We start from the raw sequence: 288,358 nt of genomic DNA on the forward strand, positions 1-288,358 counted from the left end.
AATTACAGCTATATGTAGTGAGGCATCTAAGATCAGCTCTGCACACACTGAATACAAAGACAAAAAAGCTGTTTAGTGCTACGAGTCAAAGAAAAAGTTTTTCCATGGCAAGCAGGCAGACATAGAAAACATTGCCTGAAATCTTCTGACTCTATTCCTCCCACAGCATGAGCCTTAAGCGAGGTAAGCGCAGGCAGAGGAAGGGTTACTGCTTTCCCAGCTGTTCACACAAAAGGACACTTTGCACCTGTTCCCAGTGAATGAAAGTTCGCTTTGTGTAAAAGCAGTTCATCACCCCGGCGTTGGCGTCGGGGAGGTGGAGCAGGCAGAGCCCAGGCTCATTCTGGCTGGAACCAGTGCGCTACCGAGGAAGAGGGAGGCTGAAGGGCAGGTCCATTGCAATCAAGCTTCATTAGCTTTAACGTGTAAACATGCCCCCACCTGAAGGTTGATGTCACAGCAAATGCAAACAGCAGGGATGGTCAGCTAAGCGTAAGCAAGACCATGTGTATTTTTCACTTTAATCCCAGCTCTATTCAGTTTACCGTATTTGCTTAAGGCTGGCATACTTTTCATAGCTACCAGTAAGCTGTTATTCAGAAAAATCTGCATTGCATTGCCCCTGTATAATTATAAAACAACGTACTCCATGCTTCCTTTGATGTTCTCTTAGATCTACATCTACTAAATTGTGATTTATCTCAGACATTGCCATTAGGTTTGTGCCAGGCCCTCAGCTGGGGTAAATGCGTGTAGGTCTGTGGGATCTCAGGGGAGCCACAGAAGTTCATGCCAGTGGAGAGCGTCTGGGCTGACTTGGAAAAGTCAGTTCTCAGATTACTCAGTCATGGCAAAAGGCATGGACTATCATCAGGGTTGAGAAAACACCAGGAGCCAGGCAAGCATTTCTATATCCAAAGAGAAAAAGAGAATTAAAAACAAAATCTCATAACTAAAATAGCAGCTTTTCCTTTCCCCATGTCAACTGGTGACCAACCAGTTTAAATGCTTCTCCTCATCATCACAGAGGTCACAAAGAGGGCACACGGGCCATCCGTCTGGGCCAGCGCAGCAGCAGCAGGATAGACCAAGATTTCCTCTACATCTTCACCCCTCTGACCTTCAGAATATATCACCCCCCACCCCCACTTTAATCCTGGGTCTTTACTTTGGAGCTTATAATAAATCAATAGACAGTAAAAGAAAATCCCTGTGGGAGCAGCAATTGTGGCCCTGTTATAAAAGCTTAAATTCCCCACCTGCCACTTGACCAGCAAAAAGCTTGGATTCCCCACTGCAGTCCAGATTATGTAAAACTATTCAAATCCTGAGTGACAGTATTTATGAAGACAGCTGTTGGGCTCTCCAAGTGGGGGAGGCAGGGGCAAATGCTGTGGCATCCAGCAAGAGCTGTCCTGCTATTCACCCTCCCAGAGATCCTTACAATGCCTTTTTTTTTTTTTTTTAGTCCAGGTGGAGGAAAATAAATAATTAGCCAGAGAAATGAAAAATTCCCAAACTAAAAGTTCTCAGAAATGCCCTTTAAAAACAGAGACTGATTCAGAGACTGTTCTCCTCACACTCACTTCTCCCTCCCACTTTGTCTCCCCACTATTTTTGGGTTGCGTTATTTGTCACAGAAAGTGGCAGAAGGTGGTGGGGTGAGATGCCTTGTTGAACTGGTCATTTGTCAACACCATGCAACCTGAGACATTTCTGGGAAGAAGATTACACTAGAAAGATGCTATCATGTTTTCAGTCAATTAAATGTTTAACCACTTTCCTTCATCTCACTGAAGCTCTGCCATTGCCAAGTATTTCCATTCTTGGTGGTATTTCAAACTACTGTTTACCAGTAGGGGGTTGAAATTCAGTAAAACAAAGCAGTTTCCCATGGCAGTGGTTACCGTGCATTGGGGAAGGCTAGAGCAAGAATCCCAACCACTCACCATTATAGCCAATTGTGAAACCCCTGTTGACTTCCCTGTGTTCACTGGGTTCTGGATGCCCATGCCATAATTACAGGAGTAATTGTAGAAACCTGTCTGTTTACATCTCTTTTTTTCAAAGATGGGGTTTGCTTACACAAAAGTGAATAAGGAATGTTTTTTTACTGGGAGGTGGACCAGGCCAATGAAGTTTTACTGAATGTGCAATGTTCATTTGACCTACATCACAGCTGAGATCGACTCTAACAATATGATGTATCAGCATTTGATAAAACCTCCAAGATGCATAACAAAAACATACACGTAACACGCCTACCGCACTATGACCATAATCTTTTCAGCCTTGTCTTTAGTTCTGATCAGGAGCTTATTTCTTATCTTTATCGCATTGGTACTGTAACATTTTTCATGTACAGACCCTGGCCTTTAATTTGTTTGGTTTGGCAACACAGAGATGCCATAAAACTGCACCAAGATGTTCCCTTGCACAGAGGCTGTCCTGTTGTAGTCAGGTCAAACTCAGGCCCTCTCCTCCTGGCACCTTCCAGGCTGACGGGCAGTGCAGGGCATGGACGTAGCCCTTGCACTCCCACTGCTCCTAAACTGGGATCAGGTTTGTTTCATGTAACATCAGTCATCAAAAAGGTAGGTGCCTAACCCCCTCCACACCTGGATTTCTGAGGGAGCTTGGATGAATCACCCGCTGGGGCTGCCCTATCTACATAGACTACAGAAGGCTAGCAGAGCCCAAATAACTTTTATATGGCTAGGAGTAGGTAAAGCCAGTCTAGACCTAAGGGCTCATTATACCCCCAAAGTTCATGCTAGGATTTCAATCTGCCACAGAACTGAAAAAATTGATAACTAGTTTTCTTTAGTGTCTTTTATTCTGTTGGCGTCCAAAATAGAAACTAGTGCATTCACAGTTGCAAATCTCCCTATCAAAAAGTTATGTTTCTGAATGAAACTTTCACAGATGAAAAGGCAAAAAAATAAAAGCAATGGCAAACATGAGTTCTGATGTAAACAGAATTCTTGTGCAAAGTCTTTCATTTAATGAAATAAAGTTATGTGATTAATTTTAAACACCAGAATTCATATCACTGTATTACCATTGACTTAATAATGAATACTTCTTTCTGACTGGTTATTGGCTATGAATTTTGAGGCAGTGGATGGGCAAGCAGAACATGTATACCACCTAAAATTAACTGAACACTCCTGATCCAGAGAGACTGTCAACTTCCTTTGCAGGAGTGAGGAGCATTCAGCGCAAGTTAAGTTGAAATGAGAATGGAAGGCACCCATACCTTCACAGAAAAAGTTCTTATCTATGCTGCTATATTTCATTTATAGGTAATTATTTGACCATGTGAACAGCTCATAGATACAGGTTTCAATTATAAATATTTAAGCATATGGTGAAAAAAAGCAGTTAGAAAATGTTTATCCTTCCCTGATTTGCCTTGTCAAAACATGCACATTCATTTCTTTGTTTGCCTTTTTTTCCTGAGAAACATCATTGTAATGTATTAAAAAGCTTCACAGCAGAATGGGAGTGGGAGGCACCATCAGGTCCCAGCTCTGCACCACTATTCACCACCAAAGAATGTACTCTAACCAGGCTGGGACAAGGAGAGAGAAAAGCTCAAGTCTAACTTGAGAAAGGGATCTTTGAAAGTGTAATTTCCTTACTGTAGTTCCAAGTACCCGGGTTTTTCTCTGCCTCGGAGAGACTCAGCAGCAGTTTCCCAGTGGTGCTGCCAATGGGCACGTTCTAGACAAACACTGCAGTTGTTCTTCCCACACACATTCGGGACACGGAGGCCCCCTCCGCCCACTGACGTCAAGAGACTGTCCCAGGCACCTGGCACATCCTGGGATTGTGCTCAAACCACTTGTTAACCCAGCAGATATGTTAAATGGAGTGAACTTGGCAGTTTAAGGTCAGTCCCCAGAGATAACATTATCAGAAGAGCCATTTGTCTCCAGTGGGAGCAAACACAGGCATCTATCAGGCTACTTCTTTCCACAGCTCTTGCCAGAACATGATGATAGGAAAAAAAAAATACCAGAACTTCAGGAATCAGGGTTCTTGTTACCCTTATTTATTGACAGTGTTTTGTTTGATTTTATGATATGTTTGGCTATCTGGCCTGTAGCACCAGCAAGGTAGCAGCAGCTTTAACCAGAGGAGCCTTAGGAAAAACCCAAGTCATATATGTAATGTTTCCCTCTCATGCTGCAAGAGGATTCAGATCTGGCTGTGCCAGCACGGCAACGCAGGCACTATTACCCAGAACATGAAGCTATACAGTTTTTGTCTTTATCAATTCCTTCATTCTTTCCTTTTGAACTATTCCAGACTTCAACACACACCGAGTTCAAAGAGAGTTCAAACTCGCTGCTTACACCGGGAGGGCGGAAATCTTTGGTTTCCATTTCACAGGCATCGTTGCAGGTTCACGGAGCGGGTAAAAGGCGACACCTAAGATTTGTGCCAGCCTGGCACTCACTCCGTACCGCTCAGCCTCCTAGCTCTGCTCCTCACAGAGCTGGGATGGAAACCCATTTGCAGCTAGAAAGGCTTGGCACATCAAAGGGATGCTGTCAAAGTGGTAGGCCTAAAATGTTATCTGTCCTCTCTTGTCTACATTTGTTTTTAAAATTCACATTATCTTCCCAATATAGAAGTGGTTTATTTCCAGGCACAGCTTGGAGTGAATACTTTTCTAGGTCAGTATCAATGTCAGAATCAGTAACAGTCCTAGTCTGGTGACTACGCAAGGGAAAAACAAAACAAAAAACCCACACACAAAAAAGGGGAAGAGAGTGAAGACATCTTAGGAAACGAACAACTTTGGACTTGCAGAACGTTATCAGAAATGACCATGAGGAAAAAGAGATTTTTGAAAGTTAGGGAAATTATATGCCATGCACCTTCTCAAATACAGGCTTCAGGTCTCGTATTTAAAAGAAGGCATAATAAATGGTTTTAGTTTATTGACTTATTTGTGGTCTGTGATAATGCATCATATAACAGACATCATTCACTACACTACAGTGCATATTAAGGGGGGGTGGGGGGAAGAAGGAAATACTGCATTCCTAGAAATGGAAATGTTTGCGATAAATGGAAGATGAGAGAATTATCACTGAACAGTGTGTTCCCAATATTAATGAAAGTGCAACACTTCTTTTAATCTTCTTTTGAGTCCTACTGAGACACTTGCTTCAAAAAGAAACCGATGGTAGCGAAAGTAACAGAGTCCTGCTGCTGAACTAACACACTCTTTCATTTGCCGCTTTAAAAAATGTAGTGCCATTCAATGTTACCCCTTCGGTTGTAACAGACTGGGTGGCTGATCCTTATCACACCGGTGTAAGCAGGAGCATGTCCCTTTCTGTTTGCTCAGAGAGCAGGTTCCAGTACGGGGCACGCAGGCCATGGCAGAAGGCCTGTTTGTGGGAGGGCTGGGGTGACTTTCACCCTACGGAGGGTACAGCAACGTACTTCTGGACTTGCAGGAGCTCCCAGCCTGACAGCGTGAAGGTTTGCCCTTTGCCGGGTACAGACAGTGCTGCAGGTAAGCAGCCAGCAGTTTGCCTAGACCTTTTGCTCGCTCTCGTTGGCTCTGGCCAGCGCAACATGGTCACTTGCTCCTCGTCATGCTACAAATAGCAAACCAAATCCTCCTTGACATTCCTTCATCCCGTCCCTTCCCTCCAAATCAAATGGTACTTGGGAGTGCGTTTGGGGGGCAGGTTTGCAAAATTGTAGGCTCCCTAAGGGAGAACCAGTGTTATCTGATTTGCCTGCACAGGACCCAGCAGAATGAGGCCCTAAACCTAATTTGCAGCCTCTAGGCACTACAGTAAGATCAGTAATTTAATACAAATGACAAGGAGAGGAAGGGACATGCTATTCACAATATTGACTTCTTCCCATCTACAGATGCTTGGCAGGACTTCAGATCTGCATTTAGGGAGCGTGTAGGCTTTGCTGAAACGGCCATTCTTTGTACAAATATGCCCCCAAGCAGCAATAAAAAGAAACAGATGCAGATTAACACTAACAAATCACATACCCACTGCACTATACGTGTAACCTAATGCATGTGAATAGTCCTACTGGCCTTACCTCTGTTACAGAAGCACAGCCTTGTGGAAGGCATTGTCCTCTCTCAGAGCATCAGCTCTCCCCAAAGGCGAGGAGTTTGAAGACACAGGGAACAGCACCCACACAGAAACTGGGGGACACCAGAGAAGGGCAAAGTGGCCTAGAGCCACCTTCACTTTGCCTAACAAGCTCTCAGGATTTGAGACATCTTGTGAAAACTTGCTATCTCAGCTCCCTCTGCTCCCCATGGGGAGATAGAGGGGGTGGGTTGATTCATCCATCCCAAGACCTAAGGGGCCTGTTATGAATCAAAGTGGTTGGAGCAGAGGGGGAGCCTGGATGATCTGCTTACACTGATCTCCCAATTTTTAGATGACTAATGTTGGGTGAAATAAATCTCACTTTGATGGCTGAGTTATCCTGCCTACCGCAGTGTCAAAAGTGAAGTGAGAGATGAGTAAGTACATCCCCTGCTGTCTGGGGCAGCCAGAGCTCAGTCACAGTGGAAAAGGTAGTTGTGACCTGTAGGCCAGCAGACCACCTCAGTAGGTGCCTAACTTTGGTATCATGTCTCCTTCCCTCCACTGACTGCACAGAGACAGAGCCTGGCAGGCCCAGCTAGGACAAGGCTCAAAGCACTTATTGTTCCCTTGATCTTAGACACTATCATAGGTGTGACAACAAAATCATTCACTCAGGTGAGATGACCCAGAATCTCCAACAGTTCCCATAAGAGTTATGGATTATGATGACACTATGCATTTTGGAGAAGGGGTTCAAAAGTGCAGAGAGGGCCAACCAAAGGGACTGACAAAATAGAGTCCATAAATCTATTTTAGCCCCAAATGGATCAAATTTTATTGCAAAATTCTGTAAATAAAACCTTTCTTAAAAAAAAAAGAAAAAAGAAAAATGTGGTAGGTGGAGTGTGTGTTTGTTTGCCTGTGTACCTATGGCTTTCTGCAGGAAGTCCCAGAGCCTTACTGCTTCTTCCTGTTTTCGAGCTGCCCTCTGGTGTCTTGTGATCAGGTGTTTTTGCCTTGTATGAATTCACACCACCATTCGTCTGCATCCTCTTGGCATGTACAGAGACTGAGAGTCAATGACCTTCCACACTACCTCCACTGCTCCTCTCAAAGGATCTATTATGTGCCTCACTGGAAGAGCACAAGCCTGGTTCTGTTTGAGTCAGCATGACTCTTACAGTATAAACACTGAAAAAAAAACCTCTCCACGTAGCTAGCCTCATTTTGCATTAGTCAGGAAAGGTCAAGGCAAAATTGGAGTCAGGATAAAATTGGTCAGTGTTTGGAATCAGTCCCACTTGAGCTTGATTTCCTATTTCTGAAAAAAAAAAAAAAAAAGGCAAAACCACACTGCCTTCCATTATGTGAATACGAAGTTCAGTGAATGTTGCTATACATGCCACACAAACACATTTTACGCACAGTAATTCCTTGAGTGCCTAAAGAAACTATCAGCATGAGTAAGGAGGCTCCACAGCTACCAAGAACCAGGAGAAATGTGAAGGCTGGAGTTTGTATTCTTTCCATCTCTATTTATATTATAGGGTTGGTTTATTCGGAGAATTGCCTCTAAAATTAGTGGCAATCTCTTCTAGAAATACAACCAGGCCAATAGAAGAAACCAAACAGCAGCTTCCCACTTAGTATCCAGACCCACTGTTGTGGATTCAAGAGTAATCGAAACAGCTTGAATTTCAAACCAGGAAAAGGCAGACAAAGTTGGCTTGATGTTTTGTTATTTTGCTAATCGGGCTAGAAATATGAAAGTACAATGTACCTACTTTATTTGAACTAAAATAATTAAAATACTAGTCTGTAGAGAGAGTAATTATATGTATTATTGATTAAATAGCAGAAGAAAATGACAGTTTGTTAGCTGTCTGTTTTAATGGGATATCTGTCAAAGTTAGAAATTCAATCTCCCCATTCCTTTCAGCCCCATCCTTCTATCTGGCAGCAAATCCTCATGGAAGAACCAAAAAACAGCATGAGACAGACAATGAAGTAACCTCCAAGCTTTATGGATTTGAGGGTTCAGGAGGCACGAGAAACCACTTTGCATTAGTGTTCCAGCATTGTAGATCCCCATAGATACCCAGTAGTATCCCAGAGAAGATATGGTCTTCAGTAGCATTAACAGGCAGTGATTTTTCTGCTCTGTGTTATTCCAGCCTCAGTACTTTCCATTAGCTCTCTGCACCCCCATCTTGACTACCAAAAGTATATTTTTTTCTGAAAGATTAGAGACAGGAGGATTTAGGGTTTCAGGTTTTTGTTTTGGTTGTTTGGAGATTTTTTTCATTCCCACAGCAACTCGCTGTCTTCTTTCTGCTGGACTGTTTCTGGAGTGGAAAGAATAATCTCTGCTCACCATACATAGAGATGACCTTCGCAACTTCTGAATATAAATTCTTCAGTACACATTAAAATGGAGATTTCTGCAACACTAATCTGCTTTTCTCTGGCTGAAGTGAAGGGCCATCATGGCTCGCATCTTTCCAGTGACGGTGAAGGTGTGAAATCTTTCAGAAATACAATGCATTATAGGTTCCATGAGTCAACCATGGACCTCTTTACCAATGCTTCCTAAGAAGCACTGTGTTCTTCTTCACAGTGACACAGATGATGCAGGCAGCAAGAAGACTTAAAACTAAGTCGTTGACACTCCCTGATTCACAGCCGTGTAACCTTTCATCTTCAACTTCCTCAACTCCCCACAGCTATCCTTTGATTTTGTATCTCCAGATACCCAAATGATGACTCCGGTTCTATTTCCCCCAACAACTCTGAATGTATGTCAGTACAACCAGTGTCTTCTCCCGCTCTGTACCATACACTTTCTATTGCTTGCTGCTAGCCACCTAAAGCTGTTCATCCTGCTTTCTCATGAGTGTTTACCCTGGCACAGCTCTGTCACTGCACAGAGCCCTGCGGTACCCAGCAGGGCAGACACAATTTGTGCAGTAACATGTTCCTGCACATGAGTATGTCAGTGTCACTGCCTGTGAATGAGCTGTTACTCTAGAGCAACTGGGAAAATATAACTTGGAGGAGAGAGAGCTAAAAGGTCCAGAAGCCAAGGTCCCTGTCCCAGGAGGAAAAATTTTGCCTGTCCAAACTGATCCCATCCCAGGTCTTCCATCCCAGCCTGAGATGTTCTGCCCGTCCATGACTGGCCATGGCCCCCTCACAGCCAGGATCAGCCCCAAGAATTGTAGAATCATATAATCATAGAATGGTTTGGGTTGGAAGGGACCTCCAAAGATCATCTAGTCCACACTCCTCTGCAATGAGCAGGAACATCTTCAACTAGATCAGATTGCTCAGAGCCCCATCCAAACAGACCTTGAATGTTTCCAGGGATGGGGCATCTACAACATCTCTGGGCAACCTGTTCCAGTGTCTCACCATCCTCATCACAAAAAAAATGTTTCTTATATCTACCCTCTTTTTATTTAAAACCATTAACCCTTGTCCTATCACAACAGGCCCTATTAAAAAGTCTATCCCCATCAACAAGAGGGGAATGACAGTCAGCACAACAATGGCCATGAGAGACAGAGGGGGAAACACGTCTGAAGAGTCTCCCTGCTGCCTTGCTCAACCTTAATCTCCAGTGCACTGAGTCATAGATTAGAGAGAACAAGCTCTGGGACTTCCTGGTAGAACTGCTTCCTCAGCTCCTGTATCACACCCACTCACAACATCGAGCACAGACTGATTGCACTTATCAAAGGATAAGGAGATGATGCAAAGGAAGAGCAGCAAGCAGAGTGAGGCCAGCAAAAGTCTTACAACTGATTTATTTGCTCTGGGCGTTGTATATACAATAACACAGGTTATGTTGCTCTTACATGAAGTAATAGGGATGTGAATGACACTAGCTAGAAAACTAACAGTGATGATCCGCTCCTCCTCACTACTGGCAATACTTCCCAGCTCTGTGTCGAGATCTCAGGGAAAGCTGAGCTGATCTGTGTGTTGACTGCCCTGGGATGTGCGAACAAGGAAGCAAAGGATGTTCATCGTAACCTTTTACTATTGACCTGGAATCAGTTCGCCAGCCATTAATTATAAGCCAGTGAGGTTACACAAACAGAGTAATATATAGGCAGATGCCTCTCATTACCCACCTGCTGGAAGACCTGTCTCATTGTTGGCAGATGTGACACAACACTAGGAAATGACATGGCCAAGCCAAGCAACAGGCAATGCACACCACACCAGGGAAGTCTGAGAAGTTGCTCCAGAGCTTGCAAATAACACTTCAGAACAGCACTGTTGCTTGAACATGTATGTCTTTAGTTTAAAAATAAAAGAGACTGAACTAAATAAATAGACTCCACAGTGGATGCAGCAGAAGGTGTAGGAATGTACGCATTTGCCCTTCAGATGAGGGCATGTTTGCCTTCACACAAACTTTGTCTGAAGTTTCAGACACAAGTGTGATTTCTTCTAAGCCCAGGCATAACAGGACTGTTATTTGCATCATCACCGTGAAATAGCAAGGGGACTCAGGAAGGACACAGCCAAGAGCAGAAAGAGAAAGGGAGATGACATGTAATGATACCATGATTCAAAATCTGTGCAGAGGCTAGCAGCCAGAGCTTGAAATGAATCATAAAACAAAGATAAGACTTTGAAGTGGTGAATGTGATATGAGAAGGTAGTGGATTGTTAAGACACAGTAGTATTATGTGGATAGAGTGAATGTCAAAGGACAGCTTGGCACCATGTATAGCATGAAACACAGCTCATGCCTCTGTTTTCTTGGTCTGCTTCTTCACAAATAAACTCCAGAAACTTAGGCTAAGGCAAATAGCTCCAGGTCCAGAAGAATAATTTCCTGACTTCTGTACAAGAGTTCATTACTCAATAGGTGCGAAAAATGTGAAAAAACCCAACCACAAAACCCTCTCAGCAAGAAAATGCTACTTATAAGAAGAGCTATACCATTTTTAGAAATTAGGAATAACTAGGACAAAACAAACCTTTCTGCATATTTTTAAGAGATTTTTGAAAATGTATCTTAGAGCACTCTAACAAAAAGTCCTATACACGTGCCAACATAATGGCTTTTAATAATGAAAAGAAAAGCTAATTCAACTAATTTCTTACAGTGCAAAATAGAAAACTTCCTAACAATTTATTATCAGGAGCTTTACTTCTATTCCTTCTTTTAGTGTAAGTTAACTGAGCTACTTAAACCATCTACCTCACAATCTTTAAGGAGTTTACTTCACAAACTCACATACAATCGTCCTACTAATTTAACATCTGATTGACTTCAGAACATGACATAAAATCATTGACACTTCACGTCCCCTTTTTATTCTGTCTTTTTCTAATGCAATATATACATACAGGCAGTTCCGTGTGCAGCTGCCTAACAACCACATTTAACAACTTTCATCATGGTGTTCGTCTCAGAGTATTATCATTACTTTGGAAGTATGCGTGGTTTGACAACAGAAGATACCTAGTATTCCCAATACACACATATATTAAAGCAATTCAATTGGCCAGGAGAATTTTTTTTAAAATGTAAATTCTTTCTCAGTACAGAGGATGAAACATGATGAAAAGAACTTAGCAGACAGAATTTGGAACAGGGAATCCAGATTTACTCCTCCACTGTCTTCCTATGTATAGCAGAGTCTAGTGGACAAATAAGACTGTCAAATAATATCTTCTTTTAAAGGCTACTGTAAAGCATAAATCTGCATGCTTTAAAACACACGTGATCTTATAGCATATTTAAAAGATATTTTAAGAGATTCTCTGTCTTGTCCCTTAAATTTGTGGTGCAGAAATACATACACACAATTCTGCTTTCAAATACCTCTGAGAAATGCCATACAAAGAAATTTTACAAGCTTAAATAGAATAAACTAAAGCCAAGGTACTGTACCTAAGTTTGTTTTAAGGAGGGTAGATAAACCGTGTCTTTGGCATTCAGTTAGGTTCAAGGATGGCAAACCTCTTGTTTATGATGCAAAGTACTAGGATGATTTGTCCAGCACAAATAAAAACTGCAAGTTCAGCAAAGTTCTTCTTCAGCAAAGAGGAAGGAACATAATAAATGAAGAAAGCACCCCAGCCATACATAAGGGAGTCTGCGCTCAAGCCCCTGACATTCTCTTGTGCACAGGCAGTATTTGCAATTTCAGCTATATTCAATAGTAAACTCCACCTATTCTTTATGTCTATGACACAAGGCAGCTGAGAACTTGGCTTAACTAATGGGTCTGGTCTCCATCAAAATGGATTATTTCAAATGTAATGAGATAGGGCTCTGAAAGTACAGTCTGACATTTAGACCCCAATATTTAAGTCTGCAGATGTCTGCTAATCCTCTAAGCAACGGAGCATCATAATAGCCAAGGCAGGTGCTCATTTCTGTTGCTCACACATGTCCTAGGACATCCAAGTCATCCACAAAGGCTGGCAGATGTAGCACAGAGCCTGTATTAGATCCACCTCTTTCTGAAGCCCCAGCAGGTTATCCCAGGGCACCTCCAATCTACCAGATACTTGTGTGTGCAGGCAACTTGATCAAGTCTGTAGACAATAGAGCCAGTAAAGCTAAAGATCTACTCAGGCCACAAGCCAGAGGAGCTCATTTCAGCTGTGTGAGACTCGCATATTTCTAGGTGGGCAGCTGAAGGCTGGGTGAGATTCCCTACTACATCTCCAAAAACTCCAAAACTATGGTTAGGCATCCAAATCGAGCCTTAAGTCTATCTTAGGCTGGGAAGAATCACTTTCTGGGCTCTGCTGGCTGCCAATTTCCATTGGCTGTAAAGAGAGCCTATACACTTGCCATGTATGCAGACACTTTCCTGTAGACAGCAAATTTGGATGTGGTCCTGAGCTGAATCCCATCCTTTAAAACTGGCAAGGAATAGACACAACAATCAAACTTTCCCATTGTCAGCAACTCACTGTTGTTAATACCTGAGAAAACAGAGGTAATTAATAGATTGTCCAGAGATTTAATTTGAGAGAGAAAGCAAATTTTAGTGTGAGGTATGAAGCTGGAACAAATGCATCTCAGGGTTTTGGATTAGGTATAAATCTGGGGCAGAGTTACATAGTTGAGGAGCATAACAGTTCCCCATACCCAGGCAAAACACTTATATTACATTCTCTCCTCTGCTGGAGAGGATTTGAACCTATATTTTTTACTGCTGGAATATTGTCCTAAGAATCAAGCCATCACGTGTGCCATTCCTCCTCTTTCCTCCCAGAGTCACTGCTCTTTGTATGGATGTTTACTGATCCTAAGAGTAAGAGAAGGATTACATTTAACAGTGCTTGGGGCACTCAGTTAGCAAATGAAAGACCTCTGCTCCGGTTCCTGTGCTGTATCAAGCAGAAAACAGCTTTGAACTTAACTTACTAGACAGAGAGCAGAAACTTTTGGTTTGGGTTGATTTTTTTTTTTTTTAAAAGGATATCAGATTTATAGATAACACAAATCAGTTTGATTGAAACTGCAGACAACACATTATGAATGTGACCTATTCATCCTCACCTTGACCTGCCCTTTTTCAAATGCATTTGGTTTAGCTCAGTTACCATGAAAAAGCAGTTGAAGCAAAATTAGGAGAAAACTCAAATAAAATTCTCTACTGGCTGCTGACAGCTGCATAGTCAACAGGGAGTACTATATGTTAGTGAGATCTCCCATATAAAGGCTCAATTCACACATGGAGGGAAGTATAAAACATATTTTTAAAAGTTCCTTTTAAGCCAGCAAGAAGGTAGTCTCATTGGTCTGGGATAAAATATTTCTGGAAAAACCACTAAGAAAAGAGTAGAAGCATCGACTTTCCAGGATATCCACAAGATTTATTGATGATTGATCTGGCAACTGTGTATCTTTCAAAGATAAAATCCTACTCATATTAATGGGAATATTTATCTGCTCAATATATCATACCTAGAAAATGTAGTAAGTTCTTTTTCTGTACATGTACAGTGTGGCAAAACCATGGTAAGTAATTTGTAAAGCAAATTAAAACAGGCCTGGCTTCTGTGTGCAAAATCAGTATCAATTTAAGACATCACACGCTAAATGATATGTTGCCCACAAACATGAATGTTTCTCACACCAGTGAGACCCTTCCATGAGAAAACTGTCCTTACAATGTCTATATTCAGCAGATGCCAGGAGTAGTACATTTGTCCTTCAGAAGGAACTGTTGAAAACCATTGAGAAGGTATTGAAAAGTTTCAGAAGAAACTATTGGAAAGCACTGTAAAAGGGATGTTTTCAATGTCACCAAAAACTTAGTTCTTGTCTCTTTGTTCTCCTGGTTGGATAATGAATATTCAGCAATGTGTAGAGAAGGAGAGTAGAGATGCAGATCAAGTGCTAAGTGGAAATCCCAGGAACAGATCTCAAATGGATAGCGGTTGAAGTTATAGTAATATTGACAAAGATGCACTCTAGTATAAATATAATAAACATTTGCATCATTTACTTTGTCAGATACTGAAAGGAAATGAAAAAGCAAATACTGTGCAGCATGCGGACTATTTGACAGCAGATAGGATTTTTGTATTTTTAGTTTGATGATGGGTGGATCTTTTGAAAAAAGTATGACTGGTCATGTTTCCCAAAAATCAACAAGAAATATTTGCTAAAATACAGGGCTATGTGCTAGAAAACTCCTGGACTCTATCACTGATTCCCTTTAGGAGTTAGGAGTAATTTTCCTGGACACTATTGGATTGTTCTTGGACTTTATTAGTTCCTGATGAACATTTACATATTGATGTATGATGCATTGAAGACATTGTGTCATCACATAGCATTCTTGCAAATGAGATTGCTCATTACCCTGTGTGCTTGATGAAGGCTTGCAGCACAGTTTGAAAGGGCTTTGTTCCCAGTTTTTTCCTACTACATTACAAGTGGTTTCTCTAATTGGAATCTTCTTTCTTTAATTGAACTTAATTGTGATGGCAGTTGCTGCGATGATCTACAGAGTTGTGCAAAGTTTAGGATACTGATTGCACTTTTGGCTTTTTAGCAAAGAGTCAGGATGAAGTTGTTTTTACTGTGGAAAAGGAAGAAAAATAAAGAAATCCAGCCTTTGAAATAAGAAAGAAACATTCAACATTTCAAGGTCAAGTGCATATGTGGGAAACCAGCGAAGGTTCTGCTTTTCATGCCCGTTGGCCCCTTTTATGAAATTACTGCTTTGCATTTGCCCTCTCCTTTTGATGTCTTCCCCTCAATGTTTTGGCTGAAAGCAGGAAGTAGAGCAGTGGGTAAAAGCTCATGCAGACAGGGGAAAAAAAAGTTAAAACATTTTCCGTGGTCCAAGGGGGTTGGGGTTTGCACAGAGGACAGAGAAATGTTTAATTTAAAATGTGGTGAATCCAAAACCATTTGTGCCCACCTCTAGGCATAACCAAAACAGAGCAGGCACATTAAGTTCAGTTCCACTGAAAACGCAGACCAAGCACAAAATGGAAAAGGGCAACAGAGGATGGTGAAGGTTTCAAGTGATGCGGAGAGAAAATTCCACAGGAAAATATTAGTGTGAACATAAGCCAGCTGTGTTATTTAATGATGGGAGGCAGTTCTTCTGTGTGCTCAACTTTTTATATGTTTTCTTGTAACAGCCAAGCATTCCATTCAGGCAATATTCACAGTGCAGAGCCACTCATAAGGCTGCAGATTTTCAGTGAAAAGCCATTAAAGCAATGCAGTTCTCGCTTTCAATAAGCATGGCTGTTCTTTGTTTCTTGTTTGCTTGCACTGTATGTCTCTGTTGCAGTTTCATATTCTTTTAATTTCGATAGATTCTGAATAACCACGAAACTTAAGAAATATGGCTGGAACTGAGATTCAACTCGTTTTGATACCTCAAATCCCCTTGACACTCAGCAGGCCTGCAGAAACTCCTACAAGTCATCTTCTGAGTAAAAATACTGCCCCGTGGCCCACAGATACTGTCCAGACTCCATCCTCCTCTCTCTTCCATCTACCACACTTAGTGTGTACAAAGACCAGAAACCAGACACATTCCCCATCTAGGATCGCCTCCTCCAAAGAGAAATCGCTGGCTCTGATGGCATTGCCTTCACTTTCCCTACCATCTTCCCTCTGCTGCCCAATAAAGAGAAAGGTTCAGCTGTAGGCTGATAAACACGTGAGAACATAGAGAAATATCGTAGTTTGGGGATGTCGGGCCTTCAGCTGCGGTGAATTAGAGCACATGCTTGCTTCAGTCATCATCTCCCAACAGCCATGAGCCTGGGGTGCTACGACTCACTTTGTGATGTTTAAGCAGACAGAAAAGGTATGACCTGTCCTACTTTAAGCTAACCTATGAACGCGGCACTGTATGTTTCCACACCAGGTGGATACCATGGTAATCATAGCCTGAGCAGGAAAAAAAAAAACCACTGTGCGGCTGCAAACCTGCTTTCTGTTACAACCTCTTGTTTTCAGGCACTTCTATCTATGACAAACAGCTGCCCGTGGGGTTGGGTTTTCCAGACAAAGTCGTTGTTCAAAAGGTAAGCAGTTATTTTCAAAACTAGGTGCAAAAGTGTTGCAGAATTATTGTCTGCGAGGTGAGAGGAGTTGTAAACACCCCTTTCTCACAATAAAAAATTGTCTGGTCTCCCTTTGACTAATTCTATAGCTGAGCTGGCTGACGTTTGGCACTCAGTATATTTAGCTTATACATACCTAACCCCCTAAGCTGTACCTCAGGAAAGCTGAGGTACACTTTTAAAAGAAATATTTATGGACTGTATACTGGCAATGGTAAGAACATAAATACCAAGAGAAGAGCTCTGATAAAGCAGCAGGCATGGTACTCTGATAAGTATGCTCCTGGTGTAGCGACCCAGTCCATACTGGGACACAAACCAGTGACCATCAGTGAGCATTTGGCAGCGCATGACAGCACCAAAGTCCAAGTCTGTGCATGTATTCGATTGGGACTGCAGCAAAACTGGTAGAAATGAATGTGCATATGGAGCTGCGATGCTGGTCACAGCCTACAAAATGCTTTTAATTTCTTATATATATGTGCTACTACGTGTGCTATGATCCGTATATGAGTCCTCAGGCACAAGCGGACATGCTGTAAGCCTCACACAGCTGGTTTATAGTTAGAAGGTCTGTCTGTGAACTGCAGAGGTTAAGGGAGAGGCACCCCTTGGCTGGAGCACACCCCGCCACAGAGATGGTAACCCCCAGCAAAAGAGCAGGCAGGCACTCCCGAGGCTGGAAACTCACTCAAGCACTCCAGCAGGATTTGCACCGGTTGTTTTAAGGTATACCCACAAGTACGGTACACAATATTTCTCCTGTTATTTTTAAACAAAATGTCAAAATACCTTTGACAACACAGTGGTGGGGATAAAAAAAGCAATAGAAAATAAATATGGGCCCCGAAGAGCTCTCAGTAGCTGGGAGGCACATGGAAGGCAGTTCATTCAGCTCCCAAGTTTGAGAGGAATCATTTAACCAGCGCTCAGGAACAATTGTGAGTGTGTGCGTGTGCGCGCGCGTGCGCATGTGGCATTATAACCTGACATATGAAACCTGCACTTTTCTCTTTAATATCACGTAATCAACTTTCCACTCTAAAAGTTACAGTATGTTGCGTGTGCATGCCAGTGAAGAAGTTTAGCTATTCACGCGTGCAGGCTGGAGTGCATGCATGCTGGAAACACTAAAGACTTGCTGAGGATCTGGCAAGTTTAGGGAACTTTAACTGACCTAATTAGGTACCCTTCCCTGCTCCTTTTTTATTTCTTTCCCAAGGAGACATCACCTCAGGGAAAGTTCTCTGATTAATAAGTTCTCCCAACTTCAGAGATACAGAGATTGTATTTCCAGCTGAAAGCCTGAGTTACTAGGGAGGCTGGAACTGAAACTTGTTTCAGCCTGTAAATCACAGGACTATGTGCCATGGGCCAAGCTCTGTTTTGATTTGGTACAGAGTAAAGAGATTCCTATCAGAGTGCCCCATATAAACATCCAAAAAAGATCACGTTTCTAACCCCACAGCAAGGAGCAGATGTAATTTTCCATGATTCATTTACGGGTTAAAAAAAGTCAATAGAAGTGTTACAAAATGTTCAGTTCAGTTCAAAAATAACTACTAGCTATACATTAAGCAACCCTCCAAATACATGATAACTTCTGGGAATGTCAACCAAAAAGTGTACAGACTGGTTGGTAAATTGCCTCTGTGTCAAAAATAACAAGTGTGTTTGTTGAGCAAGGTCATTACAGTAGTTCCAAACTTGTGGTTGGCAGCAGCATGGTGGATGTTGCTGAGTCTGCAATTTTGTGGCAATACAAATATCAACAGACTGGCCAAGTAGCGCCAAGTCAGTTTTTGTAACTGAGCTCTGCAGGATATGTTCAAGACTCTGATTTATTAGAAACTTCATCAACAGTTGAGTTAGGATTTCCCCACTATAGCCTTTTGAAGTGCAAATGTGAACAAAATTACACCATATTGCAAAACCAATATGTTTTATCCAAAGCTTCGCATATGATTTTGATTTAAAAATGTACAAGTCTGAACACATTCTTTGGAATGTTTGTTTGTTTTTTCCAGCTGGAGATGCACTCAGATCCAAGTACATCAAAAGATAAAGTAGCTTTGCTAAAGTTTCTCCAGGGAAAAGACCTAGTAATTCCAACTATTGAGAGAAACTGGTAATTAACATGAGATGAGGTGTATTTGGCAGCAACAAAGTACATTTCTGGCCCTCTATCACATCTGTATATCTCAAAGTCATTGCTGAACTTTATTATTACAACAATCATATGAAGAATGGCCTTGTTTTTCTAGCACAGTGTGTTTTTTATAAGTATAGGAACTGATAAAAAGATCTCAAAAATGAGTTTTGGGGGTGGTGAAGGAAATCAGCATCTTCTCATGGTTAATTCCATGAGCAGAAAATAACAGAATGTGGTCAATTACTTATTGTGAACTATTTACCCAGCTGCAACTAAAGAGCAGTAGAAATATCAAAAGTGTTACATCTAGCCAGGAATCATCACAGGAGCATCTCTCTAACATCTCCACCCTTTGCTTCCTTGGTCCTGTGGAAAAATCCAGAAGATTTTTTCAATAAGATGTAGAATTAAACAGTGTTTTCTCTATAATCTAGCTATAACTGTAAAGTTATTTCAAATGAAACAGTATACTTGAGGTAAACTTAATTTGTATTGTAATCTTTTGAAGTTTCTGTAGAATCCTATGAGTTTCCATTTTATTTTGATTTTTCCACAGAAGCATACCCAGCCCCAAATACCAAACACCCCTATTTCCATAAAATGTATGTTCCTGACATTCATAACCACAACATCACTGTCTCGCCCAAGCAGCAGTCAAGTGACTAGTATCCTTTCCTTTCAGTTCCTCACTCCACTGGCTGCCTGTTCCCGATTTCTTAATCACCTAAGTTTATTTTATGAGGTTCTTGAATGAACAGGTACCCTGATAAACGTTTTGTGCAAGTGAAAAATCTAAGTGCGGTATGCCTTGCCATGTGCTCTTAAACGTGAGCTTTTGAAGGCTCGAGGGGCGGCAGGGAAAGGATGAAGGGCAGGTGAGAGGCAGGAGGGGGTCTCCGCGTGCTGGTGATAGAGCTGGTGGTAGGGATGTCAGTCCTGCTCATGGGACCCACGGTCACAGCAACAATGTGCCATTGTCTACTCAGCTTGGATCATTTAGCTTACTAAGTAAAACTGCCAGGCAAGATTTGTTGGGTTTTTTTCTGCCAGCATGTAGAGGATAGCTCCGTCCTCACAGAACCACAAATAGTACCACCCAAGGACGATGGGAGGAAACATGATATATAGGAAGAAAAAAACAGAATGCTTCAAGGATTTTAATTTGGGGCTGAGACAAGTTTCAGGAGTATGAATTACCACTTAGTTAAGAAGGGAGCAGGAAACAAAAAGAGAGCAATGGTTGAAACAAAAATGTCATTCTAACATTGCTATTAGTCTATGGGTTTGAGGTGGTTTGGTTTTTTTCCTTTTTAAAAGCTAAACATTAAAGTTCTTCAAACAGTCAGCCATCTGGCCCTTGCTGGATTTTAATGCAGCTCCTGAAATCTGATCTGAATTCATATAGGCAGTAGTGTCCTTTGAAGTTAGCAAGCACATAAACACAAAAGCTTTATCAGTAGGGCCATTCATACAGCAGTAAGTGATTGCAGGGTAAATTCATCCAGCCACAGCCTGTCCCAGCACAAAAACCATTCCCAACAAAGCATCTAATTTTGAGGATGGGATCCCACTCCCTGAGCACACACAGTCTCCAGTTATTCATGTGATGTGTCAGGCACTAAATAGGAACAGGAGTGGGATTGACACCGTGACCTCCAGGACAAGCTGCAGGGCTGTTAGACAGGAGTCTGTGGCCTGAGTCACTCACTGATTATATAGCAACAACAGCGCTGAAGCTTTAAAAAGATCTAAAAACAAGGTTCTTGTTGTGCCGTTCAATAGCCACGCAGTGCCAAAGAACCTGGCAGGATCTGCTTCGCAGGATGGCGCAGGTCAGACTGATCTGTAGTCTGTAATTCTAGCCCTCTGCCCAGCAAAACGTAGCAAAAGCCTCTTCTAGCTGGCTCATCTGAGAGACCTCCGACCCACAACTTCCTTCCTACAGCCCGAAATAACAGTTTCTATCAACGTTAACATACTTCAGAATGTCTACATAATAATACAGAGGAAAACAGAAAAAATATAGAATGTCAAGAAGTGTCCGATTAATCTCTGGGGCATCCTACACCATCAGGAAAACCTGCAGGTTTCCCCGAAGTCATCAGGACTTTGTTTAGGCAGCAGGATGTCCCTTAGCTCCGCTTGTCTCCCAGCTCCCATTTAGCCTGTCAGGATTGTCACCTGCCTGAAACATTCTCGGATGATGCAATTAGCTCAGCATCCTTATTTTCATCACCATTTCCATTTTCTCCAGTTATAACTCCACCTCTGGAGATGTCACCATGTAAAGAATAGAGTCACAACTTCATTAAATGGCAAAGCCAATTATGTACCTGCTGTCTGAGAACAATATTTCCTATTATAGCCGAGCATGGCACAATTTACATGAAATTGTGGCATCTCCAGGATCACATCATGTTGGGTTTTCATACAACTTTGTTTGTCTTTCTATATAATTGCAATTCCCCAGCAATTTCAAGAGAAGTTTCTAACATGGCAAGTGTTCTTATCTTTAGGTTTCTCCTGAAAAATTGTCAGCAGATGATAACTCATGATTCATTAGTGCTGTTCTGCAGTTTCACTGTTCCCATCTCAAATCACAGTCTGATTCAGCAATCTTCTTCTATGAGGCACTTTATTATTTTGATAATATTTTCCAACTGCTTGATGGGAAATAATAGGAATGAGTGGTTACTCATCTAAAGCTGTGTTTCCTTCCAAATTACCTAAACTCAATCTCATGTCAGACATGAACTTTTCCTGAAAACTCTGTCTAGCTACCTAAAATTGGATATGCATAGCAATACTTCCTCTTAATAGCTTCTCAGGAAACTGGGAACGATTTAGGACAACTGAAATATTCATTTTATCTCTAGCTAACAAACAAATTGGTATTATTTTTTTCAATAGATCAATAGTTCCTTTGCCAACAAAAAGGCCCCTTTGCTTTATTTGGACTATATTTCTGTCATAGACAGCATATAAATAGTTTCCAGGCTCTCACTGTAATTTTGAAACCAATATAAAATATATCCAGCCCTGCACATGGCTTTTTGCTATTATTAAATGATTTTCATATGACATGTTAACATATTTTTCTGTCACACATCGGGAATTACAAGACACACAAAAAAAAAATGTCATGTCTAGGATTAACATGCAAGTGATCAAAAGATCTGGGAATACACCAACCTGAGTGGGTTTTTTTCAAGAAGAACTTTGTCTCAATGGCATCTCACATAATCATTTGTCTGAGACTTGAAGGGGAATTTATAAACTTGACATGGTCAAAATACAACTCAGGATTTTCCCCAAAGCACTTCAATACATTTATCTGCTGAAACCAAGTCTCTCTCAAGTTTGTATTCAGTTCATAGTTGAAAAAAACCTAACCTCTGTATCCATGGAAGAGGTTTACCAGACCCTTTTGGCAAAAACAAAAGAGGCTTGTAGATATTTTTAGCTAAAGTAGACCTCTTACCAAAGCAAGTAAACAAAAAGTGACATTTTCACATCTGTGGATTTAGGCCCCAAGCAAAAAACTTGCCTTTTTTTCGTCAGGGATTTGGTGGGTAGGGGTTTTTTTGGCAATAACTCTTTCAGAGCAATGCACTAATATTCTCCTTTGAGTTGTCCAGGGACAAGCTCTTCTTTATATTATCATCCCTTATTGTCCCCTTTCTGTAGTCTTGAACACACTCCTTCAGTTTCTCAAAACCCACCCACTGAAGAACTATGCCCCGCATTGATTAGACGCCTTTGCACAATGGTGCTTCCAGGTCACTCATTTGGGCAACTGGATTAGGCACAAATGTTCCCGTATTCTGCTCCAAAAACTGTTGTGTCTCTTCCTGCCTGCAGGAGCCTGTATGAGATGCTAGCTTCAGCTTCACAGTGATCTGCTTGTACTCTGTGGTATGTTAATTTTTCTTCTAGGTACCTTATTTTTGCTACAGAGAATGTACATTTTTGTTTGTCTAGGTTTAATTCAGCTGATCTGGTTTTTTCCAGAGCTTCTCAGAGCCTCTTGTCGTGCTCTTCCAGTATTTTTTCATTGATCAAAATCTCTCTTTAGATCATCAAGACTACTTGCATTTTCCACTGAAACAACTGAGGTGCCTCAGCCAACCCAAACAGGAGCTTGAGGAACCTGTGCCTCCCCAAAGGGGTGCGGAATGGGAAAACCCTCTGCTCTGTTTCCCTCATGGCACCTGCCAGCACCCTCCTGGTGCATCAAGCATATTAAAATATTTAGCAGTAGCTATTTTGAAAACATCTTTTCCTTTGTTGGTAGAGGCAAAATGTCCTCTTTCTTATGTATTTGTTTAAGTACTTGATCCTATAAATAAGCAGCTGTTTCCATCTTTCCTTCCCCCAGTTACCTCTTCATTGCAGATACACCCAGAAATTTCAGACACTGGTGAAGTACATACCACATGGATAAATGTTTCTCCTTCTACTCTCTATTCCATTACACATACCTAACTGTACAAAGTACTGCCTTTAATGACTGGAGCTTATGGAGCCTAATGACCCACCTCTTACGTCCCAGGTGTTTTTCAGTAGCTGATACTCTTACAACATTGGTGTCTCCCCACACTACTTTGCAAATTTGCTTCCTTGCCAATGCCAACCCTCACACATGCTCCTCACAAGATCTTGACCTTGCCATTGATCATCATTAAATAAAGTCTACTCTGTTTGGAAGGAGTAATGTCAAGTATTACAGTTATCTTCTCCTCCCCCCAAGGACTGGTTTGAGTGAGAGAAAGAGGTGAAGTTCAGACTGACGGACCCACAGATGCTTCTGAGATATTGGCTGCAGCCAAGTATCAACTTTGTTCTAGGTGAAGTCCAAATGTGCACCCGGCTGTCCCCTCCCCCCAGCATTGCCAGCACTCTGGTTTCACGGGAAGGCAGCCTGGACACATGTGCTGAGCCAGTGTATCTGTGTGGTATTGCCTTAGGGGAGACAGGCGCTCTTGAATTAGGGCTGCGAGAGCACTGAGATATCAGCCACACAGGTCTCCTTCTCCCAAAGGACGTGTCTTCCCGCAGCAAGGTGGCTCCACAGCACCCGCATGAGGTCCTGCACTTGTGGGTCACAGCTGGCCTGGAGGTGCACCAAGGGAGGCAGGAGGGTGAGCTGTCTGCCAGCCCCACAGCTCGCGGACTGGTGGCAGCAGCCTTTTGCCCACCTTTTCCACAAAAAAAACGGGACATGAGATACTTCTGCTTAGGTTGTGGGTCCTGGCTCTTTTTTTATGTTCACTGACATTATAGGGAGCCAGAGCCCAAGCTGTGGATTTGAACAAAGTGAGCCAGAGACTTCTATGTGGGGATGCAAGATAGTTTATAGTATTCCTGGATTTTGACAGAAGGCTCAGCTGTTATACAAATGCAGCCAATATTTCTCAGATGTTGGCCCTCCGGGCCGTGGAACATATCCTGACCTGTGTTCATGGGGAGTTCAGCATGAGAAGGGTCTCTGTGTGAGCCAAGGCTTCAGGACAGTACCATAACAAACACAGAAACAGAGAGTGATCACGAAGCGTTAAGGCAATTTCCTCACCGCTGCAAGAAATGGTGATGGTAAAAATCAATTGTTACAAGATTAGAAACAGGAGAGTTGCCCGTGGAGCTGGCTGAGCCGTCATCGTGCAAGGGGTGTGGAGAAAGGAGCAGTCGCCGCTGCTTTTTCCAGTTAGGCAGAGGACTTTGCATTCAGCGTGCCTCCCTGATCATTTATAAAAGCTTTGTATAAACAGATTTTCTGATGACCTCCACCGAATATTATTTCTCCCTTTTCTGCATTAGTTGTAGGAGATATGCACTCCCCTGAGCAATTCATGTTACCAAGAAATAAAAGCAGTTTAATGTGTATGTAAAACTTTCCAAAGAAGAAATACTCATGAAGTCCAGCCACAGTCCTGGCCACTGGTATATGACAAATTCTTGTCTTCCGCCTTGAAAGCCCTTTATATTTCTGTGAATTTCCAAAGGCAGGCCATAAACAATGTTAGACAGTGAAGTCAGGTACAGAGTTTTCTTCTTGGAGATAATTCAGAGTGGGTCTTATCGTTGCAAGTGTATTTTTGCTGATTACTGGGTTTCAGTCTATAGGCAAGGGCATGGCCAAAGCTCCGTCACTCCAGTAGCTCCCCAGAGAACACCATGAACAAAACACTTGCTGGACACGGCCCATAACGTTGGCAGAACAAGCCAAAACAAAAGCAGACAACTACCACTATTTGATCTGCTTTGTCTTTCCCTCCGATGAGTGCTTGTGGGGTGTGTGCGCGTACATTCACGTTGCTGTGTGTGGGCATTTAGAGGACCCCGTGAGCAGGGGGACACAGCCAGCTGCTTTTGCATGGGCGGCCGGGGTGTGCACACCAGGAGCAGCTCCCCTGAGCAGGAGGGCAGGAGAAGTCAGCGAGCCCCCGACTTGGGCACTCCCTGGGGCTGCAGCCTGCCCATGAACAGGGCCAGACTCATGAGGAGGTTTCCTATTCCTGCCTAGCAAGGAGACCGTCTCAGTATTGTGCTTGGGAGTTACTAATTTACGGGGCAAAGGCAGGAACAGCGGCCCTTGCTCTGGCACCGGACTCGCACAGACCACCCAGGCCACGCAGGAGAGTTTGAGGGTAGCAGTGTAACACAGCAGAACGTAGCACTTGTTTCTCTCCTAGCAGAGATCGACATTAGACCCACGCCAAAACAGCTGGTTGTCTAGTTGGATCACGGTCCTCTTGTAAGCACTCTTCTCTCTAGAGGAGGGATACTTGCTCACTCATATGACAACAGAGTCCTGTCATCATCTTTTCCTGAATAAGTGATCGGAAGATATTTGTCACAATCTCTTTCACCAAGATTCAGAGGTGAGGGCTAGGGAAAAGCAAAGACAGTCGTACTGTAAACCAATGTAAATCTATTAGCTGGTAGAGAGGAGGAAAATTTGGCAAGAGCAACCAGACCTTCCAAACTGAATAGTTAAAATACAAACACATACACTGGTATTAAAATGAAAATGCCTCAGAATCTTGTGTAAGGGCTTTTATAGCTGCTACAAATATAAGGACATAAGACTTTGATTGATATATTTAGGGACTGATCATTAGATACCTTGTAAACAACCTGCAATAGTGCCTTAAAATTCAGAGTGAAGTCTGCAGGCTCATGAAGTCATTTACATATTTTAAATGGCCTGAAAAATCAGCGCTGATGAATACTGTGATCCTTGTGACTGAAACAAAACCAAGGCTTTTCAAATATTTTTGGAACTCCCTAATGTTGCAAGTATGCCATGTAACTTCATTTTTGAGATAATATTGATCTTTCGGTCTACACCTATGGTGCTAGAAATGTAACTTTTATACAATGGAAAGGCTTTGCTGTTGACTTCCCCTATGACTAAAAATCTAGTCAACATGTATTTCAGGAAAATCCTGAATAAATGACAGAGAGAGTCTGCTGTGCTTGATACATATTGCCACTATTAATCAAGGCTGTGTATTCTTCTAGATAAGCAGTGCAAATGGTATGAGAAGCATACCTGGCAATGAAGATGTAGCTGTAAAAAACCATGTCTGAACGCAAAAGCACTCTGTGTTCGTGTAACAGAGTAACACCTCCCAGATTTTGGCCAGCTTTGGATTCCAGTAACTGGGTATAATACATTCATTTTGATCCTCTGATTGCACATTTTCCCCAGTGGCTGTGTTAACCTACGATAGCTTTATTTTCCTGTTTATAAGGATATGTTTTCAGACTCCATTTTGAATTCATCAGTAGGAGTTGCTCACTTCAACACTGCTTAAGGTGAACGGCTTTCCATTCTCATGTCCTTTCAACACAGTTGTACATTTTTCCAAATGAGGCACAGCTATGACCCAACTTATAGCCCTAGGCAGTTTTTGTGGTATTATGGCGCTCTTCCAAGAACACGCGGGCTCATAAGTTTATATGGTATGTGCTTCCTAACATTAGCATGCAACCGTGTTGTTAGAATAACATCATTTCTGCACTTATTTTTTGTGCTCTTATGTTTACATTGGAGATGGTTCAAATTTCTCCTGCAAGGTGCTCTTGAGTGTTCCTTTCCAATCCTTCACTAAATGTACAGAACTGTGAATGGTGCATTTCCTGTTGCATAGCCTATTGTTGGGTTTTTTAAAGTAGTTGCATTGTTACAAGAAAGCTTCTGTCTGTGATTTCAGTCCAACAATGGCTGTGATGTATCTGGGTTGTGGATGCCTTATGTTTGAGTGTGTTTAACAGGTCATCACTTTTGTTGATGTCTGGTAAGTTGGACGTGTACAATAAGCACATACAGGTGCTTACATTAGCTACTCTAAGGCATTTAAATTGGGTCAACATCTTTGATTCAGCCTGGTGCCCAGTTCCTTGCATGCGCTGATGTTTCTCACTCTCTATCCCAAGTAAACTGTATTACAACAGTCATACCTACTCCGCCTTACATAAAGCTATTTAGTGAACATGCAGTTCTAGAATGCAGTTTGGCTTGTTGTGGGGTTTTTTTACAATTTTTTTCATGATTGATCTTTTATTTAATAATGGCAGAGGGCAGAGAGCACTGATCTCCTCTAAACAACCAAAACGTGGCTTGAACATAATGTAGCCCACAGAACCAACAACTTAAAAACATATTCCCTCAAATGGCTATGTAAATCTTCATTCCTCTGTATCTTTTCCCATTTTTCTACCAAAAAAAAAGGGGGGGGGGGGCAATAAAATAATAATCAGGTATCGTCACTCTGCACTACTTGTATTAGCTGAAAGAAACCACAGTACATTGGATGCCTTCAGAGACCTGGTCTGAAAGAAGCTTAACAGATGAATTGATGCTTCCTATTAAGCATATAGAAAGTTTAATTGTTGTCTTGCCATGTCCTTATACTAACTAATCACTAAACTGTAATTTACCTGTTTTGTTATTATCTTCAATTTGCCAGATTAGAATTTGATTTTGTCAGACAGTCTAAAATGTTCTCTAACCCAAGGATCTATGTTAAGATGAAAAGATGCAGAGTAGGGATTGTTACAGCTTCTCTTCACATTCTTCATCTCCAGTTCATCACAAGCTGCCAAAAAGATGAGACTTGTTTTTATTTCAGACAACCAGCAAACTAATTGCCAGATATTTATGATCTATATGGATACAAATCTTTATGAAATATAGTCTGAGTTTGGTAGGTTCTCTATTCATGGTTGATTTACAGTGCATAGTTAATGCCTAATTATTTCATTGTGCCTTTTGCCAGGGTATGAATAATTCATAAACCTTCTTTCACAAAACCAAGAACAGGTTGATTCATGATCTTGATCCACAGCCAGAATTATGAAAAGCACATGGATATTAGAACAGTTCAGGATTTGGAAAGAAAGGAGGAAGACCAGGCTTCATGTTCTGTCTGGATTGTCCACATCAGCATCCAGAGGTCATACGGTAGGAACTATGCTGGGTAAGAGGTGGAAAGAATATGCAACTTATTACTTGCAAAATACTGCTGAAACTTGACCATTTAGGCATTTCATCAGCCTTGTGACCTGGCCATGGTCTATCTTCATGGTACTGTTGCTCAGGCATTGACTGTGGAATCATTTTAGTTGATAAGTCAGAAAGGTGACCATGATCCAAGGAGACAATGTCTAGAAGATAAATTTATTGCTCACATTGCACCCTCTACTGTCTAACTCCTGTAACAACTCTGGGCAATGTCTTCTGACTCCTTGTTCTGTGTTAGGGTGGACAGAGAAGTAATCCAAGCAAAAAATGCCAAAGTAAAGGAAAAGACCACATAGGTAACAGGCAAATCTGCGTGAGAAGATGAGGAATGAGGGAATACATCTTCATCAAATGGCTGATTGACGAATTGTTAAACCCAAACCTTTAATCCTGACTGCATTACAACTGAGTTCAATGGGAGATCCTCTTTAATGAAGTCACCAGGACACTGCCTGTAAAATGTAGGCCACAGGATTAGGAAGCCATCTGCCTTCCTAGACCATTAGATATATTTGAGGTTCGGAGACTAAAAGTCCATCAAAGTGTCCAAGCAGCTCTTTGGAGTACAAGGACCTTAGCTGTCCTTAATTAGACATGGCATCTCACTGACTATCACAGGCAAAAACCATCAAGCTGCCAGGTTAGTAAGATGGTATAACCACTGGAATGGTCTGGAGAGTGGCCAACTTGTTACCTTATGCTATGTCCCAGCCAGGAGCACCCTGGGATACAGTATATCATTGCCCCACACTGTCCTGTTAGTCATCCTGTCAACATGTCAACCAGCCGCTATCAGGCTTTCCTATGTTCCACCACTGCGTGTTACTGAATACAGCCCCCATCCTAAAAAAGCTCAGCCTGCTTCTAAAGTCCTACCCAAAATGAGTTACTGATGACCCAAGAGACAGAGGACTTCCCACTTATCCAGAACTAGCTTACCTGGTGGACCCCAAAGAGGAATCTAGAGGGTGATACTAAAATTTGGACCCTGATCTCAAGCATCTGGAGATATGCTACATAATACAGAGAGAAATTCATCCTGAGAGAGGTGAGTCTGCTCACCAAGATGTGTAAGACAGATGGGATGACCCATCCTTACTGGTATCTGTTGTTCTTTACTGACTATTGAGGAAAACTAGATAATAAGTTTAGACTAGATGTTTAACTTTTAGGTGGTTCAACTGGGGAAGAATTAATCCTACCCATAACGCCCTACCCTGCAAGACTTACAATCCAAAGGGAGATGCTAGCACAAGCATGCCACAGGGAGAAAAGGCACCAGAAAAAGAATGGAAGAAAGACGAGTTCTGTATACAATTATGTTACTTACAGATGTAGCTAATTGATAGGAAATAAAACCAGATAAAATATGAGAGAGATTAAGTCCATGGTGATAACAGTAATTACTCAGCATCATGAGAGAAAGAGGCATTTCAATCTTTAATTAAAAGAAGAAGAAAAAAAAAAGAACATTACCAAAAGTTCTTCTGATCCCACTTTAGTTAGTATAAATATGGCACTATTCTATACATGTCAATAGAGAGAAGCAGATGTTTACTGAGTGGGAGAACATGGCTTGCAATTTCAATCTCTGGGCAGATTGCAGAGGACTCCGCACTCCCAGCACTTCCAGGGCAGTGCTGAGGAGGTTATCAGAAGACAGTGGGTGGCAGCCTACATAATATCCTGTTTGCGATGGTACCCTCAGAGTCAGCTTTCCACAAGAAAGGGCTTAAAACAGGAGCTGATTCAGGCTTTCTTTTATTGCAGCCAGACATAGTAAATAAAACCAAAAGTTTGGCACTCTCAGGAACTGAGCAAATGGGCAGATCTGTCACAGTTATTTCAGAAGTGTATCTCAGGAGAGCCGTTAGTTTTGCATCATGCTCTGCTGTTGCTCAGGGATACTGTGGTCATAGGGACCAGCAAAGGAACAATTTCCTTCAGCTGCACTCTGAGGGAGGAGACATGAAATTCTGTTAAATATCAGGTCTTCATTAAAGCTTGAGACACAAGTGTCCATTACACTGTAAGGAGCAGTTTATCCCATTTTCTTTTTTAAACCCTCAGTATGATCTGCTTTCCTTTTAAGCATTTACTGGGAGGTGGGGAGGTGGAAGGATTCTAACAGCTAAGCAAGGACTCATAGTTTAGGATAGTTGTCAGCTGAGACTTTTTAAAGAGAAGACTTGTCTCTCAAGAGACATAGCAAGAGCGAGAGGCTTTAAAAAGCAGTCTGCACAAAGCACCAGACAGCATGGAGCAGGAGATGACTCCACTGTGCTTGGACTTGACAAGCAACCTTTTCCCTCCTTGACTTCTGTTATTTTAGGACAGTAATCTGCTACTCTCAGACCGCTGTCCTTGGCAGATACTGAAGCACAGTGCACACATGGATATCCTTGCTAATAATTGAAACACAGGGTAGGAATGAAAACTCCAGAGCCTAGATTAGGTGGAGCTCACTGCAAAAAATATCGTCTCCTCTCATATTGTCCTCTCTGCTTCAGAGCATTTGGCATCAACTTCAGTCTTTCTTGACTATCTGTGAGTGCTGAATGTGTTAAAGATAAGGGAGAGCTCACAGTCAATTAACGGTACCTGAAGCGTTTCCCTTTCCCATTGGAAAAAGGTTAAACTTTGACTTAGAAACAGCTATGCAGAGTTCCTGTCTTGGTAAGAGCATCTAAAGGTGGCTACAAATTACTCTTCTTTAGCATGGTTCATGCCACTTGAAATGTCATGCAAATAGACATTTGACAGGAAAGTCACGGATTGCAAACATCAGGTAAATAAAACACAAGTGTGCATGTAATCTGTTCAATTAGGTACCACCATGTCTAACGGAAACTGACATTAAAAAAAAAAAAACCACCAGCAATCTGAAAGGGAACGCAATTTACACATATGGAGAGGATGTCTTCTAACAAGCAGGTAGTTCATGCCTTCCCCAGGAAAGCATTCACCCCACATGTACTGTATCTTTTACAAGTTGCTTCAAGATAGGCATGAAATCAAATTTGCCATCTGTCCTGACAGGAATGGACTTGAGACAAGGCATTGGCTGCCTGCATGTATTGCAATGGCATCTCCTGTCCGAGCTTGTGCAGATTATATTGTCCAGGAGCCCCACTAACACCCACTATAGGATCAGAAGGGATGTGTACATAGTCTGAATCTATGAGGAAATGGGGATGTTTGGGGCTGGTCTCAGGAATGCAGCAGCCCCAGGTGCCACAGGTAAATCCAGAGAAGTCCACAGCAAAATTCAGAGCTTAAAACCTGGCCGTCTCACTGCATGAAAAGGACACATATCTGCGCTGATTTAACCAAGGCTAGGGATATACATCCTGCGTTAGGAAGGGCTCTATATCAGGAAATCAACCTGCTCTTTTGTGTAGTGAAAATTCAACAAGTTAAATAAGTACTGTCATCACAAAGCATAAAAATAAATTATTCTCCTCAAACTGCATCACTTAGTAAATCAGTACAGCAGAGCCCAGAAACACAAAACGAGTGTTGTTTCAGTAAAGCAAAGTGACAGGGCCAACAGCAGATGCATTTCTTGGCACTGAGCACTGCAAATTTTGTAAGCAGCAGGGACGAACCTGTTTCACCAAAGATTAAGTCTACACAAAAGCATCGCATTCAGCAGTGGGAAAGAGGCTCATCTATTGTCTTGGCAAGCAGCACCAAAGATACAGTACCCTGGAGACAAAATATGAGGCTAGTTGGAAACACACTTGCCAACCTGAAAAGAAAGAGAGGCAGCACAATGGTAACCAGTGAAGAAACAGCTGGGCATAGTGGCACCAGGCTGCGTCTTTCAACCCGTGTTATCAACACTTGTTCATATAGCCAGCGTGTTATGAAGAAGCACTTGTCGCTTTCCATTTGGTCACAGAGAGATGAATAGGGCCCAGTGTCAAAGGAGGCAGGTTAGGGGCTTTGATTTGTTTTCTTTTAATACTCAACAATATTGGAAAGGTAGGGCCAGCCATGTGCAAATTTATATCACAGTAGTAACTTATTGCTGACATTTGATAAATGCCAAGAAGACTCAAGGAGATTTTGGGAAAATACAGGCCATCATGAGTGCGACTGGTAAGAAACACACTTCTAACACTTCACACTTATGCCAAATTCAAGGGCAGGAAAGCGTGGCTGTTGGCCAGTTCCAACATACAGCATCCATAACATGGGTAGTGGTCAATCCAATCCAGTTCAAAATTTCACCCTATGGAAGAGCTGGTGCCTAGCATCAATTCCTTCACCCATTTTAATCTTTTCAGTATTTATGGCAGAAGCTCACTTCTGCAGCTGTATTGAGAAAAACAAATCAGCTACAAAATGTTCCATTGTATGAGTTACGTGCAAGTTTCGAGCTAATGGAAAAATGTGAATACTTTTGTGAAAAATTTGGATGCCTTTCCTCCACGTTATCTGAGAAAAAATGCTCATAATCTTTCTTTCCTCTGTTTGGATTACCCTCAAAAAGAATCTAAGAAAGTCCTCTTAATGGCAGAGGATGAAAAGCCATTATAATGGCCAATGACTTTTAAAAAAATAATAATTTTTTGGTTTAAAAAGTGCTCCTAAGGCACATACTATTTTAATGATCACAGCAAATTCTGACCTTTCAAATACACTTCCTCAGACTTTTTCCTAGGAGGAAATCAGGAGTTGTAAATGATCCAAGGATAATAACTCATTACAGCAGAGGCTGGCTGCTGGGGAATGAGTAGCTGGACTGTCAAGAGTTTGCTCATATTCCAGAAGACCTGTGCTGAATTGAAGTTATGTCCACAGACCGTATCAGCACTGTGGGATCAGTATTCTCAAATAGCAAACACGTGAGGTAGAATTTCTGACTCGTTCTGATTTTGACTTGTCGTTTCAGATGCGGTGAATTCGAGAGCCGCCCAAGCTTTCATCCCCTAGAACAGTACCTTCTCCATCCTGCATCCCAGGGAAGCTGCTTCGCTGCTCTGCTGCCCAATTCTTGAGCCACATCGCACAGCAAATAATATAATCAGAGTAAAGCGGGGTTTGTGCCAGCAGCTTGTGAGCAGGCAAGAATTTGGTCTACTCATACAAAGAGCTGACATGGCCAGACTTCAGTACAAGGGCCTTTTCTCCACTCCAGAGGTTAACAGAGACTATGAAGGTAGAGAAATGTCTTGCACACAGAAGACCGGTTGCTTTTTGTTAGGACTCAGTAGTTTTAGGGTTTCCTTACTACTGTGAATCAAAATAGCTGATTTCAGGGCATGCTGCAAGGTTCAGTCCTTCTCCTATATGCCCAAAAATTTTAAAATTAACAAAAATTATTACAGAAATGAGGTAACTCTAGCGTTTAGTTTGCCTGTCTTGAAGCCACTGGAGAACACTGCCACACATTTTCTGTTTTCTTATTTCAGAATGTATCTGTTTCATCATGACCCACAAAAACTATTGCGAGACACATATCTCCTTTCTCACCCCTTTGATGTGGAAATATGCATTACTGAAATGTTCTGAGGTTAGAAATAAATTACTCTAGTTTACAAGGCTGAAGTAGCTTCATCCAAATTTACATCTCAGAAAAAAATAGCAAGCCCACTTCCAAAAAAAATTCCTGGTCATCCTGAAGATGTATCTATACATAAATTTCAGATAATTACCCCACCTTCCCCGCTCCCCCCACCCCATAATGCCCTAAGAAGACTAGCTGACTTCTTTTTTTCATTTAAGCTTTTAACTGTAATACAATGAGTATTTTTCCAGTGTCTACATACAGACTTTGGGTATTTTTGTCTGGTCTAAAAGGGAATTTTTTTCAGTGCCTCTTCAGGGAAGTAGCAGCAACTAGTTCTGTTAAACCGAAGGTCAGCTAATGTTTTCAGTATGGTCATTTTCCAGTGGTTTCAAGTCAACCCTCATATATATATATAAATGCCTTTAAAACTGCTTTCTTGTACAATAGGACTGTAAGGTCACTGCTAGAAAGAGAGAACAAAGTTCATTCTAACATACCATAAAAAGAAAATAAAACTGAGAGAAGCTCTTAATGATGAGCTTTTTAATGAAAACTTTGAGTAAAAGAAAAGTGTCTTATAACATTTCTTCTGAATATAATGAAACCTAGTCAATAGTTTTGGAAAGAGGATGCTACATATACACTTTCTTTTTTAACATCAAAAATATCCATGACAGGTAAAGAGGGATACCCTATGACCCATGTATCACAGCAAACTGCTTAAGTTTCCTAACTGTCCAAGTTGACTACAAGAAGTTTGAGGGGTATAAGAGCCACAGCCCCTTCCACCCCACTTTCTCTTGAATCAGGATCCAGCCTAGACCCTGATTTCTGAGTGCCAATCCCTGACCCATGCCTTCAGCTAGGGCCCATCCCTGGTTGATATTGTGAGAAAGGTGCTGGGAGCTGAGCTGATGGCGAGGCACGTGCAGGACTGCTGTGAGCTGCTGGCTTCTACGAGAGTGAGCGGCTCATGCATCTGGTCACACCTGAAGGAGCAGACCCTGGATCTCATGCCTGCTCACTTTATTTCTTCTATACAGTGCAGACAGAGTTGAGCTGTTTTCTACATAACCAACAACTATGTTAAAATCATTGTGGTTGAGAGACGAAGTATGCATCTCATAAGTGAGCTGCACCTCAACTCACAGTGGTCCGTGAGATGTCAGCACCAAGGCCGATTCAGCACTCTGGAGCCTAATGGGCACACTGCAGCCAGGCACAGCTCCAGACCTACTGCCACACTACAGGATCAGCTTTTCCTGCCCACCCTTTGTTCCAAGCTTTTTCAGAAGGTTTAATTAGTCTAAATAATTAATCAATAGGTCACTCAGTATTGCATCCATAGCTTCGTGTTACCTATGTGTTATCAATATGTATTTGTCACTGATGGTCTAAAAGCTTCCCCATCACCCAACCCAATGCTTGTTACAGAAACCCGCTCGTGGAAAATGCAATCCAAGTGCTCACTCATTTAGGGCAGGTCCACTGTGCTAAATACAGCAGAGTCGGGTAAAGAGCTGTACTTGCTTCAGCATCTCTGTGTCTGCATCACAGACCGGAGAGTAGGCCAAGTACAAGTGAAGGATCCAGTCCATTCCCAAATGCGTTGAGGTGCAAGCCTCATCACAGAGAAACTCTCAAAGTCCTGGTGATGGATTATCTATAGGCTTTAAGAGTATGAAAGCACCTCAAGACATTTATCCTATCTGGCATTGTATGGAAAAATGCAAGGATTATTGTCTTGTTAGTTTATAATATCTCATCCTTTTATGTTAGGCTTGATTTCTAAGGACACGTGGTGCTGTTTTGAGACAAAGAGTGGACATTAGACGCCTAAGAATAACTTCTCCCACTCTCACTCTCAGAGGTTTTTAATTAGTTTCAGGGAGCCCTTCAGCACAGCACCTACATCCACCCCCTCCCAGGGTGTCATAGGTCACACCTTTACCTTTCACTTCACTGACAGATATTAATCAAACAGACTTCAAAGCTGACATTTGAGCAAAGAGAGGGGATTTTTAGCTGGCAATAAAGATTTCAACTTGGGTACTGCAATGTATCGAGACAGAAATCTTTCAACCTAACTCACCAGCCAAAATCTTCCTGTATAAAAGACTCTGTAAGATGATCCTGCTATAGGTGAAATATGCCTGTGTATCAGGAAGCGCACAGAGACTGAAGAGGGAGTAGGAATAGAGATTTTTCTTTTGAGGTTTATTTACAAAATTGGTTTCATTCTTTTCTCTCCAATGTTTTTTTCCAAGAATAACTTTCAGTGACATATTTATTTGAGATGACTAATAGGTACACCTAATTGGAAATTCTTCTCACAGTCATTACAGTAAAGTTTCTATTTTCTCTTGAAGTATTGCTTATTTAATTTTCTAAGATTATTTCACACTGACAAATAGCAGGAAAAACCATCAGGAAAAGGTAGAGATATCTTACTTAAGGCAAATAAGATGAATTGCAAGATTTTACTTGGTGTTAAAAATATGGCAGCCACGCTTAATTAAACAGTATATAAAGTTTCATCAAACAGAAAGATTATCATACATCTACTTAATATTTAGTTTTTCTTGTTGAGGTTAGCAAATATGCATAAATAACCACTTGCTGCTAATCAGCCCTTTTCCCCTCACTGATCCACATCCGATATTAAAAATGCTATGCATTTTTCAGGCAAAATGCTCAAAGCATTTCATAAAAGCATTAGAAATCATTATCCTTATTTTACAGACAGTGCCACAGAGGCAATGCGATGTTTGCAAAATTACTCCATAAATCTGTTGCAGAGTCAAGAGCAGAACCCACACCTCTTTGATCCCATCTTCCTGTCCCAGTCATTTTTTTTACCATGAAAGAGGAAGACAGTGATGATGTACGAAGCTGCACCAAATAAATCAAAGATCGCCTCACCCACACTCTGTGCCTAACAGATCTTCTACAAACCCCAAGAATGGCAAAGCAAAGGTGAGTTAGCTTTGTTAAAGGCGGAAAAAATGTGCCTCTGAGCATCATGGTGCCAAGGTTTGTGTACAGTTGCACGTGCAAAGGCTGATCTCAGAGGTGGCAGCCCAAGGCTAATTAGAATTGGAGGCATTTATAATTATAGCATTCTCTAATTATAGAAAGGATAGCACTTCCACTTATGCACAAATGCGTGGCTAATTGTTCAGTGAGGATGGGAAGGAAAAGAAAGAAAAGTACTATGACTATTTAATGAGGTTTCTGAAAACGTATTACATTATTTAAAGTGTATTTAAGTGCAACTAAGTCTTGTTAAATTGCCACTCTTCCCTGCGTTTTTCATACTGGAGAAGCGTGTGGCCTTGGGCTGAGCGCTGGCCATGCTGGAGGCTGGGTGGTGGCCTAAGCTCTGCCCAGATGGAGGCAGGTGATGAGAAGCTGTGGATTGATGTCTTTGTGAAAGGCTCAGTACTTATGGTAGGCACCATGCTATCTAAGGCATGGTGCGAGTCCCAGCAGAATTTTGTTTCTCCTGATGGAAAAGTTGTTCTCCTTTGAGAAGATGACCAGCAAGAACCGCCCACTGCCTCGGGGACATGCAACAGCCACCCTGCAAGAGCTGCTATGCCTTCCAGCAAATGTAGGAGCACTGCGGTTCAGGACCCTTGGTCTTTTCAGCAGGGAAACTCCACTCATCAGAGATACACAACCTCACACACTGCCTCCGTGCTCTTGCACCAGCCGGCATGTCAGTGGGGTCGTTGCTTGTTTCGTAACCAGATGTTAACTAAGGGCTCAGCTGTCTACCTGGACACATAGGCTGGCATCAAAGCTCTTGATGGCCATAAGTCTGTTGCCATTCAGAGAAGCTGAGCATTAGTCTCCAAGTATTTTTATTTACCAAAATTAATTGCCTGTGCCTGTAGCCACTGCCAAAAGCACACTTTGTAACCACCAGCAACTCTGACAGGGACAGAGACCAGGAGTGGGGACAGAGACCGGGAGTGGGGACAGAGACATCAAGATCTGAGACTGACAGACAGGGAGAGCTAGAAAGGAGCCAGCTACCAAGAGCTTAAGCAGCACAGCTCCCGAGGGACAATCGCGTCAGAAAGGAGCAGAGCTCTGCCGAATCAGTTTTAGCTGCTGAGCCTGGGACCCAGCTGTGCTGTTAACAGCTAGCTCTGCTAAAGCAGACCTCAGCAGCCTCAGCACAGCCCTCTCCATCACTCCTTTGCACTTCAGAAACGCAGAATGTGCTGAAAGCTTATTTCCCTGAGACTTTTCCTCTGGCAGGATATCAGTGAACTGGCATCTCATCTAGACATTAACACCCCGAGTGGGCAGTGATGAGGAAAGAGAGCGCCAAGATGTTGCTGTTAAGGAACAATTTTTTCATGTAATACATGTAGACCAGGAAGTTTCCATGACAGTGAATATTATCAGAAGTGATGCTTAATCATCCTTCAGTGTAAAATTCTTTCTAGCTATATCTGAGTGGTCTTGTGTTAACAGAGAGATGAGACACCAGGTCCAACCTTCATTTGCTATAAAATGCAAGCAAGGAGAGGAACAGCTAGCAACACCTTACAATGCAAAATACAGAAATATAACACAAATTTGTTTACATTTTTCCAGACTGGTTTAATGGAAAAAGTTATCACTTCACTATTTACATTTGTCAAGATAAATTTACACAGGTTTTATTTAGGCTATAAGATCCAGCTGGGACATATTTGCTCATTTCAGAAACAGTCATTCCATTTGCAAGACAAAGGAAAAGGCTAAGGTTTGAAATGACACACACACACCCCTTTCTCCACAAGGAAAGCAATAAAAAAAAAACCCAAAAAACCACCAAAACCCCACAACCGCATTAAGCTCCTGTGTAGAAAAGATTCGTATGTTAGCATTAGGCTTAGTGCTCTTGAGGGGTTTTTCAAAGTAGCCTTGAACATATGGTTCTATATGCTTTATTTAAAAGAATTTTCTTTAAAAAATCCTGCCAGATACTAATTCCTTTTGGCATCTGAAATACAGCTCATGAGGACTACTTGGCTGCTTGTGGAACAAACACTTGTTTAGAGGCAAATCCGAGGTCTGACTCTTTTGAAAGGAGACCATTAAGATACCTTGCACAGGATATGCTACAAGGCATTTTTAAAAGGAGTGGCTGGTTCCTTCCAACTTGGGCAGGAGGCAGACAGAATTTCCTTTGTTTTTAATAGATTTTAAACTAACCCTATTGTTTAGGGAAAGACTGGGAGCTACCAAATGCCTGAGCAATATTTTGTCTTGTCTGTGCTACACCATCTGCCTTTGCAAAGCTCCTGCAATATTAGAAGTTTTCCTGTATGGCATTTCATGTTTTATGTATGCTATGATATCTTTTCATGGTATTAACTTAAATATTTCAATACTGCCTCCAGGCTTAAAGAAAAATTCTCCCCTCTCCCCCCACTTCCCATCAACAGACATTATTGTGTTCACTGGAATCCAGTAATTCTAGCAGGAGGTAAGGGCTTCATATAGTCCACTTGTAGGGCTTTTTCCTGATAGTGTATATAGAATATAGCTTTACATTTCAGACAGAGCAATGGACATAACTAAATTTCCGGCAGTGCTTTGCTGGCTGACAGATGGCAGGACAGACATTCTCTCTCATCAGGCGTCTCCCATGTGTCTCATGGGGTGAGGGAAAAATGGGCAGAAATAAAAGATTTGTCATGGAAATGCAAATAATAGTTGTAAATCAACAGAAAGAGCAGAGATATGAAGTCACATAAATCTCTAAGAGAGTGACAAAGTTAGATTATCTAGGCAGACTACAGAAAATCTTCCAGTTCACTGGATTTTACTGAATAAAGAGTATAGGGACTGGAATTCTGAATATATCCATAGTTAACTTAAAATCAGTAGTCATCATGAAATATGGTACTAGGTACAGCCTGCCTCTACCAAACCCCAGACTGCGCATCTAGGACAACAGAAATATGCTCTAAGCGCAGGGGAAAAAAATCACTTTCTTTCCTCATTCTGACAGGGATAAGACAGAAACTCAGCAGTTTTAAACTTCAGTTGAACGAATGGAGACTTAAATGAAGCTTAGCTATGGCTCAAGAAAAATTACAACCTATTCACAGATAGCTGTAACTTGCATAAGCACTTGACAACACATAAAGCAAGTCTGAGGTTGATCTCCATACATATTTGAACACCTGAGAGCCACCAGAAGGTGCCTCAGGACAAGCTAGTGGTTTGATTTTTGAATTAAACTGGCCTTCTTGAATAGTTCCTCTATGCGGCCATCAAGAGAATCCTAAAAAATGCTATAAGAGTGAAGAGGAACCTTGACTACGAGACTGCCCGCATCAACATACGTCATCCAAATAACTTGGAATCAGACCACAGTTTCTCCTTTAGAGTGTTCCTCTAGATGTGCAGAAGCCCTGGAAACGTCAGGGTTAGCACTAAACTCTTTCTTATTCTTACTATCGAGGACTGCATCAGCCAAGCTTCTGAAACACCTTCCTCAGGAGAACAAAAAGCCAAATTCCTTGTCTTTGACTTAATTTTCCACCCTATATATTACAGGTGACAGACAGGCTTGGCAAGAGGGATGCTTTTAGGGGCTGATGGACACAGAATGACAGACCTAAGAAACCACAAAAGATAAACAAGCCAATGTCATTTCAATATGCCATCTAACATCATCTCTAACATATAGTAAAAAGTAGACTCCACAGACATTTGTGGGACTTTCTAGAGCTATTAACTAACTTTCTGACACAGATCATATTTTTCATTTTTTATTACTTGGCATAATCATTTCTAATGAATTAATTTGCCTGGCTTGGTGAAGGTAGAATGTAAGTCACTGACTTCAGTAATTGTTATAATACTTACGCCAGTACTGAGATCAACACGAAAATTATTTTGAACAAATGATAATAGAAGTGTATATTTTTAGAGCTTTGCAATTCAACATTTTTATACCACTTGTCTTGTTCTTAATGTTAGCCTGGCATTTCAGAGGCAGCTACGGGGTGGGTTTTTTTTTTTCATTTCTCAAGGCAGTAATCCAGTTCCACAGGAGATGTAATTATCTACACCAAAGGGATGTAGATTATTACACATGAGAAATCAGTGTGAAGGGATGGCTAGTCCAGCAGGATTTTTTTTTTAATTGAGAAGTTATAAAGGTCATAGGCACTGCAATTGATGGAGACCAGCTTTCTTTTGTACATTTGCCTTCGCATTTGCCTTTTGAACATGAAATAGAATATTTTTTCCATGGAGAGGAAAGGTAGCTATTCTGCACACTCTTCCATTAATGAGGAGCTGCTCTGTATGAACAATTAAACCAAAAATAAATAAAGCCTATTTCTATCTGGGAGCACAATCAAGTCAAACACCAAACACACAGTCAAAACAATGGTCTTTGAAGGCTGGCATATCTCCAGAAAAAATTACAAAGCAAAGGATGTTCAGTTTTGAAATGTGCTGAACAAAGTAGAAAATAAAAAACTCTTGAATTCACATAACAGATTTGTTTGTTTTGATCTGAACTTTTTCAACCTCAACTCAAAAGTAAAGAGTTTTTGGAAATAGAGTGATACCACAAGGGAGTTACAAAGAAGCAACTGAGAGGTGTCACTGACATTGTTCAGAAAAATCTTTCCAGCTATCAGGAATGAACAGAGTGGAAAAAAAATAAATACGATCATCTGAAATCACTCAAGCTTCCATGTTTACCATTCATGATAAAACTTAGAGAACATATGATGTATACAGAGGAGCTCATTTCTCTGTTACTGCATAATAACCAAAAAAAACCCCCAAACCCTAGACACTAAGAAAGGAAGAGGAAAAGGGGGGGGGGGGAACCCTTTTTTAACAAAAGAAGCATGTAAGAACAGTTAATCATTCCTTTAAACCCAAGAATCCCAAAGTTCAGGAAGGAAGGGCTCCTGGATATCTAAAAAGCAGTTTCAGAGTTTGTCATACTCTGCTTATTAAATTCCTCTCCCAGTAGATCTTCCAAGAGTTCATGTGAATGTTATAAAGGTCTCTGTTGAGATATCATACACAATATAGTGTTACAGCTAACATGCAACCATTGGCTGACACACAACTGATGTGCAAAGTCATAACAGTTTTTATTCACATTAGCAGCACTGCTAAATTTTATTTGAATTCTGATGAAGTTTGAGAAACACTGTCACTCTGGAATATTATCATCTGCTAAGGGACATGCAATATATTGCAAGAAGTAAGTTCTTGATTGCCAATTTTATTGTTGTCCTAGCAGACACTGGAAAGGCCATGACTGAAATGTATTACAAACAAATAATTACATATGCAAATTGCTGGGATATTTGAAAATATTTTTTACCTCTTTTTGAGGTCATGTGTGACTGCAAACCTGAAAACTGATACTTGTATTGGAGTATATAGAAGATAAACCCAAATATTAAGGTGACAGACTGAAAAGCTGTAATAATTTTGCAAACAGACTTGTATATTAGATTTAGATTTCTGAGCATGCATCTATTCATGGCCTAATCTAAGCATCCCCTAACCAACTTATCTTTCCTCCAGTTTATCAATATCACCATATTTTCCCAGGGCCAGCTTCCTTGGGAACTTCTTAAGCAGCATGGCATGAACACATAAATAGGAATAAAGTGGACTCTGAATATTTAATGGCTACAAATTTACATCAGGAGAGCTACCCTGCAGAGCTGGCACTGTGCTTGGCCACTGCCCACCTCCCACTGCACGGTAAGTCACACTTCTGCCCACAAGCTCAGTTGCTTCTTCTGAAAGTTTTATGAGTTTGCTGAGGATTTGAAGTAAATCTCTTATCAGCTAAAGATTACCTTTTAAGGAAAAAAATAATGAGAAAAGCTTCTCTAGTAAGAGCCGCCAGATTTCTCAGGAACTTCATGCCTAAATTCTGTAAAAAGCCAGAAGTCTTTGTAGTGCCATAGTTTAATGGTCTGTTATGACATTATTTTGTTAATTAAAAATACACCCATTGCTATCACTCACCATAAATGAAACCTTGTGTCGTAATCTACCTGCTGATAAAATTACATACATTGCCAGCTTGCATCCTTCACTGTGGTGGCCAAGTGCCTTTGCAATGCAGTTAGCAGAAGTACTCTATACTACTTCTTCTTGTAGCTCCACACAGCAAGGCTCTGAGACTGAGCAAGTATAGGATGTGGGAAACAGGTTTGCCTGTGAAGAAGCATTTCAACTGTGTTGCAAAAGGACATCAACAATGGAAGTAGTGTTTTGAGCCGTGTCAGGATTTGTGGGAATCTGTATTCCCTCAACCTCATATCACACGTTGCTTTGTAGAACTGCAAAGATAGATCATTCTGTCCTGGTAGTGTGAGCAAGGGGAAAAGCTAGCACCCCAGCTAGACAACATGTTAAACAGCACTGGGTGATGAACAACAGTGGGCTTGTATTTACATTGAGGAGCAGAAGATGCATACTAGAGATGGCTTGATTTTACATTTCCTTGGGGCCAAGTGCAAAACTCAAGGCAAACTTCTAGAGTGGGTCCCCAGAAACTATACTTTATCCTTGAACTCAGTGTTACTAGAAGCAAATAGACACATTTCTTTGCTTAGTGTAGATCTATATCCATGCCACTCCTGTCCTGCAGCAAATGCCCAGAGGAAGATGAGGTTCTTTCATGATTTTAGAGAAGAGAGCCTGGGGTCTGCATAAAATAATATTCCTGATTGATCCAAGCTTATATTAAGTTTTTAAGCATCTGGGAGTACTACATGTGCATGTAAACAGAAGATGCTCTGCACATGTGCAGTGCTTCAGGCTCTCCTCTGCATGTGATATCAAATCTCTGGTATACACACAAGCACACAGTTGTGAGACACATCTGCAGTAGATCTGACACTTCTGGCAACCAGCTCTTGAGGCTTTTCTTATACAATGGACTCAGGGAATGGGTCTATGGATCCTCTCCTGTGGCAGCATTTGGACATTTCATCACTGCTCCTAGCACAGCTCTCCTATGCTACCAGAGGCCCCTCCATTGCTTGAAATGCACTATGAAAATAAAGGCAGGACTACTGGGAAAGCACTCTGCCTGACTGCTTAGGCTGCTGGGTTGGCTGGCTATTTACAGCTCTCACCACAAACAAGCACTCTTAGGGCTTTAATTTTAGATCCTAATTTTTAAATTGTACAGTTTGTAGGTCTTTAGGCAAAACACACCTGAGGAGCCTACTTGAGTTCGACAGCTCCTTGTCTACCCCACAGTTTACCAGCCTAGCTAGCCTGCTCAGAAAATCCATGCTGCTCCTGGGTGCTTCCAGCCCAGGGAAACCCGGGCATGGGGCAGTGATTTCAGCAGCCTGTGCCTGCTCGGTTTACATCATTCAGGAAGGCAAGAAAGACAAGCAGAGGTCTTTCCATCAGCATGCAGTCACCTGCACTGAGAAACTACCAACCGCCTCACATGTCCCAGACTTACAGTGTTGATCAGGGCTCATTTCACCTGTCTTAACTTCTGCACAATCTCCCATTCTCTGCTTGTTTAGACTGTAAACTACTCTGAGCAGGGAATTTCTCCTACTGAAAATATAATAGGGTGTAAGATGAGGACTTTGGTTTCAACCAAAAGGTCTCGGCTTTAAAGTTATAAGGGCTATGTAAGTTACAGAGTTACAGGCTACATGAACACACACATGTGTATAAGTGTGTGCATATATAGATATTTATAAATGCATAGATACAGATTTGTACATACATAATACATATTTTTTGACATGACATATGTACGCAATAAGAAATTTTACTTAGATTTAGATGTCTAAATCTGGACTTATCACACCTGACTCCCTTCATGAGCAAAGAGGAGAAATAAGAAATGCTCCAGCACTAAAGCCCATCTAGCAGCACTACGCTGTGGACTGTAGTATGCTAATACCGTATTTCAAAAACTGAGGCAGTCTGCAGAGAGGAAAGGTAGACTGCAATGAATCATATTCAATTTGTAACAAAAACTGAAACAGCCCCAAGACTTTTCAGCATGATATTGCACCTTTACTGAATCTGCTTGATTTCAAAATTCATCACAGCAGACCGTCACTAACACTATACAGGGCTATTGGTTCAGTATTCCCATAAGAGGTAATAATTTCCCACATGCTGGAGATATTAATGTAAAAATACTTTCTACATAAAAAAAACTTCAAAGAGTAAAAACAGTCAGAAAATCAAGTTTTGTCTTAGTTTCTATATCAGTGTGCATGTATCATTAATGGAGACTGGCTTAGCTGCATTACCAACAAAGGATGTTTCTAAGAAGCCTTGAACTAGAGGTTTCTGCTGGGAGGAGTTCAGGGCTCTGAGAAGTGCTCTCAGATGCAAAGAAGCTCTGAGGAAATCTGATTTACAAATGTGCATGGGGAAGAGGATGGGAGGGAGGAAAGAGAGAAAAATAACTTTGGGGATCAGGGAAAAGATTCTTTTAGCTGATATTTCTGCCAAAAGGGACTACTCCTGTTCCACTTGTTAACGCTCCTTTTAGTGAAAGACTCCACCACTTTTTCTTAAAATCTAAAGCAAGAAAGGTTCCCCCAGAAATATTTGCATGTACAGGAAAGGTAAATTTCTTTCCCTGATACAAGTCACAGTATGGACCTTCCTTTTGCTGTATTACAGAGCTTTCTTTGGTTATTAATTCCTTCCAAGCTGACATAAACTGCCCCAAAGAACATAAAATGCTCGTATGGGTTAGTGACCCTGAAGCAGCTAAGTGCAGTGGTTTACCCTGTTGGCTGTCCCCAGCTCTCTGCTCTGCCTCTCTGCTTGAGGTAAATGCACCGTAGGAAAGACAAAAAGCAGGGCCCGGTTTGCACTAGTTCACAGTACAGCGCAGGAGCTTTCGTGGCCAAATATTAAGATGTCAGCTCATGAAAGGGAAGAGGGGGCCAAGGCTGGAAAAGGGATGGCAACATCCTAAAGGACCGCACTGGCCGCTCGGTGAACAGGGGCAAGAGCTTGTAACACGTACATGGCAGCACCATACGAGCGTGTCTGTCTGGTTCTGCTTCCCACCTTATCGCATGTCCTGGATGCGTTGCTGGGCTGGCAGGCTCTCAGACATCCCCCCCTGCTTGTAACCAAGTCTGAGTTCACCCAGGGAATTATGTCTTATGGCCACCTAGGAAAGAGATCTGCTGGTACCTGTAAGAGGAGGAATAGCCTTCAGTCAGAGGAAAACCTCCATGTGCTGTTGGGTTAGCTTCATGGTGCAGCTCTCCTAACTCTTCCTTGAAAGCAGAGATTACAGCACAAAGGTGCAAGAAACAGCAAGGAGTAGTAATTGGGATAATCAGAAGAAATGCTGTAGAGCAAGATGATCTGCATAGAAATGTTTGCAAATATGTTGCAAACTGTGTAACCCCTTTTGGGTCCTTGGGGCTATTAGCGAAGTAAATTGTTCATGACCTTGCTATAGCAAATGACCCAAAGCAGATCAGACCTGCCAGACACAGCAGCTTTGAAACTCAGAACAATCTGAATTCCAGACTGTTAATTCCACTTGGAAAGCCTTACCATCTAAGACTAAGGATTAGGGTGGAAAAGGGTGGTTTAGCGGCTTCCATCTATCTGGACAGAATGAAGAGGCAATGACCACCTGGAGCCCAGCCCCAACGGGCAGGTTCCAGTCTTGCTGGGAGCGGGCCAGCGAGTGCTGCAGAGGGCTGAGGTGGGGCGAGATACGTAGCCTAATCACTGCTGAGAACAACTGTGGCCATGTTATAGAGCAGCCGGGGTCTGTGGGCAGGACAAAGTCTTAATTCAGAAGGTTATTAGGAGGGCATAAATTCAACAAATGCATACTCAGAAATAAGACCAAAGGCAAAGGGAGCAAAGTGAAAGGCAGAGAGAGTTACCGACATCCAGGAACCTAGCTCTGAGAAGACTGTTCAGCCCTGGGGATCATGTTTCATCATCAACCCAAATGTCAAGTATTTCAGTCAGAAAAACATACTCATGCCAAGTTACCTAATATTTCCTTTGGGAAAGCAAATTCTAAATGAGTTTTGAATAATCTCATGACAACCAGAACTTTTTTTGGAAAACTAACAGAGAAATTTAGCACTCTAATCCCTTCTAAATTCCTTTACCATGCATCCCTACTTTAAATGAAATTTAGCATTGATACAGCTGGTTACTGCTTTACAAGTATCTCATTACAGCTTTGGCAGATGGACCTGCAACAGCTAATACAAATTTCAGTTCATTCCTTGTCTTTCCCTTTCCTCTTCTCCCCCCACCCCCCAAATCAGTAAACAGGATTTTCCAACCTGGTTTATAAAATATACCCTGCAAACACTGAGATATTTTATATCCAGCTGTTCTACGTCAGTGAAGATTTGTTTCTTAGCATCGGGCAATGCTATTATAAAATAACACCTAACCCAATGATTAATGTTGAAGAAACTGCTGTCAAGAGTGTGGGTGTTTCCTGAATCAATAAACCCTTCCACAGATCCTGGTAAATCTTAGTTAACAGTTTTCTAGTACAGGTGAGAAAGCAAACTTCCCATTTGCTTTTATCGTGAGTGAAGCTGGAGGTAGCAGTGGGGGTGTGGGCAGGTTGGTTTCTGAGAGCTGAATTCCCGCTCAAATTCAGGGCTCACTTTCTGGTTCATATGCTGGGAAGGTAAGGAAGGCAGCAGGGGAAATTAAAGTCCTCCCTCTTCCTCCCTCCTTCTTCCCTTCTTCAGGACAGGTAAGCATTAGAGCAGAGTAAAAGGTATTTAGGGGTGTTCGTTGTAGCTGAGGCTGTGAAAAGGTCCTGGCAGGGGACTCCTCTTGGATGCTCTTGTAATGATCAGTGAGCCTGGGCTGAGCCCCAGAGCAGGAGCGCAGGGATTATTCAGGCAGCCCTGAGGTCCAGCCAGCCCCTAGGAAGCACTGCTGTATCTAGAGAGACTTCTACAGCTGCCCTCACGCACACGGAAACCTGTCTGAGAGGGCATCATGGTGGTTTGACTCCCGCTGTACGACTCTCCCACAGACGTGCAGTTTTCCCCTGTGTTTCTTATTCTATGCTACGCCTTTAACAGAGGCAATAGGGAAGGACAAAAGGACGAAATGACTGGGAGGAAAGGAAAATGCAACTGGAATGTCAGTCCAATACATATATGATATCTACCAGACACTCAGTTTTGCTGGTCTCAGTTACAGTATATAATGACATAGGTTCCACATTTGTCAAAAAAGAGAGAGAGAAAAGTAGCCTGTTTTTCTAGATAGAATTAGCCTTGAGTTTAAATTACATAATAGAAGAGTTTGAAACTTAGGCTGTAGTTGTGAAGCAAAAAATAGATCTGCTGGAAAGGTTTGCAAAACCTCACACCACCAGGTTCACCCATCTCTAATTGAAACCTTTCCCCTAGCTCCTCGGGGAAACATTACGTGTCCTAGAAGTGCCTTCCCTCCCACTGCTTGGTAAGTGGATTGCCTTCCTGCTGCAGGCAAGCTTTTGGTTTATATCCACTGTCAAACAAAGAAGCTCGCCTGGCACTAGAGCTTGACCGCTTGTATTCTGCAAGTGGTCTAAAGGTTTTCTCATCTGGAGTTTTTCTGTTCTGTTCTGTAACATCTGAAGATTTTTTTTTCCTTCACTCTGTACCATATGTCACACTGGAATCAAGATGCCAATGGAAGACAGACGTTTTGACCAATGTTACAAAAATGCCAATACAGGAAATTTCTAGTTTAACGGCATCAGTCAGGGCGTGATTCACAGATGGAGGGATCGATTTCACTGGAACTTAATGGACTAAGTCAGGAACAAAATCCTCTCCCTGCATGGTAAGGATAGGAGGTTCCTTCTTTTAAAAAAATTAATTGTACCTCCTTAAACAGTTCCAGGCTTAGACAAAAATATCTTTAAATTAACCAAAATTGTTCCTGCACTAGAAAAAGAAAGCATTAGCTTTGAAAAATAAACTAACTGAAAGGTTCTCTCAGGGAAAGAAAACATCCTATTTTGTCTATTGTTAAAAGACCAGCTATATTTATTTTAAATGTTTAATTAAATACACTCATTGAATACATTCAATATGGTTTAATTTTCCTGTTCCTATCTATTCAAGGCTGAGTACAACCTATACACGCTCTTAACTATTTCTGTAAGCATTACCGCAAGAGAATTAATGCCACAAATAAAACTACAAATTTAGTTTTTAGTTTGTAGCCTCCCTTTCAGATGAAACAAACTTCATACGTGAAAATGAACCAAGATAGGAAGCAAGCATGAAATTATGGGGGAAGACAAATGGAAAAGATTCAGCATGCTTCTTAGAGTAGGATCCTGCAGCTGTGGCAATAGGGAGGGATGGAGGAACTGAAGTTTGAAGGAGAGAAGACTTGTAAAAAGCCTCAAAGTAGCATGTTTGGGTGTTCACGTGAGATATATTTCCCAACTTTGGGAGCATTTCTGTAAATAGCTGCCTAAGAGAAAGCCAGGTTATAGTTTATGAACAGTATCCATCCTTGTTATTGCCTGGCACATAGTCCATAAAAGAGCAGTTTGGTCATTTTACATTATTTTGTTCTTTTCTTGTTTCTAAGACTTCATCCGTTGCTGCTTTTAGCTTTTCTGAGCCTAATTCTGCTACCTCTACCTTGCCATGCATGCTTTCAGTCCCATCAGCTTTAAATGGACTATGTGCCACTACATGCAATGCACAGACAGAAATCGAGCCCACCCCACCATGTGAGACACCAGGAGATGCTGGGTCAGCCCTATATCAGCCAGAGACCCTGCAAGAGCTGGGTCTGGTCTTGCTCTACGGCTGCCACTTGCCAGCATGGATAGCAACAGATGAGTGCTGGTGATTTACACCTGCCTCAGCCTCCTGATCTGCAATGAAGACGTCGATCTTCATCTTTGCGATGCTTGCCCAAGAGGGCCCAGATCCCCATGCGGGACCTCTGGGTGTTACTGCACACAGGTAGCTGGGCATGCATCCTGCATCCTTCCCCTGGCCACAACCCAAAAAGGAGGAATCCGGCTTCAGGGTGGAGTCAGGCTCCTGGGAGAGCGCTGGAGGCAGACTTCCCAGAGCAACAAGGTGCTCCAGACACTTTTCCTTCAGCCAGCCAGGCAGAGCAGCAAGAACTGTCTTGCCTCGCCCATGGCATAAGACAAATGAGAACGTCATCCAGGCATCGTGTCCCCGTGGGGAGAGAGCTGGACACCAATGCGCACTGCCACAATACCTGCTTTCTGTTCGGCAAGCAGTGGAAAAACACCGCAAAGGCTTGCTGGTGAGAAAGATGTAATAGCTGGACAACAGTGAGGTAAATGCAGTTTTGCTGCTAATGGATCAGCAGGGGAGCTGCAGTGAGGTGTTTTCATCTCTGCTTTGCCTTTGATGAAATCACGGCTGGGAAAACAATGTTCTCACTGATTCATAAGCTGCAGATACTGTAGAAATATAGATTTACTCCCATCACTCAAGTATTTATTAAGTTAATAAGTTTCTGAAGAAGGCAATATAATAGCAATGAGAGTTTACCTTCCTGAGCTACCTCTCTTCCTTTTAACTTCTAACAAAGGAGTGGCATTTCTGTTTACCTTCATTCCAGCTTCAAGCACTCACTCTAGTGAAAAAGAAGCATTTCCTTACTAAACTTGCAGGAACCCAAGAAGGAGCACACATGTATTTGTAACGAACTGTATTATTTTGGATATATTTAAGTTGGGTACTAACAGTATAAGCTAACATTCAGCCCAAACTCAAATGATGCTAGAAGACTCTGGACAGCTGAAAAGGACATGAGGAAGGAACAAGGCCATCGTTTGTTTTCTGTTCCTTTCTGAAAAAGGTGACCTTCAAGTTTCTCTTTTGTTTATCCAGAGCAGAGCTTTATGTACAGTTAAAATATAAATTCAGTGATTTCACTTAGATACATTAGATTTACAATGCATACAGAGTTAGTGTTATAAGCTTTTCCTGATTTTTGGCAAGTTTGGTTTGTTTCGTTTCATTTGGTCCTGAATTTGGATGAGAATTTGTCTCAGTGCTGAACGGAGGATCTGCTTTTTAGGAGGTATGAGCTCCCAACGGTTGAATGGAGACCAACATTTCCTCCACACTTCTGAAAATCAGGCTTCCAGGTTTAAAGAAATCATTTATTCCTTAAATATTAGCCCCATTTCCAATTCATGGTTCATATGATTTTTCTCTTTTTTTTGTTTCCTGCTACGGTGTTGTACAACCCATAATCCAATTTAAAGTTTTCATTTCCCGTGAATATGGTGGTTTTGAAACTGCTGTTTCAATACATCACTCAATCACTATAATGCATTTCTATCTCTGTCCCATTTTATCTTCTCATTTCACCAGTAGAATAATTATTAATTTATAATGGAGCCCATATTCAAATTCCATTAATAATAATCAAGTGTTATCTGGCTGGTACATATGTATTCGTCACAGCAGGAAGAGTAAAAATAGGTTCTCCAAATATACTGGGGGAGGGGGAGGGAATGAAAAGTGCCATCATGATCACGAAAAGACGATGTGAACATCATTTATAACTGCAGTTGCCTATGTAAATATTTACCCACATACTACCTGTAAGCCAAACTACGTATGGTGCGGGACTCAGAAATAAAGATTCAGCAGGAGTTTCCTATCGACTCCTTGTGAATAAAAGCAGTTTAATCACTTGTCTTTTCTGGTTGTCTTACACTCACCTCAGTGCTGTTTACACTGAGATTTAAGGCAGTAAGATAGCTTATCACAGAACCAGGTAGAGAAAGCCAGGGACGTCTGTGCAGCTCAGATCAGAGGAGAGGGTAATATTTTCGTGCCCCTGGTAGGCACGCTGTCAGCAGCAGCACCAGGGCTCAGTGCTGGGGCTCAGCCTCCTCGCCAAGCCTGCCTGGGCTCTCCAGCCCTCTCACGCAGCCGCTGGCACGGGCCAAGGACAGACATTCACCCTGAGGTGCTGTGGGGCACGGGGAGGAACACAAACAGCCCCATCTCAACTCTGCTGCAGCTCTACCCCAGCAGCTCACAGCCCAAATCCCCTTCAGCAGCTCCTTAGCCATGTGAGCAACAAAATATATCCTGACAAGTGGCTCACCACAAGATAAGGGAGGAAAAAGGATGCTACATGATCTTGCCATAGTTAAATGCCCTGAAACTAATCAAAAGACAGCAGAGCTGAGAAGTATAAATGTGAGTTGGGTGGATAAACTTGAAAAGAAAATAGGATATGATACGGTTTGGTGCTATTCATAGGTCAAGGTCTGTGTTGGGATCTGTGTTTCTGTAATATACCTAGATGTCTCACACTATTATTGTTACTAACGGTAATAATAGAGAGGTCCAATGGAATGAAAGAAGTGTATTTAAAGATAAAACATCGAAATAATACAGTTAACGGGAAGATTTCAGGACATTTCTTGCCTTGAAAGCTGATCCTTAACAAGGCTGCACAAGGCTCTGGAAATCCCACTGTAGACAGCATCAGGGGTGGTGGACTTTTCTCTACGTTCCGTCTGCTTCTGTGACAATACTGTATGGATTTATGCAAGGAATGGGAGATAGTCACTGCCCTATCACTATGTTTATGGACGTCTCCAAATGGTCAGGGATTTGTGAGTGACCACTGGTCAACATGGCAAGTCCGTTCTGCTTTCAAATCATAAGGTCATAAACCATAGTTCAAGAGCACTGCGATGACTTCTGCTTTATTGATCCATTTTTTAGATCTGTTTTATTAGTGCTATTTATTAGATTTATGAGTGCTATTTGATTACAGCCTCTGGACCCTGCCATGCAGAGCTTTATTTTATCAAGCAGAGAGACTATAAGGTGCACCAAGGAAATCAGGTGATAGATAGAAAACAATTTCTCATTAATATTGTTGTTTCCCATTTGCAAGAGTTTTCCTTGTTTTGGCAGGGATAAACAGAGAGGGAATTTTCATTACTTTGGGGTACATGAAAGCATTATAAAATTTGAGCTGTTTTTCTCAAATTTTCTGAAAGTGTGACACCTCCCACCATCACTCCACCTTTCAGTGCTGCGTTTTCTGTCTCAGATGCCTTCCTGTGAGCCTCCTTTTGTCCCTGTGCTCCCCTTGAGTTGGCAGAAGCTCAGCTCCTTCAGGTCGGGAAAGGAAGAACAGTCTGTCATTACTGGATGCAAGCATAAGCATTCATTTCCTCACCCAGCAAAGTACCAAGCTGCTGCCAACTCTACATCTTCCAGTATTTTGCGGTGTCCTCTGAATCTTTTCATGACCTCCTCTGAATCTTTTCATGACCTTTTCTGAAACTTTTCATGACTCCCTACCAGTTGTGACAGTAGTTGGCAAAAGGTTGATGCAGAGTAAAAGTGAGAAGCAAAGGTACAGATATAAGCGTGAAGGATGCTTATGAACTGGCAGAAGAGAGCAAGTTCAAAGGCACAGGTGGCAGCACAAGTGAAAGGGTTCACATAGGTGCCAAGAACTCCCCATGAAGAGCATCCGGGCACACAGGGCACTGCCAGGCAATGCCACAGCCTGATTCGCAGAAGAACTCCAAGAAATAGTGTGACTAATTGCAGAGGAAAGGTTATATTTTTACAGAGAAATAAGGAGATCTGGAGAAAGTTTATAAAGAGATGAGATTTATCAAGCTACTAACACCTGGAAAAGTGCATTTAAACAGCTCCTCAGTACACTGGAAAGCTGGACATATCATTTACTCATCAGCCTTATTCTGAGGAGTTTCATTCTTTGATCTTCTATCTCTAACATGATACTGACCTAAGGATCTCATTAACAATAACCGAAAATAAAATATTAAACTTATATTGCCTTTTTCATGTGGTAAGACTTCTACAAGGTCATAATAACTTATTATTGACATGTAGTTGTCACAAGACCTATTAAAACGTATCAGTCTGTGAGCTAAAGCAAGCTATTTAGTTAAGGTTTTCTATTTGCAATGAGTGCCTTTTCACCTCTTCAGGTGTTTCTGACCCTGGTTTAGAGTTTTATAGAGAACAGCATGGGCTCAATGGCAAATAAAACAATGATTGCTTCGGTACACTCCCATGTAAATAGTTCTTTTGTCAGGAAGCAACTACTAAAACTCAACAAACTTTATCATATAAAAGTAGGCATATGGAAACAAAGAAAAACATATAGGCCAAGGAAAGGTAACCTCTTGCACCCAATGTTTTTCCTAACTCACTCACACATTTTTATTAGAGAAAAAGTAGGTAGGGACAGTCTCAAACAACTTGAAGTGGCTTTTGAATGGATGTGTTTCATAAACTGAAAGAAATGGTGCAACATTTTTCCTGGTGTTGGACTAAGGACACTGATCCAACAAGCACAGGGCTCTTTCCATTCAGCAGGTAGGGAGGGAGTGCTTGGCATCTTTTTACCATGAAAAAATATGCATTCTGAATTATTAGGTAAGAGGGAACTTTATGTCTCTTTGAAGAAGCATACCTGAAGTTTCAGAATAATTGCTAAGACACTATCTAATGTGTGGCCCTGAATCTGAAGGCATAGCAAAGAAATTCTCCTAAGTTGGCATGCTTTCTGCTTGTTTTCCCTGCTTTGTAGGTGATGTACTGTTCTCTTACTGGTGGCACTTGTGCTATCACCTCCTCTGCTTCTGGCATGTTCTTGCATCTTGAACCTAGTCTGAGTATTTGGTCCTTGGTGGGTTTTTTTGTGGTGGTGGTGGTTGTTTTAATGCTGTGGGGACTGTTAAAGGAAAAACAAACTCTTTAATTAGGACATTTCCCAGCTGGAGAAAGCGAAGTTCCAAAACTATATATTAAAAGAAGGGAGAACTTCCCCAAATGTCAGTGACTGCAATAATAAGTCACGCGTTGTACAAGCGTTGTACTTTAAGCTTTAAATGGAGCCGTTGTTAGAAATTAAAGCTTTTAATGCTGACTGCACTGTAATGTGCAGAATGCTTTGTAACCCTTGAGAGTAAAAGCAATACAATGTCATTTTAAGTATTTTTCATCCTTAAATCATCAACTTACTTACACAGGGGCTAAGGGTTATTATCTCGGTTTATCATGTGATGAACTGTGATGAAGACAGGCAAGGTGCCTCACTGAAGGGTGCAGAGCAGTCAGTGCATATATGTGAAGTATATTTGTTGCCACTGACCAACTTTTGTTCTTCACCAGAGATTCTGTATTTGCGTAGGCACTCTGCAGAGAAAAAAATTGGCAACATGAAACATTGCTTGCTTGTCTGTGTATGTTGAATAAAAATACACATATGTATGATATGGACAAGTAGAGATATGTTGATATATAGATTAAAATGAATAGTGTAATTTCAAATTTATTTTCTATTTGCTTGTTGAAGTATTGGTTGAGCCTCTTTGTCGTGGTTTTACCCCAGCTGGCAGCTGAGCACCACGCAGCCGCTCGCTCACTCCACTGCATCGGGATGAGGGAGAGAATTGGAAAAGTTAAAGTGAGAAAACTCGTGGGTTGAGATAAAGACAGTTTAATAGGTAAAGCAAAAGCCGCGTGCACAAGCAAAGCAAAGCAAGGAATTCATTCACCACTTCCCACGGGCAGGCAGGTGTTCAGCCATCTCCAGGAAAGTGGTTACTTGGGAAGACAAACGCCATCACTCTGAATGCTGCTGCCCCCCCTCCCCCCCAGTCCCTCCTCTTCCCCAAGCCTCTTATAAAGTGAGCATGATGTCAAATGGTATGGAATATCCCTTTGGTCAGTTTGGCTCACCTGTCCTGTCTGTGTCCCCTCCCAACTCCTTGTGCACCCCCAGCCATCCCGCTGGTAGGGCAGTGTGAGAAGCAGAAAAGGCCTTGGCTCTGTGTAAGCACTGCTCAACAACAACAGGTCCATAGAACAAAAACATCTCTATATTATCAACGCTGTTTCCAGCACAAATCCAAAACATAGCCCCATACTAGCTACTGTGAAGAAAATTAACCCTCTCAGCTGAAATCAGGACACTCTTCTATGAAATCAATGTAGAGTACCATAGCTGAAGTCATTATTTACTTCTTATTTATTCTGAATTCTTACCAATGGCCTAGAATGGGGGACCTTCAGCCTTGAACTTTCAGCTTCTGTGAGTTGACTGCCAGATAACTGCAACCTTTGTGCCAAAACAGGTAAGCCAGCAGCACACTAGCAGAAGTCAAAGTGGTGACGCTTTTAATGGCAAAGTGTTCCTCTGGGGAGGAGACAGGGCACATCTGTGATTATTCTGTGGCCATGACAAAGGACACTGCACAAACACGAGGAATCTGGGTGCTGAGTTTCTCACGAACACGAATACTCAAACCCACATCCATCAGGAGCAAGAGGTCTTTAGCAATTAGGAGATCTATACTGGTGCAGCATCACTAAGGTGAGGAAAGATTATTCAGGCAAGTGTAGGTCACAGCGGAGAAATATCTTCAAGTTACTGGAAAAACAATGTCCCTGCTAAAACCATCTGCCATTTTTCATAAGCTCCTGTGCAGCTGAAGGTAGCACCCTCAGCTGAAGGCACCACATTTCTGCGTTGGCATGTATGGGCCATAGGAACTGGCAGGGAGGAAAAGGTAAAGGAACATGACTGGTGACAGGGCAGGGGGCAAAAGGCAAATCAAGATGTGAGAGAATGTGGTACAATGAGGAAGGAAGCAACCTGGTAAGAGATGAAGCAGAGAGTCAAAAATGTAAGAAGAAATGTGCCAGCTTAACAGCTTGCTGCTGCCAATGGAGTGGTTCTCCTTCCCAGACCTCCACTTCAGGTAGCACTTCCTCCTTTCCACCCGCTCTGGCACTTAGCACTGTCTCAGTGAGGCAGTTCAGCTCACTAAACCATAGGAAAAACAGCCTTTCTTCTTTCTCAGGTTTTTTTTTTTCTTACTCTCTTCCTCTCCCCTTCTTCCCCCAGCTAAGTCTGGGCTGAGGTCTCTGGCTGGACCACCAGCCTCAGACAAGGCAAGATGACTTTACAGGAGCCGGAATTCAGGGCAGCGGATGCAGGGCTGCTGTCTGCCTGAGCTCAACCCCTTCAGATTGATTCAGTCCCCTCCTGAAGCTTCATCCTGAGCACAGCCATCCCATCCTCACGCAGTCGCAGGCACGTTTGCCTGCACGTTGGATCTATACTGAATTCTCATCAAAACTGAGGGAGGAAAGGTAGATGGTTGCTGGCCTGAAGTCTAGGAGAAGCTCTTAGGGAGGCAGTATTGCATTTAATAGATCTTTCTTTATTAAATCTCATGATTCAGAGGGTCTGAATCAATCTGTTTGTTTGATGCTGCCATTGCTGTGACTTCGGGTGTGTAAAAAAAATTCAATCACAGACCCTGAGATTTTATTTAATCCTTTCAATCAGATCATGTTTGAGCATAAAGTTATTTAACAAAACAAAGTTGTTTAGTAAAAAGTGCTATTATTACATTATATGTGGATACATCCCTCATGCTGTTATTACCATATTCTCTTCAGGTTCTGACCTCATAAGCATTTTAATCTCATCCTTTGAGCATTAACCAGCTTTTGCAAATACAGGCCAATGCTTCTATGCCAGACTGGAGACACAGAGGCATATGCCAGCTGCTATTAGGTTACAACTTCTAATGTTGTGAGGATTCACACATCTAAATCACAAATAGAAAATCTGAATTAAATGTGTCCTTAACTCCTCTGTCCTTCAGATACTGTTAAGATGCTGAATTCAGAAGAAGACTACAAAAAAGGCTTGATCTCAAGAAAAATCTGTCTTACAGAGAGATTAGTAGACAAAATAGATTGAAATCCTTTAAAGAAAATGTCAGAGGAGATCTTCCCATGATACATGGGTAACTGTATGGGAAAGAGATTTCTGATAGACTGTCCTTTGTGTCTGCAGTGGCAGAGGAAGATTCAGTGGCTGGAAGCTAAAGCTAGAGAACAGCCATCACTCCCTCCCCCTGGCACAGCATCCCATAGACATCAGTGTAGGGAGTGTGTTTGCAGGAGTCCCCACTGTACCATACCCAGAGTAACACAGAGTGGCTGAAGAGAAGGGGAGAAGGGGAACCTCAGGAGCATTTGATTCATACGGGGCTACCAGTGACCCCTACAGCGTTGGGTGGTCCCAGCCATGGAGTGCCACTTCTAGAGTTCTCAAGGCCCCAACACACATCCCTGAGGAACCATGGCATGATGTCCTCACACATTTTCTTGCCATACTTGACAAAAATTAGGCAGTCCTGTACTTCACAATACATGATTGTTCCTGTCACCCTGATCCCTCGGTCTCCTAACTCTGTCACTCTCATCCCTCCCCTTGTCTTTCCCCTTAACTCACCTATAGCATTACCTTCCCCTGATCCATGCCTCTGCAAGAGAGGTCTCTGTGCATACTTGTTTATGAGGCTGGTAGCATTTCACAGGAGGTGGAAAAGGAATTGCAGCAGTAAAACACAAGTCTTCCCTCCATTGATGAGAGGAAGCCAGGATAAGAGTTTGCTTGTTTTCATGTAAAGGGCTCCTTACAGCATCGTGAGTCAGGGATATCTGTCGTAGGCTGACTATCTGCTAGTGCCTGTAATGGCAAGAAAGGGAAGAGACTCTACCTGAAGTCAGGAAGATGAGGGCTTAAAGGGGAGAGAAGGAAGTTATGTGAAAGAGAGGAAAACAAGAAAGGTGAGGGATGAGAGAATACCTGAGAATTTCAAGGGAAGGCAGAGGCTGCTGAAAGCTGTGACATCTGCTGGAGATTCTCTCATATGGCTTGGTAGATGAAGGGAGAGCAGTGGATATTGTCTACCCTGTAGTTCAGTAAGGCTTTCAACACTGTCTCCCATAAGATCCTCATAGAGAAACTGAGGAAGCATGGGCTGGATGAGCAGACAGTGAGGTGGACTGAAAACCGGGCGAATGGCCAGGCCCAGGGGGTGGTGATCGGTGGCACAAAGCCTAGTTGGAGATCAGCAACTAGCAATGTACCCCAGGGGCCAATGCTGGGTCCAATCATCTCTTCATTTACAAGGCACTTTTTACCTCAGGGACATGAATCCTAATTCACTACAATACACCACAACACCCAGATTTACTACAGATTACCTTGTTAATATGTAATATGAATAGATTACAAAAAATATTTTGTAAACACTGCTAAAAGTCTCCCACAGTATTCCAAGGAAGGTAGGAAATTTGACAAGTTTTCATAAAAACATGCATCAAACTGATCTACCTGTATCATATTCCATTAATAAAATCCATCATAAAGTGCTTTCCTACTCAGCTCAACAATGTTATCATTGGGGTTTAACGCATTTATACAGCAGCAAGATAGACATTTGCATTTTATTTCCATTTTAACATGAAAGCCTGAATCAAGGACTGTACTGCTTCCACTGTTTCTTTGGGATTGCATATTGCTCACTAGTCTTATCAGAAAACAGGAGACACTTGAGCTGATATTGTGAAGTGCCTCATATAAGAGAGAGCATTTTAAAAAACTCTCTTTCATGTGGTTCTCAGCAGCACTTCATATGCAAAGAGCTTGAGCTGACCCTTGACATTTTTATTGCAGGAAGGAAAAGATGTTCTCACTCTCAGAGGCTTTAAGATCTCCCTGCAGATGGGATCATCTCTGCCTGGTACATTTGTACATCATCTAGCATAACAGAAGCACATTTTGAGACAAACAACTTCAGTAGTGATATAATCATATTTTGGAACAAGAGAGGCAGTCCTGCCAGAGTAACATTCATTTGCACATTAGTTTTTACCCCTGTGAGTCTACGGAGAGTTGGAGCTATAAGAGTTTCTGCTGATTACAAACATGTTTTAGTTTCTTCTCAAGACAAAAAATAAGTGAATCATCCCACCAGTAGAACGTCCATTTTGTAAATCCAGCCATGAGAGATTCAGGATGCTGGATTCAGAGAAGTAACCTGATTAATGCAAAGTATAAGACTGCAAGTTTCTTCCAAGGTCTGTTTCTGAGTTAGATACAGAAAATGTTTCTGTAACTGGCACTTCTCAGCTAAGGCATTTGTATTTTTCCTCTTTCCTCTTTCAAGAGTTGGTACCAGCTCAATGCAGTGGAGACACAGTGGCCATTACCCCAGGACTTGCAGATTGCCAGCACCAGCTTGGCTAGCAGCTGGACCAGAAGGGCTGACCAGGTTGTTTGGCACCCATGGAGCTGAACAAAAACCCCTTTACTTATCCTGTCAATTTGGATGTACAAGCTAGACACTACAATAGCTACTTTTTAGACAATGGGGCCCCACTGCCGATCTGGAACCCACAGTTTGCTGTTCATTTCCCCAATATAAGGTATGGGGAGCATCATAGATTAGAGATCCAGAAGGCCCCCTTTCTGTGTACTGAAAGATGTAGAGCTAGGCAACTGGAAATGGTAGGTCCGGGTGTCCCTCTGAAATCACATCCCTTGTTACTTTGAAACTTGCACTTTAAAGCTGGCATAGATACATTTTCTCTGTTTGTTTTTAATGTATCAAATGTGATAAATCAGTATTTTTAGCTCATTGCCTAGTGGTATCATTTCCCCAGGGAAGGCTTTTAACATTCCTTCTAGCCAAGAAAAAAAGTGAACTTTTGAACCAGGGCTTCAAACTATTCAGAGTACTGAAAACAAAACTACACATTCATAGACCTTGGTGAAGCCTACTACAGGCAAGTTTTGTTGCAGTGACCCATCTAGAGTAATCACACGGACTCACGTGGTGTTTCTGTGGTCTTTCTAGAGCCAATAATAACTGTAAAATTCTGTGTGCTACCACCACTGAAGTCTCAATAATATAAAAAATCTTTGAAGCTTTAGAAAACTTAAAGCTTCTGCTTTGGCCAGCTTTTTAATGGTGGGGGGAGGGTGGTGTTAACATGAGCTAGAATTAAAGGTAGACTTCTGGGACACCGCTGCCAGGGGAGACAAGAGCTCTATGCTGCTTTGTTCTCTATTGTGGATGTGACATCCATGTGTACCTAAAAAATTAACAAGTTGAGTGAGTGGGGTTTTATAGGAGGCCTTAATTCTTTCTCTCTGTTTTCTTGCTTTATTTAAAACCACGACTGTCAACTTGTGGACATGGCCTTTACATAAAGCCAACAAAAACTCTTTCACAATAGTGTGATGCAAAAGAGCAAACTTCATGATTTCTGCCCACTAAAAAAATACAACTGAAAAATTGTATGGAGTCACATGGACAGAAAACAAATTAATGGTAGTCGTTAATTTCTGGGAAGAACCAAATATGGAAAAAACTTACCTGAACACATAATGAGCTGCTTAATGAACTAGATCATAGACTGATTTGTTCTGTAGAACAGAAATTTTAGTCCCAGATTTGGGTATCTCATATAAAATATCAGGCTCCATATGAAATATTGATGGCAACCTCAGTCAAATCTAGTATTAATTCTCCTCCCCTGCCACAAATAAACTTTGCTCCTCATATACCTGATCATCTACAAAAGAGCCAAAGGCAGGAAAAGCTGAGAAAATATCATCTCTTTAGCCTGGTCCCAAAGCAAATCCCAAATTTCTTCTGCCCTCTGTGTCAAGCTACTTTTTAATTTTGATCATTATGTGAAATCAAATGCAATGCTTCACATTCTTGGCCTCAGGCAAACAAATGTATCAAACCTTTTTCCTCAGAACTCAGTAACACTTTCTTACTTTTCAAAAAAAAAAAAAAATTAAAAAAAAAGAGAGATACTGAAAGATGAAACATGCCTATGATCCAGACCAAAACCAGAAATTCCCTTGGCATCTGAGAAAATGCCTCAGTCATCTGTCTGGAGTCATTCACATTTTCTCTTCTCTCCCCCTTTCTGCTGTAAGAAATCTCACTCTTCAGAACCCTATAACAGAGAAGTGACAAGGTTAGGTGCCCATGGCCCCAGGGCAGCTTTGGAATCTGGTTCTTCCCTCACAGAGGCATCGATCTGGCCTTGCAGGTGGGCATCTAAATCCGTTAGCAAGACAAGTGGAAGTGTCACTGTTGCACAAGCCACGCTTGTGAATCTCTGAGAACCTGTTCTGTGGTTCTGAACTGAGTATGTGCTGGATGGTGCTAGGAACACACTTATACAACAATGTTTATGTAGTTAGGAATATAACTAAACATTTCATAGGATAAGATACATGGTCTAACCTTAAAATAGTTTATTCTTGAAAACAAAGAAACAGAAATCTAATTCTCTTGCTTTGTGGCCAGAGTCAAGATGACTATCGATGACAAGATAGAAATGGCACTCAGTGCCAATCTAAGATTTTTCTGCTATGAAAGGAGAAAGAATATATTTCATGTACTTGGCTATTCTCAAAATACATGGGATGAATACTGCAGAAAAAAAAAGAAAAAAGAAAAGAAAAGAAAAGAAAAGAAAAGAAAAGAAAAGAAAAGAAAAGAAAAGAAAAGAAAAGAAAAGAAAAGAAAAGAAAAGAAAAGAAAAGAAAAGAAAAGAAAAGAAAAGAAAAGAAAAGAAAAGAAAAGAAAAGAAAAGAGAAGAAAAGAGAAGAAAAGAGAAGAAAAGAGAAGAAAAGAGAAGAAAAGAAAAGAAAAGAAAAGAAAAGAAAAGAAAAGAAAAGAAAAGAAAAGAAAAGAAAAGAAAAGAAAAGAAAAGAAAAGAAAAGAAAAGAAAAGAAAAGAAAAGAAAAGAAAAGAAAAGAAAAGAAAAGAAAAGAAAAGAAAGAAGAAAAGAGAAGAAAAGAAAAGAGAAGAGAAGAGAAGAGAAGAGAAGAGAAGAGAAGAGAAGAAAAAAGAGAAAAAAGAGAAAAAAGAAAAGAAAAGAAAAGAAAAGAAAAGAAAAGAAAAGAAAAGAAAAGAAAAGAAAAGAAAAGAAAAGAAAAGAAAAGAAAAGAAAAGAAAAGAAAAGAAAAGAAAAGAAAAGAAAAGAAAAGAAAAGAAAAGAAAAGAAAAGAAAAAAGAAAAGAAAAAAGAAAAGAAAAGAAAAGAAAAGAAAAGAAAAGAAAAGAAAAGAAAAGAAAAGAAAAGAAAAGAAAAGAAAAGAAAAGAAAAGAAAAGAAAAGAAAAGAAAAGAGAAAAAAGAAAAAGAAAAGAAAAGAGTTCAGCCTTCAAGGATGAGAAATGAGCTTATGAACAAGTGATGATGTAAGAGGAGCATGCGGTTCATAGTATGCTAAGTTTTTACAACTCACTTGCAAAGTCCCTTTTGGTATCCTGGGATGACAAATCCCAAGATCTGCATTGCTCCAAAGTCTGTGTCTTTTTCTGCTTGTTTGGGCTTTATTTGTCTTCATGACCTACCGTAAAAAGAGAAACTCATCACAATCTCTCCAACTTCCATTTAAGACATACTTAAAATTTTAATGTTTTTCTATGCATGAAGGCATGGAGAACTCATGAGTAAAGCTTGAATCTGTAACACTTGGGTCCTTTTTGTTTTCCATAATTATAAAACAGAGTAGTGACTATTTGCCAAAAAGTGCAGTCCTCCCACTATTCAGCTTCTTGTTGTCCACAATCCTGACTTCTGAAAGAAAAGTCCTGCCTCAATGTACAAGAGATGAATGTCACAGTACATGTAACAGGCATACTCTAGTCCAGACTTTGTGCCATACAGTAAGTTACATAATTGGATACTCAAAAAAGAAAGAGGTATACTTTTTATGTGGTCCCAGAAATTGCTAGTATTTAAGACAGAAATCCTTTCAAACTGGTTTGCCTTAAACTGCACAGCAACTCTTAACACCAGATGCTTGAATCTGAACTCAGCTGTAACTAGTGGTTGCAGTACTGGCTTTAACAGGGGTGGGAAAAGACTTGGAAATCATGTTCATATGAAAAAGACGTGACCAAGTGTATTAATTAGAAGCAGAAAGCCAGAGATACTTCAGAATGAACAAAATGGCTTTGTTTATGTAGACAACTTAACTTGCTTTCAAATTCCTCAAAGTATCTTTAACCTGAGGTTATCCTGCTTCTCAGCGGAGGTCACATTGTTTCTCATGTGCATACAACTCATGGTTCATGCCAGAGAACTGTCCACTGTGTGGAGAAGCTTAAAGAACGAGAACCTGTCTGCCGCATATGTGAACACAGCAAGTAAGCCTACGAGCAGCACGGCAAGTCCATTCAGATAGAGCCTGTCCTGGCATCTCATCTATGCTTCCTTGAACAAAAAGCCTTCAAGAAAAGGAACACTTCTGAGTGCTGTCCACACCCACAAACAGATGTAGAAGTGGAAAGCTAATACAGGAACTGGCCATGATAAACTCTCAAGAGAGATTTTGTAACCCACAATTGGCCAGGATAATCCCAGCTACATAGTTTGACTCCCATGAAAACTGTTTGACCTTAGATTTCTTTCTTGGACTGTGCGGCTGGTTTGTTTTTTTTCCATGTCCTTCCCTTGGGCATTCAGTGGAACAGCTCTGTTTACTAGTGTTTCAGCCATTCCAAGTATAATATGAGGGTGTCAAAAGTGTAATGTTATTTCAGGTTTACAAACTTAATTTAATGACATGGTCAGTGGCATGTGATTAAATTAAAGATAATGTAAAAACTTCAAAGGAAAGTTACCATATAATAAAACTCTCTTAGAAAGGGAGACCTCACAATTTGTTGGAGATTTTCAGAGAAGGTTCTTTTATAGAAGAGTCTCTATTTTACATTTAGTATAGTTACATTTTGAACAGTCTCAGATTTGTTGGAGTTCCAGACAACTGCAGGTACGTACCAAAGCAGAAGCACTGATTCTCTGTGGATAAATATCGCACAGTAGCAAAGTAACATAGCATTTGTTATCTTTAGTCCTATAGAAAGAAGTCACCCAACTTGTTAGTTCAGGACCTCACCCTTTTCTGGTTTTATGGTGCACTCAAAATCATGATACTGACACAAAACATTTAGCAGAGTTCTTAGGCAATAGCTGAATCCTAAGAAGATTCCCAGAAGAATCCTTCTGACCCTCAATTGTATTATTATCTCAAGGAATCATACACAGTCAGTCAAGATGATAAGTTTTACCGTATGTCATTTTCTTACTCCAAACCCTATGTTCATACACAAATCACACATTGAGAATAGTGCAAATATCAATTTAAAGGTGCTCTGTAGGGGGTATTCTTCATGGAAAAAGCCATTAGTATAAAATCAAGATCATAGAGTTGGGAATTTTCTTTCGGAATACTTTATTATTTTGCATAGTCCCAAAGCCCATAATTCATCTCCAGGTTGCAAGTATTCAAGAGCAAAACTATAAGGGGTAAGCAAGGGAAGAAGTAGGTCTACGTTGTTAACAGTATTTTGACATCAGAAAGCTGATACTAAGAGGTGCTTATTCCAAGTTGTGTGTATGATTCATATGCACAGGAGTTCACAGCATCAACAGTGGTATTGGATCTTAGAAGCTATAAGTAAATCCTTCTGATGGAAAACAAAATAACATGGTCTCTGCCAACCAGTTCTTGGAAAATAAACCACATGTGTATAACTTGTGAAACAAGGAGGCAGAGTTTCCGTTAAATCAGCTTGTCTGAAACATCTATAATTTTTGTTCGGTACTCAACAAGTATGTTAGTGTGTAGAGAGGCTACGGACAAACCAAGTGGCCACTGGGAGGTTAAGGTCATCCTGCAGAAACTCCGTTTCAGGTGAACAGCTAGCCAAAAACATGATGCATAAATGCTTCATAGTATTCTTGGATGCTGAGTGTAAGACGGACCTAAAACACCATAAATTCTCCCACAAGGATGCATTTTAATCATATTGGAATGTTCAGTAGCCCAGTCATGCTTTGAATCTGCTTTGGGCCTGCTGGAATATGAATATGAGTAATAAAAGCAACAGCAGCTACATTTGCAACTTGCTGGTCTGCACTCAGGATTGTTACCATATGATCTACATCTGCCCACAACAAGAAAGAAACCCCTCTCTTAACATTGCCAGTGGAATACTCTGGCACATCTCTCATCATTCCTCCCTCCAGCTGCATTTGAAAAGGAGTTTATCGCTGTAGCTACTATTCAATGCAGTGACACGGAAGTGTTTTCTAGACAACAAAGAACTGAGGTAGAAAGATTTGTCTTTTCCAAAATGCAGAATCTCAACAAATATTTGGTATATTGCTCAATTAAAACTTGAAAGCACAGTAAATTTCCACCTTTACAGTGAGCAGCCTTTATTTAATGTGCAAATCCCAAGGAAACAATAACACAAGGAAAAAAGAGAGAGCACTTTGTGATACTGTCCACAGTATTATACAACATGGCTTACTATAATGCAACAAATCATTTGGGATCTTATCTGGATTATATTCTGTATCTGTGTGTCTTTCTAACTGTTCTTATTACAAACTCTTTTTCTTTCAGAGCCCATTCATCAGAGGGCCTTTGTTATCTGAAGGCTAAGTAAACAGGAGGGAAAACAAGCAGCCCAAGCTATTGTATGTCACCAGGCAATGTCTTACTGCCACCTTGTGTTGAGCAAAAAATATGAATAGCTCGTATTTCAGACACGTAAACAACAACAACAGAAAAAAGCTGCTCAGAAAATAAACGAGGAAAACTTGCAGAAAGGTATGTATGAATATGGGAATACATATATAACATTACGAAAATAGTTTAAGAGTTCATAAAAAGAGGAAAATTTTCATTTCAATTTTGTCTTCACAAGCAAGTGGCAAATGTCTACTAATGGTTAACAGCCTTTTGGCTGTTAAATGCTGAAAAAAGGGCAAATTTTTTTCCTGGGGAAAATAATGGACATTTATGATTTATTCCCTGTGTAGATTTTTTTTTTTTTTACAGTTACATCATGAATAATGGGATTTCTTGTGAAGCTAGAGAGATTTTTATCCTACTCTTGGGCTATTTTTCAAACATTGCAAACAACACTTTTCACACATCGGTACATCCAAGTAATGAAAAATTCCTACAGTGCTGTAGCTTCTTACAGTTCGGAATAAATCCGCATGCTGCAGACAACTTTCCAACCCACCAGATAAATCATATACAATGACAGGATTGGTCCTTGCACTTTAACAACTTACCAAATCTTAGCTTAAAGAAAATCTGTCCTCTAGTAGCTCCACAGAGATTAGTTTTCCTTGCGAAGCAATCACTGCACAGCAACACATACACACATACACACACGCGCGCGCGCACACAAGCACACACAGACCAAGCCAAGGGATGGCAAACTCCTCTGCAGCAAACATTTGACCTTGCAGAATGATGATAAAAGAGCATAGTTAATCAAGTATGTATTCAAGATGCTACCATTGCTATGGGTTTGCTCTCTATCCATCGTTACTAGATAATGCTCTCCTTACCATGATGGCTTACTAAACACTATCCTTTATGCTTTAAATCAGTTGTTTTCAACCTGTAGTTTGCAGACCCCTCAAAGTCCTGTGGACTGTTTCTAAGGTGCCTGCAAAATCAGATTTTTTAAAATAGCACATTTTTAAAGGAGCGCATATCTTTTGTAATTAACTATATATGCAAAGTTTTCAAAAAGCTTTACTTCTTCATTGGCCAAAATTTAAAGATCCATAAACAGAAGGAGGTAAGAAATTACTGAATTAAAGCTCAGACTGGATCTCAAAACTTTTGGGGTCACTCACAACCACAACATTTTCTTTAGGACACCACATACTTTTATCTTCAAAACTGTTGGAACCAGTAAAATGTTACTATCAGCTTAACTGCTTAGTAGGATGCCAAGCACCAGTTATAAACTGCTTGAGGCTTTTCAAGGTTGTCATGCTACCATGGCCCTGGATTTCTTTAGTACAGTAGGTAACGTGAGTATTAGACAAGCCTTCAGTAAATCAGAAAGTATCTTGGGGTGGTAATATTGATTAGTGAGAAGTGGTTCCACTAATTCCATCATCATCAAACGGTTCACATGAGCGCTACGAAATGGTAATGCAAGTTTCACTTCCCAGAAAGTCAGTGCCTGTGATGCTATTAGTCCCAGCACAAAAGAAGAGAAGTTCTATGGCTTCATGCAGCATGATAAATGGATGAACTAGTTACTTAATTTTGTGTGGATGATAAAGACTCTTTTCAGACATTTATGACCGCTGCTAACCCCAAGTCATAAAAATGAGCTTGTTTAATATACTTGATGGAGGCACAATGCTGTGTCTCGAGGGTTTGCTGACTTCAGTCACTGCAGTCTGTCCTCAAGGCATTATTTGCAGGGTTAGTGAAAGTGCTTCTACAGCAATAAAAAAATTAAAATGAAACAATAATAATTAACTATGTATAATATGAATTACCACTTAGGTTTTGATGTCTGTGACTAGAATAAGTCTTCCCACTCCCATATTAACTCCTTGCTCATTATAAGAAACTTTTATCTGCTACTATTATTTCTTTCTAGGAAAAATCTGTGCTTTAGGCAGTCATGGTAGCATATTAACAAGGTCTAGATGTAGTGAATTGCAGAAGATGTTATGGCACAGCTTGAGAGGCCCAGAACAGGGGATTGCTTCACATCCAGGTGAACAACCCAAGTCACACAGTCACACTACCTGTGAGTGCTCAACAGACAAGACAAAAAAAAAAAAAAAAGCTCAAAGACAGGAACAGAGATAAGACAATCAGAAAAGGGGTAGAAAACACATTATTTGTGCCCCAAATCCTCCTTCCTGTTAAGAACTTTTCTAAAAGAGAGGAATTTTCAAATCCTAAGACTCATAGCCTTGAGTGATCTCTTATAGTACCCATGTTGGGTTCCCACTAGGTTCCACAGCTTCTACTATTTGGAGCTTCTACTGTCCCAAATTCCTTTTTACCTAACTGTCTCTGTTTCCTCAGGAGTCCTTCAAACTTTGGCAACAGAATCATATCATCCTGTCTCAGTTCTGCTGGTCAAGGAGAGGTTAGAAGGCAGCTCTCTTACTACTGCTATGTTTGTTACTGGATTTATGGTCTTTTTCCTTTCCTTTCCTTTCCTTTCCTTTCCTTTCCTTTCCTTTCCTTTCCTTTCCTTTCCTTTCCTTTCCTCTCCTTTCCTCTCCTCTCCTCTCCTCTCCTTTCCTTTCCTTTCCTTTCCTTTCCTTTCCTTTCCTTTCCTTTCCTTTCCTTTCCTTTCCTTTCCTTTCCTTTCCTTTCCTTTCCTTTCCTTTCCTTTCCTTTCCTTTCCTCTTTCTCCTCTGCTCTTTACCTTCCCCTTTTGTTACAAAAAGCAGCAAGACATACCTCTTTTCCAGTCCCAAAAGTGCTCAAGGACACCTAAGTCACAGACCCCTCCTGGCTATAAGCAAAAAGATGACAGTAACAGGGAGTTTCTCAGACTTTGTTACCTAAGACAGCTTCCATTCTGTCACTCTTTAAGTCTCAGTCGATGGCAGGGCTCCTAAATACATAATGTGGTAACATGTTTCTGTGAGTCTCTCCCAGTCTGCATAACCTACTCCATGTATACATTCACAGAAATGCCTCGTGGTCTCATTCCAGATCCTGCAAAAAACACACTTGTGGTTAGTCTGCCTGCCTGTAAACACAAAGATCTGTGAGGCCAAATACCAGGAAGTAATGATAGATTCGTGCATTTAAATCTCTTTATGAGCAAAGGAGAAGTAACTGAGCCCGTCTCTTCTGTTGCAGCGTTGTCAAATTACCAGTGCTCATCCAGGTGCCATTCTTCCCTCTGGCAGGATGTGGGTGTAAGTAAAACCTACTAAAAATGGTTGCTTAAGACTGAAGATGTCTCTTTCTTCCACATTGTGGGGAGAAAACTCACTCATATCCACAGGTGAAATACCCGTCAATATCAAGGCTGCACAGTATGGATTAGGATTATAAATCCATAGGAAATTTAACTCCTGGTGTCTGATCCCAGCAAACCCTTGACTGTGTCACAGCCTTGAAGGCATTTAGTTAGAAAAGCCTGTCGGGAAGCCCCAGTATGTGAACTATGCCTTTAGGGGTCTTTGAATCAGACTTGTGTGATGGCAGCCATTGGTGACTTTTAGCAGACTAGTATTTTCTCCTACTTCTGTCTGTAAAACCAGAAGGTTAGAAGGCATTCATTTCATTATGAGCATGAGGTTCAGCTGCTTTTTCTTACAAGAGTTTGAAGGTTTTCTTTGGTAAATTCTTAGTTCCTTGCTCAGGGTTTTGACTGAAATAGCTCTATATTGTTTTAACTTGCCCATGATAAAGAAAACACAAGAGAAAATGTATGCTCACACAGCAGCCCATTGTGCTGTGTAGATTTACCCACACCATCATGGACAATGGCTGCTCAGCTGCCAGTATTTAACAATAAACAAACATCAACAACTAAAAATGTTTGATAATAAATTTAATTACTGTTGTGGGGGCGGAGAGTTGTTTTTTGCCTTACATAAGCTTTGGCTTGGGCATAAGGCTTTGGGCAACATGGTCTAGTGGAGGGTGTCCTTGCCCGCAGCAGGGGGGTTGGAACTAGATGATCTGTGAGGTCCCTTCCAACCCAAACCATTCTGTGATTCTATAACACCAAGGAAGAACTCGCTCAGGAAGGACAGTCAGTATTTCAAGTAGAGGAGCTATGCAAGTAAATCATCGAGTGAAAGAGACCCCCGCATCTGGTACAGAGGATAAAAGGGAGCTAAGCAACCAGCAGGATGCAAAATGACAGCTGTTTAAACCACATTTCTAACTGCTGTGGCCAATGGTTTTATATCTCTGAGGAACAAGCAGGCGGCTGGCGGGGGGCTGGGGGGGAGACATAGAAAAACAGAAAAGATCAGCATATTATTATTATTTCTATTGTGACCAGACTGACTGTTCCTGTCCAACTTCTATAATAGCTAATTAGCAACTGCCAGAGTTTACCCCATCCAAACATCTGGTTATCCCGGGCTTGCTTTCCTCTCTAAAGCTTTAATGAATTTTAACATGTTTGAAAGAGCATTTCCCTCTGGCTTACTGAGATAAAACAAGATATAAACAGTCCCCTTGGGCCTGGTACATCCTCTGCTCAGTAGCATTCCCAAAATGGCTTATTCCCCTGTCCTCCCAGGCAATTTGCCCCCAGATCTTCTAGCTCCTGACTCACTGAAAAAAGCATCTGGTGAAGTACACAAAAGCCCTATGCCTTATGAGAGGGACCATTCCCCCACTCTATCCAGGAGCAAGAAAAAAAGGCTGCTGAAGAGGGTACTTCTGACCACCAAATACTGTGATGAGGCTTTGCAGCAATGGAGAATGGTACCTCCTGGCTCTGATACTCCCTCTGAGGGGTGCCTCCATCCATGACGGAGCACACCTCTTATCTGCAGCAGTCTGTCTGTGAATGCTTCCAGCCCTTGGCTATATTTTTATACTGCTTGCATTAAGCAGACCTCCACAATTGCCTCTACTGAGAGACTTACTAAGCATGACCCATCCTTTCTAAAACACATGGATTTCATGTTAAATCTGTCTGCCTGACAGGAGGAGGTTGGGAATACAACTGGCAATCCAAGTAACTGCGACCAAAACCAACCTTCTAGGAAAGCATATAGTCAATATATAGTCCTACATGGCAGTGTGAAAGGATGAAATGAAGGGAGATGGGAAAACTGCCCCAACACTCCAGTAATTCCTAGAATTACTCCAAACATGCTTCACAAAGTTTCCCATTGAACCAAACACCAGTTTACCTTCACATGATATATCGCTTATTTGCTCATCCAACTTCTTATTCTGAGCACCCAGAATACCTCACAGGCAGGCAAACTGTGTTTAATTCAGGATCTTTGTACTGTCAGCAGCTGGAAGCCAGAAAGAATTGTGCCAGTGAAAGTTTCCATCCAAATTTCATTAAGGTACTTCTACACTGCTTTGGGAGGTCTTATTCAGCTGTTCATTCACGTTAGCTTACACTGAAACCAGTTACATGAATGAAAAATCTGGCTGTTGTACCATATACATACATATGAAGGTAAACGATATTTTGTTTGACAAGATGTCTGGTGAGAATTCACGGGGTACTGGATGAAGCTATGCAGTTTTTTGCTGTTTGCACAGAACTACCACATCAGAGGAAGAGAAAGGTGAATCTCACACATGGTCTCAGCTGGAGGCCACCTCTGAAACCTCAACTACTGCTCTCTGTTTGAGGCAGGATCTCATAGTTGCATGTCATGTTAATTTCTGACTTCAGTTTTCTAGGAAAAGCAATGCATTAACTTGCAGTCTCCAGAGATATTTTATTATATTCCTTCACAGGAATATCCAGGTTATATTCCAGATTTCACCTGGGGTTCCCCTTACAGAGGTCTTTGTGCCACTTGAGAGGAGGGAGCTTTGACTTTTGTTTTACCGGAGTTTGAGTTCTCTATCCACCTCATATCCACAGATTTGTCACTGGCTGCTGACACATCTTTGAGGAATACTGAACACGTGCATAGGTTTATATCTTGTGGGGCCATTATATCTGATAGATTCTGTCTGAGGGACTTCAGACATCCGTGTAATCAGCCTGTGAGATAATGTGCATGAAACAGCAGCAGCACAATTACACAGCCAGACTGAACTGTGGCATTTCCTGATGTTTAGTGGTTAACTGTGTAAATGTACTCTTGACTTAATGTCCACTTTTGCATTTGATTACCCTTGGATTTGTTGTTTGTTTGCAATTTTCCTTTGAGGATAACATTTCAAAAGGCTAATCCCTACTGCTTTGAAGCTATGCTGCTTAGACAATAATTACGCAGCAACCATGCAAACATTGCTGGTGTTTGACTCGACGCTACTCTAATCCTATCATTTTATTCTACTTCCCTGTAACCAAACTACCTTTGAAGTAATATATTAAAAGTGAATTGTGAATACCGTCTTTCATTACTCCCCAGACTCACATGATTGATTGATTGATTGATTGATTAAATTATGTCCTATCTAGTTTGTAATTGATTTGGAGTTCAGGGAGTTTGGTTTATACTATGCAAGCACTGACTACTTCTTTCAAAATAGCAATATTTTTTTCTAGTGATGTGCTTTCCAAATGCTCATATTTTAATCAGTTAAAACCTGATTTTAAAATCCTCATCCACTGTAGTCAAACCTACCAGTTTCAATAGAGTGGATTTCACTATACCTTTTTTTTAAAAGAAGGTTTCAAACAGTATGTCTACGTATTATTCCATAGCTGCTTCTATTTTAAAGTGCAGTTATTGTGATTGTGTGTTTTAGCCACTCCTTTCTCACAAAAGGAGTTGCCTCCCTCTGTTTTCTCCATTAAAAAAGAAGGAATTGTTCTTACTTTTGCTTTCTCTTCCCCCAGTGCTCCCCACACACTTTCTACCATTGTGTGGCTATTCAGTAAAGTTTTTTTCATTAACATATATCTTTCTCCTATGCTCACCAATGCATGCACAGTCTCTGCACAGACACTTCGAGGGGGTCATGATCTTTACCAGGTATAATGGAAAGAGTTGAATTGTCCATATCTCAAGGCAGAATGAGCATGGCATATATATTACTCCTTGATCTAAGTCAATATTGGTTTATTTTAGAATTTAGTGAGGGTTTGGACCAGATGACTTCCAAGTGTGTCTTTCAACCTCAATTATTCTTCAATTCTAGAAGTTTAAGGTGTTCCAGGACAAATTTTTCCATCATTCTTCGTATAGAATAACAGCTTGTTGTACAAGAAAATCCATCCTTTTATACAATAAGCTACTCTGTTAGTGATAGCTTCTTGCAAACTCCTCAGAGCAGGGTGGGTGGGATTTTATTTTATTTAAATGGAAAAAGTACAATACAGCACAAAGGAAGAGAGGACTGATGTCTGTTTTATAGAGATGTACAGATCAAGTGGCTCATGCAGATCACAAAGAAAGTTCAGCTCTGACTCAAGCAAACTCTGACCAATCAAGTTCCAAGCCAAACCATTGTCTACACCACATCTTGCAAGTTCTACAACTGCTCTGAGAAATGCTCTGAACTGGAAGAGAGAAGAACTGACTTGTCAGATGTTCCGGTGCTGTTTCCACATAGACACTATGTCCCACAACAACCATAACCTAAATATCCATGTCTGAGTGCAACAAACCAGTAAAAGCATTGACCATCCTGAGACCCAGCTATACTTCAGGTGCCACTATGGAACAGTGGGATACCTGGAAGTGTGATGTTTTCTCCTGTTTGTGAACTGCTTTCATATGTGATCTTTCCTGAATATGAGCCTCTCTTTGCTCTTTGTGGTATGAGGTATGTGTCTTCTGGTTCGCTACACCTGCAAAGGGCCAGAAGGCTGGTTGTGGTCCTCTGCATTTAATCCTAAATAAATGGAACTTAATATTATGCCCCTGTTTAGGCTAAAAGTAGCTTTTCCTTTAATTTGGTGAATATCAAGGATTCCATCCAACTTTCAAGCACAATGCCATTTCACCAGGTTTAAATAAATGCAATGGTTTTAATGCAGCAGATGGTCTACGCAGGGTAGTGTAATATGTATGATGTACACTAGTAGGTGTACTTTAAGTGTAATATGTATGTACTAGTAGGTGTATTTTAAGAATAAGCCATATTATTTATTATCTTTTCCATTATGAGATTAACTGATTATTTTGGCAGTTTAAATAGACTTGTTTTTCTTTTACAGTGAAGAAAATGGTGCCGGCACGCTGCAGATGGCATCATTTGACGACTGGAAAATTTATTCATGAGATGAGCTAGAACTGAGCAGTGTCTCAAACAACTTTCAGACACTGTTAGATAATTATTGAGTCTATTTTATGGAGATAATTTCAAGTACCAGTTAGGCAATATTTAAAGAAAGCAAAAAGGCAACTTGAGAAAATTTTCCTATTAAAGAAGATAGAAATATGACATGTACTAAGTTCTAAAGTCTTGTCATGCCACCCTCTTCAAGTGAAGTACCTAGTTTCTGTAATTTTTGGAAGGAAAAGTTCACAAGAATTTCTTTAGATTATCATAACTTTTTAGAGCTTGATTTCTTCAGAAATGACCACTCATGAGATTTTCCCATCTGTTTTCTATATCGAAAGGATCCTCATAATATAGAAATAAAGAGGTATATAGGAAGAACCACTTAACAAGATAGACAATGCAGAAATATTATGTGAAAATAATAGTCACGTATCCCATGGTATTTAATAACTGGCTCTGGCCTCTGAAAACTTAAGGCACTTAAAAACATTTCTCAGAATTCCAAATTTCAGTCCTAAACATGAAAAATAGTTTCCTTCGGTCCAAATTTTTATTGGTTCGTATTACATGTTAAAAGCTAACATGCTGAAAGACCAAAGTATGAAATAAATATGATATAGCTGAAAACTAAAGGATGCAATGATCTGCAGACACTGCCATAAGAAATTCTAGTGCCTGATACATTAGCGATAAGCTGGGCGAGGGAGCCTCCAGCCAGGCAGCTCTGCGGAGCCGGGATCATTCTCCCACAGAAATGAAGCACAGGGTCTAGACTGTTTCGGATCATGCAAACCCAGCCAATGTGCGGTGCTACATCTCACGAAAAGCAGAAAATCCTAGAAATTAGTGGTCATTAATCTCTCATTGGCCCCAAATTCAGGGTTCCAGCCTTGTCAGAAAGCAAGGCGCCTTTTGGAGGCAATGACTGGCAGGGTCCCAAAAGAGAAATTATTTAGCAGATGGCGGGAGTGAACACCTTCCAGAATGTATAAAAGTTACGTTACACGGGCAAGACCTTATCATGAGTCCAAAATCTCAGAGCTCACCAATTCTAATGGCAGAACCACTGCCACCACCACTGAAACAAGGTTTTCACCCCTTTTGTATAGCGGAAATCAATCACTTTTGTCATGCAAGGGATGTGAAAATAGCCCATGAGACAATTGGTAGCTAATCAATATTCAAAAGCAAGAACTCAGTAACTATCAGATTAATTTATCAGAATATTTCAAATTTAAAAACAAGTGGAAAATTCTCATCCCTTGTTTTTTTTTTTTTTTAACAAAGATCTACATAAAGCAGCTTGTCACTTTTCACTTTATTGTGAGTTCTGTTTTTCCTCTTTGAGCAGATTTACAAAACTCCAACCGGAAATAAAGGTAGCATTTCTTTGTTAGTGTTACAACTGTCCTCTTGAGGTATTATTGCTTTGAAAAATAATAATTAAACACCTCGTAAGTATAGCTATCTTATCAACTGAGTTCTGTTTGCCATTTTGATAAATGATTGTAAAATTGCTTGTTGAAAGTTCTTATGATGTTTCACACAAACCGTTGTCTTCAGTACTGCCCAATACCTTCCGTCAGGGAACATGCTCATCTTTATCTGTATTGGTTTTCTGCTGATCAGTTTGGACAATTTCACCAAGCAGTTTTTTCTCAGCATGAGTCCAGCTGGCAAACTCCGACCTTCGCTAAAGGGTTGTGGAATACTTCTTGTAACTGCCACAACTTTTAAAGGAAAACGACAACTCCAGAGTAAAGGCAAACCCACTCAATGTACTTATGCTGTTGTGTTCCCATTTAGGAAATTACGTTCTGAGCTCCAAATAATTTAATTCTTTCTGCAAGTGAAGAGAATAGAGTTGTCGCTGTACTAATCTTTAGATTGTCACTCTATTAATCCTTTGTTTAGATTAACATGTGTCTGAGGGGGTGGGTGCAATTCTGGTCTAAGCAACACAGCTAAAATTCCAAGCCTTATTCCTAAGAGGGATGTATAAATCACTTAGATGTGTTGGTTACCAAAATAGCTGACACCAAGTCCATGGAGACTGCTATTCATAGTAGTTTGTAGCTGTAACTGTATGTTACCATAGTGTGCTATCAGAGGATCTAAAATATAGAAATGTGTATGAATATCCTGTTGAGATGATGAATCTATGGATTTTTCCACTGTAGTGGAAAATCATAAACTATTTCTTAAATATCAAAGGCACAGCACCAAAGAAAAACAAGAAAGCTACTTCCAGCTCTAGGGAAATTGCTGCCTGGTTTTGCGATGCTCTGAGCTAGTCAGCAGCACTTCGACTTGTACTCCAGGATGCAGGGATGCAGACCAGAGATTTTTAGTGGTGTTCACACAATGAACTGTTCATGTTGTAAATGAAGCAGCTCTTTTAATTACTTAGTCAAAGAGTGCTCTGCTTTATGTTGTGGATGAATGCAACAAAAAGCTGCCTTCTTTTGCTTGTCTTTGTATTATGTCACAATCACTAGGGAATTAATAGTCTAATCACTGCCTACTGACTGTCAACACCAAAACAACCTCTGAAGTCAGTTGTATTGTAATAATTTCCCAGGTGTTTTTAAGTGGCTACAAAGAGGATGGTAAGAAAATTACCATGTGACAGAAAGACAAACTACCACAACTATTTTATGTTTACCTCTATTTTCATTATAAGAAATACCATCCCTGTTTTCCTCCATTATCTTTTCTCCTTAAGCTAACACTAAAAGAAACAGACCATAAGAGTGGGTGTAGTCATGGTAACTCATAGTAGATGAATTCTCTCATCAGTTCATAGTAGAGACAAATTTTCTCTCATCCCCACGAACATCCATAAGAAAAAGTGCTTCCTTCGTTAACAAAATGTTGTCAATAGCAATTTAAATACATTTAAAATCCAAAGTAACGTTTCCTAGTTTGGTCAGTCACATCACACTTGGGTAATATAGTTGAGTCAAACAAATAAACAGGACAAATTCTCAGCCAGGATAACTCAGGGTAATTCAAGTGATTTTGCTGAACTGAACTGACAACATCACTTGAACACCCAGTCTTAGAGGGGTACAAGAAGCAGTGCTAGCTTTATGGTGAGCTTCATACCTTCTATTTCCATCATAAGATAGCATTTCACACGCATTTTTTTGCTAACGTCCAAACATCACCTCTTAATGTTCCAAAAGTCACTATTAAAAAGAATGATCCACTGTCTGCATATCCAAACAGTGAACTGATATGTACTACCAAAATCAAAAAGCTCTTTGCCCAGCTAACACTAACAGTAACATCTGGCAACCAGGTAAGTGCAGCAAAAATTTGCTTTAATGTGTCCTTCTAACATCCTGATATGCTCTTCAGCTGGAAAATAGGTGTAATTTGTTGAATTTAGATAGTAAATTTGAATTAACTTGATGAGACTAGATATGAGTTTATAACTTTCCAAAATATTGGGGGTTTTGTTCTAAAGTAATCTCCTCTCACAGCACATTAGGTCCTAAAAAGCATACTAAGAATGGAAAAATGTTTGTAGATATTTGATGGGAATCCTGTTATTTTCATTACTATGATTATCACATGGGAAGCCACTGATGAGCAAACAGGAACAGATGTCATTCTTTACAACAAATCTTGTCTTGGCAGGACTATTGTATCCACTAAATCCAGCTGTCTGGATAAACCAATGCCAAAGTATAACAGTGGACGGGGGAGGATGTCAAAACTTTTTCTTCCCAACATTACAAGTTTCCTGATGGTATGCCATATAGATCTGGCCAGGAAAAAATAAATATCCTTAAAGCTAGAATAGAGGTTAGTTAATAGCAAGTTAATGTAAAACTATGAGTTTTCACCTGCAGCTTTATGTTGTGATTTACTCCACAGCTGGCCAATCAGTATCTGTCACCGTACCAGCCTTATATAGTGCTCGTGGTGATGAGAGTGCCGGGTTCTTCTGATTCAGTGTTACTCTTCTGCCTACAGCTTTTACATGGAGCTGTAAAGAAGATTGTTATGAGGATCATTGGGAGAAAACCTCTGCAACTTTCAACTTAATGATAGCTGTCTTGGGAACCACATTAAAGTAAAAGAATCAGTCTCATTTATCAACACTCAAGCACACAGATTTCAGCTCTGTATTCCTGATTGATGATTTGCCAGCTGATTCCTTTCTCCATTTCAAAGTCACTTTGCCTTCAGCTGGAAAACTACAGTTCTTTCTTTCTTTCATTACACCTTTATTCTTGCAATAATTAATTTGCAGAGGGGAGAATATCACTGTCGAAACCAAGTGCAGCTGCACTAGTTTGGAGGTCTGGAATCCAGGATTGAAGATGTTGGACATAAAGTCTCATTGAACTGTTGCTCGTTTATTTATTTTCTTTTTCTCTCAGTTTGCCACTTGTGAAATGAGGTAAGATATTTTGCAAGACCCTTAAAACACTCTGAGAAACAAAGGATGTTCACCCATCACCCAGATTATGTCAGGGCCCCCAAGTGCACCAACAAGCTCTGTAACCTCTTGCCCCTTCCTTGGGCACGTTACTGGTTGTGTGTACTGTGCTACAGCTGGCCGAGGGAGCACAGCACATCCTTGTCCTAGCTGGTGCCACTTTCAGCCGGGGGAAGTTCTTGTAGATCTTCCTCTTGCTGACAAGAGCCCTCATATACTGCAGAGTTTTCTGCCAGCAGGGCAGCAGTAGAGGGACCAGGCTCCATCAGTCGTACCCGTGGATCAGAACACAAAATCAAGATAAGGCACAAATTTATCACTCCCTACTGAAGAGACAAGGTTAGGCAACCTCTATGCAAACTTCATGCATCTGACAGCATCACTCTTAACACTCTGGGCAGTAAATATGTTGATTAGCAGCTGGGGGCCAGACAGCTTGAAGACCATGGGAAGGATTCATGTAAGATGGATGGATAAATCTGGAACAGTCACACTTAAAGCCACTAAGGAGAAATAGTAACACTGCTTTAGATGTGTGCCTATCTAAACGTGGATGAGATGAGTCTCTCTCCCAAATAACTTGAAATGAAACTGGAGAAAGCAGGCCAATAGTTCTATGTCTGCCAGGTGAGATTCAGATCTGATCCCTTGGCTGTTGTCTCCTAACTCTGCTTCAGCATTCTGTTCTGCATGACACCACGTATTTTTCAATTAGGTGCTGAGAGATGAAAACCAGGCACGGCATCTGACAGGAAAGGCAATCACGTAGATCGCTAAGAGCTATCAACGTTGTGACTGAGATGCTAAAGATCAAGCTGACACCCAAGGAATTCATAAAGAATCTCTCAGAAGAGGAACCACAAAAGGGAGTATAAATAAAGCTGAATAAATACTTCTTAAAAAGAGTAGATTTGTTGAATTAGGTAGCTTGGAAGTAACTCATATTATGTCTAATAACACTCAACAAATGCTTTCTTCTAAATATATTTTTTTGAAGTAACTCTTCAAATGGAAAGGTTTCAACTCTTGAAGTAACCTATTTTTAATGTTAAAAGCATTACCTACCCAAAACAATGCTTCACTAGACCCAGAGTGTGCTGGTTCTCGCTGAGATAGAGTGAATTTTCTTCATAGCAGCTAGTACAGGGCTGTGCTGTGGATTTGTGCTGAAAACAGTGCTGATAACACAGGGATGTTTTTGTTACTGCTGAGCAGTGCTCACACAGAGCCAAGGCCCCTTCTGCTTCTCACCCCACCACACCAGCGAGTAGCTGGGGGTGCACAAGGGGTTGGGAGGGGACACAGCTGGAACAGCTGACCCCAGCTGACCAAAGGGATATTCCATACCATATGACATCATGCTCAGCATATAAAGCTGGGGGAAGAAGAAGGAAGGGGGGGACGTTCAGAGTGATGGTGTTTTTTCTTCTCAAGTCATCGTTACACGTGATGGAGCCCTGCTTCCCTGGAGATGGCTGAACACCTGCCTGCCGGTGGGGAGTTGTGAATTAATTCCTTGCTTTGCTTTGCTTGTGTGCGCGGCTTTTGCTTTACCTATTAAACTGTCTTTATCTCAACCCACGAGTTTTCTCACTTCTACCTGTCCGATTCTCTCCCTCATCCCACTGGAGGGGGAGCGAGTGAGTGGCTGCGTGGTGTTTAGCTGCTGGCTGGGGTTAAAACACAACACAGAGAAAAGTTAGATAGAGGGAAGTTTTGCCAAGAGGGTCAAGTCATTTCTAGTTTACTACAGCCCCTAACAAAGCTACTCCTTCATTATTACTTTACACACAAAAGTTGTTAAGTGTTTGAGAAATAATAACATGGTTCCTCCTCTGCCTTTTATCCCCTTTGGATGTTAGTTACATTGTGGATGTCACCGATTTCTGAATGGAAAGAGGCTTTTATCCATGCGGTTTGGGATGAGCAGAAAAATTACCATTGAAGTTCCATAGAAGTTGGTTCTGAAGAACAGAAAAGGTCTCTGCTTTTCATAGCATTTTAGAAAGTTTTTCTGTTAATAGTGGGTTGGGGTTTTTTATTTTTTGTTTTTCTTCTATAAATCATATTTTCATTTGCTCCAGAGGAAGCTCAAAAATAAATGCTTTATACTCAAATCACTGTGTATCACTTGCTAACCTCTGTAAAAGTATTACTGTCTACTGATTAAAAAAAAAAAAAAAACAAACCCAAAACCACTCTCATTATTAAAGGCAAATCTGGCAGTGCATGTTAAAATCATCTAATGCTGGCTCTCATTATTATTAAATTCCCATTTGCTTTGCCAGATTTTAATCATTTGGCAGAGATTTCATACAATAGGTGTCTGCCATTAACTGAAGTTTTTGAAACTTCTCAGACAAAATATTCTGTATTTTGAGGGCAAACCTTGAAGATAAAAATCTACTGTTTGTGCCATAATAACAAAATGGGAATGTCTTCTTTTGTAAGTCTAGTTTTGGATTAGTCACTTGAAATTTTGCTGGCAAATAGAAGAACGATTTTGTTTAATTTATGTTGGTCCCATGAAATCTGCCAAAATTTGCCTAAGGTAAAGCCTTGGAAAAATGGCAAACTGTCTCCCTGACTAAATTTCAAAAGGTTTCTGTCCACACTTACTGAAAGGATGAGCTGAACTTGAATGTTCTGTGGCTGCAGCTCTGGTACAAGCCAAGACTTTCCTCTCTAGCTGAAAACAGGAAGCTTCCTTTCATTTTTCTTTAATTAGGGATGGGAGAAGGAGGCTGTAGGCTTTTAGAAGACCAATATTTTGGTTACAAAGCTACACACCCAGAAATGAAAAAGTATCAGAGCATAAATCCCCTTGGGTACCTTTTTTTGATCTCTTTGGGGAAGGAGCAGTTCAGATGATGGGCAACCTGCACAACCCCCTGCCCCATTTCGTCCAGTTCTGGCATTATGATGGGTCTTAATCACACATTCACACTGTGTGTTGAATGAGACCCTTCCTCAGGGTACGGGATGTCCTAGTTCTGGGAATGAGTCAGCACGAAGGCATGTTGGAGACTGCTGTCTTTGGACCACTGCTCTTTATTCGTTCAAAAGCTGAGAAGCATGAGGTGACTGAGGCTGGCATTCATAGGGAGAGAAACAGGAGTTCTCATGTGAATGTTTCCCCAGAAAAACAGATTTTTATCTCTTCATCTACTGCATAGTTTCTCTGTGGTGCTGCCCAAGCCATTTAAGCTGAACTTTTCACAGGGGTCACTAAGTGCATGTGCTTTATTGTCTGGGTGCTTGACTTGAGACTCGAGGTCTGATTACCAAGGGAGCTGAACACTTACAGCTGCAGCTGATGTCAATAGCATCTGTGCTCTGAGCCTGTGAAGAGTTATTCAGAGCTAAGTATATGGAAAGCAGGATCTCAGATGTTTTGATTTGGGCAGCAAGAATGAGTTATTTTTGCCAAGTTACTTTTGTATGGCTACCTCTACTCTGATTTGTGAATGCATCCATGCTGAGACCACATCTGCCAACTTTCTCACCACAGAAATGCTCCTAGAGGAATCCCACTGATAGACCAAGAGATAAGACTACAAGTGTGTGAAGCCTTCATTAGGGTGCCCACACACACACAGTGTAGACTATCCGTCCTTAGGACCAACTCTTACCTGGTTTGCCCTGCAGCTCTCGGCACTGACTTGCATTCTAGCTGGAAACGCCGTGCCCCAGTTCTGGTAACCCACTGCACCTGGCCTGTTCCTACAAGAGCGCAGCAGATGAGGTGGGATAAATAGCCCAATTTTTAAGGCCAGGTCATACTGCAAAGCTGCCACAGACCCCACAGGGCTATTATCAGGACTGCAAAGATATGCCATTTGCTTCTCTTGTTTTGGAAGAGCTGTCAAGCAGCCATATGAACTCAGAACCAAGCATCCATTTGAGGGACTAACCTGGGAGCAGTGCTCAGAAAGCATAATGGCTAGATGAGTATGTTCAGGATGCACCAAATTCTGGAGGTTTTTTGAAATGGGACACAGTAAAGCCCATTTCCAAACAGTTTCATCAGTGGAGGGCTGGAGGAAGAACAGTGGAGCAGAGAAAGCTTTTTACCTCAATGCAAAGAATATGCAAGATTTTGAGGACAAACAGCCAAAAGGTTCGGCGCATTGTAATAGAAGGCCCCTTTGGCAGGCACCTTTCAAGAGGTAACAGATAATCAGCAACCTGATATTTTCTAACAGGTGGAAAATACAGCACAGATCCATCTATGAGCCTATCCTATGACCCGGATGCAACCCAGGCCCCTAGCCAGCCAGATATAGCTGAGATGTTTGTCCTTGCCAATGTGTGAGAGACCTTCTACACTTGTCAACAGTAGGAGACAAGTTGCATCTGACACATAATCTGATACAGAACAAGAGAGAGACCTCAGGGAAACACAGGAAAAAACAAATGCAATGAATAGTGCTTGAAAACCCAGGAAGAACATTGAGGACTGTTCCAGCCAGCTCTGATAACCTACATATCTCTGAAGGACCTGTAGGGACATTGGTGGAGGCACATTATACTGAACCACATTATTTTATTTCTGGACCTCCTACCCTAAAGAGGTTGTCAGTAGCCAAAAGGCCAGATAGGTGTGTTACAGCTAGAGGGAGGTCCACAATAGAGCTGTATGGCACTTCTACACAATGCTGCACTCATTTATTTCTCTGCCCTGAGACTAAGCTTCACTTGTGCTCTAGAGACCTATTTAGAAAGGTGAGTCTGAAGGCTACAGCTCAGCCGGAGTTTGGGGTTAGATAAGTTAGAAGACTAAACTATAAGAATTGCTTAGCTCTTTAGAGGCAAGGCAGCAAAGCTGAGAACAGGTTTGGTCCACCTGGCTATAGTTAGTCCTCTGGCAAACAAACGAGGCTACCCTAAAACTAAGGCTAAACCAAATGAGAGGATAAGGACTTGTACAGATAGAATCTGGAGATCTCCTATGTTAAGAAGTGACTTGCCAGGTGAAAAGGGGAGAAGGGCTGGTTGGAGCAGCTGTTGGTCTACATTAACGCGGTAACATGAAGCGTGAGGTTTCAGCATACAGAGGCTTAGTAGCATGAGTAATATGCAAGTTCAGAAGGTGACTGCAGAGGCCAGTGAGGACATCTGGCTATGTGTATTTCTGAAACAACCAGGGAAGCAGGGCTCGAGAAAATGCTTAGGATAGATGTGGTTATGTTCAAAGTTAGCAGAGCTCTTTGACCTGAAGTATCATCTTGATCCATAAGGGGGCATAGGTCTAACTTGGAGATTAAGCCTGGGAGGAGTCACCTGGCAAATCTTGCAACAGTTTAAAAGACCATGGCTAAGGCTGAGGGCAACATTATGGTCAGGTCAGCGAAGGCAAACAAACTGGGGCAGTGGCTGTGCTCAAAGGAGACTACCAGGAAAAGATGCACAATAGAAAACCAATTAACTTGAGCTTCAGATTGGAGGTGTATTTTAGAGTAAAGTTATTTGACAGAAAGCTGAGATTTGAGCATGAATGTTAGGATTTAGACCAGAAGAGGCCATTTGTCTAATCTAATTATTTATTTTAGAAAGCACATGCTCCAGGTAATTGGAGCTTAGTCAGTTAAATGACTTGGCTTCTGAGGGTGAAAATTATAGTTCGCAGAATTAATGCTATGGCAATGGTTTATCTAGGATTGAGTTTATAGTTGGACCTAGGATAATAATTGTTTAGAAAGGTAGTACCTTATGTAACTTGAGCAGAAGTGGTGATAGGAGCCAGTTTAGTACACATACATAGTCCTGCTTTATTACAATTAGGGCTAAGAGGCAAGTTAGGTAGTTCAAGTGAATTCTGGGCAAAATGAGGGCAATTATGATTTCACCTGCATCCACAAGTAGCCCCCAAAGTTAAGCCAGAGAAGTGCTTAAACCTTTAAGAATATTTTTAATTCTGGGTAAAGGAAGTTAGAGATAGTTTTCAATTTATAGCACCAGCAAATTTGAAGGAATTATAATAATTTTCTTTTATATAATTGGTACTAGGTTAATATAAGCATACTGATCACATTAAAAATGTCTCAACTAGAATTTAAAAAAAAGCAAAAACAGACAAACCCTCCCCCCCAAAACCAACAAAAACCTCCAGGTCTCAGTCAGAACTAATTGATCAAAAAAAGCCTCAAAAGAAAGTTTCTGCCTAGCTATGGCCAAAGCCACTTAAAGAAGTCCCAGCTACATGTCAGAGAGCAGTTCACACCAGTCCTGATCTCAGGTTAGCACTCTAACTTCTTTCTTTTACTAATACTTACCCAACTGTCTCTTTCAAAAATGATCCCGCAAGGCAGCTATCAAGGCCCAGGTATGGGTACTGTTATCTGAGAAATGTACAACAGCCTTATCTCTAGCCCAGCCATCTGTCATCCTCCAAATTGCATGTAGGCAAACAGAATAGCAGCATTTGCATGTTTAGACATTCAGAAGTTGGGGTTAGATTTAGATTTAGATTTAGGATGAGACTTCCATGAGCTCAAGAGCATGAGTAAGGTCTGGTCTGGTAGACCCTGTACTAATTTAGGGGCTAGTGCTTGCAAAGGGCCACCTAGATACTTTCAGATAAGAGGTTGTGTAGGCAAAAGCATAGTAGCAGCTTTAAAGCACATTCAGAAGATTTCGGTTAGGCAGCAGCAGAGCCTGTTTATGCACCACACAAAAATGGAAAGAGTGCCAGGAGCAGCGGGCATAGCTCCCTGCTCTCCTCACCACAGCGGTTGTTTCGCCCCAGGAAGGGTATGGCTTCACTTGCTGTCTGTCCACTTCCCACAGAAGCTTGCACTTCTTCCTGGAGAGCCTCACCACCCCGACCTGCCCAGCTGCAGCGCACCTAGGTCTCTCCTGTGGGGTTAGAAAGCACAGCTTCGAACACTAAAACCTCCAGACATTTGCATGTGTCACCAGGCAACAAGGTCTGTTCCACTTCATCTGATCCTAATATCACCTTGAGAGCAGCACAGGGAGTCAAAAAAAAAAAAAAAAAATCCACTAACCACAAAATTCTTACATTCCTAAAACCCCTACATAAAGCAAATACACTTGTACTATCAACTCTCAGGCAGGGTGACTATTTTTTTTTAACTTATCCCTTTTTATTACAAGCCAAAGTCAATGAATAATGAGATAAATATTGTCACAATCTTGCAAATAAAGCCTTCGAGTTTGTTTTCATCTGTCATTCTCTTGAGAGAATCCTCCCTCAATCCACAGTCACATCCAATGCTTAGCAAAATCAAAGGCACTTACTCATACCAGTTTTGGGGTATCATGTTTTGGTTTGTGGATGAGTTTTGAAAAAAACTCTTTACAGAAAAGGAAAATGTCATGGTGTAAAGGTTGTCTGCATTTCAAAGTGTTCACTCAGCCCTCTGAAAATGTGTCTTAATGACACAATAGATTTGAACATTTGTGGCGGTTAGTGCTTCCTCACAAGTTATCTACCAAATAAACCATCTTTTCCCAAGTTTCACTTTCAGTTCACCCAACCAAAGAATGCCTAAACCAGTTCTGATGGTTTCCAATCAGTTCTGACACACAACAAGTTATCGATGTTTGAATGAATTATTGAATACTCCAATATTAAAATTTGTCTGTGTTCAGAATTATACAGATAGTTAGCACACTTGTTAAAATTAAAATTGGATTTTAAATAATGTAATCAGGGGATATATCACTACTATTCTTCCATGAAGGATGAACAATGCATAGCTAGATCCAGCCACATGAATCAAGACAAGCAAAAAAAAAAAAAAAGGACTGTCAGAGGAGTGGAGACATTTCGTGTGCTCTTGCAGCTTATTATATACTTGACAGATCTCACTTGCCAAACTTTATCAATGTGAAAAGTGCAAAAAAAAAGAATTATAAAGGGAACGAAGTTTAATAAAACATATGGATCATGTTACCTTTTGTAAATGGGCATTGATCCTGAAGCCACTTCCGTCTGACCTGATAAACAAATCCCCTAGAAACAAATCTACAAGAAGAAAAACTAGTTCCCTATAGCAGCATTCAGAAAGAAGGCTTTAAAAGAGAAAACACGACTGCTAAGCCTAGTATCAGTTAATCAAGCACTTGTTGAAAATTTGACTAAATTGCCTATGAAAAGGATGTCACATACTGGAAGTTGGTAAATCTTCACCACGCTACCTTGGTAAGTTTAATCGTATACACTAATTTTTCTGTATGAGTGTGGTGTACTTCTGCACTTTTTTACCAATGTATTTTCTTTACAAATATTTTGCTGCTGACAGATTCTACCCATAAAAGTAACTTGTAAGTACTCGTAAAGAAACTCCTAAGTTTCAACTTATTTAAAATTTAAAAAAGCTTGGTAAACTGAAAAGAAACAAAAATATATTTCTAACATAAGACTTCCATAAAAATATGTTTTTAACCTTATCTATTTCTGCAACAGAACTCTATTTGCCTGAATATCTGGAATTTTCATGCCAAGTTGCAAAAATCTGCAGGGGGAAGAGGTGATTATTAAAAAAAAAAAAAAAGAAAAGAAAAAAAAGCATGGCCAAACAATGATCACTTTTTATTTCATTATGTAGCTCAGATGTGATTGCTTTTCACAAAATTAAAGTCTTGAAAGATTAAAAAGCAATAACAGCAAGTCTCAGAGCAATGGTATGCAATCATATCTTTGCTCAGAAGCGGAAAATAGTCTAATTTCTCATTATTGTCATTCATTATACATCTTGAATGTGATTATTAGTGCTTGTCCATTTTAATAAGCATATGTGTTAATTAGCCTTTATCTATTAAAGAGAAATGAATAGATGCTTACATATTTGTGGCTATTCACTACAGTTATGAAATAAACCATTTCCATCATAAAGATGTGCTTTTTCTTCCTGTAAAGATCTGAATGATTGTCTTCTGATGACTGAAGAGTTTGTAAAAAGCAATACTTTGAACTAGCAAACTTGATGAAATAATTTGTTTCTAATCACTTTATAAATCAATCCGATGGGACTATATAATTAAACAAAAATCATATTCAATGTGTGATATTCAATAGCTCAAGAAAAAAAGTCAATATATATTTGAATAAACTCATTCTAAGAAATAAAAGTGCCCAAAGAAGCCAGCAATCATGAACAGTTTTAAGATTCCTCTTAGCAAACAAAGAAGCTGAATTACAGAAGTTGAAGAGGCTGAATTAATAATCTTCAGTTATAACTTGAAATGCCAGTCTAATTTTAGAGAGACTAGTCATCAAAATACCTTAAAATAGACCTTCATGATTCACAGAAGATTATTTACTGATCAATCAACAGATAAGTTACTTTGATAAATTGTTGTCTTCATTATTTGATTACAATGTATACATAATGTTTACTACAAAATACTTTTCCTGATGAAAAGCAAGAGTGATTAGACTCACCTTACATAAATGTTAAATTGTATTTGCTTATGTACTCAGCAAGTAATTAGTATTTGTACATAAACAATTTTGCAGCAAGTAGTAGTCCTGAGAGCTAGTGACTTCATTTTTATCCCATGTACAGCAGTATCACGATCTCAGTTATCGATGGGGGAGTGGCAACAGGAAATTAGGCGGCTGCAGTACCAGATGGGCAGCGTTCCTAATTACACAGTTAGTCTTCACCATCTAATTAGTTCTGCTGACTGATGCTGACACTGCTTGCACACTAAAAGTTAGTGGCTGTTCAAACAGCTTGCTGAAATAGGGTCGTGAAGCTTTTGAAACCTGCATTTAAGCAGGATTCAAAGTGCAGGCAATTGTTTCTGTACCAGTGCACATATCTACATTATTTTGTTTAGATTTTTTACCATTTTCATATCCTCCATATAAAAATGCATACAGCAAGTTTCTAAGAACCCTTCCTGATCATGTGTCCTAGGTACCCAAAGCTATAAATCTTCATGCCGCAAATGAAGAATGCAACAACCAAGCTCTGGTTATTCTCCAGACCTGGTCAAAGAAACCTGCATCAGCATGGAACTTCTAAACAGGGAAGCTGAGCTTCATAAAGAAGATGTTGCTTTGTCTGGAAGCAGCAGTCCAGAAGATGTCTTCAGTCACTGTGAAATGCAGGCAGTATCAGTTTGTACGGACACCACCATGCCGCCAGGTGACTACATTCGAAGACGAGGTTATACAGAATCTTCACTTTTGAAGCTTCCCACAGAGTGCATTGGGAGCCATCATGCACCTTTCCAGTTTGACCGGCATGCTTTGGCCAGAATTTCCACTTCTCCAACTTTAAGGCGTCTAAGGATGGCCTCTGCCTCCCAAACACTGTCATTTCAGGACTGCTCTGACACAGCTCAGCTGGGGAATCAAAAGGAATACACTGGCTCGCTCCACCACATCTGTAAGAGTCCACCTCGGTGCACTACAGCTACCTCTTTGTTGTTGCCTTCTTGTGTCCATGCAAAATTACTGTCTTCCAAAGCCAAGTCTGAGACAACTATAACAGATCCAGAGTCTGCCAGACCCAGATCAAAATTACCAAGCCAAAAAGATCCTCTCAGCAATGACAGTCCCAATGAGACACTCCAAAACTCTTGGAGAGCCAACTCTGCTACGCTGCCTAGGAGACTCCTCTGCCCCAGCCCACAGGAGAGTGTCCAGGTAAGAGGAATAGGATGACGCAACCTCCTTTTCAGTCTCGCATATTCAGTGTTGGTCCATCATGGTCCGGTGCATATACAAAACCACAGTTCTTAACCTGAACTACAACCTGGCCCTAGTTCCTTTGATACAACAGACCAACTTCTACGCCCAACAGGAAGGGAGATTTTTCTTCCAAAGCAGCAAGAGACAATGGTTGCAGCCTTGTCTCTTAGTGATCAGGTTGGCCTAGTCCACTCCTGCACACGACCACTCTTTCCCACCTCCGTCCATTCACCCTGGTGCGCCATTATAACTGTTTGTGGGGCTATGAAAGAACAAGACTAAGTAATTTGTCCAGTTCTGGTTTCGATTTTAGAAAATTATTTTATTATCAGGGTCCTTCAGCTGGGTTCTTCCTAAGCCAGGGCAGTTCTCCATTCTGTTTTACTGAATAGCATTACTAACCCCAACAAAACCAAAACCAAAGTAATTCAAGATGATTGAGCCAAATTTAAGGTTTGCTACTACCAAAGGAAGAGGTCCCACTCCCTTTCTTTACATCCACTTACCTAGCTTTGCCACTCACTGGCCCCCTCCATTTTTATGTTCAGCTCCATAAATGAGTAGGCAATTGTGCAATCTTTCCGGGGGGGGGGAACCCAAACAAACAAAAAACCCAAAGCACTGATCCAGTGAGTGCCAGCATCAGTAAAGAGAAATAAGCAAGGCAGGAGCTAGCCCTCTGTCTTTTCCTGGCAGCAAACCACCATTCATCTGTCCCCCATAACTTCACCCCAAGGAGAAAAGGAGAGGCACTGCACAAGCCAGGTTTGCTACTAGATCTGTTCTCAAAGACCTTGCATTCCTTGCACAAGCAGTTAAATTTGAACACATGCTTGACTCCATCCTTATGCAAAACACCTACACACTTGTCACTGAATGTGGATTGTGTCAAATAGATGTATAGATCTTTATTAACCAGTTAGTTTTGTGCCACAGACCAAAAGCTATTCCCCCTCTCACTTCGAATATAGAAAACATTCTGGATATCAAATGAGTTCTCCTTTCTCCACAACAGTGAAAATAATTAGCCAATGCCTAAGTCTATGTAGTACATTTCTGTTAACAAATGAGTACTTTTTTCACAAAATCAGATTGCTTGCTTGCTTTCTGACCAAGTAACAAGAATATCTCACTTTCTTTCAGAAGAGTGGATTGCCTATACAAAGGTATGCATATATTTTTTTATCTTATTCTAAGCTTCGTTTCTCTACATTTTTAATGAATACGCTTCACTCTAAGACAAAACTGAATAGTGAAGCATGTATGTGTAACTCAACTTCAATTTGTAGATTTGCTTTGTGAAATGCCTGTCACCAGCTTGTTAAACTAAACTTTTTAATGAGATTTTCTTTCAAAGGTGGCCCTCTCCCCAACACGTTTAGCTATAGTTCATGCAATATTTCAGCTGGACCATCGGAGAGCTCTGCGCTAGGAACTAACTGCCAAAAGGTCTGGCTGTTTGGATTAGCAGTGTCAAATTTCAGCTTGAAGAATGTGAAACATCTCATAATCTTGAGCAACATTCTTCAAAACTTTGGGGGGGGGAAGGGAGCAAAGAAGCTAGCAGAACAGCTCAATATTGTTCCTCTACATGAGCAAAGCAGATCTGGGACTGCTACTGGATGGGGGGATTGTTAAACCTACAAACTAAGAATACTTGAATTTTTTTAGTTAGTGCAGGCAGGATAAGGTGCTGCATTCCATAGATCTGTGCAGTGAATTACATCAAGCACTATCAAGCAATTATAAGAAAGTAAAAGCTTGATTAGAAATTAGTTTGATTCAGCCATGTTTGTTTCCTGAAGATGTTCAAACCTTTACAGAAGGGAAACAAAGTTTATTTTCTCCCCACAAAATAAGGAAGTAGGAGCTAGTACCTCCCTTGACAACCATACCTCTCTCACTGATGGTGCAGTGCTCACCCTACCATCTTGGCGAATACATAAGTAGCCTCACAACAAACGGCAGTACACTGCTGCTGTGACTCTACCATAACGTGTTTCACTTGTTAAGGCAGTAGACATCATTAGTTGAGATGCCTCTCTTCTTCCCAACGTTTACTCATTTTTCAGGTAAGAGCTCTGGTATAACCTGCAGTTTACGAACAGGTCTGTGTTTCAAGTATGTTTACGTTTGGGACTGGGTGGGTTGGAGCAGGCTGATACAGTCTATGAGTCATTACACAGTGCAGTTCCCCAGACAAGACTAACAGATGTGTGTGTGCACCTGAAATCACATGTTCACTGCAGATGAGGCCTCCTAGATTTTCTGAATTGTTGCAGTTTCCAACCCACTTTTTAGCATTTTGAATTTACAATGGAGATGGAGGGAGAGATCTTCGTGTCTTGGTGTGAAAACAGGGGATCTGTACCTATTATGGGAAGAGTCTGCTCTGATCCAACTCAAAACTGTAATGTGTAAGCATGTCAGTGGCAGGGTGGAAATTTGTGTGATCTGTAGCAAACTTCAGGGGAGAATTTGAATACTGAATGCAAATGGCTAAACAAGAGAACATTGACCATTTAATGTACACATTTTCTCTTGGTGCCACTTGCCTGGTAGCTTCAGAAGGAAGCCACTCTATGCCAGCTAGGGTATTGGCTCTGGACCTCTATTCAGACATATTTTAAAATCAATAAATCACACAGGGAACAGCGCAAGCTTTGTTCTACAGCCACCAGCAGGAAAGATCGAGAAAAGCATGTTTGGATGATATATTATGATTTTATTTCTTGTACTGACCAATATTAGAAGGGGGGGGAAGTAAAACAAAAATCACCAGTTTCTGCTTTAAACTTTTTTGTCAGGTTGAATTTGGTCCAAGGTCTGGGAAAGACCTGTGTTCAGCTCCTCTTTATCCAAGTCATTAGTCTAACCCCATAACAACTAATCCCTTCTTATCACAGCCAGAGAAAACCGCTGAAATGTCAGATTATTCTCTCCATCTAGAAGCGCGTTGGGACAGTTGGCAATCCTCCTCCAAGACTGGCTTATATATCATGCAGGGTAAAAACATACCTTCATCCTTCAGTTTTAATGAACACCTCTGTACTTTCAAAAGCCTTTCTTAAAGCAGCAATGCTCATTTTAAATAGCCTTCCCCCACACAGCCCTCAGTCAGGAATGCCAGTACGTCTCTGTCAGCATGGCAACGTGCTGAACTGATGCTGATTAAAAATAATCAGCCAAAATAAATTAAAAAAAAAAGGACCAGAAAGGCAGCACAGAGAGAGGTGTGTGTGGTGGAGACAGGGTGAGATGCTAAAGCCAACACTGCCATGGAAGGAAATGTTGATGAAACAAAACCTTTAGTTTATGCTGAGTTCATTTTCTCCTCACCCAGTTCAGCAAATCAGAGACTAGGTGGAAAAATAGACTGCATTATTTCCTAAAGACAACCAGCTAATGAAGAGTCGTCTCGGTAACTTCCAAGGCATCTCATTTTCAATGAATTGAGGGAGCTGGACTCATCTATCTTGAAGTGTTCATCTTCCTCTTTTAATGTCTCATATGCCCGTAAAAAGTTAGGCAACTCTTTGAATCAGGGAGTCCAAATACCCTCCCTGAGTGCCTTGGGTAACAGTCTCATCACCTGGCAGCTACTCAGTACTGTGACCACCCTATAATGTGGACCTTCGTAACCTCTTCAGTTGCTTTTACTCTCATCTAGTAGATATTTCTTTACATAACATATCTGTTATTTAAGTAAGGTGGTTTATACAGATGTCTGTTCCCTGGGACAGCTAGTTAGGCTAAGATTATGGACATATAAAGGTATATACCTCTAAAAAGCAATCAGCTCATAACTCTCCATGCCCTAGAAACAACTATATACGCCAGATATTTATTTTTCCAGAGCATGATCTGCTTCAGTGTCTCTAATAATTTTCCATAACTTTGTAATGCAAACCTGTGTCATTATCTTTTTTCACAAAGCAAGTAGTGTTAAAGTAGGAATTATTGCAGATGATATCTCCTCAGGTGTTTGAGTTCATCCCTAAAGTACAAGCATTTCTTTCACTCAAACGCTTCAGTCCTCTGCCCCTAGTAAGAAAAACAACAACTAAAGAAAAAGGCAAAGCTACAGGGTCTGCAGGCATGAAGAGATGCTAAAATATTGCACAGACACTTAAAAACTCAAAAATTGCATTACACAGCACTTCAGTAGTTTAATTTCTCCAGTAAAACAAAAAGCATCCAATGTATCTAATACATCTACAGGCATCAGGCCAGGTGATCACAGATACCTGTACCTTCATCTATGAAGCCTGAGTACGTAATTTAGGCATGTAAGTCATTAATCAGCTCAGGCATGTCAGATTGCAAAGATATATTGTAGATACACATCTAAGTGACCCTGGCATGCTCCCACACAGCTCAGGCTTGCATACCTTATGTGAAGAGTTTGTTTAGACATACGTGTGTCTGAAGTTCAAGGTCTTTTTGATCTAGGGAAATAACACCATTTAACTCTGTCACAATGAAACTATGCTTACCATTACTAATCTTCATAAGCTGCTAGCCTCCAGCTTCAAAATATATTCTGAAATTGAAGTAGGCTAGATACTTTAAAAATCAATAATACATTGGCAAAATTTTACAGTGAATCCAACCTGAAATAAATCTCCTGAATTTCCTAGTACAGAAGTGACAACTTTAAGAATTATCCTTGTATTATATTGCAGCATCTGGCTTGTATAATAACCCAGCTGCCCAAGAGATTGCATCGTGGAATCTCTAAAGGTTTCAGACGCATCTTAATACAACTGTTAGCAACACTTGAAATTTGCACTGGGTCACACTCAGCACCCCTCGTCAGGAAGCAGTCTCCCTTGCATTGGTACAGGCTGGCAGACAACCAAGAAATAGACCCCATCCATAAAAGCTCTCAAACCACATGTTAGGTTCAATTTAATGAGAAACCTCAGAGTTTCATTGTAAATCCCTAAAGTTAAATACACAGATCCTATGTTCCCCATTCAGTAAGACTACCAGAAAAGGAAAAGCTTTCAGAGAACTTGTACATTCCACATTGTAAACTCCTCAACGCGTAGTTTTCGAGCCCTAATATGTCCATGTTTCAAGTGTTAAAGTCCCAGACCTGGCCCTTCTGGTAGCCTACAGCCCTCTCTGTTGTTAGGAGCAGTCTTCCCTTTCGTCTGTACAATTCAATTGGTTTAGCTAAGGCAATCGCAAGCAATGTCACTGTCAGATCATAACAAAAAGTATAATCTCCATGTCCTGCTATACACATCAAATCCCAGTTCTCTACCTCAGAGCTCATCTGCTGGCTGATCAGTTGTCAAGTGACTGTTCATGCACTTATAGGCAAAAATATACGTGCCAAGTTTCCCATCAGGTGTTGGCAAATGGCTAGATACTCACAGTAAGGTATCTGCCTAGCAAAAAAAAACAGTAAGAATTATACTTAACTGACAAAAAATACCATACACAACAAATGGTGACTGAAAAAGAGAATTTTTACACACGTACGCACATTTCATGCCTCCTCCCTCAGCTACTTAATTACTGATCCTTTGAACTCTAACAGAGTCAATTGAAGAGAGCACAACAGCAGCCGTAGACACCAGTCACTTTGGAATGGTGTACTACACAATTAATTAGATATCAGTGTGAGTTATTAGCAAAATCCAAAAAGGTTTTTGATGTGCACCAATAGTTTCTCTATCTGAATGCAAGCAGCCTCTGGCACAAACATGTTGTTGGATACAGAATGCCCGTGTCACTTGATGGATCTACATCCTGGACAATGCCCTCCGTTAGTAACAACAATAGTTGGAAACAGCCATTTGTTTTCGATCAGCAGGGCTGCTAAGTCATATTATATTCAAAATACAAAATATTTGAATTAGCAGCAAAAATGCCAAAAAAGATTCAGAAAGAAAATAGCAGAAACTAGACAAAACGTTAAATATTAAAAGAAAAAACCCCACCATAATCACAAAAAAAAAAAAAAAAAGAAAATATTTTAACTGTTTCACTAGCTTGCTGTTTTTTCTTGAAATCACCAGTGTTATATGAAGGTTAAAAGTAATGACAAGCCACATATCAGCTAGGGACATGGTATTTAACTGCTCCTTTGGACTCCAGTGCTAAAACAATCATTCCAAAATCTCCACTCACTTTTTGCCTAATCTCAGAAGAACCCAGGAATTTCCAATATTTAAATTCTCTATGCAGCTATTATCTGAGGCAAGCCATGGCCATAAGCACCTTGATCTTAGCAACAATGTGGAACTGGAAAGATAATTAGATATTAGCTGTCAGTCACTGAAATTTTCTGCTCAATGTTCCACATTATGTCATAGCCACTGTGATTTGGTTTTTTAGCTCATTTCCTCCTGTATCAGGAAGGAGCACTTCAGAAGTTTCCTCTGCAGCCACAAGCGGAGAGAGATGACGTGTGTTGTTGTTGCGTCTCACAGATCAGCCGAGCGCAGGCGCAGCTCCGTGGTAGTGAGTCTGCCGGGACTCGAGGTGTTCCCTGGAGACCTCCTGGTGTCAGACAGTGCCATGGACTACCTGCCCCATGCGGCCCTCCCGCTAAGCACAGGTCAGATACGGGGTGGGGTTTTCTCACCTGAGCCCATCAAAAGCCACAACTAAAATGCGTGTGGGATGGTGAGGGAGCATCAGTGCAACGATGATACATGAGGCAGCGCAGCCTCCGTGGGGGATCCTGTTGCTCCACACCAAAGTGACTTCATCACTAATTTTAAAATTCCCCTCGATGTTGGGGTTTTTTACCTTCATTTTATTGTTGAATGCAAAATGTAATAGGTAGATGGGGGAGGGAGGGGAGCAGGACAGAGGTCACCTCCCTCCGCCACAGACTAGGAGCAACCAGAGCCCAGGACAGGATCTCCATCTGCAAGCAGTTGTGTTACAAATTCCTACCTGCACAGCTTCAAGCAGAGGGAAGAGAGTGGCCCATGCCACCCTTTCCAGTAGTGCTCTAATCACGAGGGCAGCAGACACAACTCATTGCTAGAAGTTGCTCCATCACTGAAACGTAGACCTGCAAGCAATTTCCACAAATATCTATTGTGGAATGTAGTATAGTGTGTGCAGTGTGATTGCCAGAGACCAGAAGATGCTGGTGACCAGAGATCAAAATTTTTGCAAAAAATTAAGTAAGTCAATGTCACAACCAGCAGTTTCATGAAAGCAAACAATCCATCCATCCCTAGAAAGAACAAACAAGGCCTTCAAAATCCAATAGGAGAGTTTTTGACTGCGATTCCCAGTCACACACAGGCCTGAAGGTAGGTGCCACATGTAGAAAACTCTCAAATCTCTTGCTGAAAAAACACAGGCATTCCTCACCTCTCACCAGTGCATTCTTACATCTAGATCCCCAGCTTTCCCTGTGCCTCACTGACGACCATGAATTACAGCCTGCACCGCTGTGCCAGCCCCACGACAGAGCTGAGGTTTAGGGTTTGTAGGATTGTTTGTTCACAGGAGTTTTAAATACCTGCATAGCCCCAAGATATCACTAATGAGCAGATATAGCCTAATTCTTGCTTCAAAACAATTAATATCTTCAAGAATTGGCTTGAGGTATGATGTGTTTTCTCATGTAAAGTATTGGCAATCACACACTGATCATCTGCAGCAAGTGGGAGTGTTTAGCATCGTCCAAGATCCCATTACAGATAGACATAATTCTTGCTGGGAGGAACCCTACAGGCTTAATGGGTTTTAAATCTGGTGCACAAACTGCCTAAACACAAGTATTAAATCTGAGCCAAGTAGAGTATAGTATATCAGGCTTCATCTAAAATAAAGAAATAAAGTAAAAGTTTTATTTTTAGCTATTTGTTTCTTTACTGATAACACATTTGTTTTACCCATTAGAGTCCAAAAAGCCAAGGTGGCCATTTGCCAAAAGAGGAGTTGTGAGTATTTCACCATGTTTTTTTCCACTGACCTTGCCTTCTCCCACAACTAACCTGGGTAAAAAGAGTTCCTTTCCTTTACTGCCCTTGGAGAAAGGCAGCCAGGAGGTGAGCTGAACTCAGAGGTCTCAGCCCACCCTGGCACTGCTTGGCCATTAACCTGCAAGGAAGGTAGGGTGGCTCCAGTGCCGCCACCAGTGCCGCTGGACGCGGTGCACGTGCAAACGCAGCGCTGCTGCTGCCCATCCCCAACGGGTGGTGGGAGGAAAGGTGCCCTTGGCACCAGGAGGACAGAGCGGGGTGGGCAATGCAGGAGCTCTCGTGCAAGGTGTTCCAGGGTGGCAGCAGGTCCAGTGCAGCTCCCTGCGGTAAGAGGGCACAAGGTGGGTAAGTCAGTCGCATTGTTGCTTTGACCACAACATATCCTGTATTTTCTGCATGCCAAGCTAGACCTTAGTGCTTTACGGCTCGGGAGTATCTGCCTAACCCCCACTCACATGGAAGGGATCTAAGCTTTACCTATCAAAGTAGCTTTTTAGATGCTTTCTTAGGCCTTTCCTGTCCTCATGGGCACCCTCACACTCATCAGTAAAAGCATACCCACCAACAGGTTTCAGTTAATTTCCTTGTCCAAGATATCTCCTTGTATTTTCCAGTTATGAAAACTTTCACTTACTATGGTATCCAAATTTCCTTTTGGAGTGTTGTTCATCATTCAAAAAATCATTTACAAGTGTCTTGATAACTTTGTACCCCAAATTGTGAACAGTCCCTTCCTAACAGTTTTTTCATTTTATCTTCTAAGTCTCAACTATCAAAAAAGAGTTTGTGCAAGTGAAACCAATGTGAGTACTCAGGTTAGCCTGTACAAGAGTTCCCACTACATTTGATAGCATTTCTATAGTATTTGAAGGAGCATGGCCTAAAACTGAGAATTTTTAAATTGAGCAAAATATTTGAAGTTTGCCATAAAATGCATTTTATATTTAGTCAAAAGTGGCTTCTGAAACTATTAAATGCCATAAAATTTAATTTATGAAGATTCATTTTTTGGTGCATTGGTTAAGTGTGTGTATACACGATTGCATTATTATTTCTGCTCCATTTCAAGCTATCTTTCAAAATTAAGAGTTGAGCTTAAACTCTGAATTTCAAATATTATAATCAAACACATATTTCAAAATTGGCTGGAGTTCACTGCCTAAAGTTCAGACAATAGAAATCCATGAAGTATGTGTGTACTGTTCCAGACAGCAGATAAAACTTAGGCAAACACCTTATAAGTCTATGCTCACAGCACTAAATTAGAGTTCATAAATATTGGTTAAACTTTTTACATGGCACTGTCAGCCTGAAAAACAAAGCCAAACCAAAAGCAATTGTTTTTATTTCATGATCCCTCACACACAGGAGACAAACTCCTCCTGCTCTTTAAGCTTTCTAAAAGCTCATTTTATAGACACTACTCTACAACTGAGCAAAGGAGTTTTTTCAATACCTAGATCAAATACAAACTAAAAATAAACAAACACGCAAGCTTTATATACCTATGGCAGGAGGATGATTTCCATTGAGTTTGTTGTCCCCTACTTCTGACAGTGCTGAAGGAAGCAAAATATTTTATTTGTTCTGTCTTCCAAGGGTAGCCCATTGTCTGTCACCATATCAATGGTTTGCGCTGCCAAAGACTTCTGTGTTACACAAATAACATCTTACACGCCCACACCTAAGCCACCTACACACCCCACCCATAGCTACAACTAAACCTGCCATTGCTGCCTCATCTCTGTGTAGGAGAGCCTGGAAATATAAAGAAATCACTCATTTAAGGGCAAGCTCCTCATAGATCAGAGCAAGGTTACTGAGCTGGGTAGACTTCTTAATGGTCTTTAAAACATATAAATCAGGGGTGGGTTTTTGTCATTCAACAGGGTAAAGATAAACAGAAGCAAGCATCTGATCTGGAAAACTGTCTTTCAACTGCTAAGATGATAGACTGCAGCACATACGAATTTTTCTGCTTTAAGGTATCAAAATACTCAGTATACTGTACCAAGGATACTTAAAGATGGGGATAAAAATTTTGTGTTCTTTTCAAGTTACCTTTTTTCACTACGTTAATTTGGATATGAGATCTTTCTGTAAAATTAATGCATAAGCATAAGGTATATTTTTGTTGTTTGAAATAGAGGGGCGAGGGGGAAACTGTGAGCGTCGCAGAAGGTTAGCACGGTTCCTCACAACCACCTGGATTTTGCCAGGCTTCCAGACTGCCCCAGATCAGGGAGGTACCATCTTCAGAAAACGGCATCAACCCTCTCAGCAGCACCTGCAGATATGGGGAAAGAAATTGCAGCATCACAGAGATGCCAAACGGGGCACAGTCACCCCCACTGCTGCCTTAGGGGTGCGTTCAGAGGTGGCCACGCAGAGGTCAGCGCCAACACCAAGGTTCAGCTGCAGAAATCCCACCAAAGCCTGTATACCAGATAAACAAGGCTCTTGGCTTCCAGGCCCCCCTAGCCATAGAAACACCAAACTTGGGCTACCAGGTCTATTCAGATATCCCACACCGAACACCATCCCCCCTCCAAAGCAAACCTTCGCTTCTCACAGCAGGCTGTTATATGCAGTTCCCCAAAGACTTGGCTGTTGACTCCTGTCAGTGCCTTACATGTGAACGTCTGACTTTGGAGCAGGTCAGTAAGGTGACAGTGGCCACCTTAGGACTAAACAAAACGATATCCAAGTACCTATGAAGACCTAGTCCTTGATTTTACCATCTGGAAAATAGGAAGCTATCACCCATCCCTGCTTTCCAGCAGCAGCACAACAGGTTAAATTCCTTAGCATTTGCAAGCTGCCCACTATTTTTTGATACAGCATCCTAAAAACATAGACTGTCATACTGTATTATTCCATATTCAATGTGGAATACTTGTATGTATTTTGGAGGACAATGTCAGGTTTTTTAATCTTTTTAAAGGAATCTTTAAACTTTCAGAAGAAGAATCACTAATACTGGCAGTCAGGCTCTTTACATGAGCAAATAGATGATAGATTCTTTTCATGAGGTCTGAAGCAGTTGATGCGACAGTCAGTGGTTTTCTTTCTTCTTCAATCAATAGAGTAAATCTTGGCATGAATTTATAAAGGAGCAACAGACTGAGCAGAAAGATGTCGACAGCCGGTTAGAAGTGAAAAAAGAAGCAGCAGTGTGGGAACTTTTCACAAGTGAATGCACATACTTTCTGGATCATTTGCTGGTTCTCAAGATGGTAACTTCAGATTTCATTTCTCAAAAATAATGAAACATTATTTACCCTGCTGTCAGTATGGCAGACATAAAGCCACCTGTAACCTCTCACTGGGTGTCTACGGGGGAATGACTTAAGAGCTTGGGTTTTTGTCCCATCTTGCCTGCTCATCCTGTTTCCACAATTCCCTTTGGTTTTTATCTCCTTGATGGCATCTCTTCTTCTGGACATGACTTTCTAGTGCTTTGCAAACACCATCTGGTTACAGATCCTTCCAGTAATTTCAGCTGATATTCCACTATTCCTCTCACTAGAGCTGGGCTGAATCAACTCTCCAGTTGACTATACTGAATATTTCTCTACTGCTAGTCTGTAACTTTATACTCTTCATTTAACTTCATATAAAGCTGTGGTTAGATTATCCTGACTAGAACATGAAAAGCTCAGTATTCAGCAGACCTGTAGTTCTAATACTACAGGAAAACAAGCAAACTAATAAACAACTCCTCTCCCAAAAACTCCAAATTGCCTCCATCATGGTGAATTTTAAGAGCTTTGAAATACAGACAGGAATATTACACACTGTTACAAGAATAGCTGCACTATTTACATTCATCACACATCAAAAGTTAGTGTATCCATTTAAAAGGCTGGAAGCTTCCCTAAATATCTTCCTATCATTTTTCTCTTATTCTGCACAGACAATTTCTGTTCTTTTATTAATTAAAGGGCAAAGATTAGTGAAATATTTTCCATGTTGCTGAAAAGTTAGCCTAGGCAGTACAAGAAGTACTGCAAAGTAAAGGGGATAGAGGAGTGGGCTGAATTCTTCCTTGGTGGGGCAGAACAGGAAGGGAGAGGAAAGGGGATGACAGGACCATCTATTGGTCCAAGTCAGGATGGAAGCATCCTTCCTTCTGTACACTTTGTTCAGAGATCTGAGTAGATCGAGAACAGGTGAATCCTGGGAAGGATGAAGATAACAGGAAAGATGAGGATAGCAGGAGACAGGCAGGCCCCTTGGTGAGTCCAGTGTGGGAACCCACAGACAAGCCTTAGCCAGCCCTGTGTGACACAAGAATAATAAACTATTCAGCCCATGCCAGCTTCCCAAACTCTCCTGACAAAGAAAGAACTCATTGAATTTGAGTAGCCAGTTTTACAGATACCTGCTACCCTAAGTACTTCTATATATAGAAATATTCCACTGATTTTAATGAATCTCCACAAGGAACTCTAAGACCACCGTAGATCCCCTTTAAACTCTCAGGTCAACTTTTTGTGGCAACTGAAGAATTACACAAGGCTAAGCAAACACTCTCACTAGCTCTTCAGTCTTGACACCTGGGTGATGGGTTTTTTCATTAATGCTTTTCACACATATACAAAAAATTCTACTCTGTAACCTATATTTTTTAAGCCTTTTTCAGATTTAGGTCAGATTCAGCACAGCTCCAAGATCACCATCAGAGCTTAAATAATATAAAAGCTTAAACAGCCAATAAATACACATGCAGTTTTCACTCAATACAGGTTAATAAAATGATCCAAAGAGATGAAAAACCTTCATGAGCCCTCTAATTACGCTATTCCAACAGTATTTATTTTCCCACAGTAACTCTAAACAACTTATCTAGCAGCAGATGCAGGGGGTAGAAAGGAAAGCATTTAGAAAGGTCACAGAAATCTGTAACTATGACTCTGATGTTATTAATTCCTTTGCGCAGATCAGCAGGGGGCTCAGTTGCCCCTCTTCTGCCAGAGAGCACAGCAGGGACGTAGGTGCCTCTGTGGCAGCCGCAGAGACATCACTGATACCCTCCTCCTCACATGAAGCCCAATATTTAGCCTTCAGGCAGGTCAGGAAAAGTTTCTTGGAGTGTCATCTTTTACCCTCCCCAAATCAAATGATCATTTCATGAGAATTACATTGCAAACATGTTCTTTTCAGGGAAAAGAAAAAAAAATAGATATATTGAATTGGTAAATAACATGGGTTTGTTTTGGTTTTAAAGATATTTATGAACACTCTGAAATACCTCCAGAGTAATGAATTTCTCTTGGATGTGGATTTGTGGAGACTTTTTGCAAACTTAGAGGAGTTAAACAAGGTGAGTAAAAAAAAAATAAAAGTCTTACTGAGATCAGAAATCAACCAGCCCAATAAAAGGAGATGAGAAACCACCCATAAAGCTTCTATGCAGATTCAATGCCCACATTTGGAACTTAGTTCAAATAATTAGTCTTTCCTTCATTTCTGTTTCATATATCAGTGGGGGTCAAGTTTTACCAGTGCAAATTATTCTCATATGCCTCCAGCAAAAGATAAACAGGCATTTGAACACAGAGGAGAGCTCATTTGGCAGTTTCTGAAGTAATCACGAGTTTGAGACTAACTCTCATAAGCAACATCCTCTTGAAAGGATTTGCAAAGATACACTCCAAGTGCACAATCCTTACAGCAAAACAGTAAGAATGGCAAAATAACTACAATAAGTTTCCTTTTGCAAACAGATGGGCACAAAGACTTTGCTATCTAGTACGCCACTCCAGTAAAGCAAGTTAAAACAAAATTATGACCAGCCCTCTCCAGCTGGGGTTTCCGTCGGTGTGGGTGGAAGGATATCTCCCACACCAGCTGGATGCTCTGTGTTCATGTGCTACTTACCCTCCAGCTTCCGGGAGGAGGGAGACCATGAGGCTTGGCTGTGATGTGCTCCAGCTCTTTGTTGCTTGGGGTCAGTTGCTGGGAGACCATTTTCAGTTCCTGAAAGTTAAAGGAACCCAAAAGTCCAAAACAGCTTTTACGTAACTTCAGAAAAAAACCAGAAATTTTTCTTAGCTTGCAAGCTCTTTTACAGGACACCTCACCCTTAGTAACAAAGTGAATTTTGGAAGGGGCTCTTCAGCTGCATAAGTTGAACAACTGTTCACAATCATATCACATGCCCTAAACCAGTTGCTTACTTCAAGTTCTTTCCTTTATTGTAATTCCCTTGCCTTAACAGTTAACATCTCCCTTTTTAGCCAAAACAAGAAAAGCAGAAATGCTCTTCAGAGTAGGGACAATTAGCCAGAGCTCAAACACACGAGTAAGTCGCCTCTGCTCAGTGACTGACCACACACAAGGTGAGCTGCTGCAAGTGACCACCTGAGCAGGTTTGGACATACAAAGAAAGAGATTTTTAGCTAATGTGTTTCACCTTGCACTTGTTGTGGGCTAAGACCATAAGTGCAGCCAACTATTAGAGTTCAGTTGACGTGTGGCCGCTGATTCCTTTGTTCTTGTTCAAAGGAGTGGGGTATATTGCTGTGTGCCATTTAGCTATCACAAAAGCTTCAAGCTTGACTGGAGCTTGGTCATGTCTTGAGAGAATTATCTTTAATATATTTTCTATTTTGTTTTGTCCTTATTAATGAGGATGATAAATGATCATCTATTATGCATACTTGTATATAAAATAGTGATCAAGTACAGGAGAAAGTAGCTGCTCTCAAAGCTTTTTATGCCTTTTTACATGCATTTCACAGCACGCATTTCTTCTTGACAGCAGGCTGAATCCATGAAAAAATGCATGCTGTAAAAGATGTAAAATGCACTCTTGTCAAAATGAAAGAATAAGCATCACCCTATAAGCAATCCTGCCCCAATAAATACACCAAACAAAGCAGCGTGTGCAGCTACAACAGCAGTTCATAGCTGTATCACAGAGGGTGATGCTCCCTTCTGGCCTAAAATTTGGCCTAAAGCTGAGTCTGGTCATGAATTTGTATGCAAACAAGGTGTTCAGGAGGCAACCTGAACTGGGCTTAGGAGCAGGCTTTCATCCACATCTGACTGACAGTGTGGGCACCTGTGGAGTCCAATGTGAACATATAAAGTTAATTTATAGGGAATATGTGACTTTTTACAGCATTTTATAGAAATTTCCTTCACCTCCAATAGTATGAAACAAACTCAAACTGTGAAAGATGGCATCTTCTTCAAATGAATGAGAAGACTTCCTTAATTGTCACAGCCCTGTCATACACAATCAATGTTTTCCAGTAGATACCATTCATGTATTGTAATTTTCCATGTCAATTCATGTTGAATTCAGCCGCTACCCTAAAATAAGTCTAAATGGAATAACTGTAATCTTGTTTCAAAGCTTTTGTCATATGGCAATATCATGAGGTAAGTGGGTATTTCTGTAGATTTGTTTTAGCTTCTGACTAATCAAAGCATTCCAGGCATAATTCTGAAGCTAATTCTGGCAGTGTCAGGGAGAAAAGTATAGGCACCCCATTAGGCCTGGAGCCTGAAGGCACCAGGGATGGGAAATAAAGTTGTTTTAAACTTCACTTCAGAAGATCACTGATGCCAATTTCTCTTTTCTTTTTCACCCCTTATTTAGATAAGTCTCAGTTTTCTGAAAACTTTCTTTGAAACTGTGAAGGAGCATGTCAGCAAGTCAGACTCTCCTATGGATTTCAGCTCCATACTCAGAAAGGTAACATAATTAGAAGTATTCCGGCTTAATATCAGCAGGTCCTTGCAGCAGACCATTTATCATAGCATGCAGGTGCTTTAGAGCAATCACGTCAGTCAAGGGCATGACATCTGTCACAGGCAGTTTGGTCTCAGCCTCAAGCACCTCCTGTCAGTATGATGTTTTTATTTTTATTCGTTGGCACGTTTGAGGTGGTCATGGAAAGGTGCCCTGTACGAGGAACAAAGTATGGAAAGATTTTCCCTTCCTGGGGAACCTTGAGGAGATTTTGCCACGGACAGAGATGAGCTTCTCCCTCTATGGAAGATGTTTCCCTGAGACCAGGCCCCAGCCCCATTGCTGAATGTTCCCTGCCTCCTTCCACTTCGTCGCATAGATCCTTCCTTTACTCTATGGACCAGACCCACAAGTGTATTTGAGTGCTTAATTAAGAGCTCAGTAGGACTGAAAGACCTCTTGCACTTTGGCCTGTGTCTGCTAAACAAGAGAGAGGCACAGACGCAGCTGTCCTGCCGCTGCCAAGCACTGCCCTGCAACCCTTTCGGGCAGTCTGCACCGTAAACATGGCAGTTGTCCAAACAGCAATCTCCAGGGGCTCTGTTTCCTGCACAACTTCCCAGTGACTGAAAAGTTGGAAATATTAATACAGACAGAAAATCAATTCATAGACCTGAACTTTCCCTAGCAGTAGAGGCCATTAGAAAACTTCTGGGAAAATACTAAAACAGATCCTACCTCAGGGTTAGGATTTTAAAAAGGGAAAGGGAGGCTAGAGCTTGGCTTCTCACCCCCATTACCTCTGACTTCAGGCGTTCTTATCGATAATGTTTGTGTGAGACAGAAAATCCCAGACAAAATTGATTTTTATCACAAATGACATTCAACATTTCTCAGAGCTATCTAACACCCTTGGATATAAAGTGACATGCTATATGAGGCCATGTAATGCCTTTGCATAGATAGTGGGTTTTATCTTCAGCTTCTACATGAATTTCACGTTATTTATTTCTAATGAGAACAAAGTCTAAGAATGCTTCACACCTCTGCATAGCTGTTAGAACTGTGCTCCCATGCATTGCTTGAGCACTGTTGTGGGGTTTTTACTACTTTACCTCTTTTACCACTTTTTGACTTGCCCTTTACTTTTTTAACTCCCCCTTTCCCTCTTCCTCTATTTTCCTAGCTACAAGGAAATCTCAGGTAAAATGCACATTACAAAACCAAAATTGTTGTTCCTCTCTTTGTCATGATATTTTTCTTCCTTGCTAAGTTTCCAACTCTTTTCTGCAGTTTTTCCAGGGTGACCTTTGCCAGACACACCAGATTTATTGCCTTAACTATACCTCTGCTGTCTTCTACTTGGAAAACCTGAGACAGAGAGAAGATTTTGGCATCTACCTGAAAGTAAAGTGATGGTGGTGATGGTGTTGGTTGTGTTGTGGTCTTCAACCTTCGTACCTTATGACAGGATTTTAACAGGAGACTAGGAAGGTTCATTGGAAGCAAAACTGTGTAGATAGCATTTCACACAGATTTTTTTTGAACTGCAGAGAGTATCACAGATATGAAGTCACCCTTCTGAGTGTATCTTCCCCTCCACATGGGAAATATCCATACTTGTAGTTTAACACAGGCAAGAGGGGGAAGCTAAAAGGGAACAACTGTCTGCATTTTTGCAGGCAGAACATACGTACCGACAGCCTCTATCATTCAGATGTTTCATACATAATCCCTTGACTTTGTGACCTCCACCTTAACCAAGTAAAACAGTTACAGAAAAATAGAAACAAAAATCAAGCCACATTGTAAAAATCTCTATCAAATGGTTTACTTTGATATGTGTCCTGCATATCAGCTTGGTTTAGCTGTTGTGCAGGAACACAGAATGCAGGGTATTATGTGCTTTAGCAGAACAGGGCTCACATTCCCCACGTACAAACCAGCCCCCAGCCTCTATGCTATACCACGTCAGCAATGACATACACAGTCTTCAAAACTGGAGAAGTGTATGATGGTTTCCTTCTGCTTAAGGAAAGGGATATATGATACAAGCCAAAACAAGAGGAATAGAAATATCCAGGAGCATGTCAGTGCTTTCATGTGTCTTGGGAGCCTGCAGTGAGAGAGCAGGGTGGGTTTTGGTTGAGCCTTGGCCAGAAAGCCAGGCTGCTTTCCTCCTCCATGTGCCTGCAGCGAGGAAGCAACATCCTGGATAGACCAGCAAGCAATCCCTCCGCGGTGGCAGTGTTTTAGCTCCTCTGACAGGTCTTGCTTAGCCATAGATAAAGCAAAGGTAGAACTAGGTATCAAAACACTACCAGTAAGTCAGCGTTTACCTCCCTCTAAGGCTGGAAAGAGCTGTCAGTGATGTCTTTGTAAAGTTACATCACTAGAGCAGGTTCCGTCTTTGCAGAAGCGACAACTCCAGCCAGTGCAGCGGTGGGGCTCCCCTCTGGGGAGAGGGGTCTGCTCTTTCTGACTTAGCGTTAGCAGACCAGTGTGTCCTGTAAATACTTAAGATTGATCTTCAACATTTACAAGCTTAGAAAGAGAAACCTGAAGAAGCGGGCCTTTCTCACAGGCAGGCAAAAACTGGGAGGACACCTCTCTGCAGCAGCCAAACTCTGCAGCTTTTAGAGCCTGGGAGTTTCACATCACTAACACACTCATGCCTAGGAAAAACGTCCCCAGAGAGAAGTAGCAGGTGACCCTAAAACATAAGGTGGCCCTCAAATGTAACTAAGGTTTTACTGATGAAATTAAAATGGCAGATAAATAAGAGCGCTGCTTGATCTGCTGGCACGGCCGCAGCATCTGAAATGGGAAGCAGCAATGCAGAAAGTGAATCTGGAGGAATGATGCGATTCCCCCTGCAGAGAGCCTTTACGCTGCCCTCGCTCTCACTGTGTGAGAAGTTCATCTTTAATTAGTCCCTGTCTCATTACTGTTTGCTACCTCCCTGCCAGGGAGCAAGCCGAGGCCTAAGGCAGTTTTTCCTTGTCTTCAGCAGTGGTGCGAACAAAACGAACAGTGCAAGAGGCTGCATCTGCCCGAGCTGCTGGTCACTCCTTTGCATCGACTGACGCGCTATCCCCTCCTCCTTAACAACATCTGGAAGAGGAGCACTGATGAAACAGAGAAAGGCTTTATCTGGTCACTGAAAGAGAAGGTGGAAAAGTCCATACGTAAGTAGCTAAGGTTAAAAGACAAGTGCGCAATTAACAATCAGCAGGTTATGTGGCCTTTTTGTGTGTGTGTCCTTTGAGTGTGAATGGGTCCAGTCTCCCTGCAGAGATACAATGAGGATGTGCATGCCTTTCTGCAATCCTTGAGTCCTTCCTCATTCTGTAGGAAATGATTGGTGCCACCCTTGTGCTGTCAAAGCCTCTCTGAGCAAGGTCACAGGACTCCCAAATCAGTGAGTCACTTGTATTTGCTCAGAATCATCTGCAGTGACATGCAAACAATTAAAAGCAGATCACAAATTGGAACAAATAAAGAAAGATCTCAAACAAAGAAGTCTTTGAGTTGGATTTATGTCTAGGGAGGATTTGTTGGGGCTAATCCTTAATAGGATAAAATTGCACTCACAAGGGGAATATTATGTCAGTGACCTTTCAGTAAATGACAGGCTCCTACCATGTAAAGTAGCTGAAGAGCTATCTCAGCTACAGATTTTCTCTAGCTATTGTGGAAAAAGAAGGGGTTGGTCCAGGAATATATTTTTTCCCTGCATTTTGTTTTAAGTAAATATTTTATTAATTCATTCTTATTCAGGAAGCTATAAATGCATCTCTAAGTGTCCTACGGTCATACAGTACATCAGCAGATAGGTTTTTCCCCCCAAAGGCCTCATGCAGCCTCCACTGAAATCAAAAACAAGATAATGCATCAGCAAAACACTTATCCTGCAAATCTTGGCAGGGACAGGTGCCAGGCAGCTCTTCATCCTCACCAGCAGCACACCAGGGCCTTGAGCCAACCAGCATGGTGGCACGCTCTCTGCTGCCATCCTTCTCCCCGTCCTGGAGGATGAAGGCTTGAACGTCTCCTTGGGAGATAAGGTGGAGAGAGAGCTAATGTCTTGTATAGATAGATAAATCTGGGGCTCCATCTTCTTGGGTAAATACTCCAATGACAGAATTACCACCTAAAAGAGAGACGGGTTCTTTCTCTTCTTGCCAAGTCTTATGAGGAGCATAGCCTAATGGCCACACAAGGAATGCACTTTTTGGCACAGAATGGGTCCCATAGGAAAATAAGATGGTTTTGTCACTAGTCTGGGGACTTCTACTGGGAGGACAGCAGGTTTAGGTGTGGTCTAAACCTGAAATGATTATTTGCAGTATCACAAAAACTTGGAATTTAAGTTGCAGGTCCATTGAAGTTTTCCCCATAATGGCCCTGAATCAGCAGAGACTGTCTCCACTTTTCACCTTCTGAGATGCCCCCATCCCAGTTAAATACTTCAGTCACTTCTGGCACCAGTTCCCCAGAAATTAATTCTCATTAATTTCAACAGTCTTTTGATCAGGCTGTATATAATGAAAATTATTTTTTCTCTGACTACCCCAGACAGTTTAGAAAGGCAGGATATTTTTTAAAGAACTTTTTAAGATGACAGTTTAATTCAGTTTTACATGATTCCCCCTGTTCCCCAGTCAGATTAGTAAACACAACCTTTTCATTTAGCAGTGAATTTAAGCATGTTTGAATGCATGGTTTGAAATTCTGGCCCTGCTGACCTAAAAAGAGTTTAGGCATTTTTTGCAATGAGGCCAAGATTTCATCTGGGGCTTCCACTGGAGAAAATCAGTATTCAGCATCTTCTAGAAACAGGACTGGTTTTGCCAGCCTTGGCAGTAACTGATGTTTCACATATTTCAGGGGATCTGGAAGGTAAAGTCAAGTGGTTGGACAACTTTCAGAAGTTCAGGCAGCTGCAAGAGGTTATAATTTGGCCTCAGGTCTGGGATCGTGACAAGAGATTCTTTGTCCCAGAGGTAAGTAGGGTTTTTTAAAGGACATTTTTCCTTGTGAGGAAGGTTTAGTTTCCTATCTATCTTTATAGCATGATCTAAAGTTGGCTGGTTGTCTATATTCTAGTTACTGGGGATGGCTCCGCTCTAACAGGAGCAGCCGCAGCCTGAGCACTGCAAACACCGTAGCTGAACATGCAGGCTGTGCACGGTGCCTCGGATGGCAGCACGGGTTGCTCTCCGCTAGCATCCAAGAGAGTACGATCGTATGATCCAGTAGGACTCTCCAGTATTTGCTTTTAGGGGGCAGAATGAAACAGGATAGATGTAAGAATTTCTAATTTGTATCCTTATAGTAGTAATAATTTGCCTCTTTCACTCCTCAAGCTGAGCCAAAGAAATTTCTATTTACATTTCAATAGCATTACAAAAAATTACACAGCGTACCTAGGAACACATGCACCTTTCTGCTGTGGTTACTCCCTTCTCCATACGGACAGACTTTAAGCAGCAATATGGTAACATCATCAAGTGGATCTCACCTCAAGGATTATGTCTGTTCACATGCAGGGCTGCAAAAACCATTAAAGTCACTCCAGAAAAGAAAAACCCAGCTTAACATTTCAAAAGTGTAAATACATTCAAGCAATAACCATGCTGAAGAAACACAGCCATTCTCAGTTATTAGCTGTGTGATGTGTTTAGCCTGAGATAAGAGCACATGCGCGCTCAGTTTAACTGCTGGTTGCCTCCCAGTTCATCATCAGATATGCAAGATTCTCCATTCTCTCTCTCTCTCTTTGTCTCTTTTTTGGGTTAAGTGTTTGAAGCAAAGCTTAAGAGAAAACAGCAGTGAAAACATTTTGTCCTCAGCGAACAGACTTCTCCTTCATGAAGGGAGGCTAACACTAGCAGGTAATGTCCCTAAATGTCCTGGTGTCAGGAATTCGCTTAACAGAATCATATTTTGTTATGGCAGGTCCAGAACGAACCTCTGCAACAGTATTTGGGCAGGTGTGGGAAAGAAAAAGCAAATGTACAGCTTGTCAGAGAGAGACTGAGAAACAGCTAAACCGCCAAAAGGATGAGTAATCTGCATGATTGTTTATTGTCACATCTGGATATTCAGTCTGCCAGGTGCTGAAGAAATCAGCTCGACTGGCCAATGCCTGCCACTCAAAGGGAGTGTTTTACTGTAGAATTCAAGAATGTGGCAATAGGAAAACAGGAAGCTTAGACTGTCCTATACAAGGTGCCCCATGTGCCCAGGGGCTGATGTCAGCATACCTCACCTCTCTGGCATCGTATCTGCTATGTGTTTCATTGAAAATTACTGAAAAGTCCAGAGGTTTTGGTATTTTTATTTCATGCTTCATCTCTGCTAAGAATGTTGTTTTGATGGATACCTTGGAACACGAAGGTGTTATCCTGCCAGGTGGCTTCCCGTTTATGAACAGAGCACTCATACAACACGCCATTAACTCCACAGGTAGCACAGTGGTCCCACACAAGCACGTTGATTTCTACAACACTGCTTGCAGCTGTCCATCACCCTGGCAGAGGAGAGACTCACGTCTCCAGAGACACAGGCATCATTTTGTAGCAGGGCACAGGTTGCTTGCTGGGGAGCTGCTGCAGAATCTCTACCTGCACAGGAGAGAAGGATTTCCTCCTTACATGAGCAGGAAAGCAGAGCCTGGGCAGTTTAGAGAAGACCATTATCTGAAAGGATGTGTGCCAGGGCTGTAGCAATGATTTGGCAGAAACGAGCACAGCCCGTTTCCTTCACCACCTTCTCAGCAGCAGAGGTGAAGAGAATAAGCAAGCAATGCTTTCTGTCTCCCACCACCATTATTACTTTTATAAAGGGAGCAGCACAAGGGACACAGTCCATTTTTCAGTGTCTTTGTTTTCCTTTTCACATGAGGAGAACTATAGTAGCAGATGAGAAGGCACAACATGAGGGACATGGAGAGCAGAAGAAAAGGTGATGTTTAGGGAGTGGCAGGCAGAGAGGAGAAAGAAAGCCACTGAGTCCTCTCCTGCCAATGCTTCCCTCTGCACTCATTGCTCTCTTGATAAGACATCAGCCCCTATCATTACCCCTTATCAGGAGGTAAGGGTGGCCATCGGGTGGCCATATTTCTTTCTGCAACACATAATTAGAAAATGGAGCAGGAGGTATGAGCATAACTCTTACCCACCAAGACAGCCAGCTGCCTGCAATCTGCAATATAAAAGTGCCTGGCATTTGGCCACTTGTCTGGATAAAATATCTTTCAAGACAAAAATGAAATCACAAGTCGAATATAACGCTGCACAACAGAAAGAAGCATGTCCTAAAGTAACCAGTCTAAACAGACTCGCACAAATTTGGTGTTAAGGTGAATTGTGCTTGTTTGAATGCAACTGAGATCACTGAGACCGCAGTTGCATGGTGGTTTGTCTGGGGGTTTTGGGTGTTTGGTTGGGGTTTTTTTGTAATCCTGTAATTGAGAATAGGAGCAGCTGAGACAAGTGGGTTTGTTCAGATGTAGGAAGAGAAGGCTCAGGGAAGACATTACTGTTGTCTTCAACTGCCTAATGGCTGGTTTTAGGCAGATGGAGCTAAAGGCATCTTGAAGTTGCACAGAGAAAGGATGAGACATAAGAATGCAAGTTGCAGCATGGGGTATTCCCCTATTAGATATTTAGAAAAACTTGTTAACAATTAGGGTGGTCAAATATTCGTACAGGGGACCAGAGAGGTTGCAGAGTCTCCTTTCTTGGACATAAGTAGTTGTGTACTATGTTGGAAACCATGTTTCTTTGTTAAAAGCATTTTGTAAGATGCAATGATTCATAGATATGCCTCATCTTAGAAGTGCTCCTTAAAATAATCACACCGTTAAATTGATTTTTTTTTTTGTTTTTCTCCTCAGAAAGCACAAGACTCCTTGACGTCTATCTCTTCCTATTCAATGATTTCCTATTAATTACCAAAATTAAACGTAACAAAAAGGTAATAATGGAAAGAGATATACATGGTTGCAGTTATGCTGTTTAGATTGGTAAATATTTTTAATGTGTTTTGGAAGATTGATCTAACAAGAAAAATACAAGATGACTAATGGGCATGAAGACTGGGTGATACTTCCTTATGCAAATACCAAACCATAACACTGATTCAAAACCCTGCTTCTAGGCTCAGCATGTTACAGGAACACCACAACAGGCAGAATTTACATTACAAACCTTAATATTTTCCCAGTGTTGTTCTGACGTGCTGGATTCCTAAAGCTCAGAAAAGTTTCAAGAATGTAGGAAGTTTTCTAATGCCACCCTCATGACTCAGTCTAGCAACCTGAGAAATTTTTATCCCAGAGATATCAGAACTGTTGGAAAGAAGTGGAAAGAAAAAAAAAAAAAGGAAAAAACAGATGGAAAGCTGGTTTTATTCTCATTTCCAGCACAGTCTGTTTATGTCGCCTCTCTTTGCCTTGATTTCCCCTACTTTAAAATGGACATAATGACTCTTTTTAAGAAAGTTACTATTGATCAAAGATGCTAGAGAGAGAGTTCTATAGATGATAAACGTATGTGTTTAGGCCCCAAAAAAAGGCACTGTGTGACCGGAAATTCCTAAAGCTTCAATGTAGGAGTGCATCTAGCTAATCAAGTTTATGAAGCTGATGTAAATTAAGGCTAAGTGGATGTGTGCTAAATCTCAAGAAGCTTGTGTCTGATTTAAAGACTTCTTGGGTTTTTTAAAAGAAGTGGGTGTTCTGCTTTTGTAGGAGATAGAGAAGGCATACAGTGAGAGATTCTAGAGCAGCAGCACCATCCCTTAGCACTGGGGAGGGATGAAGGGAGCAGGAATTCAAGGGACCTGGTGCCCGCAGGCAAGTCTCTTTGAGGGTTGCCCCACATACGTGTGTTGGTGAACCTTCTGTGAAGGGCTGCAACCCATCCGTAGCCGCAGTAATTCCGTGTTCTACATGTACGTGAGGGGAGATGGAGAAACACACTTCCAAGGAATAGAGAAAAAGTCCTGCTGGTAAAATAATGCGGAGAAGGGACAAAAAAAGACCTTTGAACACCTTTGGCTGTTTTCTGCCTGTGGACTTGTGTTGCGTTTCTACTGTGGCTTTTTTAGTACAAGGTCTGACCTTGCAGGAGAGCTCCAGGTACCAATGAGTTTTTCTGAGGTTCCTCAGGCAAATGAGCTGTCTGAGTACCTTTGATCAAAGAAAGCACATAATTTAGGGCTGGTTAGTGCCTATACCTCATGAGCAGATGGCAGACAACCAGCTAACCAACTTCATTTTCTATTCCCAGAAATACGGGGGCTCAGACACCAGCTTAATCCCTGTCTGTCGTTCCCTCACTCCTGAGCTGCAGTCCTTCATAAGAGAGGGTGGGTTTTGCACAGTCCTAGACCAGCCCATCCCTCTAGACAGACTGACACTGAAAAACATTGACCCCATCCACGTTACAGGTATGTGCCCGCGTGCATTTGAACACCTTCATAAATACCACCTCAATGCATTGGGACACGCTCTGTCAAACCCTGGGGCTCTTTCCCAAGGACATTTTATATTCCGTACTAGTTATACAGCATTTTTTCAGTAGTCTCACTACCCAACACCCCAGCACGCTGCTCTCCTGGGTGTCCTCACACATGCACAGCAGCAATTCTTGAGGAGGCTGGAGAGGACATTCACCTCCCGCTGCTGCTCCTACTCACCTCCCCCCTGACTATTGGAAATCACCTGCCATACTTCAATGCTTCTTTGCTCGCAGACATGCAAATGCATCACCAGGGGAAACCGCCCCAATTAACACCTGCTGCTGTGCCCTTGGGTAAGGAGGGGAGGAGAACTGACCCTCACAGAGAGCGACCAGCCTTACCCTGCCAAAACAACAGCCCTGGAGTCACCAAATCAGACCTTGGGTGAGGGAGCAGGTGTTAAAAATCAGACCTCCTCTTGGTCTGAGCCGCTCATCCAGGTGCTCACACACCTCAGTCTAACACTGCCCAGATCCCAGGAGCCTCCTATATCAGAGAGAAATACAAGAAATACAAATCTCCAGGCTCCAGAGCCTGTCAGCCCTCCTAATTCTAAAGACTGGGAGGACTAGGCTCAGGGAGCGGAGTGCTCGTAGGAAATCAGTAGATGAGGAACATAAGCCTAGAGCCGATAAAATTTATGATAACCTTGAAATATATTCACCCAGAGTAATTAGCATTCAGCATCAACGCTGACAGGAAATAAAGGTAAGCAACAAAAGGCAAATGACTAAAGATGAGATAAGGGGATGAACACAGAGAAGAATAACCTGCTTTTAAACATACTCCAGGCACTGTCTCTCTGCCTAACGAGTCTCCCTACCAACCCAGAAGAGATGAAGGAAACACAGTGGCCACCTCTCACTTGCAGGTTGGAGGGAAGGGCAGCCCCACATTCCTGCCTAAGCCCAGACCAGATGCAACATCAACAGCTTCTGGGTGCTAGAGAGGGTGGTGCAGCCACCCTCCCGTTTGCACATACAACATTAGTCATAAACGGAGATGGGAATAAGATTTTTTTTTTATTTTTTTCCAATCCAGCATTTGCTACATTCAGAGATTTCTAGCCAGGGTCCTTCTTAACCCAGCCGCAACCAGCAGAACAAAGTTATCTGCTGCATCCCAGCCCAGGCTCTGGCCACTGGTTATGGTCCTTCCTCTGGACCTCATTGCCCAAATTCTCTCCCATATATTCCTACCAGCTTCATTACAGCTGTAGCTATGGCAGTCTCCATTCCTTATCTGGGGCTTCCAAGGTGTTACAAGACCACATCCCAATACAGGCTCCCTTGGAGTGGGACACAATAAAAATAGTGAGAAAAATTACTGATCTTCAGTTCAGATTTCCAACATTTTGTGTAAAACAACAAGCAAAATTTCCAGTGTCAATGGAAAATGTTCCTTTGCAGGAAAAAAAAAATATTGTCAGGAATGTGTGACCTTGGGGAATGCTGCCAATTTATTTGCAGTCTCAAGGAGACTTTTACTACTGGTGGCAGTAGAAGATTTGTTCGCATGTTCTCAGGAAGGGCAGCCTGTGACTTGTAGTGATCCATCGCATTAATCAAAAATGAAACCCTGATTTTTAATCTATGAAGTACTTTTGCATCCATTAGTTTGCTGACTGTTTATCTCATTTTGGAAAGAAACATACCTCAATACAAGGACTAGAAATATATATATATATAGCCATCTCATAGAAATACGCTTTTGGCAGCAGGCAGGAGACTGATAATTATGCAGGATAATTCTAGCCCAAAGCCTATGACATATCAGCGAACGGATAAGAGACATAATGGTGTGCTCACACCACTGGGAAGCTACCCTAAAGGCAGAACTATCCACGAATGCCAGGACCTTGTACAAGAGATGTAAATTTACAAGTAAGTGTAATAGTAGGAATCCATCTCTGAAGATAGCAAGCAACAACATACTTTTTGATTAGAAATTTCTTTTTAACATCCTGCTCTGGATTTAATCTTTGCAATTACTTATTATTGTTCCACTAATAATGCTTTACAGAAGTTTGAAGGAGCCAGACCCACCGGTATGTTCCTGTATCAAAGACTGGCAATCTTTACAGCTACAGAATTTCTTTTAGAAAATATTACTGAGAGCTGATGCAGAGCATTGCCCAGAAAATTCATATTTAGAACTGTAAAGTTGTATTTCCCATTGACCACAGACAGACAGAAGGCATGAGTTCTGAAACATACCTTCTCTGCTGCTAAAAATTTCCACTGCTAACTGATTTGCTGCAGTAATTTAACCAGTCTGTGCTCCACTTTCCTTTTCTATAAAACTAGGATTTATATGACACTTTATCTTCCAGAAATATTTTGAGGTCTGACTGTAGAGCACTTGGAAATGCTTGGACAAGCAGCGTTACACACCAGCAAGATATTCTACATAGTACAAGGGTTCAGAGCAAACTATGTGAGCTAGAAAAGTTTATCAAAAAGATACGTCAACTGTAGTACACTCAGAAAAACGCTGCCTTGTCTTGGCAGCTTGAGGATCTGCGCTCCCCTCGGGCTGCGAGGGTTCAGGAGCAGGCCTCCATCTAGGCCCCCGCTCGCAGGGAGGCAATCCCGCACCCCGCTCACGGTTGCTTCGCTTACGGCAACGTCGACTCCAGCTAAAACAAGCGAAGCCACATGAATCCAGTGCGTTATAACAGGTTACTGTGCCCTTTTCCTTGCCACAACCAGCCCACCCAAGCACGCCTGCCGTCTGCCGCAGGATTTTGGCTGCCTGAAGATGCTTTCCCCTCCTCTTGCCCCAAGCTTGCTTGGTAGCAGTCTTAACCCACCCCTTCACTCTGGACGTGCGACACTGCTTCTTGTCCCCTTGCAGGACAACCTGCCCCATAACGCCCAAAGTCATCTGCAGGACCCAGGAGATGCTGCTGTCACAGCCAGAGTCACCAATTAAGTTCTGCAGAAGTTTGAGAGGAACCAAAGGGCCCTGCGAGACGTTGCTGCTGGCAGCCAACGTGGGGCACCGCGGGCAGCAGCGATGGCTCATGCACATGCCCCAGGGAGAGCCCAAACCCAATATCAGCCCGAGTGCAGCCACTTCCCTACATAGCAGCCGTCGTACGGACCCGTTTGAAATAAAATAGAAACGTGGCCTTTCTCTTTAATGTTTGATATTTGTTTTTCTCCAACTTCAGTTATGATTTAGTCCACTTTGAACGGAAACTTCTCTTACTGATCCTCAGCTAGACTCAAAAGCACGTTAGCTGTGCAATGATAAAGGAATTAAAAATAAAACAAATGCAAGCAGAATTAACTTTTTGAAATAACAAAGCTTCCTGCACAACAAAAAACTAACCCCATCAGGGTGCATTGCCCTATTAAGAATCATAAAAGATGATTACATGCATCATTTCTTCAATCATAATGAGACAACATGATATAAAATTGGACTGACAGCTGCATGAGGGAATTTGTATCATTTCTCCATATTTTTCCACAGTCTTCAGCCTGCGAAATGCTTTCCTAATACAGCATGAAAATAGGTATCGTCAGTGCATAGCAGTCTTCTTGCTACAAGCTCAGACAGAGACTGCCAAGGTAAGCAGCACACCTTTTTTTCTTCTCCAATTACACAACTGCACTTTCCCTAACGGAGGATCTCAGCCTAAAAGTGGCTGTGCTGTGCTAAGAATCTATTACAGTCATGACATTTGACCAAAACCAAATCAAAACAAAGTAACACCCCAATGCTCTGGCTCACACATTTATTACAGAATTTTTGCTGTTGAACATGTACCAATTTTATATCAGGGTTGAAAGCAGGTCATATTCTTGTTGAAAAATGTCTTTTCTGATTGCTAAAAAAATATACCATTTCTTGCATAACAGAAATGAAGATGGTCAGCCCCTCCAGAGAAGTCAACACCAAAACAACTCCCCACACTCAACTCATATGCAATAGTACTCAAATCAGAAAACTGTATCATGCTCATCTATGCACAACACACATCTTGCAATTTCAGATTGAACAGATGGTATGACTAATTCCACTGTTATATAAATTTACCCCTCATTTTCACACATCACATTTCTAGTAACAGTGCTGTATATAACATCTGAAAGTGTGGTACGCACTTCGCATAAGTATTTTTTTCTCATATAAGTTCAATTTCATTCTCTCATACCTAATGCACAGAAATTTGACTACCACTAATACTAATTCTTAAAAATAAATTGCAGTAGAAGGACTTTTTCATGGAAAAACAATGAGTGACTTCTTTCCAAATCACTGGTTAGTACTTGAAATAGGTGTCTCCTCAAGAAGTCATTACCTTCTCCTGTTACTGAAATATTACCTTTCCCTTCCAAAGCTGCTGTCACACTAGGTGTCTACCATCTTCTCAATGTCTCCCAAATCCAGTTTATCAAAGGAGAAGACCCTGCAGTGAAAGGTTCTTTTCACTTGGGTGTGGTGGCATTACCGCATTTTGTTGACTTTGGGTGCTCTTAGCCCTAGGCAAGGTAGACTTTCCAGCACTAGTTGAATGAACTACCTTACTTCAGCTCCCAAGAAGCCCAATCTCAGCATGATCAGTATCTTTTTTAAAGAAACTTTGCTAGCCATGATGAGCTCATGGGTTTAGCTGACGTGATTCTAGAGGCAGAGAGGAAGATGATCTGGGTAAGACTGATACTGGTGAGGACCGTCAGACCAGGACCTTGAGCTAGCAAAGCTGTATCGAAAGGGAGACAGCAAACTGAATGAAGCCCTAAGTGCCACATTCCTGTTGACTCGTGCCAAGCAGAGGGCTCTTACGTTGTGAGCTGCCTCTTAGATCCCCTGATGTTTGTGAGGTGCCTGCCTCGGCTCCCAGATCCCTTGCGAGGCCCAGGCTCACCCTGGCTGCCTGCCTCTTGCTGCCATACTGCGCTGTACCAACCGCACAGGAAGCGCACGCAATGCGTTGAACGTAGGTGCAGGGAATCCTTTGCCCGACTCCCACCTCTCTCTCAGAGACCCAATACTCAGCAGACCCGTGAAAACACAGACCTGAAATACGCTGCTGTCGCTCATTCCACCCATACCACTGTCCTGCCCTCTGTTCTCTTCCCCCTGTCCCCCGCTCTCCTCCCTGAGCCTTGAAAAGCTCAACAGTTTAAATCTTGCCTACTTGTCCACTACAGCCTGGCAAACCCCTGAGTAACCACCACCACCACACTGCACAACAGACCCTCCTCCATCGGCAGCTCTGGGGGGACCAGAGCAACTGCCCCGTGCCAAAGCTCTGTGCTCTGCCAGGCACAAACAGCTTGCCCATGCAGACGCTTCGCATGTCTTCTGCTGGGACTCCTTAGCCCTGTAGGTCATCCAATTTATCTCTCCACCTTCCTATTTTTTCAAAGCAACGTTTTAACCTGTTCAGGTTATAAACACACACAAGAAACAACCAAATGGGTCAATAACAAAATTTATGAATCCTAACGTAGTATGAAGTAGAACAGGCTGCCCCTTCTCATGCGTTGCTGCTCTTTGCATCAAAGCTCAGTGTCTCTACATGCACTACAGCAGGGAGAACAGCTCCTGACTAGGCAAAATAAAGACCCTGGGGTGGGAGAAGCACAGCTAGACCTTAAGCTTGTATTGCTACCAACTAATTAGTAATGTCTAATCATAGCAATTCAGAAACAACTCAGCTTCTGCAACCCAGACTATCTGGACTAGCACAGAGAAGGAAGTTACATACTTTAAATCCATTTCTCCAGCCATCAGCCCCTGCCCTCATACCTGGATGACAGCAGATATAGAGCTGAATGCTGTCAGTGTGATGCTAGAAACTGAAATTCACGTGGCAGCACACAACAAATCTTGAAAGGGGACAGAATAGCACTGAGCCTGTCTTAATCAGAGGAACAGGGAGCCCAAACTGCAGGGACAGCATTAAACTAATAAATACTACAAAAAAAACAGGTGAAATAGCCTGCAGCAAAGTTCACCATTACAAGCAAACAAGACCATTAAAATCCTACCTTCCAACCAAAAAGGAAACCTTCACTGGAAATCTGTGGCCCGAGACACAGACTCCAGCAGCGGTAGTGGCCTGAACAACTGGGAGAGGCTCAACTCTGGGATAATTCATGTTCACTTCAGGAGTTATAAGTATGGGCCTGAAGAAAAGCTAAATGAAACTAAAGGCTTTGGGTGTTTATGTATCTGAATTACTGGAACTTTTTTTCTTACATTGTCTTGGTTTACAAATTATTTTTTCTTATTACAGAAAACATGGATGTCACAGATAGAAACGGCAATCTCCGATTACATCATGCAACATGAAACCAAGAAAAGCACTGCTTTCTGCTCCCCAACTGAATCCTCTGAAATTTAATAATGTCAGAACAGCACTGACAGAGCCAGTGGAAGACTACTGCGGTCATAACACAGTTATTTCTTCCAGCATGCCTTAAGTTTCTGAAGTTAACATATTTCTGACTTGACTAGACAGAAGTGATGAGTTTTGACCATGTGATGTAGGAATAAACTGGAGGGGGAAAATGAGCTGTGCAACAAATGTATTGCTCTTGGATGCTCCTTTGCTTCAGCTAGGGGAAGGTTTTGGCATCCAGGGAAGTTTTAATACAGCTTGTTGTTTCCTAGAAAGCAGGACAGGTTAAAAAACCCACATTAGTGAGGAGAACTTATGCACCAAAAAAGTCTAGAAGGGTTATTCCAAGACCATGCAAACTGTATTAATAAATTTCACAAAATTAAAATTGTATAGCCATAGCTCCCTATAGTTATGCCTCTCTACCTACTAAACTATAACATCACAAGATGTTTTTTGCATTAAGATTGAGCTTGTGAAGGCAGATCAGTAAAAGCATATATTGTGTTGACTCCCCATTAATTTTTAAAATGAGATTATTCAAGTTTCTTTGAAAAAGGTCACAATTACATATAACATTCGTTTAAACTAGAGATGCTACAGAACACATAAATATAAAGAACAATAGTGCAATGATGCCCCACTTTCTTGGGATTTTTTTTTACCTGAAGTTTTTCACCACTTTCAGCAGATCTGTCATTATGCATTGTTTACACTCATTGCAGCCTTTATATTTCAAGCTTGCTTCACAAACTTGAGTGTTACTTTTGCATTAAACCACTCCATACTTCAGCTCTATCCCAGATCTGTGGTTCACATAGCGTGTGTGCCCCTGGTAGTCACTTTTTCCCCTCCCTCTTTTTGAGGTACTGGAAAAGAATCATAGAATGGTTTGGGTTGGAAGGGACCTCAAAGATCATCTAGTTCCAACCCCCCTGCCATGGGCAGGAACACCCTCCACTAGACCAGGTTGCCCAAAGCCCCATCCAACCTGGCCTCGAACACTACCAGGGATGGGGCATCCACAACCTCTCTGGGAAAACTGTTCCAGTGCCTCACCACCCTCACAGAGAGATGCAGAACATCCTTAAACTGCCACAACATTCATGCAGGTTACCACCACGGGGGGAGGGTGCTCTCACCAGGTTACCTTGGCTAATCCCCTGAGATTAGCCACAGTCAAGAGAGAAAGGGAGACTTCCCTGAAGCCATTCTTAAGCATTTCTGTCCCTTCTCCCACTTTCTGTGCCCAACTAGCTAGTCTCCCTCAGTAGAACAGCTAGCCCTTGGAATATCCCCATAGTGTCAGAAATTACTTCGGGGGAACTGAACACAGATGAGGACTATGCTGAAGAATGTAGGAGTGCCATTCCAGCTGTTCACACTACATTGAAGAATGTAGGAGTGCCATTCCAGCTGTTGGCGTTATTCACAGGGAAGTCAGCATTCGCTTTGCATTCACCTCTACTCCACGGTCGAACTCATCCAGCTCCGCACGTCAGGATACAGTGGTACATTTCATCCACTCGAGCCAGTTCGCCCGTACACACAAGCTACGATCTGGAGGCTGTATGTATGTATGTATGTACTTACCTGGTTCAGCATCCTCCAGATGCAGCCCAGGCCGCTGCGGTACATGTTCCTGCTCTTCCCCCTGCACCTGTGATGGGCAAGTTTTTGTCACAGCTTCCTGGGAAAGGAAAAGCCACCCAGGCTCCATGCCAAGCAGTGAATACGTAGGGCAGGAGAGCAGAACAGAGCGGAGAGAGCAGATCTGCTCCAGGACACCATGCAAGCTGCAAAACCTTAGCCACAACTTGGCTTAGACAGCTGTGCTCCATCTCCCCCATCCTGAGCTCAGCTGCACTATCACAGCCTCCCCCTTCCACCCCTGGTGCCTCACCAGACCTTCAAAGTACCTTGAAACCAAAGCTGGTAAGACAGAAAGATATTTCAAGCCCAGAGAAGTCACACTTGACAGACTAAGCTCTGGGCTTTGGGCACCAGCAGAAGGGAGGGGGTGTTTTACTCCTCTGTATATTTTTTGCCAAAATGACCTTCAGGCATGTCTGCTCAGTTTACCAAACAACTAAGCAGTCCCAGAGATTCAGTACTTCCAGGAGGCCAGCACATCTCCAAGGAGGACACCCCAGGGCTAGGAAGTATTCACACACACACTGTCTTCAGGGAGACGTAAGCTCAACAGGCACTTCTGTGGTCTGGAGAGAAAGTCGCCTCAGAAAGCAGTCGAGGCAGAAACTAACTTCCCAACTTCAACTGCCTTTCAGGAGATCTCTTCTCTCCGTCCTCCTCCACTGTCTACAGTGTCCCATGGAAGATCTGCTTCAATAGCTAAACATTGTGAATGTCCCCGCAGTTCAATAGTGCCTTTGTCATGGGGCTGCTCTCACACACATTAATCATCTGGCTTCTCTCTGCAACACAGTTCCACCCTGAAAGAGGTTTCCATCTCACAACTGAGACCTTCATTAGCCTAAAAAATTAAACAAGTGCTACTTCCAAGTCTTCCAGTTATGCCATTTGTTCGACTGCACTGAATGCAATGCCTGAACACCGCCAGTGAAAAGAAGGGCTTTAATTGAACATGAGACACCCAGCAGCCTTCCGCAGTTATTGGGAATGGAAAAATTATTTTGAATTTCACTTGTGAAAAAACAGAGTTGAAAAACGGTCATTATCATTGCCGCCTCAGGAATGTGGAAGCTTCTGTTGCAGCTCCCCACAGGTCTAAGAAACTGGAGCATTTAGCTTGTTCTCAGATGCGTGGCTTCCAACAGTTCATTTGTAAAATGATATATCCCCCATTTCAAAGTAGCTTTGCCGTCTGAAGTGGGGCAAGGTAGTTTTGAATGACAGAACTGGTCTATTAGAAAGGTCTAATTTATTTTTTTATTGTCGTTAATCATTCCTTTAACAGGTTAGAAAACAAAAATGACATTTCAATAACATTTCATCGTTGTTTATACAGAACGGTGTATGCATGGTGTCATTTTCTCATCCAAATCGACAGCCACCTTCCAAGTCGCAGAGTTTAGGAATTACAGTGCACGCTGGACTAAATTCTTTCACAATGTAAGGCACAACTACATGATCACAAATAGTAAACACAAACACTGAAAACAGAACTTAAGAGAATCAAACTTCAATTAAAAAGAAACAAAACTGAAACACACTCATGCAAAAAAAAAAAAAATCATCTATCTACACCTACCAAGATGGTATAATCCAGTTTAAAAGAACTGCAGTACTCTGTAGGTAAAACTGCAACAAAAGACTAGTATAATACATTACCTCTAGATACTGGGTAAGAACTTAAAACTTTTTCCATTTATATTTTATACAATTATACAGAAATTAGGTTGCATGAGCAATATTCACATCTGCAATAATAAACTGAGCATTAAAATCCCAAAAAGAGGCAAACAAGACAATGTGATTTGTGGCACGCACCCATTACAGAATACCATTCATCAAGTTCACATCTCGAGTACTGAAGAAAAAATAGACTAAATTAATGGTACATTTGGTGAATGAGCCTATCTATAGCCAAATGACAAAGCTGCATACAAAATTGTTTTTACCCAGCAGACCGTGATTATGAAAGCTTCTGGTTATGATTTATTTCCTGTCCAGCAGCTAGAGTTTGCAAGATTGAAACTACAGAAGTTAAAAGAATACAACAGAGTTTACGATAACTTGAAACTACTGGATACTTTCAAACACATAAAAAAAAGGACTTTTTTTCCTTTTTGGTGATAAACTTGCAATTTTGGCATTCATGATAACTTTTACATAACATGACAGTGAGCAAACCTTAAATTGAATTTCACGCTGAGAGGTAGTTTAAACGAAATCTTATGTAATGGCATCAAATGGTGGGGGGGTTATGATTATTTTTTTGGTGATTTTTTTTTTTTTTCCCTTTTCTTACAAAAGTGACAAATCCTATACAAGCAGCATTTTGGACGCATTACTATAAAAAGTTCTGGTATTTGCTAACCCAGCGAGACATTCTTTTAAACATCCCTTTTGTGCCAGGAATCAAGCTTTCGTGTGATACGACAGAGTACTTTGCCATAAAGCCAACAGCAGGAGCCTGGACCTGCCAGCACTGGCCTGTTGACATGTAACGATGAACCCTCTTTCCCAGCCCTCTTTACCCAAAAAAGGCAGGAAATACAGATGAATTTGTTTTCAGTTTAGGTCACAGGGGAAAGAAAAACTGGAAAACATGCCTACCAGGCTTCTGCTTTCATAGTAACATTGATCCAAAAGGGTTAGCAGGGCTTCAGTAATCTTCAAATGAGCAGATACTCCTGTATCTGCCGCACAGCGAGTGCATAGTACGTGGTGAGCTACAGACAAAAGGTAGAGTTTATTACAGTAACTAGTACCTATCCTCTTCATTATTGTGATCTTAAGTGGCATCTAATGTTCTCTCTATAGATGCAAACCTCTTTATTCAGTGCCCCTTAAAAAAACCAACCAACCAACCAAACCCACCCAACTGAGTTTCTGTGGAGGGACTTTACTATCCAATTATTGCTGGTTTTGAAAAGTACACCACTTAGTGCTTTTGGAGAGGCTGTGGTTGGACAGTAATTTTAAACTTATACTAGAAGGGGTGCTGAGGTCAAGACTTCAAAAATTAAGAACTGGATAACTGGCAAGACTCCTGAAAATACATAAAATTCATGTTTTCTCATTCTGTAATCTTAAAATTAAGCTCTACAAAGACAATGTGTGCATGACTACATGTTTTTTGTTGTTACATGTGTTCTCCGAGAATGATGGCATTTTTGGTACGACAGAACTATGAGTGCAATTCTCCTTACTTAGCAAGGGACCAAATGTAATACAGTGAAAAGTCCAGCTGAAAATAAACCTTCTGTCTATTGATTACAGCTTACACATGCAATGCCAACGATGCCATTCCACCTACTGTAGATTATATTCAGTTAGACAGCAAAAAGTGCATAGTGCAAATGACAGTGTTGTTTCCTAGTCCTCCAAGAATGAGAGAGTGGGAGGGGTGGTAGTTGGAGGAGTAATTTATCAGTTTCAACATATTCAAACCATAGTATCATTCTTCTTGGCATAGTTTATATTCTGTTTGAACTTAAGCTCCAGCAGTTTTCTCTCTGCCGCTGAGTACTGGTCATAATTTTTTTTTTAAGTTTTGCAAAAAGCATTTGTTCCCACTTTGCATTTAACTGACATTTTACAATCCGGAAAAGCACTTGAGTTTTCCAGGTCCCTCCTTTGGGGATGTCACTTCTCTTAAATCTAGCACGAGAGACTCAATTGTTCTTGCTAATGTAATACAAACATAGCAAGGTTACTTCATGCTTCTGCTCCCCAATCCCTTCTTGCTTCACTAAGAAAGCTTTTCCAGTGAGGATTCACAAATAATCCTAATAATTGTCCCAAAACCAACAAAAATAGTTATTCATTGTTCTTGTGTACCTAGCGCTCAGCACTCCATTGCAACTTGGTTACTTGAAACCTTCCAAAAACAGAGGAAAAAACCCACACTGTACCCTAGGAGCCTCGGACTCTTGTGCCAGAGAGCGAAGCCAGCTGAAAAACGAGATCCCTCTAAACCTCTTGCCTCTGTTGGAAGCTGCAGTAGAAAATTCCTTTTGCCTCTCCATTTGCAGACAGCAACGTTTCCTACTGTGACTCATTAATTTTATGCTCTTTGCTCAACCTTTGCAGAAAGGGGAAGATTAGTGGAGGGAAGGAATACATGGAGAGAAGAAATAAGTAACAGTGAAGCAGAGCCAGCTAAGATCAAAAGCCTGCCACTGACTTCTGCAACGCTACCTGCCTCCAGAGGGGTTGCATGACAGAAGTATGAAGTTTGTATCGCTGACGTGAGGCCAGAGTAGAACAGTAGGATTTGGCATTTTGGAGGCTATGACCCAATGGACTGTGGCTCTTTGACTGGGAAGAGAGGTGATGTCTCCAAGATATTAAAGAACCTCTCCCCACCCTTAAAAAGACTATACTTTACACTTTTCTGTAGTTTGTCTCAGCCCACGTAGCAGCTGGTCTTTCATATTCTGCTCCCCTAGCGATTCCGAATGTGGATGGAGTGTCCTGCAGAGGGGACAGTTTCAGGAACAAACCCCACACTTCAGTGTCCCATTCCTGATGCCATGGTAATGGCTAGAAATCAAAGGCAGCTTGAGGATCCCACACATCCACCGCTTCAAGCACCGGTTTTACCATTGTTTCCACCTCTTGCTCCGTAACAGCCTCTCCTCAGTGAATCAGAGCAATCTGGTTCTTGCTAGAGGCTGTTAAAACACATCACTTGTGCATCCTCTGGTTCCGAGGCTCGAGTCTCCCATTTTATTAGTGTTTCCTTCTGTTCCTGTGTTTGTAGTCTGAAAAATCTGTGCATTAAACTATTTGGCCTGGAATCCTTTAACTCAGTGTGGTAAAAGTTACCAGGTTTTTTTTACTAGGTTTTCCTATTATTTATATTTTAAAGCAGTGCAACAAAACCCACACATTCCTACTGACAATATGCCCATCAAAACAATCAGACTCTGCAAGCAGATTTGTAAATACAAAGCTTTTCACTTTCCAGTTTCCCTTATTATGTCTCTCATAGGTCATTTTACTAAGCTTAAGCACAACTTCCAACCTGGCAGTGAGGCCGAGAGCATTATAGGGTCTATTATACCATCAACTTATCATAGAATCATAGAATGGTTTGGGTTGGAAAGGACCTCAAAGATAATCTAGTTCCAACCCCCTTGCTGTGGGCAGGGACACCCTCCACTAGACCACGTTGCCCAAAGCCTCATCCAACCTGGTCTTAAACACTTCCAGGGAGGGGGCCTCCACAACCTCTCTGGGCAACCCGTTCCAGTGCCTCACCACCCTCACACAGTAAAGAATTTCTTTCTAACATCTAATCTAAATCTATCCTCCTTCAGCTTAAACCCATTACCCCTTGTCCTGTCACTACACTCCCTGATAAACAGTCCCTCACCAGCTTTCCTGTAGGCCCCTTTAGATACTGCTAAGCCGCAATTGGATCTCCCCAGAGCCTTCTTTTCTCCAGGCTGAACAACCCCAACTCTCTCAGCCTGTCTTCATAGGAGAGATTCTCCAGCCCTCTGATCAGCTTTGTGGCCCTCCTCTGGACTCGCTCCAACAGCTCCATGTCTCTCCTGTACTGGGGCCCCCAGAGCTGGATGCAGTACTCCAGGTGGGGTCTCACAAGAGCAGAGCAGAGGGGCAGGATCCCCTCCCTCGACCTGCTGGTCACGCTTCTTTTGATGCAGCCCAGGATTACGGTTGGCTTTCTGGGCTGCAAGCGCACACTGCTGGCTCATGTTGAGCTTCTCCTCAATCAACACCCCCAAGTCCTTCTCCTCAGGGCTGCTTTCAATCTATTCTCTGCCCAGTCTATAGTTGTGCTTGGGATTGCGCCGACCCACGTGCAGGACCTTGCACTTGGCCTTCTTGAACTTCATGTGGTTTGCACAGGCCCACCTCTCCAGCCTGTCAAGGTCCCTCTGGATGGCATCCCTTCCCTCCAGTGTGTTGACTACACCACACGGCTTGGTGTCGTCGGCAAACTTGCTGAGGGTGCACTCGATCCTGCTGTCCATGTCGCCAACAAAGATGTTAAACAGTGCCGGTCCCAGTACCGACCGCTGAGGAACGCCACTCAACACTTGCCAACAAATACAGACCAGCATAAAAGAAGGAGCATAAGATTTAGCAATGGAGTCATAAATTTACTCCAGTGAAAAGCTGTAGAAATCCTGATCTATTGCTGCAGACTTAAAGCTCAAGCATAAAAGCTTCTAACCCAGCACCGTTCCTCCAGATTTTAACAACCCCTCTTTCTAAAAATATGTATTTATAAAGCATTTCCATCCCCTCAAGAAGCTGGTCATATAAATTGGTCAGCAAAAAGCAACCTTCAGAAATCAAGCTGGTTTTGCCCCTGAAGGAACTCCAGGCCAAGGCTTAATCTGCAGGCAACGAACCGCACTGCTTCAGCAGCCAGTGGAGTGAGGTGACTCTGCTTGTCTTTACACAAAGGCGTTCCAAAAGGCTGAATGAAGAATAACCCTACTAGAGCTTCTACCACTTCCTCTTTACTGCAGAGCGCTCTCCCCAGCCTTCACACATTCCCATTCAAAAGCAAAAAGCCTGAACACAAGTGAGTTTTTTAACCATTTCCCTGGTTCCCCGAGAGATTTCCATCTTCCTCTGCCTAATGTGTTTTGTCTCATGCACTCACGGGAAGCTTCTCTCTTCCCTCTCAAAATCCCTTCTGCTCCACATGGTCGTCCTTCACCCTGAGAGCAGCAGGAGGCTCCATGCGTCACACAACAGGGCAGAGCGTATCTAGGCTGGAGCACAACTGTCACATCTCTACCTTTCCCACATTTCTGAAGTCATGTGTCAGACAAAGAAAGGCTCGAAAGCAAACTCTTCAGATTTTCTCAATAAATAAGCAGAAAAAAGACTTGCAGAGGCAGAGATTCTGTTCATATCTTCTATTCAAAAGATTCTTATGCCAAACAGTTACACTGAGAAGGAGAAACAGTGAGTCCAGAGGCTCTGCTCATACAGAATTGTTGCAGCAATTGTTTCTTTTGAGCAAGTAACTCTCAAGTTCGAACCAGAAAAGCAGGTCAGTATTTCACATAAACCACAGTTGTACCCCAAAACTCTTTTACAAGAAGAACCAGTTACATAATTCAGCTGGCTTTTGGGAAATAAGAATTTAAGAAAACTCCTTGAGGAAGACTCCTTGAGGCTGCAAATGTAGAACTAGACAGGTAAGCTAAGAAGGGATATGAAACATATAAATCACTAGTTCTGGAGAAGAGGTATTAAGAAGTTTTTTCACTTCAGAGCTAATCAGGACTAGACATTTTTCATAAAAGAGACTTCTTCATTCACATATAGAGCTGTCAATAGATAAAAGCAAACGAACCTGCCTAACGATGGCTAAGCTTCCATCATTATGACAGAATTTGATTGCTTACCTCGGGCAAAAAGTAGAGAAATTCAGGACACAGTCCTTTTCTCTGAACAGCTGGTACAATTTTGTAAGACACAGAAGGGCTCAAGGTGGGGAATTTATTAGGGTATATTTAACACAAAGGGTCCCTAAATATTGGAAGGCATAACCCGCACTCAGAAGAAATAACCTTAATGATTTTGAAATACCAGATACAAAGGGAAGAACAGTTAGAGACAGGCAGGCAAGAACAAACAGGTGTAAATAAAACAACAAAAAAGAAGTCTGGAGCCTACATAAACTCTACAAGAAACCTCTGTTGCAAGGACAGAAAAGAAAGTATGAATAAATATCTAAAGACATTGGCCTCTTATTTAGAGCTGTTTGTCTTATAACTAAGCCAGTAGCAGGAGATTCACAGCACTGTTCTGAGCAGACTAAATCATGATTAACATAACATTTAAGACCCCCCTGTAATGGGGGTCAGAAAGAGCAAAGGAAAACTGAGGTTTGTTAGGTATAGCAGGAGTTCAGCTTCTTCCACCAAAAGCTGAGGGAAGGGAGAGAAGAAAAGGTCAGATAAACTGCAGCAGTCTCAAAAAAGACTTTTTCTCATAGGGTACTTGGTGTGGAAGGTCTGGATGTCTCTTAGAACCACAAGGGCCTCTCAGGGCTTCCAGGGTATGGGCAGGGGGAGAGATGCGCTACGGGCTACTACCAGTATTGTTTGCCTTTTAAAACCCACATATAAGGACTTCTGGAATATTAAAATCCATCCACCAAATATGTAAAAGTGAAATCAATCAATATGGGATGGAATACTGTAATGTACCGTGTAATATTCCTACAATGCCAGCTAAACTTTGTCTCATCACTTGTTCACACATACTCAGACACACACACACACACAATCTACGCAATACACACAATCTACGCAATACAGTATGCGTAAAGATGTTCCAGCATCCAAGCGCTGTAGCTGGATAAGGGCTTGGGTGCTGATACTACAAGTTCTAAGTGGGCAAATAAAACTGAGTTGAGTCAAGTGCAGCCGTTACCCTCACTGTGGAGTTCGAACTTTAGAGAGAAAAGTCCAAGAACCAGTGATAGAAAGAAAACAAAATCACAAGGGGTTATAAAGAACATCAGATATGCAATCAAATGCAACAATCATTTACGCTTTTACAGCAATATTTGATACATAAAATCCTCACAAGTTTTTGCATCTTCCTTTTTCTTTGAAGGAAACAAGAATAAACTGCAATATCACATAAACGCTGTTTCTCTTGAACAAAAAAATAAAAGATAAAAAAATACATTGTTACTCCTCTGTTTAAACTTTATTTACAAATAACTGGATATTTCTAATCTAGACATAGAAGCTCTTTCCAGGATAAATGGCAATAAGCTATATGGATGATCTGAGCCCATGTCTCACAAAAAATACAATAGTTTTACTTGGTATCAATAAACATTTTAAAATATACTAAATTTTGCCAAGTGTTACAATCATTGTCCAAACTGAATAGTAGTCTGAGTGCTGAACGAAGTGCATCGACAGAAATTATAGATTTTAGTGTAACATTTCTCTGTCACTCACGATAGCCAGTCATCCTTGCAAGTCATTAAAGCAAGTATCACAGACTCGGACAGGCTTCTTAGAGGAAGGAGTTAAGGCATTCTTTGCTGAGCACTCAGCACAGAAGATATTTCCACACTGTCTGCAGTGGTGCTGTGAAAGAGAAGAAATATACGTGCTGAACATCAGTGACAGGGAATCAATCACTAGTAGAGATCATTATCTTGTCAAGTCAACTCTCGTGGTTCAAGTTAGTTTGAATCTTTAAACAGTAGTTACACAGCACACAGAAGGGCATAGGACTAAATCCTTTCTAAAAGGTATAGGAATAAAATATTCAGAAGCACTTCACTGAGTCAGGAGACCATACCAGTTTTGGAAGTGAACTGGTTGAGGTTCATCCTCCTCTTGAACTTGTTTTGGTCACATAAAACATGTTGTTCTTACATGGAACGACCTGCTTTCACATGAGAAGTACCCTTGAATCAAAGGATCCAGCAGCCTTTGTTCAAAGACTAACCAAAGCAAATCACTATGAATAATGCAGGACAGGGAGAGCCACCTAAAACCAAATCAGGAAGCACTGCAAAATTAACCTCATGAATATCCTTCATCTACTTCATTGCCAAGTCACTTGTTGGAGGGATGGTAATCTCTGGATGAAGGGCAGACCCTGCCAATTGAAGGATGCTAACATCTTAGCTGACCACAGCTGTTTTTACAAAGAAGGTCTGACTACAGACCTAAAACCCATCCAGTTGTTTCCTCTGTTCCATGTCCAGCCAGTGTTTAGAAATTAAGTCACAAAGCATCGGATCATGTTGATGCCTCATATTTCCACATATATCTAATTTCAGCAAATTTACATTCCTTTTATACCTGTGAATCCAGTTCAGATTGCTTATAAATAAGTTCACTGTAAATACCCTTCCAACAGTGTAATTCTGCTTGCTTACTTAGGGGATTGAACTATTTTAACACTGTTTATAAACTGATGCTGTTAAAATGGCAAACGAATCATGAATAAAATAAGCCTCCACAAACTTTATTTTTTATATTTAAGGCACTGCATGCAATAACTGCATTCTGAGATATCCTGAGTATCACAGCACTGTTAAGGCCATTTTCTGAAGTTTGTATCCCATCTAAGAGTTTGCAAAACAATAGAAAAAGAAAATACCCATAGACACACAGTAAAACACACCTACCCTTCTCACTGTCACTGAAAAGCCTTTTCCACAGGCCATGCAATTCTGTACCTCATTGTCTTCTGCCCACTTCCTGTTGAGAGCTTGGGTGTGTTTGATCTACATAGAAGGTATTAAAAAAAACATTTTTTCAAAAATTCATGTCTAATTCCTACTAATTCCCTCTATTTTCACTGCACACACTATCCAATGCGGTACAAAAGCACCAGTTCTGCCATGATACTGAGAGCTTATATTTGAGAGAAAATCTTCCAAGTTTCAAAACTATGAGCAGATTTAAGAACTCACACACAGCAATATGGCCCTCATAACATCTTAACCGCTCTGGAAAGGTAACCCACCACCAATCTGACACAAACTTGAAATTCTCCTAAGTTCCCACACAGAGAATCAACAGGTTTAATTGCTTCAAATCAATTTATACCTGTAATGACTGGTTTTCTCGGCCAAGTTCCTGCATTGCAGCAGTAGTGTTGTCCAGCTTTTTCTTCATTTCTACAAGTTTGGCTTGAAGCTTTTCAATTTCTCCCTCACTTTTTATACACCTGAGGAAAAATAATAGTCAGCTCAAAGCATATGCGGCAATGTACACTGCCTCCTTTGGGCAGATTGTCATGACTGAGAAGTTACTCCCATAAAATTCAGCCAAAAATACCCTTGCTGTGAACTGTGAAAAGTTCTTGGATGCCCTGACTGGAAAAATGTTCTGTTGTAACAATCAGTTTAAGATTATCTGCCATCACTCCCAAATATCTGTGGCTTATTAATACCTGGAGTTACTCCCAAACCCAGGGACAGTACTGAATGCAGTCCATCAACAGCAAGCTCCAATAACTACCCCTGCGCAACGGGACACTCTCACAAACCAGCTGCAGCAGATCAGGCCAGGCAACAGAGCAGAAAAGAACCTTTTCCTTTTAGCAAGGCCAGCTCACATCAGCTGAAATTCAGTTAACTGTTGGAAGCCAAACTTCAAAGTGTGTTTTTCTGCCAAGCTGGAAATGGCTACTGGATGAGCTCAGCACAGTATGGCAAGGGATTGCCAAAGAGAGAGGATCTCATTTGAATTGATCCCATCCTTTCCCAAGGTCTACTGCTCAAAACGCAAATCAGCAAGCTTGATAGTATCAGAAAAAGTTTTCCATTCTGCCTTCTCCAAACGTGTCAGGAAATAAGGATGAAGAAAGTTTCCTGTCTCACAGGTGTTTCTTCTACCCTTGTAATGGCTGCTTTCAGGTAATTCCCACTGCCTTGCATGTCTCCCGCTGCCTGAAGGAAAGGCGCTCTGCTTACCTAAGTCTTAAATATATTGTAGAGACAATAGTAGAACTGAGGAAAGATGACAGTAGGTTTTCTGGAGGAAGAAAATGCCTCTTGTGTGAACCTTAGCCTATCTAATCCAATTACATGTTCGATCTCCTAACATCAAGCAGTGGGCATACCTAGAAGTCCCTAAGCAAGTTCTCTGTTACTGCAGGCACTAAGGAGTCTCTTCCAGGCTTCTGGATGACCAATGCATCTACTCTGATTGAGTCAAGGCAAGGGAGCCTCAGAGTGATGGAGAAGGGTAGTTAACTCACGTAAGAGAAGTTCCCTGTGCCAGGCCTTGCAACATTCATACAACAGATGAGATGAGAAGCCACAACTTACCTCAAAGTTCAGAGGAGCCCAAAATGGATTTAAAAGGCTCTTAACAGACAGGCATAAATCTTCAAGTACAAGCATAGAGCTGTGACTTTGGTGATAAGTAAGGTCCTGATAAGCCTGCCTGATTTTCTACAAATGGTCATCCTGTCAAAGCCCACAGAGAGCACAGTTTGTTCCCAACACCGCTTGGGGTGCTTTCACAGGGATGACAGAAGGTTGCATTCTGGAAACCACACCCACAGCCCAGGCAGTAAGAACAAACACGGATTTAAACAACTGAAACAAGTTTTCAGTGTGAGGCTATCCATTTCCCAAACTACGCTTCCACATGGTCAGGACCACAGCTTACCTCTCCAGCAACGCCCTTCTCTCATCCTGATTATTCTGCACTGTTGCTTCCAAGACAGCAATGTCCCCACGTAAATCGTCCGTCTGTTTCTCCAGCTCACTCACTCGCCTCTGACTGCTTTGCCACTCTTTCTTCATGGTAGCCAGATTTTCATTCAGAGCTGTGACCTGCATGGTGAGCTTGGTCTCCTTTTCCTCATGTTTCCGGTTTTCTTCTTCTTTCTCTTTTTTCTCTGTGTGCTAAGAAAACAATGGAACAATGAAAAACAACCTTCCAAGTATTCTTTCCCTATTGCCTAGATTTAATTGAGGGAAAGAATCTTACTGTCCTAGAATCAACAAACCCTATTTACAAGGCTGTCATCCCACTGAACTTTCCTATACCATTAAATGCCTCAAAGATTTCTGACCTTGTCTTTTAAAAATTAATGTAATGTAAAACTAATGTCAACTCTTTGCTTCCTCTCTGTCCCTGAAAGAATCCAAAGGCATGTTCACAAAACAAGTCTTACACTCTCTAACATACTAACCAGTTTAGCTTCAATTTCAGCACATTCTTTCTTCAGCTCTTCTTCTCTCTTTTTCAACTGATCTTTGACAGCTTGATGGGTTTTTTTTTCCTGTTCCAGAGCTGAATTCATATTCTCTATTTTGCCCTGCAGCTCTAATTTCTGTTGAATCAGTAGCTGTTTTGCATCCTTGAGATTTCCCACCTCCTGTTAGGAGACAGAGCTCAAAGTTAAAGTAGCAACATTGAAAGTGTAAATGATTTAATTTCAAAACTACTAAAATTCTTTCCAAGGGGAGGACAGCAATAATTTTAGTTTTATCACTGGAAGAAAGGATGATTTTATAGCTGAAAGTATCAGTGATTTTCATGATCAAAGATTTTAAACTTATACCTATACTACGAACAACATTCAATTTTAAAAATAAATTTAATGTATGTTTCTATTAAAGTAGTGAAAGCTCTGTTGGATGATTTTCTACAGTTCTTTGAAAAGTTACATCCATTGTCATTTTTTTTTACAGTCTGTTCTAAAATTTACTTCACATTGTAATCTGGTTGCAATAATTAGGTTCAAAGCTTTGTAATGACAATGTAAAAACCAAACACTGATGGAAGAAAGCTAGTTTCTATTAGTCTTAAATGTATAAATAATTACCCCGTGTTTTAAGCAAGTAGGATGATACATTTAGTTTTAAATATTAGTTTTACTTGGTCTTCTGTAATAAAACAGAAAAAAATCTTGAAGTAGAACAGTTAGTTAAATTTACAGAAATCATTTTCCTTAAAATTACACAACTAAGCATGCAGTTACTAACAGACTAATAGGGGTTGCCAGTTTTCCATAAATCAAAATTTCCATCACAAATTAAAACCAAACCAAAGGCAGCAAGAGAACATATCCTGAGGACAGGGGGATGCCTTGTAGATGCATATCTATCTATTCCCTGGTAGGAGATGGGAAACAGAGTTTATGCCTTTAGAAGACAATTTCTGGTTTAGTCTGATTGCTTGTATGGAGATCGAGAGGTGAATATTAAGCTGCCATTGGTGTGCACATATTTTCTATGCATCTTTATAAATTTTCTTCTGTAGAATAGAGATTTCAGGAATGATGAGAATGATAACAACCTTTCCCTGAAATCCAAGAAAGTATTGGCCATAGATTGCTTGACAGAAACAAAGTACAGGCTTCTATCTAAAAATAAGACACCATTTTCTAAAGAGTGAAGAACAAAAGAACATCTGAAATAAGATACATTACTTTCTTTTATTAGCATATAGGGACTGTACCTTCATTTATACTTGTGTAGCAACTTAAAAACTGTGTGCTTAGCAGATGCAAATATAACTCCTTATAGTATAATACAGAAAACATGAACTACAGCCTTTTAGAAGTGTTTGCTTCTAGTAAAGCAAACTAAAATTTAGTTAGAGACTAAAAAATTTAAATACGTAGAATGTGGTGGGAAATAGTTTGTTTTACTGAAGACTAAAAATTATTTAATTGAAGCCTCCAAACTTTTACCCTTTAGAGACCTCATTTGATTGTTATGATTTTGGAAGAGAGTTAGTCTTTTACGAGACTCCTGACATTGTTTCTTCCCTGAGTGTGACTTTTTAAGACATTTTAGAAACCACAGCACATCAAGAGACTTTCAGCTCTACCACACATCCTGAGAAGTACCAGATGTGCCTAGAATATCTGGGAAACTTCACATTCATGACACTTTTGGACATCTTTCTGCACTTCAGAATAGTCAAACAAGGATATGCACAGTGAAACAGAAAAAAAGCTAGGGTATACAACCCTTCTTGAAGATAAGACAAGTTATGTGGTCCACCTGGCCAAGAATACTGGGCACCCGCACTCCACGATTATCACTAATCAAGTCAGCATTGCTCAGGAACCTCAACGAAATCTGTGTTTTGCTTCCCTTACCTGTAATACCAATATTTACAGCAACCATCTTTGCAAAGCCATTCCAGATAACATCTACTGAGTAGTCAAGTGTTTCTTATCAGACAACCAACCAAAGGAAGACTAGTTTGTCTCAATATACCTTCTCGAATTCTTGCTTGCAGGCTCTAAGCTCTTCACTCAACTTAGCACTTTCTTTTTCAAGTCTATTCCTTATTTCTTGGAGCTCTGTTGTTTTACATTTTTCATTAGCCAAGTCTTTGTCTTTCAAAATCTTGAAGAGAAATAAAAAGTGCTAGAGAAGTTACTTCTTCCAAGTTCACAATATAAAAAAAAAACCCCAAACAACCAGCCAAACAAAAAACCATCCAGAGCCCAAAACCTACTTGGAGGCTTTGTATTTAAGCAGAAACAACTGTGACATATCTCTATCTACAATTCATAGTGCAAAAAATAAGCAGCATGTTTGCAGTTTTGGATTTTAAACTAATAATGTTTTTCTAGCTAGAACAAATTAACAGCCTATTTCAAACCAAATTCATTTCCACTGTCTGTTAAAAGTCTTCGCACCAGAGGTTCAGTAAAACTGCCATTGCTATACACTAAAACAGTGCTATGCCCCTAAAATACTCCTTGGTTAGAGATGTAACAGAAATTAATAACAGGTGCCTGTGTAGGGTGGATGCACCTGTGTGAAGATTTCAAAAGACAGAGGCACTTACCCTGTCATTCTGAAGATCCTGTAACATTTTGGTCTTCTCACCCAGTTGCTGCTCCTTCTTTGATGCATCCTGCTCCAGTGTAGCCTTTGCTTTCTTCAGTTCCTGAATCTGCTGATTATTGCTAGCAATTCGATTTCTGCTGGAAACTAATTCTTCTTGAGCTAGAGCAAGTTTTTCCTCTGTGGACTAATTACAAAGAGAGCTCTGCAAATTATCTGTCAGTGTAAGAGCTTCAGATACTCAACAATCACTTAAACATTTTCCACATGGAAAAACTGTTATCTAGCATGCAACATTTAGCTTCAAATGTTGACAAAGCATAGTTACAGAAACTTCCAGGTTACGAGGTTACGCTAAGTAAAAAGAAACTACTCCAGTACTATTTCCAGCAGCAATACCTTACTGTACATATTCCAGCTTGCATCCTGCCACAGAGATAAGGTGAAAACATACTAAAGGACAGAGAATGAAAGGTGACTGATGAAAAGAGAATGAACTTGAATTTGCTCACACAAATTTATTTTATTCTCTGGGCAAATCAACTGCTCCGTAACTCCAGAGAGCTGTTACTTAAGAGGCAGTGAAGTTATACTGTGAAGATTTCAAATGTCATTCAATGCTGGTTTTTACCGATGACTCAATGAAGCTAGTGCTAGGACAGTCATGAAATATTTGAAAATCCTAAAATGAAATGTACAACCCAAAATTACTAATACCAGGACAAAACATTTCACTGTTTCAGCTGCATCAGCATTTTAAACACAAAATTTAAACTTCCATTCAAAATCTACTACAGATTATATTTTAAATTGCCTCCAACTCCCCCCATTACCTAGAAAAAGAACTTGGATTTATGTCTCTAGAACAGGTCTCAAAAATCCAAGAAACAACCTAAAACTTGCACCCAAGTCTCATTCTATTTGCTCACAGCAAAGTCAAACTTTGGAGTTCTTCTTAAGTTAGTATTCTGGGGGTTATTTTTCTTAAAGCCTTCAGCTTAGGCAAGGACTAGCTCCACGTAGAAGCATGTTCTTTCACAAAGAACCAATGAGAAAGAAAAATACCAAACTCATCCTCCACTAAGCCAAAATATTGGTATTTTATGGAAAATTTTGATGCTAAGATACAGAATGTGAGGTGAGGAGATTTATTATTACTGATAAATTTATTACCCTCAGTGCGCCAGGAAGGATTTAAATTCTTTCAAGCTAAACTAAATTCTTTTTGAGACTCTTGCTTAAATCCTTATCAAACCTCTTGTTGAAGGCTATTGATCAATAAAAGCACAACTTTGACTTCATTTAATTAGGCATATGCTTTAGCAGCTCTCCTGTTGGTTTAAAAACAAATTGATTTCTGATGCCTCCTTGCCCTTCCTCATAATGTGTAAAGTGTTTTGCCTGTAGAGTCAGACTCAGTTTGAAACACCAATGACAGAACACTGCTGATTCAATAGCATTTTCAGCTACCCCAGTGGCTCTCAAAAAGCTCACACTGGCTTTTAAAATTAATTTGCAGCCAAATTATTTGATTTGCTTTCTGAGCTATTACAGTTTACTACTTAACATGTCACAAGGTGTTAACACAGAAAACGTTTTAAGCAAAACAGGAGGTACATTTGCAATTTCAAGCTTGCAGCAAGGTGGGTCTTTCAGAAAGCAAAATTATCCCTCTCTGCTCCACTGTGGGCAGTGTCGTATCATTTTTCCCTAACAATGAGAAAGGATGGGAAGTGTAGCATCCTCACAGAACATCTTCACAGGAAAACCCAGTAGTGTCTGCAGTTTTAGAAAGAAGCTTAATGAAGACACAGCTTTTACTCAAATGAATTTCCAGTAGAAGAAATGTGGGTACACTCAATTTGTTAGCACAGGATGTTGAAATCTGGCTACAAAGTAGATAGTGACATCCAAATTAAAAGCCTCACCTAGGGGATATTCCTCTCTCAATGCCTCCCCCCCTCTGCCCCCACGCATCTACACTGGACAGGTTATTTCATTGTGTCTAAAACTAGGCTAAGACAATGTAAATGTTCTTTTAAAGAGAGCCAGTATTCAGTGTACTCTGCACTGTATTATGCACAAATGTTTCCATAATTCAGTAGTTTCTAACATAAGAGACTTGGAATTTTGCATACAATTTAGCATACTATAGCTTACAAATGCCTCTCAATTGTGCTGTGATTAATAACAATGTTACCTACCTTAATTAGGAAACCATTCAATGTAATTTTAACAGTAAATGTACCTTCTATCTATTTATGCCTTTTTTTCTGCTTTGCTCAAAAGTCCCTCGCAGCACCCTTCCAAAATGAGCAGAAATCTTCTGGCACATGGTTAAGTGTTCCTGTTATTATCCTTGCTCCTGGCTTAGTCTCCACTGAGACTGTAATTCAGCCTGATTCTTTTGGACTGCTGTGGAGCTGACATCGTTAACATAAAATCACCTCTCAAAACATAGGATGCCATTTACCTTATTTAATTACCATTCAGTTTTGCACTTGCTCCCAGAACATGATAGGTGTTCTCCCAACAAGATACCCCCAATCATCAGATTGCTTTCTTTTGTTCTATATGTACCTTTTCCATGCATTCAGTTTTGTTTGCCATCCTAAAGAGCAATCTGTAGTTATTTTTGTAAATAAAAACAAATCTTAGGATGACTAGTATAGAGTTTAAGTCAATAAATAAAAAGATAAGAAGCTATCACAGTCTCATTCAGTACAATTTGGGCTGCTGCAGTGCAAATGATAGTGCCAGCAGCAGAACTAGCTGGGTGTTAGGACCTGGATTCATTCTGCCTGAGGTGCACAAATGAGCCTTTTAGTCTTTGTGTCCCATCTTCTCCCCTCCCTGACTCCAGCACACAAGGAGAGACATGAAATTATTCACAGATGCTAACCCGATCTCTCTTCGCTTCATAAGAAGAAGGGTTAAGCTGACTGTAGGCAATTTAGGCTCTCAACTTACAGACCTGAGGTTTGGCAGCATGAATATTGTCCCAGAACATCCACTGAAGATACACTGACAGTGATGCCAATATTGGAGGCAAAGAAACATTCTTTTGAGAACACAGAGGAAACCAAGACTGGTAACAAAAAGCACAAATGCCAAGACTGAAGGATACTTGGCAGAGCTCAGGAGAGCAGGATTCACAAAAAGTATGTTTGCACTAACTCAAAATCAAGGCAAAAATAACAGTTCTGCATTTTTATTAACTCTTTTATATAAAAATTGCCTTTTCCACAAAAAAAACCCCACGTTATATATTTTTGCAAGTGTGTATATATAAAAATATTTATATATTATATATAAACACATATATATATTTGTATCTATTTAATGGTATTCTTTTTTTGTTATATATATTCTTTTTTATCAAAAACTGTAGCCTTTACAAGCACTCAAATTCTGCCCAATTTCTTTTTCCTGTCACAGAGATAAAAAGGTACGAGTTTAGTTACTGTTATAGATGGTGCATTTTTAAAAAAAAACCAGTAAATTTGCAGCAAATAGTATCCACAAAATTATAACTACGTTCCCACTTCCAAATTTATCACAACACTTCTCACTTTTCCTCTGCGAACATTTAACCAAGTTTGCATCTGGCTACAGCTACATAGCTAAGATTTTCCGTCCCTGAACCAAAAACCAGGATTATAAGTGGGCCTTTCGTTCTTCAGCCGTGCTGACAGTGCTCGAGAGAGCAACCGCCCGCATCTCTCTCATGCAATGCTGTATCTTCAACTGCAAAACTTCACTGAAGCGTTTGCTCCCTTTCCACTCGCACCCCAGCCTCCCAGGCAGCGATCCCAGCAGTGACATTCCAAGCAGATGCCAGAAGATGGAGCTCTGGGTACGGCCCAACTCCTGCCACCCCAGGAACCAGACCTACCACCCAACTCACATCACCCGCATGCCATAAGGCCTTTTCTCATATATCCCCCACGCCTGAAACCTTGGCCTAACCAAAAATGTGGTGCTACACCTTGTGGGAATAGTTAAGCTTTGTATTGTAATATTTTTAACTAAAGAAAACCTAGCATTGGTAGGATCTCATGATACAGCTTGGCGATGCCTGTCCTGCACAACGCTGGGCTTCAGTGCAGACTCAACACAGCTGTGCAGGGAGTTCGTATCGCTACAAAAAATCCTGCACTGAAAGACACCGAACCTCACCTTACATACAAGTTTTACAAACTTCTACTACTGCCTACTAATAAGATTAAGACCAATCTGAACCTCAGCCCACCCACCAGCTTCAGTTCCAAACTTTAAGCAAAATCCATAGCTCTGCCTCAAATTATCTACTTTTATTTAATAAACTCCCCTAAAGCGAAACATAATCCAGATAACTGACTTGGAAATGGACTGAGAAACTCTTCTGACTTGAGTGGTATTTTGATATTCAGCTCTCAAGACTAACGTTATCATGCTGAGGCTTTCTGAACATGATTTTTCCTTTGCAGTCTTCTAAGACAAGTTATCACTGCTTCTTTAGGTTAACATTGCAATGAAGCAGCACATCCATGATTAAAGATCTGCTCCTCTTCAACATTTTACAGAAAAAAGTGGTGGCAAGCAGACCACAGTAATCCTAATTAATATATGGGGGTTTTAATTTTTTTTTTTTTTTAAATCGAGCAGACAGCCTCCAAGTTGGTACATCAATTCAGTACTGAGGACCCCAATCTTCCTCAGGCTCTCTGGGCTCTACGCAGACTTACATAATAAATTGTTACCTGGCTGCTCATCTTGAAAATCTCATTTTCCCATTGCCATCACCTTATTTTACCTTTTTGCACGGATGTTCCCTCTCTCCCTTGCTACCATCTCCATTCAGGTTTAAAAACATGTAGGATGCCTACTGTCCTATTTTATACTTGCCGGAACTAGAGGTCATCAAGCTGGTTTAATAATACTTATTCAGAGCTATTTTTGCAACAAGCGATACTTAAATGAAAACAATACAAAAAAAACCCAGTTACCGAGCACATCCAATGCTTTTACAGGTCATTGCCTTACCAAACGTTGATCTAAATGAATTGCAAGAAATTAACTCACAGAGGTACTTGTGCTATAGTAACTAACCGTAAGAAAGAGTATGTTTAAACCACCGTTGCTTGTTAATCATGCCAAAGCTCTTCACAATCTAACACAGAGATTCAACCAAGCTGCACTGAAAGTAAAGCTTCTGTAACCCGCAGGTAAATGTGGCAGGTAATCTAATGCTACAGAGGAGGAGTACGATTAATAAAATTCCAATGGCCTATAGGCAAAGGAGCTATTTCTTTTTTTCTTAATATAATCCCGAACCTGGAGTTTGGCTAGGGCTCCACAGCTCACACATGCCCATCTGAAATGGCCACAAGACCTTTAACAACCTTAACAGTGGTGGGATAGGTGAAAGGGAGCTCTGAAATCTAAGCAGTCACCAATGCCTCTCTTTATACGTAACAAAGCAAAGGAATCTGACATCTAAAACAGATCAGATGATCTGTCCTCCCAAAGTGCCAATTTCTCTCCAGAAAATTCAAAAGAGCCTTAAACAATGGTGTCAGACACAGACAAAGCTGGAGCGGGATTCATCTGAAGCGAAAAGAGCCAAAGCTCCACATCTTGCCAGTAGACAGACAGTCTCTGCAGCACAGTATGTCCTGGGACTAACTGGAGCATTGGCTTAGCACTGGCATGAAAGAGGGAGGCAGAAAAAAAAGGACAAAACCCCCACCTTTTCTGACTGACTCAACTCTCAGCAATACCTGTTTGAAGGCACTATACCCCAATACCAAATCAGATGAATTCAGCTTAGGAATAGCAAAAACTTCAAGGACTAAGTTCAGACACCTGTATTCCAGGCAGGTCTCCAAACCTACTGTTTCTATTAGTTTGACATCTCTGAAAGTCTACCATCAGCCAGGAAGAAGTGGAAGGTGCAAGGACATAGGAAAAGATTGACAACTAAAATTCTAATTAAATCATCTAGAAGATAGCGGTTACTCACATGCTGGCAGAGACTTTGCCCTAATTAGCGATGCTATTTAAATTAGTTGAAAGCTACAATATATAACAAGAAAAAGCAACATGAAAAATTAACTCTTAAAAGAATATGGAAATAAATTATCTTTCACTTTGCTCCCACAGTTCAGATTTCTGCTGCACAAATGAAAGGGTAGTTCAAGTAAGCTGGCAAATACTCTTGGCTTTAAATTAGTTTCAGGATGTCCTTTGTCCCAGGGGAAGGGGTTGAACACTAAATTCTATATATAGCAGAAAAGTTTTTTTCCCCCTATACAGTTCTTGCACTGTTTCTTCGTCTTCCAAATGGGTATAAACAAATCTACTAAGTCACATATGATATTAAAATGACTAAGTACCTTAAGGTCTTGCCTGGTTGCCAGCAGCTCAGACTCTTTCCCATAAAGATCCAGCTGCAGCTTCTCCATGTTTTCCTTATGTTTTTCATGAGTCTTCTGTAAGTCTGTTAGCTTGACTTTCTCTGCTTTAAGCTCCTGTGCTGACAAAATAGACTGCTGTTGGAGTTTATTCTCCAGTTCTGCCTGAAACATAAGCATAGGAAGTTTCAATTAAAGTTACAGAGAGTAAAGTAAGCTTAATTATTTCAATAAACTGCTTTCCTACTGCAAAGACACTTATGAAATAGCAGTTCAGTAATCTGATGTTTATGATTTTACAGTAATACTTTGTAACTAATTTAACAACTAAATTTAATTCATGTCAAAAGACTAAGTGAAACACATTAAGACCAAACATTAAAAATCTAAGTAATGTTTCCAAGTCCTAAGGCTTCCGCAGACTGACTGAAGCACAAATATGATCATGTAGCATAGGGCAGCCAAAGCTGGAGCACCATTTAACAGTCCATGGCACACAACACAACATTCCCTGATGTTTTAACATTTAAACTCTTTCCATTATGGTTTATGAGTTTCATACTGTCACTCAGATAAATTCTTTTCATATAAGAGAAGACTTGATTTAAAACTGCCATGGACATTCCAAAACACTGCACAGTTTGTCTAAACTATTCTCAGAAAATTCTATTGCTTTACAACAAAATGGCAGCTCTCGCCTCATAGCAAGCTCCTGAAGCAAAATAATCACATTCAATCTGGCCGTTATTATCACTTTACTGAAACTCAATTCCTACAGAATCCGTATCTCAGCAGTAGTTCTATTTACTTTATTGTTGTTGTTGATATTGTTTCAACCTCCAACAGCATCTGAAGACCTTGTTTGCACATCCTGACCTTGTTTCCAACAAGACTACAGCAAACAGCTGTTTATCACAAAGATATTGACATAAAAGAACTTTACATTAATTTTCTTAAAGGAGAGGCCACTCTTACCTTTTCTAAAAGAGCAGTTTTTAATTCAGCTTGCAATGTCTCGCTGTGTTTTTTCTTCTGCTCAAAAGATTCCTTTAACTCTCTCAGCTTTCCCTGGAGATGTTGTTCGCTTTTTTCTTTCTCTTTCAGAAGACCCTGAATTTCCAGTACTTGCGCTCGTGCTGAATCAAGTTCTGTCGACAACTGCTTAGAAATCTATATTCAAAAATATTAAATAACTGTATATAACTTTAATTTAAATCACTATTTGTACATGCTGTAGTATGTGAAGTTGCCTGTTGAACCATGCAGATGACAAATTACATAGTTCAAAAAGCAAACGGACAATTTCACTGATGAAAAACTGGTCAAGGCTGTTAAAGTTGAAGATACAGCCTCAGTAAATCAGCTCCCAAAAGACTGCTGGAAGTTGGGGAGAATCCCTTCATTATAGGAATCTGAAAGGCTTGCCCTGTTCTACTTTTCTCTAGGCACGTGCTGTTTTCCTCTTTCAGAGGCCAGATACCAAGCTATACCTTTCTTGTGGTCCAGTATGCCCGCTCTTATGTTTTTATAAAGAGGTGCAAATGATTTGCAGTCTCCAAGTATGCTACTGTTATTTCTTGCACACAGAACCAGACCATCCCACAGCATCACTGCTGCTACCTTTTGCTTCTGAGCTAGGTGGTCCAACACTGGCAAGTAGATTTAGGTTTTGAGAGCTGCCATAACACATTAAAACATCATCTGTTATTCCCAATTTCCTAACCTTAAGAGCAATTGCAGTCTTTTTTCACCATTCAAAATTAAGACCAGGCAACTTTTCTCCAGCCAGCAGTGGTCTGGGCTCTCCTACTGCCAACTGCAGCAGATACCCAACTTATCCTCCTGCACTTGCCACAGAGCACCATAGTGCTTCTGCTGAACAAGAGAGAGCCAGGGGAGTAGCAGCAGCAGTCACAGAGCAATTACCATCACACCTGTACATCTACAAACCCTCTTTCAGGCAGTAAGAGTCCATCAAACTGTGTCCACTGATCATATCTTTTTTGATTCCTTAAGGGAACAGGTGGCAGCGTGGGTAAAGAAATCCATGAAAGCAGATTTGGCCTTCAGGCTGCCAGCTGGACTACATGATTGTGCAGTCTGAATGCTCATCTTTAAAAAAGAAGTATATTTGGTCCTTATGCAGTCACAGGCAATTATATAAGTTTGCAAAAGCAACTAAATCTTTCAAGGATATCTGAATATGTCCTGTCAACCACACAGAGAACAGACTGTTTAGGCCTGAAACTAAAACAGATCTAAGGATACAAGATAACAATTTTTATTGTTCACAGACCATCAGTATGAAAAAAAATGAGGACATGGTAATACAAAATAACTGTTTCACTAAGGGATGTGGGACACAGAAAGGTAGGAGTAAAACCTGTATTTTAAAACTTCATGCTAACATCTTGCAAATTTTTAGTATCATCTTATTTCAGTGCCTCAGGTTACAATTTGAGAACTGAAACCTCTTCATCTCTCGTCAGTACCAGCATATGAGACTGAAAATGAATATTTTAAACATTTATTATGTTTGTTTTCTAGATTTTTGAAACTAAGTGGACAGCTTACCCCATCCTTTTTTTCAAGTGAGTTTTTCAATTCATTCCTCTCCTTAGCTACAGACTCTGTTTGTACCTGGAGCTGGTGTTTTACTTCTTGGCAAGACTTTTCCTAAAAAACAGAAGAGAAACAAGTATTTCTGTGAGCTTCTAAGACCAGGCACCAGGTATTTTTGCAGGATCCACAAAGCCTTGAAAAATAATGCTTTCCTTTTCAGTGAAAAAGCTTTCCTTCTCAGCTGCAGACGTATGTTCAGCTAAAAACTTCTCAAAACTTTAATAGTGGTAAATCTAAGCTGAACACAGCTGACACCCTGTACTTAACAAACGCAGCCATGTGCTGAAGAGCTTTTCTGATTAGGGATAGTTTCCTTGTTTGAAGCTGCTGTTGGCAGCCCTCCTCCTGCTCGTGGGAAGCCGTAGGCTCCTCACTCTCCTTGGGAGTCAAAGTTTCTTGATGTTCTAAAACTCACAAGCAAGTACTTTTGCAGGATTTGTATGCAAATACAACTACATTTTTAAGCCCAAATACTATGCACCTAAAGTCAGCAGTAAGCCTCCCAACATCTACAGAATTAGATGCAGAATCTGGACTCCTATCTTTAAGTCTAAATTGGGGAGAAAATCCCTCAAGTTTTTAGGACAAACAATATTTAAACAGCAGTAGCTAAGTAAAGCAAACAAAAATGCTTATCTTAAAAAGGTGAAAGAGTAAAGGAAAAAAATGTTATTTTTAACTAAGAGCAGAATTTTTTTTAGATCAGAATAAAATCAGCTATGAACAGGTTCTGGGAAATGGTGGCATGTAAGATGAGAAGGGAATGACAAAAATATCCCTACCACGTCTGAGGTCAGAACTGTGTAAGAAAATTTATAAAACATGTATTGATGTATTTTTTTATTGATGCTCATTCATATTACCAACAAAGCAAAAGAGGGAAGAAAAAAAAAATGTATTTCAAGGCTAGTGAGAGTTCACTCTCATTACCATAATAGGTTGCTCTGGCAGTCAAGCTCTTGTTGCTATACCATCACTTGGGAGACCTCTCTGAAATTCAAATAGTTCTAGTAGTCTGATAATACCTTAACATAGACAACTTCCCAAATGACAGATGCTGTTACTCTGCCTGCAGTTCACAGCCTTCCAGTGTGTCCAGACAACTGCACAGGAAGGTTCTATATAAAAGAGACTAGGAAGGAAACTAAAATGGCCTCAGAAAAACAACTTCAATATGTGGCACTTTAGCAAAGGGTTTAAAACTGCGTTTTGTAATAATAAGGCTGATGTATTTTTAAATAATGGGGAAAATTCCTCATTAAATTGTTTCATTTTGTCTCCACTTGGATTTCTTCACCATATTAAAGGCATGCAGCAAGGAAAAAGGGATCCTGTTGTGTGATATGACTGACGTTTAGCAGTGCAAACACACAGACAAAAAATTTTAAGGTAGGACACATGTATGAACACGTAAGAAAAAAAAAAAAGTCGCAACTTGTTTTTCCTTAAGGCAATTCATTTCCATGCACTGTCATTGTATGTAAACTGTTTTCAGACAGAAAGCAAAGTCATTTTATCAGATTGTAAATACACCAAACAATGTCTAACGAAAGAAACTACTAACCATTTCTGCCACAGCTGCTTTTCCTTTTTGTATTTCTTTTTCTAATTCCTCCTTTCTTTTTTTGAAGGATTCAGAACTTTTTGAGAGCTTGTCTTTGGTAGCTGTAAGGTCCTTTAATAGATTATCCTTCTCTAATTTCACTTGTTGCAGCTCTGACGTTGCTGCTTGCATTTTACAATCTAATTCCTTGAGTTGTTTACATGTATCTTGATTTGATTTCTCAAGGCTTTGTTTGAGGCTGGCCTTTTCCTCCTCCTGCTTTGAAATTTGCTGTTTTGCTTGTTCAAGGGCCTCAGATTTCTTCTGTAAGTCCAATTTAGCACTAGACATCCTGCAAATACAAACAGAAAAATAAAGTGGTTATTTTTTTTAAATTCTTCTTCACAAGTTCTTTTGTATCATTAAATGTCTCCATTATTTAATATATTAACTGTAGAACTACTTCAAAGCCTACCTTTTCTCATCCAGAACAGGGGCATTTTGTCCCTCCAATGAAGACATACCAGCAATTCTAAATATTACTTTGAGATGGATTTTTCTTCCTCAAATATTATGAACAGAAACTACCCCTTTGCTGCTTATGCATAAATTGCAAATTAGTCTCTGAAAGTTACAGAGCTGTGGATATTTAAAGATAGACCTCAGTACATCAAACTGTTCGGATATTAAGCTGATAAGCAACACAGTGAATAAACTGAAACAGTGTATTGAATCACAACAGTCAGTGATTCACATGAGACAACATGGCAGATGGAGTCTCCATGGCAAATAGAGTGAAAGAAAACAGGTGGGATATAACTCAGTTCTCGTAGCAGAGGGAACACATCGCTTGTATCTATGATTTTAAGAAATCGCAGGAGAGAAGAACAAAATTTCAACTCTAGTCCAAACCACTCTAGTTTTATGTCTGACTCTGAAAAGTACTGTAACACAGGAAATGCATACGCTTCTCTTGCTGCTTCAAGTTGTTTACTCAGTTCTGCTGTTCGGAGATCTAATTCTGTAGATTGCTGTCGCTGCTGCTGTAACTCCTGAAGGGTTTGTTCTTTGCTTGCTTTAACATCAAGAATGTCAGCTTCAAGTTTCTGAAATAGAAAAATAAAAAGTTAGAGCCATCAGAACACAACCAACAAAATAAAAATAGCAACAAAAAGCAAAAGTCATCTAGCCTATGAGTAGCATTTACTGTAGAAAGTCTTTACTGTAGAAAGCAGTCACAATTCTCATACACTATCTACCTATTTCACTAGTTTATTATTTATCTTTCATTATTTAATTCCTGCAAATCTCTTGCTCAGCCGGAAGTGAACTGTTTTGGTAAAACATTCTGGACTCATCTTTAAATGAAATGCCAAGTAGACATTTTACTGCAAAGTAATACATAGATTGCATAAATCTTTAAAGAGTCTATCCAAAACACCTATACAAAAAAATGCCATACACAGCGCTCAGCTTTGGGGCCGACTGCTGGTTTACATATCCCAAGAACTCTGTCATTCTTTCTAACAAAAACAAAGACATGAACTACAGCTGTAAATAAACCCTACGCTTACCTGGAAGAGGTTTTTCTTGTTTTATTTTTAGAAGGTACTTATTCACTTACATGGAGTACAAAGAACACAGGAGTCTTCAGCAAATGGGCACTGCTAAGACTCTTCAACACACTGGCTGTTTGACGTGCACTTCTGCTTTCATGCAGTGGCCATAAAACAAAATGGCCAAGTTTCTCCGAGAAAATTCCTGAGGGCTTTTTGTTTTCTAATTTTTTTTAATTTTTTTTAAATAATATGCATTCAACTGGAATAATCCCAAAGAATGGTGATGACACCAAGATTTTACACAGCACTGCATTCCTGTTGACAGCATCAACAACCCTGCTCAGTTTCACACTTCAGCTACCAGGAACCTCATAAAATCTTGTGCAAGCAAGCAGTGTATTCCTCCCAAGCATTTGTGTCTGTTGGTTACTTGTGAAACTTTAGCAAAAGGATGAAAAATAAAAACACAAATGAAAGCAGGCAGAAAAGAAACAGTGTGCAAGAGACAGAAGCACAAATTATGCTCATAATGTAAATGCACGAATGCTTTATTTTTTTAATAGCATTGGATTTAATATTTCATAGCGGGAAAACAACCTTCCTTTTCTTCTACAGAGCACATAAGCTAGGAAAACACATCGCTCAGTCTTGAGCATAAAGACTGCTGCTCTCCCTCAAAACAGGCAGACAACACTGCAAAACCAATTCTGGGTTGCTCCTAAGATCCCTGTATCATATGGTTCTATGTAGCATGAATTTTGACCACCAAGAATGCTTAACAAATATTAAACAAAGGTTAAAGCCCAAATTTAAAAGCTCTCAAGCATTAGGACTAATTCATATCCTTAACTGAAAATATCAGTATCTCAAAACACCAAAAGGTTCTGCAAACCTTCTGCCAGAATTATGTGTGCTTTAAGAGAAAAACTGATTCCAGAAATGGAATGCATTACCAGACAGGTATTGTTAACTTGGACTAACCAATGTAACACATATACACTTTACAAGTGGTAGCATGGAATAAGGTTGAACTCAAAGACTCTAATTTTGGGAAATCCTGTTCCCTCTCATAACACTTTCCAGGTAGTACAGAGGTTGGTAGAAGCACACGTACAGGAAAATGACAGTAGAGTGGCAATGTCCTAAGCCTATCTTCTTAGTGTGATGTGATAACACGGAAGAAGAGAATAGGTTTAAATGGTGGATCAGGAAACACTAGTGAAAAAGAAAACCTACAAAAATGCTATTGATATAATCCTTTCCCCATAATTTGAGCACGGCTTTTACCACACACTACCAAACAGCAGAGAGCATCAGTTTCCGTAAGCTCAGATACTGTGTTCAATACAAACCTTAAGCTGTCCCTCTAGCTCTTCAGTTTTCTGTTCTAAATAAAGACGTTTCTCTTTGTTCTCTTTAAGATTGGCTTCCAGCTGAGCACAGTATTCCTGCTTGTCATTCAGCTTAGCTGTAACCTGATCCAACTGAACGCTGACCTTATTTAACTCCTGAGGTAAAATAAAAATATGAGGGTTGTTAGTTTTTAAATAACTTCCAAAAATTACTAATGTCACATATGCTTTAAATCATCTAACGAGTTCAAATTAAAAAGGAAAATGATGTTTCTTTTTTATTCTGAGAGGCAGGAAATTGAGAGGGGAAACACAAACACATGGACAAATTCTCTTAGTTGAACTGATGAAATTTCTCTTAAAGCCTCAATATTCCTCTCAAACTTTACAGGCTGTGGGCTAAATCTTAACAAAGGTGTTTTCAGTTATAAATGGAAGAGGAATTGTAGGTAATAAATGCACTAGATCCTGCAGTTACAACAGTAACTAGAAAGTGACACGACAAAACCTTAAGAGAAAATTTTTGCTGTCTTCATGAAATCAAGCACCACTGAAGAGGAAAGCCAATACCATGGAAACAGTGAGTTCTCCACACACCAGAGATGATTTCAAACCATTTGGTTCAACAGAAAATAATTTCCGCAAAAGACATGAACACATTCACCTAATAAACACTATGATGACAGCTACATTAAGCTTGTTGCTCTCCAGCAACAGATAATTATTCCTGAATACAGGCATCTGATTCAGAATTTATTTAAAACTGCAATAAGAGTTAAGAGTTTTCACTTGTACCCAGTGCATTCTAGAATCTTTTCTTCGTAACATACAGGTGAGAATGGAATTATACTCCAATAGGACACCTTAGATTCTGAACCATAATCCCACAGCAAGGAGCAGACTCCTAAGTAAATTCTTTATACTGCAAAATGTATGTGGTCCAGCAAAAATAACTGAATACGTATCACATGGTTAAAATATCCTAAATGATTATTTCAGAATGCATATTCACGTGTTTGCTTAGTTTGTAAACGAACTATTCTTAGGTTTTTAAGTAGTTTTTTAGGTAACACAGAAACTTTATGTTTATATGTGACTTATAACCTGTTGCTTATCTTGCAGGGCATGCTGGGCAGTGTCCAGATGATTCTGAAGATCTGCTCTTTGGGCAGCTTTTGATGCTTCTGCTGAAAGTAGCAATTCTGTCTTTGCTTTTACCTGAAAGACAAGTTGTATTTCACTAAAACATTTATTTTACTGTAGCTCATTTTAACTCTTTTTTATACTCATCATTAAGTTTAATAGTAAAACCAGTAGTTTTCATGTGCCAGTGTAAAAAACGGGAAAAAAAAAGAAAAAAGGAAGAAAGATTTTCAAGGTTTAGAAAAACATAAGGATTTTAAGCCAGAGTTGAGCTAAAAAAATAGACAAACAAAAAAAATCCACCAGTCCTACTCATCTTCTATTCTAGGAAAATATTTTTACTTACTAACAAGGAACAATGGGACAGACTTATTGCATTCACACCTATGCATACCTTGATAACCTCAGACTACACACACATTTAAGGACCTCCAAAATATTTAAAAGCAAAACAAATAAGTAACAACAAAAATATGCTTCCACATGGCAACCTCCCTTCCTTCCAAAACACACAGCAAACAAAATTTAGAAGGTGGGTATGAACGGTGTTGGTGCAGAGAGGCGATATTCAGGGTCACCTGCTATTCTGGTTTACTGTTTGAGTCCCTAATAGAAATGCTACTTCTCTGCAGCCTGTAAGGAATCTCACATTGCCTTAAAAAGCAGTTGCAACAGTCCATAGATTAATTCAGCTCTAGCTCTGACATCTTGGTGAAAAAACAGCTCAGACAGTAGTGAAGCCCAGTAAAAACATCACAAAGCTACATCGGAATAAGTTCCTAGACCCGTTTGGAAACTGAGCAACACTAATTCAAAAGACACCATAGTGTATTAATCCAACAACAACAGTAGTAGCTGCTTCAAGTGTACTGATGCAAGAAGTTCTGATCAAACATTATTTATTCTTTGGGATAGCTGAACATAATTAGTAGCTTTTGGCTTAAGCAGTACTTAATAGTAGGAGAGTCCATGCTGAGTCCAGACTGGGGAATTTCCTTGTTTAGTAAATGAAATTGACAACAAGGTGGCCCACAGCTTTTTTGTTTTACTTTTTACAAAAGTCACGAGCACAGGGAATTTCTAGACAAGAAGATCTTAGTGACTTGACAGACTTTCACTCTGATGCAGAGAATCCGGGACTGATAAGAGCAGGGTTTTGGATGGCAAATCATTACAAATACAACAAGAGCTGCTTGAGGACAAATTTTCGCAACTCGATTGTGAACTCTGGGGTTTTTTTTAATTAAAACCCAAACAACAAAAACAATATAGACAAAAACAACAACAAAAAAAAATCAACACTTGCCATCTATTGCTATTCTAAATCCACTTACATTTTCCTCAGTTTTATCTGCCTTATTCTACTTCATTTGTCTGTTAGTAGAAACATGCAATTCTTCCCAGATTGCTCTGTACATTCTCTGGAGAGAATACAGAAATCACAAGCAGGATTTATCATCACTAGACAGTAGAGTTCCATTACCTGTACATCAAGTTGTGAAACTTTCTCTTTACTTTCATTTAGCTGGCTGGTTAGTTCAGTGATGTTTGCTTCCAGGGAGAGCACACGGTCTTGAGCAGCTCTTAGATGTGCCTTTTGCTCCTGCACTTGTTCGTGCAAATTCTCTTGGGCTTGTTTATGACTTTCTGATTGATTCTTCAGCTTCTCTGTCAGCTGAGTTACCTGCAGTGAAAAAAAAGGAGGCAATTAGAAGAGAAGGCTGGAACAGCATGTCCAAGGAAGTCATAAATCTTTCGAATTTTAGTGTGTCTTGTCGTGGCTTTGGAGACTCAACACTATCACATTTCTTTATCTGAGCTATTACAGTAAAGCTCTATTGTACACATTACCAGAGTTTAAACAGGCTACCAGTTAAAAATGAAAGCAAAAGCATTTGTCAATTTGGCCTTACTGTAACAAAACCAAAATACTAAGGAGATAACAGATGCAGGCTAAACTGAATTTTGGTGTTGAAAGCAGGAATTAAACCTCCTTTTGAAATAAGAGAAACAAGCATGTATGTATCCAAAAATTATTTGTAAGCACACATTACTAGTATATGTACACAGGAAACAGCTAGGAATTCCTTCCCCTATGTTGATAGCAAGGAAGTCACCAAAACACAAGTCTTGTGAAACTTACAGTAAGATCTTTAACATAAGTATCAAGGAAACAGCAAAGTACAGAAAGGATTAATGTCATATCTGACGAGACAGAAAAAAGGAAACACGATTCAATAATGAGAACGAGAGAAGAGAAACAAGTCTCCGAGTTCCTACCTGTATTTGCAATGCATGGTTTTTCTCTTGTAGCTGGTTAAGAACTGCAGTTTCTCCTTCACCAGCTTGAATTTTTGCATATAAGTCCTCTCTTTCCTTTTCTAGCAGAGAGATGTTTTCTTTGCTTTTTTGAAGCAAAGCCTCAAGATTTTGAATTTTTTGGTCCTTATCTCCAATTTGTCGTAGTACTTGCTCCAAATCATTCTAGAAAATCGCATAATAGCTTCCTTAATTATAGGGACCTTAGAAGTTATTCCTAATGCATAAAATTTTGGATAAATTTATTAAACACTCTCTGTATATTCTGTTCTAGATTTACAAGTTAATTTATTGAAACTAGTATAAGTCATGCAAGTCATTTTTACAGAGAAAACATATCTAAACTAATGAAAACCTGAAGTACACTTTCACATAAGAATACATAACTATGTTACCTGGGCTTCTCGTAGTTTTGCTGTAGTATTTTGCTGAAGTGTCTGCTGTTCCTGGTGCTGCTGTTTTGCCTTATCTAACTGATGTTGCAATTCTGTGGAACTTGCTGCTTTTTCCTTTAGCTGAAAAAAACAAACCAACAGAACAGACTAATAAGTGCACAAGCACCATTCGGTATGCTAATAGTTCTCAATGTTCATTCTAATGCTAAAAAAATTTACTCTAAACACGAATATTTGAAAACTGGTATAAAAGTGTGTGATGCTAGTTAAAGAATCAAAATCTAACCAAAGCATTCATTACTATTAATAGGTGAGATTCTATATCACAAGTGAGAACTATAAAACAATTATCAGACATACATGTATTTTAGCTCTGAAAAATCTAAAACATAAGATATTTTTAGTATGTTTTTTCCAACAGCTGTTAAGATGTAACATGACTGATAATATAGATACCTGTAAAACAACATTATCATTACTATTATTAGCAGTTTTAGTAGCGACTTCAGTTTAGCCATCTCTCCATTTCTATACTGGTCAAGGCTTTGCAAATTAGCTACAGAAAAGCTTTAAAGCTTTGACAACGTACCACTCAGATATTTGGCCAATCCCCATACAGGCAGCAGAAAATCAGCAACATATGCAAGATGCTCATTAAAACAAAGGAAAATTAATAAAACAAGTGATTTCTGCCCATCCACCCCACACAGGTTATTAATTATCAATGATCTGCTGTGCCACATTCACTTTTTCTTCATGTAGGGCTTTATCTCACAAAAATATCTACACACAAAAGTTTACCCACATGAGTTTAGATGCACCTAAGTCTTTTTTTCATCAGATCCTTAGACAAAGCTCCTAAGCATGAAAAGCACATTTTTTGTTCATCTGTAAAGCACTGTGAACATCCATACATCTGATAAGCATTTAGCCTTACAAAATCTGTAATGCAAGTGGCATTTTGGCAGATTTTGACAATTTTACTGAAGGACTTTAACAGTGTTAGTCAAATGAAATTCCCATAAGGACAAACTTTAAAAAATGCAACATCACAAGCATATATATACAGGCTACTATCAGGACCAGAGCAAACTAGTCTGCATAAAAGCCCCTACCTGCTCTTCAGCACGAGAAAGTTTAAGTTGCAGATCAGCCACCTGCTGCTCTTTGTCCATGAGTTTCTCACTAGACAACTGCCTCTGTTCCTTGAGCCGCCCATGCGCTTCCCCTAGCTGGCGCTCTGTTTCTAGAAGTTTACTGTGCAACTGCAAAACAAACAAATAAAAAGTCTTCCATTTTTTTAGTCATTCTGTAGCCAACAACGCTGTATTTTAGACTCACTTTGTGCAATGTTTACCCTGTTTTCATAACTTAGAGTAAAACAACTACATGAGCTCCTGAATTCATGTATGTACATCATACACCTCAGAAACACAAATCATCTTAGAGAACAGCATCGACTGCACAAGCATGAACAAATATTCAAAAAAGTAAGTTGGAGGGACCCAGAAACATCTTCATTTATCTACAGAAGCCCTTCAATATGAGTTACAGAGATTTAACAGAAACACGAAGAGGCCAATTATTCAAAGCCATAAGGACTATCATGTCACATAGTGATGCTTAGAGCAATCTCAGTTTATACAGCGCACACCCTCACTCCTGTAGATCCAGTGGCTGAAGCACCAAGCCTTTACCTGCTCCACTTGCTCCCACACCTTCCAGAGACCAGGTTGCCCAAAGCCCCATCCAACCTGGTCTTAAACACTTCCAGGGATGGGGCATCCACAGCTTCTCTGGGCAACCTGTTCCAGTGCCTCAACACCCTCACAGTAAAGAATTTCTTCCTAATATCTAATCTAAATCTACCCTCTTTTAGTTTAAACCCACTACCCCCCTATCACTCCATGCCCTTGTAAATAGTCCGTCTCCAGATTTCTTGTAGGCCTCCTTTGGGTACTGGAAGGCTGCTATAAAGTCTCCCCAGAACCTTCTCTTCTCCAGGCTGAACAACCCCAGCTCTCTCAGCCTGTCTTCATAGGAGAGACGCCTCTGCCCTCTGATCATATACTGTTCTGCATTGCTAGAATAGCAAGAGTGTAATTTTTAGCTTGACCTGACTACATCAAAGGCATTCAGTCTCTGCAGAGAAGAGCTAGATCAACCTTCAATGTAGGGTACTGAATAACTTTGGTGGCTTATAGTCCAGTATCTTCCAGCAGCAGAGGGTAAGTAGGGGGATGAGCTCTTCAAGTTGTCATAAGCCTGCCTCATGATTTTTTCAGTCATCAAAAGCAGTACTGCACTAGCTTCAAAGTGGAAGGGTGGCCTTTTACAGTTCACTTTCACAAAAAGTTGTCTCTGTAAAATCAGCTATTCTTCTATTTGAAACTGTCACTAGAGGCCCTAGGTTACCTCCTGCCTACTTCGACATGAACACATTCACAGATACACAAATGAACTTTCAACTCCATGCAAAAAACAGAGAAAGGATCAGACCTTGCAACACAGCAAGAACTTTCTACAGGTATCAGAATGAATGAAGCTTCCTTCCTATGAATTTATGTCCAAGACTGTTAAGCCATTCACCTTTTAACTCCCAGGTCCTCCCTTCAATATCCCTAAACCTTTCTCAATGTTTCCCTCAAATTCCTACTAATATCTAGGCAAAAGGCAGCACAATCTTGTTGCTCACTGCAAGCTACCACTTGTTGACCAGCTGGCTGCCTGACGGGACAGAAAAAGGAACAGTGGTTTTGATAACATTAAATCTTCCCCCTAGGCACTGAGGGGGTGAGGTATCAACATAACTCGCTCTCTCCTTTACCCAGCTGCCTGTTTCCACAAGAATTTAACACTGAAGAACCTAACGCTGAAGACCTTTGGGCCATCTGTCAAAATTTGGCTGAAGTTATCAAACAATGCAAAAGTTACAGGGAATGGAGACAGGGAAACAAATGTGCCTATGCCCTATTTTCTTAGGAAAGCAAGTTAAATTATTGTTTTGTATGTCCACAACCACAAAAACTGTGTATGAAAAGCTGTTCAGCATGTGGCTGACATGCTGATTGCTAACTGTGACTGCACAGTTAAGAGAGAGGTAGGAGAAGAGGGAGGACAGGGTGAGGAGAGACCATAATTTCTCCTCCAGTAATCAAGAACATTTGCCTTTTTCCACAGGAATCACTAAATTATTAATATTTCCTCCTCACTAAAAATATGAACAAGAGCTGGAGGAAAAAATCTAATGAAAAAAGGGTGCAACAAGGTAACTATTATAACTATTCATGGCTATGTTGATATTGGGAGAGAACATTTGGAAAGGGGGAAATTGGCAAACAACATTTTAGAAAAGTTACTTTCATTACAGGCACAGGTATTTTTGAAGGACTTTAAGATTGACTTTAAGTAAACAGAACCATATAATCCAGGACTAACCTATGTTACAGAATACAAAAATATTTAGACTTTCGAAGATACAATCAAGTAGATTCAAATTTGTCAACAACAACAACAGTATTTATTAGCAATTAACATTTCTTCAAGACTGAAGAAGTCCATATTTTCTTGTGTTACCCTCCTCCTATTGCTGTGCTGGAAACAACATTATCGTTGAAGTTTCCTCCCATTATGATCACCTCCTTCACATTACCCAAATTCTAAAATATACAAACTCAACCAGACATGCATCTGTTCAAATGAATTTTGAGAAGATGGCAAGGATTCTTTGAAAATGTGGTTTGACTAAACAACTATACATAAACCTTCATAAGCAGCATTCATTGTGTCAACATTAAGCTATTGGTCTACATGCATAAAAAGATAATTCCATTAAAGTATTAAGTGAACAAATATGACAAATTGAGTCTTTCCATGACAATAGTAACTGAACTCTTGTTTGGAAGGAGAGAGAAGATGAGAAGTTCTTGCTTAGCTTCAATTTTATTTTATACCATGTATGAAGGGCGTTTTTTCCTCCCCTATTCTTTTACAATACAATTCTAAAACACATCCTGAGACCCCAATGCTATCACCAGAGAATGTGCAATGCCTCCATTTCCTTTCCCAGGAATTCATTCAGCAATGCTTTATTCACCTTCCTCCCACTTCATTCTCCCACCTCAAAAATCCTTCCTGAAAATGCTCTCTCAGACTGAAGCCAGATTTCAGCTCAACCTCTTGGCTGTGCTTCTGAAGCTTGCATACATGTTGCCTAGGCAGACTGAGGTAGTTTTACCAAGTGAGGATTCCTAAGCAGGTAACTAATATAATTATCTCCCTTCCCCCTGACAGAAGACTGATGGGAGAAGGAAAGTCATTCTGGGGATGTAATACATACATAAATGAAGTTTTGCCAAGCCACTTGGCAAAAGTGGCACCTTGTTCTTCCAAGATAAACTATACATGCACAGCTTGCAACTTAATCTATTTCAGACTTGACAAAGGGTTGAAAATTGAGAAACACTCAATTTAAAATGATAATGTTTTAGTGAGAGATTAAAATGAAGCACGTCATACTAACAAAAAAACATTATTTTTTCCATCTTAAGACTGGACACGATTCCTGATGCACAAATATTTCTCCAGTCTAGCACATTAACCCCAAGACACTAGATAAAACAGAGTTCTACCAGCCTCAAATTTCAGTATGTTCGATGTTATATGAATAAGTCTTGCTTCCATAACTCTTTGGACTCAGCAGAACAATATGTAAACGGTGAGGGGACATACGGGTGTTCTCATAGCTATCAAAAACATAAGAGAAGGTGCTTGTGGAGAGACACAAAGGAAGCAATATTAAAACTTCACATCATCCCTGCTTTTCACACTAAGTATTTCCCTACTGTATTCACTATTCAACTTTAAAGCAAATAAAGCATTGTTCAGTTCTAATGTAAAACAAAGACTCACTTTTTTCAAACTTCCTATAGAGTAGTAAAATTACTACTAGAAGTGAAACTACTTCTGATACTCTACCTGAATTTGTTTTTCTCATAACGTGAATTCATTATAGCTTCAGCTACCTTACTGAACCAGAATAAATAACCTTGCTGACTTCTTAAGATTTGTCTATTACCGTATTTGTCATGGAAACGCAGTATTCTGGGTTGCCCTCTCATTTGACAATACTTGCCTTATTTCAGGGAATGCATCAACAAGAAAAGGGGAGGGGAAAAATGTAGGATGAAAGAAGAGTTCATTTAACACTGTAAGAGAAAAAGAGCGGACAAAAAACCTGTCTCAGATCAGCTAAAGCCTTTTTATTCACGTACAAAAAAAAGTCAAATCAGAACACGAGAAATAAGCAACAAAGTTTACGCTCATTCACCTTAATCTTCAAAACTGAAATTATAGTTTTAAGAAGAGTTCCAGATAGAACAGAATTAGTAAGATGTTTCTCTTTCAGAAAAAGGGGAATTATAACACAGACAGACAGATACTACATTAGCCTTCCCGGAAATATAAATGTGGAAAGGTACTGATAACTGTAGATCTTGTGGAGTTTGCTTGTGACACAGGGGCTACCACTATCTTTCTTTGCTCCTGACAAGAGTTGGGACCTACTAAAAAGATTTAGACATAGCAACAAACAAATGCCAATTTCCGCACTCTTATCACAGCCTCTTCTTTTTGTTTGTTCTTTTCTTTACTTCTCTAAGGGGAAGAGGTGATTCTGTTTCATTCTCCGCAGCGTTAGGAAGAATGCTTTATATTTATTCAAATACCAGCTAGCTTTCTATTCATTCAAATACAAGTAGTGGTTAGTTACTCCCCTTCAATAAGGAAATGCAAATGTAAGTGCATGAAAAATATGCAAGCACAGTTTAAAAAAGCCTAATGGCATGGTTTAAGGAACCATCCCAAGAGGATTGTCTAGGAGGCCTAAGCAACCTTACCTGACTGAGCTCGCTTTGCAGTTGCAGGCCATGCTGCTCTTTTTCCTCCCTCTGCTGCTGGAGCTGTTTACATTCTGCCTTGAGATGCTGGTACTTGGTCTCAACTTCGGACAACTCTTCTTTAAGTTTCTGGCTTGCTTCCCCCTTCTCACCTAGCTCCGTCTGTAATCTCTGTATCGAGGCTTCAGATGCAGACAGCTTTGCCTGAAGCTGTTGGCAGTCCAGGTCCTTCTGGTGAAAGCTTGCCTGCACGTTCTTCTTACTCACAGATACTTCATTGTGTTTTTCTTCTAGCTGGGTGTAGTCCTGTTCTTTCTTCAGCAGCTTCTCAGTCAGACTCTATGAAGAGAGTTACACAGCAATTCAACTGCAATTCTGCTTACAGCTGTTCAATGCATTATTCAAGTTTCTTCTCAAGTATTGATGCTGAACAGCAAAGAACTCGCTCAAAAACATTATTAAAGGAAACATTGACCTCTATTTCTTAATAAACAAGTTAATTCTGGAGCCCATACAGCACACAGTTTCAACTGGAAATACTGTTTCATATTCTCACATAAATACACTTCCTCTTACTGAGACCACACAAACTCTTATTTCTGTATCCTGAAGACTAATTTGCTTTCCCTCAGTGTTCAAATTCTAGGTTATTACAATTGCAGTTGCTTGGGGAAAAGCTGAAATAGTAATTTGAGTTATTAGTATACAGAAACAGTTTTCAAGTATCACTGTGCTTCACACAATTCCCTAAGAAACAACATTCGTGGTTTAATTCCTGTTTAATCCTGTGAAGTCATCATGCTGGTAATTTTTAGAAGTATCCTAATTTTGCCCTGTCACTATACTTACAGCATGATCTTCTACCCAAATTATGGAAGAGAACCTGTGGAAACTAATAAAATTTGTCATGTTAATAAATCGCTGAACAAAACACTCATGATTTAACCTTCATTTTAGAAGATGATGCTTTTACATTTTAATTAATACCATCTAATTTCCTTGCATACAAATCAGCTCAAAGAGGATGGTTGCTTTCAGTTTGAAAACAGTAAAAATTGGGATTCCATAAGGGAAAGACATGAACATCGCTGAGCGTCAGATTTTTCTTATCACATTAACAACAGTAAATATTGCAGGGTCTGAGACCACACTATCAAATTTACACGCCGAGACAAATACTGGAAAAAAAAATTATTTACAGGTAATTTTCACCAATTACATACTGGTTTTTTATCAAATTTCATTAACTAATCAAAACTATATTCAGATAGAAATTAAATATCATAATGGACAAGATATAATTCCAGAAATCTTAAGTTTTCCCTCAAACTTAGCTGAGGCACTAACTAGAATTTCAGAGATCTCCAGGCAGGACAAAAAAAGCATAAGAACAATTTCAATTTTCCAGTGGCACTTTCTGAAGCACAGAAATACAATTGCAGGAGACTCTGGTCTGACCCAGGTAATTCATCTCATCTTCTTGAAATGTGCCATCAGGTTCCATTTATTGCAGCATCTTACTGATATCTATCTGAGTGGAGCATTACTATGCACACCTTTTAAATGCTTCAGTTCTTCCTGCAGTTTCAGTGACTACTGTATTCTCTAGTGACCCTTTCAATTAAAATACAGAAAAATAAAGAATACTTCTAGCAGGTCAGCATGAAAAATGCCAACACTGAGGTCAGTTTGTATCAAAACTTCAGACAGTTCTGTAACTTTGGAATAACACTGTTCCAAAAATAAGAGAGATAGTGCTGCAATTCTAGCTATGCTGGGCGTCTTAAAAGCACACTTCTGCACAATATCCAGGGAAGAAACCTGTTTTGCCAGAAGAAAAAGCCGTAAAAATTTTTCAAATAAGTTGAACTAGTTTGCTTTTTACAGATTTTAACAAATTATGACTATATCAGTCATTACGTACCATATACAGACACTTCGATTATACAATCGTGATAAAATAAATGGAAGAATCTATTAAAAAAACAGTTAGAAAACAAGCAGTCTTGCAAATGATAACTCTAGCAGTCCAGCAATCCACGTGAGGATATAATTAACGCCCTATGTGTCCATTTAAAAAAATATATACTTTCTAAAGCATACAACCAAAAATTCTGGCTCAAGACTCAAGTTTGGCTATTGAATTCTAGCCCTGAGGTACTATATTTTGAAATGTTTCTTGAAAAATAAAACAACTTGCTGCTGCTACAGGTATGCAGAAGTTTTTATATATGCACATATAAAATGCAGAAACAGAGTACATAAAGAACATACTAAGGTCAGGTGTCATCTTTATCCTCCTGAAGCCAGCGGCAAGGCTCCCACTGCTTTTGAAAAAGGTTTCACTCTCAGAATGTAAAATAAAGTTGCAATACCTTTTTCATTAAAGAGAAATGGCCAGGCAGGACCATTAGCATTCATACTGAATCATGTTCCTGAAACACCAACACCCTACAGCACCTCCTTCATCATAGCTGGGCAAGTTAGAGCTAAGGTATTAATATTACTACTACTTCATAACTAGATCCACACGTCACACGTAGAACTGCTGTGTCCTATTTTGTGAAGAGTCAGTGCAGGGCACTGACTTAAATTTTCAAGTATGGTCGAGGGGAGGGGCGGGGAAGGAAAAAAAAGAAAAAAAGAGAAACAGTTAATGTCTTGAAGCAGACTGAGACTCTGGGAAGCTTTCAGGAATGCTATGTAAACCAAAAAAGAAGCAAAGCCTTTTCACCATCACCTCACAAGCATTCCAAAGGACAGCCAAGAGCAGCAGCTACACATGGTTGGAGATGCTGCTCCACATTCTGTGCTACTCTTCTCTCTTGCTCCCTGGTCTGATGAGCAATACAACAACAAATATCAGTGTTTAAAGCCACTGCCCCTGACAGCTGAACACCTTCTGCAGTCATGAATGGCCAGACAGAGCCACAAAGAGCTGCTGCTCCTTTCATGAGAGAACAGCTGGGTTTGCCCAACTGCCTGCTACCTCTGTGCATGACTGAAGCCCATGAGCAGACTTGAGGCCACAGAGCTGCCAAGTTATGGTCATTCAGGATACATCAGTGGACCCAGCAGTGTTTCCTATCTGGACACATGTGCTAGCTGCATCCCAGATATATACAAAGGGATACGGAGGCACACATCAGCCACCTCTCTTCCCCAAACCTTGATTTCCACAGAAAAGAAAGAGGGAATGGCAGTATGTTCCAGCACTCAGTGAAGAGCCCTGAGCCTTCAAAGTTCACAAGACACAAAGGGGAACACCACACTGATCTCTTCTTTTACAACTGCTCCATGGAAAAATATATGTAATACATGTTAGTAGTGACAGTGGCCAGACATTAAAGAATGAACTCTATGGTCACTGACCAAATTTCAAAATAGTTACATCAATAGAAGGTTGGAAAGTAAGCATTCTCTGTAGATAATGCATCACAATTTTCCTAAAAGAAAACAAACAAAAAACTCCACATGCAATGGGTTTGGAATTACAAGTCTTATTCCTTGAAGTATATGCTGCTTTGTCACGCATTAGGTCTCTTCTGGGCTACTGGCCATTACTGGCTTCTGCAAGGCAAGCCAGGCCCCATAATTACAGAGCTTTATAAATGAAGGAAAGGCAGTTCCTGCTGGTCTCAGAGAGCTGATCATATCTACTTGTCATCTGCTCTCTTCTCAGTATAGCTCCTGAAAATATAAGAAACAGCTTGCTTGCTTGAGGTTGTACATGAGCTTGAAAAACTCTGCGTCAATGCACAGAAATATCTTCCCACATTGCAATGGAATTATAACTGGATGTATGTATCAAAATGCACTATATTCTATCCTGCATTAATGGCTCCTCCCCTCTCTCTGACAGCTTCTTCAAGGAGTGCAAACTGTTTGAAGGGGGAACAACAAGGACAGGCTGAGAGAGTTGGGATTGGAAAAAGACAGCTCCGGGGAGATCTAATTGCAGCTTACCAGTACCTGAGGGGCCTACAGGAAAGATGGAGAGGGACTGCTTATGAGGGAGTGCAGTGACAGGACAAGGGGTAATGGGTTTAAGCTGAAGGAGGAGAGATTTAGATTAGATGTTAGAAAGAAATGCTTTGCTGTTAGAGTGGTGATGCACTGGAACAGGTTGCCCAGAGCAGCTGTGGATGCCCCCTCCCTGGAAGTGTTTAAGACCAGGTTGGATGAGGCTTTGGGCAACCTGGTCTAGTGGAGGGTGTCCCTGCCCATGGCAGGGGGCTTGGAACTAGATGATCTTTAAGGTCCCTTCCAACCCAAACCATTCTATGATTCTATGAATTTATGTTACGTGGGAAGCTAGTCTTACCTTTTCCAATTCTAGGTCCAAGTTCTCCAGGGCCAAGATTCCTTGGCTAGCATACCATTCTTATGCATATCACCTTTCAAAAAGCTGCATAAAGAGGGGGCTGTAAACTGCTTTAAGTCACTGAAACGGAAGGAGGAAAAGTAGCTCGCTGCCACTTCTCTTCTTCCTATTCCTCAAGTGGTGTTTGGCATTAACCTGACATAGCAGAGGAATCTCAAAGTGTGGTTATCTTATGTATCAACCTGTTTCACTCCACATTGTTAATGGAACAGCAATACATTCAGGCAAAGGCTCTATACTGTATAGCAATAATTTTGCAGAAGCTAGATTCAATGTTGCTGGTCTGTGGAAAAGCACAGCATGACAATTCTCACCACCTCAGTTCTACACCTGATTTAATGAGCCAAACCCAAGAGTCATCCTACTAAACGTACGTTCAATTTACCAAATTTTAATTGCATCTTCTTGTATTCTTTGCAAATGCTGCTTTAGTATTAATTACATTAAATACACACTGTTTGGTCCCTGTCCTTTCCTATTTTCAAAAGGTTGCTGCTAAATACACATATGTAATGTGTACAGTTCATATACAGTGTTACACACACACACCAAAAGCAGCATGCATCTTTCTCCTCGTCTCCTTTCCTCACTTACCTCCATTTATTACCCCACCACACATACTTTCTTAATGCAAATACAAAATACAGCAAGCTCAAAGGGCTTTGATAAAAGCTCTCAAGGAATACTTGTAAACTGTAAGCTTCTGGAGTTTAAGTCAATTTTCTACCATTCATTACACTGACAAAAGGCAAAAAATATGACAAGTACAATCTAAAAGCTAAGAAACTGGAATACCAAAGAAGAGAGCTCAAAATATCTTCTGAATTATGATTTTTGGCAATCATTGTAATATTTCAAAGGGTATTGCTTTTTTTTATTCTTTTATTGTGTGACAGCAATGCTGCTTAATGATAGGTAAGCATAAACTGCAGCAATTAGAAATCCGCAATCGTAACAGCCCTGAGGATTTCAGTTGTGATATACTGATGATGACTAAAATATTGTGTTTGCTCGTACATTACTATATCCCTCATGTTAAGGAAAATGGTAAAAGAATTCTCAACTTCTGCAACACCATGAAGTGTTTTGTTAGTGTCTTCAGTGCTTCCCAAGGCAATGTGCGATGAGTTTCCATTTTAATGTGAACTGACAAGCATCTGAAATAGCAGTATTCTCACCTGGTTTTTCTGTTCTAGCTCTTTGACTGAACTTTGAAGTTTTTGCAGCTCCTGAACATACACAGCTACCTCCTGAGGTCCTTTGGCAAGTTCAGCTCTTAACTGGTTAATGGTAGCCTGAACACACAAACAGAAAAATCCACAGTTAAAACAAAGCTTTGCATGCACAACCGACCAAAAGCAAGATGTCTGATAGCAAAATAAAAAGCATCTTGTATACAAATAAACAGATTAAGAAAAAAATCACCTGCAAACTAGTCTCAGAGCACCATCAGCTACAGAAGTACCACTGAGCATAATTTCCCAGCTGAGATTCATTTGTGTCCTGTTTCAGAAGACAAAAATTGGTCCCAGTCCAATAGAAAACGCCAGGTTGAGCCCACAGCCGATGAAAATCACAACAGATTACCCATTAATTATTACCACAGTTCTAGCTCAAGGTGAAACCCTCCCAAGTCATTGCAGTTACATAGCCAAAATCTTTGCCTCCCTGGTAAGGAAAATGTACTGGAAAAGGCACTAGAAGCAAGTCTGGCATCTGATGCAAACTTGGTGTGTCACTTTTGGACACATCAACCCTGCAGGTCAGCATAATCGGGGGAACAATACTGCCCCATTAAACAGGAGTGGTACAAAACAGAATAGATCACTGACTGCACAGTATATTTGAATACAGTAATGGAAGCAAACAAGAAAAGCACTTAAGATGGGTAACAATGGCTGCCCTAAAGCATGCTGTGTATGAATGCACTCACTTCGAATACATTATATAAGTGACCTTTTTTTAAGAAGTTTTGTTTCCTATTGTTCTCACAACCACAGACTTCAGCACAAAGGTATAAATACGGAATTCAAGAACGAACTAAAGCAGAACAGAAGTAGCAGACAATAAACACGCTATTTACAACCTTCCTACAGAAAAAGGAAGGCCAAAGAGAACATAAGAACACATTATATGACTACATATAGCTACTAATTCTGACTTTCTGTAATGCTGTGCTTCACAAGGTTGTTTCGATACAGAGCTGTTAGCTAAAACACATCCTGGGATATATCTTTGGCAGACAAACATTCCAGGATGTTCTCAGAAAACAGACTATGGGTATTGCACTGCTGAGAGAATATAATGCAGAAATCATGCAGAAGCTTGCTAAGGAGACCACTGCAGCCTTTCAAACTAGAATCATAATTTATATGCATGAAGATCCATTCCTCCCATTCACAATTCAATAAGAGCATCCCACATTTCATTCTTAACACGGAAATATATCATGGATGAGTATTCATTCCTGATAATGTCTGGCTGATGTGTCTGTATGATTAATGAACCAATAAGCAAACAGGAATGTATCTGTTTAACAACCTCTTGAAAATACCTTGATACAACAGAAATCTACTATAAGAATAAAAAGCTTTCAAAAAAAAAAATAATCACCTCAGATTTAAGTGTCTCAGTTAGAAAGCAGAAAAAATAAAATGGATAGATGAAAGATGGAAATAAGCAGTCACAAAAGCTGTTAGAAGACACACTTCCTCAAATTCATTTTCAGATATTCCATTGGTTTTAATGCCTTTGCTTAGTAGAGAAAAAACAAAACAAACAAAACAGTCCTGGCTTTATTAAATTTACCCATAATTTAATCTACTAATCTTGTTTAATTCTGTATGCACTCAAGTTAACAATCAAGCCTAGGCACTGTATTTTATGAAGATTTATCAGATAGATACTGAAACAAATCCCAATCTGCAGAGATTCATAGAAATGCTTAGATCCACAGCAGTGCAGTTGTTTTCATAATGTGTTTACTATGCAGGAGTGGCTATAGTGAATAACTAAACATGGAAGGAGTATCTTAGAATGAACATTCATCTGAGAGATCTAGACATCAGTTTCAGGAGCAACTCTGAAATAAGGCATAAACACCCAGTAAAAACAAAACAAACAAAAAAAAAAGAATACATTTAGGTGACAATTGTAGAGCTATACTATCCTTCACATCCCTCTCCTGCAGCATTTGAAGACGCTCATATAAGATTAAGATGATCCTTGTTATTCTCTTCACCCATGCCATAAATTTAACTTATTTTAAAGACATCTCACTTTGGAAACCAATATTAATATAAGTATCCTCAGCCATTTTGGCAAAATAGCCAAGGATGGTGTAAGAATCACTTTATGCTTTCAGCCCTTGAGGTGGTCTAAGGAGCTAAGCTGAGATGAAACATGGCCAAACTTTCATGGCCAGAATTGTACCCATTCTGCCAATGAAGGACTTCCTTCTCGTGTTTTCTTATCGCTAGCACTTTTCAAAATTGTGGTTTTTTAAAAAAAGTAGAAAAGTTTTCACCACTATGACTGAGTAATTTTTATTTTTTCAAAAAGTCTGATCTGTCACTTTACATCAACAGAAAAGCTTTTATTTTGAACACGTCTTGGGCTACTGTTGCCATATGTTGGAATTCAGCAGAGAAGGCAGTAACACTTTTGAGAAGAACCAGACTGCCACTGTTTACCATGTTCTGCCATGCAGCAACTCGGTCTTCTCTGGTTCAGCCTAAATACTGATGATACTACACAGACATCTGATACTATTATAATTGCTGCAATATAGTTTATAATCCTTCTATACATCTAAGAGTTCTTAGACACATCGTAACAGCTACAGGCATCATCCAGCCTTCTCCCCAATCTGCCATTACTTCCAGGAGGACTTAAAACAACTTCTTCACTTGTCTTTTTTCTGTTAAAGGCTGCACTTTAAAGCTACATTTTAAAATGGCTAGTTAGTTATGTCAAAACTTAAAGAGGAACAGGAGCAATTCGCACTTCTGTGAGAATGTTTTAAAATGATTTTGTTACACCCATGTCACTATGTCATTTTATCTTCACATGAAAACTAAATATCCAAAACCACAAAAGACTACAGAGACAGTATTTTGAAATGAAATTCAAATTCTGCAGCATAGTTGTGGGATCTCACAGTTAAAACAAAATTACCATTATGCAGCAACTTACACGGCCACATAACCACATTATATTCATAACTCCAACTGTGATATTCCTTTCTTCACATCTGATGAAGCTCTTGGCATACACAATTTTAACTTGAAAACAATGGTAGATTCATGTTTAGTACAATACAGTACCCTTGCACAATTCCTGGAGCTCAACATATCTGCTGGGAGAAGAGGCGGGAGGGAAAGCCCTAAGGAGTTTAGAATAATGCCAGGCAGCGCTTCTCTAAAGCTCTGCAGTGCAAATTAAGAAGAAAGTAAGTTAAAACTGCAGTTCTGAAATCTAGAGGACATGAAACCCCAGAATAAAAAGATGTCAGAAATCCTTCATATCCACAAATCTCAACAGGACAGAGGATATTAGGAGTTCTACAGAAACCCCAGACATTCCCTCACGTAAGCTGGGGAATTCTGCAAGGACCCCACTTCACTAGGGACCACAGCTCTGCGTTGACAAGTTTTGCTGGCATTGCTGCATTATAGGGGGACAAAAGAGAAGAGGGAAGGCAAAATTAAAAGGTCTCAAACACAGCTGACAGTCTTCAATGAAGACTGTTACACTGTCAAGTCATCCATTAGCAAAACTATACCAACCAACGCACCAGTGAGGTGCAACGACACTCAGTAAGGGAATTTTTCTGCAAGTATGGATTCACCAACTCCTCAGTAGAATAAACTATATGTCAGACAAAAGCCTTTTTGGTAATACTGTATTTCTAATCAGGATTTCTTGCCATTATCTCTGTTAGAGATTTCCCCCACTGTCATGGTAAACAATATCAAAGAAGCTTTAGCCAGGAGTGATCTGAGACAGTCTGAGGAGTAAAGTTCCCTCTCAAAGCTCCAAGTCATAGCTGTTGCATCCCTGTTTCTCCATCTTGTATGGAAGCAGAAGCGTTCACTGGTGGAAAAGCAGAGGAACCAAAACCAAGAAAACTGAATAGTTGGTATGGAAGAGGCAGTTAGCTTTGCTTCCTTAAATACAGACTTATATCAATTCTATAAGCAAGAACAACAAAAATGGACAAATGTTTTCAAATCTCCCATTAGCAATTTAAAACTTCTTCTACTGTCTCAGCGAAACCAGGGCAAGCCTTCACAAAGTACTTCTGAAGAAACTAGCATATTCTGCAACTCATGTAGACAGTGAGGTCCCTTTTAAATCAGATGAATTTAAAATGTTCAAATCCAGGAAAAAACAGAGAGAAAAAAAGTAAAATAATAATTAAAAAAACCCCCTAACATGAGAACAACAGATTTTATTTTATACTTTAGACTGCAGCAACAAAGAGAGGAAAACTAAGGTGGTGTTGCCTGGAAACAGATTACAGGTGACATCCTGACATCTTGACCTTAAGACACGTTGAGGACTGGCAGTCACTCGCTTTCTGCTCTAGTGGATAACAGCCAACACTTGGAGGCCATTATACAGTGGATTGTGGGGGGGTATGTGTGCAGAATGGATTTGTACCTTGCACACACAATGTTCCAACAATAAATAATAGGTGTAAAAAGGCTTGCCATTTGACAGTAAAAGCTAGAAAAAACAAAAATTGAAACCACTTTACAATAACCACTAAGATTTTAAAATCTTGTGTTAAGTTCAAGAATTATATATGTCCTATAAAAATACTGAAAGTATTAGCTAGCTTGTATTAATCATTTCTTTTTATGTATTTCAACACCCTAGCATCCATTTTCAGGCACATCAACTCAAACATTAACCAAAACAATCATTTTCAGTAACAACTTTTTTATATGCATTTAGCTCAATAAGAGAAACAATTCTTTGAATCACACATGGTATTGCTCTATTTCTTTCTCCCAGTAGAAAGAGCAGCTCTGCCAGAAGTTTTTTCCTCTGCTATTGGGCTCTTGTAATAACTTTTTACACCAAAAAAAGATTTTGCAATGAAAAGTATGGGGTTTTTTTGAGGGTAAATATTGACAGAATTATGCAATTTGCTGTAATGAAGAAACATGTCTATTAAATAAGTTTGAAGATTCAGTTAAGAAAGAGGCTTTTTTATTATGATGAATTAATATTTACCACTTTCATATGAAAATCATGGCAAAGCTAATACACACATCTTTAGGTATGATTATTACCTCCGAGTTAGCCTGCTCTGCCTGCAAGTGCTTGCACTCGTCTTTCAGCTTTTCAGATTCTCTCTCACGTTCCAGAGTCATTTTGTCCATCAGCGTCTGAACTTGGACCAGCTCCTTTTTCAGGACAGCCACATCTTCCACACCAGGCCTTTGTAGCTGAAAAGCAGAAGAGCAGCAGTGAGCAACACACTGTTGGCAGACACGCTTCCAGTGTCAATGTCATCTCTAAAAATCTTTCAGATCACCAATTTATAGACAAGGTGACATATACATTATCACAGCTGTGCAAAAAGAGAGAGCAAAAGAACACCCCCCCCAAAAAAAACCCAAGACCACAGATAGTACTTATCATTCCCATAGGAAACAGGATTTAATGGCTGGTTGTCAGTTCTTGCCAACTTGCTGATTGACTTCAACCGTATCTGACAAATGGGAAAAGGTCTCAAAGATTAAATTTCTGTCATTTTTATGTAGGTAGATGGCTAGGTACAGGAGGGAGACCTTCCCTGGGAGAAAACACTGAAGTGACAGGTAATCCATGCAAGGACTTTTTATCTGATGTCATGATTCCCTGAGAAGTAGGCTGTATTCACTCCACTACTCTACAGAACAGATTTACCATACATACTTCGCTGCTGTAATACTCCCAAAGCCCATCTCAGGACTGAGACACATAACAATCCAGTGCTACACAGACACCGAAGAGAGCAGAGAAAGGGAAGTGCTGGCATGTAGAAGAGAGATATTAGGAAGAAATTTTTTACTATGAGGGTGGTGAGGCACTGGAACAGGTTGCCCAGAGCAGCTGTGGATGCCCCCTCCCTGGAAGTGTTCAAGGCCAGGTTGGATGGGACTTTGGGCAACCTGGTCTAGTGGAGGGTGTCCCTGCCCATGGCAGGGGGCTTGGAACTAGATGATCTTTGAGGTCCCTTCCGATCCAAACCATTCTACGTTTCTATGAAAAGGGTAAGAATGCAGAAAGAGAAAGGAAGACAAGAAACAACTAAACAGAGAGGAATGGATAGGTGCAGTGGCTGAGCAGGCCCAAGAAGGACTCATGAGCCCTTCAGGGCAGCCGACTACGGGGCAGAAGTTGGATAAATGAGTCCCTACTTTCCTCCAGAGTCTAAGCAGTGGTTGAGTGGGTGAAACTAGGAAAGCCACTTCACTACTGCTTTAGAAGCAGCATGACTGCTGAGTCACTGGGATTGCTCCCTGGAGCCATGGCTGTATATAAAAATCACCAGGAGCCAGAATCCTGGAATACACACACGTTGGTATTATCAGCCAAGTGCAAGAGGGACGACATTAACATTGGAATGGTGATGACAGCTGCCAGCCTTTCAGCCACCATGTCACAAAACAACTCTCTGAGCACTTCTTACGAATGCAGCTGTCCAGGGACAGTCAGGGCATAACACCTCATGGAAAAAGGGTGATCTAAAGACGGCTGTGGAAGTCAGCAAGGGCACGCTCCAATTACAGGCCTGCACAGCACAGCTATACATGTAATACCCTGCAAAATTGCTGAAGAGTAGAGCATCAAACAAGCAGACTATAATATAACATAGGGTAAATTTTAATACATAAGTCATAAACTACATATATTTCCTCACTGGAAAAACACTGAAAATTTTGGTCAGTGAAATAGATCAAAACCAATGGTATTCTGAACTGCTTTTCAGCCCACAAGCAGATGTCTCCAAGTTCAACAGAGTTTTTGACTGCTTTGAAACTACACTTGCAAGCATTTAAGTATATCCTTCCTTTGACTTGAAAAGAACAGAAACATTAGTGTGATGTGAATACCAGCTCTGTCTTTAAGTCTTCCACTGTACTCCTCTCCTCCTGCAGTTCTCGTGTCAGGTTTGTCACTTTCTGTTCGGCACCCTCCCGAAGGCTGATTTCTTCATCATACTTTGATTTAAGATCTAATAAGAAGGAAATTGAATAAAAGATCACTTGCACAAGTTGCACAAGTCAAGAACAGAATCAGACCTCATATGAATTTACTTACCCACTATTTCAGTGGCCAGTTGTGCCGCTTTTTGCTCAAATAAGTCTTTCATTTGCTTAATGTTAAAATTTTCTACTTGGATCTCTTCTAGTTGCCGTTCTAATGATTCTATTTCCATAAAAAGAACAGTATTATTTTCTGGAAGAGCTAGGACAATACAGTTACTCACGTCCATAATGAACCACAGCAGGTAAGTAAGTAATCTAAGTTCACTTAACATCCAATTAGCTTAGTAAAGTGAACAACTTTACTGAAGTTAAATATCTACAAGCATGATGCTGAAACCTGTCACTAGCTGAGTACTCTGCAGGATTAAATATATATTAGTTTTCACCGGTCACAAATAGCCCGTCAGATCACTGCAACATGCTGCTGAATTCCAAGTCTCGAACTGCAACTAAAAGCTCTTTAATTGTGATGTCAGATACTTTATGCACATGTAAGAAAAATTTTAATCCATGAGTACCTCATAGAGAAAAACAGCAAAAATTACTGGTCTGCAAAACAAACAAACAAAAAAAACCCCCACAAACAAAAAACCCCATTGTTTTCTTTGCTAGCAATGAGTCCAGAAAAACACTAAATACACTAAATAAAACCAGCAGTGACAAATGCTATAGTTTAAATATCAACAATCACTGTCTTTCTCAGCAAAAGACTTGTACTGAATGCTTGAATATACGAAATGATTAAAAACATGTTCAAAACTACTCATGAGAACTGCTTTCAGAGTCAGGAGAACTCCTGTCTCACTTCTAGAAATTACAAAACCCGAGCCTCTGGAACATTTCCCCAGACTATAGCTATCAAGAGCTATCTATCTTAAACGCTTACAATTATCTTCTCTTCCAGTAATTGCACCATTCCAGCCTTCTAGCTCTTTAATTTACCAAAAGTGCTTTTTCATAAACCTAAAAGCTATACTGAAAAAGATTCCAGAAATTCCAGAACAGTTCAGAAATTAATACAATAAAATGTTAGCCACCTGTAGATGTAGACGTTGTCAATCCATCAGACTTAGAATCCTTAAGAAAACAGAATAAATGCATCATTAGACAGTAGGAATAAAAACTACTTCCAAAGTTCATCTCATTTTTGGAAAAGACAGGGAAGTAAAGACTCCTGTGCTCGAATACTGCACAGCAGTATAAAAATACCTGATTTCAAACAGTTATATCTGGAAGACTGGAAAAGGCCAAGATGAGTTTCCATTTCATGTACCACTACATTATCAGGCATTCAGACCTCCAAGACTCCAGTAACAATCCCTCCCCCCTTTCCTCAATATTGAAGTCTGTCCTAGAAACAGAGGTTACAGACATCATTACATACATTCTGAGAAGGCATTCTGTCAGAAAGCAATTTCTGAGTTTTGTAACAATTCAGTATCTAAGGAACTCATAGTAATAAAATAAGCGAGAGCTTCCTTAGGGCACAACACACCACCATTTGCCTTGCCTTCATTGTTCAGTTCATCTGGACATCTGTGAAATCACACTACTGTTCTCCAAAAGTTCTTACAAGAAAGATCCCATCACCCTTTCTCAGATGAAAACACCACATTTGATTTATTTTAATTTATATTTAATAAACTGAGTTCTGAATAAGCCCAATAGAAGGAAAAGTCTGAACTGAACTTGTAGTGAGCAGTATGGAAGAATCATCTATTCTGACTTTGTTCTTCAGATTTATATATACAGTTACATTGTGGAGAGATAACTAGCTTTGTTTTCAAGAACATGTCAATATTCAAATTACAGAACTAACTAAATCAGGCCACGTGCCTTACAAAAAAGGTATTAATCTTCAATGTCAATGCTGATGATAAACCTGCTTCAAGTATTTTAAAGCAATTACTTGCTGCTGCTGCCCCTGCAATTTCTCTAGTTCTTTCTTCAGCTCTTCTGAATACCACCTCTCCTCCTAAGGTGGGGGGAAAAAAAAAAAAAAGGGAGATGGGGGAGAGAGAACTGTAAATTTGGTTGCTTAAGACAGTGGAACACTTTGCAATTTGAAACAAAGAACCAAGTGCAAGTAAAAATACATTTCCAACCTTCAGTGAGGCTTGCAAGTCTTGGACTTCTTGTCGGAGCAGTGATACTTCATCTCTGAATAAATATATCCACAGAGTGGAGAAAATGAATACGCAGTGGTTATATTTTGTCAATTACATACAAGTTATCACTCCAGTTATTTAATACATGTTATAAAATAACAACATTATATAAATACAACTTTCACAATTATAAATAGTTATTTTTAGATTTTTTGAAACTTGGAACAAACCAGATTAATAGATACTTATTAGTTTGTTTTGCACATCATGTGCAAATGCTAAACATATTAATTGGGTAAGTAAAGAAATAAATATGCAAAAAGTCTCATCAAAACAATGTAAATCTAACTCGGTGCATCAGCTCAACCACATGAGTTCAGAATGGCAAAACTGCACTGGGACATTTAACTGTTTTGCATGCCTTCTTATGAAAAGGACAGGTCTATTCTCCTTCACTTTCCGTATCATGTAAAGGAACACTGCTAAGAGACAGCACGCTATCTTACTCCTTTTGAAACACGCGGTTACATAATTTTTCATCCACACAGCAATTCGCTATGCCCCACAGAAACACTCACTTAATGGTCTGAATGTTTAAAGCCTTGGGATTTTAAATTCTCGAATCTCGTGCTCAAGCCTCCATCCATGCAAGAACGCAAGATCCAAGGCTAAAATTGTCACTAATTGATTTAGACAGCAGTTCTAAATCACAGCTCTCCTTACAGAATCGCACAACCATACATACAAGGATAATGTTGCATTACTGAGATACAGCCACTCCAAATATACAGGTCATTATAATAATGCAAACATACCCTTTCTTATTGTTTGCACAGTGGCAACACTGAGGAATAAACAGAATATAGGTATGCGGGTGCCAATGCCAACAAATTCTCTCAGTTTTATACCACACAATTTTATTGCTGCTGTGCTGCATTATCCCCTCCTCCACAGATGTTCTTTTAAATTACCTTATACTTAGGAGAAAAAAAAACACCAAAGCAAGCTATTCTTCAGCTAAACTGGAAAGGAATAGATTCAACCTGCATTAACAGATTAACATCAGGTCAGGGTCATCAAGAAGCAAGTGAAACACATGCACGTGAACCAGCGAAGCAAGAACTCCAAGGTGGGCCAATTGTAATGGCAAAACAAACATGGGATATTGGGAGGCTGAATTTTTTTCAGAGGAAGATTTTCTGCTATTTACACATTATTCTGCCCGAGACATTCACTGGAGGTTTGCAAATACACCTTTAGTGAGACAGGTGTAGCTGTAATCCAAAACCTATACGTTGGTTGGGGGTGGAAAAGAGGCAGCAGCTTTCTCACCAGTATAAGTAAGTAAATCAGCTAATATTCACACGTAAAATTATAAGTAAAATCTTGGGCAGGTGAACCAGTTAACTGTACTGAAGTTGGGCCTGAGCATATACCAGATCTGCAGTACTAAAGCATTGAAGATCTTCTGGTCTTTGTAGTAGATAAAAGGTTTTGAGCTGTACAAAAAGAGAGAGAGTTTGTAATGTAAGGACCCTTCTACAGTAGTTGCCTCGATATTCCCAACACAACTTTGCTTTACAGTTTTAAGATGAAACCTAAATTCAGCTTAACTGACTTGTGGAAAATGAATGGGGGGGGGGGCGGAGAAAAATATAAGGGATCACTCTAGATAACTGTAACTTTGTTTTTCTTACTGCCATCCAAATCCCCCTTTCTGCTAGGGCTGTTACAATCCCTTCCTCCTCTCAGCACATCTCAGCCTCACCATCTGGCATATCCTTACTATCCTGCTTATGCTCCACTCCATTCCCCACCTGTAATTCCAGTGCCTCCATCCTAGCATCAGGTACCAATTGCCTTGATAAATCACACTGGGAACAGTTACACGATTTACCCTTGGCACTTAATTACGGTAGTTTATTGGGGAGGAGGGAGGAGAAGAGGACACAATGTAATTCATAGTACCTAGCTTTCTCTATTGACTATAGGAGGAACTTCACCTCCCAATCCTGCCCTATGAATTACATGTAAGTTTCACCCCTAGACTGCTAACAGTGGCTCCCGGCTGCAGGCTGCAATATTTCTTTAATGTGGTATTCCAAATCTTGGGAAAACATATTTATGTTGAATGAGAGTTTTCTCAAGCAAGCATGCAACTGAGAAACATTAAAGAACGCCACACTAACAAGGAAGAAATAGCTCATGTGTTACACAACAGCTCTCACCAGACTCCCTTCACTCCATCCAAACTCCCTGACCTTGTCCACTTTTTCAATTATATGAGGGAAAAGAAAACCACTTGTCCTTAAACTGTCAAAAACCAGGAAAAAAATAAATAAATTTCACCAGCCAACATCTGGTTGACATTGGAAACTTGCAGGCATAAAAATAAATCTTTCATAAACTATATAAACAATGCAGTTATGACCAATCATTCCTCCCATGTGAATGCTATTATTCTACTGAGAGTATAATTTCAGGTCTAAGCTATATCACTCCAAAAAGGCTTAAATCAGACAGAGAAGAAATACTCATTCTTGAATAAATGTACACACAGGAAACCCAATGTAACTCCACTAGTACCCTATCACTTTCTCCTATATAAAGCCCTAATTTTGATTTCTTTTGTTGCAGCAGCTGGGAGAGAAGGCATCTGTGCATGAAGACACGACCTCTGCTAATGCTGGCTCCTGCTGGCTTGCCAGCTCTGCACAATACTGTGGAGATACGGATCTTCATTCGGAAAACTACTGAACTATGTTACCTTCCATACTCTTTTCTCACCAAAGAACCACCCTCTCTTGAATTAGTTACATAAAAACATGTATTTCTTTCAATGTAATTATTCATCATTTTGGGTCACAGTTCTACTAGTGACAAAATATTTGAACCATTTCCTTCCAGCACTGGCAGAAGCCAGCTGCGCCACCAGGTCACGCTGCAAGTACCTCTGTTGGCTGAATGAGGCCACAGGCAGCTGCTACATACCACTGGTCTCAAAAATAAAACAACCTGGTATTTTTCCTAGGAATATATTTAACAATACAGTTTTGACCAAACAGTTAAATAAATAAATTAGAGAAGATTTCTGAAGATCAGCATGGAATTTATGGAACACAGAAGGAGAAACAGTGACACAGAAACTTCTCAGATTTGCAAATAACTAGGTAATATGGGAACCTATTTAGGCAAATACTGATGCTGTAATTACCCAGTAAGTACCCTAACTACCCAGGGACAAAATCAGGTTTCTTCTCCATCTTCAGAGTTGTCCTCCCTCACCCTCAAAAGATGAAATTTCAAGCTCTATGCCAAAAATTAGGAGGAACCTCTATTTTTTCTGCCACACTCCTAAAAATCTGTAATATTGCATTGTCAGCTGCATGAGAAACAGGTAATTTAATTAACAATATAAACATGTGTATCTGATTTTCATTTATTGTCAGATCAATATCAGCCAACATAAGTTCCAAGCTGCTTTTTAACTGTAGTTGGAAATGGGGCATGAACATTTAAATACCTGACTACATAATTAAGTGTTCAAACTAATACAGCCTTCAGTGTAATTAGAAGCAGCTCAACAATGACACAAAAGCACATGCACAAATGAGTACTGTTGCACCTTTCCGGTGACAGATGACCTTCCCCTCCATGAGTTGAATCACTGCCAGAATTATGAACTGCTTCATAGTGCTTGAACAGCTCCTCAGCTGATCCATGAGACTTCATACAGAGAGGACAAATAAAGCCCTATTATAAGAAAGAAAAGAAAAAAAAAAGGCAAGAAGTAAAATTTTGGGTTTTTTCATCTTATTTTTTAAACAAAATTCTAAATTTCATTTGCACATCTAAAAGGTAGCAAATACAATTGCTAAGATTCATGCTAATTATTTCATGCTCTGATAACAGTTTTGGCAATTAAAAAGTCAGCAAATGACTACAAAAGTCATATTCCATTATTCAGTGGGGTGTTTTTTTCCCCAACAACATTACATACTAGCAACAAAACCTTTATTTAGAAAAATAAGAAGTCATTTCAGAAGGACTGCTCTGCAATTTCTTCCCCATCAAGAAAAGAATTTTCCATACAACTTTTCATAAAATCAGATTCTTCCTCCAAAGAGGAGGTACGGTTTGGATTTTGGACTTAAAAAAAGGAGATACAAAAACCCACTCTAAAGCACAGCTATTCATACACCTATTACCACCGTATTCAGGCTACTGATTTTAACATGGGCCAGAAGATTAAGAACCACTTTTTACCCCGTATATAATTAGTTAGTAAATGCAACTCAGAGAAATACTACCTCAAGAAAATCAGATCTCTACAGCCTGAAGAATCAGAAATCATCCATTTTCATTCCAGCATATTTACTGCAAGCTTACCAGAGTGAAAATTTAGCAGAACGATGCCCGCATGCTACCCATTAGCCCACAGACACATGAAAACAGTAAAGATTATGTACCTTTAAACATATGTGGAGTGTCCAAACTGCAATCCATCTCATTCTACCTAGCAACCTATTACACCTGTTTTTAGGTGCTGGACTTTATATTGATTCTTCATTCATTTCGTTATCATGCCCACTCTGAGTTCAGTTCCCATTTACACTACAGCTCGTATGCACCACAGTGGCAAAACAGAGACATTTCAAAGTGAGAGGAAACAATTTAGTCTCACGTTAAAGGCTCCCTGTAATTCCAAACCGTGCAGAGAGAACCTCATGTAAATGAGATTAAGGCCCCCAGTTTCTTAAAATAATTTCAAATACACTTTTGCATATTTATGTTACCCTTAAGTCCCTTATGCCCATACAAATTGTAGTGCACTCCAACGCTAAACCAAGGCTCTCCAGTATCCAACATGAGAGTACTCCTGTGGGATTATCACACCATGTAACATATGCTCCCATATGATTTCTGAAGGACGTATGACGAGCTTTGACACTCCTTTTCTTCTCTCAACTTAGTGTTTGGCTGTTATGAGACAAGCAAAAAAACTTTAAATATTACTCCAAAATAAACATACTGAATGTGTATGTTGATACCCACAATAGCACTCATTTTCTAACTTGACATTCATAGTATTTTGGTTCACTAGTCACTAAAAATTCAACAACCAAACACTTACATGGATTTAACCCAGGAGAACTATCACATTCAGCTACTCAAACATGGCCAGAGCTCCAGAGCACTGAACAGGGACTTCGTAACTGCTATTATTTGTTCAATGTTTCAGAAATAAATAACTACTGTTTCTTATCAAACCCACCACATATCAAATTGAAGACTAATTTTGGTGCAACTAGATCAAACAAAACAATATACTCTTTCCTAAGCAGACAACAAGCATTTACCCTTAATAACCATTTATTTATTTCCAGAATTGATCATCACAGTTTCACTCCAGATTAAAACAAGTTAACTCATATATATGTACACATGCCAAAATGGGTACAGAAAATGGGTTAAACTACTGCCCAAGATTTTCCAGTTATGTTTATCTGATACAGTTATGATATAACTATGTGATGACAGTGAGAGTCACTCTGAGTAAAAGAACCAGAGGGAGATTCCTGGCAAATAGCAATGGCAATGAACTATAAGAGGGGTCAAAAAGCAAGGGATTCCTTTCTCCTAGTAGGTGAGAGCAATCAGTCTCATATAGTGATGCTGCAACAGCATCCTTTTGGGATGAAATGCTACTGAGCAGTTCTCAATGTTTAGTTTAGTTTCCCAGGGATGGGGAGGTCTGCTGTTCACAGGGAAAAGCAAATGCTCCTCCTAGCACCAATAAGTGCATCTGGAAAGAACAAGTGTAAAAAATTGCTCTTGACTCTCCTTCTTTTTGTCCTTTAATTCTTTCCATTTAAACAGCAAAGTCTGTTTCTTTGCTTGTTTCTTGTGGGTTTTTTTGTGGTTGGGTTTAATTCTATGGAAATAGGAGTCCTGGAGAAGAGGAAAAAATAGATTATATGTGCAATTAGCCGAAGGGGACAGCAATCAATCATTTGTCTTGGTTATGAGGCAAAGCCAGCCCAAGATTTCCCAGGCAGGCAGGCAGATCTGAAGGCAGTGGCTGCAAGGACAAGGGGCCAGAGGCAGAGGAGAGCCACTGAGCCAAGGGAATGTGCTGCAGCCAAGAGTCCGTGAGGTGGACAGGAGCTCTGGGAAGGCCGACACACTGTCACCAGCAGAGGGGGAAAAGCATGGACAAAAATCCCCTCTTTATAGCAAAAACCACCTTCAATGGCTTTAAACTAAAAGAGGGTAGATTTAGATTTAGGAAAAAATTTAGGAAAAAATTTTTCACTGTGAGGGTGGTGAGGCACTGGAACAGGTTGCCCAGAGAAGTTGTGGAGGCCCCATGCCTGGGAGTGTTCAAGGCCAGATTGGATGGGGCTTTGGGCAACGTGGTCTAGTGGAGGGTGTCCCTGCCCATGGCAGGGGGGTTGGAACTAGGTGATCTTTGAGGTCCCTTCCAAACCGTTCCATGATTCTATGATTCTTCTCACAGGGGTAAAAAGTGATCAACCGCCAGCCCCAGGCTCTCCACTGCTGTGACCATGGCCGGCGCTCGCTTTTAGGGGATCTAGCACTGTTGGAATCAGCGCTGGGTTACGGCTCTCACACGCACCCTTACTTTAATGTAACATTTCCTAGAGGTCTGATGCACAAGAGAGTAAGATGTCTACTCTCTAACAGAGTGAGATGTCGCCCTTCTATAACGGAGCATCCTGCACTGGCTCCTACAGCTGCCGGCACCACCACTCGCACATCAGAGCCTTAAACCGCACAAACCCATGACCCGGCTGTGTCTCGCAGGTTGGTAATACTCAGATGTTGACTCGGATGTCAGCAGCATTAATTCAGTTCTCTTTAGAGTAAGAAAATCAAAATTTTCCTGGATGCAACAGGATCTTCCTGGGCACCAGACAGTAACAGACAGAACTGTAAAGGTTTCCTGGACCTGCAATGATTAGCCCCAGGTGACAATCTTGTTGGGGGACTTGGGTTAGTGGGTCTCTCACTTCATCTCTTTTTAAGAAAATTGAGTCGTTACAACCATGACATGTAACGCTGGTCAGCACAACTTGCGGGAGCTGAGGTGTGTTTTGCAGTAAGTCTTGGCTCCCTTAACTAAGAGACTCCTTTTCAGAAGCAGCACGTATGAGAGCAGTGTTCTTGTATTTGAAGAAGGAAGCGAGTATATAAAACATGCACAGTTATACTTTTCAAAAGCTGCATTTGCCAGGAGACACTTGGTAGGTTTCATTTTAAAATGCATTTAGGAGTTACTCTGCATAAAGCACAGTCACAGAGAAGTGAAAGGCAATTCATATTCTTCATTTAATAAAAGCAAAGACATCACTCAGTCCCTGCAGCGCTGCACCTAAGGCCTAACTCCCTAATTGATGTTTCTGATTGGGTTTTATCTTTCACTTTACACAAGAAGAAAAGAGCCCAAAAGAAGTTAAAGGATGATTAGTTGGGTTTTGTTTTTATAAATACAGAATCTTTCCACCAGGAAATGACAATTTATTGAATCCAAACCTTTTTGCAGATGCCTCAGTTAATGAGAAATAAAAATAAAACCATGACAACCACATGCACAAGTTTTTATCAGGAAAGAGTTTTTAAGATCACCACAGAATTGCTGAAGCAAGAACAGTAAAAAAGAAAAGGAATCCAAACCAAAACCCCACATACGTGCACAAACAAGCCCCTAGGAGACAGCACACAATCTACAGCTCAAAATAGCTCCTGGCCCAGCGGTCAAGGCATTTCAGTGAGAGAGAGGTGCTAAACTTCAAATCCCAATTTTCCCATCCCAAGGGAAATGTTTCTCTTTTGGGTGGACACCTGCGAGCCATGTGAGCCATGCCTACCACCCACCACCTCCACAGTACCACACTGTTTGCAGTGGGACAGCCCTTCCTTGGTCCAAAGACTCCAAAACATATCAATTGCACTCGGAGCAGAACAGAAATTCCTATGTAGAGGTTTTGTAGGAAAGTGTCTTGCCTCAGCTTGAGTTGTAATGCTGAATTTTCCCAAAGATCTCTGACTCCGTGGAAGCAAAAGAGGCTTGTTTACTTGCCTTTCTCAAGGAAGACTTAAGAATAAGACTGTAGAAGAATGTTTGTAGCTATTTTTCCTCTCTAATCATTAAGAGTTATTTTCAGACCTGATAAAGTTAAGCTCCTCAGTGCTCTCTCTCCTAAAAGGCATACAGGGTAAATCATTCCTTTTGGGTAACATTAATATTCGTACGAATCATTAATACAGCATTCTTTGGGAAGTACGCCAGGATGCTAAAAGCAACACTGGAAGGAAACTCTCGCCACAAGAACTACCATATTTATTTTTATTGTGCCAATATAATTCACAGGGATATTAACTGTTGGAAGAACTTTGGCCTCCCCACATCAAAACACACTGCCCAGCAAGAACAGCAGCATGGACCCACAGGCACACAACCAGGCTGGCTGCAGGCTACCGTAGAGCCCTCCTAATCCTCAGATGATTTTAAAATTGATTCAGGAAGTAGTTTATGTAACAAAAAAAATTAACGTATAGGACCAAATGGATTCTGTTTCTCTGGCTTCTCCTTGTATTACTCTGTAGGACTGGGGGGGAGTAGGGTAGTAGTATAAAAATACATTTCTGAAAATTTCAGCCTTCTCAGAATATTTTCTTACTTGTAATGGTTTTTTCCTCATCATTCTGCACAAATCTGATCTAACGAAGTTGGGTAGTATGACAAGACATTTTGAAAAGCAGCGTTTTCCTTAATCCCTAGCAAAGAAAATCAAAGATTTTCAAAGATATTCCCTCAACACGCTGAAGGCTCCGGCATGAGGTTTAAAGAAATAACCAAACATTTACATGTAGCTGTCTACTCCCCAGTCACTACCAATGGAGAGCTATTCAACACAATTAACGGAAGAAGAAACTTTTCGGCTGACTTAACAAATGTGTATACCACACACATGTAGGGTCAGTGTAACAGCTCCCTGGGCTCCATCATCGATAACTGGAGCTTGAGACACCTACATATACATGCATTAAATCTGTCTTCATCTGCCAACTGCTCTTTTTTCCCCCAGAGCTTTAATGAAATGATCTTTGTAGAGCTAATATGAAATCTTAAGTAATTAATGAGTGAAAGCGCAGCTTACTTTATTCAAAGCTCCTTTCTCACAAATTAAAACTGGAGTTATCTGACAGAAAAAAGATGACAAGATGACACTTCTGGAAGGACAGTCCCATGGACAAAACAGATTTTACAGGATGGAATTCAGATTTGCTCATCCAGTTGAAGTCCAAGAAAAAAGGTACCCTATTTAAGTTTGAAAGTCACAGCCATAACTATGCAGCTTCCTTAACATTTTCTTGAAATATCTGATGACTGTCTAGTCTATTCTCCAATCCCATTTTAATATTGCATAGAACTGAACAAGTGGTCACATTTAGGCTGCTATAATTGCTGCTGATCCACAGCTGTGTGTGGTAGAGAGCCATATAGCACGAAGAGCACCCACAGAGCTCTATTTGCTAATACAAAGAGAGCTTCTGCAACATCTTGAATTTTTATCCCAGCAATTATGTCATGAGTCAAGCTTAAAGAACCAAGGAACTTTGCTGTTTTCCACTGAGAAGTCAGTTTTATTCCACAAAGACTCTTCTTGGAAAATATTTAAATACTGTGGTGAACAAAAAAACCCAACAAAAAGCAACCAAACCACACAGAATTTCAGTATAATTGATACTTTTACCATACGGAAAAGATGAGTGACTATTCTATCATACACACGCTACAGGACAGCTTAGCCCAGTCCAGTATGCACTTTAACATGCTTGGAATTCACATGATCAGGCTTTAAGTTTAAATAAATTTGAGTTTCTGGGCTTCATCTTTGACCTTCCAGAAACACTAGGCCAGCGCTCAAGCCTACAGCTTGTTTCAAGTGAGCCACATGAACAAAAAACAGTAACTGTGATTCAAGCCCAAAGCTGTAACACCGTCCAGTCATGACCTATGTTTGCCCATGTCTCAGAACCCAGACTTACACTAACAACTCTTTCACAACTATATTGGTACGATAAGCTGTATGCTGTGAATAAAGTCCAGAGCATTTAAAAACTGAAAGTAAGTTCAAGAGCTGTAAGGCATGTTCACATGCTCAGAGGCATAAACACTTTTCTGGAGTCAATTTTAGGTTTTGTGTGTCATGAGTATTTGGAAAAATTCTAAATTCATTATTCACATTTTTCCACTGCAGGTGAACCTCCACAACCTTCCCTGACACAAGACACACATCTTCACCAGCATTTAAATAGTGAGCCTAAGCTAAAATTCAGATATTCTCCAGTTACACAGTGATTTAAAGGCTGAAACGTTTAACAGGATGGAAGATTAGGAACTGTAAATACTTAGGGCCAGAGGACAGATACATACTGATGTTTCAGAGCTGAAAGATATATCAAGTGGTTTCTAGGTTTTACGTCCCAAATATATATTTAAGCAATTAACTGAATCCTTAGGAAGTTCTCAGAGGCAGATTAAATTGTCTGCCTAGACAGCAAGGGCAAGACCACATTTCATAATTTATTTCAGAAGTCTTACATACTGATTAAAAAAAAACCCATGAGATATATAAGTTAAAGAATAAATAAACTGGGTCACTCCCTTTATATATTGTTAAAAGGAAAATACAGTTGACATTATTTCCATGCCTTCCACCAGAAAAAGTCCTTTCCTCTGTGTTTACATAAACAGTAAGATGACAGTGGCTTCCTCAGATAAGATCTCTATTTAATCATTAGAAAAGCGGGTCAAAAGGTCATGTTTTATGTAATTAAAACCTGCAGTCCATTTCAATTTTACAAGCAAGTATTTAACTTTCTGAACAAAACCAAAAAAGGTGTCTCACTACAGTTTATTTTATACCAGACTGCACTCGATGTCTTCCCAGAAAAGAAGCTGGATTCTTCCTGAGAAGAATAGAACCAACATAATTTCTAGTTCAGTTCTCTTCTGTTTTTATTACTATTGATGAGTAAGACTACAATTCTGTCACAACCTACAAGACTATGATTTTGTCACAAATTAGAAATCCTAATCTAGTGGACTCTCTATTTCTTAAAGAAAAGTCGCATCACATGGCCAAGTCAAATCAAACCAGTATCTCTAATTCTTCATTCTCTTAGTATTGTTCAGATGTTGCAGCAAATAAATGTATTAATGTAGCTCAACCAATTATTTTTGTTCCTGTGCAAAACAGGCAAGTACTGTTGAGGTGAAAACAGCCACCGCAACCTAATTTGAGAAGCGACTGAAAGAGCAGCCAAAGAGAATAAAATATCAGCATTAAAGCATTGACATGATGTTCTGTGCAAAACCAGTCCGCAACATTCCAAGGGCATCCATAAAAACAGAAGATGCAATCAATTGCATCTACAGTAAGAGACAAGAAGGAAAAAAACCCACCATAAAGGATGAGGTATTTTCAAAGAAAGACAAAAAAACACCCATTTTTGCACAACTAGTATGCCAATTTACACTCCAGGCAATCCTGCTATGAAAAGTCTGTTCAGAAAACAACAGGGCTGTATCTTGCTTGTATTAGCTAAGAAATATATATTTACTAAATATCTGGAAAGTTATGAAGACTACCCAAAAGAATTGTTTAAAAATTGCCTTAGATTTAGCCTAGTTGTATACAAGACAATAGATAGTAACAGCCACTATATTCTAAACATTGCAGGAGTACCATACAGTGGGTTTTTTGGATGCCTCAGGAGAAACCGGGAAGGGAGGTCTGAAACTAAGCCTCTCTGACTCACTGTTCAGATGTCCTGAATGTCCAACAGTCAGGAAATGCTGGACATGGTTTAGAAATGTATCATTCCTTTAGGAAAAAGAAAACAAAACAGAAGAAGGCACACAGCTTTTGTTAGTGACACCACTGTATACATGGAAGTTGGGGAACAATGGTCCTGCCTGGGAAAGTGGTGATGTGCATGATGTCCATACGGCATGTATTTGGCTGAGTTGGCTCTATATGGACAGAGACACTTGCCAACATTTTGGTGGTTGTTCCTGCAGCTGAAGAAGCCACTGTCTTTTAAAGTAAGGCTTCATCAGTGCTTGGGGGGCAGGGAAAAGTATTTCACTGTCATTTTCACCAGTTATCATATGGTGCAATCCTTAGTTTGAAACACGAGGGTTGCACAGAGAGCCGTTTAAGAGGAAGACCATAAACAAGGCTGCAGGCGAGTGGCAAGGATCCTTTCCCACCACAGGACATCAGACATCTTCAGGAGCTGCTGGAGTGGGCGCCAGTGACTGAAGTATAAGACCAACTCTCACTGCATGGAGGACAGAGAGGAGGGAAGGGCAAGGAGAACAGAGGGGCAAATCACCTGACACTGCCCTTGCAACATGTCCTATCTCCACATTTGAGGAGAACGCACTGGCAAAAAAACTGAACTTGGGAGCTTCTTCAGCATTGTTTCCAACAAAACGTATTTGAACTTGTCACAGTAGTATCCACAGGCAACAGAAAACCAAACTCAACAATGTTTCATGTCTGCCACATAAGATGGCATTGATAACAGATTATATTCTTCTTATAATGCTGACTCAGGAATGGCAAAGATGGAATGACAGGTGACAACCTGGTTGTGTTGCTGCTTCAGGATCACAATGTGCTTGTTGCAAATGCAAACCATCATTTTCTATCAACAAATGCAAACCATCAGCTTCTCAGTATTCAAGTATTTTAAACTTTACATATTAGTATTGATGATAATGATTAACATATTTCCCCAATTTTTCAATGCTTCTGTGCACAGTGATATAATAAAAGATCAAACTGGGAAAAGATTTTTTTATATATTAGCATTCTTTGTTTCTCACCTCTTCCAAATATTTACTGAATCACTGTTCCAAGAAACACAGCTTTAGCAACAGGAAACAGCAACAGCTAGAAACAACTGAATTTGCATTTCATGTGTTACACTCAATACACAAGTTCTATCAAGTTAAAAAGTTGTAATCAGCTATGGACAAGTAAAAAGTACTGACAAGTAACTAGTGGTGGAAACACAGAAACTCAAAGTGGGCAAGAACCTGCCATCAACTCCATGAAACTATGTTAAACACAACCCAACTTAAATGAAAGAGTAACTTCTTCAGGTAACCACACCACCTCTGATGGCTCCCATCCCACAATCTACTGATACCATTGCATCAGGAATGCCACAATCTATCACTGGCAAGTCACAGCTTATTCATATAAGGCACTTGCATGGTGATCAGATAATACAGAAATAAAAAGCTGACTTGACCACTAACAGAGCTCTACAGATGATCCCTGCGGGAGACACTGAGGAGTCAATTCAAAGCCAGTCTCCAGTTGTCCTGGCTCTCAGGAGGTCCCCCAGCACTCCAGGAGAGCAGTATGGGCCAGTTTTACCACAGATCCTGCTCACTTTAACAGGTGACACTTCACCCTTGAAAAAAGATCTCAAGTAACTCTAGGATAATCAATGTATCAATGGCTTTCATCATCTTTGGGAATAACATCTCATAATTTGAAGTGTTCCCTTCAAAAATAAAGTGTAAATACACATGGAGTGTAGGGAAGGAAAAATACTGGAAATGTTTCATGTGAGAGACAAGTGCAAACCAGAAAGGTAGACATAGATTAATTCTTCTGCTGAATGTATACTTTGGAATCATGCATAAGACATCAAATTATGTTTCAGCAAGGAATCAAAAGAAACAATTTAAAAAGCTGACACCCAAGCCAGGAGAAAAGATGTATGTTCATTTAAAGCAGCCCATTACCAAAGCTATTGAAACAAAATAAACAAGACCCACAGTAACGGCTGGGAGGTCACGAAGCTCCTGTCTTCTTTCTGTCCCAGTGTGCTCATTCTGGTAATGTTCAGACAGATCAGTGGGAGTTACACATGCTTTCATACATAGTGGACAGATGAAGCCCTGTGAAATGTATATTTGTTTTTCAGACACTAATAAAGACAAAAAAGCAGATTTGGAATCAAACGCTGTTCAAATTCTTACACTGAAAGTTCTCTACAATGACCAAAAGCAAAGTCCGTTTTCCTTTTGGAAAGATAGTTTTTGCAAACTGCGTATCAATACCATGGAAAAGGCAAGAAGGAACAGTTATTAAGAACAATGAAAATAAACAAATCTGAAACACACTGTAAAAGCTAGCACTGTGCTGCATACTACTATGTGCTTTCCAGACACTCTCAGTACCCCCTTCACCTGACAGAGGAATAAGCTGCATAACAAATTGCGAATGGACCATGATAAGGCATTATGTCAGATCCATTGTGCAGTTTCCCATGAGGGGTGTTCAGATGTTTCACAGGGAGGCACAAGGGTGATGCGGTGAGATTGCAGAAGTCCCTGTAAATTAATAAGCACATTTGCGGTGGCACGAGAGGCCGAGGTGCCAGTGTGGCCGCACACCTGGCTGGCATGCTCGCTTCAGGAAAAATACACACCTTCCTTGGTAGAATTAAAAAAAAAAAAAAAAAAAGAAAAAGCTCAGCATGCTCACAAGAGATTTATCAAAGCCAAAAAAGTTAAATCAGTTTCTGAAGAACAACAGCTTTACATCTTCAAGACACACACTACATGTTTAAACACCTGGAAAAAGCAGGGTGGATAGTAAAGTGCTGTGGGCTTTTCTGTCCGTGCTGCTGGCTGAAAGATGCCAGCACCCCTGCGGCAGAGCACTACAGAGGCAGGCCAAACAGACTGAACACAACCATCCGTGCACACATGGAAAGGTTAAGGCCCCTTCCAAAAAGCATGTCTGCAGCAAACCCATCTAGCTAACACAGACACATTACACTAATGAAAGCGTAAGCATGCTGGTGGACTCGCTGCAAGCAGAGAGCATTTAGCAACCCTGTACTGTGGATGGAGTTGTACCAGGACCTAAGCTAAAAAGGTAGGATAGGCTCTAATACTTCCTCTTTGGGCAGATTGCACAGTGAATAAAAGATGTGCCTAGACTTGATTACAGGTCTACGTGTGATCTGAAGTGCTGCTGTGGCCACAGACAGGACCGAAACAGATTTTCACCTCTCCTTAACCAAAGAACAGTTTGAATTCAGACTTCCTCACTCCTTTTGTGTCACACTACCATTCTCAAAAATCAGGATTGATTTCAACCAGACTTGAGGAGGTAGGTAACATGAGAATCTGCACAGATTTAATAATTATTCTCCATTTGAATCTTGCAGCAATACAAATTAGAACATCTAGCCAAGAAACTGGAGTGAAAATAAGTCAACTGGATTTCTCACTTTATGCAATACTGGAGAACCAGGTGGGAACATAATGATAAAATGGAGAGTAAACATTCTGCAAAGTCTGGCTACGGTGCTCCTGGGGAGAAGTTCTCAGAGAGACAATACCTCAGGCCAACTGCGCAGGAAAAGGAAGACCAACAGAAAGGCCCACGTTGCAAGCTATAATGTGTGAATCTCAGGAGAGTAAGAACCCATCACCAGCTTCAGAGCTCAGTTTCAAACAGATTTTGAAATTATATGCTAAGGAGAACACCCCACTTACAACTAATGCAACAGATGGTGGAATTATTGACAACTAAAAGATACTTTTTCACATTATACAGTATCAACCAGAAGTGACACGGCAACCTTTGATCTGACCAGTTTCAACTCGGTAGCAAGAAAAGCCAGTGGTGCAATAGTGCAGGCACACCACCACTTTGAAAGCTCTTCCTATGTCAAGAAAATACTACTACATTAGTATTGAGGTATCTTGTGACACCCACCAGCTAACAGAACTGTACAATTTTAGCCAAATTTTGGAAAGAAGAAATTATCCCATTGCACATTTTTATGCCTTAATCGACTACAAAAGTAATGAGGTTTTAGTCTGCAATTTAAGAATATTTATTTGCTTCAGGGCTGGTGTAAACATCCATACAAAACAGATTTGGACTCATAAACGTGTGACAAGTATAACACGCAGCAAAATATTAAGGAATGTCTGATTATACTGACTGTAATAAGGCTTCAAAAATAAGAAATAAACAGTTAGAGATGGAAGGCAGTTAGGATTTTAAACAGCACAGTGAAAGTTTCTCTTATCTTTTACCATAGCAGACATAGGAGTATTTGAATCACAATACACTTTACTCAGTGTAAGACAGGGCACTTTGCTCCCTTTAATGCTGTAATAGGAGTAATTAACCTTGCACTGCATTTGTATGCAAAGCTTGAAACATTTTCAAGCTAAGCAATCAGGCTACATTAGCACAAACTAGCTTCAACAGCCAGTGAAGTCAGTTTGCATTTTTAAGAGTTAATATTTGACAACACTGTAAATCCAAAGACATTGTAATATGGGATTGAAGCAAGAATAACAACTTATTCTGCTGGTTAAGTATGGCATACAGCACATAAAAATGCATAGGATTTACAAGTGATAGATTTATACACCAACACTAAACAAAAAACAACACACTTGATATTTCACAAGGAGGAAGATTCCAGTATACATTATAGTTTAGCAGAAGCAAGGTGAAAAGGGAGTACAAGTGTGATAAAATGTTAAGCCTCATTTTTCAGAACTCTTATAAAAGATTTATTAACAAGGAGTCTTAAGTTTACGTCTCATTGCTTTTAATTTTAATAATTCATCTCTAGGATTACAGGAAGGATTGCTTGTGACCATTTAGATAGATAAGGCTAATTAACATATAAATATGGCCTAGCTTTCCTTTTTTTTATTTAAATAACAACGAATTCTTAGATGACACTTCTGAGCATTATTTAGTACGGCTGTTATTTAGGTAGGGCATCAAAAGTTACTCCCAACAGCTTCATGAATCAGAGAAAGAGCACCCAAGGTTTAAGACTCCAGTCCCATGCACGGTGTACAGTACCTCAGAGGAGCCTTCGTTGTTCACGTCCACGGCATTTCCTGGTGTGGCAGATGAATCTGAATCCGAGCTCTGAGACCCACCTCTACCTGGAGTCTGAAATGGAGAGGGGAAGAGAAAAATGAGTGTCTACAGACTGCATTTAGTAAAGCATGGTATGTATCTATGCAAAGAGCCTCACTTCTACTTGGTGGAATACAGTAGTATTTTCCCTCCACAAGAGTAATGAATTGAACAAGCTGACAAGCAATTATATAATTTTCAGTGCAACACTTCAGCAAAGGCGTTTATCCAAGACTCTCCATGCATCAAAGAACAAGCAGACACCAGAAGCAAAGGCCAGGATTTTAAACAACTTCCCCATGTGCACACTCAACACCAAACACAGAATTAGGCTAAACTCTGTCCTTACATCACTCACTACGATGTTAAATTAGGTCTCTGTATCTCTAAATGCTAGAAATTGCAGTCTAAACAGTTTCAGAAGTAGTATACTAGTATCATAATACTTTCTTGATAACTTGTCCACAATCTGAACAAGCCTTGAAATATCTGAGAGACAGAAAACTAGAGAGTGAGGACCCTGCTGATACAACAAGCACAAAAGCAGGTACACTGCCTTAATTTGGAAAAAATAAAAATAAAAATCGAGCCTGTGGTAAAGCTAAAACATGTTAATCAGTAAGACAATCTATAAAAATAAATTCCTGTGAATATGTTGAAAATTGAAACAACAGTATTGATGTGAAACTATGGATTTAGAGAAAATAAGCAAATAAATTTGAAATGCTACATGATTCAAAATCTAGATAGATGAATCACAGCTTATAATCCTTATTTAACTATAACTTTGATTTAAATTTGATTTAACTTCTCTTACTCATCTCCAGAAAGCCGCTGCTTGACCAATGGCAGAAGAGTTAGCATTCTCAAACATCAGTAAAGAAATTATCTTAATACTGATATGCAATTCTAGTTTCAGCAAAAACAAAAAGTTCATTATCTAATTCCATGATGACAATTGCAAATGAGATGAAGTAATGCTACTGCTGTATTTTAGCCCATCTGGAAATACTTGTAATGCCATAAAGGATTTTCTAATCTAATATAGAGGGATTAAAGATACAGAATTTTAAATATATAGATGCAAATCTACAGAGAGAGGGACAGAAGCAGATAAAGAGTTTTAGTTTCTAGATCTTCGTGTCTTCAAAATCTTACTTGTTTTAGAATTTTCTTCCTCAAATATATCCTCTTTTTTTTTTCCAGACAAATCAGCCAGATAACCTTTTACAACATCTGTAGCATGCATACTTTTCCATACTTCGAAAATAAGAATGTTCTATGTCCAACTTTCATAAAGATAACTGCCTTTTATTACTAATCAAATAAAAGAAAATGTAATAAAAAGTTCAAGTTTACTGATTAAGGACTTAATTCCCAGTGTGATACAGCTCAATTTTAGAAAGACTCCAAAGACTGGCCAAAGGGAAGCGAGGAGGAGTGAAGCAGCAAGCTATCAGGGCTGCGACAGTAAGTGAAGGCGAGGACCATCACTCCTCATTCCAGCCTTCTCTGGGATCATCAGTTAAGTGACCAACATACACTGGTTTTCCTACTCGCATACTTTTTTTATTTTAGCTGTTTCATGCTTCTAAAGAAAATAAGAATGCAATATAGTTTCCTTCTAGTACAGCATACAAAAGCAATACACAAGGTGATGCAAGCTCTCCAAGTTAATAATAGGAGAGGCAAAAAAGGCTGTAAGCAAAGAATACGATGCACATGCAAAGCACACCAAAGCAAAGGCATTAGTACTCCTCCAGGTCACTGATACAAACAAGGCACATCCCAGCATGGACCACAGGTGCATGCTCATCAGGTTTTCACATGACATCAAACTGAGAGGATCAGTTGATACACTCAAGGGCAGGCCTGCCATTCAGAGGGACCTAGCTGGGCTGGAGAAATGGGCCAACAGGAACCTCATGCAATTCAACGGGGACAAATGTAGAATCCTGTGCCTGGGAAGGAAAATCCCTGGCAGCAACACAGGCCTCCGCTGAAAAGAACCCAGGGCTTGTGTCAGATAGCAAGCTGACCAGGAGCCAGCAGCATGCCCTGGCAGCAGAGGGGGCCACCAGCACCCTGGGTTGTATTAACAGGAGCCCAGCCAACCGACCAGGGGAAGAAATCATCCCCCACTGGCCAGCACACGTTGGACCACACTGAGATACTACATCCAGTTTTGGCTCTCCCTGTCCAGGGAGGACATTGATAAACTAGATGGAGTTCAGCAAAAGGCCACCATGACAGCTGGGGCTGGAGCACCTGCCCTGTGGTGAGAGGCTGAGGGAACAGGGCTGGCTCAGCCTGGAGAAGAGACAGCTTTGGAAGGGCTAACAGCAACCCCACTACCACCTAAGAGGAGGTCATCAAAAAGGGGAAGCCAGGCTACTCCCAGCAGCACACAGCAGGAGGACAAGACACACAAATTGAAACAAGAGATATTCCCACTCAACATAAGAAAAAGCTTCTCCAGCGCGAGGCCAGACCGGAGCAACCTGCTCCTAACCTCCGAGTTGGTCCTGCTTGCAGCAGGAGCTCAGACTAGAGAGCTCCTGAGCTCCCTTCCCATCCAAATTGTTCTGCAATCTCTGAAGCGCTGCCCTATGGAAACACATGTCCTGCAGGAGAGCTCTGAAATGCAAGTTTAGTAACTCTTTTAACGAAGACATGGATTGTGTGCATTGACAGTCGGAGGAATAACATCTATAACAATCGGTAACGTGTAGCCAAGTTTCTCAGTAAGACAGATAAGCTATAATATTGCATCTAACATTATAAACAGTTTTATTTGGTTTATATAGTTCAGAAGTTCCTTTCCGTGCAATCCATAAACCACAATCATGCAACCCAGAGGTAAGGCTCGCTTGTCAATCCATTTTGTGCAAGAACAAAGAATCCAAAGAAGATGTATATACGCATATGTCTACATAAGGGAAGAAGACGACAGATGTCAAAGCTTTCTTCCTTAAAGGAGCTGAACTTTCATGATCTAAGAATCAATTTCTTATTGTGAAGAATTTTTAAAGAGGTTTTAGAAATCTGAATGTGATAACAAGGCAGTTAGCTATAGCGACTGTTCTGTTCTAGAAAGCCTGAGAATGTGGACCCCTATCTGTCCCAGCATCTACATCCACAAGTAGGAATGGAAAAAGTTTTGAAATGGAGAAAGCGTCAGCATTAATGGCTATGCAATATCAGCTGGAATAACTGAATGTGCCCTCACATAGCCTTGGACAGGGACATAAGAGCAGAGGAAGAACCTGAACAAAACTTGATAGCCTGGCCAATGGCAATAAGAGATGGTCCAACCATCTCTATCCCCACTTCTGCAATACCTGAGCGTATGCTTTCAGTATACCTAAAGAACCATTTTGTCCCAACACCAAGAACCTTCTGTGACAATTAACAAAATATTTTCTTCACCTTACATCATAACTTCTTATACAATGCTACTGTGCATTGTTAATCGCCCATCACATTTCACCCCAGAGTTGACTGCATTTCACAATGAGATTTGCATATTAAGTTCTGCTAGTTCTAACACTACAAATTGGAGATTATTACAACCTCCAGGATGAAAGCTCTTATATTAAAAGTACAGTGTTATTACTACATGGTTGATTAAAGTATTTGCTTTATGAAACACTTCAGACATGCTATAATCACACTAAAAGGTACCGCATGGCATGTCTTATTACGCATAATATACAAGACAGAAACTATTAAACAGTACCTGGTAAAATCCTTTTAACCTTTCAAAAAAACAATGTGCTCTCTTTAAAAGAGAAAGCCTAATTCCAAGTTAGATTTAGAAAGCTTAGTACAAATAGGTGGCCTTTTCTGGTAAGTGGCATGCACAGGGAAGAAGGGTGGGAAGGAAAGAGGTCATTAAGTAACTTTCAAGATCAGGAGAAACACCCCATAGCATCCATTTTCAAAGTACTACAGACTAGCAAGAAAAAAATTAATAGGCAGGATGTTATGGAAACCACAACCATAAATGCAATTGACTTATCTTTCAAGGCTGCAATATAAACATCCTTCACCAGCAAAATAAACAATGAGGGATTTGGAATATTTTTTTAATTGATCATTGCATGATCAAATCTGTTCACACACGTGTAAGCTGGGCTCCCAGACCACTTTTACATCATGTTCCATTAAGAAAACAAATAAATAAATCAATAAATCACAACATATTGAACTCAGACTTTGTGAACTAAGGAAAGACTCAGAATGATGCTCTTTATTTTCAGTTGGACTATACAGGGGACCAAAAGAATGACTTATGAATCCCATAGGAAAAGTAACTTCTCACACAGGCTTCTGTATACGTATTTTTACAAAATTAACATTTGACCCTTAAAGGCATAACTGGAGTTGAAAGACTGATGCAAAATTAGTCTCTTACCCAGCATATTTCTTTCCCAGTTCTCAGTTATATTTGTTTACTTTCCAGAGAAGCATATGTTTCTACTACTAGCACTGGAGTAGTAGAAGTAATATGCTAAACTTCATAATGTTGTTCTCTGTGTTTTCTCAAAACTGCAAGCTAATATAAAGAAACATCATTAACAACAAAAAGGACGACAACGATTGCAGCTTGCTATTTGAAAAGGAATAGAAAATTATATAATGAATGAGTTAAGCTAATGCATTAAAATGACGGAGTATAAATATGGATCGCTAGTGTGTCATTTTTGCATAGTCATTTATCTGTCTATAGCTACACTCCATTCAGTTATGATACTCTTTTCAGCAGTTTTAAATTCAGAATAAATTAAACCTTTGAAAAAATACGTTAAGCCTTGAGAAAGTCTGAACAAATATGCATTTATACAGTTTTCCCAGCACAGATCTAAATACTACAGAAGGGTACTATAGTCTAAACATATTAAGGTCCTGAAGCAACAAACAAGATGCAAGAATGAGAAGATAAGAAGGCCAAAGCCCTTGTTATCAAACAACTCTCAGTGCTAGAATCTGAGCACAGTGCAATACAGAACAGTAATATTATTTACTTCTAAAGAAGTGTGACGCTATTTTATGCCTCTGTAAAATCAAATGACTCCTGACTTCATAGGGCATAAAACCTGTCTTTCCCATTGCACCATCAGTTCCACACAAGCAGACCTTGTGCCCAGGAAGAGGCACACGTGCTTCCTTCGACCCCATAGGGAGGGCACAAGCACAGCTCCAGCTCAGCATCCATCCGTGTAAATACTCTATCTAGCGAGCCCTGCAATTATAAACGTAAAGAAAATTACAGGTAGGGCATGAGATGCAATGCATCCCAAACAAGTAAGTATCTCTGCTGCTGAGCTTGGAGTAAGAGAAAAGGTGACTGTACTACCCGAGCTACAGAAACACCCGCAAAGCCCTGTTCTCCACCTAGACCCCAAGATCTCAAGATCAAGAACTCAAGCATTGTTAGAAACAGAGCAATAGGATCTTACCACCCAAGCACAGCACAGTCCCTCACAGTTGTAGACAGCAGTTAAACACAAAGAATGAAGAAAAAAACCAACGTAAACAGCAGTCACACTGGCTCAACAGATGAGTCCTTCACTACAAAACATGAGCAAAGGGAAGAAGGCTCAGAAGAAGGTCAAAGTAATCAGTTTTCCACCAGCTGAAAATAAATGCCTTCTCCTTACAAAAAGGGGTTTTTTTTTTTTCCTTCCAAATTTTGGTATCTTGCAAACATAAGAAGTGAGCTCTGCTTTAACAGACCAGAGACAACAGCCACTGTCCCACCAGCAGACGAACAACAGGGAGGGGACACGATGGCCACAAAGGGCCTTCAGAGTTGAACACAACAAAGAAAAGACAGGTCTCTAAAGAATACACTGACAAAAATCAAAATACCTGGGCAGGAAAGTTCTGTCTCAGACATTCCACACAGATGCCTTTTGGAAAAGACTACCTTTTTCTAGATCAGCATGACAAAAAATGCATGAAACTGAAAAGTGGCAAGAATGAATGAAAAGGGGTTTTACGGTGCAAACGTACAGAACAGATGGATCCCCGAGATGTCACACTGAAAACATACATAAAATTTGGAAACAGCTTGCAGGGAAAGGACCTGAAACAAGGACCTAGTTGAAGACAGCACGGAGATACTAACTTCAAAAACTAAATGAGCAATGTTCAGTAGTAATGAGTATATAATACTTTCTATTTTGAAAATATGCCATTCAAAGTCACTGAAGATGATTTTAAAAACAGAAATTACAACTGTAGAAGAAATAAAAAGGTAATCAGGGAACAGAAGAAGTATAAAAAAAGAAACATCTGATGTTTTAAAATTTCAGTAATCAGAATTTCAAATAAGTGACTAAAACTATAAACAGTATCTTTGTGGCTTTTGTCTTCCTCCTTTGCAACTTGATGGCCAGCTGAGTTACACACAAAAAAAAGGAATGTAATAAAGAATTCCTTTCTTTTTAAAACATACTTTCATAACTCAAGTTATATCACCAGTAATGACTAGCCATCCAGCTAGAAAGGATGGCATCACCTATAATCAAATAATAAACCCAATTCATATACAAGCAACTACATTTCAGTGACCACAAGGTGTGTGTGGGGGGGGGTTGCCAGCTATATTAATGATGCAGAAGAAAAGGGTCAAGAGGAGGTTCCTTAGCCTTCAAATTACTGCCTCACAGACATGAAAGATTTTACTACTTAGGCTCTTTATGAACAAATTTGACAGCAAGCTAAGGCTCACTATTAACACCAAAGTACATTAGGAGTCTTTTTCATGCTTTGCCAACCGCAGATTTTAAGTCAAAAAGGTATGTATGAGGTTGTGTACACAATCACTACTTTTATAAAAGGCCTAAAGCCCTTTCAATAAGAAATGGATTTTTAAAGCATAGTTATTTGCACCAATTAAAAGATTAACACCTTTAAAAATCCTGGCATTTCTCTATTTATTTTTTGGGCAGGAAGAAGTCTGTTTCACCTTTGCTGGCAATTAGCTCTGCTGTAATCCTGTCATTTTCACTGGGGAACAGTTATTTGTTTAAACTTTTCAGAGAAGATGGCCGTTTCTAACACACAAAAATTTTTGCACTGACTTTAGATTTTTATAGGAAGTGTTTAGCTGATGTTATACTTGGGGTAAATTTCCTTTGGCACTGTATCTAGCTTTTTCCTACATCATACAAGCTTTATTTGATGGCCTGTTATTTTTCAGAATCAATAAATACCCAGTTAAACGCTGCCAATATTTAATTAAATCTGTACTAAGTTTCCCTGCTTGTTAACATGGCTTCCCATCAAACTTCAGGAAGGAAGTTCTTCCCTGTAAACACAAAGCTCCAAACAGACCCGGAGTGATCTTCACCTGCGCACAGTCTATGACCGAAAAACAATTTGAGGCACGCTTTACACTGAAAAAGTTGGTGGTATGCATACCGATGTACTTTCTTCCCCTCTGTTAACTCTCATTCTTGTAGCAATGCTTCCTTGCATGGCAGATAAGAAAAGCGTGCCAGCATCTCCAATAAAACACCCATTCACAGAGGTGCAGACAGCACGCTTCAAACGAAACACCAGATAAAACACCGAGGGCGGCTGGTTTCCCCTCTATCCGTGAGCGTCTTCTGCATGACACCGACACCACTCTCCTGCAGTGCAAGATCTGGAGCGCTGCCTTCCACCGCCGGCGTGACTCAACCCTTTTCGGTGCATCCTCCAGCCGAGCACCAGTGACGAAGGACTGCCGGAGCCCTGAGCCACGCCGACACCTGCCCTTCGCCAGCACCTTCCTGACAGCTTCCACCCGAGCCATAGGCGAACTGCAAGGTGACTAACACCGCCATGGAGCCACGCGAGGATTTTAGAAGGCAAAAAGGATTTCATAAACGAGTGTCACGACTTGGCTTGTCAAACCAGGCAGAGCTGCCAGAAAAGCCGGTTCCTAAAACATGGGAGACAGCTGGCCGGTGGCTGGCTGGGCTGGCTTTCGGCCTTAGGAGCCTGTTTGCTAGCTGCCCCCCAGGGAAATAACCCCGGGTCCCCCCGGCGGCTCTGCCCAGGCTGGGCTTCCCCTGAACCTGCCCCAAGCGCAGGCGGCCCGCAGCCGCGGCGACGAGCGAAGGCGGCGGGCGGAGACGCCGCCGTGCTGCGCAAAGGAGCCACGCCGGGGCAGGGCCGACCCACGCCCCACCAACAGGCCCCTCTCCCGGCCGCGGGGACCCGCCCGCCGCCGGCACCCCCGCCCAGCCCGGGGGACAATGCCGCTCCCAGCCGGGACGCGGCGTGGGAGCGCGGCCCCGTCCCGTCCCGCCCCGTCGGAGCTCGGGCGGGCCCCCGCGGCCAGGCGAGGGGGCGGCGGCGGACAAGCACACGGCCTCCGCGGGCCTACCCCCTCCCCTGCGCCGCAGGACTGGCCGGTGGCTCCGGCCCCGCCGGGGGGAGCCCGGCCCCGAGCCCGGCCGGCACCAGGAAGCGGCACCTCCCCGCCACGCCACGCCACGCCACGGCACGGCAAGGCAAGGCAAGGCAAGGCAAGGCAAGGCACGCCGCCCTCGCCGCCGCTGGGGCGGGTCTCGCTGCCTTACCCGCTGCAGAATCCGCCTGAACATGGTGGCGGAGCCCGGATGCCGCCGGGCGGCCACGGCCAGGCCGAGGGGGAAGCCGCGGGGCCCCGCACAGCACCGCCCCCGCCCCGCAGGAGCCCGGCGCGGCCCGCTCGCCCCGTGACAGCCGCCGGGGAGGCGGGGCAGCCTCCGCGCCGGGGCGGGACCGCACGCACCGCCCCGAGGAGGGACGGGCCCGGCGGGGACAGGACTGCTGCCGCTCGGCAGTGGGGAGCCGGGGGAAGAAGAAATGGGGGAGAGAGGACGCAGAGTGCCCGGGCAGAGGAGCCAGGCCGGCGGGGTCTGCCCCTCGGGACGGGGAGGCTGTGGCGGTGAGGGCTCTGCGACCTGATCTCCTTCGCGGGGGCCTGGGGCCCGGGCTGGGCTCTTTCCCGCCGCGCCGTCCTCAGCACCGCAGCTCTCGGAGCGCCGCCTGCTCTCTGCCGCCGGCGGGGGAGCCGGGCTGCTGAGGCGGGGCAGAAGGGAGGACGGCGGTATCTCCCCCCGGCCCTCGTCCTCTGCTAGCCCGGCCTGCAGTGCCCTCGCAGCGCGCTGGCTGGGGGGAGGCCGGGCGGGTTTCCAGTCCCCCGGCAGCACGGCCATTCTCCCCTCAGGGGCTGCCCCAGGCGCCCCGCAGCTGCAGAGCCCCCTCGTCGCTGTCATTTCTCTGGAAGGGTCCTGGCCAGGGGAAGGAAACAACCTGCAGTTCGAACGTGCAGCTGAGGGCTCACTGTATGAGGCAGAGCGCAAACGCAGCTCCGTGTTTATTTTGTTAGTCGTGCGGTATTGAAAGTACTGAGGAATGCAGGTTAAAGGAGTATTGGACATTAAGACATTCTGGTTTGGATAATTAACAGGAAATTGATTCTGAAGAAGCAGTTGCTTCCTTCAGGCCCTGAACTGAAAAGGCAACCTTGGGGCATGACCCATTGGGTGGTTTTTAGATATCAGAAAATAACATTTTGCTCACATAAGCACACACCTACCTTAAAAAAAAAAATACAGCCCAAAAACATCAGTTCAACCGAGAAAGAATCTATACTTGTATGTGCTGAGGCAAAAACCCACATGAGACATGGCAGGAGAGTTGCTGGAATGCCAGTAGCCTCTAGAATACGTAATTCAACATGCCACAGTTCCCTGTTCTGTTCTAAAGCTGCAACTTTTACATATTGGATGCAAGACAAAGGATCATGAGTAAATAATAAACCTGTTCAATGACTAATTCTGTCAAGTAAATATCATAGCAGAGCACCAGTTGTGCTGCAAAGATTGAAAACATTTTTCCACTCAAAGGCTGACATTTCTAAGCACTCTAAAATCCTCAGACTTAGTATGAGTTATGAGCACATGACCAGAAGGATTCGGTGCAGCAGCTTAAGGCTTGAGGCACAGCAGCGTTACATGTTTGAACTCGGTTTACTCCAGATACAGACTCCAGTGTGTTCCATGCTAATGTCATTTAGGCCACAGCTGGGGCGGGTTAAGAGAACACACACAGTTGGTAATGGCTTCAGCTGACAAGCGGTGATGTCTTTGGTTACATCCCTAAGATAATTTTCATTTATGTGTCCATAGCACGAAATGGCTTTGAAATTTGGCGTACTGTATGGCAGCAATGAGGTTTGTTTCAGAATTTTGTACATGGGATTAACAATAGGAAAAGGATTGTTCTTGTTTGGCTGTACGGTTCCTTAAATATCTAGGCAGGCTGTAGACATTTACTGTAAATCTAATCAAAATGACTGCAAATTTTAATACCTCACTCCCTTTACAAGATATTTCAACAAGAGTAATTGACAGCCTAGACGATGAAGTGCTGGAGTGCTCAATTTGCCATTCCCAGGCAAGTTAAGCACCACGTCTTTGCAACACATTTTTTTACTCTCCCAGGCCAGCAATTCCTGAGTGCTCAGAGGAAGATGACAGACGTTTGACGACACTAGTTAAAAGTCTTACATCAGAGGAGGATTTTCTTAGACAAGTCTTGCAAAGAAATGCGTGATCCTTTTTTTTTGTGTGGATGTTTGTGTGAACATATGCATCTGTCTCCCTGTCCACCCATCATTCCCTTAGTAACTTAATAATCCATCGGCCAATTTCAGTCAAATACAACAGAGCCAGATAAGCCTCAAGGATACAAGTTCCTACAAATTTAAGTAGGCGGCCAGGAAGAGGAGTGAGACCCTATTGATTGCTGCCTGTAAAGACTGCAGTGTGACTGCCTTTACTAAATATCAGAGAATGCACATAAAAATATTGAAATCTCAGGCTGTTAGAATATAGTTGATGTCCTCAGGCATGGGAGTTGTAAATTTTCATTTCATCCAACCTCATAAACTCTGTGAGGGGTTTGGTGACAGGAGGGTTAAAAGGTGCCTTTCTATGGACTCCATTGGTGGCAGAAAATCTCAGACCACAGTCACAGCAAAGACTTGCCCGGATCCAGCTGGAAGCAAGTATTTCATCCTCTAAACAGGAGCCAAAGGCTGAAAGTCTGAACTACATCAACCTCTTGCGTACCTGCGGAAGCCAGTATGCCTTTATTTCAGTAGGGAACTGAAATCAATCTTTTGACTGTACAAGCAGTATTCAGGATGGCCCAGCATGAACTAACGCCTCTCAGACCTCCCAACAGATAACAGCCTTTTTTTTTTTTTTTTTTTTAAATGGCTATGCATATAGCCATATAAAAGCAATGATTCCTGGACTGGTGCTCACAGGAATCATTACCCGTGGAATCTTCTGCCATGACTAAGGGCCACAAGGAACCACGATCACTTGGTACAAAATGGCGGGGAAAATAATATGTGGTATGTCCACAGCACATATGCTTGCATAGACTTGTGGCCCATACATTTGCAAAGATTCTGGGCTACTGTCTCACATGTTTTCAGTGTTTATATGAATTATTATTTTCAGTCATATTAAGTTCCTGACCTCCAAATCTCTTGGTCACAAGCTCCTTGGGTTCGTGACGTGCTGCACTGGAAAAGTATCTCATTTTTTCAAGATGTTGCTTTTAAGTATCCTATTTATAAAAGGCATCAGCCTCTGGTTGTTTTAGGTTTTTTCCCATGGCTCTTTAACTGTACATTTTTGACTGTCACTATATGCTGCTCGTATACTTTTAGCAAGTAGCTTTCAGATTCACCCACCTCTTTTTCTGAGGCACTCTCCTTTCAAGTTAAACTCTATGAAACTCAGTTGAACACAGTTTCTTTAAAGGATTTGCATGTTAAAAACCATAATAACTAACAGGTAAGATACAAGCACAGCAAATTTTTTATCTCTTGGAAATTGGTTATAATATTCTTCCAACTACTACTGTGAATATTTATAAAATGGCAGCCAAGGAGTCAATGTAGAGATTAAGATTATGGCCATCATCTCCTGTTCAGTCCTCAGTGATTTAGAAAACCTGCCGCCTGAAGTTTGGATTCTAAAATGATGGTAAAGTACATAACATTTGATTAACAGATTAAGTTAGTAAATTTGTGACTAGAAAAAGAAGCGAGCTATCCTAAGTGCAAAACTGTAATTCATAAGTAGTACAGCCTAAGTTACAACATTGCTGAAACCAAGAGAAAACATACACCTGGGATTTTCAAATTCCTCCAAGTGGCATATGAGCACGTATTTCATAGAAAACCAGGATTTGGGTGTTTCTAAATCAAAGCAGCATTTCATCAAAATGCCTACTAGGAATTGTCATTTAAGAAGAACGTGGCTGGACAAATGTAAATTGGTGAAGAAGAATGTTTCAGCTATTGATACTCTTGTCCCTCAAAAATATTTGCAAACAAAACATGCAGAATGCAGTTTGGATTCATCTTTTCTTCATTTTTCTGAGAAACTATAACTGAAACTTGTCATTCTTGCAGGCAGCACCAATAAGCTTGAATTAGCCAACGGCAGAAGACACGTGATAAAAGAGAAGTTCTTGGTGAAACTAGTGATATGGAGAAATAAGTGTTAGATGGTTGGGATGAGACATCAGTGAGACTCACAGTACATCAAGAAAAATTAATTTTAAAAGTGACACGTAAAGGCGAAAAGTCAAAAAGGTGGAAAAGATTAGAAACCACAGAAATTCCACATTTTGTTTCAGTTTTTGTAGGCCTACAAAGACACAAAGTCATAAAAGCATATGACAAAATTCACAAGGCTTAGGAAGTACAGATTTCAGCGCAAGTGCGTTTTCAGCTGAAGGCAGGGCTCCTTAGCAGCACAGATGGGCCATTGCCATACCATGGGGGTACACGGACCCTGCCAGACAGAGCTGCCACCTGTACGTACAGGGCACAGCTGCTCCACAATAGCCATAGGAGAACTAAGATACCCAGTTAAGAACAGCTAAAAGGCTTCTCGGAATATGAAAATCTATATTTGTTACTGATCTTACTATTTATGTAGGAATATACTTTAAAATGGACAATGGCTAAGTATCAAAATGGCAGCATCTATCTTGCCTTCAAAACAGTTTGACAGTTTGGACTGAACTCTCAGTATTTCATTATTTACGATTTGGCTCCCCCTCAGCTTTATTAGGGGAAACAAATGTGTTTGGCCTGGAAAAATATTTAAGGTTGTTTTAAACTGGTATTAGCAAATCAAGATTATCCAGTGGCTTGGGTGCTAGTCTAAGACTGGGGAGACTGCATATGATTTTGTACTCAGCCCAAAACTAGTCCTCTGAGTAACACTCCTCACTTACAAAAACAGGAAATACTGATACCTCTCTATTGTGAAAAGAAATTGGAATCTTGTGATGAAAAGCATTATAGAAAAGTCAAATATTACTACTAATGTACATTTATTGGCAATCAGTTAGGTGGTGATAACCAAATGATTTATAAGCAGTGAAAGAAATGAAGTCTAGTTTCCCATGAAGACCATACCCCACAGCTTCACCTTTACAGAAACTCCATCTCCTGTCTCTCCAAGGTCGCTCAGGGCCCCCACCACACGGGAGACAGGACGTGCCGTGGTCAATCCAGAGCCGCACAGGAGCCCCTGTACATCAGCTTGGCTCACTGATCTTTCCAGTAGCATAAATGTGGATCTTTTACCTCTCCCAAGTCATCAATTTTGTCAGAAACCCAAGAAATGTAACTACCTTGGAGACATCTACACCTCTCTCCATTTAGACTTAAACTGCCCCATGGGTTCAAAAGGTATGCAGCGGGGAGAAGGATGTTGAAAGACACAAGAGGTCACCTCTGCTTCCCTAAGAAGCTCAGCAAAACCCATAGGGTGATTTTAGTCCATCTTTGAACTAGTCCCCGATTGTACTTGGCCCATTCCCTTCTCACTTCAGAGAAAAATAACAGTTCTTCAGTTCTTCACTCGAGTACTGAAGAGGTTGGCCAGAGCATCAGTACTTCACCCTGCATGTGTTAGGGTGAGTGTTTTCTCAGCTACTTTAGAACCAGGCCAACTCTGTGATGATATCTGTAACAAAGAGCTGACGACTGGAGGGCAGCTCCTCTGCTGCAGAAAGCCTCTTTCGAGTCAGTGCAATTACTTGCATGAGTAACGAGTGCGTGTACTAATCAAGGTTGCCTGGCTTAGCATTAATACCAAATCCAAGAGCTCAAAGCCATGGCTTCAATCTAGTGCTACAGAACCTGAACGTTGTAGGACTTGCACAGCTCCCCCCAGGTAACCTCAATTAAAGACAGAAATAATAGAATTAGCTCTATTAACAACGAAAAATTGCTCCAGTGACTGATTTTTTTCCACCCACCCCTAGACTGAATCACTGTGTGGAGTGTGCCATGTAGCTTTCCTGGAGTAGCTGGAGAGACAGGCACTGGAACTAGAGAAAGCCCAGCAGCGTGCAAGAGAGCTTAAGTCATAAATATGTATGAATTCATGTAAAAAATAAACCTGATATTAATATAACCAAAATCTGAGATGGAGAAGATCTGCCACTGAGTCATGCAGAGTACTCTTTGCCAAATGCCTCAGCTAAGAAATTATTCTGTATAAAGTTGAAATCCTGCCACAAAACAAACACTTTGAAATTCCACCCTAAAAAGCTGTGGTGATACCATGGCCGTTCTGATCCCATTACTTCAGAGGCTTTAACTCTTGCGGGCAAGTGTCCTCGGCACTTTCCAGTAAATGGTACAGAAAATGGGTAAATAGGAAGAAGACGAGATTGGTGGAATTCCACTGCAGAGTAAAATTCAAATATTTTAAAGGACACATTCTTTGGGGTTACTTATCTGCTCACTTTGGTATGTGCCAATAAACATATGTAGCTTCTCTTTCTTTGGGTCTTAGATGCAAACTTACTCATCTCCATCAGTCTAGGCATGTTTAAGGCTATTTCAAAGATTTTTTCAGCAAAAGGCTTAAAATGCCAAATGAAATAAGCAGGGGAACCCTTAGTTATGGAGTTTGTAGGGGATGCCGGTAGCATTGATCATTTAAATTAATCTTATTAGGACTTTCATAGTGGAAATATAAGATTGATTTTAAATGTTGTGTATGAGGATTTGGTGATAATGAAGTTATGGGCATTGTTTTGATCACCCTTCTGAATAATTGCAAAAAAGCTGAAGGTCTGTGGGTTTTTTTTTCAAACACAAATCTAACTAAATGTAGTAACAAGCTTTTTCTTTTTTCTTTTTTTTTTTTTTAAATATATGAAGGCCCATGCAGGACTGATTCAAACACTGTCCTCTCTCTGAAAATTAATGCGCTATTTGTTCATGGCTTTGTATGTAAGCAGATGCAATAAATGTTGGCTTTGTTGGGAGTCCTTGCGTACATGCATTGCATCAGCAATTCAGTTAAATATTTTAAATGGTCAGAATAGAAGCTTCTAAATAAAGAGGACAAATTTTAACTGTAAAATGAGGCTGATAGGCTTTCTTAAATCAGTAAACAAATATTCCTGTAGTTTTAAAGTAATCACACAGTGCTTAATGGCATCTGTTATTATAAAGCTAACCTCTCAAAGTCTTCCAGGTTTGTATTTTAATGTTAGAAATTTACTAAATCTAGGATCCAAAATGCTATTTTTAAGCTGTACAGTATTACACTGCTAAATGCCCTGCTGGCCAGCCCTTGATTTTCTTGCAGTACTAGCCAAACTTGTCTATGTAGCAATTGTAGTAATGATTTAGACATGAGGAAAAATCTTGGGAATTAGCAAAGGAGGATTACAAATCTCCCTCAGTTAAGCATTTTTTTTAAAGTTAACAAGTTCACACTAAAAGAACAATGAGTGAGACCTTTCATTCATCATCTTCCTTTCCTCGTATAGAGCAGGTAAGATTTGTAATTTCATAAAACACTAGATCAATTTTGCGAACAAACGAAAAAATAATGCTAATTTATAAATGGTAAAATAAAACACGTATACCAAAGCCTAGGGCAAACAGGCACTGGGAATCAATGAAAGAAAAAGTAACAAATGCATTTCCTGTGGGATGGCAAAATGCTACGTGGGCACATGGTTCTCAAGAATCAAACCTTCAACAGCTGAGGCTTCCTTTTCATTAATGCCAGCTACGTGCATTACTGGGTCAACTGACAATACAATTTTATTCTGGATGAAATGTGCATGCGCCACTGTATTTCTGTTTCTTCTGAACTAACAGGAGTGTGGGATATAGTGCCAAATCATTTTTATACTTTCTGTTGACTGTAAGTTGATGGCAGGCAAAAAAAAGCCCATCAGGTCCATTATAAAGCTGGGCAGAAGAAAATTACGTCTTTAAAACAATGCTAATGCATTTTATTAGGTAGGATAAGTTTGTACCAGACCTGCAATATCACTATTTGTGCTGGTAATCTTTCTGATTCACTGTTAAATACTCCAAAGCCAGATTTAGCAAGCCATGTAACCACAGCCTGGCCCCTATACCTGTCTTAGACTGTTGTTAGCTGTTGTGGTAAGAGCGACGCCAGTGATGCGTATGCTCAGAAAATGAGTGTTCCCTCCTTATTTCTTGCTTGGCATTATAATGATACTGAAATGGCTCCTCCAAAACTGGATATTATATATTGTAGAAGTCTATAGTATGGGCCCTCTCTGCCTCAAAAAGTTTTTGAACCAAATAAGCAAGAAAAAGCATCTTCTGCAGAATAGATCTTTTTAAGATTAGAGATTACAAAACCAATTAAAACCGTCCAACCTGCAAAACGTCTCAGTGGTGGTTTAACTACTTCGTTAGAGTTATGTGCTTAGCGCACTAAAATCTCTTGATGAGTTTGCCAGGTGATTTGGATGAGGAAGAAATGGAAAATCAGGTGTATTGTTTGAAGCTGGCATATTTTATCCATATTAGACATTTCTGATCAAACGTAGAGATTCCCAATAATGAATAATAAAGCCTTTTTGGTAGGCAATTAGACAATTCTGATATATATCAAAATCCTTCATTTTTAAGCCTGTGTAGCGTAATCACAGACCCTGACAATGTAATTGCAAAAATACAAGGTTAAAAATGTCATTTGTCTTTAGGAAGGAGGTGAGGGTCATCTGCTGCTCCGTCATTTCTCAGCTGTCCAGCAACATGATGTCCACAGCCAATTTGTACAGGCCATTCATTTTACAGCCTGGCCAAAGGCAGAAAAATAAATGAGCAGGGATTCAGCATTTCATTTCAAGACATTCAAAGAAATCTCCCAATAGGTGTCAGATATTGAAGGCTGGATTCTTGGCTCCCTTGCAGACAGTGGGAGTTTTACTGCTGACCTCTGTGAGCTATTGAAATCAATATTCCAGCCTGCACTAAGGAAAGAGAAGAACCTTTTCACATGGTTCATGACTTGGCAGGGCTTTTGTGGTCATCCTGACCTTCGATTCCCATTAAGGAAGGGCCCTGAAACAGAAAAGGGTTTTGTGAAGTGGTGGGCAATTAGTTGTAATAAGTAATCTGCTGAAGGGATCCAAGAGTCATGTTTATGAAGGACCCACTGATGTTTAAATACTATTTTTATGAACATAACAAATGGCACATACTAAAAGGTACTCTCAGATCTGAGCAGAAATTGATGCTGAATGAGGTTACTAACCTGAAATATATTTTAAGTGTATTAAAGAGATTTTAAACTGAAGCTGTAGTAAGGAATTCAAATTGCAGCTTGTTATTAACAGTGTTGGTTTCCTGATGTCTGCTACCCTACTTGCAAAGAACAAGCGCTGGATACTCTATCTCTGCATCGTGAAAACGTTTACAGATGATTGTAACAGGTCTGTCCATTTTCAGTTGCCAAGGGCCAGTTTATTTCCTACAGAGACAAAATTATGTAAAGGCTAGAACTTTGAGTAGTTACTAGTTAGTATTTCTCACTGACCCTTTAGTGCAGAGGATGGCTGGGATTTGCAGCTCTACAAGTCACACTCCTCTGCATCCTTAGGGTCATCACACAAAACCTGAATCCCCCCGACAGCCTGTGGTGGCTGGGGAGGCCTCTGGGGCTTCTCTGCCGTGCGCCAGAGCTATCCCGCGGCAAGGCTCCCTCTTCACCTCTGCTCTCGCTGAATCCTCCCTTGAACCCACCACATGCAGTTTTGTAGGATCTTTATCATGTCCTTCTTCCCAAATGTGTTTGTGTCTGTTCTTTCTTTGAGATACCACTGGGAGCATCTGCTTCCTCCACAGCGGTTTATGTCTTTCTCTGAGAGCTGAGCTGACACAGGGGCAGATCCCAGAAGCTGTCCCCCCATGGCAGCATGCCTCCATCAAGTGACCGTGTCCATCAAGCAACCCGCCAGGGGAATGAGACTCTGTCACAAAATAAATCCCATTTCCTTTCCCTATACCAGAGGATATTTCTAAGACCTACAGCTGACAGCAATACTTTTTGCAGCAATGGCAGCCCAAGAAACAAAAAGCCACTCATCCAATGCCAGGCAAAGTTGCTGAAAGAAAACTATTATTGTCTGACGGAGCAAATGTGTCCCAGCAGTCCCCGCTAAAGCAGAGGATCCCTGGCCCCCCCCACTTCTACCAGCACAGCCCAAAGGGCAGATCACATGATGATTACTAGAGCCTTTTTAAAGCATGTTTTAGTATACCATTTATCTGGAGATTATTTTTTGTTGTTGTCTATCGCCATTGTCCTTAGCAATTTGCATTTAATGAGTAGACTACATGTATTTTTATAGCTGATGTTTCACAGCAGCAAATAAAAAATATTTAAATGCATCTGAGCAGCGTGCAAGTGGATCCTAATCCTATGTTTAACGAGTCCCGGAAGGGCTGTTTTCTGTCCTTTCCCCAAGAGAATGGAGCTTGAGCTGCCAGAAGGGCCTGCTGAGGAAAGAAAAGATCATTAGCCACTGTGGATGAGCTCAGTCTCTTTGAAGAAACCTGTTTGCTGCGGACTGCAGGAGACTGAGGATATTATGCCTTCTGTTAGAAAAAGCTGTGATAGTTGAACAGCACTAAACAAATCAGTGAGATGTCATGTCACCAACCTCAGCTTAGCAGACAGCGTAGGCGAGGACGCATCATGTTCAGCATTCAGGCATCTCCTTGGCAAGCAGTTTTCCTCTCTCCACCCTGACCACTCAGCTTATCAGCATTGTTTTACATCACCTTTGCTCCCAGCTACATTCAAACATGATGAAGTCTTGTAACGCATGTGTTTTTAGCATCGCTACACAGTCGTTACACAAGCAATCGCTAGTTCGAGTGCCTTTCTTTCCCCCTCTTCCCCCTGCCTCCTAAGCGTCTGCTGGTAGCAGAAGCTAACTCCATTTTCCAGCAGCTACGGAAAGCTGTGGTGGGACAGCAGAGGACCTTCTGACCAGCAATAAGTCATGTAGTGTCAGAACTGGAGGAGCATGTGGGGAAGGTCTCTGCACAGAGTGAACGAGAAGGGCTATTTAGGGGAAATAACAGAAAACGTTGGTAACAACAAACATGCTTTGATCACTCACTGACAGAACTGTCCTTACAAGTCCTCCTCCATGGAGGCCCCATAGCTTCTTTTGTATTTGGGGAGAAATTTAAAAAGTTGAGAATCTGATCCAATTAAATAAGTTGTTGGATGTAATAACAAAATTCAGCCATATTATACTCTTGTAATACACATGCATACAGAGAAGGACTGATTTAATGGGGTACAGGCTGTCTTTAATGTTGGCATTCTCCGCCAGTTGAAAACTTGACCATTCGGCATTGGTAACAACCTTTCAGTCTTGTATTTTTTATGCAATTAATACGCGTCTATCAGTGTATCTGTCTACATTTGAAACAACTACAGATACATTTTTTCCCACATCACGTTGAAAACTTTTTATCTATTCGCTTTGCTCTGCCTTTGGCAATTCCTAGTCAACACCAGAAGTTATTTCTCACCTCAGACCCATTCACCCTCTTTCCAGGAAGCTGTCAAAAACCTTCGAATTTACTCTTATTACTTCTTTTTCCTTATTCCACTGTCCTGTTGACACACAGCCCTATGCTCGTAAACCAGGGTGAACTGCTGTATGTGCAGCTTGTCCAACACTGCTACAGAGCTAAAGGCAAAGCGGAGGGTGGGTTTCCTCCAGCCCAGGAGTTGTTTTGCCCTATCCCTTGCTTCAAGTCAGTTGCCTACCAAAAACACTTCTTTCATTTGAACTTTAGTGTAAAGTTCTGGCCAAGTCCATCTGCAGAACAGTGATTCCTAGAAAGGTACAAAACCAAGAAATCGTATCATTTTTCCAAATGAGAGCCATACTAGGAAGATGTGAGGAATAAGGTGCAGGGGGCTCCTATGAGTAGCTAAAAATCAAGTCTTTCTGGGCTTGCCGCAGCACACAGGCTGTGAGTCACAACTCCCAAGGCTTCCAGTTAACAACTAAAAGTAATGATCGATATAATTTTTCTCAGTGAGTGATTAAGACTGCTTTTAGCAATGCAGTCATGCATGCTGTGTACTAAAAAGGGTCCTTCATTAGTTACTTGGAAGAGGAGGATCTTGTTTTCTCAGTTCAGAAGCCAGAGGGATTAGCCAGCACCCCACGAGCACGGCTGCTCGGCATGTAGAAAGAGAGGAGAGGAAATACTGGCTACTTTTGTCCCTGTCCCCACATCTGCAGTGCTCTCCTCATTAAAGCAAGAAAGAAATGGGGGAATTTTGTATTCAGCAGTGACATTGGTTTAGTCATACTTTGCCTAAGTCTGACACCAGAGCTGGCTGCTGGCAGCTCCTGGCAGCTCCCTCCTCTGCCCTGCAGTCACAGGCACCTGCATCCAGCCCGGAGCGTGACCTTCATGGCCATGCTGAGCAGCCTGAATAACAATACCAGCTGCTCTGCACACCACTTTCTGATGTCACCCTCGCACATACGTGGGAAATTTGTTCATCCTGGGTTTTGTGGTGATTGCCTCTTCTGAAATAAAAAAGAACAGTTATAGGTAGAACTGGTAAAGAGGACGATGACAATAATGATGTTTTTTCTTATTTGAACCATATTGTTGCTGAAATGAAATTTATAACAACTCCTCCCAACTTTCCATCATCTTAAGTTTGCTAACAATAATCTTCCTTTTTAAGATGAGGTCATGCATACAGTAAACAATATGCTGCTCCCAAGCCTTTTTAGGTTTGGGTAGCTTGACATTTTAAGGCATTCTTTGCAACGCCCTGCTGGTGCAATACAGAAGCGTGATGGCATTACCGTCTGAAAGGTAATGCTGGGATTTCTTAGAGTCTTGTTCCTCTGAGGAGAAATGATGTTGCCAAAGCCTGCATGCAAAACATTTCCAACAAGGGGAAATTGATGTTGCTGCCTTTTCATCATGACGTGAGTTTAATTTATAGGCAAGTAGAAAGCAATTTTTTTTCTGAAGAGACTGATCAAAACTGTCACATGCAAAACTTACATCTCTTTCCCCTTTTCTTACAGCCCAAATATCAGATACAAGTATAACTTACATGCAACTCATTTTCCATGCTTCTAACTGCAGTCTTATGTAATAATCGTTTGGACACGCTGTACTCAGAAAACTGGCAGCAATTCCAAGATTGACACATGTGACAGACCTCTGGCACCAGCTTAAAGATGTTCAATAGCTGCAGTGCTAGTATACATGCAATGCCCTTGCATCCAGACATAAGCACCACACTATTCCTAAGCATGCTTATATCCCAGATTCTACCAATTTCATAGAAATTCTGCATCGCTCATCCCTTTGTCTCAGTGTCTCTCTCTCTGCTTCTGACCTAATCTTGGCTACCCCTTTTTGCCTTTCACCTCTCTTCTCCTCTGTCACAGAATGCCTCCTTGGCTGCCACAGCATCAGCTATTTAAGCAAAATGATTCATCTTCTCCCTTACTCATGCCTGTCTTTTTTTGAAGAGGTCTGGGTGGGATGAAAGGAGATGCAGCCTCCACATCCCAGGACAACCCAGACCCACGTGAAGCAGTAGCAGCTCTGAGGGGTGGCTAAACAACCCCTGTCAGTCCTTCCCTCCTCAAACACATTTGAGCACTCTCCTGCCCAGAATGTGGCCTACCCTCAAATCTCCTGTGCTGGATGGTATTTATTACCAGCCTTTCGTTACCTGAATCCCTTCTTATTTCACTTTGTGGAGTGAGGAGTATGCTTCCCATAATGATGGGGTGGAAAAGAGTCTCTGTAGGTGCCTGTCTAGCTGAGTTCCTGACAGAAAGACCACAGGGATTTTGGTTTATATTATTATGTAAGGGTGCTTAAAGCCTTGGCTACATAAGATTCCAAACGTACAATTTGAAACAAATATATTACTATTGAAGTAAGAAATTCTTTGAAAAAAAAAATAAGGGGCGGTGGGGTTTTTTTGCAATTCAAAAATATGGTATTTTGGTCTAAAACAAGGATCATCACTTTTGAAAACCAAACAATTGAATTGAAAAATGGCCAGGGTTTCTTTTCATTAAATAGTGGAATATATTAACCAAAAAAAGGATCTTCTGTGAAAATCTCATCTTCAGTCAGAAAGTTTAAATCTCCTGAATCTCCTGAATATATGCACAGCCCACATTGGACACCAAATGAAATCATCCTCATTATATCTCTGTATGTAACCATTGAAGAGCAATTTATTCCATATAAAACCACAGCATTATCAATTCCATACGTGAGGTCTTATGTAACTTACATTATTTTTTCTTTCACCGTTATGCTTCAGCTTTCACCAGAAGCTTCAAAGACAAATAAATCATTAGTCATTTAACTGATGATACGTAGTACTCATATTTGTCATCTCTGGCAGGGTTTTGCTTTTAAGCTTAAATTAAAGCAATTCATTTGTGTCCTAAGTGGCATAAGGACATAAACTTCATTGCAGCAGATCTCTGATAATGCTGAACACAGAGCAAGGTCAGACCTTGGGAAAGAAAAGTGAGCACAGCGCTGAATGACTGCAAAGATTATTTTTTTCTGTAAATCAAGCAAATTTACATGTTGCTCTTCTGACACTTCCTTGGAAATGGCTGCATCATTTTAGCTGAAACATTTCCCGCCTTTAGCTCCCCACAAGAAACAGCCAGAAGCATTTATTTAGCATTGAAAACATCTGAACAATTTATTCACATTTAAGAAAGTATGGAAGAACTGAAAACAGTATAATTTAGTGGAAAGAGCTGGGCAGTGTCTTCCTAGGAGTTAATACCTGTGTTCTGCATAATGGAAAAATTGCCATTTTTCTTTATCAGTAATTCAGTGAGATTGTTACTCTGCCGCTCTCTGAAAGGTCATCTATAGCGGTTAATATATAACTCACCAATGTGTCAGTTCTTCCCTAAAGTGTTATTTCAGGCACTGCAGGGGAATTCCCTCTGACATCCGTGCCAGACCAAAGGTACGCTGGCAGCTGCGGTTTCGCAAAGGGGGACTTCAGCTGCAAGGCCAGCTTGGGAATGTCTGTCTCCCATCCCCACCTTGCCTCCGGCTGCTTGATCACACTCCCGCTGCTCTGCAACTGCTGTTGGGGCTGTGCTGCAAATCCAAGTTACAAATCGTCTTTTATATTTACAGGGTTGTTCTTAATACAGGTTGCTTTTCTCACCAGAATGATGCCAGAAACCGCAGTGCTGGTGCCACCGAGAGGGCAGGGCCCTGGGACAGAGCAGGGGAGAAAAGCAGTGGGGATAGCGGGCGCTGGGGAGGAAGCGCGCCTGGCTTTGTGGAACTGCCAGCTCAGACGGCGTCTCTTCCACTAATAAGGGTAGAATGCAGTCTGGAGGGTGTTATCTGCAACCATTAACAAACTGCAAGTTCACCCACAAAAGGACCATGCATTCGTTTAAAAAAGACTAAGACTAAACAGTAAAAATTGCTCCGTACGTGCTTTCTGCAGAAAAGGTAGCTATGTACATAGGTGTTAGAGAATGTATAGATCTATATACGCACATGCATACACACGCACATACATATTCGCACACATACACATACAAAAATAATCTCTAAATTTAAAAGAAATGCAAAATATGTCTCACTGCAGAGCTTTTGCCAGCCTTCAAAGCCTGCGTGCAGCTCTGGCTCCCCGGGATGGGCCGTTCATGGAAGCAACCACCAGGAAAGCCTATAGAGGGAGCAGGTCGCCTTCTTTTCCTGAGTGACAGGCGGTTTCAACCTTAACCGACGACCCTGAGAGAAGAGAGAGACAAAGGTAGAGGATGAAAATGTTTTAGGGAGCAGTCCCAAGGGCCAGAGCGAGGAGCAGCAGCAGCACCTGCCTCTCCGGGCATGGGCAAGGGGGCTGCAGATCCACACCCACCATCTTCTCCTCCTTCCCTCTTCTTCACGTTCACACCTGAAGGTTCACACCTGCAAGGGCTCAAGAATCTCTCCGTGTTTTCCCCCTCCTGAAGTTGCTGGGGTGTCCCGGCACCTCAGCGCATTGCGGGGTGGAGATTTGCTTGATTAGCAATTGAGTGGAGTTTCATCTTGTAATACCTACAGCCAAAGTGATAGAGCTCTGCCTAGAAGTAAGGGAAGAATGCGGTAAGGAAAGCCTGGCATTTCCTCTTGAACAAAAAGAATAACTAGAAAATGCAGAACTGTATGTCACAGACAACACAAGAGAAGCAGTATTTAGCAGAACTAATATTAAAACTGCATTCAGAAGACAGAATATACAGAAATATCAGAGTTAGTCATTGTCAGTAGAGGCTATGTGCCTGAATTGAACATTATGTTTATTCTAATTTACATGTGCATACACCAAAATTTCTAAAAATCTTTAACCCACGTATACCTGTCTTGTAGGTCCAGAAAGCTGGTAGTTATTTGTACGACTGCAAAGCCCAGAAGGCCCAGCCTACTCAGAATTGCATTTGCTAAGCGGACACAAATCTGTACCAAGAGCCTTTGCCTTACCATTTTTATTATAGTCCAACAAAAGAGAGAATAAGATTTTCTTCCTTTTTCTTATTCTTTCCCTTTTTGAAACAAACAGGGAGCTGTGACCAAAAAAGTTGAAAAGAAACTGAATCTTATCAAACAAACCCAGATTCAGCCTTTGAGATCAAAAGACTAGCAACTAAAAAATACCTGTTTGGGAGCAACGACTTTTCTAAGATGCTTGACTGAATAGTACATGTGTTCTCAACTTAAAAATAACAATTACAAATGAAAAAATGATGCACAATACATGGCAAACACACATGCCTTATATACCCTGTTGTACCTGTGAGTTCTCTTTGTGGAAAGACTGGCCACCAGAGTGTGCACCAGCTAACTTACGTTTCTGTAAAAATCTAAGAACTGGCATAAAGCATACAATATTTATACATTAAAATTATACTAAGAGCTCTTCCCCCCACGCACTAAGGTCTAATAATACTTTAGCGTTTGTCTCCTGGGGAGCAAGAGCAGGTCTTAGGACTGCAACATAAATAGTTAAGCACAGGTCATGCAGCAGTAAAAGAGAAAAGGAACACTCAGGCACTGCAGCACAAGGCATTAAAAAAAGATAGTATTACTTTTCCTCAGCTAACCCATATAACATGGTTCATCTTTTGATACAGGTTTGCCTTTTTTTTTTTTTCTTGCATCATTAGAGAGGCCGTTTGAGGAATATATTCTGAACAGTGATGTGATTCAGCAACCTTCTGGAAAACATAAATGCAGCCCTTTTTTGGTGCACTAATGAAACACAACTGGTAATAATTTTCTTTGAATTGAGCCTAACTGGAAGCAGACGATGTACCATGTAAGCTGAAGCTCAGTGGTCTTGGATCACAATGTCATTTTTTCATGGTTTTTTATGTGATTGAATATGAGCTGAACATACCCTGCTGCTCAAACCAGGCCAATGACAACAAATACATTACTGTGCGAGCTGCTGCGTTACCAAGAATGGCTCAGCAAATACATTTTCCTTTATATCCAAATTCTAGGTAGCTTTTGTCCATACCGACACGTGAGACTGCTGTTTCTGAGTATGTCCTAAGGGCATATCCGCAGAAAGGTTACCCTGCAGTTCCATGAGGGCAAAGTCCCGTTAGGAGCTTGCCCCGTCATAACTTTTTTTTGCAGAAGGGCATTGAATGGTACGTAGTAACACCACTGTAGAAACACTACGTAATTTGGCATATTTGGTATTCTTTACCCAGAAGTGCTTCAAGTCTGGGAAATGAGATCAGGACCAAAAAGCGTTTGCCTTAAGACAAACAAAATCCCCTCCCAAGCGACAGACAGGGTAGTCAAAAGATTTTAGGGAGCCATAGTGCCCTGGTTCTTCACGGGCATATTTCCCAGCAAAAATATCCTAATAAAGAGATCCTTGTCCGTTTGGCCTGACAGAGGAGCCCTGTCTCCAGGCAGGCACGATGTGGTAGCCCTGGCAAGTGACGAGCGCCTGAGCTGCGACGTGCTGCCTGTCCTGTCTTAGGGCACACGCTGCTTTTTCTCCAAGCAAGATGTGGGAGCGCCGGGCAGCATGTGTCCCACGTACCGCCGCGACCCCTCCTGCCCCGAGCCGCAGGAGAGCTGCCATGGCAGCTCTGCAGCCGACAGCAACCACAGCTTGTGAGGAGCGGGTCCCACCCGCCCTGCGAACCATTCCGAAGATGAAAAGTGCTGCGTAAGCACCAGCCCTTATTGTTACTGGCAGAGCGGCGTGGGGACATTTGCACGCAGCGCCTGTGGGCTTCCTAACCACGAACCAGCGTGGAGCCTTTACTCTCAGAAGCACCAAGCAATATTCCCCAAACACATTCCCATTTGCAAAAGAAAGAGTCATCCTGACAACAAAGTCTTCCAGTGACTAAGTGGGCAGTGTGTTGCTGGCATTAAACAGCTGGCAGAATTTCTATCATAAACATTGCTATCAGGGCATTGTATCTCAGCTGTAAAAACTTGCTCCAGGCTGATATTTGGCAAACAAGACCCAGCAAGATAATCCTTTTTTAAACACATTATCCTATTTGAGTAATCTACAGACATGTAAATCAAGAAGTCTGCAAGCGTGGGCCCCACTGACACCTTTGCTGATTCTTCTCTGCTGATGCTATGGACCCTGCCATCCCAAAGCACTTGCTCCAGGGCTTTCCTTCTACCTCCAGACGCCCTAAATGGTTCAGATAAAAATGCTGGGGAGGCACAGGGCAGAGCAGACAAGCTGCAGTCAGTAAGGAGACACAGAGAAGAGTCTCCCCAAGAGAAAATCCCATCTCCTGGGGACACAGACATAGCAAGACGCTGATCACCTTTTTACACAGGTGAAGAAGAGCAGCTGCTGGAAACCCCCAGAGTCCTACCTAGCCACATACTTGCCTCCTTCCAGATCTGGAGTAGCCAACTTTTCTGTATAAGTGAAAGAAAAATTGCACCTATTTCCACCTCAGAGGAAACATCTGCTGTCCCTTGAAAGCTAAACCAGCTTCTTGGTCATAATGCCGCAACACTGCACTGGCTACTCAGTCCTCTTGTGTTTTGAAAGGTTTCCTGTGGACTCTGTCACATCTGACAAATGCTTTGGAGGAAGACATGTCATCCACTAGCTCTTCTGAATGGAGATTTCCAGATCCGCACAGAATATCCCCGAGACAAATAAGCGGTTAAATGCAACGGGGCTGGAAAACTCAGCACTGAACAAGTGGTAGCAACTCTTTATGTATCCATGTTAAAGTATTCAGGATTTATACTCTTTTCATTGATATCATTATTAAAAGTCTGTTACAGCTAAGGGGTTTTTTTAAATGCTGAATCTCATTTCCAAATGCCCTGAGGGAACAACAGCCACAACAATGAAATTAGGAACCCATTACTGAAGATAAAATTAGAATAACTAAGCTCAACACTATACAGGGAAAATGCAGTGTTAAAATGTATGAGGTAAAATGTTTTCTAACTACCCCAATGTTAAACTTCATTTTGTCCTTGGAATGAGCAAGGGCAGAAATTTGTGACAAGCTACCACGTTATTAAACACAACTGTGGTTTGTGCAAGTTACGTGCTAAATCACTATATTTTCTCAGTATAGTTAAGACCAAAGAGGCTTAATAAAATATTTTTGATTAATTTTTAATTAACAAGAGGTTTTTTTAAATGCTGTTAACCTTCCCTTCCTTCAGGATTGTGATTCAGGGAAGTACTGAGAGAAGAGATGGTTTACTTTTCAGTCCTGCTTACACAGGAAACTTGGAGGGATATCTCAAGTGAAAGAGATTCTTTGGCAAGCATGGAGAAACCACTGCTATCGCACCTACCACCTCCATGGCAAAAACAGCAGAAGGTGACAGGTATCCACTTATCTATACCAGGGCAACCATGCAGACAGATACTTCATAGTGAAATTTCCTACCATAAGTAGGACCCACGTTTCAGAGCATAAATACAACCGTGCCCTGGATTAGAGTTAGGCTTCCCTTATCACTCCTGAACAAGTATCTTCACGAGATGGACACTGTCACACTGCCTGCAAGCAGCACATGCACAGGTTGCACAGGCTGGAGAATGACAGTTCCTCCTCACAATCACATTGAAAAATCCATTCCCTTTTTTTTCAGGAGCAAAAAAAGAAATCGTGTATTTCTAAAACCAGAACTGTGTCGTAATATTCAAAATGGGATAAGAGGGGTGGGAGATTGTTGTGGTCTGCTCTTTCTTCTCACATTAGGTAACTCCCACCTTCCTCCTCCTCCTCCAGCCTCAAACACTTGGCTGTCATAAACTCTGTAAGGAAATATTGTCAAATGCATTCACCAAACATTCTGACACTGATGAAAAAGAATCATTCAAATGAACAAAATAGAGTAATGAAAACACTCTGGTTTGAGCATTGCTTCACATTAATGAACAGCTCATTTGCTATTCCTGGGTGTTAGAGTTGAGCTCTGTGCTTTTGCAATAGATATTTTTAAATAAAGGTTAAAGAACATGTTTGTCTTATGTTACGTACTCAAAATGTCTGTGGAAAGAAACAGGCAGCCTCTTCTTACGGGAGTGTCTATAGGTCTTCAAATGAGCAGACAGACCAAATACACATGGGTTTCACAAACTGTGCTCCAGCAAAAACCTACACATATGAGCTGAGTCCTTATCTCCACTTCAATCAAATGAGCTTATTGTTAAAGTTTTACAAAGCAACCCAGCAGCAAGGTGAAAGATGAAGAGATTATTGAATAATAGATAAGAGTATTTTTAGTCAGCTCAGATGTATTCATGTATTTGAGAAAGCACCAGGAAAAAGCCCTCAGAAAGGTGCTGGCTGAATTCCAGCAAAAGCAACCCGACTGTCAGCGCCCCACAAGGGTCGGGGGCTCCCTGGGGCCAGGGTGCTGGGGGGTCCCCAAGGGAGGTGGCAGGGCAGAGTACAGAACAGGGCTGCTGAGGGGGCAGCCCCAGGCACTGGGCATCTCCCTGGTGTTGGGGACATGGACCCATGCGTGGGCCCATCTCAAGGGGCCCGTGGCTGGGCAGGGCTGTGGGGAGCTGGAGACCATCCCTGCTGCAGCATCACTGGGGCAGGGACCAACAGCCCCCAGGGGCTGAAGTGGGGCCCTGGGCTGTGGGCAGGATGGGGGGAGCCCCAGGGGGCTGGGCAGGGGCAGGCAGGGCTGGGGGTGCCCACATGACAACAACACTGACGTGCAGAATTACTAAGAAAAAGTTCCTGGTCTTTCTGCTCCTGGAGTTGATTAAGATAATATTTTTGCTTCCTTTTCACTTATAGCTTTATAAGCCCAGCAATCCTCTCCTTAAATTTGCAGCAGCTGGAACTGTAAAGCCATTTCCGAGGTCATTCCTTCCCATCACGTTTCCTACAATGCTGTTGAATGCAAGGGGCAACAAAGAATTTGTACTGCTCTGGAAAGGACCTACCTCAATGCGCAAAAGAAGGAAACTACCAAATTGCCTGATTCCAGCGCTGTTCTGCTTCTTACCCTGCATCCTTTAACTGAGGGAGGATCATTGCTCCCTTATTATGGTCTGAAGAGACAAAGATTTTTAAAAGGTCTTTTCACTGCCTGAGCCAGCCCTCTCCCTGTTGTCTTTCTCTTTTAATAAAGATCACAGAGCGGTTGACATCTTTGATCTCACGACAGATCCTGAGAGCCTCTGAAGAAGTGGAGGTATAATAACATCATTCACTTAAAAGCTAGGGAGATACTGACTGAAACTGCAACTACTGAAATAAAGTACCAGTGAATAATGAAGAGTCACTTGGACATTCAGAACTTCATTCATTAAAAAACATCTCTGAAAGGAACTGGTTCATGCGTCCCCAGGAACGCTAATAGAAGGAATAGCTAATAGAAGAACCTCCATGCTAAATCAGACTTGGCATTTAGTCTAGAATCAAAGTACTTGCACATAGTCCAGCCTCCCCCAACACCGACTGCAGAGCAGAAATGCCCTTGTCTTACCTCGTGTATAACTATCAGACTATATGCAATGGTGGGGTAGAAAATCTTTTAAAAGACAGATGTAAACAGGGAAAACTCCTCTCAGTAGTATGTAAGAAGCACAGTCCATTACAATATAATGGTATGACTACCCCAAAAATACTGTACAGTGTGAAAAGACCCAAACTTTGGTCTTGTGGGGCAGAGACAGCCATCAACCCTCAGCACCATGGAGCTCAGCGCTGCCTAATTTTCCTTGATTTTCTGACAGGAAACTTCTGGTGAACTCCTTGCTCCCCTAGCTAGATTGCTGTAGGCAGCCGAGCTAACAAGTTCAAAATTAGCTTGATGTGTCCAAGTTATATCTTGAGTCCTGGAGAAAAAAGAGCAGATACAAGCTGGTGCTTGAGACTGCAGCAGAGACATAGCCCAGCATTTTTAGAGCCTTGTCCAGCAAAGCATTTCAACACACGTGTAGCTGTAAGACTCTGAATAGACTTGGCAACTCCATTAACTTAATAATAGTGAAGCCTGTTGTGAGCTTCCTTCTGGATTGGGAATTATTTCTGAAGGGTTTTACAAAATGCAGTAGAGCCTCACAAAGCAGAGAACAACAGTTTTTCAGTTTCTCTCCTCTCCACCTGGATGCATTGGAACTAGGACATTTTGGCATAAAAGCCACACATATTAAAGCAAATGCCAGAGCCCGTCAAAGTCCCAGCAAAGTCAGTTTTGGGGGGTGTGGGCAGGTACAGACAGGGCATTTGTCCCAGGGCCAGAGAAGCCCCAGTGCCAGGTGGCAGAAGTCAGGGGGAACACTGGCAACATGGGACAGGGAGCCCCACGCCATCTTTCTGTGAGGACTTGGCCAGGCTGTTGTGCTATTGCAGTGTGCAGGGCCCAGAAGACTGCTGCAAGTAGCACAGCTTAGTAAGAAAATAGTGGTAAGTAAATCTGTGGGTTATATTCTCCTTCTTATGACAATCCTTTTAAAAAAAAAAAAACAACAAAAAAACCCAAAACACAACAAGAACCTTCAAGAGAAGAAAACCACATAAGAACCCCTCACAGAATCCCAGCCCGTACCCATGCACAAACACAAACGCATAGAAACCAGCGTATTTATCCAAAACAATCTCACATGGGATCTCACTTCAGATCTTGCAGATCACATGGGAGTGGAGGGTCATCCACATGCAGATGCACTGCTTTTGTAGCTGTTTTGATCCACCACCTGCATCTTCCACTTCCCAGCTCCCTCAAAGTGAAGTTTCAGAGTGACTGAAATACTGAAAATATGCCCTGCCTGCAGATTAGAAATGGCTGTGTTAGGTGATCTTCACCCCCTGAAATTGCACCATTTGACATTTGAAGCTGTGTTTTCATTTCTGGGGAATAATGCACATGCTTCAACTCCCTCCTCAGAAGTGTCATCCCACTGCTACTCCTTTCTTCTTTAAGCTACAGTTTGGTATTCTTTTAAGTGAACACAATTGCCAATAAAGCACTCCCTGCTTTCTCCCACTCCCACGTCTTCTCCCAGATGATCTGTTGTACTGTGCCATCATAAATATTTGTGTGGCTGCATGGTGAACCAGATCAAGGAACTGATCCAGCTGAAAAACAGCTCCTAGGAAAAAAAATATGCAATTTTCCAATATAGTTCCCCACAAGGTCATACAAATGCTTGAGCTGCAATTGTGAGGAGGTTTCTGTAAGGACGGGAGTGACTGACTGAGAGAAGGAAAGGGGAACAGTCTGCTTTTTTAAGCAGCTGCAATGGCCTTAATGTGGTGCCATGGTTTGGCATTTGCTTTCACCAGCATTTGTCTCCAGAAAGCACATAGAAACCCCTGTTTTGGGGAGTAAACAGGCACAGAGCTACTGAAGAGTCCTCCCAAATACCAAGGGAAAAGTTTTTGCACGGCGATATCTAATTCTTTCCTGCATCTGAGGCCAAGTCCGTAATCTCCAAGACAGTGTCCTTATACCTGAAGAAGAGCTTTCTCCTATCAACGACAAGCTCAGGGATCCTTTGGAATCAACTGCTAGCACTGCAGAGGCATTTCTCCTTCCAGCCTATTGCTCCTTCTCTCACTTTCTCTGGATTTGAGGACTTATGAGACAGAATACTGCCTGGTTACCCCTTCCAAAGCCCTATACTGTAAATGGGAGGAAAAAGTCTGGAAGCATTAACATTTGATTACGTTTTATCAAAAAACCTTTTGAAAACAGCTCACGTCCCCATTTAACAGTTTCTAATAAACTAAACCTAAAACTAGAGCCAGAAAGTCCTGACACTAATTCCCTCAATTTCACTTCTTTTTGTCTCATTTTCTTTCTTCACAATAAAGTGACAGTTCCACCGCCAATATTTCTCAGGATACGTGTGATAATCTTTTGTGAAACACTTGAAAATTGCAGTTAAATGCAAGTTTGCGGCTGAATAAAGCTGTACAGAATACAAAAATGTCCTTCCCTTGCCTCCTCCACTTCAAAAAAAGAGAGTCAGGAATTACTGTTTTCTCCCCACTGGTTTGTGGTGTGAGATAGCGAGGATACGAAACTAGCCGATCCCATGAGTGGGAGGACTGACAACAAACAAAACTCTTTTCTTCTTTTATTGTTTCCAGCGACTGTACAATTAACTTGAATTGTGGCTATCTTTTCACCAGTGGGCTTAATGTACTCAGACTAAGGATAGCGTCTTAAGGGAACATTACAATTTCCTGAAGAGATTGCAAATCAGCAGTCTGCCCTGAAATCGTATACCATCGCTTACCCTTCGCTGAACTAGAAACACGGAGGCAGTATGTTATCCTATGCTAGGGGACCTCCTTCATGCCGTGGCAAGCTTGGGGACAGAGCTTTCACACATACGTTGATGGACACATTTAGCTTGAGGCAGTCTATCCAATAAAGGTGGGGGGGAAATTGTGCACAAAGATAACAGGAAGGGACTGATCGTGGTCACTTCTACTATTTGGCTAGCTCTGCTAATTTTGGAGAAAGCCAATCAGGACTTGGCTATGTAACAAACAGGCGAGCATTTTTAGACATTAAATGAGTTTGAACTCTAGGGACCCTAGAGAATGTAAAATCTACTGCTGGGCAGAGGCTTGTTTTTAACATATCCTTGGGAAATCCAGCAAGAAGAGCTGCCTTTGAATTTTTTTCTCCAAATCAACTGCCAATTACCCAAATTTCATTCTGTCTCTACTTCTGGCTGTAATAGTGTGGCTGTTGGAGCTGTGATGGTCTCAGGACATAACCAAGGCAATATTTGTAAGGACAGCCCATAGTTATTATTAAATTGTGTGTGTGAGGGGGAAAAACCAGACACACTTTCAGGCACACAAGCCCATCTCCATGTCACTGAAAAGTCAGTGCGCTTTACAAGTATGTCTGAGCTTTTTCTAGCTATATCTAGTAAAAGATATGACACCTCCCTTCAACACTCCTCTCCTTGATTTGATGCTCAGCAAAGCCTCCTCTAACCCCACCTCCATTCTGACAGCACTCCCCATCTTGCCTGGACCCACTGAGTTTTCATACATTCATTTCCACCTTTCTTCTCGTTCTTCTCACCCTGCCCCAACACCTCCTTAAGGCCTCACTGAGCAGATCTTCTGGATCCCCCACTCTTTTTACACCGAAGCCCCTTTGACAGACCTCTGTCAGGCAGGAGCAGTTCCACAAAACTTTGTCTTCTGCAAGGCAAAGCCACCAGAGAGATTCCTGTCCAGCCAGAGCAGCTTTCTCTGACCATATCACTGCCATCAGGAGTAAAAATTACCTTCAGAAATAAAGTTCCTTTCACCTTTGATCATTTCAGTGATAGGGTTCAATCCACTGCCTGGCAGTCGCCGAGGCAGAGCCGGGGAGGATGAAGCGGGGATGGGAATGAAAGGCTGACCTTAGGGTGAAGGAGGAAAGTGGTGGCTTGAGGCCAAAAACCGCTTAGGGTGTCTGTGCCCTGCGGAGAACACCAGCAGGTCAGAAAGGAGCTTTCTCGGTAACAAGGAAGCAGCCAGGGTACAACAGACAGTACTTTTCCCTGCGGTATATAATAACACAGCATTTTGTGAGCTTTGTCCGCAGCTGCTGTGTAGAAAATGCAGGAACTTTTTGCAATATTTTCAATGTTGCTGTGTCACAGCGTTCTCCAGTTCTGAATGAGTGGTTAAAAGGGTCAAGAACAGGTTAGGACCCCGCTGAGCGAAGGGAAAAGAAAGGCAAGAGAAGGAAAATTCTCAAGTCTTTGCCTCAAAGGCCCATCAAGAACTGAGGGGGCAGCACCCTGCAGACATGCACAGGCTGGCAGCACAGCGAGGACCCATTGGACACTATGTTTCTGCAACTGAAGCAAACACTGAAGAAAGGCCCTTGAAAGAAGGGTGCTGGGGGGAGAAGGAAGAATTTCTAGCAGTGTTCTGCAGAACAGCAAATATCCCCATATTCAAGCTTGGCTAAGGGCTGTGGTGAAGAGTAGGAATGCCTTAGACAGATAGGACAGAAGGAGAAAAATAATGCCCCAGCCTTCCGCCTAGCACAGACCATACGGACATTTGAGCTGCCGATGAATCAACATGAATCAGCCCTATTATACCACAGGCCGTAACCATGATGTAAACCAAGGTGATGCAGCAGCTGACTCAGAGACACCTTGCACGTCCAGGGCGAGGCACAGAGCTGGGGACAGCAAGCTGTCAGCCATCCCCAAATAAACTCATAAACCCTGGCAACAGGCCCAAGGGATTTTGTCCTCTCTAGTTCAAATAACCAATACGTATCCTGCCAACCTGTAATGTGCAAAGGCTCACTGACTTCCTTTAAAAGAGCAAGACCTCCTTCGGGATTGATTTGTCTCGCCAGTGAGGTCACTGACAACAAATAAAGGTGCTGTGACTACAGCCTGGCTCACCACACTCAACGGAGACTGGGGCTGGTCGTTATGTAGGATCTTCTCTGAGGACCGGCTGAAGGGTAGCCAGGGACACATGTGAAGACTCGTGTCAGCAGCAAGAGCTGCTTGACAGGACGTAAACAGAAATCTAAGAGACTATGTGATAGACTATGCTGAGCCTTTAAAAAGCAGCTCTGAGCACGGGTTGCTGTGTGAACCTCACCATGGACATCCGGCAGCAGAGCTATGTAAGGCAGCAAACCACACAGCAAAATAATAAAGAACATGTTATATTTCAGTGGCATCAGTTTCCCAGTCCAGTCTCTCACATGGTGATATGAACAGCTGTATGGGCATGGAGAAAAGGGCCATCTGGCTTGAGATCTCAGCTGAGTTCAGGTCCACCACCAGGGAATTCCCCTTGAGACTACCCTGAGCTGCCCAAGAAGTCTTGACCCTCCACTATACTTCTCTGAAATACAGTTTCTCTAAAATATCCCTCACATACTGCAGATAATAAATTGCTGTTGGCTTGCAAGGAATGCAACTTACGTGCCTCTCCCTGCATCATTTGCAATGCTTGCTGGCATACAAGGAATGCAGGCAGAGCTGTCACAAGAAGATTTGGGAGCATCCCTCTCCCAGACCATCCTACTGTGGTGCTTCTTCCTGCCTTTCACACTCCTACTAATTGCCACCAGGGACCAGCAGACCCTGTGTCTAGGCAGCAACAGCGACTGCGTGCCCTTACACATCCCCCTGGTTGTATGCTGTACGTGTTGTGACACCCTTCCTGAAGCACCTGCATGGCTGATGTCCCCCTTGGCCTGGCTCTGGCCATGGCTCTGCATGTTGGCATGCTTCTGTCCTTCCTCACCGCAAACCCCTCTCTTCAGTATGGATCAGTTCCAGATAGAGCTAAACATGTTCACGTTAGTAATAGGAGGAGGCTCTCAGATCTCCATGTTAAACCTGGGCACAAGTGAGGCCTGTAGTAAACCAGGGATGAGATTCATCTCCCTAAAACCTTTGATGCTTTTAATGTAAACATGCAAAATTGAGCTAGTTGTCTAGACAACCTTTTTACTGTATTACTGTATTGGAGAAGCACTTCTGGAGTACAACTCATCTGAATTAATTTATATATCTACCTTAGAATGGGATGACTCATGTATTGCAAAGTATTCCTCACCATTGAATCCATCAATGAATCTCATTCTAGATGTCAAACAAGTGGAGCTGTATTTGCTTGCACCGTTTCTTACAAATACCCACTTGGATACATTTATATCAGCTTGGAATTGATTTATTCCAGTTCCATTTCCATAGTTGGAGTTGATTCTCACTTAAACACAGAAAAACTTCAGAATTATGTCTCCCACCTATTCTTTCATGCATACTAATTTATTTATTTATTTATTTATTTAAATTTTGCAGGCTGCTGAAAAGGTAAGCTACATCACTCTGAGCACTGGACACAGTGATCCTCTTTGGCCTCAGATCTCTTTGTGCAGTATGCTGTGGTCTTTTTGAATAGGAAAGTAGCAGGGCTTCACTGGAAAGTAGCAGGGGCTGACAGAGCTGGAATCCCTGGATGGACACCTCAGATGGGTGGGAACTGTGGACTTCAGCACTTTCTTCGTTACCTGCATTAGCACAGCTAGAGTGGGGGCTACCTTGTCTTTCACTCCCTCTGCATTTTGCACGTGCGGCTGGGGAGCTGGAAAGGAACATCGCTCTCAACACCAGCATCACGGCAGGGAAGAAGGAAACAGAGGTGTATATTCAACATAGCTATGCAATCTGCTACCAACACATGGTGGCCCTGATCCTGAGAGATGATAGATGGCTTTCAGGGATAGTCCGGCACCACAGAAGGCACTGCCTGCTTTGGAAGAACAGGCTCGGTAGCATGGGTATCACAGAGAGTTTGACAGTGGTGCAGGTATGGGGTTGTCTAGTATTTCTACCTAGACATCATCCTTTTAGCTCTCACATAATTTACAATGAAGTTGTAACAAATCAAAATACGACAGTCTTTACGCAGTGCCACATCTGCAATTCTCATTTTGGACAAAGCAGAAAAGAATAAAGAAAAGTTGCAATAGTGTTCTTCTTACTAAATAAAAATTGGGTGGATGTGATCTGGCTTTTACTATTTTTACTATTTGAGCGTACCAGGTGGTCAGAGGGCCTCTGTCTCTGTTGGACAGTATTGATCTTAGCTTTGTATTCCTGCTCTTGAAGAAATGTGTGCACCAGCATGACAGAGTCAAAGGATGCCTCAAACAGGCTTTAAGTTTGAATCACAGAACCACAGAATAATTGAGGTTGGAAGGGACCTCTGGAGCTCACCGAGTCCGATCCCCTGCTCAAAGCAGGTCCATTGCCAACACTGTATCAGGTCACTTGATCAGGTTTGCCCTTGCTCTCACAGCACTTTCCTGGGACTGAGGCTTTGGCAGCAATGATGCTTTTGCCAGCTGAGGCCATTCCTACTTCAGCTCCAATCCTGGTTCTCGCAGTGCCCTCCCAGCACAAACATTTATGTAGTCTCCTAAGGAAGTGATTCAGCTGAAATAGAATCTGTACCTCCAAAATAATGATCATTTTTTTAGCTGGAACATTTCCCCAATCCAACTTATTCTGCAGTTCTACTCACAACTGTGCTAGCATGGTGAAGGGAGAGCCAGACAAGGACAACCAGCCAAGAGGAGGAAGGGAAAGGAGGAGGAAAGAGCGAGGAAAATACCTGCCTGAGCCAGAACTGCAGATTAATGAATTCTGTGCCAAGCCCAACCCTCAGAGAAGCAAGATTCAATTTGTGTTCAAGCCCCTTCACAACTACAATTTCCTCTTCCGTACAAGGGGGAGGTAGCTGACTTCAGAGTTTGCTGATGAAAGATGAAAGGCATGAAAGGTATTGCTTATTGACTATTTTCACACCTACTGAACTTACTGGGAAAACTCTACCAAATGTATAGGAACCAGGTGAATCTGTACATCTGTTAGAAAGCAGAAGCAAGCATAAAGCTGGCCTGAACAGAAGTATAAAAGAAATAAAATTTTCCGACTGAAATAGCCAGACTGGCTGAGCTACAGAACCTGGGGTGTCTCCACCCAACATTTGTGGAAAGGCACTTTCTTCAGAATGAGATCAAGCCTGAACAAAGCTGGAATGAACTCACCTTCCTTGGCTCCAGCTTTCCCATTTTCACAGTATTTCCATATTTGTCAAAAGGATTCAAAATGTTATTCAAAATAACTGACAAGGAGAACAACCACTGATCACAATAATCTGAGTAAATTCCAGAGTGGTACTAGATTGCAAGTGATGTGCTGAAAGTTCAGGCAATTGATCCTCCTTAGTGCTACTGCCAACACGCAAAAAAGATCTGATTCATCCCATCTAGCAGCAGGTATTTAATGCAGACATCCAAGTTGGAAGCCAGATCCCACTAGTCTCTCAGTGTAGTCCACAAAGAGTAACAAGCACCCCCTGAAGATAATTCATCCCGACATCTAACTTACCATTTCTGTATAAGCCCATCAGAGGTCAAGACTGCCCTGCAAGCACTACTCAAACCCCCATGCTCATCACTGACCAGTGAGAGGCCCCTTCACTTTTGAGTCCAATCTCAGTCTTCCGTTTCTACTGGCCAGAATTCAAAACGCAATTTGAAAGCCAAATACAGATTGAACTAAAACTTGAGTTGCCAGAGACTATGCTTACTAAAATCAACCCAATACTGAAGCTTGATCTTATTTTTAAAACTACCTGAACAACACTGAGCTGCCCACATTTAAGAGTAATACTCCTCACCAGAGTATAATATTCCACTATAGACTCAGCAGAGGTTGAGGTCTCCAACTCGTCCTGACTCTCACCATTACCCTGACTTTAACATTAAATGTATCCCTATAAAGACTTCCAGTCCTACCAAATGTGGAAGTAGAAACAAGCTCCTGGCTCCTAACTGTCAACATTCCTAATTCATTTCAGCACATGTACCACGTAAGTAGTGGAGAAAAGCTGCCTTAACAGCAAGGAGTGGCTTTAACTAGAACCCTGTACCAAACCTTTAGCCTCTGCCGACAGCTATATCACTGATTACAGGTTCAAACTGAAGGGTGACTGGGAGAGCCACAGCCCACAGATCAAAGATATCTAAGTACATAATAGACACAATACACATGTTGTTACAGACTGACTATACTGACAGTATTTCTCACAGTTAATATCAAGAGCACAGCTGCGTTCCTTTTTAAATAGAGTACAGTATTTAAAATTAATATGTTCCCTTCCAAAAGTATTAAGAGTAACTTAATTTTCTAGGACTGATTCTATGGACTAGGCCTGTATAATTAAGAAAATGGAAAATGTCCTAATTCTACTTCCCTGCTAAATCCCATCCTGCAAATTACTGCCTTATTCAGAAAGCCAAACTCACCCTGCTAATTATAAATTCTTCTCCCCCCAATTACGTAATGGAAATAATAACAAATGACTTAAGTAACTAATCACAGCTAAATAGCACAGCTTGTATTGTGGATACCAAGTATTCCATACTGCAAACATACTCACGGAATACGAACAAGGAAAGCGCAGTCCGTCTCCATGAACTCCACAAGCGGAAGAGGTTGCGTTCACTGAGCGAAATGCAGCCAACAAAAAATATTATTTGGGGCTAATATGAAATGCAATTAGTATATCATCATTCACAAGCTTTCAGCTCCAATGCATTCCTTTATTTTTAAGATGCTATATGAGCTGTTTTCTGCCTTTGTACCATGCTACCAAAAGATTTTACAAGTGGGTAGTTAAAGAGATCATAAAGAGATCACAGCAAGACCTGCGAGTAGAACATTTCTGTCTGACTTACTCTAAATGCATGCGAAGTGAAAGACCAGACTGAAAGCTGATTACACTGCTTTTAAACATGTCCCTGAGTGTCATGTACAGTTTGCACAGTGACTTTTAAGCGTCACATGATTACTATGTAGAAACAAGCTAATCTTTGGTGCATGTTAGCTTGAGGCTTTCAAAAGGCATAATCTATTTTCATGTTACCAATCCTGACTACAAAGAAAAATTTAATAAAAACTCCAATTAGAAGCACTCCTGGATATGAATATGCTGAACATGGTTTCGCACTTTGAAATCCAAGTGCTAGCACATTTAGCTTAGAAATTAGAAGATTCTGGCAGCTAACTAGTCAGACTACAGCAAGGCAGCAACAAATGGAAGGCAACTACCATTTTACTCCCTAGCTAGCAGATTATTTGCCATAGTTCATGGATAAAGGGACAGAAGAAGGATACTAAACCTCTGCCTTTGCAGTGCAGTATTAAAATACCCCTGTATGCTCATAAGCAGAAGTACAGTTACCATATAAAAGCAGGAATAAAGAGGGAGGAAGAAAGGTTAGTTGTACCTTCTGGAAAGGAGGAATGGCCAGCAGTTCACTCACCTCTGGTTTGTGACACCTGACTCCAATTCCTTGCCCTGTCTCAGCTAATCTGCGTAGCACCGGGAGACCCACTGATTGTCTCTCTGCCTTCTCCTGTAAAATGGCAATAGCAGACCACCGTTACTCCAGCGGCATGGTGTAAGGAAGCCTGGTGAGAGAGGTGCTGAGATGCTGTGAGTATAGCCAGATGTGTAGCGGAGATCTAACAGCTGGTTGCCTTAGGTCGCCATGGTCCTGCTCCTCCACTTTCCTTCTCCCTCTTCCTTGCCTGTATCCCCATTCCCCACCACACAGACTCAGCTCCTCTCTTGTGTTACTTCTGATGCTCTATCTGTACTATAAAGCCAATTCAACTTGCTAAGCAGCAAAAAGCTATACTTTGTTTTTGTGCTGAGGTTATTTTAGTGCTGCCAAGTTGAGTCAAGTCACTGTAGAGACAGATGAGTCCTAGAGACTGTGCAGAGGACAGCCAGAACTATGCAGCCTGAAGAGGGAGGAACAGAGCAGGGGAGAGCAGCGGGATCTCCCCTCTTCAGTATCAGTAATTCATCAGACTGGGAGCTACAGCACGTAACTGCCCTCGACCGATGCGCACCTTAGGTAGCAGTGCACAGGTACGGAGAAAAACAACAGCTGTTTATCGCAAGGACTGGTGATCAAGGCCTGATCCAGCACAGACACCAGAGCTCCAAGAGACTGACAAAAAGGTCACATACAGTATAATGGAGCTCGAGCTTAATATTACTTTTTTTAAAAAGAGGCTGAAACTGAAGCAGCCCAAAAATATAGGCAGGGAAGTTTACTGCCAGCCAAGAAGAATATACTCTCTCTCTCCCTTAACATAGAACTTACGTACCAGATTTGATAATGTTATTCTGTTTGCTTGCAAATAATACCATTTTCCTAATCTATTTTGCTTTCATAACATGCTTCAAGGACAGACTGTGCATTTGAATAAGGGGGTACCAGGTGGCCATGTTCAGCAAGACAAAGCTTTGGGTCTGTGCAGCAGAACATAGTAAAGACATTGTTGACTGGATGCCTTTGCATCCAGTGGGGCCCAACAGAATATCCTGGGGCACATTAAGAATTGTTGTTAGCTTTGGACTACAGTTCCGCCAAATTATAACCACTATGTTATAATAAATGTGTAGCAATTGTGCAATTTCGTGTGCTTGTCCCCCTTCCAGAATGGCAGAGCAACAGCACGTATTGCTTTTACGTCTCACTCCTGGGAAAGCTAAGGCTGCCACCATTTGATGCACAGAGGCTTTCTAAACCCGAAGTATTCCATGCACCTTGCTGTGGGGAACCGAGGATATGTTCCCAATCTCCGCTGACTCCATCCATAAGAGGGCAGTGATATGCATCTACAACACATCCACCATCGCCCTGAGTCTTGGGATACGACCTGGGTAAATACAGTTAAAAGCACACCCACTTCTGCAGAAAACAGCAAGGACGGGTGTGAGCCTGTCAGCATCACCCCTGCCCACCTTCCACTTGCCAGCCTGAGTGACTAAGCCTTCATTTAAGGCAGGATCCCTTGGGAACCACTGTCAGCACACGTAGGGAGCACAGCCCATGCTCGTGACTCTGGCTCTGAGGCCAGGTGTCCTAATTGCTCTGCTACCAGGCCCCTATGGGCTGACATAAATTACATTATTAATGGCTGGCTATAGCTGTCGGAAGCTGTGAACCAGGTTTATTAAACAGATAAATGCACCACCTTGAAAAAAAATGTATACTTTACCTTTCACGCTACCTTCCCTGCAGTATTTATCCCCAACTGTGGTGGTGAATTACATTGCGTGAAGAAGGAAATCAGATCATAAAACCTGTAAATATTCCTACCCAGTGCAATTAACAGAGGAAGGGAACTGCAACTGCTCACGTCTGCTATATGCCTTTTTCCAGATGGTGAGAAAGAATGGTGATTACATTTTGTTTTCTCATTTTAAAAAGATAAATAAGAATATCACCTGTCAAGCTTCAAGAGTAGATCAACCAGCCTTTCATTCTCAGGAGAATTCCAAAATATCAGTATTCAAAGGGCAGAGAGCACACCTAGCAATATGTGCTGCAAAGCTCCCAGTACGCTAGAAGTGCAATAAATAAATGATCATAACAATAAAGCTGTCTTGCATGTAAATAACAGTTTGCCTTGATGTTTACATTTAGTAAGCACTACTTCCCACTGTACATCAGTTTTGATTCACCTATGATACAGCCAAATCATGAAGTGTTGTTCTGAGGATCATAACATAATGGTGGAAGGAATGGGACATGAAAATTAGGTAAGGACAATTTAGGAGAATGAAAGAAATAAAAATATACTCCTGGGAAATGAAACCAACAGAAAGTAAATGTCTCCATGATATTTCATAGAAGACTTGAGGCAATTTATTAGTTGTTTAAAAATTTATATAGAAAGGATAATTGGCACCACCCAATTTTAGGCACCCCCAAAGCAGGCAATTCTCACGATATCCAGCTGAGAGGGACTGAGGCCACAGGATTCAACAGCTGGGCTGGCTAAGACATCTTGAATTGCCTGTCTTAAGTATCTGATGCTGGGGAAACGTGCCTTCCCTCCCCTACGCATGCTGCATTAATCTGACAGTCTTCATATTATGCACACATTATTTCTCGAATAAAAGGTTTTGAAATTAACTCAACTGTTTTTATTTGGGGTTGTTTGGGTTGGGTTTTTTTTGTTTTCTGAAGATCAATGTAACTTACAAATACCCAGTGCAGAAAACAGCCTAGTAATAGGAGAGGCAGGATGAAATATGTCTTTAAAGGGTAGTTACATTTTTCCCTGACATAGCAGCTTACAGGATCTTAGGCTTTCACTGCCTCCCATCAGGCAGCTTAAGAAACTTCAGACACAGAGAAAGGAAGAAAAAATGTCATTTTTTTTAAGAGCTAAATAATCTCCAGAAACTTGTTTAACTCGCTGTTTTTCAGAAAGTTTTAGTTTGGTTATAGAACTTCTTATAGAGATTCCATTTTCTGCCCCCTTCCAAAGCTTTGGTTTGGTTGTTTTATCTAGCACATCAAAAACCCTGGTGGAGATAGGACAAGGTAGTTTCATTCTATTGAAGCTGGGTGGTCTGGAGTGTCCTAGGCTTCCTGCTCCACTGGGGCTGAACACACAGCTCTAACCCATGTCTCCCAGCCCATCACAAATGTCTCTAGAACCCAGGAGCACGTTCCTCTCATCTTTGGAAGTATATGGAACCAACTGGATAGAATAATGTCCAGTTCTGTAGCTTGAACTATCACACACAGACGGCTAAAGAAACAAAATGTGCTGCCATGAGATAAATGCAGCCAAAGGGGAAAGAGAAGAAAACTGGGGAGGTCAAGAGGGCCAGGGCGGACGGCACATTGCACAGGAGCAATAACAGTACGGCATCCCTCCTTCCTCTCCTGCTTTACAGCTGGGTTAGGTTACTCTTTTAATTTATCCAGATTCACTTCCTAAAGTTCTGTACTCCCCCTCGTTGGTGGGAATACCGAAATCCAGCAAAACAAAAGAGATGCTCAGGTAACGGCCTAAGCAGGCAGCCATGTAGAGGCACTCAGGGCTGCTGTGCTCTTTAGAGCAGGGACAGATGGCGACGCAGGACTGATCAGAAACACAAGCCTTTATGTTCCCTTCCGAGCACTACTCAGTTTGGCTGGTTCGTAGTTCATTCCTGTCCAAATCAGCTACATTTTCTGGATGTCACCTTTTGCCAGATGTCACCTAAAGCCAGATAGCATCACTCCTGTCCCCTTTACTCCTCGCGTCCATTCCCTTACTCTCCATTCAGTTTTCATTATCCATAACAACGTGGTCTGAAAAAAACATTTCTTTTGATTTGTTTTTTTCCAACTCCAGGCCATTCCTATTCTGCTACTAATTGCTCTAAGGAACAATATTTGGCAAAATGGATTTTATATAGTATGTAGCCAGCAGAAGCTGCTGTGTAATGTCGTTAAAGAGACAGTGTATGTTCCACTGCAGCTAAGATTGTTATGCCTGATCTCAGGTAACTAAAACAAGGGTTTTCATCACCAACTTGCCATTTAGCTTTTGTTACTGCAAGAAAGACTACTTTTTTTTTTAGGTTTTCAACCAGTACGAGTTTGATAAATATATTACCTGTTATTGCATATAAATGCATCTGATTTAGATGTTCTGGGGTTTTAAGCTATTTTCTAGGACATTCTTCTTTTGTCTCTTTTCCAGGACATCTTGTCTTTTTATACTTTTTTGAACTGGATAACAAATGGGTTCCAATATTAGGAATGCTTTTTCTTAATTCTGTATTTTCTATATTGTGTCTAGATTTAAAAAAAAAAAAAAAAGTCCTGTAAGCCTGAAAACCCACAGTGGCACCAAACTGAAACTGAAGTAAAAAGTTTTTTAAAATGCTTCTCAAATGTTGTTTTAAACTGGAAGCACGACTACAATGTTTTTCTTGGCACACCTTCTTGCCTTTGAAATACACAGACCACTATTCTTGATATGTTCTTATTTTCCTTGTATTTTATTTTAATAAGATGTGTTCCTTGGGAAATGCATGGTGAGTCCCTTTCCATAGGGTGGTTCTGTCATCTAACTGTGGCATCTCTCCACTGCCAAGTATGCAATGTATATTTTTGTTAAGTGTTTATTTGTGAGGTTCAGAGATTTTCACAGACCTAAGCGAGTGTCACAGGCTTTGACAGCAGATGTAATATCTAGTGGTAACCTCAGAAAGTATTAAAAATCAAGTTTTGTTTTGTTGCAGGGGAGCGAGGTAAGCAAGTCTTAGAGCTGTCCAAATAATGTAAAAACCTTCATGAAACAGCCTCGCTGAATTCAATACTTAACCACTCCATTACGAGTTGTTCAGAAATATTCCAGGACCCAACACTCTGTTCTAAGAGAATTCTCCAAAAAGCAGTTGGTTGAAATAGATACAGAAACATGGAGAGAAAGATGGAAGAGGAAAAATCGGTTTATAAAGGCAAGTGCATTTGATCAGAAGACAATAACAATATGACTTATAAAACTTAAAAATGCTATCCCCAAAATTTCCCAGTCTCATGATTTTTAACTCGGTATCCAGATTCTTTGGAGGATCAAACTGTTAATGTTACAGCGATTTGGCTGTCTGTACTGAAAAGACCTCATCACTCACAGATGGTGAGAAGTCCATGCGATCCATTGGTCAAATCCAGCTGTAATTATTACTTCAAGGCTTTCTAAAACTTAAATGTGTTCATGGATACTTGCCAAAAGGAGAAAAAAAGAGCAATGTAGGTTGCTTGGAACAAATAGTTACATTAGTCCTCACAGATCCTTCCAGTTGTTGATAGAGCTTAGAGTCTAAAAATTTTCTGATGTCCCCAAAAAAATCAAAATAAAATCAGCCTACACTGGCAGAAACTTAAAACCTTGTCAGGAAAGCTCTGGAACGTTCAGTGGATGTGACAATCACACCATTCATCCAGCTTGTTGACAGCTCATGTTCCAATCTGCTATTGACACTCTTCCATTATTCCACGGTACTTGAGGATCTCCTGAAGAAAAAAAAAGAAAAAAAGAATTATTTCAGGAATTATTATGATGTTGGAATCCACTTGTACTTTCTTGAACTTTCAAATAATTCCATTTTTCTTTCCTTCCCTCTTTTCTTGATCCAAATGTAGCACAGACCACTATAATGCAAAACTTTATTCTGTTTCACTTTGATTCAGACCTCTTGGACATCCACACCATATGTAAATCTTCTATGTTTTCTTGCATATCAGTCCCAAGTTCAGACTCTCTTAGAATTTTAAAATATTTATTAGAGAATCGTGTCTTCCTATTGCACACCTCCCAAGCTTAGTTTTCATTTCCTTTTTGTTTCTTCTTTTTCTCCAAATAAACTGAAATTAACAGTTAATGTTGCTATTCATGATTCCAGGGTTATATGATATGGCAAGAAAACAGAAAAACTGTCTTCCTTCTTGCATAACCCATACATATATTATGTTAAATTTGGTACACAGAGAAAGCAAACCTTCCAGGTTCTTGGCAACCTAATTCCATCACTGCTTGCAGCTGAAATGAGATGACTGGTGGCTGTAGGAGGGCAGAGAAGAACAGTGGGTTTTAAATTACATACACTTGGTAATTCATTGCAGAAATTAAGCCTAATAGGTACAGCTGCTTCATGGACATGGAGACGTTTCAAATGGCCAGCATTGCCCTTGACAGCAGGTGGTGTTTTGGATAAACAGCATCAGGAAGTAGCTAGCAAAAGGCGAAAGAAACACACTTGGAAAAACTGTGTTGGAATTTGATCAAAATGTTTTCCAGACAGCTCAGCTCCTAAGAGACATGCAGATCATTTCAGTTCAAAAGCAATATCCAGCTGGGGAAAAATCCCAAAGTCGAAAAACTACACAGCAGTAATGCCTGGTCAAAAGGGCTTGCGCTACTCTAATAATCACTTGTATGGTACATATCAGATGCTGCTTAAGCTCTAACAGCGAATTTGAAGACCCAAAGTTAGACTTCAGCCTGAAAAAAGATGGAAAGAATGAAAGAAAGGAGGGGAGGAATATCCCACAGCAACACTCTTTCCAATGTGGGGTCTTCCCGGGAGCACTCTAGCCTGGGTCCTGCCATCCCCCTCACCACAATACAGCAGAGAATCAGCACTGCAACGTGCACGGACAAGATACAGCTGCTGTGAGAACCACTCCTGAACGGGTGCAGGTCTAAGACCTGTCTTCAATCTGCAGCGTTACTTTCAGTGTTGCATCCTTATTCCTAAGGGATTCAGAAGTTTGGGACCCTTGACGCTTATGTGAAAGGTTACCTACAGAGAGAGACAGGATGAGGAAAAATAGACAGCAGCTTCATCGTGCAGGTGCAGCAGGATTATCCATCTCCAAAGAACAGCTCTGCAGAAAACAGAGTTTTCTCAGGCTGGTCTCAGGCTTTTGGATGAGTTCCCACTGGAAGTAGCCCCAGCACAAAGCTCGCTATCTTCTACTTTGAATGTGAGTCACATAAATACATACAGAACTGTGTACAGATAATGTAATAACTATTTTAAAAGACACTGAAAATAAAAAGAGCACACAAGTCACCTTTGGAAAGTATGGGAGAGAGAAAACCATATGTAGCAGAGGACAATCCCATCACTTAATGGACTTCTGGAAGACATTCAACTCTGTGACGTGCAGCATATAAGAACCTAAACAAAACTTACATAACGCTGCATTACATTGACATAGTTTTCTAGGTAGAGGCACTGGCTGCAGTCCATATAAAGACATCCATGGAAAAATAATATCTCATCCACATGTACTAGATTTACCAAATAAGAAGAAGTACCACAGCGCTTGACAATTATCATACCATGTGCTGTATAAAGCGTGCCTATGAAAAACAATATCCAGTGTTTCCTAACAGGAAATAGCTAATGTAAGTTGATGTGAGTTTTATTCAATTGTTTTCTGCCTTGCAAGGTAACAGTCTTACTCCATGGATACTACACAACACACCTCTGTGGTGCCCTGCGCAAGTCTAGTTTGGTAGCACTCCATATCTTCATTTTGATGCAACACCAGGACATAGTTCACATTGTCTTAATTCTTACTTTGCTCCATGTAAAGCTATATCGGTAGCATTTAAGCCTCAACCTCCCCAAGAGAAACTCCAATTAACATTTAAGCTACGAAGACTATTTTAAAAAGAGTAATGGTGCGAGGCTCAGCCTGCTAAGCAAAAAGACAAAACATTGAAACTGCATGTTAAACGTTACAAAACAGAAAGTGGAGGTCACCAGCAGCCTGATCTGTAAACATATTTAAGACTTTTTGTTCTTGACAAGTAAGAACTAAGCATTCATTGAAAACTTAACCATGATAATTGTCAGTAAACTTCTATATTTGCACAACACCTTGGAAAAAGGCATAAATAAGCCCAGCCTTTTGCTGACAATTTAAAAGTATAGCTTCCACTACATTTCAGGGTCTGTATACTTTAAAAAAAGAGCTCTGCATCAGATCCTAGTGAGTTCAACATAAACCCAGTGAGCAAGAGTTGTGCACAGCATTCTTCTCTTCTTGACATCTTTTTCCTTGTGTGAGGCAACAACAGACATGAAATGTTTCCAGACAGCTTGATCCAACTGGATAAAAGGAAGGAACTGAAGGAGTTTCTGCTATTACAATACACTCACATTTCCCCAGCCCTTGATTGCTCCTATTTAGTCCAGATACATATGCTACTTCTGGCCGTTGTGGTACCTCAGTAATCTACTCAAAGATTCTCTCAAGCTGTGTCGGCACTGTGGGAACCAGCAGTGTTATGCAAATCTCACACGTATGCATACCTGGCATGTCTTGTCTTGACCTGGGGCGTATCAAGACTCAGGGGCACTTGTTGGCATCCAGCTTGCAAGGAAAGGAAAGTGTACACATTGCTTTCTCATCCGTTTTCCTCCATAAACTGTATTTTCTATGAGAAGAAAATGTAGGCAGGCAGAGTGGGAGGGCATCACAATGTGGTCCAGTAGGTGCTCCCATTTAGACCTTTCAAGAAACCTTACAAGAAATTACACAATAAGATTCATCCTTCACACTGGTGCTTACCCATGATTTTGCATATCTTTAAAGGAATAATCACTCTACAAAGTTACAGGCAAAAACATAATTAATTTTTTGTCCACATGCCAACTTTCTGCCACCTCAGCCACAGCCAGGACTCCCTCCTGCCTACCTGTTTTGTACCAGTGCTCCCTGGGAAACTCTACACATTGTCCAGGCTGAGAGTGCATTGAGAAGAATGTGGCCAGCAGGTCGAGGGAGGTTCTCCTCCCCCTCTACTCTGCCCCGGTGAGGCCACATCTGAAGTTCTGTGTCCAGTTCTGGGCTCCCCAGTTCAAGAAAGACAGGAAACTAGTGGAGAGAGTCCAGTGGAGGGCTACAAGGATGATTAGGGGATTGCAGCATCCATCTTATGAGGAAAGGCTGAGAGAGATGGGTCTGTTTAGCCTGGAGAAGAGAAGACTGAGAGGGGATCTTATCAATGCTTATAAATATCTAAAGGGCAGATGTCTAGAGGATGGGGCCAGACTCTTTTCAGGTGCCCAGTGGCAGGACAAGGGGCAACGGGCACAAACTGGAACACAGGAAGGTCCATCTGAACATGAGGAAAAACTTCTTTACTCTGAGGGTGACAGAGCCCTGGAACAGGCTGCCCAGAGAGGCTGTGGAGTCTCCTTCTCTGGAGATATTCAAACCCCGCCTGAACGTGATTCTGCAACCTGCTCTAGGAGATCCTGCTCTAGCAGGGGGGTTGGACTAGATGAACTCCAGTGGTCCCTTCCAACTCCTACCATTCTGTGATTCTGTGATTTGCTAGCTCAGGGGCATCTTTTCAAGCCCCTGTAACCCAACCATGTGCTGAGGCCTTAGTAACTGATTGCGGACAGAAATAATGTTCATACTGAGCCATGCAAGTAACCATTTTTAAACTGGACTAAGAGTAGGAGGATGTACAGGGTTGACATACAGGTACAAGGATGTTAATATTGCTAATTTGGGGATAATGTCATTCACTTTGGGGTTAAAACTGCACTTCAGTTTTCAGCATGTTATAGAGCTCATTTTAAAATTTTAGATTACTGAAAAAGAAATAATTCTGAGAACATATTTAGATACATATCTCAAACAGTATTCCTAATTATTACCATCAAACGTGAAGGACCCATTCACTTAGATCATCCTTTATAAAGTACAGGCACTCTGGGGTCTCTGCCCAGAGCACCAGCTCAGAACGGTACAGTATGTTCTCCATACAATATGAAAGACTCTTCCTCCCAGCGAGCACCTTGCGCTGTAGGTGAAGGCTGCCATGTATACCTGCCTCAACACCTCCTATGCCCTCTGCACTGCCTGCACCGTGGCCAAAATGCATGAGATCCACACAGCTCTTTTCCACCAAGTGAAGGCCACCTCCAAAGCCTGAGTGCGCTACAAACAGCTTTCTATAGGAAAGCCCCTCCCAAACACAAAGCATCGACATACCTCCCCAAAATCAAGCCTAGGCTTTTCCCAAAGCCACAGAAAGTTAATCCATGATGAACACTGTCCTTGTAAACCTTCTCTTCTCTATTTGGGGCGGCAGAGGTAGAGAGAGGTTCTCTTGCAAAGCCCATGTTTTTTGTCTAAATTCACTATTCTGCTTTCCATAAAAATCAGAACTATTTTCACTCAAGTCAAGAATCAACTGTACTTACACTAGGATGAAACACTGCTGCTTTTATAGAGGAATGTGTCTGGCAAGCTTAACTATCAGCAGCATTATCTCGGCAGCTTCTAATTCTATACCACCAGCTCAAAACATGTTATCAGCTGTTGTATTTTGGATGTGCACTAAAAAGCGATCAGATACTTATCACAGTAATATTTCTACAGCACAGTTAGCAAACCCAACGACATAAGTATTCAGCCTGCTGTTCCTACGTTGTACCAAAGTACCTACCTACAGCCCACGATAGCTCTGTCATGTGCCTTCAGTGTAAGCTTTGGCTTACATTAGGGGGGAAAAAGTCATACCCATACAAGTCTGCTTATTGAATTAATGATTTTGCACTAGTGTGGCTGCAACAAATCAAGTTCCAGTGCAGATGCATACAGTCAGATTGATCTCATTCCGATGTAGACATTTGAAAGTTACATGTCTAAATCTGATCTGTGTTAAGCACCCTGAACAGTTAATGGAGAGGGACTGGCACCTCCAGCATGATTCCTCTGATTTGTCTTAGATATTTTACATACGTATACTGAAGGTACTATTTCTGTCATTGACTAAAAGGAAGCCCAGAACACTTGAGTAATTTATATGTGCCTAAATTTAGGAAGATGGACCCCATGTATAGCATCAAAGAGGTTTATACAGGGACAGTTTATTTTTCTTCTCAGACCAGAGCAAAGTATGTCAGCATAAGCATTCCCATTTAAGTATACTGCATCCCACTGGGATTTGGGCTGGATAGAAGTACAGTGGTCTGAAAAAAATGTCCAGTGCAAAAAAATTCTGTGTTATTTTAAAGTGCCTGTAGCCAGCCTCTGCCACTGGAGAAAGAGGCAAATACCATACCCGTAACTTTCCAAATCCCAATCTTGAATAATTTATTATTTGAGAGAAAAAATTTACATGACCTACAGTAATTCAGTCAACAGACATAGCTCAGACATAGTAAATATTCTCCTGCATGTAAGAAAAAATGAAGAGGAAAAAAAAAACCAAACCCCACAATCTTTCACTGTGACAACTCCCTAAATCCAGCTCCTTTTCCTCACTTTCTCCCCATCACTACATTCTTTGTTGGGATCCTTCAGTCCTTCCTACGAGCACTTCACCTTATCACAGTGCCTTTTCCCTTTTTATCAAAGTCTGTAAAGAAGGGGGTGTAGATGGCTTTCCTCACTAGCTCAGAGGGTGATGTAGTTAAAAAACAGTAAGCTAATAGCTAGAGTCCACTGTTTACCTATTGTAGATGAGCTGGTCATTATATCTAGGCTGGTCCTCTAGGAATTTACTTATGTCTCCACTACAGTGATGTAGTCAACGTTGTCCCTCCTGCAATGGTGAGAGTCTCATGGCAGAGGCTCCCTACAGCCCAGCTCACGTTCATGGAGGGTGGCCCTCCCAGCCTGCAGTGAAGCCCTGCCATCGCTGCATTGCTGTGACTGCGCACAAGGCAGCTGGACTGCAGCTCCCCCAGGTATGGCCACCTGACTCACCATCACACCTCTGGCTATACATATCCACTTTTTCAGCATACACTTCTGTAGTGCTTTCAACAGTTTCAAGTCCTTCTCTTTACCCATGAAGAATGATCAAGTGATGTTAACTACCTCTAAGCTGAGGAATTCCTCTGCAGGAAGGTCTAGCTCCTTTCTTCCCTGGCTGTGAAGGGGCTTCTTATTTTGTGAAGAGGTACCCTGTGTTCCTTCTTGTTGTTCTCCTACTGTTTTTTTTCCCACCAGAAGTCCTTTGTTTCTCCTCGTCTCGCATAGGCTTCTCATTCCCATTCCTGCCCTAGGATAACCATCTCCAAACTCTGCCATCTGGGGCAGATCCAGATCCCGCCTCTCCTCTTGGGCAGATTCCCTGCTAGCATTTCTCTTTTTTCATTATCCCCGCACAGTGACTGATCTCCACAAAAGCACAAACCGGAGAATCAACAGCCCTTTTGCACTTCCAGCTTTCTGAACGGCAGTGAGCCTCCAGCTACCCCTTGATTTTTATTTCGCTTGTCAGGAACCTGGAGGAAAGAGGAATCGATGGTCTTAACAGAAAAGCTGATTGTTTCCAGTGTGATAGGGAGTCTGGTGTGGGCTGTTCTCTCTTTGCTCTGCCAACTCTAGATTGCTCCACAAAGGCTGCAGTGACCAGCGTATGAGCTAGGTGTTTGCCTCAGAGACCTACAGGTGTTTCAGCTCTCTAATCCTATGCCGTTCAACGTTAAGCACAGCTCAAAACACAATCAGAAGTTGCATTTTTAAAGTGTTAAAACCAATTAGCAAACAGCTGACTAAAGAAGAAAAATCCCAGCAAATAGATCAATTTCTGTTGTTTGTCATACTGTTCCATTGCCTGCTCCAGAAACCAAATACCTCATTTTATTCACATTTCTGAGATACTTTATCCACCACAACTTACTATTTTCTTAGCACACAACTTTGTGAAATATGATCTCTCTTTCTTTTCATCCTAGTTGAATGATTTTTTCATATTTTGATTAGACTGAAGAGAATGATGGAGTAGTCCAGTTATACAGATACGCAGTTGCTATATATGTATTGAATTTAACCAAGACTTGGAACTTCCAAGCAATCTATATTTTTTGCATTGAAAAATAACAAATACAAGAAGCATCAAGATGTTCTTATCACCACAGGAAAAAAAATATCAAAAAACCATATTTGTGACAGGAAGGATAGAATTCACCTTTTCTAATCCAGGAGTTTAAAACTCAGATGCCAAAGTGTAGGGTGGTCATTCCTGACTCTCTGTGTAGTCAGTGAGTATACTGAGTACCTCTTCAAGACAAGTCATCTTGCCCTAGCTTTTGACTACTGTCAGATTCATTGCTCCCTGGAGGTCAAACTCTCTCTTCTAACTGCAAAGAAAGCCCAGGAAGGCCAGTTTAGATTTGGATGATTGATTTTTAAGTATCTAAACCAGAGTGAGTTTTTATTTGATTTGCAAGCAATTAAATAATTCTAAAGTTTCAAAATTACTTAAAAAAAAAAAAGACCAAAACAAACTCACAAATCCAGTTACCTGAAATGACATAACAGAAATCACAACTTCTATGCCTGCTATATATGGCTGAGCAGCTATCAGAAACAATGGTACACTGGTGGCTCTGAGACAACAGCTTTAGTGTCTGGAGCAGCAACAAGACTGCACCAGGAGGAACCATGAGGAACACAGACCCATTGATTTTGGAAATCACCTAGACTTATCATAGCAACATATTATTCAGAACTGCATGATCCTAAATGAAGTTTTCATAAGCATTTAGGAAATGCCATTCTAGCTAATTCGTACAATTGGTTAGATCACAACCAAAGATACTGTCCTTATTTCAAGACATGAAAGATGAAGTGGTAAGTGTGCCACCAAGCACCTTTGTGCTTTGCTAAATCAGGAGCACACGCCACTGAAAAGGCATTGGCTTTGCTTTCAGAGAAATACCTTACATGATGTGTCTTGAGCTGTGAAGAAAGCAATGCAAGCTCCTTATATAAGAGTCTGAAGTGGGAAAAAAGGTCAGAACTCCCTAAACATAGTAGACAATCTGTCCAAAACTCTGCAAAAATAAAATATTTAAGGAACAGAAGGCCCATCTCTTCAAACTGATCCTCTTCAAGTGAATCCACTGAGATGAAAGCTACAACATAGTGTGGGAGCAAAATCATCAGTAAAGTTTACAGCTGGAGATGCCGGAGATGCCTGAGACGAAATGTTCCCAAGAAAATCCAGAAAGGACTGGCAAAGCCAGCTCTCCAAATTGCTAATGTAATGCTAGCAGCACTTCTATTATTACATAATGGATTTTACAGGTATTCGGCCATTATTTTTTCAGGAAGACTCAGAACTGTTTACTGTCTTATGATAGTTCCAAATGTGGGAGAATGCTAATTAAACAACAGGTTTCAGCTATATAGTTCTGATTTCGGTCATGGCTGACTAATTACATAGCTTTATCTGTCGGAAGCCAACTGTTATCTTACAGAAAATTATTGAAGCCAGTTCAAAAATATCCCCATTTGCTCAGCCAATCTAAATATCAGATTTTTTTCCAGAATCATAAAAGTTGATTTAAATGATTTTCCTGGGACTGAAAAACAATGCTGTGAGCAAGCAGAGTATTAAACACAGTTCAACTTCACAGCAGAAGAATTACGCCCCAACCAGCGTAAAGCTCTTGTAAGACTGCAGCCAAGCCAATCGTGTGTTGCTCCTCTCCAAGATTTCCATTGTTCAGAACTTTTGCAGATTTGCAAGACATTCTTTTTTGACATATTTCAAAAACAGTGTCATAATGCATAGTTCTGCACTACAATTATATTTATTCTTTTCTAATGAAGTGAGAGATACAAATTTCTGATCTAAATTGTATGTTTTCTCTAGTTATAAGCATAACCCCATCATTTTTGAAGCAGTTAAAGACTGTCAAATGCCACCAGTGCCCATTACCCCAGGTGGGTTCCCACACAGCCCTGCCTAAATTCTTTTCTGATTCTGCTGTGAATATGAATGTTTTTAAAGGAACTTTTATGGTTTTTATATTCAAGTGAGACTTGGTGATTTTCTGCCAGACAAAACATTATCTACAAAATTCAGCGTAGCTTCTGAAGGGAATGTAACTATCATTACAATATATCCCTTTCTTTTCCTTTTCCCTTCTCCTCCCTTTCTCCTCTGCTCTCCTTAACCCACCCCAAATCATGCTGTTGCTTTACCTTACTTCCGTGATGAGCTATGGTAGTGTTTTGAGAGTGACTGTCACACAACACATCCACACACATTTTTGTCATGCTATTTACTCTATCCAGATGTAATGCAACCTATTTTTATGGTATCTGGAAGTAGGTTGACATTAAAGTGAATGAACAACTGTTAATGACAGTTAACTCAAAACTATGCCTGTCTTTATCGTTCATGCTGGTCAGTCTGATAATACTGCTCTGATTATGGAACTATACTAAAAACAATGAAGTTACATGAAATTACTACCTGTTGCCACATCCTTGCTTAGTTAGGCATTTATGAGTTGCTACACAAAGCATCTTTGAGTTCTGAAGACTCTTATCACCAAAAACCCTACAGAACCTCCTCACAGATTTCATATGCAGAAAATAGAGGAAGGTAAGATGGGCTGACTAAAAGCACTGAGCAGGATTCATGTACTAGTGGACCAAAAAAAAAAGCTACAAATGCAAATTATTTTTCTTCTTTTTATATGAAGAACATAGATTTCAGTCCAAGTCTTTGTGGACAGATTTCCTCCACCTGCCCTTTATTCAGAGAAAATATTTATTATAATTCAAAAGGAGCAGCTGATCTTCCTTGTCATAATTTCAAGGATAGATAGCAGTTTCTCTGAACAGGACTAGACCACCGTGCATGTTTCTTGGTGGTTGTTATTAGTCTCAAATCATGATTCTTATTCTCTCCTACCTATTCTTTTAATATTTGCTTTTTCAAATTAATCTTTTGCATTCTCCTCCCTCCCTAGTGCTCCTTACACTCCCTGATAATGGTTTAATCCACACGCTGACTCTGCTTCTCACTCACTACAAATCTTTGGTCCTACTTTTGTCCGTGCACCTACTGACTCTGCTGGCTCTGATGCTCTGGCACTCTGTCCTGCTCCACCTTCTCCCCTTGGGTTTCCTTCCTCTCCTCCCTCTAATGATTGCTTTCCCTAAATTCCAGTCATTAGAGAGGTCAGGAACAGACAGCGTCACAACCACATGGAAAAGTGTTTCCTCTGCTTCCCATTTTAAGATAATCTCTGTTCCAGATGGTTACAAGCATTACCTGGTTGTGAATTGCTAGTGTGCTTTTGCTCTAAAATTAGGCAACAGAGCGTAAGAGCATTAAATTGCAAAACAGAGGGAGACAGCCGAAATTGCCATGTTGGTTGTTACAGCTGCTTGCCACACCTATAATTAGCATTGTCTGACAATTCCCATTCCATGGTGGTTTTTTTTAGTTCTGAATACTTTGCCAGAGCTCCATCCCCGTAGCTTAAATTTTCCAGCTGGACATCTGCTTTAAGAAAGTATCAGTCAAAATGGTGCAACAATGTGTAAGAATGAATTCATAGAAAAGCCAGCTTTGCTCACATTTTTCTCACATTAAAAAATGCAGGTAAACTTTTTTTTAAAAAAAAATCTTTATAACCCCATATTTGGGGACAGAAGTTTGAAGCTTAGCAGGGAATAGCCTGGTGTTAGAGAAGACCTTTTTCTCATGTACATGGGACGAGAGGAGATGAGGAAAAGGGTAGCCTGGGACAAGAATCTTAAGGATTGAATTTCAGAATGGAGCAAAAAAGGTTAGGGTGAACAGGAAAAAGCTGCCTAGACAAGGCAGAAGGTTCGAAGCCCACTAGGACGCGGTCCCCTTCAGAGAAGACATCCCACCATTTTCCTGCTGTAGCAAACATGACATGGGTAAACTGACACTCTCCACTCTGGTGAGGGCACACAGGAAGGATGGGAACACGTCCAATTAATCTAAAGGCTTCAAATGGCCTACATGGGGTATCAATATCATTGCCACGTTGGTGAAGTCCCTTCTTAGTGTTTAAAAAATCTAATAAAGTGGGCCTCATGCTGTGAAGCATTTTCTATTTGCCTTTTAAGCCCTGTGAAGTGGCACACGACAAACCTGTCAGAGAAAAAAAAAAGTAAACCTGAGGCTGCAGGAAAGAATTAGGAAATGATACAGTTGCCTGCATTACCTTGTCTTCATCTCCCCTGCACTACAATATATTTGCTGTACAATGTAATCTTTCACTGCAGGAATACATACCATTGGTTTGCAAAGACCCCGTACTTCATTCAGTGCACACAAGACCCTACTCAGAGATGCCTTCCAGAGAAGACTGTTGGCTCTTCAGCCTTGCTTCTTTTGCTGCAGAAGTTGCAAAGTGTGTGGTAAACCAGATTTATATCTTCCATAAGAGAGAGGATCATTCCACAGCTGAACACTTCCAAGAATAAACAGATTCTATATTTGTCTCTGCCACAGACTTCCACAAAAGGTACTTTATGGACCTGCGTTGTTTCAGGGATATGTATAGCTCCCTAGTACACAGAAAGGAGCAAAGTGCCTGTGGTTAATAAATCCCTTGATTATGCTTGTTTGTCAGCCTGCCTGCCATCTGGTCCCCAAACACCTCAACTGGAAGCCTGAATCCCCACTACACAGAGCACGCGCGAACCAGAAGACTGGGAATCGGGGGTGGCTGGACTGCCATGTCCTGGCTCCCAAACATGTGGGAAGGAGTCAGATCCTGCAAATCCTTCAGCCCCAGAGCTAGAAACAGCAGCTGCACTGAGATCCCGATACTTCTACTGAATAACGGGTTTAGTGACAGCAGAATAAGGAATGCATTGGTTACTTTTATCTACCTAACTGCAAAGTCATAAGTAGAAACAAACTGCTCTTTGCATTTTCTGCAGGTGCAACCACCTCTATTTCCTCCTTCTGGTAAAATTGGACAGCCACTGCACGTGAATCATCCTGTAGCAAACACTCATCTTCTTCTCTAAGTGTCAGGGTCCTAAGTGCACCAAGAGGCCTTACTGGTGTTGATGAACCTCGCCTGGGTTATCTCCTGCCGCCCTGCCCATGGCCCAGGACCACATTTCAGCTCAGTTCACAGCCATCGGTCCCTGCGCTAGCGATGCCATAGGAGTGCCAGCCTCTAGCCCTGCCTCCGGCATGGACTTCAGATCCACGCTGCAGCCTTGTCTCCAACACTGTCTCTGGCTCTGACTCCTCTTGTTCCCGGATGGACACCCTGGATGGATCCTGGACCTGGGTCATCATTCCCTCAGTCTGGGGCTGTTGACAGAGCCTGTTACCAACACCAGGCTCTGCCCACCGTGTTTGGCCCCCATGGGAAAGCGTCCTGTCAGTTAGGGCTCAGCCTGCACTGGGGTGACCATCAGCCCCAAGCTCCCCATCCCACAAAGGAGAAAGGTGCTATGAAGCACTAGATAGCCTACAATTGGGTTCACTTATAACACAGTCTCCAGGTTAGAACTGGGTCAAGCTGACAAGAAATCATTCTCCAGAACAGCAGGTTAGACAGGCATTGCCCAAATCCTGCCTCCCCTGGACACAGGGTGTATGCCCTTTAAATTTCTGTTTTCTTATTTTTCCATTTCATAAATGCTGTTCACCTTCTACCAGAATCATCTGGTGATTCAACATCCACGAGAGTCAATGTTCCTCATTCATCTCCCACATACCTCCCCTTTTTGAAGAGTATGAAGTACCACTAAAGCACCTTTTACAAAATACTTTGGCAGTGCGTCAGATCCCTCCACCCCCAAACACCTTTTGCTTTCAGAAACTGTATCTGAGTTGGACGCTGGCACCTATAAAAAGCACTCTCTTGAGTGCCATCTGTCAATGAGTCTTCAGCAAGGCTATAAAACAAGGGCACTGACAAACACATGCCAAAACACAATGCATGCCAGTTTAAGCATTTACAAAAAATATTCCAGGTTATATAACCAGAGCAGCAGTCCTATATGGTTCCTCAGCCTCTTTTACGTCAGCCTCCTATCAGAGCTGGCATTCAATGTTGGCTTTGCGCCTTTTTCCATCGGCCAGCCTTGACAAAGGGGATATCATCTGCCCCTTTGCCAGTTTTAACACCAGAGGCAAGATGCTGAGCAGCCACAGCAAGTGCAAACTGTGTGGTGTGATGTAGTTTGAGGTAAGTAGAGATGATGTTTTCCAGGAAAAATGTATCCAAAGCAGACGTAAGCGCTCTCAACCTAAAGCATGAGACAGTCTATGGATTAGGTGATAGGAAAATGGCCTGATAACTAGGATGCTGGATACTCACCCCAGCTCTGCTACTAACATGCTGTGTGACCTTGGGCTATTTGTGTCTGCTCACCTCCATCCTTTTGTTCATCTTAGCTATTTCAGTTAGAAACTTATTGCTTTCTCCAGATAGAATCATAGAATAGTTTGGGTTGGAAGGGACCTCAAAGATCATCCAGTTCCAAGCCCCCTGCCATGGGCACGGACACCCTCCACTACACCAGGTTGCCCAAAGCCCCATCCAACCTGGCCTTGAACACTTCCAGGGAGGGGGCATCCACAGCTTCTCTGGGCAACTTCTTCCAGTGCCTCACCACCCTCATCGTAACAAACTTCTTCCTAATATCTAATCTAACTCTACACTCCTTCAGCTTAAAGCCATCCTCCCTTGTCCTATCACTACATGCCCTTGTAAACAGTCCCTCGCCAGCTTTCTTGTAGGCCCCTTCAGGTACTGGAAGGCCGCAGTTACATCTCCCCAGAGCCTTCTCTTCTCCAGGCTGATCAACCCCAACTGTCTCAGCCTGTCCTCACAGGAGAGGTGCTCCAGCCCTCTGATCAGCTTCACGGCCTCCTCTGGACTTGCTCCAACAGGTCTATGCCTTTCTTGCACTGATGATCCCAGAGCTGGACACAATACTCCAGGTGGGGTCTCACGAGAGCAGAGTTGATTTATTTGGTTATTTATAGGTTATTTGACAAATCCTGTTACCATTTCCAGCATTCTTTACACAGTATGATTACCTGCAGTGATTAAGCACATTCCTGCATGGCAAATTTATGTAAGATGATGCCAGACCATGCTAATGTGCATGGCTTGCTGGTGGTGGCTGGCTCCTGGAAAGGGAGTTGTGTTCTTCCTTGGCGGCAGCAGCAGCAGTTCCTGACTCTGTGCTGGCCAACAGGCAGGTACAGGAGGCGATATCTGGGTGTCTGACAGCTGCCGAAATATTTGCTTCCTGTCCTCTCCAGGATAAAGACAGCAGGCTGGATTTTGTTGCGTGTACCACTTCAGCGTAGCTGCAGTACTGCAGCAGCTTTCAGCTCGGAGACACCTGCTACGGCTGACTGCACCAGTACATGCTTGTGAAACAGTCTGCTGCTGTGGAGGAAGACCTGCCTTGTTTCCAACAGCAGTCTGGCCCTGCACCACCTCACCGGACCTGGGAGCAAACTCATCCCAGGAGTGCAGGCATCACCTGGCCCTGCGTGAGGCAGCTATAGTCCTACGTTCACCTGCGAAACCCTGAAGAAGACATTCCTCAAAGAGATCTGGCAAGTGTGGGGGAAAGAAGGGAAGGCTACCGTAATCTCGGCAGCAGAGCAGTGTGAGGAGAGGTGGTACGGAAATGGCAGCTAGTGACAGCAGGCAGTCAAGCGACTGAAACAATCAGCAAATTTGACTAATGATTTCAAGTGCTGAATCGATTTCCAAAAGTCGTATGGGAAGTTCTTAAAAATAACATTCCTGCTGAAGACAGCGAGGAGGACATTTAGCTGTCTTTTCTGACTGCAAAGAATTAATGGTTTCATTTTTATTCATATTCTTAACACTGAATGGTAGGAGTCAGTGAAAACTGTCTCTGCAGAAACATTTATTACCCATACCCTTTTCTCCACTGGTTTCATAAGCAGCCATCACCGGGAAAAGGGACAAATCTCTAGGTTGGCACCTGCAGGTCCCAAAACCTTTCCTCAGTGAAACTAATAATGTTAGTGAGAGGATATGACATGCAATGACATATCATATATGTAGTGACAAATCTGTCTGCCACTTGATCCAGCACTTCAGGTCTAGGAGTAGAGAGAAGGGATGAAGATAGCTCATGAAGAGCAAAGAAGACAAAACACTTGAGTTTTAATCTGAGATTTTAGGCCATATGGTATAAAATCAAATATGCAAAACAGAATGGGCAAGTAATTATTGTACACTCTTCAACTGTATTATTTTGCTTTTATTTCAGATTTTCTCTTTCCTAAAACAGAACTTCAAAAAACCCAATACTTTAGGTATTTGAGGATTTGCAGCTTCTTTCACTTCCTGTTTTTAGAGCCTTTTCATAGAAGTATCAACAATAAAGAGACAAAAAGAGAAGATGAACTGGGAATTCAACCACTAGTCCCAAAATAGAAGAGGAAGAGATAGTAGTCTTGTTTCCTGATTTGAAAGGACCCAGGAGAGAAGGTGGCAGGCTTAAAAAAGAAAAAACCTCTTCCTTCCAAGACATTTTTCAGATTTTCCCCAATTTTTTTCAGACCAAAATATTGTCAACATCAAATCATTCTCCCCAACACTTTTGCATTAAACCAGCATATTCTAGTGGAAAACTTCTTCTGTCAAAATGTCATGACCAACTCTATTCAGCAACTTCTGTTGCCGTGGTGATCCTCTCAAGGTTACAAACAGAGCATTAGAAATAATATTTTCTCAGCCAAGCTGCTCCTTGCTTACCCAGCAAAGGAGCTGGTCAAATCACCACCGCTCCCAAGAGCATTCACCTGCGAGGAGGGAGGGGCAGGCCAGCCTTAAGCCGAGATTGCAACATTTTCCAGGCAGGTTGAGTCATTTTGTGAGATACTTAGCTTACTTACAAACAGTTATTCCTGACTATTTTTTTAATTTATCTTCCTTTTCTAGATAAACGTATCTGGGAATCTCTAGACCCTGAGTAAATGTTTACTAATGTTTTCTTCTAAAGGTAACATGCCAAACTCTCCACTCCTATGTCTGCATTTTAAGCCATGCCTTTACCTTTTCCCCCTGAAAAAAAATTAATCCTGCCTTTTTATGCCTTCAGTTTATATGGCCTCTATCTCCATCTATTTTTTGACAGCAGGGAATGGTAGACAGCAGATAGCTGTTGATACCAGACAGTGCTGGGTGAGAACCAGGCTCCAAGGACAGTAATTAAACTTTTTTTCTTAGTAGTGCTTCCAGTTTGAACCTTCAAAGTATAGATCATGCCTGTCTAGACTTAGACATTAAGTTTCTCAGACAATGACATGGTCTTGCCTGTGTTTGTACACGTGGATCTACACACTTCTTTACTCAAATAACAGTAACAGGCTGCATTGCCCCTGACCTGATAAAACCAATAAGGAGGATGTTTTAAGCAGTATCGCTTAGCAGAGTTACTCTGGGACGTATCTGTTCAACAGCAAGGAGCACACTGTAATACAAGACAGACCCACCTTCTGCTTTCATTCATAAATAACAGGCCTTCCCACAGCTGCCTTTTTGAATCCAGAGATCCCTTGTTCTATATCGTTCCTCACAGCATAGTTTTCAAGAAACTTCTTGATAACCAGCTCCTTTCCACCCATCTGAAAATTGTCCTCAGTACTCCTTGCCCCAAATTCACCTGGTCCCACTCTTTCTGGTCTACAAATTTTCAACAGTACAGTAAATTCTCCTCTGTGGCAACAGGCAATGGACCCAGAAGTGCCATGGCCGTGGGACATTAGGCACTCATCCAGTATAAATTTGCTCTGCTGGTTCAAAGGTAATAAAGCATTTTTGATGGATTAATTTTGCACTGGCAGATTTTATGCCAGATCAAGCACTGCCCATCTTTACATGGCCGCTGCAAAGCCTGAATAAACGCAGAAAGCGAATATCCACACCAGAAGACATTCAACAAAAATGTAGTCACGTGCCTGTCTGTCATCTGGCTCAGGTTTGCACCGCTGGGTGACCCAGGAGGGGGTATATCAGGCAGGAACAGTCATGGTACCAAGGCCTGGGGGAATTCACGGTCCATACAGAAGTGGAGAATTCTCCCCTGGATTGTGGGATTATGATTGGGTCTGTGGAAAATGCCGTTTGGTGGGGCAACTTCTGCTTTTCTAGCCAGCACCACCTTCGGCTTGCTCTCCTCCCAAGGGTGCGGGAAAGGGCCCACACCCCAGAAATGCAGGCTAACTGGTTGTACCTTGAAGGCTTGGCCTCAGCCCTCTGAAGTATGGTAGTTTCATCACCCTAATGAGGGGTGGACTGGACCACTCCTTGGTGACAATATCTGAACTCTTCAGAGCAGATTATTCACAATGATTAACAGAGTCTGTCATTCCACTTGCAAAGCTATTGATAATAGGTTATCACTCCTCAAACATGTCTTTAGGTTGGAGAATTTGTAGTTACCTGTGGTTTTATAGCTTCCCTAACCTTTGGCCATGCTATGCTTAAGCAATTCAATCGAAATGACTGCTTCAGCAACAACTGAAGATAGGAAGTCGGGAATAATCAGTGTGCTTTCAAGATCTAAGTGGTCAATAGCAGAATAAAATACTTTAATCTGCTCACAGAGTGATACTAGAATGCTCTCACAGTGGCCTTATTGAAAAGAAATGGTAAAATAGCAGTTGTGCAGGTCTCGTGTCCCTTTTAAGAAAAGCAAAGAAGGCAGTAAGGAGGCAAGAAAAAGGCTTTGCTCTTTCTAGGGAAGATGGGAAATCTGAGACCATAGTTCCACAGTAACAAATTTTTGGCAGAAACATCCTGTCCTGGAGCTCCACCTTCACCTCCCGTTGGCCAAGCAGGTCCTTCACAGCTGCACTGTGAAACACCACCCCTGCACCACCACTTCTGAGATCCTGCCATGAACTCCACCAAGGGGCCATTCTGAGTTAAAAACAAAACAAAGGTTATTTTTTAACGTAGATTAGTTCCTTGATCTGGTTCATTACTTCTGTGTGGCTGACCGAGGGGCTAGTTCCTTGCAGTGCAGGGGAAGGAAAGAGTATGTTGAGGTACTAGGAGAAGGAAGCAGGAACCCCTTTATCTGGCACTGCCACCAGGTGCCTCATACTGTGGAACCACAGCCTGAGGTCCTAATCTCTAAGAGGTCCAACCTCTTGAAAAAAATCAAGCCATCTTGCTGAACTACTAAACACTACTGTGTACATGTTGCCTGACAAAGAATCCTTCAATTCATAATGATTTTGGTAACTGCCTCTTGATTAAGATTCTTCCTTTGGGGGGGGAGGGGGGAAGTGCTCTCTCCTCTATATTACAAATACTTACGATGACATGAGAAATATCAAGGAAATTGTGAGAAGAAATCAACAGATACTTAGGAGGAGCTTGGACACGATGGAGAAAGGGAACCATAAAAATACCTAAATAAGTTTGTTTCACTAAATAACAACAACAAAAAGGCATAAAGCAACTAGTTCTTCTAGGAAACCAGCATAGTGACCAACATGCTCTTCAACCGTAATATGATCTAGGAAAAACAAATAGGTAAACTGCATGCAAAGTCCTTTCTTAAGTCACCAAACTACTGGGCAGTAGTTTATCATCCTTCGAAATAGTTGCCTTTAAATTCAGCTGTATGATCATTATAACAAATGTGAACTGTAACTGCTGTACTCAGCAGATGACCACCTCTGCTGTAGTATTTTCTAACCCCAATTTAGGTCATGCGAGTAAGGTCAAGGAAAAGAGAAGATTTTTACTAGCCTATCTCTGTCACATCTTTATTGCAGAAATAATTCTGCCTTAAGTTCTGTCCACCTGTACTCAAACAGGGAGCAAATAAAATCAGGAAATCAATCTTCAGAGTTTCTCAATAAAGAGTATCTGCTTGTTCAGATCTGTCAGGTTTTGTAGGCCATTAAAAAGTGATCAGTGAGATGAAAGTGTAAAGGAGAGAGCTTGGTCCTTAACATGTCCTGTGCATTAAACACTTTTTCAATGTTTCTGCTTGAACTCCTTTCTGGAATAGCCTCCTTAGTATGGTTTATGAGTTATTAACTCATCTTGTCAATATTATCAGAAGTTCACTTCTATAGCTTTCCAACTATTCCCCGTTCAGAGAAAGGTGGCACAGTTATAACAAACCAGTTCAGGGATGTGAGTTGCATTCATACCTATGCTGACAATAATTGCTCTGTGGTTTGCCCTGCAAGCTCTCCTATCAATTGCTCTTACCCTGTTTCTCAGATTTGGAAATTCTTGTGCCCACATAGGACTCTTCAGATGAAGAACTGAGTCTTGTGGGCAGGCTAGTGGAAAGTTTATGAACAGTCCTTGAATCAAGGATGAGGAAGAGCCTCCCCAGCAGGGAGTTGTCCCCAGCCATCCACAGCCTATCTATGTTCTAACTTCTACACACTAGTGGTCATCTACCCCATTTTTAAAGGATGCACTTAGGTACCTAAAAAGAGGATATGGATTCTCATTTAGCTTTGCATCTTACTCTCAGGACACCTGCCTTTCCACAGATTGCCTTGGAGCCATGGGCTCTAACAGCAGGCTGTGAATTCCACCTGGGGAGCCAGGACTCTGCAAGGTAAGCGTCACTTTGACAATGTTGAAGTCCCCCTGTAGATTTAGCCATAGGTGTCTAACCAGTGCTGGAAATAAATAACTATTACTTTCAGCTGGCAAAGCTGCAGTCATAAATCCACGACTTATTTTTCTGTTAATTGTCTCAGGTAGTTTGCTGCTTACAACTACTCCCTCTGCTCCCTCCGGGCCAGATTTGTTATTTGTTCTCTCCTGATACCAAGGCATTTGCAAGTCATATTCTTCAGGGTCATAAACTTCCCTAATGATTAAATTAACAGCATGAAATTCCAATTTGCAGGACTGACAAAACTGGACTTTGGAAATCTACTGTCTTTTTTTTTGTTTGTCTGGGGCAGGGGGGGAAGAAGCACTATCGCATGTGGAATTGTTTTCTGTTTCAGTTTGCTGACCCTTTCCTCCAGCTTTGTGATTATTGAGTTAAAAAAATCATTATAAAAGCAAAAACTGCCATTCAGAGCAAACTCTGAAGTATTTTGGTTAAGAATATGCATTTTCCTACTGTGTTACCTTCCACACTACTGCTAGACAAAAATAAAAGCCAAATCTATGCAGTTCAAAAATTAAATAATCTTGCAGAAATAAAATATTATCTTACTGTATATTTGACAAATAAAGAAAATATTTAAGATCTGCCTCTAAAGATGCTTGAGAAAAATATTTAGTGTGTTTTATCCATGCTCAACAAGCAAACAATTTCCTTCCATTCCAGAAGAGCACCCAGCAATAAGATAAGGAGACCAGCCACGCTTACAATACAAGCCTGTGTCAAGCTCTACACCTGCTTATGATAAAGACAACCACATGAAAGGATACGGGCATCAACTGGCTGATGATAGAGACTTAAGCCTCCTAAATCACATGGCAGAGATAAATTAGAAGTATCTGCCACCTACATCAGATGGTGAAGGAGGCAGGAACACAATGCTCTGGATACCAATTAGTGGCATAATGGAGCCAGTATCTCATGTTCTAGTGTGTCAAATTCCAGCAGTGCCAGTGAGCTCGGAACAGAAGTCACAGCAAGGTCACTGCGATCTGTCAGCAGGACAGCTTCAGCCAAGTACCGCATTCTAATCCCTGTCTGCTGAGAATCTAGTAGAGGAGAAATGCCTGTAGTTAAAATGCGCCTAAAGCAATATCCTCCAAGGGCATTGGGCTGGAAGCAGAATAGTGCTAGACAAGATAATAAAATGCAGTTGATTCTAACTATTAAATGAGCACTTTTTATTTTGATAGAGGAATGTGCTGAAGTCTGCCTATTCACAGAAACAGCAAGGACATCAGCAGCGTGGCAGGGACACATTACAATACAAACATCTTCAAACCACGCACCACCTCCCCCACTTTCCGCTTGGAAGAGCTACCTCTGTACGGAAAGATGACTATGCCCATACTCACCCCTTTGGTAGCTCACCCTGATGAGTTAGTCAGTTCAAGATATAGTAACTGTAGCAACAGAGTGCTACACAAATATTAGTGGATTTATCCTCCCAGCATCACTTGTCAGACAGAAATAACGTACCTGCTGCACAATGCATAAGGCACAGAGCAAAACCCCTTGTCTTAACTTTTGCCAATGCTAGAGGTAACTAATCAGAGCTTATCCACACATGCTAGCCTACCCTGCTACAGTATGGTCACATTCGCAACATTAGCATACTCCTGCCATGTTTCACGCCTGTCCTGAGGCTGTATGTAGGCACAGCAAGCAATACAGCTGCCAGAGCAAAGATGGGGAGGAATACAATTTCTCTAACACACTCAGAGTGCCTGGAAAGGAGGACGAAGTCGTATGTTTGGGCTGCAGTATGGTGCACTGGGGTTGTTGCTTTGTATGTAGATACAGTACTCGTGCGCATGTTACAAAAATAAACATTCTTGTTTTCCACGTGTATTGAGTAGCTGTCCTAATTTGGTCAAAGTATGTGCAAATATGATCGAGAGAAGGACCCACTCCTAGGGATTAGAAGACACATTAGTCCCATTAGTTCTTTTTGAGGTCCACTGGCTCCTGTTATTTGCTCATTCTGCCATTAATCTTCTGCCTGTTGAGAATTATTCTTAGAGGGACTTGTCCCCAGGGAAGCAATTTAGAGTTAAATTTAACTTCTAATTATTCAAAACAGTTGTTGAAGTCAAGGAGGTGGGTAGGCCAGTTAGTAAAAGACACAATAGCAGCGGTGATTATGCTGTGCCCTTTCCAGACTTCTGCAAGCTTCCATTCAGGTAAGGTTTCACATTGCAGCTGGCCAGATCCAACAGCCAGATCTTGCTGCTACATGAGGTGGGCTGCCTCCTCCACCATTCCTGCTCCATCCCTTGCATGGCTTGGCAGCTCAGCTGAGCTGATCTGGTTCACTAAATTCTCAGAAGAATATTCGCTTTCTTGTGTTGAGTTAGTTTTTGTGGGTTCAATAAGCTCAGCTGGCCCACCAAGGGCAAGATGAGTACCAGGAAAGAAGAAGGGGAGAGTTGCGCAGCTGGTGACAGGAGGAAGAGTAGGAAGAGGGGAACAGAGGGAGAAATGAGAGAAATGAGCTTTTTCACATGGCAGTGACCTTTAGATCTGCTGTGCTATACTGTGAGACCTCACCCTTGCATACTACAATAGAAGGAAAAAAAAAAAAACCAGTTTATTTACAATGTATGAGGGGACACCTTCCATTTGTATCATGGAAATCTTTCTCTATCTTGCACTGAAGGAGCTCAGATAATCAAGTAACTGGACAGGAACTGCAAACTACAGAAGCGGACAAGAGATGTTTTTCTTACAACAGAATTACTGACTGGAAGTCTAGCAAGTGAAAAATTCTGTCTTATTCCTCTCCGGAAAGAAACTAAAATCAGCTAGGCAATAGCCCAGTATGTGACATTCTACAGGCTGTCTAAATAGACAGGTGGTTTGAACACCTGGCAATTTAGATTTGATCAAGTGTAGACACAATGTTTTAACTCTGTACATAAATGCTTCTCAGGTGAATTCTCAAATAATTCACCTGCTGAGAAGTGCTCAATTTCCTGTTTTTCCTCCCCTTGCCAGCTATTTTGAAGTGCATGAATGAAAAAGGGATCCCAGAAATTAGTAGAGAAGAGCAGCATTTACAACACTAGCAGAACCACTCTACCAACTTCAAGGTACAGCTGTGGTTGCATGGAAAACCTACCCAACAATAAACGACCGCTTGCCTTTTCTGCCCCCTCATACCTGAACCGAACAGTCTGCACAGCATGATCAGGATAAAGGAAGAAGAAAGTGGGAAATACACTGGCAAATGAGCAAATTGGCAAATGGTGCTATCTCCAAACAGAAAGCTGAAGGTGAGCTTTCAAGATGAAGTGCACTCCTTATGTTTCACGCTGTCCTTTGAAACAGCAATAAAGACAACTGCCTCCATCTTCCTTTCCTGAGATAGTGAGTCCTAATCTGTGCTGCCTATATTCTTTGTGTGATATACACCTTGTAGAACAAAGCTGATCTTTTTTCCAGGCCAGGGCAAGGCCACTTACCTCCTCTTTCTTTCCTCCGTGTCCCTTCGCTGGTTGCCTGGGTGGATGGTCTTTGCAGATGCCATGTTTGACATGGATACCTCTGCCCTTGCCCCATGCTCCCAGGGGTGCCAGTGTACAGCCCATTTCATCACTGAAAATTTTGCCACTGGATTTCCAGCCACTACCCCTCAGCCCTTTTATCTCTTCTCTACAGTCATCTTTGGACCTCCCAACCCTCTGGTCAAACAGCAGCAGCTTGATGTTCGGTGTTCCTCCTTCATTACTGAAGTAGCAGGTTTTGCTCTCTTCAGCTCAGACTGACACCAGGCACCTGACGTGTTCCTGCAGTCAAGCAATTAGTATAAAGACTTTTGGGTTTCTGAGGGCCCACTGCTCTGCTGCTTAAAATGTAGAGATGAATGAAAATGAAGAGATTGTAGGCAGGTTGGGATAACGGAAGCTAAGAAGAGGTTTCATGTCTCCCATTTCAGGCCAATGATGCAAAGAGAGAGCCAGCACAGGCAAGCAGTATATGGGAGTGAGTGCACAGAAGGCTTGTGGGTAGGTGTTAGAAGACTGATTACTTCTTTGCATGAGTACATGCATTCAGTGAATCCACCTGGCACAAACAGCTGATAAAAAAGCCACCAAGGTAGCTTATAACAGTGCTTTCATGTGCGGCTCTGACAGTTGCTTTAGATTCAACAATGCATCCCATGTTGAAGGGGAAAACCCAGGTTAAATACAGAATTAGCACATGATGAAGATAGGACTTGATGCTAGAATCTCTCCCAGTAGCTGAGTCTTCCCTCATTGGCAAGGCAGAGAAGCAGAGCAGTAATATTCCTGTGACAGCACAAAGACTAATTGAAAAGTGAGGCAATCAATTGTTAATTTCGTAGCTTCTCTAGTTGCTATAAAAGTACAACTTTGTCATAATCCATTCATAAGAGATTGCTCATTGTGCCAGCACAGATGACTTCTTATGCCATTGTACCTCCATATGGAATTAAAATCAGCAGCACAGGAAGTCTGAGTAAGTGAGCATGAAAAAACATCAATAGCAGGGATAACGCCATAGCATAACAAACGCTTATCCACCATGAATAGCTCCCACCAGAGGAAAGATGTAATTTATAACTCTGCTTCAGTCTCAATTATGAAGACTGACAAATGAAGAAAGACTACGTTCATTTCTGCTGGAATCGTGTTCTTGATGAAGCTATTGAATTCAGATACTGATCACTTGGCAGGTTCTTCTTTAGATCTACTCAGCAATTCATTTACTACTTAAAAGCTAGCTGATACTGACAAAAATAAATAAGATTTTGGTGAATAATTTAAGATTAAGAATCTCTCCTCTAATTTTAGTGAGCACTGCGTGCTATTGCTTACTATGGTGGACAATTATTGGATGTACAAAAATCCCAATATAGTAGGAACGTATTTCAACATAAAATGCCTACCATAAAGTTATTAATATAACCCTATTTTTGAGAGGCTAGAGAGACAGGACAAGCAAAGCCTTCTGAAAATAATGGATGACTTCAGAGTGTGACACCAGCTCTGTGCAGCTCACACCGGTATATGGTTACACCAGATATCTGTTTTGCACAGATAGGTCTCATGATAGGTAAGAGTGTGTTACATGATGGATCCACATTGAATGGTGTCAATTTTGGCTTCTTCATCGTTACAGGAAACTGCTCAGCTGACCAGAATTATGTAGTATGTGTAAATCAATCCCTCGCATAAGGATGTCAAAAGAAAAATTACTTTCTGGCTAGCAACTGTAAGTGCACCAATTAGGGTACTAACTTGTATCCCATTCAACTGTAAACATCCCCCATGCTTCTGGCATTCACGTTCTGTCATTTTAACCACCTGCATCAATAGGTAAGCAAGACAGAGCCTAGAAATATGCTTAAAGATGGAGAAGTTTAAATCAAGGGCTGGGGACCAGGAATTCTCAGCCCTATTTCCTCCTCTAGCACTGCAAGGTAAGAAGTCATATGACAAGTCATTACCATGCCAGTACCATTACCACCATGCTTCATGAAAAGCAAAGCTAGTTCATCCTCCTGAAAAAGAAAACAGTTGCATTATCTATTACTGAGAACAGTAATTAGGGAACTATTTTTTTTTATCTGATCTTGATTTCAGTCTACTTCTTCCGTTATATGATGATGGGTCCATTACTAGCAAAGAGAATTTCACACACGTAAAGAGCCAAATATTACAGCATAAACCTCACTTTCCAAATCATAGCCTTTTTCTTGTTCCTTTTCTTTTTTTACCCTGTAAGATTAACAGAATCCAATCATTCTAGTGCAAGGATGAAAGAGAACACATCATGTGCTCCAGTGAATGAAACAAAGTAGAAAAAAATAGTAGTAGAAAAAAAATAGACGCATATATGACTAACTAGAGAGAGTCAGAAGAAACACAGCAGCTATAGAAGAAAATTAAAAATAGTAAAGACAAGCGACCAAAAATGTGAGTTATGAAACAGACTCTCAGCACATATGAATGAATGCTTTGGCTTTCACACTGGAAAAAGAGAAATCTTCTCATTTCAAGACACAGAATTTTAAGCCAATTGTTAAAACCCCAGAGTGTTTATAACAACAATAACTGCCCTTCTCATATGAACAAAAGCATGTCTCTTTCAGTTTGCTGATCCCTTTCTTTAGTTGCAATACCAGCTTAAACAACTCCCACCTTCTTCCCACCACCAGCAGTTTGATCCTGCTGTCTTCTTCCTGGGGGCAGATGTTTGGGAGGTCACCTAAACTCTGCTTTTTATCAGCTGGGTCAGTTCCCCAACTGCACAAACAGCAGACTGGGAGACTTAGGAATTAGATAATAAGCTGCCTGAAAGATAGGGCTCATGCCCAGAAGGTGCTTAGGAGACAGCTTAAACAGACTTGCCATCACTTGCCTTAATTCATTGTTCAACAAACACTTTCTTTTAGCATCAGCTGGCTCTGCCTCTGAGAGAAGTAGTCCCTTACCTCATGGGTCCACCCGCTCTCTCCCATCCCATGTCTCCATTTCCTTTTGGCAGACACCAATGTTTTTTGCAGCCTTACAATAAACAAGATTGGGAAACTTAACCAGGTGAAAAATAGATTTTGCCTTTGTTTTGCTCAAGTCAGTTCTCAAGGGACGCATCTTCCACCTATTTCACCCCACGTGTGCAAACTTGAGGGCACAAGCCAGTGCCTGGGGACAGGGAACCACAGGACTCACTCCATCTGAGACTGGCTTAGCTAGTATATGTGTCCATGGAAGTATGGTCCTGTGGGCCCTAAAGCTGTCCTCCCTAGCAATGTAGACATGTAGCATGTAGACATGCAGCCACTTCTTTGCTGTAACTGTATACACAGCAAAAATGTAATGGATTGAAGTAGCAACCCACAAATAAATAAATCGCCTCTCACGTTCACTTCAGTCACTTCCAGTTAATTCAATGATTTCTTAATGTGATTGCCCAGTCTGACAATAGATACTTGCGGAACCTTATCACTCAGAGTCACTTGTAATTAACGTGATTCCTGTCAGCACAGACAATCAGATAACCCAGTCAAGTCAGCCCTAGAAACATCCATGAGGAGACATAATTTTCATGAAGCCAGAGAAGACGACCCACCACTCTTGCCTTTTTTTAATGCTCTGATTTTTCTCTCTCAAAACTGGAAAGAGCAAAAGCAAGGAAAAAAAATCTTAGTATGTTGATAGACAAGACCATTCAGGAGACCTCTTCAATCAACCTGGCACGTGACAGTACTGAGAATTAGCAAGGGCAAAGTGAATGCATTTCTGGAAAACAACATAATTCTTCAAAGCTGACAGAGGAGTCAATCCAAAAGCAAAGGGAAGACAGACAGTAAAACCATTCACTCATCTAGCCTAGGTAATGGGAATTTGAAAATATGAGGGTAATAAGTTCCCATGATCTAATGAAAGAAACAGTTGACAATGCGTAGGACAAACAGCCGTGCCAGAGCAAGGCAGGAACTGGACAAAGCACACAGGGCTGGTGCAGATCCTGCTGCCTGACCTAAGCCTGGTCCTGAGCCCGAAATTTCACACTCAGCTGCCGTGACAAGCCGTGAGCTGTGTGCTCCACAGGTGCCATCGGCCCTTCCCTCCCTGTCTGCTCCTGCCCTTACATCAGCTGTAGCACTCATCCAGCCAGGGGCTAACTCAGAACAACTGGATGATCCACATGAAAACTAATCAATATATTTGCAGGGCAGGACCATTATTTTCAACAGTGACGTGGTCTTAAGTTCACTGTGAAATCATACCTGAATCTATGGCAGATGTCTGAACACCAAAAATAGCCTACAAGATTTACAGTATAATTGCAACTTACTCTCCCACTGCAAGGAAATTAGTTAGGATTTTAAGAAAGATTGACTGCTTCTTTCTGTAAATATATCTAATAATGGCAGGCTTCCCCTATCCTAAACCCTGCTGATCTGAAATTCTGGCATACTGCTGGACATCTACTGAATGACTAATCGGTCAGAAGCCCCACTGGGTTAAATATGTGGGCAACCTGATGGTGACTGCAGATTTCAGAGTGGGGAGACTTTGGAAAAGGATACTGGAAGGAAAAACAAAAATTGCTCAATCTCTCTCAGGACATTCAAAATATCTTTTGATTTCAAAATATCAGATTTAAAAAATAAATAACTTTAAACATATTACTGCAGCTATTCGGCTGCTGAACTCTGGGACCCCTCAGGGTTAGCAAGGAGAAATAACAGTAAATGAGGCGCCAGGGTGTAAGTCCTACAGGACTCTGCAATTGACCTACTGTCTCAGAATTTTTCACCAGAATAAAATCTGCCAGGTCACTGTGAGTGAGGGCCAAGAGGCTTTAGTAGAGGCATATGCCTCTACCTCCTGGAACCTGAGGAAAAATAAATATTAGAGGGTGCCCCCCAACAGGAAGAATTTCCTCACATGTGCACAAGAGCAGAGGTTATCAGCCCCCCCTCTGCTGTGTCATTCTTTATTTTAGCAGTCAAGAAAAGATCACTACTGATCAGCTGTGCAAAACTTCGGCAGTTTTGCAACCTCTCCAGGCAGAAAGCCATCAAGTGAGTTCTAGCACAAGCTGGTAATTGTCAACTGCACCTGAACCTATATCTTATGGGCACAGCTGCAGTACTTTCCTACGTTATTTTCTCCTAAAAGTTAACTAGCCTTTGTCACTGAACAGCCCAAATTCTAGTGGGCAGCTGACCATGAAATAAAAACCCTCAACTGCAGCTAACACTAGCTGGTTTCCAAACCGCAGTGAGAGAAGAAAGAGGTGAAAGGAAAAGATTAATCAAGTGTGATAGCAGAACCTGCCTTCAGCCGCCGAGCCAAGCAGCAGGCTGAGGTTCCTGCGTTCACTAACTTAGAAGGCAACAGCTTGCAGATGATATTTCAGCTTTAGCCAGAAAAAAAAAAAATTAAAAAAATTGCTCCACTGGGTCAGGGACTGACAACAGTACCAGTAACTTCACAGCAGCACTAGTAATAATATAAATCCTAGATCTAGTGACTTTCCTGGACTGGGTTCAAAAGCCAAGAAGTACGATACAAGCAAAGGCTCATCCCCTTCCTCTTTGCAGTGACCTTTCACATATTTGAAGACTGTTATCATACTTCCCTTCAGTCTTGTCTTCTCCAAGCTCAACAAACCTGCTCCTCTCAGTCTTTCATCACAGACTGTGCTTTTGAGACTTTTGATTATTTTTTTACTGCATTCAAGTTAACTGTAGTTCTAAAAATTAATCTTAGTCTGAGGAAATGTTGCAACTGATATATCACTGTGCTGCACCAATACAGCAACAGCCTTAAGCAACCTCTAAGTTTACTGCCAAACAAGCTTTGTAGAAATCAAAACTATCCCGTGAAACAGACCTTCCTGGATTTTGTAAAAGCAACTCCATGATCCTGCACTGCTGCAGCACCAAATCAAGGCTTTCTGGGAAAGCACTCTCAGTGGAAGAGAAAGAGATACAAGGATCTAATGTTTTAAATGCACTGCAAATGAAAATGTTCAAAATGTCTTTTAAACCATGACAGTGTGAAGTCAGGAAGAACTAACCATGAATCTATCGCCATCAGAGACTGGAGAGGTGTTAAAAGAGAAAGTAAATAAAAGGCAATAAAGTGGCAAAGTCAGTGTATTTGTGCTGAGGTAGGAACGGCTCAGGGACTTTGCTTGTTTACAACGGACAATTTCTCACCATGTTGTTTATTGGTGCCACTAGATCGACCTACTCATCCTAGGACAGAAGCAGCAGACACATCTCGTATTACTGAGGAAAATGTGTTGCTACTGATATTTCATGGCTTAATCTGTATTGCAGAACATATTGAGTTCAATTAATAGGAATACACATTTGGGGTTGAAGTTATATATACACAGAACTCCTCACATAGCTACCCGACAGTCAGACACACTGACTATCTACTTTTATAAACTGAAATTCAAAAGAAAACCAACCACGAAACAGGAGAAATACTATTCTGGCAGCTGCTGCAAACTACATCTTTATTCAGAGATTTTCCAAGATGCCTCTGAAACAGGGAATTTATAATTACTTAGACTTTTTTTGTTACATCCTGTAATCCAGACACACTCATTAAAGCTGTAACTTCCTTTCAGTTTGGTAGGAAACAATCAGTATTCTCTTCTCAGAAATCTCAAAGTTCAAAGTATTTAATCATAGGAGAGAGCTGTATTTTAAAGCACCACCAGCTTTTAGGGCAGGCTAGATTGTGCAGAAGAATTTTATTTACCCAACTATTTGACTGGTTCCTTATTTTTTTTAGTGAATAAAAATGTCTTTGAAGGAATCCTCGTATTTTGTTCATTCTAGCAAAACTCGCTTATGTCAATACTTCTATTTTCAATAAATAGCCTGCTGAACTGAATAACAGGCACATAGCAAATAGCCTTTTCTTAGGGTGGTTAGAAGAAAAAACACCCCGTGGCTGTAGGAGGTACCATGGAGATTGCTATTGTTTTAATAAGGCTTTTGATGCTGTCTCACACAACTTTCCCATAATCGAAGATGGGAATATTGTCAAGTTACAGATTTTGTATGCTGACTGCAAAACAAGTTGGAAAACTGTATTCAACAAGTAATTTTAACTATAAGATTACTGTAAGTAATTTCACACTCTAAGAGTACCTTACACAGAGTTTCATGTTACACAGGTGTATTGGTCTTATGCTGTGTCTTTATTGCTGTCGTGGCTGGTAAGGTTGCAAAGAAGCCTTTCAAATGATAACAAGCTGCAAAATGTTGCAAGCACCACAGTGGAAACAAACAGGCTTCAAAATGGCCTTGAAAAAACTCAGGACAGGTAGGATGCAATTCAGAAATGGTAAGTTCAAAGTATTACACTCAGGGAGAATTAATTGCACAAATACGTAGTGGGTAGAAATTTTGAAGAACAAAACCTGGGAGTATAGGAAACCACAAACAGAACATGAAGCAATCCCTTGCCATGATATAAAGATCCCCAGAACCGTTTCAAGTTCAACAGGGTGGATACTCTTAGGCAGCCACCACTTTTCTTAAAACTGCATGCTGACACAGGCTTCTAGATAGACCTGCAATAGTTCAGGTAATTTAAAGGGGAACAAGAAACTTAAGTCCACTTATTCCTTAAAAAAAATCAATTATAAATGTAAGGTGTCATTTCAGGGTTAATAGAAGCAAAATTACATCTGTCAGCTTGCGCATGAACCACTATTCTCCCTTTTCAGCTCGTCAGCTTATTTCTGAGAAGCCAATGCATTGTATTGAGAAGTTAAGAGCACAGGACCCTCATAGTGCAAATGCCGAACTCTTCCAAGAATATGAGACGCACATTCGTGCAATAACAGTATGAACAGATGTAGTGGATGCAACTGCAAAGTTATCTAGTGTTAAGTACATGTCCGTGTGAAGTCACTTAAGACCAGCTGTTTAAAAATTACATACGAATGCCTCATTTAATTGACTACCACTAGGCAGAGGGCAGTGTTACCTGCATAGATATTTTTTCTTAGTCAATCGAACATAAAGGTGTCTAAAAATATTCAAGTAAAAAAAAAAATCCAAGAGTTTGTGTATGTCAAGTACAATATATGAAAAATAATGCTTTTCTGGTATTGGCATAGTCTCTTACCCCTGGAAGACACTGTACTTCAAGGATGACTGTTTTACATGTCATATCTGAAATCTAAATTTCCACAGAGATCAGGATGACAAGGGAAAAGAAGATCTTCACATGAAATTTCTGCAGCTGGATATATCAGTTTCAGAAGTGTTCACTTAAGACAAAACCAAGAAAATGTTAAAGTAATTCAAATACTTGTACCTTATTTGATGGGCAATGAAGGGAATCAGATTTGAGACAACTGTCCATCTTTCCTGTTCTATTTATTGTAAGCTAAATGCATAGAATCATAGAATGGTTTGGGTTGGAAGGGACCTTAAAGATCATCTAGTTCCAACCCCCCTGCCATGGGCAGGGACACCCTCCACTAGACCACGTTGCCCAAAGCCCCATCCAACCTGGCCTTGAACACTTCCAGAGAGGGGGCATCCACAACTTCTCTGGGCAACCTCTTCCAGTACCTCACCACCCTCACAGTCAATTTTTTTCTAAAGAATTTCTTTCTAACATCTAATCTAAATCTCTCCTCCTTCAGCTTAAACCCATTACGCCTTGTCCTGTCACTGCACTCCCTGATAAACAGTCCCTCACCAGCTTTCCTGTAGGCCCCTTCAGGTACTGGTAAGCTGCAATTAGATCTCACTGGAGCCTTCTCTTCTCCAGGCTGAACAATCCCAACTCTCTCAGCATCTTTTATTCTTTCCCCTTAGCATAACTCAACTTCTGTAGTTTGTAACCTTAATCACATCTTTAAACTCCTTATCACAGATCTGAACGATTAAACATATTTCTGATGGTGGAAGATACCCTCTATCTATCACCTTCTTCCAACAGTGATGATGGGTCAGAGGGAAAGCAAGCCTGTAGCTTTAAATATCCTCCAGTGTCAAAAGGCTGTTACTGAAGTGCCTTCAGTTCTGCCTACTGTGAAAAAAAAAAGAAAAAGATAAAATAGCAGGACAAGGGTATGTGGCTATTCAGCATGTTGTCACTTGCCACAAAAATCAGAAACTGCATCCAAGCAGATTCATCAATATCTGCCAATAATGCTGCTTCATCACTTGTGGCTGGATTCCACTGCTAACAGCGAGTGCGGGATGCTGGCTTGAATCTCTTGGATGTGGCTTCACCTTTCATTTAAGGGGACTGTGAAAAGTCCTCAAGGTTCTTTGGGGAAGCAGATGAAATAACGGGATTCTTAAAAACAAAACCCAGGATTTTTTTCCTCAGTCAACATCATGCAAGACTGAATGATCTAGGCAAAAGGACAGCAAAATGTGTCTTTGGTCCATCAGATGCACAGGTATAAAACAAGCAGTTCACGGCCCAGCAATAAGAGATGAGTTTCCTGTCTGGCAACAGCACTATTTCAGCTGGTTTGAACAACTTCATCTTAGCTCCCTCTCTGCTCTGCCAGCCAAGCTGTTTGAGCAACCAAGCAATGAACTTGATCAGAGAGCTGATCCATCTGTAAAACAACACAGCAAAATAAATGGTTATTTTTCAGATGGATCCATTCCCAGTCCTGTTAAGTGTGCAAGTGCCCAAACAGATCTGACAGCACCACGATGGAAGAAGCACTGCATGGACATGAATGGGAAACTGGGAGCCATTGATTAAGTTGATAGTGGCACTTCAGAAATACACAGAATGACATTTAAAATACCACAGGGATAAGAAAGCCTGACACAGCCACACAAATACAGGTACTGTGACCTTGATCCCAGTCTTACAACACATCAGATCCAGCAGTAAAGCGGACTTAGGAAGTCCCTGTCCCTCCAGCGGCTGTTTGCCCATTCCTCAAGTGTGCAAATCAAACTGTTTCTGTGTTGCACTGAAAACTGGTTTAACAAAAGCACCTGGAGTAAAAACAATGCTTGAAAAAAAAGGAAGCCAAAAAGGTATGCAAGACCTCAAGAAAATCTCAGTGTGCGAGTATTTTCTATAGAACCTTATATCAAAATAGCTAAACTAGTTGTAATTCATATTTTCTACTGTGTGGTGCAAATCCGTGCAATGGGACATGTTTTGAATGAAAAGTTCCCAAATATGATCTGGCTCAAGTTCTTTTTTATTATTTCACATCAACATAAGAGAAACTAAGGAGCACGGCCAAGCAAAATAAGGTGGCTACGACGTACCTTTTCATCACGCCCAGGGAAAGAAAAACAAGCACTGGTACATACATCTCCAACATCCAGCCATCAAAACAAGTATTTTTCTTTTTCCATTCTGTTTATTTGGACAGGCTTAAGAGGCCGCCCATTCCATAAAATAGAGAAGATACCAGGAAACCAACTTCTGAGCACTTATCCCTGGTTACCCCTGGAATACTGTACATGGTTTAAAGCAAATGACATGCTCCACTCGATTAACAACTCACCACCCTGCAGGGCCAGCCCATGTGAGAACAATATTTCTGATTAACACCAGAAAGAGATCATATGAACAAGGGGAAAAGAAAGCAAAACTACATGAACTCCCATACTTAGGTTTGTAAAAAAGCACAAAGGGAAGTTATGTTCACAACTTTTTTTCTGAAAGTCAATGAGATTTTGACTTCTGGCTTCCCCACTCTGTAAAACCACCCTTTTGTATAATCTAAATGACAACATGAATTGACACCCAAGCTGGCTTAACTACACTTAAAACATGCTTTCTGAAGGACACCACAGTGGTCCCATAGCTCAGACATCACACTACCATTGTATACTTGGAGAACTTGGATCTAGTCCCCATGAGACAGCTCTGAGATCCCATGTATTGTACATGGCAATTCCATAGTTACTTAAAATAATGAGAAAACTGTGAATTTTGGGAAGAAATTAATCCACAAGAAGCTTCTTCTAAATACATAGTATTACCAGCCACTTGAATTATGTCCTGAAGCACTAGAAAATGCATTAAAGGACAAACTTCTTTTGTCAGAAATAACTAATTGTTCATTCTGATCTCTAAATTCTGTGAACTAGAAGACAGCTTCTTTAATACCTACCAGATGCTATTCTCATTGTATCAAGGAAGACAAATTTCTTTTCTTCGATGCTGTCTCTTACTAGACACACAGGGTGTATGCATCACACAGAATGTCTGATAAAGAAACCAACATATATTTCAAAAAGTATACATAAAACCATATTGACTGTGATGTCTAAATAGTATGTAAAAGTGTTTACACATGTGCCTAAGTACTGTCCTGAAGCCTCACTGAAATCAAGTACAGGACACTTAAATACAAACTTAATAACTCTCAGATAATGTAATCTGAGATTGATAGATATTATCAAGATTGTTATCACAATTGCAGGCCTTGACTGCAAACAGTAGCACAGGCACTATATGAAAGTTCCATTCCAGAAAGAAAAATATTGCTTAAAAATATTTGAAATTAAGGACACACAGTGCACAAGGAACTTCATCACTATGATTATTTTTGTCAACATTTCAGCTGACTGAAGTAAGTTTTCTCTCTAGCAATCCAGCCTGTATATGCATATCCAGTAGGTTTGATTTACATGACAAATTCTTTTAAACAAGATTCTCTAAGTCTTATTCCTCCTAGCTTCTGATATAATTATTTTGGATAATGTCTCTTTTCTGCTAAGAACACCAATTCCCTCTGATGCTATTAGCTGCAGAAGACTTTTTTATTTAAGACATTTACCATATATTGGGGGGGGGGGGGAAGGCTGTAGCCTGCAAATGACTGAAAAGCATCCTGTAAAATTCTGTGCACAAGGACACAAACTCCCTGTAAGATTAGTAACCATATGAATCTTACATCAACCTGTGCAGAAGATACAAGTAATCCAAGTAACTTAACTTTGGTAAATATATCAGGCTGAAGTAATCACAGAAAATGCATATACCTCAGCTCTAACCAGCCAAAAAATACACATCAGCGTTATCAGCATTGCAAAACAGCAGTATGAGCTAAAAGGCAAGCAAGAACACCTGAAATCAGAAATTCATGTTTAATTTTAGTTCTGCTACATGATTCACTGTGTGACCTTTAGCACTGAGTCTGTCTGCGCCTCAGCTTCCCTACACAGAAAAACAAGGTTTTGCACAACTTGTCATGGTGTATCAAATTTGCTCTGCTTCCAAGGTTCTGTTAATAATGGTTCTGTGTAAGATGGAAAGAAGTCAGCTTTACTTTAAGAGCTGACTGCAAGTAAAGAGCATCTGCCAGCTACAAAAAAAAAAACCCAAAACACCTTAGGCAAGGAAAGCATGACCTAGTAGTCTGCTCAATAGCAAATCTCTGCCTGTCTGTATATAGAGCTGCAACTTTGGGACATCATTTCTGATCAATCCTCACATTTTAGAAGAACATTTCACTCTTACTGGCTGAAACTTTGAAAAGAAAGCAAAAAAACCAGAGGCTACATCCACTGACCTGAGCTTATTTTTTTCAGCCACTTCCATGTTACCATGAACTTCCAGGATTCTTCCAAGGGAGCCATTAATACCTCCAATCCTCAATGCAATCTCCATCTCATCCTGTCTTGCTAGCTCAGCTTTGCAAGTCTTGCCCATCCTTGAAGAGACACCTTGTACTGCAGGTTGGAAGAAAAGAAAGGAGAGAATGCTTAGGGAGAAGACAGCGGGAGAAATGCACAGCATCTCTGCTGGAGAAGCCAAGGGGCTGGAGGAGCTCACAGAGCCACTGGCTGGGGGAGAGGGAATGCAGAGCATTGACAGCAGTGGGGGGAAAGGGTGGTCAGGGGCATGGGGGACCGGCATATGGGATGGGGGTGCATGGAAAACAAGGAGCACATACAGTCCCTGGCCTAGAGATGCGTATCTCATGGGCTTTTCCCTCTGCAACTCCCACACGGAAAATACGGCCTGCAAAGATAACGCTCAAACTGCACAGAGTCATGGAGCAGGAGAAACCCGGCAGTGCTGCGTGAAACGGAGATGCCAGCTGCAACAGCGAAGGGGTGTGAGGAGAGAGGGGACTGAGGGAGTCCCTGTCAGCCAGTGAACTTGTTGGGCTCTACACAGCCTGCCCTGCCCTGCTTTCCTGCCTTGCTCCAGGGCCCCTGCTCTTCCAGTTGCTTACACTTAATGTTAGTCTCCATTTAGCAAAACTTCCCTAATGCTGATCTGCCCTTGGCAGCCTCCTGTCTCCACTCCTTCAGCTTCTGTCGGCACTTAATAATAAGGAACATCTGATGATCTGTATCCAACTGCTGCTTCACCTGTGACTGCCAGATACACTGCTCCCAGGGCCACCACCGTGCCCGCCTCAGAGGTGCCTCCAAGCACCCGCCGTTGTTGGTGAGTTGCACAACTGTTGTGCTACACCCACCTCACGCATTAGTAGTATAAGGGTATTGCAATTTAGGGTGTGCAAACTTGTTTTGCTCAGACTTCAGAATGCTCCGGTGTCACTACTCTTCATACGCTTTTCACATGGTTTGTGGCAGGTTTGGTCTTCATTTTCTTACTGATAGTCACAGATGAAAGGTCTCACTTGGAATTATAAAGCTGAGGGGTTTTTCAGTTAATTTTTAAACTTCCCTCTATTCCCCCTTGCACTCCCCTCATATCAATAAACATCTGCCTCCTTTCCTGAAGGCCACCCATGCTAGTGTATTCCAGCAAGATCCTGTTACAGGTCACAGCACGCAGCCCAAGCTATGCACTTGCTTTACCTCCACCCAAAGGGATTTAAAGAAATTTAACCTCCAGACAATCTGGAAAATCTAAGTTGATCATTTACTGCTATTAACCCCACAAAAGATTACACTGAGTTGATATGCACAGGTAGTTACAGCATTTGCAAGCACAGACTTCGTCAAACACATATACCACCTAAGCAGGATGTTTCTAACAATTCGAAGTCAGCACACATTGCTTAAACTGTTGCTTTGTCCCCTTCCCCCTCATTATCCCTGTCCCCTCACACATATATTCCTCTGCTTTGTCTTTCTCCCAAGAGAGATAAACAACGGGTTTGATTCCTCTCTCACCGCTATCAGTGAGCCTCAGCTCACTGTATTCAGAGTGTGCAAGGACAAATCTGCAGGCACTTTCTGCGATTCATTTGAAAATCAAATAAAATTTTAAAAAGGCTAGAAACAGAAATCAAGTCCAATCCAACCATTACTGCAGAAGGCCCAGTTCAGTGGCATCAGTCGGCAATATGCTGAGGAGAGCTGGCACACCATAAAAGGATCGTCACCTTTTATTAGTAAAAATCTAGTGTAGATGAAGGAAGATCTCGGCTGTTAAGCACTCTGCTAGACAATGCATGCAAACCCTATCAAAACAGAGAAGATACTGAGATTACCAGAAGTTGAAAAGAAGTCATAATATTAATACCTTATTCCCCACTGACACTCAGCCAGTATTACACTGTGGAAAATATGGCCCAGAAAAAAATTTGGACATCAGAACCCACTTTGGCAGCCACTGCCTTGGACGAGTACTCCTCACATTTTTTTCTGCCATTCCTCTCTTTCTCCTCCAGTTCATCTGTGGTGGGTGGATACTTCTACCATCAGCTTAACTGACGCTTGCTGCTCCACTCTTCTGAGATTATTTGATGTAGTAGTGTTGTGCTTTAACCCAGCAGGCAGCTAAAACAACCACACAGCTGTTTGCTCACCTACCCCCCCAGTGGGATCGGGGAGAGAATCAGGGAAAAAAGAAGGTAAAACTCATGGGTTGAGAAAAAGGACAGAGAAAAGTAAGATAGTTAATAATAACAATGATAATAATACACAAAATAAGTGATGCACAGAACAATTGCTCACCACTCGCAGACCACCGATGCCCAGCTAGTTCCCAAGCTGCGGCCACACCCCCAACCAGCTTCCCCTAAGTTACACACCAAGCATGACATCATATGGTATGGAATATCCCCTTGGCCAGTTTGGGTCAGCTGTCCTGGCTGTGCCCCCTTCCAGCTTCGTATGCACTACGAGCCTCCTCACTGGTGGGACAGTATGAAGTTCTTGACTTGCTGTAAACATTGCCCAGCAACAACCAAAACGTCAGTGTGGTATCAACATTATCCACATCCTAAATCCAAAATACAGCACTATACCAGCTACTAGAAAGAAAGTTAACTCTATTCCAGCCAAAACCAGGACAACTAGTCATTGCTATTTCAGTTTATCTCCCCACCTGATCTCTCTCTGAGCTCACGGATTCGGCAGCAGTGTCCCACGTGCTTTGTTACTTGCATTCAAGAATTATGCAAAGACAGAGGATGAACATGGGCCTGGTTGATGTGCATGATGACAAGAAAGGTTTTGCGCCCCCCAAAGGCAATTGAACTGCCTATTCTGAACATGACACAGAGCATTTCAGAGAATGGCCCAGCCCCTCCGGTGCTCTCCTAGACACCTTCAATAAAAGAAGGAAGCTGTGCAGCCTTCTGCGTACACAACAGTCAGGCCAAAAGAGATAAATGAGGTGCAGACAGGAAATGGCCACATCTTCCTTGCCTACTTGCCTGTTTCCTGACACCTTTTTCTTCCTGACTCTACCAAAGTGCAGAGGCTGTTTCCACTGTTAGCAGTTCCACTGCAATTAGCAGTGCCTCCTATGTCAGATGGCCCTGCTTCTCTTGCCCTTCGAGCTCTCGGACTTACAGCCCTTGTTCCACTTCCTGCCAGACAGCTTTTCGAAGCCTCACCTGCATGTCCTGTCCCCGCTGTTAGGTGTTTGCTGCTCCACTCTTCTGATTTTATTAACAGATGCTAGGACTTGCGCTGTAATCCAGTAGCTTCATAGTCATTGCGAGATCACAGTATTTCAGAGCACAGTTAGAGGCAGAAAGGAGCTGTTTACGGGAGCTGTTCTTGCAATTTGTAAAGAAAGGAAAAATAGGATGAATGAAGATAAAAGTCGGTGAGAGGAAAGCTGCAATAACAGCCTAGTCTGTTCAGCCAGTACCAACCAGTCTCATCCGGTAACTGGAACAAACTATGCCGTGTATTGTGCTGCTTTACTCTCCTGTCAACGCAATCAGGCAAACTTAGCCACCTGGCAAGGCAAAGCTGTTGTGTTTTCAAACTATCTGCTCCTACAAATGCTTGACATTCTTGCTAAAGTTGTATCCTCTTTCAGTTACTGGAGAGCCGTAATTAATGTCTATAGTATTCAGGAAAGGCTTATGTGCATCAGCTGTACACAGCACTGCAACCTTGCTTACGCAATGAACTTGAAAAATGTTTGATTCCTCTTCCTAAAACTCTGAAAAAAACCAGGATTTCCAACTCCTAACGTAACAGTGGTTCCATCTGTTTCTAATCTCATTGTTCTGGGGACTTCTTCCTGGCCCAAAGACACAGAGGGGAAGTCAGTGATTCTTTCCAGAGGGTGGAAATTAATTTGTCAGTGCTACAGCCAGCTCCATTGCTTTCCTCTGAAACACTCCACAGCTCAGGGTTATTGCCTCAGCCCTGATTGCACTCATCAGCCCTACTTCCCACTTCTACAGAAAAAGGTGAGGAAGTATCCATGCTAGAGGAGGGTTTATTATTGATAAAGTTCAACTTCTCTTCGCCATACTTACGCATTACTTTAAATGGGCAGAAATACAAATAAATCACTTATTATCCCCCATCTTGTGTGAAAGTTCGGATGCATGTCAGGTTTCTCTGCCACTTAATGTCCAGCATTAGCCGCTGATGGCCATCATCCTGTAGAGTTAGTGAGCAGCATCCTTACAAGACACAACCTGCCTGCCAGGGCACACTGCCACAGGCTGCTCTGCTTCTACAGCACTTCTTGCACCTGTTTCTCAGCAAGGGGAGAGCACCGCGCACCTCGCCTGTTGGGCCAGCCCTCCGTCCCCAGGTTCAGCTGATACATGGATTTCTTGCCTTTTACGATGGCAGTCCCTTGAAGACATCACATAGCAATACCTACCAAGCTCTTAAAATGGGCCTTTTAGGAAAGGAGACCATGATTTTTCATCTCTAATGTTAATGCTTACTTCTATTGAACAGATATCCAGAGGAAATCTCCTACCCCACTTCTGTGACATTATGGAAGCCAACTGAATTTGTGGAGTGCCAGAAGTAAGCTTTGTATTTATGGCTTTTGAAGAAGTGATAAAATCCAAATCCTCCCCCTAATGTTTTCAAAATATATTTCACAGAAAGTCATTTTCTCTGTGAGTCAAACTCAGAGGAGTGTTTAAGGTGAAGTAATTTCCAGCTCCTGGGAATATTACATCACCTTTGTCTGTCTACAAAAGTTTGGGCTCCGATCAAAGCTAATGCTCTGGTTGAAAGGTTCTTGCTCTCACCTCTCCATCCCCCAGATGAGGCTCCTATTCCTCCCTGCTTGCTTAGCTGCGCATGCTCTGCACTCAGAGCTATCAAAATAATCCTGTTCAACCCACGTCCCCTTCTCCAGTCACGCACCAGGCATTATAAGGATTCGTGCTAACCTGGGTAGCCCTCACAGAACCAAGGGACTGAGGGAAGAGCCACATGTGCAGTTAGGTACATGGCAGTTTTGAGGAGACTCAATAAGAACCACCTTCTCTACATCAACGTACGAGGTATTTATACTCATGCAGACCATACTTAGAGGGCAATTCCCAAGACAATGCAGCCTGAGTATATCTGACACCTGATGGCAACCAGAGGAGGGGGGTCCCGGCTTTCTCATATCATTCTCAGTCATCTGGTCTTCCCTTTTGCCTTGTGCTGCAAGGCAAAAAAACCCCCAAACCCGAACCAAACAAACCCCAACCAACTAAAAAAAACCCAAAAAAACCCAAGCCAATTCATCTTACTAAAGAAGCAGAAAACTAATCTAAAAAATAAAATAGAAAAGCAGGGTTTTTTTCTGCTGCTTCAGTGAGTTGAATCAGGCATCACAGAGGCAGCTAAGCACTACAGTCCACATAAGGGGACAAGCAGCACCATGCAGCCAGGAGCAGGAGAGAGAAAATCAGCGGACCCTTTTGGAAGCAGTATGCCAGCAGATCCGCACTCCGAGGCATCCCATTTCAGTAACACTGGACAGCCTAAAAAACACCTGGCCTTTTGGCCTTTCCTCCCAAGCAGAATTGGAAGTCCAGCAAGGTACACTTTGTAATAAAACGAAAAAAGGAACGGACTTGTTTACAAAGTTTCTTGCTATTTTGATTTCATGCAAACCCATCCAACCATTCCTAGAGCTAATCACATTTAAGCAGGCAGTTCCACGATTTCAAGCACTTTATCCTTATTATAGTTACTGTCGCAGTAGACACGGTCCTAGAGCTGAGCCATCCTCACCTACTGAATGGACCCACAGTTTGGGGGAAGGGATTACGGTCTGAAGCTTTACCAGGACTGGAGGTCAGGTGCTGTGCTAGTTCCTAGCCAACACCTGACTCAGGGTGATATTCAGTTTCCCAGCTGAACCTGTCTGCTCGTCAGGTTTCATGCTAAAGCCTACTAAATGTCTTTCTCAGTTTCTGATACATTATTTTCCAAAATGATTCAGATAAAATCAGGAGAGTCCAGCACCTACACATCAGCACAAATCCTGTGTGCTTTTCAGGTTTTGATATACTCGTAGCCTTTTTGCATAACAACAAAGTGAAATTTGAGATTTAGATCAGTAAAAAGCAGGCTGCTTATGCATCCAAGCAGAAGCCTAGGGAAAAGTAAAGTGCAGAGAAAAAGGAAACTAGGAAAGTAACATATACTTTGGTTGTCCTACTCATGGTCGGTCCCCATTTCAGGAAAATCTGAACATTGGTCCCTTTGCTTGTCTGCCTGCCTTCCTCAGAAGACACAAGGCAAAAACAGACAGGCATTCCCTTTCCAGTCTCCTGCTTACAAAACAACTTGAATGTATTACTCCTTCAAAACATCTGTTTGCACTCCTAACATGAGAAAAAATGTTGAGACTTCATGTCTTTGATAACAAGTTGTGACCTCTGCTTTGGAATTTGGTTAAATCCAGCTTGTTACACTTCCACAACCTAGTCACTTTTGAAATTTCAGTGAATTAAATTCTAATTATTCTAAAATTAAATGATTCCTATGTTTCTGTTTTAAAGACATCCATTGAGATTATTAAAGAAGGCTCATTAGCTTTGCTTCATTTCTTTTCACTTTTTAATTACACTAATGGATGAAATTCTAGCTAGTGACTCAGTGTTTTTAGTGCAGGGGTGGTGAGCTCATGAGCTGAATACAGCACGCCAAGCAGTTCACCCAGGCCACAGCCCAGTCTTAACACCATCTTCCAGAGCATCCCTGAAATGTGGACAGGCAGCAAGCCACAAACCAGGTGATTCCTTGGGCAGCCTGCACCAACCATTTTTTCTAGGGGCCTCACAGTTCTTCCACCGCTTGCCTTCATCTTGTCCATAGCCTAAAGGCAGGCCCCACCACCACAGGAAAGACGCAAGGTGGGACGGCGCATGCACACCTGCCAGGATAGATGTGCAACCTCTGGCCATATGACACACTGTGCGGTGATCAGGACAGAGTAAACCTGCGTTACCCACGTAAAAGGACACACACGTAGCCTCCAGTGAGATGATTCATTTCACATGTACCTGGACATGTGGCAGCTAGACGACAGCGCAGGTAGATTTTAAGAACATGACATATACACGGTCACTTATCTGACAGGGGAAGGGCCACACCTTTCCTTATCACATAGCTATCAGAAGCTATGTGACTGTTCAGGCTGAAAGCACAGGCACCACTGCCTCAGAGCAATTCTGGTTATGGCAAATACACTGCTGCTCCTACAAGCACATCATTTTTCTTTCTCTGTTTTGCAGATGTTCTCTATTACAGGGTAGAGTGGTCTGTATCTCCAAGATAACAAGCTAGTCCATTTTATTACACATTAATGAGGTTCAGTACAAGGTTTCCTTTTATTTTCAACCACTTGACTGATAGTGAACATTCTTCACATAGTAAGGCAGAATGCCTGCGGGACATCCTAAGTCTCTGTTTATTCCTACAAGCTGCTTATAAAATGACAATGGAGTAAAATTGCCAATGAAGAAGAAAATACTAAAATAATAGCTAAAGAAAGAAATATCATTGGCCTTCACTGAGTATTTGTTTACCTGCTTTTCTAAAATCTGGTTTGTTCATGGTCTTTCTTAAGGGAGAGGTCTTTCTTAAACCATGGAAAGACACAGGAACAGCAAGGATCACATCAGCGACAGGAAGAGCAATGAAACAGCAACCAGCCCTGTTAAGGATACAGGTGTTTCTTTTACAAATGTAATGTGGCATCTGGCATAAAACCACATTAATAGAGTAAATTCCCACCCAAAAGTTCAATGGTTGGAAAACAGTTACAGAGGAAGCACTTTCTAGGCAAATGATCAAATCCCTCCCAGTGCAGGGACTTCAGTGGGAGGTAATTCTGTATTTGGTATTGCTTTATTGAAGCAGCCATGGCTCTAAGTTTTCTCATTGTTATGATGAAAAGCTATGCCTTGGGAATATGTTTTAACCTATACGCTTCATGCATCCCAAAGTTGTATCTGAACATCAGCCTGATACACGGTACCTGCAGGCAGGAGAGGTAAAAGTGAAGGCCAGTTTCTTTCCTTCAGGACAGAAGGTTGTTTTGCTCCTCCACCCAAAGCCAGGTGCTACTGTTAACATCAAACACCTCTTTATGCAAGCCAGTAATTTTCAACAAGGTGGCTACAGATCCCAGGAGGCTTATGGACCATTCCTGCAGAGTCCGAGGAAGGTAGCTATTGTTAATAGTCTCAGAAACACCAACCAGAGGTCCACACCTCCATAAGAGAAAAAAGCAGAGCGTCCATAAATCAGAAAAGAGTAAAATCCCTGAGTTCTCCCCTTGTTCACTCTCCTGAGGTTTTTATACTCCACACACACTCCTCCTGTCTTGGGACCTCTTACTCCTGTGGCTCAGTCCCCCATCTCTGATCTGCCTCTTAAAAATAAGCCCCTTCTACATTCAAACCCCTCCCCTCTCCTTTAAAAATACAAAACTTTTACCAATTAACTACTGAAAAAATTCTCTACCTTCTTGCCCTGAGCAGACACAGTGTTGGCCATTCTAATATAGCAATTTAGCACATCTTTGGTATGCGTTTCACTTCTACATTTAAAAATAAAGCATGACATTTATCTACATAACTCTAAGTTCTTAATGACTTTCCCTCAGGTGTTTCTCTTCTAAAGCACAATTACAGGCACTGAAGTGACTCTATAAAATAGCATGCATACCTGATTACTCTGCTTGTCTGCTTCCAGGGTGTGCAGGGGTTATTTTCTAACTTAATTGACATTAGCAAAGGGTTGCTTTTGGTGGCATGACAGAGATGAATCAGCTAGAGGGGAGAAAACTTATTTCTAGTCTTCTGCCCATGCTAACAGGCCAACTGCCACAATTCTGACCCCAGGACCTACAGCTCCTGACAGTGCCCAGGCTGGACGTAACCTCCACAAGAAGAGGCTGGGAGAGATGGCTGATCCCCCCACTGCAACAAGTTACAGGACAAAGCCAACAGCCGATATCTTGACATAGGCAGGAGCACATTGCCCACTGGAGTGAGACTTGGGGATGTACTGAGGAAAACCATGCTTTCTTCAGGTGCTGAGCAGAACTACCATTCCTATTCATGCACCAACACAGACACATGTGGCACATCAGGTCAAAAGAGTCACAGATAACAATAGCAGGTGGACAATCCAGATCCACAGAGGAACATGGGAGCAAATACGCAAGCTAACACTCCTTTACTAGCACTTGTCCACCCTTATAAAGCCCAGCTTGGAATAGTCCTACACAAAAGTTGCTTAATTCTGTACAGCCCAGGTTGAATTTGCTGGATTAGAAGCAGATACGGTAGTCACTAGGCTGGGTAAATTGAACACATTTGACATGAGAGTAACAGCTATAAATATAGAAAACTCTGATGTCAGGTGCAGTCATTTTTCTGAGCATATTTACATTTTTAAATGCACTTCCAAAATAAAAGCAGAGACTCATGTTATTATTTTTTGTTCCGATCCTCCAGCAGCAGTAGCATCACAGCACACGTTATAGGGCATGGCCTGGTTATCACAAAACTCTGAAGCCAAAACGTACGCCTGTTTTTCTAAGTATTTGCCAACCTGCAAAAGCACCTGAGCTTGTGACATGATCCTGTGCTTAGGATTATCTACGTACACTGAGTTAAGGTCTTAAAATATATTACTACATACCAGTTTTTTGGGGCCCTTGCCTTACTCTGTTTACTACATGGATTTCCTCTGGGATGAAATCCAGACAATGTAGTGATGAAGGCTACCCTTTCTGGACACTCTTTTTTTCCCCTCTGTATCATTTGTTGCAAAAATTGGCAAGTGATTAAAGCCGAACTTGAAGAAAACAGAAGGTATCACAATGAAAGCAAATGAATGTGGCTTTTTGCCATGGAGTTCTTCTGCAGTGCCAGCCAAGCCATTTAAATCACACTTTTCACTGTTTTTTAGCAATTGCGTATTCCTCATCTTCCCATATGTGGCTCAAGATTGTGGGTTCTAATTTGTAGCAGAGCTGAGGAGTCAGCTTGCAGTTGATTTATGTGAATGCTTTGAGTATCTGCAGTACTAAACACTGAGTATTCTGAATTATCAGTTCCTGTCATATTATGTCAGCCATAAATTAATGCGGATAAAAAAGAGAGTGTACAAAAGCCCCATCATGTCACAGGAGTATTATGGAATAAATTCAATAGGGATGCATGAGAGAAAAAAGTGCATTAGGAAATTAATCACTCTGATTTCAGAGCAGACTCTTGTTGCTACTTACTAACTTTGAGGCATTTGATTTTGCAGTCTTAAAAGTACCTTTTTGTCTATAATTTCCTAGACTTTTCTCAAAACAAAACACGAAAAGAACAGAAATGCCACACTAAATCACTACACCAACTGCTGCGTTGCTGTGGTGCCTACCACGCATCCCCAAGCCAAGACTTCTGGACCCAAAGCACAGGTCTCCGTCCCTGAGCCAGACAAGCTGCCTTCCTGCCAGCGAACCAGTAGAAGAGGTTGCTGGGCGTTTACTTTGTCAGGTAACATTTACTCCCCTCTACACCCCCGTGGCTACGTGTCCTGCTTTTTGCCCACCTAAGTACCAGTTTATAACACTCTCAGTTGTTGTTTTTCTCTCCAGCCCCATCTTGCCTCCTTGTTCGCTCCCTTTTCTTGCACCATCTCCATGCCTCCCCCCCTGTTCAGCATCCAGCTGCCTCCCATTCCTTTCTCCAGTCCCCCCCAGCTCCCTGGACAAACGAAACACTGCAGAGACAAGCTTTCAAGAATATTTTTAAAGGAATAAAGCAACATATTCTTCCCTTTTAACCTTCCTTTCAGAAACGGCTCGATCACTTGGCTGCTGTTTGTCAAAGCTTTTCACCTCAAGCAGACATTGGCCATGGAAAAGTGCAGCCAAAACTGTTAAAGCTTCTCACAGTTATGAGCAACTGAATCCAAGGATTCAAAGCAGGACGTGCTGTGCAGCCTTTACAACGTACAGCGCTACCTGCCTCTCCTGCAATCTTATTCATATACAGGTGTAGTGCTTCCATTTAGATTTTTGGCTTGAGTAAATAGCCATTAGCTCCATTAATTTTAACTTTGCGTTAGTGAAAAATATTGGCCCTGGTTAATTAAAAAGGGTGGTCAGCTTCAGCTTTTAACAGACAGACTTTGCTAAAAATGCTTGCTAAAAATTCCGCCCTTATGCATGTGGTAGTTATGAGCCACCTGCAAACAGGCAGCAGAGCTTGCCTGCCAATGTTGTACAGCCACTCTGCTATCAAATCCTTGTAAAAACATGTTAAAAAGTACGCATTTAAAGACAGACATTTGACTCTAGTATGTCTGAAAGTTATATGATCTCACATTTCCAGTATGATAATTGTTTGTTTCTTGGGCTTGCATTTTGTCTGTATGTAATTTCTTTGTACCTTACCAGAAACCTTCAATTAATTGTTGGTAGCTTTAGGAATCCTGAGCCATGCAGGAAAAGAAAGGTATGCATTCAGAGATGTACAGGAAATTCACAGGCTTTCATTAAACAAAGACCATACATGTAGTGCAAAGATCCTTACAGACTGCATAGCCATAATGTTTTAAGCATTTCCTTCCAGAAATTTTGTTGAAAAGTAAACAAAGCCATAAACCCACACACAGTGTTCTTAAAAACATGAAAATTGAGTTAATTCTACTTGTATTCTATTTTCTTTTGAAAAAGTACATTACAGAGAATTTAAAAGGGTTTTCATATATCTCTCTGAAGTTTGGGTAGGTAAAAAAACTAAAAAAAAAAAAATCCTAAGATGCAACCAATAACTTGTGAATAATTATTTTGATTTATTCCTGCAATAATAGAAAATTAAACTAAACTTCATGTGTCTTCACTAATCAGCTGGTAGGAGAAAACCTCTCAGGTTTCACTTAATTTTTACTTCTGCTAGTTCATCATGAATATTTAGAAGACACCGGTGCTGCTTTCTTTCATTTCAGATTTCAACAGACAAGACAGAAACAGTGCAAGTAAAATGCCAGGGACAGTGAACAAATTTTATAAATAAAAGTATGAGCATGTACAATATATAAAATACATGAGTTCATATTTGGTCAGATAATGTTCTTACACCTGTTCATTCAGGCTTTGGACCAAAGCACTTGCAGAGCTAGTGAATGATATTTGAACAGAGCTGGGTAAAAATAGATCTGTTCTTGTAACATTATCAAAAGGATCTGACCTAACAGGTGACAACATCTTATGGGGTAAATCATCTAAATTGGATGTTTCCTCATGATTTAGGATTGGTTAGTATTACTCAGTATGCATAAAATAGCTGACCTCTACTACAGGACATATTGTATTTATGGACTCTCACCTACTTCTTCAGTCCTGTGTCAAGTATATACTATAGTCCTATACTCCTAGTTTATATTATACACCAAAACTTTCATTGCAGTTGTTTTATTTACAAACTAATCCAAAAGTACAATCAATGTAAGTTAAGTTAAAACATTACTGCAAATCTTTGGTAGACAGCAGTCTTTAAGCTGTCTTCTCTTTTTTTGAATGTCTTATACGCATGTAGCTATATAGGTAGATAAGGACAGTAATTTTTCTTTATAGAGTTTTTTCTTCCATTTATAAAAGGAAGATTTGAATAAAAAGAATTGATACAATATCCACTGCATTTTAGCTCTATGCACCTGCTCTGTTTCTAAGGTTGCTGTTTGTGAGCCCATTTAGCTTTACCCGCACGACTTAGGACTGTGCCCCCTCCCCAGAAGCATTCACCAGGAAGCAGTTC

General features: G+C 41.2%; 2 protein-coding genes and 1 long non-coding RNA gene across 6 annotated transcripts; 1 reads left to right on the plus strand and 2 right to left on the minus strand.

Annotated features, from left to right (window-relative positions):
• The first annotated feature begins 87,010 nt into the window (after positions 1-87,010).
• On the plus strand, positions 87,011-121,199 carry PLEKHG7 (pleckstrin homology and RhoGEF domain containing G7). Its single transcript, XM_054801620.1, has 17 exons — positions 87,011-87,133; positions 88,857-89,590; positions 90,779-90,801; positions 96,082-96,209; positions 97,517-97,557; positions 99,489-99,584; positions 100,686-100,835; positions 102,830-102,925; positions 105,212-105,307; positions 106,598-106,711; positions 108,318-108,492; positions 110,195-110,310; positions 111,108-111,201; positions 113,208-113,287; positions 114,604-114,763; positions 118,316-118,413; positions 121,092-121,199. The coding sequence occupies exons 2-17, from the start codon at positions 88,895-88,897 to the stop codon at positions 121,197-121,199; spliced, it is 2,271 nt and encodes a 756-aa protein (XP_054657595.1). The 5' UTR covers positions 87,011-87,133; positions 88,857-88,894.
• A 2,889-nt stretch (positions 121,200-124,088) lies between these two features.
• Positions 124,089-201,904, minus strand: EEA1 (early endosome antigen 1). Of its 3 annotated transcripts, XM_054826642.1 has the most exons (30): positions 201,741-201,901; positions 193,102-193,194; positions 190,029-190,151; positions 179,760-179,887; positions 176,132-176,186; positions 175,936-176,001; positions 175,064-175,103; positions 174,079-174,186; positions 173,871-173,992; positions 172,062-172,217; positions 166,938-167,054; positions 161,376-161,714; positions 156,594-156,743; positions 155,479-155,598; positions 155,045-155,248; positions 154,248-154,448; positions 152,726-152,839; positions 151,622-151,777; positions 149,677-149,816; positions 148,732-149,062; positions 147,120-147,221; positions 145,521-145,715; positions 144,528-144,710; positions 138,152-138,337; positions 137,572-137,703; positions 135,531-135,716; positions 135,002-135,240; positions 133,430-133,550; positions 133,006-133,104; positions 124,089-131,950 (listed from the first exon to the last, which is right to left on the minus strand). In XM_054826642.1, the coding sequence occupies exons 1-30, from the start codon at positions 201,762-201,764 to the stop codon at positions 131,828-131,830; spliced, it is 4,353 nt and encodes a 1,450-aa protein (XP_054682617.1). In that variant the 5' UTR covers positions 201,765-201,901; the 3' UTR covers positions 124,089-131,827. The 3 variants fall into 3 exon arrangements, with proteins under 3 accessions (XP_054682617.1, XP_054682626.1, XP_054682637.1); XM_054826651.1 differs by lacking the exon at positions 190,029-190,151 and having other exon boundaries at positions 201,741-201,904; XM_054826662.1 differs by lacking the exons at positions 124,089-131,950; positions 133,006-133,104; positions 133,430-133,550 and having other exon boundaries at positions 135,059-135,233; positions 135,523-135,716.
• A 37,100-nt stretch (positions 201,905-239,004) lies between these two features.
• Positions 239,005-275,614, minus strand: LOC129201837 (uncharacterized). 2 transcript variants are annotated; one of them, XR_008575509.1, is made up of 4 exons: positions 275,459-275,614; positions 274,055-274,149; positions 242,305-242,515; positions 239,005-239,491 (listed from the first exon to the last, which is right to left on the minus strand). It is a non-coding gene; the product is annotated as an uncharacterized LOC129201837 (long non-coding RNA). The 2 variants fall into 2 exon arrangements; XR_008575510.1 differs by lacking the exon at positions 274,055-274,149.
• Positions 275,615-288,358: the final 12,744 nt, after the last annotated feature.

This window comes from Grus americana, chromosome 1 (genome assembly GCF_028858705.1).
Source record: "Grus americana isolate bGruAme1 chromosome 1, bGruAme1.mat, whole genome shotgun sequence".
In the NCBI taxonomy this organism is placed as follows: Eukaryota; Metazoa; Chordata; class Aves; order Gruiformes; family Gruidae; genus Grus; species Grus americana.

What these genes read in the sequence shown, in the direction of transcription:
- PLEKHG7 (XM_054801620.1), top strand. Translation starts at nt 88,895, where the DNA reads ATGCAACAACCAAGCTCTGGTTATTCTCCAGACCTGGTCAAAGAAACC. An exon ending in ATTTTGGCATCTACCTGAAA is followed by an intron (nt 106,712 to 108,317) that starts GTAAAGTGATGG and finishes TGTCTTCAGCAG; the next exon opens with TGGTGCGAACAAAACGAACA. An exon ending in AGAGATTCTTTGTCCCAGAG is followed by an intron (nt 110,311 to 111,107) that starts GTAAGTAGGGTT and finishes TTTTGGGTTAAG; the next exon opens with TGTTTGAAGCAAAGCTTAAG.
- EEA1 (XM_054826642.1), bottom strand. Translation starts at nt 201,764, where the DNA reads ATGTTCAGGCGGATTCTGCAGCGG. An exon ending in ACAACGAAGGCTCCTCTGAG is followed by an intron (nt 190,152 to 193,101) that starts GTACTGTACACC and finishes TACATTTCACAG; the next exon opens with GGCTTCATCTGTCCACTATG. An exon ending in TTTCAGTGACAGTGAGAAGG is followed by an intron (nt 131,951 to 133,005) that starts GTAGGTGTGTTT and finishes TCTCTTTCACAG; the next exon opens with CACCACTGCAGACAGTGTGG.